Raw genomic sequence first — 288,358 nt, forward strand, 5'->3', positions numbered from 1 at the left:
TACAGAGGTAGGACATGTGAAAAAGAAGAAAAAACACACAGAAAGACGCAAAAGAAATGCAGAAAGAAGCAACAGAAGTCCACAAAGACGAAGAAAAGTGCAGGAAGAAGCAAGACATGTGCAGAAAGAACCAACAGAGGAGCAGAAAGAGGCCTTGTTGCAAAATCATCCTGTACCCACAACTTTTTCAGACGGGTACTGGTGGTATTTGAGTCTGACTAACGAGGTCTAGAGCCAGTGCTATGCTAAAAGACACTTAGAATACAGTGAAAACACCCACAGATACTAGGGAACACTATGAGTTGGGGTACTCCTGTGATTAGGATGACCTCCTCCGTAAGGCCCTAGTACATAATAGGGCAGGGGGAATAAAACTACCTCTAAGTCAGAGCTGTAGAAATATGCTACTTCAACTAGTAGTCACATTTGCAGAGTGGAGAAAGGGTGCTGGGCGTCCAACCAACGCTCAGGAATTCCACTGCGCAGGACTTACAGGAGGTACCAGGAGGGATTCTTGGTCCCCAAACTCCCTCAGGACAAAATTGGACTTCATCCCCCATCCCATAGTCTGCCACGAGGCACGTTTGCAGAGTGGTAGAGAAAGGGGGCCATGGCCTAAGGAGACGGCTTAGCAATCCCACTGTGTGGGACTTACTGGAGTTAACAAGATGGGTAGTTGGCCCCCAAGGACATCCTTGTACTCCTCGTACTTGCTGATCCGTAAAACGCTGCCTGACTCCGCGCGAATGTCACGTACGCGGTGTCCCGGATCAGAATTGTGGGTATATTTTAGCCGGTCGGTGTTTTTTACGAATTGTACGGAAATGGTGTTTCTGTACGAATCGTACTTGCGGGTTTGTAAGGTGGTTTTCCCGGGTACGAGTCGGACAGAGAAAACGCTCCGTCCGACGGTTCGTACCCGGGTTTTATCGGATCGGAATCGGCACCTAGGTAGGAATTTTGTAATTCCCTAGGCAAACGTTGTTTAAAAATCAACTGAGAATCATTACAAAGTGTCCAGCCCTTGTCACATTTTAGATAGGCAGTGTAATGTCCAGATGTGGTGGAAGGACCATCATGGAAAATTATAGCAATTGCTACAAAAGTCCTTCCTGATATTGATAGTTGTGCTGCTACAAATTGCTTTATTAAAGTATCCAATTTTCTCCCGTCAGCCGTACAACGTTGCATCATTAAAATTATGTATTTTCCATATTTTGTTAAGAATAATGTGGCTAACATTTCTGATTTACATTGGCTACACTCCATGTTTTGATTTGCACCTTTAACTAATTTTTTGAAAGACACTGATTTACAGTCTGGTAATGTTAAAGACAGAAATCTCTCAGTGTCTACATTGGTGCTACATGTATACATGCAATTTTCACAATGATGTTCCCATTTGTAAGAAAGGCCAAAAATATTTTCTATTTCTACACCTTCATTTTCAAAAATGGTAAGCATATACATTAACAATTCCTGAGCATCTTGTTGAATATGTTCTGAGAATTGTGTAGAACCAGAACACACATCCAAAACACTACGAACATCTGAAACAGATTGTATTTTACTTTTATCGGTTGTCAACTTTTCATAAACAGAATGCAACAGAGAACAAAATATTTGTTGCCGATTCTGCATAATTTGTTCTCGCAAACCTTCCAGATAAAAAACAACATTGACCACTACAATAGCATAGCAGTTGACACCTGAACTATTTTCAAACTGATAACCAACAATCTCTTCAACAGTGTCCAATTTCATTTTACCTGCAATCACAACATTATCTTGTTCTATTCCCTTCTTGACATCTTCAGTACAGATATTCTCAAACCTTCTTTTTCGACCAACCACACGCTTTTCAAATACAGGATATTGGCCTAAATTGGGAGCATACACCCTTCTTAACCTAATATACTCTTTTACACAGTTTGCATCTGCAGTAACCTTCGTCTCATCAAAATCAATCAAAAGCAAACCAGATAATGTTCTGACTCGTGACAAAGCAACATATGCTATACCCTCTTTAAATACGGTAGATCCAATGTTCACCAATGCACTGTCTACACTTAATCCTTGAGATTTATGAATAGTCACTGCGTATGCCAGAGAAAATGGAAATTGTTTCCTACGGACATATAAATCTTTAACAAGCAAAAAACGAACTGAACAACGACCAATTTCTTTAACTTCATCAATCTGATCAAATAAAATTTTTGAAAATTCAATTCCTTCTTTTTTCTGATAATTCACAAAATCCACCACTTTACCCATTGCACCATTAACTAAACCTTTCTCTACATCCAAATTACGCCTTAAAATTACCCGACAGTTTACACACGCATATAGTGTCTTTTCTAAACCAGCAGCTTTAGATATTTTTTTTTCTAAACAATCCAGTTTTGATCTCAACTTTCCCATCAAAATAATAGTGATTCCTTCATGCTGTATTTTATCAATGGCTTCCATTTTTACAATTTCTTCATTTTTCAGTTTCAATAGTTCTTCGTTGAATATGGAACACTTGCGCAGTGTTGGCATTAAACAAATCACTGATTTATTTTTAGCAATTTCCACGTACACTTTTGCAGGAACAGCATTTTCATTTGGAAAGACATTGCAAAGTAATCAACTCTCTAAAGCTTGTTTGCCTTGTTTTGAAAGAATTCCAATTCTTATATCTTGAAGAATACTTCCATATTCAGCATCATTTGCCTGTCGCATATTTGTTGTCAGTTCTTTGTATTCAAAATGAGTCCAAATGTTCACATTACCAACACTGCCAAGAGACTTTCTGGTATCTTCATGGGCTAGTGTTTTAAATACCGGTTGTCCTTTTACCGGAGTCAGTTGCAGTAGATCTCCAAAAACTATGACGTGTTTTCCTCCAAATAACACGTCATACTCTGTTTTAAGAATTTTCTGCATTCTTAAATGCACAAAGGCAAGCATCAAGTTTGAGACTATGCTCACCTCATCAATAATGAGAAGTTTCATTCAGGACTCTTGAAACTTCACAACAAGCTTCTCCAGATAGCTTGTGGTATTCCAATTTGTTCTCAGGCTCTACTGGCAGCGTTAATAAAAGATGTAAAGTAATTCCTTTAATGTTATGTGCTGCCAACCCAGTTGGAGCAGTGACAACACAAGAGAAATGCGAATCAGTTGTTTTCTGCAGATAACTTGTAATTACTTTAATTAAGAAACTTTTTCCTGTTCCAGCTTGACCACTCACATACATTCGGATAGGTTGAAATGATGTACATGAGCATCCTCTCTTTTCATGAAGTAATCCATGGTCAATCTGCTCTTTCACTTGCTGATATATTTGTTTCTGTTCAACATTTAGTTGTTCTTCCAAGTTTCCTAACTGTATTGCATCTTCTTGAGCTTGATACATTGCTGTTTCCACCTCATTCATTGCAATCGCTGCTTCTTTTCGACAATTGGTTGTCCTAGTGGATCTTGACTCAGTGCAGCAGAACTTTGACTGTCTTGAGAACTGTCTCTAGCAATCTCAGCTGCAATTGTAGCTTCTTGATCAATTTCATCATTCAACATTTTGACATAATTTGTGAAAGCACTGCATTGTATGCTATCTTTAGAAGCATTAAATGAATCTTCATAGCTGGGAAAATCTCCAAGTAATTCCAGTTCTGAACGCCATGGTTTGAACATTTGCAAAAGGGCTAAATAGTAAAATTCCCTTTTATCAGCAGTGTCACATCTCAGTTTCCTGTGATTAATTAAATTTCCTTTCCTTTTGTTTCACCAGACATCCTTCGGAACCAATCACTGCATATTTTCCATCGTTGATGTTCTCTGTAGTATTCCGTTTAAAAGTGTAGTTTTGCAGCACTTCATAGAGACTCATGTTCTCAAGATGATGACTTCGATTTGGGTAGTATGTGTCCAACATATTCGTTTTCAAAATATCTGTACTTTTTGGTTCATTTTCTGCTAAATATTCAATTTCTTGAACGGATTTCAGTACCCGATTTCGCATTCCTGCAAGACCTAGACTCACCCAAATGATTCTTCTACTTTTGGAATATAGACTTGCAGATGATAACCGATCTGAACATTCATATGCTCCAATTTCACAATGCGATAACATCTTCAAACTGAAACTGCATAATTTCTTACTTAGAGTCTTTTCGTGAGAAATCTCTTCCCATATTTCTTTCAATTCAGTCTTTTCTGATTTAGTAATGTAAGACGTTACATATCGAGCAACAGCAATGGAATTGTCTGCAACATACTGAATATCCATGTTAGCGTTCCACATGGATAAAATAACTTGATTGTAGTCATTTATGTATTTTGATTCTTTGCTTCTTCTTAAGTTGAAGGTGTTTTTCGGAGACTTTCTTATGATGGTATGTTGCATAGCTAACATAAAACTGTTCACTCTTCCTTTGGATAATACCGGACGCGGAAATCCAAAATGACATTTGGTATAGAACTGATCCTTTGACTTGTACTTTCGTCGACAGTATTTTCCACATCTGTGGCTTTGAAATCGTAAGACTTGTTGTTTTAAGTTTTTATCTTCTCTGCTAATGGGAGTAGCACATGTAGCATATTCTTCACTGAAAGACAAAACAGTTTCATCTAAATCTGTTCCAAATTTGGGGGCGTCCTTGATCCATAACAGCATGTATGTGAGGAGCACCTCTTGCTTGATACTCCTTTCTCCAAAAGAAATCCACAACTTCTCCAAGAGGAGGATTCTTTTTATTGCAGATGAAAGACATCATAGCTTCAAATCTATGATTGAAATATCTGCATACATTGACAGGATCCAAAGAGCACAATTCTCCAGGTGTCTTGTATTCAATATTTTTTAAATTGGAATTTGCGTCTAGAAGAAATTCAAGTAAATCATCCCAAGCATACTCAGCACAGCTTAGTGTAACAAACCATGTAGGAGTTCCCAAGTTCCGTAGCATACATTTCAGTTCTCCATGTCGACGGTACCAATATTCATTAGTCCCACGCTGACATGCCATCAGATTAATCAACTGAGATTCTAAATGATCATCTCTCGGATGCACTTTATCCATAAAATCCTTTGCAGTTACATTTTGAAGATGCATTCCAGTTTTTAAAATGTGATTTACTGCATATGAAAGTCCAGACAAGTCACTTTCAAACAGAAGATGAAACATATACGGGATACATTGTCGAAATCTTGGATCTTCTGCATATAATCTTGTTGTCCGATATTCAGATGCAGGAATCTGCACAGGACGTTCATCATTTCGTCCACCTTTTCCTGTTGGAAACAACTGCAGGAAACAACGAGCTTCCAAGCTCTCTTCCCATACACTCATGGGACTTCCTGTTGCTTTTTTCATTTGAAACAACTCAATTGTATTCCCCATCACCTCTTTGGAATGAAGAGGATGTACACTGTAATGTTCATAGATCTCTTCACATCTGGACATGTCCACTTTTTCTATTTGTCCACTGATTGTTTCAGTATCTTCTGCTAAATCTATTTCTTCTTCTCCAGCAAACACATTTCTATAGTACTCATTATTTTTTAACAGATACAATGACGCCTTTTGCACTTTGCTAACATCCACTAACTCTTGCCAAATTTTCTTATTCTTAGTAGGAATACCATTAACTAGAATGACTAGTGGCTCATTTTCTGCACGGTCTACACCAATAGTTTCAATATTTTTCCTTAAATATAACGGTAAATACACAACTCTTCCTTTCAATCCTCTTTGCAACTCTGATGGAGGTAGTTTACCTGTTTTGGGCTCCATACGAACAATAGCCTGAAACGGGTGAACACATTGTATGAGAATAAACTCATACGTATTTAAATCTATCAGCTCTGGTGGAATAGCAACCAACTCTAGATTATTATGAACAGCTCTAGCAGGCATTTTATTCTCATCTAATGTGTTATAAAAATATTTGCAAATACGCTGCTCAGATCCCAAATCAAAACAATCCTCTACCAACAAATAAGTTGCAAATTCCATCCACTTATCATTATCTTCTATTTCCCTTTTTAAATACAGATTGACACCCCTAGTCTGACTTTTATAGTGACTTCGCCGACAACAAATACAAGAAACATTTGGTCTTTCACCTGAAATTACCTTAAACTTTGTGATTTCATCCTCAAATTTTTCTGTAATTACGGTTTGTACATTGTCTTCAACATTTTGTTCTACTAATGTGTCAGTTTCTTCACTCTCTTGCTGAGGACCAAAGTAACAAAACTCAATATCATCACAGACCTGCTTCACATCTGATACTGACCCATGCAAAAGAGCACTGTTCAACTCACTTAACTTTAGTGCTGGACTTTTTGCATAATACAACCTTCTCACGAACTTCCGAATTTGAGTATGATGTACTACCAGCATTCTGAAATGGTGAAAAACACTTTGACAAACTTTCCTAGAAAGACAAGCCAGAGAATGACCTTGCAAACCAGTATGTTTTCTCACTCTGCAAGGGTCTAGTCCTTGCAACAGCTTAATCTTTTGTTTTACACTTTTTTTAGTATAGGCTCTTAAGAAACTACATCATTTTTCAATAGATTCCTGTCGTACACTGTAAATACTACTGCAATCAGGTTTTTTAGCACGTCTCCCTAAAACTTCATCAGCTATCACTTCTTCTGCATTTCTTTCAACCATTTTCTCTTTCTCAATTGGACAACCGTCTCTAACCTCATAACCTCTACCACTGGTGTCTACTGCATACAATAATTTTTCGCTCTGTGAATAACTCTCTTCGTTAAAAAAAGGCTCTGAACTGGAACTGTGTTTCCATTCTCCCAAAAAATCATCACAATTTTTTTTTTTTATTGATAACTCTTTTCCTCCTAGTTTTGGCCTTCATTACATGGATTGGTTTATCTAGTGATCGAATTCTGTTTAATACTAAAATAAATAGTTTCCTTTTGTATTTCAAAAGCCTTTTCTACAATGTTTTCAATATACTTCTTCTTTTTATAAAATAAAGCTCTCTTTTTATATTTCTTCACATCTTTCAGCAAATTATGCACTACTCTCTTGTAAAATATTTTTTTGCGTAATTCCTTATACTGATTTTGCCTTCTTTTACCATACTTTATCTCCTTTTACTGACCATTTGCTTTTTTGCTTTTCCTCTTATTTTGAATTTTCTTCTTAGTTGAAGCATTCTCAATAGCTCCAGCATTATGTACATTCTGTTTGGTCCTACAAACATTTTAAATAAATTGCTTTGTGATCTTACCAGAAGATTTTTTCCTTTTAGCCACATTATCTTGTACATTCAATACTTGTGGTTGATGTTTCTTCAAGTAATCCTCCTGTCTCTGTTCTTTTCTTTTTCTTTTTTTTCTGGCATGATTTCTCTATCTTAACGTTGAAAAACAGTATCTGTAAAAAAAATCACAAATAAATGTATATTAATAACTTTCAAATTAAAACTATTCTATTACAGTAGAAACACATTTTATATAAAAACTGACTAAGAAACTAAAACCCTGAAGCACAAGTGTGACAATGGTTAAAACACTACATGCATAGTGCATACTACTTTGAAGCAGTTTATGCCCTAAAGCCTACCTCACTAAAAGACTACATGTTAACTGACTGAATGATTACAGTACTATAAGGAGAAAGACTGGGTGAGTGACAGGGTGTTTGCTAGAAGTGTATGAATACTGACTGGGGAATTGAAGGTGTGAAAGATAAGTGTTTAGGTGGTTAGAGGACTGCATGCATAGTGGATAGGCATTTGAAGCCGTCCATGTGCTAAGGCCTGGCTCACTGCATGAGTACTTGGGTACTGACTGAATGATTAGAGTACTGCAAGGAGAGTGCCTGGGTGAATTTATAAGTGGTTGGCTTTTGGCGCAGTGAATGGATTAGTACTTGGTACTGAATGAGTCACTAGAGGAGTGCAAATGGAGTGACAGGGTGTTTGCTGGAGTGTATGGATACTGACTAGGAATTGAAGTTATGAAAGAGAAGTGTATAGGTGGTTCCAGGACTGCATGTATAGTGGATAGGGGTTTGAAGCAGTCCATGTGCTAAGGCCTGTGTCGCTGCATGAGTACTTGGATACTGACTAAATGATTAGAGTACAGCAAGGAGAGTGCCTGGGTGAATTTATAAGTTGTTGGCTTTTGGCGCAGTGAATGGATTAGTACTTGGTACTGAATGGGTCACTAGTGGAGTGCAAAGGGAGTGACAGGATGTTTGCTGGACTGTATGGATACTGACTAGGGAATTGAAGGTGTGAAAGACAAGTGTGTAGGTAGTTAGAGGACTGCATGCATAGTGGATAGGGGTTTGAAGCAGTCCATGTGCTAAGGCCTGGGTCGCTGAATGAGTACTTGGGTACTGACTGAATGATTACAGTACTGCAAGGAGAGTGCATGGGTAAATTTATAAGTGTTTGGGTTTTGGTGCAGTGAATGGATTAGTACATGGTACTGAATGGGTCACTAGAGAAGTGCAAGGGGAGTGACAGGGTGTTTGCTGGAGTGTATATATACTGACTGGGGAATTGAAGGTGTGAAAGACAAGTATGTACGTGGTTAGGGGACTGCATGCATAGTGGATAGGCGTTTGAAGCAGTCCATGGGCTAAGGCCTGGCTCAGTGCATGAATACTTGGGCACTGACTGAATGATTAGAGTACTGCAAGGAGAGTGCCTTGGTGAATTTATAAGTGTTTGGGTTTTGGCACAGTGAATGGATTAGTACATGGTGCTGAATGGGTCACTAGAGGAGTACAAAAGGAGTGACAGGGTGTTTGCTGGAAGTGACTGAATACTGACTGGGGAATTGAAGGTGTGAAAAACAACTGTGTAGGTGGTTATAGGACTGCATGCATAGTGAATAGGCGTTTGAAGCAGTCTATGTGCTAAGGCCTGACTCAATGCATGAATACTTGGGTACTGACGGAATGATTAGAGTACTGCAAGGAGAGTGCCTGGGTGAATTTATAAGTGGTTGGCTTTTGGTGCAGTAAATACATTAGTACATGGTGCTGAATGGGTCACTGGAGGAGTGCAAGGGGAGTGATAAGGTGTTTGCTGGAGTGTGTCTATACTGACTGGGGAATTGAAGGTGTGAAAGAGAAGTGTGTAGATGGTTAGAGAACTGCATGCATAGTGCATAGGCGTTTGAAGTAGTCCATGTGCTAAGGCCTGGCTCACTGCATGAGTACTTGGGTACTGACTGAATCATTAGAGTACTGCAAGGAGAGTGCCTGGGTGAATGTATAAGTGTTTAGAATTTGGCACAGTGAATGGATTAGTACATGGTGCTGAATGGGTCACTGGAGAAGTATAATGAGAGTGACAGAGTGTTTGTGGGAACTGTATGAATACTGTCTGTAATATTGAAGGTGTGAAAGACAAGTATGTAGGTGGCTAGAGACCTACATGCATAGTAGATAGACGTTTAAAACAGTCCATAGAGTAACACTTGGATCACTGCAAAACTACCTGAGTACTGACTGAATCATTACAGTACTACAAAAAGAGTGACTGTGTGAATCTTTTTAAGTTTTTTGGTTTTGGTGCAGTGAATAGATTAGTACTTAGTGCCATATGAGTCAGTGGATGTGTGCAATTAAAGTGACAGAGTGTTTATTGGAGTTTATAGATACTGACTGGGAAATTGAAGGTCTGAAAGACAATTGTGCTGGTACTTAGAGGCCTCCATGCATAGTGGAAAAACGTTTGAATCAATCCATGTGCAAAGGCCTGTCTCACTCCATTAGTACTTGGGTACTGACTGAATGATTATACTATTGCAAGAAGAGTGCCTGGGTGAATTTATAAGTGTTTCAGTTTTTTTGCAGTGAATGCATTACTACATGGTGCTGAATGGGTCACTGGAACAGTGCAAGGGGAGTGACAGAATGTTTGCTGGAAGTACATGGATACTGACTGTGAAATTGAAGCTGTTAAAGACAAGTGTATAGTATGTTAGAAGACTGCATGCATACTGCACAGACATTTGAAGTAGTCTATGTGGTAATGCATGGCTCACAACATGAGTACTTGGAAACTGACTAAATCATTAGACTACTGCTAGGAAAGTGCCTGGGTAAAACTTTTAAATTTTCAGTTCTGGCGCAGTGAAGAGAATAGTACATGGTACTTAAACAGTCACTGGATGAGTGCAAGATGACTGACAAGATGTTTATTGAAATATATAGATACTGACTAGTTAATTAAAGAAGTGAAAGACAAGTGTGTAGGTGACTAGAAGCCTGTATGCATACTGTATAGGGTTTAAAGCAGTCCATGTTCAAAGGCCTGGCTCACACCATGAGTACTTAGACATTGACTGAATGATTAAAGTACTGAAAAGAGAGTGCATGGGAGAATTTATAAGTGTTTGGGTTTTTGCGCAGTGAATGGATTAGTACATGCTGCTGAATGGGTCACTAGAGGAGTACATGGGGAGTGACAGGGTGTTTGCTTGAAGTGTATGGATACTGACTGTGAAATTAAAGGTATGAAAGAGAACTATGTAGATGGTTAGAGAACTGCATGCATAGTAGATAAACATTTGAATCAATGAATGTGCAAAGGCCTGCCTCACTCTATTACTAATTGAATATTAACTGAATGTTTACAGTATTGCAAGGACAGTTCCTCGTGAATACATAAGGAATGACTACCTTTTAATTCTACCTAAACTTGAGAACGGGAAATTTTTAAACAGTTATGCATATTCAAAGAAATCAAGTTCTCAAATGCTTCTCTCACAGTGGTTACACAAATGCACACAGACTCACAGTGTGATTCTAGACAACAACCACTATCCCTACCAGTTTACCAAAACTCATTCACTACTGTGCTAGGGGTAAGGGGACTACACACAATCTACATATTAAAGTACAACACATTAGTGTCAAAGCATGACTCATTTTATCAATGCATAAGCAAAGACTGGCTTCTATTGCTACTAACATTTGACAACATGACAGGTTTTAAAACAGTTATCTGTCAGCAAATACATGATGTTACCAAATGATTCTCTCACAGTGGGTCCCAAATGCACACAGTCTCACAGTATGATTGTAGCACCACTATCCCTTGGAGTTTACCAAAACTCATTCACTACTGTGGAAGAGGTAAGGGGACTGCACACAAGCTACATATTTCAGAACTGCACTTTAGTGTCAAAGCCTGACTCATTTAATCAAAGCATAAGCAAAAACTGCCTTCTAATACTACTAAAACATGACAACAAGACAGGTTTTAAAACAGTTATCTGCCAGCAAATACACGATGTTACCAAATGCTTCTCTCACAGTGGTTCCCAAATGCACACAGACTCGCAGTGTGATTCTAGACAAGCAACACTATCCCTACCAGTTTACCAAAACTCGTTCACTACTGTGCAATGGGTAAGGGGACTGCACACAATCTACATATTAAAGTACAGCACATTACTGTCAAAGCACGACTCATTTTATCAATGCATAAGCAAAGACTGGCTTCTAATGCTACTAAAACTTCACAACATGACCGGTTTTAAAACAGTAATCTGTCAGCAAATACACGATGTTACCAAATGGTTCTCTCACAATCCTTTCCCAAATGCACCCAGACTCACAGTGTGATTCTAGACAAGCATCACTATCCCTAGCAGCTTACCAAAACTCATTCACTACTGTGCAAGGGGTAAGAGGACTACACACAATTTACATATTAAAGTACAGCACATTAGTGTCAAAGCATGACTCATTTTATCAATGCATAAGCAAAGACTGGCTTCTAATGCGACTAAAACTTGACAACATGACAGGTTTTAAAAGAGTTATCTGTCAGAAAATACATGATGTTACCAAATGCTTCTCTCACAGCGGTTCCCAAAAGCACACACACTCACAGTGTGATTCTAGACAAGCACCACTATCCCTAGGAGTTTACCAAAACTCATTCACTACAGTGGAAGAGGTAAGGGGACTGTACACAAACTACATATTTCACAACTGCACTTTAGTGTCAAAGCCTGACTCATTTAATCAAAGCATAAGCAAAAACTGCCTTCTAATGCTACTGAAACTTGACAACAAGACAGGTTTTAAAACAGTTATCTGTCAGTAAATACACGATGTTACCAATTGCTTCACTCACAGTGGTTCCCAAATGCACACAGACTCACAGTGTGATTCTAGACAAGCAACACTATCCCTACCAGTTTACCAAAACTCATTCACTACTGTGCAAGGGGTAAGGGGACTACACACAATCTACATATTAAAGTACAACACATTAGTATCAAAGCATGACTCATTTTATCAATGCCTAAGCAAAGACTGGCTTCTATTGCTACTAAATTTTGACAACATGACAGGTTTTAAAACAGTTATCTGTCAGCAAATACATAATGTTACCAAATGCTTATCTCACAGTGGCTCCAAATGCACACAGACTCACTGTGTGATTCCAGACAAACAACACTATCCCTTGCACTATACCAAAACACATTTCTTGATCTAGAAGGAGTACTACATTTGAGTGTAGAAACATAACTCATTTCACAAATTCATAAACAATCACTGATTTCAAATTGTACCAAAATATAAAAACTGCACAGTTATCTCCCTGGAAACACATGAAAAACACAAATGCTTATCACAAAAGACCTCCTCTCAATTAAATAACTCACCTTTCAAGTAGTTTTGTAGATTAAGAAGTATATCAGTCACACACCAGATTTTCTTATACAGAATCTCGGCACTGTGCACCTGTCAGCAAAACCAAAGAATGGCAACGTTTCCCTCTCATTTTCCCCACATATACATGTAAACATCAAATCACAGTCCTTCCCACAGAAATTCAAAACCAATCACACATTTCCATTGGTTAAACATTTCAACCCTTTCCAAATGACATAAATTTGAACCCTTCCCCCAATCTGCCTTCTGCCTGTTACCATAGAACCAGGTCATGGAACACTGTACTGAGCACACAGGTCACAAGTTCAGCACACAATGTTGCTAATCAAGACAGCAAGTGTGCTTGACTTTTCAACATATCAGCTTATCATATATAATGTTCCTTACTATCAGTTTTTGTTAATCAATAAGAATCATGCGTTTAAAGAACAGAAATATGCACCCTACCTTTCAGTGTAGAAGGTTGTCAAACAACCAATGATTTCTTGTCTTTTTTCAAAACTGCATCTTAGCCACCATTTTAGAAAAATCTTACTTTCCAAACTGCCATTTCATTTACAGAGACCATCTGAGTGCATCCAGACCTCCTTTCAAGATGCTAAGAGTGTGGATTATGGGACATAGCTATATTTTCTGGAGCCAAAGGTATGCAGAAAACAAAGGCATTCACAAAGACCTAGGTTTGCCAAATGTAGACATTAAATGGATTTGACAGAGAGGGTTAAAATGGCACCAATTGATGCCATTGGTGAAATCCTTCATGCATATCCAACACCCTGACCTCATAATAGTGCACTGTGGTGGCAATGACCAAGGCACTTTGACTGGGGTAGGTCTGGAAATGCTTATGAAGGACACCTTTGCAGAACTGATTTCACTTTTCCCCAAAACTGCCTTTCTGCATTCTAACATATGCCAAAGGCAGAAATGGAACTGGTCCGATCATTTGTGTCCACAAATTGAGAAAGCTAGGAAACATTTGAATAAATCTGTTTCCCCCCTTATACACACTACCCACCAGGATGACGTCCACTCTACATAGGGCCCTACACATCCTTTCCTGGAACGTGAACGGTCTTTTGGACAGGATCAAACGTACAGTGGTTCTTCGCAGCGCTCAGCGCCATGGCCCTGACATCCTGCTCCTACAGGAAACACACCTCCTGGGCTCCCGATGTAACTTCCTCGCACGATATGGGTTTGATAGGGTTTGGCATTCGGGTTTCACGCGGGGTTCCCGGGGGGTGGCAATACTGCTCCGGAGAGGGCTCCCCTTCACCCTGACACAGGCTGTAACGGATTTGTAGGGCCGGTACGTGGCCCTGACGGGCATGATCGAGTGGCATCCCCTTAACCTTCTGTTTACCTACATTCCCCCCACCAATCTGGCCTCTAACCTTAGCCAATTAATGCAGGTCCTTGCCTTCCTTCCCCAGGGTCTGATGGTTGTGGGGGGTGACTTTATCGCGGTCCTGCATCCCTCGCGGGATGCGACGGGCACCCCATCGGCTTCCCGTTTGTCTTCTGCAAAGCGACTTTCTGACTGGTCCTCTGCCTTGGGCCTCTGTGACGCCTGGAGAGTATTGAATCCCCGTACAGCACAGTACACACACACATCCGCATCTCTTGGCACGCACTCTCGTATTGACCTGCTCCTGTTACCTGCTACAGACTGTCAATTGGTGACCGGGACCGTGATCCTACCCAGGGGCATCTCCGATCACTCCCCTGTCTCCCTCCGTCTCCCTCCGTCTCGGAAACCCCCTTACTGGCACCTGTACAGTTTGGCGGATGAATGGCTGGTTCCTGCAGGATGCGAACTTTGTTGAATCTCTCAGGCAGGAGTTGAAACATTACTTCTCCACCAACGCGGGCTCGGTCTCCTCGCCAGGGACCTTGTGGGAGGCTGGCAAGGCTGTGATGCAGGGGTGGGTAGGGGTCTGGTCCAAGAGCAATCCGCCAGGCTTGCACAGCTGGAGGCCCTGGCGGCACAGCTGGAGGGCGCCCAGGCTTACCTTGAGGATGCCGTCTCCATTCGTCAGCTCGCATTGATCTGAGAGGAGATCTGTCAGATCTCGCTGGAATCTGCTAAAACACTTTGGCGTTCCTCGGTCGCACGTATTTATGGTTGGGGCGACAAAAACGGAAAACTTTTGCATAACCTGGTGTCCTACCCCAGGACCAACCGCATCATTCCAGAGATCCGGGGTGAAGGGGGAGCTCATCATGTCACCTCTCGGGCCATCGCTCAGACCTTCGCCGGCTACTACGCGACCCTTTATGCAGCCCGAACCCCTCGGTCTTCCTTGGGGGCCCTACTGGCCGACACTGGGACCCAGTTGCCCTGCCTCTCCCAGACAGATTCCGCAACTCTCGACCGCCCCATCACGGCCGAGGAGGTACACGGGGCCATTTCACTGTTGCGCCCCGGCAAAACGCCCGGGTCCGACGGCTACCCCAGGAGTACTATGCGACATATCGGGACACGCTGGTTCTGCAAATGGTGGAGTTGTTCAATCATGTAGTGGAGATGGGGTCCTTTCCGCCTGAGACGGACGTGGCCACTATCGTAGTCCTTCCAAAGACGCGCTGCCCTCCCTCGCCAGCGCGGATTACCGCCCCATCTCCCTTATTAATACGGAGATCAAACTTTTTGCCACAGTGGCAGCTCAGAGACTTCGTCCCCACTTGCAAACGCTGGTCCACCCTGACCAATGCGGTTTTATGCCTGCCCGGGTCACTCGGCATTGCATACGCCGCCTCCACCTCGCTCTCGCACACCGTCACCGTCTCACCCCGTCTCTGTCCCTGCTCTTTTTAGACTTCGAGAAAGCATTTGATACGCTGGACTAGGGCTACCTGGGAGACGTATTGGAGAGGATGGGTGTTGGTCCCGCGTTCCGGCGTCTGATCCCGGTCCTATACTCCGCTCCTAGGGCTAGCGTCCTTATCAACGGTGTACTCTCGGAACCCTTCCCCATCCAGAGGGGCACCCGCCAGGGCTGCCCGCTTATTCACCTTCGCGATGGAGCCCCTGGCTTGCCTTATCCGCCAAGACCCCCTCACCCAGGGTTCGGCCTGGGACCTGACCCAGATTGACAAAATAGCCTTATACGCGGATGACGTTCTCCTCTTTCTGGTGGATCCCGAGTGTTCTGGCCCGAGATGTCTGGATGCTCTTTTGGCCTTTGAGCAGACTTCTGGGCTCAGTCTTAGCGAAATCCACGCTGGTCCCCCTGCATCCCACACGGGCGTGCTTTGATTGGCAAACATCCATCCCCCTGCGTAGCCCATCCTTTAAGTACCTAGGGGTGTGGATTGCTTTACACCCGGAGCTCGAGTGGGCCTTGAATATCATCATCATCCCTCTGGTTACTAGGGCAAAGGCGGACCTCAAGAACTGGCAATCTCTCCCCCTCAGCCCCCTTGGCAAAAGCACCCTCTTCAAAATGATGGTCCTCCCCCGCTTCCTATACATACTACAAAATGTTACCTTGTATCTCCCGGGGAGTTGGTTCCGGGAATTGGATGGGGTCCTTACCCGCTTTCTGTGGGGAGGAAAGAGGCCGCAAATGTCCCTGGCGCGCTGCCACATACCCCCCTATGATGGGGGAATGACGGTGACTAATCTCCACCTTTACTACCTGGCCACACGGCTTATCGTGATACACGATTGGTTCGCGGGAGGCTGGTCCGACCTGGCGTACAGAGTGGAACTCCGATCGCTAGATTTTTCACAGCTCCAAGCCTATCTGTACGGGAGCCCGGTGCCGCAGGCTTTTCCCACCGTCACCAGGGCAGTGCTTATGGCCTGGCGTGCGGCGCTATGATATGTAAAGTGGGATCGGAAACTTTCCAGGCACACACCCCTGTGGAGTGGGTCGTGGCTGGCGGAGTTTTCCTCTCTCCAAGACTTTCGCAGGTGGGACTTCATAGGGATTTCGCTGTTGTGAGACGTTTGGGTGGGGGACCATGTCAGATCCTTTGCAGACCTACAACACCGTCACTCCCTTCACTCCTCCCAATTCTATAGGTATCTACAATTGCGGCACGCCCTTCAGGTCCACGTCCCTTCCCTGTGTTCTTCCCTGAATTCAGCCCCCTGGAGGCCCAGGTGATGATGGGGAACCTGGGTAGAGGAGGGGTGTCGTGGATCTACCGCTCCCTCGTAAACAACAGCCCTGTGGCCCTAGATCCGCTTTGCGCTCGCTGGGAGGGGTGGCTGGGTCCCCTGGAGGACGCGGACTGGTGGGATGCCCTTATGGCAGCCAAAAAGCTGACGACCTCCTCCAAGCTGCGTCTCGTCCAACTCTACTATCTCCATGCAGCATACCTCTCCCCCGTGCACCTATACAATGCCCGCCTACGTCCCTCTCCATCCTGCACGCACTGCCAACGGGCTCCAGCTGACTTCTACCACATGGTGTGGCAATGCCTCGCCCTAACGCCATTCTGGGCGGGGGTAGAGCGGGAGCTCACGCAGGCCCTTGGGTGGGAGGTACCCCATGAACCGCGGTGTCTGCTCCTGGGGGTGTTCGAAGGCCTTGATGGATCCCGGGCTGATAAGCATTTCTTGGGCACGGCATTGGCGGTGGCAAAACAAGACATTGCGGCACTATGTTCTTAAGCTAAATCCCCCACAGTACGGAGATGGAGGAAGGGAGTGGACTGGTGTGGCACTCAGGAGGAGCCTCTTTTCGAAGCCCGGGGATGCCCTGAACTGTTTGGTAAAATCTTGGGCAAATGGTTCAACTTACTGAGGGTCTGAGGTTTTTGTTTTATTCTTGTACATGGTCCTTTTCTCAGTCGATGGTATGCCCTCCCTTTGAATGCTTTTATGAGTTCTTGTCATTTCCGGTAATTGCAATGCGCGTGAATAATGTGTCTGATTTACTGCCAATGAATTTCTTGTTCTCTTCAAAACCTAATAAAATTGATTATAAAAAAAAATACCATACAATATTAAAAAATTGAGGTATCACAATGCAAAATGTCAATTATACATAAATAGACCCCCGCCACACAATATGGTGCAAACATGAGTCCAACAATAAAAGATATCTTACAAAAACACAAATAATCTAAAAGGGAGCAAACACAAGACAATACACATAAATCTTTTACAGTGATGCTGGCCCGTTTTGAACATAAAAAGTAATATGTTGTGTTTCATTGGAATAATCATCTAACATATCACAATGTATAACAGATCCTGCATAAAAACAGATAGGTCCACGCGTTTCAGTGGATCTTGTGATGTGTTACCACCTTCTTCAGGAAATAACCCAAAAATATACAGTCTCCCACAAATATTTATAGCAAGAAGATTAAAAACCTGCATAGAAGAGTAATAACATTTACTCTGCTGTACATTTCCAATTATTCCCATACAAACAATTTCTCATTGGTACCCAATTCACACTACCATAGCATTATTCATTCATATCATATTAAACAGGAACAGACTCCTTACAGCCATATCTCATCAAAACAGTTATTTGTGGGGCAATGTTTTACACCATTTGGTCACAACCATACTGCTGTGCCCTATAGATACTTAATCGATTAACCCTCCAGTTGCCCACAAGGGTGCCCAATTCAGCATTGCAATTCCACAGACACCTGACCAAAAGGCACACCATTCAATTCTCATCAAATGTGTGCTGCTTTCATTAATAAACATTTCTTTCCTACTTGCAAAAGACCCTTTCACACTCACCAGTGTGAAATAGAGGACCTTTAACCTGAGGTTCGCGGACTTTGAGGCCTAACTAGCTCAGATTTTAATTTGTTCATGTATTTGCTTTCTTGCTGATATTTTGAGTTGTTATTTTAACTAGTTTTAATTCTTGACAGTATTGCCTCTGCAAGAAAGGAAGCCTTTTTGAGAGGCATGAGGTTGCTTGGACCTGGTTTGTGCTTATTAGCACAGCCTTTGTTTCCTGCTCTTGGTCATAGTAGAGCCACGTCCCTTTTAAGGCAGGCTATTTAGCTATGCTCGGTGCATGAACATGCTGAAGGCGTGTCAAAAGCAAGCCCGTCTGCACTTGTCCATGCCCGGACAGGACATAGGGCCAGGACCCCTGCCTGTCCGGGCCTCTACAACAGTCCGGTCCCCCATACTAGATGATGCTCAGCTAATGAAATTCATCAACTTGCTCCAACTATAGTCGAAGAGTATCGACATGTTATTGACATCTCCCGGGTTCCATTAGACTTTGGTAAGCGTGGTTTCTAATTAAGGGACCCGCTTGTAGGACTGTCAAATGAGGTGGCAAACATGCCTAGTTCTCAGGCGTTTTGCTGTTTTGTTATGAATTGCTGCTCTATGCTTAAGCGTAAGGTGGAAATATTTGATTTCCTTTTAGAACAGAAACCGGATGTAGCACTCCTACCAGAAACATGGCTTACCAACATTGCCGCACCCGACATTCTCAGCACAATTCCATGTGGCTATGGGATAGTTTGACATGACCGCCCCTTCCAGAAAAGAGTGAATTTAGCCCTCGTACAGAATGTTGAAGGCTATGATAATATGCCTACGAAAGAAATGCAAATGTAAGCATAGTAATTTCAGACAATATTATCCCATACAGCCACGCAAACACATGTGTGTAAAGCGTCAACGTTCAAGAAAAGATGTCAACTTTAAACGTTAGCACAAAAATGGTGGTGTTCTTGCTCGGGCCTAATGTCGCCACATTACATGTCTATATGGTTACAAGGCTCACAAAAAGATAGAGAAAATATAGAAAATCAACAAAAGTAGAAGAGAAGATCTTTGCTACAGAGAAAGTAGGAAAGAAAACAATGAGGAAGGAAAATGAGAAATCAGTCGCAGTACGTAGTGGCAAAAAGCTTCAGAAGTGGGTTTATATAAACGTAGGAGGGGGAGCCTGATTGCATCATTAATAACACCAAAGGGAAGAGGATGAAATCAAATTCCGATGAATTCCTAGTTGTGTCTTGTGATTGTAAGAAGAATTATAAGAAAAGTCTAGCTATGTCTGGGTATGCAAATAAAGTAAAAGTGAAAAGCCCTAATGGTTCAACACCTCCAAATAAGGTAAAGAGGCAAGCTGATGGAGAATTTCCAGATAGAGAAATAGATTGCATTTATCTGGATATTACTAAAAGGGGTAGGAAAGCAATAACATTAAAACCACTAAACAGAAGCACCATCCTGCGAATTTTTATAAACTGTGCAACTTTTAATCTAATTACTTAAAATGATCTTAAATGAGTAGGATTTGTGAATAGCAGGTATAGGAGGGAAATGACAAAGGGTTTCCTTCTTCTCCTCTCTGGTGAGAAGATTGGTGGTAGAAGCGGTACAGGATTTAAACAATAACGGGACAAGATTGGCTGGATTTGAAGAAATAGTAAAGTTGGAGAGGAGAGAGGGGCATATTATCAAGCCAGGCGATAAAATTATCGCCGTTTTAGCGGCAGTTAAACGGCGATAATGGGCTTGATAATATGCTCTATGGAATTCCAATTGAAGACCATGTTAGATGTGAAGGACATCTAACATGGGCTTCAATTGGAATTCCATAGAGCATATTATCAAGCCCATTATCGCTGTTTTAGCAGCAGTTTTCTGCCGCTGAAGCAGCGATAATTTTTTATCGCCTATCTTGATAATATGCCCCACAGTTTCTAAGGAATAGCGCCACTCTAATCACTAAGCAAATCTATGCATTTTGGGATGATAGATTGGGAAGACCAACCAAAAGACATGTGGATGACAGAGAAAAGGAAATTATAGTTACGTTACATAAATATGAGAATATGTGCACTAAAACAGATAATTGCTTTAGCATCTTAGGCAATGAGGCTGATACAAACTCCCTTTTAATTGATATCGATTAGGATGCAAGCACAACGCACACCCTAAGGTTTTTATGTTGAAATGTTCATGGGCTACAGAGTTCATCAGAATTTTGTTTTATGTTTCAAAGAAAAATGGGTGTGTGGGGAACCAGCCACTTTTACCATATTTATTGAGTTTGTGCATGCTTACTCTACCGTCTCTCCTAATAAGCAAGGACGAGCATCTGGGGGTTTAGCAGGCTTGGCTTTGACTAATATTGCAATGGATGTTTGTACTTTAGCTGCCTCCTAAATGTGAATGGATCCACATTACCTTGATGAAATTATTCTCAAATAAATTCCGCACAGTTGAAATCTATTGTTATGATTAATGTGTATGTTTCTCTCGGAAATCGAATTTATAATGATAGCAAAACTTGAGGAAGATTGATGTATTCTACTGATGCATGCTTCACAGAGCTTTGTTATGCTTATGGGTGACTTTAAACCCAAAGTATGTGAATAAGACGTAATAAGGGGGAAAGAAGTAGCCTCAGATTATGGTGTACCTCATTCAGTATTAAATCACGCAACACCTTCCAGCTTTGGCAGAAAATCTAAAGAGATATTACTTAATTTGAGGCTGGTTTGCCCGAATGGGATATTTAGAGGCGATATTCTGGCAAAAAGAACCTTTAGATTTAGATAACAGAATTGTCCCATTGATTATGTATACATTGCTAAATGGCATTTTGACCTAGTATCAGATTACAGGATTCATATATGAGACTGGGAGCAATCACTTCCCTCTAAGCATCCATTTGAGACCAGAAATAGATAAGTGACATTAGATCCTCTCTTACACTTCTGGTGGAATATTCCAGAGTAGGCGTGGTCAGACTTGAGAGGAAAGTAAATTGAGTTACTTGCCCAATTACAAGTTTGTCTTGAAATTTATGGTTTAAAATTTTCGACAGGTAATTTTTGTGAGGGATATGAGGAATTTATGCTAAGAATTGTTGATTGCTTGAAGGATAAGTATAGGAAGGCGCACGGCGCAAACATTATAAGATCCTACTAGAAAAAAGGAGTAACTGTTTGAATCCCAATTCGAACAAATACAATGGAAACTGGGAAAATTGAGGTCAGGGAGAAACGGGTCTATAGATAGTCACTAAAAAAGTGAGTACCTTAAGGTCAAAATGGAATGTAGGTCAGTAATTAAGCATAAAAATGGAAATTGTTTGAAGAAAAATGCAAAGAAATGATAAAAGTGATTCAATCCAAAAATGTTAAAATGTTCTGGATGCTGATGCACTATGGTACAGACTTGGATATTATAAAAACAAATTGTGTGGCCCCTGATGTTAAGTGGTCAGAATTGCTTGAACAGAGATATTGTAATGGGCATACTGATCATTCTACAATAGAGTATACATATGATGAGGATTTTCTTAACAGTTTATCGATAAAACAGATTAATGAAATTATCACTGCACTGAGGTTGACCAGGACAGCAGCCCCGGGTAACCTGCCCTCTGTGACTATTAAGGTAAAGAGTGACTGGTGGGCTTCACTATTTTATCAAATATTTAGGTTACTGGTAACCTCTGGAACCACGCACGAAAGCTTAAAAGGGGCTGTTATTAAACCTATTTTGGAAAGGGGGGATCCTCAAGACCCTCTGCGTTATAGGCTTATTAGCCATTTTGGTCTTAATCTAAAAGAGTTCTTCAAATGTTTACTCAATCATTTAGAGGAGCGCTTGGACATCTTCGATCTCAAACTGATAAAGCAAGGTGGCTTTAAGAAAGGCCATTCGACCATTCATCATTGCTTCAGTTTATGGGCAATAGCTGGGAAATGGCCTGAAAGGTTAGGTGATATTTTTTGTGGCTTTGTTGACTTGAAGGCTGCATTTGATTTGGTAAATCATGATAATCTGTGGGAGCATTTGAAGAACTTAGAAATCAATGCAGGGATAGTAAACATTCTGAAGTAAATGCATAGGGGAAATTGTGCAAGGGTTGAATTAAAGCATGAAGGCCTGTTGTCTCAAAAACTATTGATTAATAATGTCTTATGCCAGGGATGCATTCTTGCACCTACTCTGTTTGCCCTTTATATATCAGACTTATCTCATATTTTGGCAGATGTGAGAGCATTCTCGCCCAAAATGGGAGGTTGCTACATCCCCTGCTTGCTATTTGCCAATGACTTGATAACTATGGATATTACTCCAATCAGGCTACAATGGTAGATGGAGGTTTTTGCTGAATATTGCAATAAGAAAAGATTGGGAATTGATATGGACAAAACTGAAAGGGCATACGTCAATGGCCTAGTAATGGGGTCAGGGTACAGAGCGGTACCTCGTACAGGTATCTTGGACTCGTTTTTGTTCAAATTTGGATTGAAAATCCTATCTGAAATCAGTTAAAATAAGAGCACTTCCCTGAGTTCTGGGGTTACGTACATTAACAGGATTAATAGTGGCTATAACATGACCCCAGTTTTAAAAGCCTTTAAGGCAATTGTGCAAACAACATTTCTTTATGGTACAGAGATTTTTTGTATGAGTGGATTTTATGATTAGAATAAGCTGGAAGGCCAATTTCTTAAAAGATTGTTATGTCTCCCTCAACTGTCCATGGTTAAAACAATTAGGATACAACTTAAACTTATTTCCTGCTACTATATCTCTATGAACCATTGTTTACGATTTTGGAACAGGCTCCAAATGAATGGAGAATACAAAAGTAATAATTATATATTTTGCATTTTTTACACTCTTCCGCTTTTAGATTGCCCTTAAAAATGTCACAGGTGGACATCAATATGAAAATGAAGATTGTATTTTCAAAAGATGATTATAAGTATTTAGGTATGAAAAATTCAGTAACCCACTTATTGGAATCATGGTGTAATGAGGATGTCTCTCTGTGAAATGTAGACTTATTGGATCCTGGCTTGCAAAATACTATATTGAAACACAGATTGGGTATCAACTCTTCTATATAGAGTTGGCAGATTTTGCAACTGTGGTTTAAATATGAAATGTACTAGTGTGCACATTTTATTCGATTGTTGGCTTTATATTGGAGAAAGACGTAGATTCTTAAAGTTTATTTGAATGAAATATGATATTGACACATGATATGTAACTCCAAGGTTTTTATAAGCTAGGCGTAAATTGGATGTAATATTAACAGTTATTACAAGCAATTGGGAAGGAAAGTAGGGGGGAATTAACACACTTGATGGGTTCAATAACAGATATTTTAGTATAGGTTGATGTTGTTTTTAAACCATTGTGTTTTGTACATTTTTAATGTTTTGAGAGGCCTTTGGTTAGGTCTATGTATTGACTAGTTTAATGGACTGAGTTCTTAATAAACATATATTTTATTACTACTATCTTGTGGCGGCGTAGAGAAGAAGACTCAGTTCTTAGATCTGCTGGTGCGGAAAAGATCAACAGCGACACAAGAGAGTCCAGTAGTTGAGCAGAAGGGATCTTCCACTGAGCATTACTTGTAATATGGGGCAAAGTGAGTTCAAACAGGAAATTGAAACCAAAAGGGGGAGACTGAGGTCCTTCAAGATATCTGAAGGGGGATGCAATTCAAAGTCCAACAGCTTGTTTAGAGGGGTGGAGGTAGAGAGATTAATAGTTAAATTGATCCAGGAAAATAGTGAAGAGAAGTGAATGAACTGTCAAATGATAATGAGCCTTTAAAAAAGATGTGTTGGGGAGAAAACTAGTGCAGAGGGTAAAAGAAGTTAAAAGGTGGGAGGAGGCAGAAGTGGGAAGTCTTATATCACTAAGAATGAAGAGATATTGCTGGGTTGAGAGAGCGCAAGAGTTCTTGCGCATGGTAGAGGAAAAGGCATTTGGTTCCAACAGAAGAGAGCACTTGTAGAAGAGAAAGGAATTTGAAAAAGTTCTTTAGTCGATGGTGGGGATGGGAGGGTAAGCTAAAGGAAGAGAAAATGTGTTTGGATTTCCAGTAGAAGTGTTGCAGTACTATCTAGTATACATTCTACATATTCATCTGCACAGTATTCCTGCAGCCCATTAAAAGAGATTTCATCACAGTCAAGACGAGGTTGCGGTGGACATGCCCTCTCAGCCAAAAATACCCACTTTTTAGATAATGTGTGAAGCAGGATGTCTGCCTGGTGTGCGCTCTATTCTAAGAAGAGCAGATTATGAAGAAATTACAAGAAACTAACATATCTATCACAACCATAGACAGAAGATCACACAAGACACACGGGCCACATCTTGCACCGACAGGCCTATGATCTGCCACTTCAGAGAGTTTTATGATGCATGGAAATTGAAAAAATAATAGCCATCTGAAACACTCTGAGATAATTTGGGGCACTATTCAGTCTCCGGTTATGTGCACCAAGTGGCCCAGTTGGGGCTTGCTTTGAAACAATGAGCATGTGAGCGAATTAACGAATCAAGGGGCATATTATCAAGCACGGCGTTAAAATTATCGCCGCTTTAGCGGCAGAAAACTGCCGCTAAAGCGGCGATAATGGGCTTGATAATATGCCGGTGAGAATTCCAATAGAAGCCCATGTTGACACCAGAACATGGGCTTCAATGAAATTCACAAGGGCATATTATCAAGCCCATTATCGCCGCTTTAGCGGCAGTTTTCTGCCGCTAAAGCGGCGATAATATTAACATTGTTTCTTGATAATAGGCCCCCAAATACTCTAAATAATGGCGTAATGAGCAGAACTTTCACTGCTGACTAAATAAGATATTTCCCTGAGATGTGATGACTTGGGGGCATATCATCAAGCCCCGGAGATAAAATTATCCCGCTTTTGCATCCGTTTTCGAACGGAAAGCGGTGATAATTTTATCGCCTAATCAGCAAGGTCACGCTATTGCGTGAACCCTTGCATTATCGCCCTTTCCCCCAATGCCCATCTTTGCATCTCTAGTGAGATGCAAAGTGGGCGTTCCTGCCCTGACATAACTGGAGAAATGTCGCTAAGCGACATTTCTCCAATTATCAATGGGCACGCTAACCTGCAGAGCGACAAGCAAAGTAGCAATAACTTCTGTTATCGCTACTTTCCTTATGCCTGCTTTAAAACTGACTTAGCCATGATATCCTATGTTAGGTGGATATCATTGCTAAGTATGCCTTGCCCTATCAGCAAGCTTTCGCCAAATATTGTGCGATTATCGCTGTATTTCCAGCGATAATCGCACAATTGGCAGTTTGTGCTCTGAATTTTATCGCTTTGGAGATAAGCATTGCTGATAGCATGCTATCTCCGCGATAAAATTCAGAGTTGGCCGGCGATCATTATCATCGCGCTAAGAGCACTGAGCGATAATTATCGCATGGCCTTGATGATATGCCCCTTGGAACCCAAAGGAAACCTAAAGATGATCTCTAGCTCGATTGATAAAGTTTGCAAATCAGGAATTCTAGGAACAGTAATTCAAGTCAGTCTGGTCTGAAGACTAACTTAATGACTCAGCTGGGTAAAGCGACTTACTCATGGTAAACAGTGTGGGCGTGGTAATGGGTGCAGTCTCATCACAAGAGGTAATTTCTGATACACACCTCTTGAATTTTGTTGGGAGATGTGATACTCTTTTTTATTTTGTGACCTTGGGCTCGTGCCATATTTTAAAATAGATGTACCTGTACTTCTCTGATCTGTTCCTCAACTTCTGGTTTAATCTTTTCTTCTAGGTGCATCATACTGCAATCCCTCCGTTGTGGCAAGGATTTGTCTGTATCACTTTTCTCATCGTATGTGGATGCTACACAGGCCCCTCCTTGAACATTTGTGACACTCCGTTCTTTGTAAATAGCTCTAGGCTGAACCTGGGAAAAAACAATGTCATAAATGACTACAACCACACTGAAATATAGGTGCATTACAACATATCAAATGCATTATTCCATGCAATTATAACAGGTATCTAAAATAACAGAAAGCTAGGCATTAGAATACTTAAATGAGTGCATTTCAAAACAGTTTTACGAATCAGGATTGGTTAGAACTATGGTTTAGAGCAGGCCTGTTTTGATATGTGCACTGCCTGAGTTTCCAAAAATGCAATGCAAAATGGCTCTTAAATGTAAACCGGTTTCTTGGAGGAATGCCAAACTTTCCTTTAGTAACGTGGTAGAAGACACAAGCCCTTCCTTTGAAAAAAACAACACGTGGTAAATAAACATGAAAAATAAACCAACATTACATTTAAGAAAAAAATACGTTCAAGTTACCAATCCGATGTATTTAAAAAGAGTAAAAGTGAATTACTACCAAAGAATATCAAATGATTAAAGTAGGATGCAGGGATCAGGAGTTATGAAAATATTAAGGATCTGATTAAAAGTTCCCCTGTAATTCTGATGAGAAAGAAAACAAGTTGCTGACCTCATCGGAATTACAATATCATTGAGATCACTAAGGAGCCATTTAGTTTTAACCAAAGACTCTGGCTGCTGAAAGCATATGAAATCTACAATGAAGTATTCAGTGGGCCCTATGAAGTTTCTTTAGTAAACTACTACTGAACACCAAAAGTACAATGGGGCCTATTATGATGGCGGTCTGTTAGATGACTGACTTCCATCGCAGTGGGAATGGGACTGCCCGACAAGGAGTTGGAGGTCCCACATGGCGAATTAAAATGAGACCACCATCACGGCAGTTGGAAAAGTTCTCAATAACCTTGAGGCTTGTGCTGCAGCCCTGGAAAAGGCCGCAGGACAGCCGCAGTGTTATTGAGCTCTTTGTGCATATTCAGGCACCATGTGCCAGGCACGTGGGGCACTACATGTGCCCCCAGGGCCACGCTACAGTGGCCCAAAGGGGACAGGGGACAGGGGCCCTGCGTAGGCCCCCAAAGTCCCTTTCCAACAGCCTTTTCATGGCAGTGGGACTGCCATGAAACATTTGTCAGAAAGGGACATCATAATCCCTACGACGGTTCCTCCACAGGCACCGACTTCATTGTAGGGACTGCGGTCAGACCACCACCCCGATGGGCTCCTTGAGCCTGTCAGAGGTGGCGGTCTGTCCCGTTGAATCCTGTGATCAGACTGACCACATCGTAATACGGCAGTTGGACCGCTACCCTGGATGTCGGTGGGACTGCCACTGCCGGCATGATGTGGCGGTCCCACCGACATCTTAATAAGGCCCAATGTTTTCCAATAGGGCGCAGTTAAATTTGAGTTAGGCACCCATACGGCCGTTGCGTAATTGAGAGAGATTGTAAGCATTACAGTTTGTTGCAGTCAAGGCTGTTACTTTTGCATACAAAACATCAGCAGCTGTTAAAACTGTTCAGCATGGCAAGTATCGAAGCTGTGGCCAAGCACACCTCCAGGAGCTCAAATAGCTTTTTTTCAGTCCTGTAGTAGCCTCAAACTCCATTCTCAAAACTTCAAACTGGGACAAATCTGGAAAATATAGCAACAGAGATTGAATATTTTTCCAGTAGGGTTGGTATTGTGTCCCTATCTTCCAATGATGAAACATACATAAGTCCCAACTTTCCTCAGACTTCGTATTTCTTCTTCTTTGCATCATAATTAGTGGTCCATGCTTACTTGTGTATGCCAGGCAGGCACAGAGATGTACTTCTTTAAACCTCTAAGGAGCTTGAGTCTTCTGTCTCAGAAGAGTTCTTCCAGAGTGTAGGTGCTACTTAGTGTAAGACTTTGTGAATGCAATGCCTACACTATTCAAAATATGCAAGGGAAATCATTACCCAGTGTGCCACAGACTCTCAAAGCTTGAAGTAAAGGCAACCATCTTAGATCCATCACATATAAATTGATTGTGGTTCAGGCATTTATTGCTAGGCAATTGCTAGGCAATTTGCTGCAGCTGGAATATTGTAGCCCGTAGATTGCAATTTTGCACTTTAGCGAGGTAAACAATATCGTTTGACATAAATATTGTGTCAAAAACATAGTTTACCAAAATATTGCATCCATATACCATATAACATTAAGTACAAACATAAAATATCAATTCACACTAATATCATCCAATAACATACAGAAATATTGCTTTTTTAATATGTATATAATTTAAGGTAGTAATTCTGAACATGTTAACATGATGCAAAATAAACAAAATAAAATAAATTCCACTAATATTTAAAACTATCTAAAAATATATTCTTATATAAACACTCACACACATGTGTGTGTGTGTATATATATATATATATACATTCACAGAAAAAAACATAGGTTTTAGGGAAAGTTATAGTTAGTTGGACATTTCACTCGTACAAAACCAGAGAAATTCCCCCGTTATAGTTAGTTCAGCTAACTATAACTCGCGCCCCTGCAATGCACTGCTGATGACGTCACATATTACATCACTCATGACCTGGTCAGTGACATCACTGATGACATCACTGATGACATCTCAAATGACATCACTGATGACATCACTGATGACATCATCAAGTGACTGTATGTTTCTGTAAAGTTTAAATATGTTTAATATATTTAGGGAAAGGCGTATTGAAGAATGAGTGAGTGTATAAGTGTCTGAATGGATGATTTAGTAGGTGCGTGACTGAGTCAGTCTATAAGTGAGTGATTAAACGTATCTTACTGAATGCATGGGTTAGTGATTAAACTGTGTGAATGTCTGTATCCGTCTGTCTGTTGGTGTGTAAGTGGCTGCATGGGTTTGTGAATAGCTACATGAGTGTCTATATGAGTTATTGAACGGTTGTGTGTGACTCTGTGCATAGATGTGTGAGTGGGTGATTCACTGGGTGCATAGTTCCAAGAGTGCATCTGTGATGGACTGTATGGGTGGCTGAGTGTGTGTATGGGTGTGTTAGTGAGTGAATGTATATCTCAGGGGTACATGTGTGAGTAACTACATATGTAAAAGGCAGTATATATTTGTGTTAGAGTATATCAATTGCTAAAAGTGAAAGTGTGTGATTGTGAGAGTGGCTGAATGGATGAGTGTGTGCTTGTATCAGTGATTGTATAAGAGTGTAAGAATGTGCTAGTATTTGTATGAGTAATTAAGCTGGTGTGTATAACTGTATAGGTGAGTAAACGGTAGTGTGATTAATTATTTGCATGACTGACTAGGTGTGTAAATACCTCTATGGATGAGTGGCTGTGTGTGAGTGTCTATATAGGTGTATGAATGCATATGATAGTCCTGTACTGAGTGACCATAAGTATGAGTGACTGTACGGGTGAGTGAGTGGATGTGTGTGTGTGTAAACCTAAGAATCAGTGAGTGGGTATGTAGTTATTGGTGTTGGAGTGTCTATGGTTTTGAGAATGGCAGTCTGTAATTTAGAGTGGGTGTATCAAAGGTTATATTAGGCTGTGAGAAGATGCCTCAAATGATCACATGGATGATGTCATCAGTGATGTCATCAGTGATGTAATATATGATGTCATCAGTTGTGCATTGCGGGGGCGCGAGTTATAGTTAGCTGAACTAACTATAAAGGGGGAATTTCTCTGGTTTTGTACGAGTAAAATGTCCAACCATCTATAACTTTCCCTAAAACCTATGGTTTTTTTCAGTGAATTTCTAAGGTTTTTTAAGTGCTCATTTCTAACTATAAAGTGCCTGAAACGTATGGTTTTTTCAGTGAATTTCAAAGGCTTTTAAATGCTAATTTCTAACTATAATGTGCCTGAAACCTATGTTTTTTTAAGTGAATTTCAAAGGTTTTTTAAATGATAGTTTCAAACCATGCCTACAGAGGTAGGACACGTGAAGAAAGAAGAAAAAACGCACAGAAAGATGCAAAAGAAATGCAGAAAGAAGCAACAGAAGTCCACAAAGATGAAGAAAAGTGCAGGAAGAAGCAAGACATGTGCAGAAAGAACCAACAGAGGAGCAGAAAGAGGCCTTGTTGCAAAATCATCCTGTACCCACAACTTTTTCAGACAGGTACCGGTGGTAATTGAGTCTGACTAACGAGGTCTAGAGCCAGTGCTATGCTAAAAGACACTTAGAATACAGTGAAAACACCTACAGATACTAGGGAACACTATGAGTTGGGGTACCCCTGTGATTAGCATGACCTCCTCCGTAAGGCCCTAGTACATAATAGGGCAGGGGGAATAAAACTACCTCTAAGTCAGAGGTGTAGAAATATGCTACTTCAAATAGTAGTCGCATTTGCAGAGTGGAGAAAGGGTGCTGGGCGTCCAACCAACGCTCAGGAATTCCGCTGCGTAGGACTTACAGGAGGTACCAGGAGGGATTCTCGGCCCCCAAACTCCCTCAGGACAAAATTGGACTTCATCCCCCATCCCGTAGTCTGCCACGAGGCACGTTTGCAGAGTGGTAGAGAAAGGGGGCCATGGCCTCCGGAGACGGCTTAGCAATCCCACTGTGTGGGACTTACTGGAGTTAACAAGATGGGTAGTTGGCCCCCAAGGACATCCTCGGGGACCAACTTCCCAAACTATTACCTCCAGTCAGTTCCACACAGCAGCACTGGTAAGTACTCGTACCAGGCAATGCCCACTTTGCCCACCAATCTACAAACGCACTCCCTGGCGTGCTCTTGGATGGGGATTGAAGTCCCCATCACTGCTGGGGGTCCTTTAGGGGCCAACTAGCCTAACATTTACCTCCAGTACGCCCCGCGCAGTGGGATTGGTGAGAGGTAGACAAAGGCCATGCCCCCTTTCTCCACCACTCTACAAACGCGCCCTCTGGCACATTGTAAATTGGGGGATTAAGTCCCCTTAAATCCTGAGGGTCCCTGGGGTCAAACTAGCTCACCAGGTACCTCCAGTAAGCGCCACAGAGCTGCATTGCAGAGAGGTGGAAAAAGGGGCATGACCTGGACCACCTCTCTGCAACGCAGCGCAGTGGCACTTACTGGAAGCACCTGGTGGGCTAGTTGGCCCCCAGGGGCCCTCAGGATTAAAAGGGAATTAATTCCCCAACTTAAAAGACGCCACAGGGCGTGTTTGCACACATGTCACATCAGGCCCGCACCCTCCCTTCACCACTATGCAAACATGCCCTATGGCACGTTTTAAGTTGCGGGATAAAGTCCCCTTGAATCCTGAGGGCCCCTGGCGTCCAACTAGCCCACCAGGTACCTCCAGTAAGCGCCACAGAGCTGCATTGCAGAGAGGTGTAAAAAGGGGCACGGCCTGGACCACCTCTCTGCAACGCAGCCCTGTGGCGCTTATTGGAGGTACCTGGTGGGCTAGTTGGCCCCCAGGGACCCTCAGGATTGAAGGGGAATTAATTCCCCAACTTAAAATGCACCACACGAACTCCTGTAATCACCAGGAAAAGCACGGTAACTTTGGGAAGTTCCAGAAAATATATTTTAATGACTGCACATGCAACGTGTTTCAGCTTTTGCCTTGATCACGCTCGAGAGGCTAGTTGGCCCCCAGGGACCCTCAGGATTGATAGTGTTGCTGGGCCATGGCCACTATATATGTTTTTTTATATATATTTTCAAAGGAGGGGGGCTGCGTGGCCCCCTCCTGAGGCTTCTGTTAGCCTCGGGAACCCCATTCCAGGGCTCTGCCAAGTTTTTTTTTTTATTACTTGGGAAGGGGCCACGTGGCCCCCCTCGTGGGCCACTTCTGGTCCCGGGGACCCCATCCCCCGGGGCCGGCCCTCTCCTTTGGGGACCTTGGGGGGAGCCCCAATGCCCCCACGGTCCCTGCCGGCTCCCTGCCTCCTGCAAGAGCCGGCATTGCTTTTCCACATGGGTAGCTGCTAACATACAGCTCCCAGCGTAGAAAAGCAATCTGCTTTGCTTCATTGAAGCGAGAGCAGGTTGCCCTGCTCTCACTTGAATGAAGCAAAGCAGAGTTTGCTATGGTAGGGCGAGAGCCACGCCGCTCCCGCCCTACCATAGCAAACAGCAGAGTCCCAGAGGTGGGCACCCTGAGACATTGCAGGAGGGTGGCGGTCCCCAAGGCCATCACGGGCTCCAGGAGGGGGGCCGCGTGGCCCCCCTACCTTCAATTACAAAGCCCCGGGGAGGTGGTGGTCCCCGGGGCTCGGGGCTCCGCAACGGACCCACGCATTTGAATATTAGTGCCCCGGGGAGGTGGCGGTCTCCGGGGCGTGTGGGAGGGCTCGAGCCTCCCCACACAGGTGTATATTTTTTTGTTAAAAGCCCCGGGGATGGCGGTCCCCAGGGCAGTGGGGGGGGCCGTGTGCCCCCGCAAAATAATTAATGAAAGCCCCGGGGGTGGCGGTCCCCGGGGCTGGGGAGGCTTGGAGGCCCCCACATTAAAAAAGAAGCCCCGGGGGTGGCGGTCCTGGGGCTGCGGGGAGCTGCGTGTCCCCTGCAACTCATTAATCTTGCCCCGGGGAGGTGGCGGTCCCCGGGGCAGAGTGGGGGGGATTGGGGCTCCCCCACACATTTATTTCACTGCCCCCGGGACCTGGCCCACTCGGGGGCTTCAAAACAATGAAAAGCGGGAGCCCGCGCTTCGTTTTTTTTTTATTTTCGCGCCGGATTCGCGCAACCCAGCGCGAATTCGGCCAATTTGTTTTTTTAAAAAAATGCTTTTTTGGGCACTGGGGGTCCTTGTGTGACCCCCTGAGCAGGCCTAGGGGGTCAGGGTGTTTCTACCCTGCCCCCTTTTCTTGCTTTTCAAGTTTCTTTTTCTCTTTTCTTGTGACTCGGTTCTACAGAGTCACAAGATGGCTGCCAACTCTTCCTGGTTTGGAGTGTTGACAGCCAATTAGAATAAAGCTTGTGGTCGGGTGGATCCGTGGATCCACCGCACCTCTATATATCGAAACTTTTATTTTTTTATTTTCTCAGCAACTACTGAACGGATTTACACCGTTTAAAAAAAAGAGCGCTTTCTGAACCAAGCACTACCTTTTTGACAAATTTGGTGTAATTCCCTTCAGCAATTCGAGCTGTAGCCATGTCTAAAGTTTCCTAAGGGAAATTCATTTTTCAAACTCTTTTATTTTTAATTTTTCAGGAATTACTGAACAGATATACACCATTTAACAAATAGAGTTCTTTCTGAAACAAGGGCTACCTTTTTGCCAGATGTGGTGTAATTCCGTTCAGCAGTTCGGGCTGTAGCTGTGTCTAAAGTTCCCTATGGAAAATAACATGGAGAAAACACGCTTTGGGACCCCCCTTCTTTCCTAGCCCCCGCTTACCGAATTACCCGGAGACTTTCAGGATAGGAGCTGACCGGAGCGCCCCACGAGTTTTGAAAATTCCGCGAAGATTCGTCATACGGCGCCAAAGTTATTGGGAAAACAAATATATATCACGTGATCAAGGCTGTTATTAGTTGAAACGCGTTGTGGATTAAACTTGGATTAAAAATACTTTTGTCCTGCCTCTTATCCTGAGAGCATACGATATTGATCTGTTTGTTGCTTTGGATTACGTTTGCCGGCACGCTCCGCCGGTGTGTACGCCACCCTCCTATGGGTCCCAGCACTTCAGAAGGAGTTATCGTGTTTTGTGGAGATATATATATATATATATATATACATATGTATATATATATATATTTTTCAAAATTTCTCCCCTCTCGGACAGACGAAGTCGCACTCGCAACACTGCTGCTTTGATGTTTAATGACAACCAGCAACAAAGCAGTCCTGACGCGTTTCGTTCAAACATGAACTTTTTCAAAGGTAAGACTTGACAACAGATTCAATCACTGACCACAAAGAGACAATTGAATTTTATATGATTTCTGTCCCCCTAGTGGACACCCCGATGGGTGTGTTGTTGTTGCATGCTGGGACTCGTGGTTCGTGATTGGTTAAAATAATGACCCTCCAGTGGGTTGTGTCAAGGTTTGTTGCTGTATCAAGGGCAGGTCCCATTTTGCTTCCAGTGTTGCTCCCAAAACAGTCCTACTTTCGAGGCTTCAAAGGAACCATGCCGCATTCAGTATGCGGCGGCATCTGCCACCCTAAATCGTTTCCACGAGGCACACAAAGCTGGTTCAAGGTCGGGTGGTTATGGCGCTCTTACTGGCGGTGCACTACTTTGTGGCAGAACCAAGCCGCTACATATTTCCAAATTTCTCCACTCTCGGACAGACGAAGTGGCACTCGCAATCACTGAAAAAACCATAGGTTTCAGGGGCGTTATAGTTAGCTGGACATTTCCCTCGTACAAAACCCTAGAAATTCCCCCGTTATAGTTAGTTCAGCTAACTATAACTTGTGCCCCGCAATGCACTGCTGATGACGTCACATATTACAGCACTCATGACATGGTCAGTGACATCACTGATGACATCACTGATGACATCTCAAATGACATCACTGATGACATCACTGATGACGTCATCCATGTGATAAATTAGTGCATCTTCTCACATCCTAATATAACCTTTGATACACCGACTCAAAATTTCAGACGGCCATTTTGAAAACCATAGATACTCCAATACCAATAACTACATACCCACTCATTGACTCTTAGGTCTACATACATCTTCACTCACTCACCTGTACAGTCACTCATACTTACAGTCACTCCGTACAGGGCTATCATATGCATTTATACACCTATATAGACACTCACAGACCGCCAATCATCCATTGAGGTACTGACACGCCTAGTCGGTCATGCAAATAATTAATCACAGTCCAATTTACTCACCTATACAGTTAAACACAGTCAAGTTCACTTACTCATAAAAATCCTAACAAATTCTGATGCTCTTATACAATTACTGATACAAGCACACACTCATCCATACAGCCACTCCCTCAATCACACACTCTCACATATAGATAGTTATATACTCTTACACACATATACACTGCGTTTCACATATGTAGTTACTGTCACATGTACAACTGAGATATATATTCAATCACTAACACACCCATACATACACTCACCCAACCATACAGTCCATCACAGTTGCACTCTTAAAACCATGCACCCATAGAAACACCCACTCACACATCTATGCACAGAGTCACACACACCCTACCTACACAACCACTCAGGCACCCATACAGATACTCAGACAACCAATCAATAACCCATATAGACACTCATACAGCTATTCACAAAACCATGCAGCCACTTATACACCAACACACAGACACATACAGACATTCACACAGTTTAGTCACTAGTCTGCAGTAAGATACATTTAATAACTCACTTATAGAGTCAGTTACGCACCTAGAAAATCATCCCTTCACACACTTGTTCACCCACTCATTCTTCAACAGGCCTTTCCCTATATATATTAAACATATTAAAACTTTACAGAAACACAGACTCACTGGATGACGTCACCAGTGATGTCATCAGTGATGTCATTTGAGATGTCATCAGTGATGTCATCAGTGATGTCACTGACCATGTCATGAGTGATGTAATATGTGACGTCATCAGCAGTGCATTGCGGGGGCGCGAGTTATAGTTAGCTGAACTAACTATAACGGGGGAATTTCTAGGGTTTTGTATGAGGGAAATGTCCATCTAACTATAACGCCCCTGAAAACTATGGTTTTTTCAGTGAATTTCTAAGGTTTTTTAAATGCCAATTCCTAACTATAACGCCCCTGAAACCTTTGGTTTTTTTCAGTGAATTTCAAAGGTTTTTTAAATGCCAATTCCTAACTATAACGTGCATGAAACCTATGGTTTTTTCAGTGAATTTCAAATGTTTTTTAAATGCTAATTCCTATCTATAACTTACCTCTAAAGATATCCTGTTTAATGATTTTCATTGAATTTCTATATTTTTCAACTTCAGTGTGTCAATTTCATTAATTATGTTTTTTGGAAATTCTTTTTTAACCCTATTTTTTTAACCTATTTTTTCATTTAAATCTTTTCAAAATTAAAAAACAATATTTGTTTTTATTGGGTTTTTGAAACATATATTTTTATATTAAAATTTTTTTTTTTTAACTGTATGTTCAAATCTTTATTTTATATATTTTTTTTCCATGTTTTTTGGATCCGCGCACCCTATGCCCACTATTCTTGATCCCTACGCGATTGCATCCGCGCATGGTATGCGTTGGGTACGTGTTTAGTGCGCGATCGTAACGCGAACGGTACGCGACTCCCAGCCTATACGCGACACGTTAGATATACGTAATGCGGTGTTTACGCGGTTCCACGTTGCGTCATGTGCGTGCAAGACGCGGTAGGTGCGCGGATCCCGCGAAATATTTAACATTTAAAAAAACATATATATATATATATCATGTGAATATTATTTGAAGACAAACTCTAAACTAGTCTTAAAAGTAATATATTTTTACATCTAATCCTATATTTCTTTTTAATTCAATTTCGCGGATGCGCGCTGGGTGTGTGCTGCGTAAGCGAAGGGTGCGCAGATCCCATGTGACCTGCAAAAAAAGAGATTTGATTGGTTCATTACACTTCCTGTTCTAACTATTGAAAGACCCCACCCATTTCAATCATTCTTCTTTCACCTTCTTTGGAGGAGCATCTCTTTGCAGAGAAGATGATTTTTTGGACTAGGTTTACACTTAGCTCTAACTTATTTCTCCTAAAAATGGCTTTAGGGCAGCAGGCATCACCTGCATCTCCTCATACATCTGAGGATGAATTTTTGGAGGAGCCAGCATGCACACCAAGTTTTTCTTCAGTGGTGTGGAAATTTTTTACTTTTCCCGAGGGGCAAACGAAGACCAATGCCACCTTGGTAACGTGCAAGATTTGTAAAAGAGTGCTGTCTCGAGGGGATCCGACAAAGAAATACTCATGCGGGACAGCCAGCATACTGAAACACCTTCATCCTGTTAATCTTGCACGAGAAGTTTGCCAAAACTTGGACATCCATCCTCAATTTAAATTTTTAAAAGTGCTCTGCACTAAGTGCAATGCGACTTTGTGCTACGGTGAGCAGTCGATCGATCTGATCTACCGCCGGCAAGAAAGTCACCATTGCTAGTTTTTTTTTTTTTGTTCCCTGAAGTTCATTGTTTGGTTCCTCCAGTTTTTTCTTTTGTTTTTTTTTCCAGAAAAACCAAAAAAATCACAAAATTGTTGGAAAAACCAAAAAAATATTTGTTAGTGTGTGAAAGTTTAGATGAATGTTATGTGTAGTACGTAATTGACTGAATGAATGCATTAGTAGCGTATGGTGAATGTATAAGTGCAGAACTATGAGGAAGTGCTGCAGCATCACACAGTAACCTCTTTAACTGCAGTGTGCTGTAGTACTTCCGAAGCACAGGGATGCAACATATGTACATAAATATGTTGCAAATCTATGCTTCTCTCTGCACGGCTGCTTAAACTGCAGCCGTGTGGTGACACAGGCACCCTTGCACCATAGTGCAAGGATATCTGTGTCATGTGCTCTTTGTTTTTCTGCAGGAAGACACACCTTCCTGCACAAAACCAATGAGAAAATTCATTTTTCTCATTCAATGTATGCTGAACATTTTAGCATGCATTGAAGATATAAAAATGTGGAGAAATGAAAACAATTCTCCTTGTTGTGCTTTTCTACACCAATTTTAGAATGGTGCAGCATTCACACACATATCGAGATTTATGATTTCTGATAAATCTAGAGATGTGTCTTGTTCTATGAGTATTCAGTGCAATCATGCACAACAACACTTATAGAACACCCTTTCAACGCAAAGTGGTGTGTATGATGAGGTTGTATTTACATGGAGTAGAAAAAGTACACAGAGTGCCTTTTCCTCTCTTTGTAAATATGATAGAATGTCTTGCGCAATAACTATGTTACAAAAAGTGACATATTTCCAGTTTTAAAATTCCTTGCGAATGATAGAAGGTAAGCACAGAGTTTTGTCTGCAAAGATGTTCAAAGAAGAGTGATTGAAATGATTGCGGTCCTTCAATAGGTACAATGGGAAATATTATGAACCCCTCAAATCTCTTTTTTTGCGGGTCATATGATATCTGATTATGGTCAGATTTCAAAACTACATAGGTATAAACAGAGTGTTTTTAGAAATGTGTTTCAACTTTGTAGCTTCTTGCAGACCTCCTCAGTCTGCATATTGAGACTTAGTTAAACTTACCTTCACAGTAATAGGAATAAAAAATGGTTTACATTTTTTTCAGATTTTCATTGCAATCTAAATTGATATAAATTGCTTATTTTAAAATTTGGATCTGTGAAAGAAAAGAAAAAAAAATTATAACATGTAATAATACATTTTTTACAGAGAGAGCATAATTTCCACAAAGTAATTTGTTTGCCTTTCTTGCTGTTCTCAGAAAATATTGAATTTCACTAGAAATAGTGATTTCAATCGTACTCATCACTTAACAGCGGGCAAAAAAAAAACAATCAGAAAGATTGTTAAAAAAAAAACAACATGCTATTCTCAGTAAAATACTAGAAAATACAAATCACACATATATGAAATGCTTACGGATTACAAAATTTTATAACTTTAACTTATAAAAACTGTAAATATTGCCGCTATAAAATATTCACTGAATCAATGACCACCAAAAAGTCCATAATTCAAAAATATACCTTTCCTTGTGGCCCAATGGTATTTTTGCACTCCTTCTTTATGTAAATTGTCCAATGGTAGTCCTATTAAATTATAATAATAAATTCCTCAGAGAATGAATTATCTTCCTAAAACTTTGACTTTAAAAATATAAAGGTGCCGATTCCGATCCGTCAAAAATATTCCCCGTACGAATCGTATCCGGATTTTTGTACGTACGAATCGTACAATTCCCGTACAAACTGGCAAGTACGATTCGTATGTTAAAAAATCCATACGAATCGCATTGGGAAAATTCCCCGACACATCCTCGGGTCGGAAAAAGTGTCTGACACATCCCCGGACAGTTTTACGTACGAATCGGTAAACTGAAGTCCGAGCGCGCAAGTACGATCCGTCCCGTCCATCCGAATGCACAACCGTATGGAAAAAACACCGTACGGAGCGAACTCCCATAGCAACCATGGAGACATCCAAACATGTGCCTGCATACGCGCCGAACCCCCGCCCAGCCCACCCCCCAAGTACGCGCCGTACCCCCAGCCCCCCCCCCCAAGTACGCGACGTACCCCCAGCCCCCCCATGTACGTGACGTACCCCCACCCCCGTAGGCACAGAGCATACCCCCACCCCGTAGGTACGGAGCGAACCCCCCCGTAGGTACGGAGCGTACCCCCACCCCATAGGTACGGAGCATACCCCCTCCCCGTAGGTACGGAGCGTACCCCCACCCCGTAGGTACAGAGCATACCCCCACCCCCGTAGGTAAGGAGTGTACCCCCACCCCATAGGTACGGAGCGTACCCCCACCCCCGTATGTACGGTGCGTACCCCCACCCCCGTATGTACGGTGCGAACTCCCAGCGCATAGCGCTGGGGGTCCGCACCGTACCTAAGGGGGTGGGGGTTCACTCCATACCTACGGGGTGGGGGTACGCACTGTCCATACGGAGGTGGGGGTACGCACCGTCCATAGGGGGGGTGGGGGTACTCACCGTACCTACGGGGGTGGGGGTACGCTCCATACGTACGGGGTGGGGGTACGCTCCGTCCATATGGAGGTGGGGGTACGCACCGTCCATAGGGGGTGGGGGTACACACCGTACCTATGGGGTGGGGGTACGCACCATACATATTGGGGGTACGCACCATACATACGGGGGTGGGGGTACGGTGCGTGCAGGTACGGGGCTGTGGTACGGAGGTGGGGTACGGCGCGTACACGTATGGGTGCTGGGGTACGGTGCGTACATGGGGGTGCTGGGGGTACAGTGCGGACGTGTAGGGATGGGGGTACGGTGCGTACCGGGCCCCCTTTTCGTCGTGCATCACGGCGTACTTAGCTTTTCCGGCACTTTTTGGGTCCCGTAAAAATATTGCCGTGCGAAGTGCTGTGGGTACGAATCGTACTTGCTGATCCATAAAACGCTGCCTGACTCCGTGCGAATGTCGCGTACGCGGTGTCCCGGATCGGAATTGTGGGTATATTTTAGCCGGTCGGTGTTTTTTACGAATTGTACGGAAATGGTGTTTCTGTACGAATCGTACTTGCGGGTTTGTAAGGTGGTTTTACCGGGTACGAGTCGGACGGAGAAAACGCTCCGTCCGACGGTTCGTACCTGGGTTTTACCGGATCGGAATCGGCACCTAGGTAGGAATTTTGTAACTCCCTAGGCAAACGTTGTTTAAAAATCAACTGAGAATCATTACAAAGTGTCCAGCCTTTGTCACATTTTAGATAGGCAGTGTAATGTCCAGATGTGGTGGAAGGACCATCGTGGAAAATGATAGCAATTGCTACAAAAGTCCTTCCTGATATTGATAGTTGTGCTGCTACAAATTGCTTTATTAAAGTATCCAATTTTCTTCCGTCAGCCGTACAACGTTGCATCATTAAAATTATGTATTTTCCATATTTTGTTAAGAATAATGTGGATAACATTTCTGATTTACATTGGCTACACTCCATGTTTTGATTTGCACCTTTAACTAATTTATTGAAAGACACTGATTTACAGTCTGGTAATGTTAACCCCTTCCCTGCTCATGACGGAACCGTTCCGTCATGAGCCACGGTTGGCGTGTGCTCATGACGGAACGGTTCCGTCATGACAATCCTGTCGGCGGCCGCTCCGCCTGCGCGGCGCTGTTTCCCCGCCTGTGCGGGGCGACAACGCAAATGGGCGGAGTCATGACGGAACCGTTCCGTCATGAGCACAGCTCAACTGTGGCTCATGACGGAGCGGCTCCGTCATGAGCACAGGCCCACCGCGCTGCCCCCCTGCCCCCCCCAGCGCTGCAGCGGAATGTCCGCAGCAGCGAAGGGGTTAAAGACAGAAATCTCTCAGTGTCTACATTGGTGCTACATGTATACATGCAATTTTCATAATGATGTTCCCATTTGTAAGAAAGGCCAAAAATATTTTCTCTTTCTACACCTTTATTTTCAAAAATGGTAAGCATATACATTAACAATTCCTGAGCATCTTGTTGAATATGTTCTGAGAATTGTGTAGAACCAGAACACACATCCAAAACAATACGAACATCTGAAACAGATTGTATTTTACTTTTATTTGTATTTTACTTTTATCTGTTGTCAACTTTTCATAAAAAGAATGCAACAGAGAACAAAATATTTTTTGCCGATTCTGCATACTTGCTGATCCATAAAACGCTGCCTGACTCCGTGCGAATGTCGCGTACGCGGTGTCCCGGATCGGAATTGTGGGTATATTTTAGCCGGTCGGTGTTTTTTACGAATTGTACGCAAATGGTGTTTCTGTACGAATCGTACTTGCGGGTTTGTAAGGTGGTTTTACCGGGTACGAGTCGGACGGAGAAAACGCTCCGTCCGACGGTTCGTACCTGGGTTGTACCGGATCGAAATCGGCACCTAGGTAGGAATTTTGTAACTCCCTAGGCAAACGTTGTTTAAAAATCAACTGAGAATCATTACAAAGTGTCCAGCCTTTGTCACATTTTAGATAGGCAGTGTAATGTCCAGATGTGGTGGAAGGACCATCGTGGAAAATGATAGCAATTGCTACAAAAGTCCTTCCTGATATTGATAGTTGTGCTGCTACAAATTGCTTTATTAAAGTATCCAATTTTCTTCCGTCAGCCGTACAACGTTGCATCATTAAAATTATGTATTTTCCATATTTTGTTAAGAATAATGTGGATAACATTTCTGATTTACATTGGCTACACTCCATGTTTTGATTTGCACCTTTAACTAATTTATTGAAAGACACTGATTTACAGTCTGGTAATGTTAAATACAGAAATCTCTCAGTGTCTACATTGGTGCTACATGTATACATGCAATTTTCATAATGATGTTCCCATTTGTAAGAAAGGCCAAAAATATTTTCTATTTCTACACCTTTATTTTCAAAAATGGTAAGCATATACATTAACAATTCCTGAGCATCTTGTTGAATATGTTCTGAGAATTGTGTAGAACCAGAACACACATCCAAAACACTACGAACATCTGAAACAGATTGTATTTTACTTTTATTTGTATTTTACTTTTATCTGTTGTCAACTTTTCATAAACAGAATGCAACAGAGAACAAAATATTTTTTGCCGATTCTGCATAATTTGTTCTCGCAAACCTTCCAGATAAAAAACAACATTGACCACTACAATAGCATAGCAGTTGACACCTGAACTATTTTCAAACTGATAACCAACAATCTCTTCAACAGTGTCCAATTTCATTTTACCTGCAATCACAACATTATCTTGTTCTATTCCCTTCTTGACATCTTCAGTACAGATATTCTCAAACCTTCTTTTTCGACCACGCTTTTCAAATACAGGATATTGGCCTAAATTGGGAGCATACACCCTTCTTAACCTAATATACTCTTTTACACAGTTTGCATCTGCAGTAACCTTCGTCTCATCAAAATCAATCAAAAGCAAACCAGATAATGTTCTGACTCGTGACAAAGCAACATATGCTATACCCTCTTACGGTAGATCCAATGTTCACCAACGCACTGTCTACACTTAATCCTTGAGATTTATGAATAGTCACTGCGTATGCCAGAGAAAATGGAAATTGTTTCCTACGGACATATAAATCTTTAACAAGCAAAAAACGAAATGAACAACGACCAATTTCTTTAACTTCATCAATCTGATCAAATTTAATTTTTAAAAATTCAATTCCTTCTTTTTTCTGATAATTCACAAAATCCACCACTTTACCCATTGCACCATTAACTAAACCTTTCTCTACATCCAAATTACGCCTTAAAATTACCCGACAGTTTACACACGCATATAGTGTCTTTTCTAAACCAGCAGTTTTAGATATTTTTTGTTCTAAACAATCCAGTTTTGATCTCAACTTTCCCATCAAAATAATAGTGATTCCTTTATGCTGTATTTTATCAATGGCTTCCATTTTTACAATTTCTTCATTTTCCAGTTTCAATAGTTTCAATAGTTCTTCGTTGAATATGGAACACTTGCGCAGTGTTGGCATTAAACAAATCACTGATTTATTTTTAGCAATTTCCACGTACACTTTTGCAGGAACAGCATTTTCATTTGGAAAGACATTGCAAAGTAATCAACTCTCTAAAGCTTGTTTGCCTTGTTTTGAAAGAATTCCAATTCTTATATCTTGAAGAATACTTCCATATTCAGCATCATTTGCCTGTCGCATATTTGTTGTCAGTTCTTTGTATTCAAAATGAGTCCAAATGTTCACATTACCAACACTGCCAAGAGACTTTCTGGTATCTTCATGGGCTAGTGTTTTAAATACCGGTTGTCCTTTTACCGGAGTCAGTTGCAGTAGATCTACAAAAACTATGACATGTTTTCCTCCAAATAACACGTCATACTCTGTTTTAAGAATTTCTGCATTCTTAAATGCACAAAGGCAAGCATAAAGTTTGAGACTATGCTAACCTCATCAATAATGAGAAGTTTCATTTTCTTCAGGACTCTTGAAACTTCACAACAAGCTTCTCCAGATAGCTTGTGGTATTCCAATTTGTTCTCAGGCTCTACTGGCAGCATTAATAAACGATGTAAAGTAATTCCTTTAATGTTATGTGCTGCCAACCTAGTTGGAGCAGTGACAACACAAGACAAATGCGAATCAGTTGTTTTCTGCAGATAACTTGTAATTACTTTAATTAAGAAACTTTTTCCTGTTCCAGCTTGACCACTCACATACATTCGGATAGGTTGAAATGATGTACATGAGCACCCTCTCTTTTCATGAAGTAATCCATGGTCAATCTGCTCTTTCACTTGCTGATATATTTGTTTCTGTTCAACATTTAGTTGTTCTTCCAAGTTTCCTAACTGTATTGCATCTTCTTGAGCTTGATACATTGCTGTTTCCACCTCATTCATTGCAATCGCTGCTTCATTTTCAACAATTGGTTGTCCTAGTGGATCTTGACTCAGTGCAGCAGAAATTTGACTGTCTTGAGAACTGTCTCTAGCAATCTCAGCTGCAATTGTAGCTTCTTGATCAATTTCATCATTCAACATTTTGACATAATTTGTGAAAGCACTGCATTGTATGCTATTTTTAGAAGCATTAAATGAATCTTCATAGCTGGGAAAATCTCCAAGTAATTCCAGTTCTGAACGCCATGGTTTGAACATTTGCAAAAGGGCTAAATAGTAAAATTCCCTTTTGTCAGCAGGGTCACATCTCAGTTTCCTGTCATTAATTAAATTTCCTTTCCTTTGTTTCACCAGACATCCTTCGGAACCAATCACTGCATATTTTCCATCGTTGATGTTCTCTGTAGTATTCCGTTTAAAAGTGTAGTTTTGCAGCACTTCATAGAGACACATGTTCTCAAGATGATGACTTCGATTTGGGTAGTATGTGTCCAACATATTCGTTTTCAAAATATCTGTTCTTTTTGGTTCATTTTCTGCTAAATATTCAATTTCTTGAACAGATTTCAGTACCCGATTTCGCATTCCTGCAAGACCTAGACTCACCCAAATGATTCTTCTACTTTTGGAATATAGACTTGCAGATGATAACTGATCTGAACATTCATATGCTCCAATTTCACGATGCGATAACATCTTCTAACTGAAACTGCATAATTTCTTACTTAGAATCTTTTCGTGAGAAATCTCTTCCCACATTTCTTTCAATTCAGTCTTTTCTGATTTAGTAATGTAAGACGTTACATATCGAGCAACAGCAATGGAATTGTCTGCAACATACTGAATATCCATGTTAGCGTTCCACATGGATAAAATAACTGGATTGTAGTCATTTATGTATTTCAATTCTTTGCTTCCTCTTAAGTTGTAGGTGTTTTTCGGAGACTTTCTTGTGATGGTATGTTGCATAGCTAACATAAAACTGTTCACTCTTCCTTTGGATAATACCGGACGTGGAAATCCAAAATGACATTTGGTAGAGAACTGATCCTTTGACTTGTACTTTCGTCGACAGTATTTTCCACACCTGTGGCTTTGAAATCGTAAGACTTGTTGTTTTAAGTTTTTATCTTCTCTGCTAATGGGAAGAGCACATGTAGCATATTCTTCACTGAAAGACAAAACAGTTTCATCTGAATCTGTTCCAAATTTGGGGGCGTCCTTGATCCATAACAACATATGTATGTGAGGAGCACCTCTTGCTTGATACTCCTTTCTCCAAAAGAAATCCACAACTTCTCCAAGAGGAGGATTCTTTTTATTGCAGATGAAAGACATCATATCTTCAAATCTATGATTGAAATATCTGCATACATTGACAGGATCCAAAGAGCACAATTCTCCAGGTGTCTTGTATTCAATATTTTTTAAATTGGAATTTGCCTCTAGAAGAAATTCAAGTAAATCATCCCAAGCATACTCAGCACAGCTTAGTGTAACAAACCATGTAGGAGTTCCCAAGTTCCGTAGCATACATTTCAGTTCTCCGTGTCGACGGTACCAATATTCATTAGTCCCACGCTGACATGCCATCAGATTAATCAACTGAGATTCTAAATGATCATCTCTCTGATGCACTTTATCCATAAAATCCTTTGCAGTTACATTTTGAAGATGCATTCCAGTTTTTAAAATTTGATTTACTGCATATGAAAGTCCAGACAAGTCACTTTCAAACAGAAGATGAAACATATACGGGATACATTGTCGAAATCTGGGATCTTCTGCATATAATCTTGTTGTCCGATATTCAGATGCAGGAATCTGCACAGGACGTTCATCATTTCATCCACCTTTTCCTGTTGGAAACAACTGCAGGAAACAACGAGCTTCCAAGCTCTCTTCCCATACACTCATGGGACTTCCTGTTGCTTTTTTCATTTGAAACAACTCAATTGTATTCCCCATCACCTCTTTGGAATGAAGAGGATGTACACTGTAATGTTCATAGATCTCTTCACATCTGGACATGTCCACTTTTTCTATTTGTCCACTGATTGTTTCAGTATCTTCTGCTAAATCTATTTCTTCTTCTCCAGCAAACACATTTCTATAGTACTCATTATTTTTTAACAGATACAATGACGCCTTTTGCACTTTGCTAACATCCACTAACCCTTGCCAAATTTTCTTATTCTTAGTAGGAATATCATTAACTAGATTGACTAGTGGCTCATTTTCTGCACGGTCTACACCAATAGTTTCAATATTTTTCCTTAAATCTAACGGTAAATACACAACTCTTCCTTTCAATCCTCTTTGCAACTCTGATGGAGGTAGTTTACCTGTTTTGGGCTCCATACGAACAATAGCCTGAAACGGGTGAACACATTGTATGAGAATAGACTCATACGTATTTAAATCTATCAGCTCTGGTGGAATAGCAACCAACTCTAGATTATTATGAACAGCTCTAGCAGGCATTTTATTCTTATCTAATTTGTTATAACAATATTTGCAAATACGCTGCTCAGATCCCAAATCAAAACAATCCTCTACCAACAAATAAGTTGCAAATTCCATCCACTTATCATTATCTTCTATTTCACTTTTTAAATACAGATTGACACCCCTAGTGTGATTTTTATAGTGACTTCGCCGACAACAAATACAAGAAACATTTGGTCTTTCACCTGAAATTACCTTAAACTTTGTGATTTCATCCTCAAATTTTTCTGTAATTACGGTTTGTACATTGTCTTCAACATTTTGTTCTACTAATGTGTCAGTTTCTTCACTCTCTTGCTGAGGACCAAAGTAACAAAACTCAATATCATCACAGACCTGCTTCACATCTGATACTGACCCACGCAAAAGAGCACTGTCAACTCACTTAACTTTAGTGCTGGACTTTTTGCATAATACAACCTTCTCACGAACTTCCGCATTTGAGTATGATGTACTGCCAGCATTCTGAAATGGTGAAAAACACTTTGACAAACTTTCCTAGAAAGACAAGCCAGAGAATGACCTTGCAAACCAGTATGTTTTCTCACTCTGCAAGGGTCTAGTCCTTGCAACAGCTTAATCTTTTGTTTTACACTTTTTCTAGTATAGGCTCGTAAGAAACGACATCATTTTTCAATAGATTCCTGTCGTACACTGCAAATACTACTGCAATCAGGTTTTTTAGCACGTCTCCCTAAAACTTCATCAGCTATCACTTCTTCTGCATTTCTTTCAACCATTTTCTCTTTCTCAATTGGACAACCGTCTCTAACCTCATAACCTCTACCACTGGTGTCTACTGCATACAATAATTTTACGCTTTGTGAATAACTCTCGTCGTTAAAAAAAGGCTCTGAACTGGAACTGTGTTTCCATTCTCCCAAAAAAAATCAAAATTTTTTTTTTTAGTAATAACTCTTTTCCTCCTACTTTTGGCCTTCATTACATGGATTGGTTTATCTAGTGATCGAAATTCTGTTTAATACTAAAATAAACAGTTTCCTTTTTTATTTCAAAAGCCTTTTCTACAATGTTTTCAATATACTTCTTCTTTTTATAAAATAAAGCTCTCTTTTTATATTTCTTCACATCTTTCAGAAAGTTATGCACTACTCTCTTGTAAAAAAAAATTTGCGTAAATCCTTATACTGATTTTGCCTTCTTTTACCATACTTTATCTCCTTTGACAGACCATTTGCTTTTTTGCTTTTCCTCTTATTTTGAATTTTCTTCTTAGTTGAAGCATTCTCAATAGTTCCAGCATTATGTACATTCTGTTTGGTCCTACAAACATTTTTAATAAATTGCTTTGTGATCTTCCCAGAAGATTTTTTCCTTTTAGCCACATTATCTTGTACATTCAATACTTGTGGTTGATGTTTCTTCAAGTAATCCTCCTGTCTCTGTTCTTTTCTTTTTCTTTTTTTTTCTGGCATGATTTCTCTATTTTAACGTTGAAAAACAGTATCTGTAAAAAAGAATCACAAATAAATGTATGTTAATAACTTTCAAATTAAAACTATTCTATTACAGTAGAAACACATTTTATATAAAAACTGACTAAGAAACTAAAACCCTGAAGCACAAATGTGACAATGGTTAAAACACTACATGCATAGTGCATACTACTTTGAAGCAGTTTATGCCCTAAAGCCTACCTCACTAAAAGACTACATGCTAACTGACTGAATGATTACAGTACTATAAGGAGAAAGACTGGGTGAGTGATAGGGTGTTTGCTAGAAGTGTATGAATACTGACTGGGGAATTGAAGGTGTGAAAGACAAGTGTGTAGGTGGTTAGAGGACTGCATGCATAGTGGATAGGCGTTTGAAGCAGTCCATGTGCTAAGGCCTGGCTCACTGCATGAGTACTTGGGTACTGACTGAATGATTAGAGTACTGCAAGGAGAGTGCATGGGTGAATTTATAAGTGGTTGGCTTTTGGCGCAGTGAATGGATTAGTACTTGGTACTGAATGGGTCACTAGAGGAGTGCAAAGGGAGTGACAGGATGTTTGCTGGAGTGTATGGATACTGACTAGGGAATTGAAGGTGTGAAAGACAAGTGTGTAGGTAGTTAGAGGACTGCATGCATAGTGGATAGGGGTTTGAAGCAGTCCATGTGCTAAGGCCTGGGTCGCTGAATGAGTACTTGGGTACTGACTGAATGATTACAGTACTGCAAGGAGAGTGCATGGGTGAATTTATAAGTGTTTGGGTTTTGGCGCAGTGAATGGATTAGTACATGGTACTGAATGGGTCACTAGAGAAGTGCAAGGGGAGTGACAGGGTGTTTTCTGGAGTGTATATATACTGACTGGGGAATTGAAGGTGTGAAAGACAAGTATGTACGTGGTTAGAGGACTGCATGCATAGTGGATAGGCGTTTGAAGCAGTCCATGTGCTAAGGCTTGGCTCAGTGCATGAATACTTGGGCACTGACTGAATGATTAGAGTACTGCAAGGAGAGTGCCTTGGTGAATTTATAAGTGTTTGGGTTTTGGCACAGTGAATGGATTAGTACATGGTGCTGAATGGGTCACTAAAGGAGTACAAAAGGAGTGACAGGGTGTTTGCTGGAAGTGACTGAATACTGACTGGGGAATTGAAGGTGTGAAAAACAACTGTGTAGGTGGTTAGAGGACTGCATGCATAGTGAATAGGCGTTTGAAGCAGTCTATGTGCTAAGGCCTGACTCAATGCATGAATACTTGGGTATTGACGGAATGATTAGAGTACTGCAAGGAGAGTGCCTGGGTGAACTTATAAGTGGTTGGCTTTTGGTGCAGTAAATACATTAGTACATGGTGCTGAATGGGTCACTGGAGGAGTGCAAGGGGAGTGATAAGGTGTTTGCTGGAGTGTATCTATACTGACTGGGGAATTGAAGGTGTGAAAGAGAAGTGTGTAGATGGTTAGAGAACTGCATGCATAGTGCATAGGCGTTTGAAGTAGTCCATGTGCTAAGGCCTGGCTCACTGCATGAGTACTTGGGTACTGACTGAATCATTAGAGTACTGCAAGGAGAGTGCCTGGGTGAATTTATAAGTGTTTAGAATTTGGCACAGTGAATGGATTAGTACATGGTGCTGAATGGGTCACTGGAGAAGTATAAGGAGAGTGACAGAGTGTTTGTGGGAACTGTATGAATACTGTCTGTAATATTGAAGGTGTGAAAGACAAGTATGTAGGTGGCTGGAGACCTACATGCATAGTAGATAGACGTTTAAAACAGTCCATAGAGTAACACTTGGATCACTGCAAAACTACCTGAGTACTGACTGAATCATTACAGTACTACAAAAAGAGTGACTGTGTGAATCTTTTTAAGTTTTTTGGTTTTGGTGCAGTTAATAGATTAGTACTTAGTACCATATGAGTCAGTGGATGTGTGCAATTAAAGTAACAGAGAGTTTATTGGAGTTTATAGATACTGACTGGGAAATTGAAGGTCTAAAAGACAATTGTGCTGGTACTTAGAGGCATCCATGCATAGTGGAAAAACGTTTGAATCAATCTATGTGCAAAGGCCTGTCTCACTCCATTAGTACTTGGGTACTGACTGAATGATTATACTATTGCAAGAAGAGTGCCTGGGTGAATTTATAAGTGTTTCAGTTTTTTTGCAGTGAATGCATTACTACATGGTGCTGAATGGGTCACTGGAAAAGTGCAAGGGGAATGACAGAATGTTTGCTGGAAGTACATGGATACTGACTGTGAAATTGAAGCTGTTAAAGACAAGTGTATAGTATGTTAGAAGACTGCATGCATACTGCACAGACATTTGAAGCAGTCTATGTGGTAATGCATGGCTCACAACATGAGTACTTGGAAACTGACTAAATCATTAGACTACTGCTAGGACAGTGCCTGGGTAAAACTTTTAAATTTTCAGTTCTGGCGCAGTGAAGAGAATAGTACATGGTACTGAAACAGTCACTGGATGAGTGCAAGATGACTGACAAGATGTTTATTGAAATATATAGATACTGACTAGTTAATTAAAGAAGTGAAAGACAAGTGTGTAGGTGACTAGAAGCCTGTATGCATACTGTATAGGGTTTAAAGCAGTCCATGTTCAAAGGCCTGGCTCACACCATGAGTACTTAGATACTGACTGAATGATTAAAGTACTGAAAAGAGAGTGCATGGGAGAATTTATAAGTGTTTGGGTTTTTGCGCAGTGAATGGATTAGTACATGCTGCTGAATGGGTCACTAGAGGAGTACATGGGGAGTGACAGGGTGTTTGCTTGAAGTGTATGGATACTGACTGTGAAATTAAAGGTATGAAAGAGAACTATGTAGATGTTAGAGAACTGCATGCATAGTAGATAAGCATTTGAATCAATGCATGTGCAAAGGCCTGCCTCACACCATTACTACTTGAATATTAACTGAATGCTTACAGTATTGCAAGGACAGTTCCTCAGTGAATACATAAGGAATGACTACCTTTTAATTCTACCTAAACTTGAGAACAAACATTTTTTAAACAGTTATGCATATTCAAAGAAATCAAGTTCTCAAATGCTTCTCTCACAGTGGTTACACAAATGCACACAGACTCACAGTGTGATTCTAGACAACAACCACTATCCCTAGGAGTTTACCAAAACTCATTTACTACTGTGGAAGTGGTAAGGGAACTGCACACAATCTACATATTTCAGGACTGCACTTTTGTGTCAAAGCCTGACTCATTTAATCAAAGCATAAGCAAAAACTGCCTTCTAATGCTACTAAAACTTGACAACAAGACAGGTTTTAAAACAGTTATCTGTCAGCAAATACACGATGTTACCAAATGCTTCTCTCACAGTGGTTCCCAAATGCACACAGACTCACAGTGTGATTCTAGACAAGCAACACTATCCCTACCAGTTTACCAAAACTCATTCACTACTGTGCAAGTGGTAAGGGGACTACACACAATCTACATATTAAAGTACAACACATTAGTGTCAAAGCATGACTCATTTTATCCATGCATAAGCAAAGACTGGCTTCTATTGCTACTAAAATTTGACAACATGTCAGGTTTTAAAACAGTTATCTGTCAGCAAATACATGATGTTACCAAATGATTCTCTCACAGTGGTTCCCAAATGCACACAGTCTCACAGTATGATTGTAGCACCACTATCCCTTGGAGTTTACCAAAACTTATTCACTACTGTGGAAGAGGTAAGGGGACTGCACACAAGCTACATATTTCAGAACTGCACTTTAGTGTCAAAGCCTGACTCATTTAATCAAAGCATAAGCAAAAACTGCCTTCTAATACTACTAAAACTTGACAACAAGACAGGTTTTAAAACAGTTATCTGTCAGCAAATACACGATGTTACCAAATGCTTCTCTCACAGTGGTTCCCAAATGCACACAGACTCGCAGTGTGATTCTAGACAAGCAACACTATCCTTACCAGTTTACCAAAACTCGTTCACTACTGTGCAATGGGTAAGGGGACTGCACACAATCTACATATTAAAGTACAGCACATTACTGTCAAAGCACGACTCATTTTATCAATGCATAAGCAAAGACTGGTTTCTAAGGCTACTAAAACTTCACAACATGACAGGTTTTTAAACAGTTATCTGTCAGCAAATACATAATGTTACCAAATGCTTCTCTCACAGTGACTCCAAATGCACACAGACTCACTGTGTGATTCCAGACAAACAACACTATCCCTTGCACTATACCAAAACACATTTCTTGATCTAGAAGGAGTACTACATTTTAGTGTAGAAACATAACTCATTTCACAAATTCATAAACAATCACTGATTTCTAATTGTACCAAAATATAAAAACAGCACAGTTATCTCCCTGGAAACACTTGAAAAACACAAATGCTAATCACAAAAGATCTCCTCTCAATTAAATAACTCACCTTTCAAGTAGTTTTGTAGATTAAGAAGTATATCAGTCACACACCATATTTTCTTATACAGAATCTCTGCACTGTGCACCTGTCAGCAAAACCAAAGAATTGCAAAGTTTCCCTCTCATTTTCCCCACATATACATGTAAACATCAAATCACATTCCTTCCCACAGAAATTCAAAACCAAACACACATTTCCATTGGTTAAACATTTCAACCCTTTCCAAATGACATAAATTTGAACCCTTCCTCCAATCTGCCTTCTGCCTGTTACCATAGAACCAGGTCATGGAACACTGTACTGAGCACACAGGTCACAAGTTCAGCACACAATGTTGCTAATCAAGACAGCAAGTGTGCTTGACTTTTCAACATATCAGCTTATCATATATAATGTTCCTTACAATCAGTTTTTGTTAATCAATAAGAATCATGCGTTTAAAAAACAGAAATATGCACCCTACCTTTCAGTGTAGGAGGTTGTCAAACAACCAATGATTTCTTGTATTTTTTCAAAACTACATCTTAGCCACCATTTTAGAAAAATCTTACTTTCCAAACTGCCATTTAATTTACAGAGACCATCTGAGTGCATCCAGACCTCCTTTCAAGATGCTAAGAGTGTGGATTATGGGACACAGCTATATTTTCTGGAGCCAAAGGTATGCAGAAAACAAAGGCATTCACAAAGACCTAGGTTTGCCAAATGTAGACATTAAATGGATTGGACAGAGAGGGTTAAAATGGCACCAATTGATGCCATTGGTGAAATCCTTCATGCATATCCAACACCCTGACCTCATAATAGTGCACTGTGGTGGCAATGACCAAGGCACTTTGACTGGGGTAGGTCTGGAAATGCTTATGAAGGACACCTTTGCAGAACTGATTTCACTTTGCCCCAAAACTGCCTTTCTGTATTCCAACATATGCCAAAGGCAGAAATGGAACTGGTCCGATCATTTTTGTCCACAAATTGAGAAAGCTAGGAAACATGTGAATAAATCTGTTTCTGCTTTTCTCCGAGACTATAGAATGGGGTCCATTTTCAATAACAATCTGCGCTTTCATATGCAAGAGATGTATAGGAGAGATGGAGTACACTTTGCTGATGAAGGAAACAGAGTCTTCCTCAACAACTTTAGACTCTGTATAGGTACTTACTTATAAGTACCAAAACTCTCAATGAACACAACGGCTCTTTTTAGAGCCACTCAAGAACAAGACACTTAAGCTTGATGTTTATCTCCCCAAAATATCCATTTTTTTATCCTTGGATCCGCGCACCCAATGCGGTAGGAACTGCTCACCCAACGCATGAGAATCCGTGCACCCAACGCGATAGGATGCGCGCACCCTGCGCGCATTTTTGCCGTTTTATTTTGTTTTAAAAAGGGGGCCCCAGGGGGTCCTTCTGGGGACCCCCTAAGCAGATCTAGAGGGTCAGAGTATTTCCACTCTGCCCCCTTTATGTGTTTTACACACTTATTTCCCTTGCTTCTTCAGCCTCGCATCTACCAAGGCAGAAAATGGCCGCCAACAGTTCCTGGTTTCGAATGTAGACAGACACTCAACAGCCAATTAGCATTCAGCGCGTGATCATCAGGGTGCGCTTACGGTGCGGGTAGGGTGTGCGGATCCTCCCCGGCTATAGATATCACTAACTTTTTTACCCTAATTTTCTCAGGAACTACTGAACAGATTCACACCATTAATGCAAAAGGCACGAGTCTGAACTGAGGACTACCTCTTTGCCAAATTTGGTGTAATTCCGTTCAGCTGTTCGGGCTGTAGCTGCGACAACAGATCCTATGGGAAATTGCATGGGGAAAATGCGTCTTGGGACCCCCCTTTTTTCTCGGCCCACGCTTGACGAATCACCACAAAACTTTCAGGATAGAAGCGGAGTGGAGCTGGCCAAAAGTTTGGAAAATTTCGCGAAGATTCGTCAATCGGCGCCAGACTTATTGGGAATAGAATGTTACGGATTTCCTATGGAAAATAGGTCCTAACTATAACTATCTACTGGCGGCCTCCAGTAGATAATATATATATACTTCCCGTTTCTACTCCACAACAAGAACTCAGCACTCCTGGCAGTTCAAGACAAAAACCTTGTTCACAATTTGCGCCATATTGGATTCTTTCATTTTTAACCATTTCATTCTCATGCGTAAACATAAAAAATAAACATCGCATAAAAATAAGCATGGCAAAAATAAGAGTCTTATATATGGTGGCCATAATAGAATGGTCATGAGTTATGGCATAATTCCTTCTGCAATCAATTATTCCAGACTATGTATATTTACAAATATAAAATATATAATTATATGCTGTTCCACAATTCTAGTTCAATTGTGAATTTTTCAATAAATTCAAGGTGTTTTATAAAGACCCCATATCTTATATCTATTCGCCTGTCAGGTATCTTATCTCTATATATCGAAAAATAGTGTACATTCCTAAATGTCAAGTCTCCTTGTGTGACCCAAACATAATTAACAAATTAATATTCAGTATTCATGTTAAACCCCAGTGAACCTAGGGTATTAATCTTAACTACCTGTAATGACTATACCTCATTTTGCCCTTTGGTCTATCAGCATTTTTTATCTAGGACTCTTGCTCTCAGGAATATTGGCATCAAGTGTGTCTCTCATGGTTAAGGTGTTAACAGCAAACTCTATGTGCTATGAAAAATTAATATGAAAAACGTGTGAAAATAATAATAATCATCCTAACAAAATAACTTTAAAGTCCATCCAGGAACTGGTTGCATGTCGATAGTACAGGCCCACCTTAAAAAAACATGTAAGTCTTCTTCACTGTTCAGACCATTCAGCTCTTTACTGTCCATATCCAGTATATATCTGGATTCCACCTGTCTCAGTTGGGTTTCTCTGTCTCCTCCTCTTTTTGTTTTTAGGGAGCTGGGATAGGCTGCTGTATTTCATATCTATAATGTTGCTGTCATGTGTTTTCTTGAAATGTCTAGCCAGCGGATACGTTGCCATATACGTGTATGCACAGGCAGTGTAGTGCTTCCTATGTAGCCCTTAGATCAAGAGCACTTTAACATATTGACTGCATAACTGCATCTAGAGGTTATTTTCCCTCTCACCTTAAGTTTTCTATTGTAATTGGGTAATTACATGGGAGAGGTTCTCTCTGTGTTGGCAAGCTTTGCAACGAGTGCATTTCATAAAACCTTCTTTCATTGTAAACCAGGTTCGCCATGGTGAGATTGCTCTAGAATCACTCCTCACCAATTGGTCTAGTATGGATCTAGCTCTTCTATAATTAATTTGCGGATAGTTGCGCAAATCCTGGCCTATTGCTGAGTCACTTTTAATTATGTGCCAATGCTTGCATAGGGCCCTACGTAATTGGTCATGCTCTACATTATATGATGTAATAAACCTTAAATGTCTCTTCTTTGTGTTTTTTTATGTAAACAGGGTCTTAACTCTTTTTATGGATATGGCTCTCTTGGAAGCTGCTTCTAAGATGGTTTTGGGACATCCTCTCTCTTTAAACCGTGTCATCATTCCAGCTTCTACATTATCATACATTATGACATAATCTTTTGTCAGGTCTTTTAGGATAGTCCAGTTATATATAGCCCATTTTACATACATTGTCCCATCCACAAGACAATAACAATTCTAAACAGGTGACATTTTACCTAGTAGCTTGCTCCGGTCTCTTCGACACCACGCTCTCGATATTCTATCATAATCCCTGTACCTGAAGTATATCTAAATGTCCTCAGGCATGTTATAATTATTCTGTAGAAGGGTCACCACTTTTTTCATCCTTGGCCAGCAGCCAGCTGTGCATGATCGCATTTGTTTGAAAAAACATTCATGATTGTTTTCAAAACTGTTTTGGCTGTTTTCAAAACTTATCAATTCTAGAAGAAACCCTGGCGTGACCACTCTAGTATATAAGACCCTTATTCCCCCCTACAAATTAGAAGAGAATTCCTTCCAAGCTGACAGAGGGTCCTTCATGCTGAATCTTTGAAACGCAGCACTCTGACATCCCTTGCGGGCTGTCATCTCAGAAGCAGAGACGGGGTCCTTCGTTCTCACCATTCAGGTGAGGTGGCTGATTCTTCCTTAGGGGTTTCTTTGCTACACATACACATAGCTACACACATATACATGCTACAAATACAGATCTAGGCTAGGTACATTTAGGCAAATTACTTAGGGTACACATTTTAGGAATCTGCAAGTGCTACTGTTTTTATCTGAACTGCTATGTTCATCTTATTACCACTATGGGAGAAATGTATCTACTGTTCACTATATTAGTACTAGCAATCTCTTTTGTATGCTTCTGTCTCCTCATTGTTGCAGCACATGTGTAGTACACAAGAGTGTCGCTGGACCAATAAATACTTATTGAAACTTCCTAATAGCCATCCTGTATATTTTCTGAGAGTAAGCAAGCACGAGTGTCTGAGCGAAACGTACCGTACTGTTTTCCACAATCCCTGAGGAATCAGGGTTGTCATGTTCAGTGGTTGCCAGACACAACCTACACCACTGTAGAATACAGGGGGTGGTAGTGGCACTGTAGAGCTAGCTGGTCTAATGGATGACATATCCTGTGGGGTGTCCGGAAGCGGTTGGGAGTGGGACACTAAGCCCTCAGTTTAGGTCATCCAAAACGTGCAGGTCCTGGGGAATTCCTAGGAACTACATGACATGGCGCTGCCAACGTTTGTTTTTGTCCTTATATTAACAGTGAAAATCTGAATAGTTCAGTCATGCTTTCTCAAAAAGCCCTACTCACACTTTTTCAGAGACATCTGAAGTGGGAAGGGAAACCCGCCTCAGCTGAGCAGATATACTCTGTGTATTCACTGAAGGTTTAACAAACTTGTAAGGATAGAATGTTCCCACATTGTGCAAAACCCTAAAATTTCTAAAAGCATTCCGTCTTCTCCATTTGAGAATGACTGAGTCCACAAGCAGTGGTTCAGGGAATGGAGAAGAAGAATTAGCAAATTCAATCAACTTCGCAGAGAATTACAGACATAAAGCTGTTGGAACACGGCGTACCGGCAACAGGTGGCTGTGTTACCTTTGCGATTGAGGCACACAAGGTGTTCGGATCAGAGGTATTCTATTCTTGGGTTCAGTTCCCGCCTGCAGATCCACAGACTAAATTGTTCCACACATACCTTGTAGTTGAACAACCAGAAGAATACATTCCTTACGAAGACATTGACATCCTGTTAACTTACCAACAACCACAGAAACTGGTTTAAAGGTGTCCTCCCACACACAACATCTGTTGTAAGGCTCGGTCTGCTCAGTATAAAAGGAGCGACTTGGCTGGTCTTAGAGACATACACTCCACATCCCTAGATAGATATACTACCAGTGGATGAACTCCCTACAATATACAAAGACATAGTCAGTCTATGCAGACACATTGTCCAGTTTGCCATGTGAACATTAACAGTTCAACCTGCAAGAAATGCTCCAGCTGGTCCACATCAGACCACACCTACAATCAACCCACAGACACTGTAATCAGTAATAGGGACAATACCATCAAAATGGGAGCAAATTCTGTTCTGGATAGCACAAAAATTTGCACAGCTGGAAGCAGTATTTCCCAATACAGGTCAGCAGTAAAAGCATAGAATGCTAACCATTTGCTTGCCAATGGGGTTGGTTCCCTCGTTGAGGATTGTACTACTTGGGGAACAATCTTTGCTGCCGTATACATTAGCGGTACAAAAGGGGGTGGTGATGGACGGAGCATCAGAACCAATCAAACACTCACAGCCAGTCAACAGATCTGGGATTGATCCATCACCGTTCCTCAGCCCACTCTGCCACCCCAGTTCAGACATGGCCATATGCAAATCAGTCTGACCCTGTGCCTCATGGGAACAGTCCAGCCCGAACTGCCAAGCCATGCCTTCCCTGCACCGGAAACAAGCTTACTAGGACCGGTTTCTGGCATTTCAGCCGTCTTCAGCCAGGCTTGCTTGAATCCAGTGGTAAAGTGAGCAAGGGACTCACGTCTGAGCATACCCTGCCAACTTATGGCGAACAAAGCGGTACAAAAGGGGGGTGGTGATGGACGGAGCATCAGAACCAATCAAACACTCACACCCAGTCAACAGATCTGGGATTGATCCATCACCGTTCTTTAGCCCACTCTGCCACCCCAGTTCAGACATGGCCATATGCAAATCAGTCTGACCCTGTGCCTCATGGGAACAGTCCAGCCCGAACTGCCAAGCCATGCCTTCCCTGGACAGGAAACAAGCTTCCTAGGACCGGTTTCTGGCATTTCAGCCGTCTTCAGCCAGGCTTGCTTGAATCCAGTGGCAAAGTGAGCAAGGGACTCACGTCTGAGCATACCCTGCCAACTTATGGCGAACAAAGCGGTACAAAAGGGGGTGGTGATGGACGGAGCATCAGAACGAATCAAACACTCACACCCAGTCAACAGATCTGGGATTGATCCATCACCGTTTTTAGCCCACTCTGCCACCCCAGTTCAGACATGGCCATATGCAAATCAGTCTGACCATGTGCCTCATGGGAACAGTCCAGCCCGAACTGCCAAGCCATGCCTTCCGTATACATTAGGACACACGGTACACCTCCTATAGCAGCTGTTCCAGAAGTATTGAAACACATACAGAATGAGTATGGGGCAGGCCCTGCCCTGGACTTGGGTATGAAACTGATGGGTAATTTTGCCCAAGTCTCTGCAATCATGCTGAGCAACATAAAGGGGGAGGCAGCAGCAGTGGCCATACACAGCCGCCTAAGGAAAATAGCACTTAGAAATAAGGAGCAAGAATTATCAAAAATTATCGAAGAAACCTATGCTGCCTTAGGTATGAAAAATAATTAAGAATGCTATTGACTTTGTAGTTCATTCTTATGCACTGTTTTGTTATGAGCGGGAAGCAAAATGCAAATATTTCTCATTTTGTGCTTTTTGTGGCATCCAAGAAAGAGTAATCCCAACTGTGTCATTTAGCTGGTGATTCTCAGTCCTAGAGGGCCCAGATGTGAAAAAAATGTACTTGTCTAACAATTGTTCAGTGTAATTGGTGTAGATGTGAAACATCTCCTTGAGAGTAGGCTGGGCGACACTTTTACTGACTTTGGCACTGCAACATGTTCCATGTTAGAATTCTTGACACTAGGTAAGCAAAGAAATGTTGATCAGCAATTCATGAAATGTTATTTTCCAGTGCATGAGAAATGGCTTGCAATGATGAATAGAAATGTCCCTTCACCAACCATGGCATTTGAAGTCAATGAAGCTCCACTGAGGTACTCTGCACAAGTTCTAGATCCGTTCCGTAAAAGGGGAATTTTCTCCGGACTTTGAAAAGTGCTGCTTCATTTTTGACTGCTTCAATAACTGAGGGCATGTGCGCCCAGTTCAACGCATATTTTGCAGAAGCTGTCCCAGAGAATCACAATCTACTGGTGCACCAGTATTGGCATGGAAAGCTATGTCAGTGGCCAGAGTTAGAAAATTGAGTAGTGGCTGTTTTGGCGTTGGCAGTCACAAGTGCCACTGTTGAGAGGGCCTTTTCACAGATAAATGATTACATGGGAAGGAAAGAGCAAGCACACATGACCAAAGACTCTCTAAAGAAGTATTGTATGTGTAATACAATAAGTTTGATTTGTAAAAAATGTATTTGGACCTCATATACCCTGTACGCACACAGTCTATACACAGGCACTATCAGTGCAGTAAGTAAACAATAGTAAAAGCAAAACATTCCATAAACACTGGAAAAACACTGTTTTTGTTAATTATAATGGCGCAGATATGTGTAACCAATGATAACCACAGTTTTTTTAAGGTACTGAAAACAATGGGAAAAAAAACACCAGAATGTACCAAAAATAGAAACTGAAAACAGGAACGCCTAGGTATAACCTTAGGAATCATGATAACATTAGGAAACCTAACAGGTATCAGGACACTGATACACATTCCTTTCATTCCTTTCAGGGTTCGTCAAAAAGCTCAGAGTGGGACGGGCGATCAGAACAAAACCAACAAGCATTGAAAATGCAATAGGTCTCGCCTTTGATTAAGTTTAAGCCATTTGCTTTGCTAATGCTATTATATAGCAAAGCAAATGGCTTTGACTTAATGAAAGGCAAGACCTATTGCACTTTTAATGCTTGTTCTAAGTTGAGGTCAACTTCCAATTAACCCAACACCGCTCCCTCTCAAACATACCAGCAGTATTCACCACTGTTAACAGTGTGGAAACCTCCCACCCCACCCTAATTCTATGCAATTCTAATAAGCACCAGCAACTGGTCACAACAATGAAGACCCGAAAAAAAGGCCACAAGGCTAATAATCAGACCATAGGCACAAATCAATCACTACAAATGCATGCATGGAACTACACCTTGCAAAGAAGTTAATATATCAAAAATTAGTCTTAAATGTTATGCAGCCAACAAAAGTTGCATCAATGATCAATCCAGTCTTCAAGTATTTTAAATGGATATTTTGTCTGAGGTCTCGTTCAGTATCACTCAAACTTTTGTTCGCACAGGTAAAATATATACTATTTGTGGTACTTAGCTGACGATGCTGTGTACATCAATTTATAACATTTGCTGCAGGGATATTTATTGCTTATTTCGCTAGATATTTTTGGTCGCTTTACAAGCATCTCGTCGAAGCTCGGATTCCCACACTGAGCAGCAAACAAAAGGCAATCAGGAAGCATTTGTGCACGGAATGGCTGCTGAGATGTTTACTTATAAGAGCAATGAAGTCAGCTTGCACTGTGTGTGTGTGTTTATCAATGCGACTACTCTTAGCTTTCTGCCTCGAGCGCGCCCTCAGATCAGCACTACCCAATTACAATTTGTCAATCCTTTTCAAAATATTAATTTTTAACTTTCCTCAGAATATTCCAGGGCTTGTGTTGGCATAGTATATACAACCCCTAGAGATTTTAGAAAGTTGTACTTTCCCCAAATAGTCACCCACTGGAATTACGCGAGTGTGCTAATGTGTAAATTCGCCAGCACATTGCTTTAGGCATTTCACTACTTAGGGGCACACCAGCAACACCTGGCGATAATTATCGCTCAGCGCTCTTAGCGTGAGGATAATTATCACCGGGTAACGTGGATTTTTATCACTGAGATAGCGTGCTATTAGCAACGCTTATCTCCTCAGCGATAAAAATCCTCATGCTAACTGCCTAACGTGAGATTATCGCTGGAAACCCAGCGATAATCTCATGCAATGTGGCGTTAGCTTCTCATAGGCACTCACAAACTTAGCCATGATATCCACCGTCCATAGGATATCATGGCTAAGTTAGCCCTGAAGCAGGCGTAAGGAAAGTAGCGATAACAGGGATGATCGCTACTTTTCCTGACGCTATGCTTCATCGCGTGGGGCTTGATGATAGGAGAAATGTCGCTTAGCGACATTTCTCCTGTCATGTTAGGTCAGGAACGCCCACTTTGCATCTCATTAGAGATGCAAAGCTGGGCGTTAGGAATCCTGACGCTAAAGCAATGTTTCACGCGTTAGCGTGGCCTTGCTAATTAGGCGATAAAATTATCGCCGCTTTTCGGCCGAAAACGGCCGCAAAAGCGGCGATAATTTTTTATTGCCTGCTTGTAAATATGCCCCCTGTTGTCTTAAGATCTGGTTTGCTTTTTTACGTTGTACACCATCGCCATCGCGTGGAACTTACAGGTAATAGCTGTATTAAAGGATGGCCTTTACATCTCGGGTTGGCACTTCACAGATGAAGAAATGACCGTGAAACAGCGGGCAAATGCACTTGTGCTTGTGCTGGCATCCGCCTTGCGGGAGCGAGCAGAAGCGGCCCGAGAGCCATATGTTTTCAATTACCACGCGCGCTGCTGCTCGCTCCCGCAAGGTGGATGCCAGCACAATCACGAGTGTGTTTGAAAAGGAGCGGACCGATGGATAAAGGCCCTCCATGCGCTGCCTAGGCGAGACCTACAAATGGTGGTATGCACTCAAAATAAAACCCCATACTTTTTTTTATAGATTACAATATTTTAAACAACTAAAGATTAAAATATATAGATATAGTGTTAACAAAATATCTAAAAAGAAAACATTTATTATTTAATTATAAAATATATTAACAGTCGTTTTGATTCATAAATTGATGTAACATCATTTTTTACTGAAATATAATTACATTGTTTCAATTAATTCTACACATCACTTTTGATTATTAATGCATAACAAAACAAGATTTCTTTTTTACATTAGTTGGGAATATATATTTGAATTTAAACTTCAGAATTTTTTTTTTTAATTTAATATATTTAAACGTACTCAAGGATTTAATTCAAATGTTGTAGCATCTATTTTATTTTGTCCTACATTTAAAATAAATATATCATATTAATTGTCATTGACATTTAACATTTCTTATACATTTTTATAAACTTTTGTAAATTGTTCCTATACCTTACCATAGGGAAGTGTCAACCTTAACAGTTTATTTAACAACAACAACAAAATAAAAACATTTTTGTAAATCACTGCAAATGAATGTATATATTTATTTTAATTGAAGAGTATAAAAAATTCTGCAGCACTCAACTTAATATTGGATTCAATATTTAATTAAGTTAAATATATTAATAAAGTACAAGGTATTCTTCTAAAATAAATTCTCATTTCAAGTTGAAAAAGTTGTTTTTTATTATGCATTAAAAATTATTAAAAGTGATGCATAGAAATAATTAAAAGTAATTTAATTATAATTTTGCCAGATTAATGTTAGACTAATTTGAAAATTTACAAACATTTCTTAAAACATGTTATAATTAATAATAAATAACTTGTATTTTTAGATTTGCCTAAACTTTAAATTATATGTATTTATATTTGTAACTATTCTAAATTATTCAACTTAAATTAACATTATTTCCAACGAGGTTTAGTTTAAGTCCCTGCCCGTGTTGTTTTATAAGGGAGGGTGTTGCAGTACCAGAGGTTGGCCAGGGTTGTCGCTGGGCTTACTGTAGTACAAGTAACAAAAGTGAAGATAAAATCCATCAGGAGCAAATTCTGATCTCATAGGAATGTCAAGATTTCCAGACGAACTCCTGGCTATCGTCTGGGATCTCAGATTCCCCGGAGTTCTGAGTTGTGCATTTCTGTTAGGAGCACTTTTCCACATGCATAAACGATCAATACAAAGGTTGTATGTAGTATTGTTTTGTGCACGGTTGCGTGAACGCAAGCGCTAGGCCAGCCAGCAGCACTTTGAAAACTCACACGCAGCTGGTAAGTACCTGCGATTCCCTGGTGTCTCCGACTGGGCGTGCTGAGAGACGATTCCACCATTGTGACCCGACCGGAGCCTGCACCGTGGCATTGCGGTGTCGAGCCCTGATCGTGGCTGGGTGAAGCAGCGCTGAGGCCCGCTGCCGAGAGTCCTGTATCCCCATAAGAAGCATCACCCGGGGGGGTGGATGTGGCGCGGAGGCGCTGCCGCCTCTTCCCCTTCACTCCGAGGCCCGCCATCTTCCTCGCACGGAGCGGGGAGTGCGGCGGCGCCGGTCCTGAGGTGCCACCTGGATGCCGGATGGGGGAGACCTGCCGGAGTGACTGTGATCCGACTGCCGCCCCTTGTGTCATCGGGGTGCGGCCCTAGAGGACCGGGCCACAGGTGGCTGCAGCTGGAGGTGCCGAGGCTGGAGCGCGGCCTTAGGAGGTGAGCGCGAGGCCCGCGTACGCGCCATTCGGATTAGTAGATGCGGTCCAAGCCTCTCTGTGGCCCAGGATAGAAGCTGATTTCCTGTTGTCTGACTTTGTCCTACTAAGGAAACAAGGGCAATCGCTTATCAAAAGATCTCAACGAATCTTAAAAATACATTTTCTGACTTACTTTTTGTGCATTTTTACCTGCAAACCCTGGGCAGAGGAGCTGGGCTGTTGGGCGCTTGTGGTCTGCCCTGTCATTTCCCTCCCGCCGCCACTGCTGCAATTGCTGATCACAGCGGTCGCTGAGCGGAGGTTTCTGCCTACAGCCCCCAGAATTCCCGGCTGTGGTCCCGCCCCGAAACGAACTCACTTCCGCGCCCGGAGGCGCTAAAAACGGACGAGCATCCTCCGCGTCGCGGGACGCGCGTGGGTGGTGCCGGGCTAAGCCCGGGCCAAGGGCGGGCCGTCTGTGGCCGTCCGGGGCTGACCAAGGCTGGGCTGGGCCACCCTCGGGAAAAGTTATCTGTGGCTGTATGTCCAGTCAGCGACTATTTGGTTCGTTGCTCTTTTGTTAGGAAGTTTGTACTATAGGCTCATTCCACACTTACTGTATAGAGAGGCAAAGTTGATGTCTACCCGTTCGGGCAAGAGCTTGAGAGGGAGTGGTGGGGGAGGCCCTGGTTGTGTAACGGGTACCATGGACCAGTTTATTACCCGCGTTGTCACAGTTATCGAGAAGGAAATCGCCATGACAGAGTGGTGTCTTTCTCGGGGACATCTTGCTGACAAACGGTCACCGCTGGGTTCGTTGGCCCTAGTGCCATCCCCAGTACGTCCACTTGATCCCTTGGTGGCTGCCTCACCCCCTTTAGATCACCCACGGGTAGCAGCTCTAAGGGCCAGTTTGGACAGGCTGGAGAATTTAACAGCTATAGTACAGCTTAACGATGAAAATGCTGTACCAGTCCCACTTCTTAGTGAGTCCCCAGTCCCCATGCTCCCTCTTGTTACTCCTTCTAGCAATGGGGTCGCCCTTCCTCAGCCAGTATTGGCTACGCTGGCAGTAAACAATCCAGCCCTTAGTAAAAGAAAAAGAACTGCTAGCCCACGCAAAGGAAGCCATGCTAAATCCTATAAAAAGCTTAGGAGGTCAGGTGCTAGGGGAGGCGGGACCCAGAGAGTGGGGCTGGGCGATAGTTGCCCTCAGGGGGAGAAGGGGGAGGTATCCCAAGGTATCATAGTAGAGAACACCTGTGTCGACCTGACGGCTGGTTCTGTTGAGGCTCCATCCTACGAATCTCTCTCCATTGCCAACTTAGAGAAAATGATGAATTCATTATTGATTCCGGTTCTGGAGAGTGTTAAGGGGCTCTCAGAGCGGCTGGATAGGTTTGAACAGGTAACCCTGGACAATTTTTTCTCTATAAAATCCCTCATTAAATTACATTCAAGAACTAGGGAAGATGACCTGGGGGGGGAATTTGTACCCCGGGTAACACCTATATCCCTACAGGGCAACTCCACTGTAGCTGCATCAGCACCCGGGGTGGTCGTGGAAAATGTTCCCGTTGCACATCCTGTGGTTCTTCCGGGGCCGCCTGGAAGTCAGGGTTGTACAAAATAGATGGCATAGTGCGACCCAAGATACCTAAGGCTAGTACCATCCCAACCAAAAGGACTGCTCGGACAAAGGATGTTGGTAGTAGTTGTCCAGCTAACTTAAAGAGTTCTGGAAATAGTACTGGCCCTGAGACGATTAACGCCAGCTCAGACAACATGATGACAATCCCCACCCCACAGCCAGAAATGGATTCGGACGTAGGGCCGGTCCTTACTGTTAATTTACCCCCTGACTGCCAGCCTTATGTGGCAGTTCTTACCGGGGTGCCAGTCCTTAAACCAGGCAAATATGAGACTTATGCCGAACTGAGGAACAAAACACTATTCTGGCTAAAGGAAAATAGACCTTTGCCTAGTGCAATGGGTGGACGGGTCATCCACGTGAGAAGGGTTAGCTGGTTAGGCCCTAGGCCGAAAGATATAAGGGGGGACTGCATTATAATTAACTTTGATGACCCTAGGGTTGCCAGCTATGTGTGTAGTCTTTCTACCAGAGAGGGCAGTCTAATTAGAGGTAGTGGAGGTATTGGTATGTATGACCTTAGCTACTTTAATCCCCGAAAAACCCCTGTTAGGCCAGCCAGATTCCCCGTTTGGGAGGGATGCGTTGATAGACAAGCCCATCAAAACCGGTCACGATTTACCTTGTTTTGTAATGATCCATGTCCACCGCCCAACTGGCCATGTTATGGCTACTGACACGCTGTCTGCCAACCCACAGCGAAGCTATCTGCAGTGCTTGGGGAGGATGATTGCGGTAGTCTAGCCACAAGAATGGAAGTAGTGAGGCCACCTCCTTACCACCCTTCACCTTTTGTTGTTAATGTCGGCCTTTCAGGAAGGGAGTGCACTGAGTAACCTGAGCCCGCTACGCCCATCTTGGTGGTCCCTAGTGGGGAGGGCCTAGTTATAGGTGTGACATCTCATTCTGGCCCTAGGGATAGTTCTTTTTCAAATGGGTCTTCACCGGGGCAGGCTGTAGATGGCAACAGGACTTTGAAGGTTGTCAGCTGGAACATAGCTGGTCTGGCACGTAACATCGACATACCCGAATGGTACTCATTTATTGAATCATTCGGGATATGTATGTTCCAGGAAACTTGGTGCTTGGAGCCCCGACATAAAGTGGGCTATACCAGTTATTTTGTACCAGATATCCCATCGCCCGGAGGGAGAGGTCGCCCTTCCGGCGGCCTACTAATCTGGGTAAACATCTCCTTGGGTTACTCTATCCAGTGCATAGATACTAAGTCCCTCGACCTACAGAGACTAATAGTTAGAGGACCACGTGGGGGGAGGGCGCTTGAGATTCTTAACATTTATGTTAGAGGTTCTAGGGGTGGCATGTCGACATTGTCCCTTACGGGCGTCGATGACGAGCTTAGGTCTTGTGGTGTCGATTCGTTCGTCTTGCTTGCTGGGGACTTTAATTGTACTTTTGAACCCCTAGCAGCGGAAGATATACTGGGTATCCAGGAGGACGACGCTAGGAGAGGCATCCCCCATCTCTCAGTACCACCGATTAAGAGATGGACCCAAAGTGTCATTGATCTTAATGCTCTCTCCTTGGAACACGGTGTAAGGGCTGTAAATGGCAGGACAAAGTCAGATTCTTGTGGGGCACATACATTCAACAGGGTTGGCCAATCCTTCAGAATTGATTATATCCTGTTGAACTATAAACTTTGGGGCCACTTGATGGATATGGTGGTTCTTCCTTCTACTGATAGCGACCACAATCCCCTGTCCTTGTTTTTGTCCCCTTTGTGGACTGTAGGGTCTAATGAACAAACTCCACATGATTGGAGGAAAACACGTGAAGTATGTCCTTCAAATTGTGGGCGGCGGCTAAGATGGAGGAACATTGTTGGCAATGAGGATAAGATGCTGGAAGCAAGATCAATTACGGTAAATGTCTTGTCCAGCGTGGACCTTGCCACAACTAGTGCCCATGAGATTTCCACATTGTTTGTGCAAACCACTAAAGCCTTGGGCGATCTTTTTTTTAGTTCGTAATGCAAGCACTAGGGCCAATAATAGATGTCGCCCAACGGGCAATCCTGGCTGGTATTCGCCTGATTGTCGTAACGCCAAAAGGGATATAATTAATGCAGTTAAACTTAAGGACGGTGGTCTGATTTGCACTGCTAGGAAAAGTTATAGAGGTCCCATCTCTAGGGCAAAGCTACAGTGGGAGAACCAGTTTTGGTTTGATCTGAAACTGGCAAGCTCCGCTAGGGACTCGAAGGGCTTTTGGGAATTGATTAGAGCCAGAGATAAACCTGTGGACTCGCTTATAACATGTAATATCCCTGAGGCCTCGTGGTTCGACCACTTCTCCCATTTATATAATGTAGTAACGGACAATGGGGAAGTTCCCACTGATTCCCCTCTATTGGACCTCCGTGAGCTGAGCTTAGACTCTAGGTTTACGGCCAAGGAAGTGGTGGATGCAATTAAGTGTCTTGTCCCTAACAAAGCTGCGGGGCCGGATGGCCTACCAGGGGACCTGTTACCCATCAACCCAATAGAATGGGGGAAACTCATTGCCTCACTATTAAATGCTAGTTTTTTAGATGCAGCTTTCCCAGAATCCTGGAGGGGCACTGAGGTCGTCCCGATCTTCAAGAAAGGGTGTCGGGACGACCCAGCAAATTATCGCCCCATAAGTTTATTAGACTCCACGCAGAAGGTGGCAGGAAAGATGGTCCTGGGGAGGATTTTACAGTGGGTAGAGGAGAAAGGTATTCTGTCCGATTTCCAGGCAGGCTTTAGAACAGGTACTGGGACTATTGAGCAAACATTCCGGCTGTTGATGCTCTTCTGGAAAGTGGTTGTTCTGGGCAAAGGCAGTCTGTACCTGGCATTTATAGATCTGCGGACTGCCTTTGACCTGGTTCCTCGTAGCCATCTCTGGAGGGTGCTATCTGGGCTGGGTTTGCCCCCATATTTATTGTCCCTGTTAATTAAGATGCACGCTGAAAATTTTGCGCAGATTAGGTGGGGAAACCAGGGTCAAAAGACGTCACGAATACCTGTAAACAGAGGTGTCCATCAGGGATGCGTTCTTGCCCCCACTCTGTTTTCATTGTATGTTAACGGAGTGGTGGACCACCTTTTACAAATCCTTTCAGATGCCCCATCATTGGCAGGCAGGAGGGTACCTACCCTCCTGTTTGCAGACGATACCTTACTGATTTCTAACACCCCGGTAGGGCTACAGAACCTTTTAACTAGTTTTCAGTCTTTTTGTGATTTGAGGGGATTGGAAATCAATACTGGTAAGACCAAGTACCTGGTCTTGAATCCCCCAAAGAAGATTGGTAGGCCACCCACACTAAAATCAGTTTCCCTAGAAAGGGTTAAAGAATTTGACTATTTAGGAATTCGCCTCTGTGACACTATGAGATGGAATTGCCACCTCCATAAGATGTTGTTGAACCATAAGAGGGTGGCGGGGGCATTACTTAAAGAACAACGGGCCTCCTCCCTCAAGCCAATTGCCCCGGTACTTGACATCTATAGGGCAAGAGGTGTGAGTGCGGCGCTCTATGGGGCGGAACTTTGGGGTGTGCAAAACGTGGACCAGCTGTCCTGCTCTGGAAATAAATTTCTCAAGGACCTAATGGGGCTCCCATACAGCACCTCAACCTTACCTTTATTGCTTGACATGGGTAGTTGTCCCATTAGTGATCAGGCAAGGATGCGTCCTCTTCTTCTTCGGGCTCGCATTTGGAGAGTCCCCGAACTGGCCAGCTACGCAGACGGTTTAAAAGAGATCTTATCGATGCCTGTCTGGCCCAAAATTAGTTGTTTGAGGGAAGTTAAGCGACTACTGATAGAATTGGGTCTAGAAGAAGCTTGGCAGTCAAGAACTGCTCCCCCAAAGTCTGTCTTGAAGAAACTGTATTGGAGATGGGTGATAGACGGGCGAAACACTAATCCTAAGCAATGCAGGTCCACTGCTGAATTCCTATTAGTGAAGGAGGTTCCATTCCGCGAGCCCTATCTCGATATTATATCAAAACCCAGAGATAGGGCATTGTATTTTAAATTTAGAGTAGGAATACTTCCTGTGGGTGAACTAACTGCTAGGTGGAAGGCCCCAGCCCAGACTACTCCTTTATGTCCGCATTGTATGTCAAGGATAGAGTCAGTTCCCCACTTCCTATTCGAATGCCCTGCCTATGAAGGTCCTCGTCGCAAGTGGTTGAAACCTCTTTGTAGAGAGTTAGGCACCAGACACCATAGGGAGGCCTTGCGAATTTTGAAAACGGACTCGCGGCCCCTTTTTGCCTGTGGCCTGGCGAAGTTTCTAAGCTGGGCATGGTCGATTTGATCAAATAGGCTTTTGTATCTTGTTTAATCCTGGTTTTACAATGTATTCCTTTTATGTAATTTATTGGCGCCTTCGTAATATGAATTGTATGTATCTTTTGATATGAATTGGCTCCTTTCATCGTTTTTATAAAATGTGTGTGTATATGTATTGCTTTTTAAGACATGCTATTTGTCGAAATAAAGCCTTTCAAATCAGTAAATCGGTATTGTTTTCTTTCCGCTGAGCAAGCAAAACATTTTCTGTTCCCGTGCCCGTCTTCAGAATGTCTCCTCTACGCCCCTGCTTTGGAAACACATTCACTGAAGCCGGAAACGGCCTGCAAAGGGTTTGGTAAATAGTCACAAAGGTACAAGTATCTGAGCGCTACCAGCTTTACGGTGACCCTAACTCAGGAGGGCCCGAATCACCGCTCCCACAATAATGGGGGTGTGAACATAACATTTCTGTTCACCCAAAATCCATCTGTAAGTGTAACATTCACTTATTCCTGGTCTAAGACATAGGAACGGGATTGGGCCATCAAAAATAAGATTTACGAACAGTTTACGCCATGAGAGTAGCGAGCAAAGTTGCTGCGTTGAGTTGTGTGAGGAAGAAAGTGAGAAATCCGCATATCTACCAAGACCCCCCACCTCCTCCCCCCACCCTCCTCCGGGGCTGGCGCCCTTCAAGCCGCTTGGGCCACAGACAACATTTCGGTGACAAAAGTAAATAGTGAATGAAGAGTTTGCACTGGTTTGTGTTACCGTCGGTGACTTTGCACCAGTGCAAAGCCTTGGTATGTTTGTTCCACCGCGTGCACCACTTGGGAATGTAAAATTGTTAAATAACCAATCCAAACGCACAAAGTCCAAGAAAATGGAAGAATGTAAACACGTCTGTAATGGAGAATCTACTGCGAGGGGGGGAGGTCCACTTAAAAAGCAGCCAAGTGAAACAAAAAACGATCATTCAGTAACATGAATACTGAAAATAAAATAACTGTGAAGAAAGGTGATATAAAAGTCTCGAAAATGAATTACTCTAAAAGGGCTTTAACTCGTGCAAACATAAAATGCCCCGTTGTGCCATAGCGCGTCGGATCCAGGGCGCCCACTTGTCTTTACAGCGCTGGCACAAAGATGTTGTGTTGTGTAGACTTTTTATAGCGCTCGGACACGAGGGCGTCTCTTGGCGCTATCTTGTTCCCTAAATATCTGGCGGTGGTTTGATCGCCTGTAACTAACGAGGCTAACGGCGGACACTCCAGTACTGTTGTAGATAGTGAAGGTGGGGGCGCTGGTGGGGGGGTGGGGCGGTACGGTCCACGGTGTTGCTGCACAGGCCGAGAAGCTCCTACAACGCAGTCTACTTGCTAAAAAACTATTTGTAGAGTAACTTGGTAGACCGAGGTTGGGTGGGGCTTTCTGACGGGCTTATATATTTAAGTGATTTGATGATGCCGGATTTGTTACAGGCCCGGCTCCAGGAATTTTTATTTGGGTGGGCCAAGGGTGCATTTGGGTGAGCCACTGCGGGACCAATTTGTCGCTTCCTGTGGTAGCCTACAAGGCCTAGATTACATCATACCTACAAACAGTCCCGATGATACAGCCAATAGATTCTGTGTGGATACAGAGCATGTGGAGAGTTATTTGAAAGTAAGAGCAAAGTCTGGACCACAGTGCAAACCCTCAAATTCCAACAGGGCAGGCTAGTACTTCCAGGCCCGATTATCCACTTTTCTATCATCCTTCTCCTGTGTACCTTCTCTCACAGCTGACTTTGGGCCCAGGCCCCATATCAGCCACCATCCAGCTCCATTTTCAGTATTCCCGTAAACAACATTAGTAAAATCACCTTCAAACTTAAAACATTGACTATAGTAGTAAATATAATTAGCACGCACTTTAAAATATGTTCCACAATTGCCCTAATTACCTGACTGCTAATTAAATAAAAAGAGAAAGGCCATGACAGGGCCAGCTTTAGCGCTAGTGCGAAAGTCTTTTTTGGTGCCCTACCACTGACCTCTTTCTCCGCAGATACCATTTCTACCACCCTCCAACAGTGCCCCTCATCACTCCGTAGCCTCTCCCCCTTCAGACTCCCTCACTACAACTCTCATCCCTCCATAGCACCCCACCAGGATCTCCTCCTTGGATTCCCACACTGCCACCCTCCACCAGCACCCCTCATCTCTCCGTAGCCACTCTCTCATATGCATTTCATTTGTTGTATAGCGCTGCTCATATCAGTGCAGGGTGCCACAGTACTTTACATCACGCACATATTATACTGAGACAAGGAATCATACAAGTATGTAAATCAGTCTATAGAGAATGTCAATAAGCCAATGAGGAATACAAGGTGTAGGAATCACATCATCCAAAAGGGTGGGCAGTTTATTTTAAGAGGGTTTGAGCTGGGGAAGCAGAAACTCAGAATTTAAAGCATACCCTAGGGCATAGGTCTTCAAACTGTGGGGGCGTCCCCCTGGCGGGGCGCAGCATCCCTCCAGGGGGGGCGCGCACTTCACCTTCTATTGTTGCTTTCAGGCGCCAGTCCTGCATCTCAGCCCGGGCGCTGTAGCTCCAGCTGCTGGAGGCTCGGCTGAGAGTGTCTGGAGTCACAGGTCTTTAAAGGCCAGAGGCGCAACGATTTCGGAGGCGGTGGGGAGTGGAAGGGGGGTTAATTCTTCCAGCAATAGGAAGAGTGGAGATGCAGGGGCTCTAAGAAGGGGGGAAAAAGACAAAGCCTCATTAATGCGTAAGTGGTCTTTTAAAGACCTGTGAAGTACTCGGGTGCGGCTGGCAGCTCCAAAACTGTCTGTGTGTTTGTGTGCCCGGAAGCTGTCTCAGCCGGGCTGACACACACTATGGGTGGGTTTGGGGGCCAGGGGGGTAAGGGCGTTGAAGCCCTTTGAGCCCTATGGGCGTTGCGCACCTGATGTGAAGGCAATTGTATCCCCAGGTCTTAGTCAGAAGCCCAGTGGTCGAAGTGGGCGGGATCGGAAGGGCACAGCGTGCTCCTACTTCTTCAATTCCAAGGATTCTGTTCCCCTACTTTTTTATTCTGAAAATGCGTCCCAGGACAAGAAATCACCATTGCCTTTAAATAAAGCTCAGCCTTTCCTGGCGTTCGAGGACGGACGGCAGAGAATTAACAGGACTCTGTCTTTTCCCTAATGATCAGAGAAGAAAAATACAGTGTCCACTTCTGCTCTGCTGCTTCAGCTGCCCCCCCCCACACTCTTTCATTCTTCCCTCTCTTTCTGTCTAGCAGTTCTTCTCTTACTGAAAACGTGACTTCAAGATGGGGTTCTCACTCTCTTTCCTCTCCTTTCTTTTATTTGCTCCCCTGTGAAATGGATCCAAAAAAGAAAATAATTTTTGCTGGATATGTTGTATTTTAATTCCAAAGTGCAGCATCTGGAATAAAAGGTTAAAAATATGAAAAATAACTAAATAAAGTAAGACAGAGTGGTAGCAAACTGGCCAGATTGATTTTATTCACACCCAAGTACATTAGCGTCACTTTTACAGTTTGCCAGTGAAGCGCTATTTTTGTTTTCTTGTCTTTGTTTTCCCTGGGCTTGCAACTAGTGCACCAATCCTGGAGGTACTGCAAAGTGCGGATTGGAAAACAAAATGTGTACTGCAGCTCTGCATTCAGGGATGTGGTCTTTTTACCATACTGCTTACGTTTTGTAAGCATATCAGCAATGGACAGGGCCCTGTAGTCATGTCCTTAACTTTTCAGGCAAAAGCACTCACTGATTTCTGAATAGTGAGTGTAAAAGCGTTAAGATAACAATGTTGTTCCTGCTTACATTTCACATGGCTTGCTACATTTTGCATTCTCTATGAGTGTTTGCTATTTCCAAGATGTTGTTACTTTTTTTTGTAGGCCGCATCTTGCTCTTGTCTATTGCGTCATTTAAATTGAGCCGCATCCAGGTGTTTATAGCCGGCAGCAATTGGGTTGTAGTTGAAGGCAGTGTGAGTTTTTCTCAGTGGGGCAGTATGGTGTTCAGTGGGGGAAAGGATGTGGCACTATGGCCAGAGCTGCTGAATTTGGAACTGGGGAACCAGATTCAGCCTTAATAACCAGTCCACCAGACGACTCTCCAGAGGGAGCACAATCCCTTGCTAGACCTTAGAAGGCTTCGCAAGACCTTAGAAGCGCTGATGTCTTAGCACCAGCAGGTGGACACTAGCACTGGCAAGTCTGGGTTAACCTTCAAGGCTTGTCCACCACAATCCATACTGAAGTTCACCTCCAGTCTTGCGGGTAGGCCTATGAAGCAGCACAGCAAAGAACAACAGTGACTCTGTCACTGAGGTCACAGGACCCTTGAGAAGGGCCAGCTCTAGGGCAGTGAAAACGATGTGACCGGGCACTGACTTTGGGGGGAGGCATTATGTTTGCAAGTATATTAAGGTTTTAAAAGTGCTTGCTGCCTCCTTCCTAGCCTCCAGCAATTTACGGCAACAATAAAAATGTCATGAAGACTCTGGTGTTTAATGTTCTTCCTAGAGAGAGATCAGAGTTTTGTCTAGTGGACGTTTTGACTCATGGATAGGTAGCACAGAGGGTTAATGTGCCTGCTGCAAAGAAAATGTACCAAGCAGATCACAAAGTGCACATAATGTAAATAGGTCAGTGGGCTACTGCTTTTGTCAGAGAAATCCTTTTGTTGCTTGCAGTTTATAAGTTAAAATCCTAACATAGAACAGTGCGCTATTAACTGTCATCTAAGAGCTGCATACAAACTGCAAGATATAAATTAGAGCATTGTGTTTTTCCCCCCAGTCTGTGGTTATCCCAATGTTGCAAAAAGTGTTCTTTTGGACAGAAATCAATTCTGATTATTAAAGAGAACCCCTAACCACGGTATTACGTTTTAAATTCTTAGCTTGTGTTTCTCCAGACCAATCACTATTAACCTATATGGCCTACTAGTATGGTTATCATGTGACTCCTACAACTTGTAGTCCTTAGTCTTATGTAACATTTTCTATACAGTGATTTACCCACATTGATTGTCTCTGAGTAATGTGTGGGATGTAAACTGCTCTGACACCCTACACTGGTATGAGCGGCGCTGTAATTCAATTTAAATGCATCAGAGAGAGTGTGGTTATGGAGACTTGAGGGGCACTGTTAAAGGGTGGTAGTGAGGGAATCCATAGCAGATGTGGTCATTAAGGGGGCAATTAAAAACATTAAAGCACAGGGCACCACCAGTGCAAAGGCCGGCCCTGCCCTTGAGTCTAGTCTGCCTCACCCATAGGTACCTCCATTGGCCTTGTTTCAGCAGTAGTAGCTGCAACTCACCAGGGATTGGCAATGCAGGATTTGCACGCACACCAAACTAAGTTCACAAACTTCACAGTCTCTCTGCTTCATTCACAAGCACGTTTAACATGTACTGCTTGCTGTGGGGCCACTGGAATTAATTATGCAGCAAAGGAGGACAAAATTATGCCGTAGTGTTGACTAAATTATGCATTTAAAAAAAGGCTGCCGCGTAATGCAGTATATATTCTGACACTTTATTGTTTTGACATGTGTACACATGCTAACAGTCTTTGGAAAGATGTTGCCTTATTAGCACCAGTGTAACATACAAATGCAACAGTGAGAATGGTGATCAGTCAACCTTTGCAACAAGCCATCTACTCCGCAGCAAAACAAGTCACATTTTTTATTAACTTTTTATACGATTGAGCTATAAACAATTTATTAGTTTAAATGGTCAGATCATGCAGCAGATCTTGCATTATGAGGCAAATATGGCAGAGCCATAATTATATAGAAAACATTTGCGAACAAGGATATTTTGCCATTTATGTTTGAACTGCTTTTGTGGAAAAAGGGAGAAATGCTGATGACAAACTCCATGGCTCGGCGACAAATAGCTTGTGCTTCCACATTTTCTCATATTTGGGAGCTTCTGTGATTAGAAGCATATCCCACTTTGTGAATGTGTTTTAATGTCAATAACTCATTATAACCTTAAATAATCATGTGTATCCATTGGTTGAATAAACTGGGCAGTGAAATTCCAAACAAATATAAAAAATTGGGATGTTTGTGCATTCTGGCCACACCTCCGGCTCCGCCCACTGATTCAATCCTTGGGTTATTCTTGCCCTCTGATTCTCCGCCCACAGTTCCCCTACTTTTTTCCCCCCACTTCAACCACTGCAGAAGCCCCTTTATGGGCGGCACCCCTTCTCTGGTCAAAATACACCACTGGGCCCAGCAGCTACCTCATCCCTCTGGTCTTCACAACTGCAACTTGTCAACAGAGTATGCTTTTGTTCCGTATTTCTCTTAACTCTGATCCACACTTTGGGGACCTGCCTGCACCCACAGGGTGTGTCCGAACTGCGACCCTTTGCAAGTCAAAACTGGTCAGACAGGAGGTCCTGTATGTTTTTTTAAGGCCTTTGACATGGCTGCTGCCACCGATTCAGGTACTGTCAATTCACACATGATAAAATCTGTGTCCATAACATATCTTACTGTGGTGTCCTGCCTCATGTACCCATGCTCTTCAGCTATGTCTGTGTGGAGGTGAGTGTACAAACATTGCAGGGAGGGCAGAGATTGAAATGGGACAGCTCACAGGGGAGACTGCCCACTGGAGCTCTCCTCGATCCATGTGACATCTAAATCCGGAAGCGTGGCTTTCTGCTGCAACATGTGCTGAAGCGATCAGTGTTAGGGTCAGCCCTTGGTGGGAGTCTTTGCCCCCTCACCCCCTCGAAGTTCAGGTCTAGTTGCGCCCCATGTTGCTTCCCATGTCGGAAGTACGTTTCACTGCAAGGAGTTTACAACGGCTGTAACCTTCCTGAAGATTCCATTCTCTGGCAGGTAAGAGTGAAGTGCTTTTTGTATTATTTTTTTTAAAGCCTCGCTCCGTTCCCCTTCGTTCCAATACTAGTGGGAACGTTGGATGTTTCAAGGAGGAGCGGATTTGGCATTAATGCCATAGGTACTGACTTTGGTTCTGGGGACCTGGGTTCGAGTCCTGGTATCGGCTCAACATCTTGTGATCCTGGGTAAAATCACTTAATTTACCAGTGACTTATGAAAAATGAATTTGACCTTGATTAAAGTCATTGGTGCTTGTTTAACATGTTCCAATCCCTAGAGCGGAGTCCACAAGCCGAATATAACAAATATTGTCAAGTATGCCTACCATCTGTCCTCGCTTCTTTCATAAACCAAATTTAAATGTTTTCTTGTGCAGTTATTTCTGAAGCTTTGTAAGGCAATCTTCTTTATAAGCCAACTATGCGAACAAATTGACTCTTGATGCTGCTAGAGACTAAAGATGTATATATCCTTTTGAATCACTTATATCACATGTGTATGATGTAAATGTCCCCTAGGCCTTCTTGGAAAACTGTGGCTGGCCTCCTACTGACATGGTAACACCTGGCCATACTCCACATAATCATGGATTTTTAAATTGTGTCAGAAAGCATGTTTTGTGGAACTTCTTTTTCTGATATCTTGTATAGGGGCAAGGATGTGGCGCAACACCCAGAGCTGAAGACTGTGGAGTTGGGGAGCCAGGTTCAATTCTTGATGTCTGCTCAACATCCTGTGATTCTGGGCAAATCACTAAATCTCCCTGTGCTTACAAAAAATGAATGTGTGCTTGTGTAATGTAAAAGATGGTCCTGCAAAGCGCTCCAATACCTTTGGGTCATGTTCACGCTATATAAAACTGAAAAAAAGATATTACAACATTTTGTGAGCACTCCCGTTTCCAGGCACTGCTCAAGACTGGAAGTGGAGCACAACCTAAGGATGGCAGAAGCAAGAATCCATCCACACATTGTCTCCGAGGAGAAAAACATGCACTCCCACAACTGAGTTTTGGGAGTGTTTTTGCTAATCTATCCTAAATTTTGTGTTTTATGTGAAAAATAAAGCACCAATGAAATTTTTTGTGCTAATTGTTTCCTTTTTATTTGAACTTTAGAATAAGCACATGTACTACAAAAACTTCAGTTTACTAAACACTCTTACTTTATTTAATATTATTTGCCCTATACAAACTGGGCTCTGCAGAAGGGAAGGGCCATCAATGATGCAGAGTACCAGCTTCCAGAACTTTGTTATCAGGTGGTGGTGGGGGGGCTCGACGTGTAAAAAGGTTTGGATGGGGGGGGCTCGGCCAACAAAAATTTGAAGACCTCTGCCCTAGGGGTTAGGGGTTGGCTTTACTAATAAAAATGTATCTTGGCCCAAACGCTATTTAGCAAAATTAAAATAATGAAAGACCGGGAAAGGTCTAAATATATAACAACACAAAACAAAGTGAAGTTCTAACTATACCATTCATATTTGTATGCAGCTCTAGGATGACAGTTCATAGGTCACTGTCCTATGTTAGGAGCATACTTCTGAACTGCAAGTAAGACAAGAATCTCTGTGACAATGGCAGTAAACCAATGAACTATCCACATAAAATACAGTTTATCTTCATTTCAAAACTACCAACAAAGGATTGATATCCAGCAGGATCATTAATCACCAGTTATCTTGACATTTGTATTGTTTTCTTGCATCCCTGATAAAAACGATTTAAATGAAGCATACCTGTGCAGTTTTTAAAAATAAGACCAAATAGTAACACATTCTCTTACCTACTCAGATAGTCAAACTTTGTGTCACAGCCTTGTGGAAATATGGATTTTTCTGATCAGTTATGTCCCCTATCTTGGACCCCAACGGTTTCATGTATGAATCACAAGTACATGTATGTTCCCTCCAGTTCTAGTTATGAAGACGCAAACACATGTGCGTCCACCGTCAACATGTCCTCTGTCAGATCCGCCATGAATAGGCCGGATATTCCATTCCTAAGTATGAAAGGCCACCGGCTTTATATGGTTCACTTATGCCATTTTACAGTCCAGGCAAGTAGGCCCTGATTCTGTCATCAAACTCTTCTTGCCTTCTGCCTCTGTATGCTCCAGTCTGAGCCTGCATCTGTGACCATGAACTTTGTCTCATTCTCTGCGCGGCTCACGAAGCCTGACATCAGCCTGCTGCCTGCCAAAAACTGTATTTCACCTTCGAAATTATCTGCTCCGTTCCCTGCCCGATGCATTCCTGTCTAGTAGTTTAAGTAAACATTCTTCCAGCTACCGAGCAAAGGCTCGGCTTCTCTGTCTTTATGCAAGTAATTCATAGCCCTATTACTATGGAAGATTTCCACCCACGCATCTAGTGTAGACACTTAGACGCTTGTACACGCACTAACAGTCAGTATAGTCAGTATAGAATAAGATTCTACTCTAAGAAGACCTCTCTTTTGGATAACTTAGTTCTTTAAACATAGGATGTTAGATATGATTTGGGATTAGGTTGACTTGACCCTCCAGACTTCTGTCGCCACACGTAGAACTAAATGTCAAGTCCCCTTCACCCCCTAGTTGCACGTCAATCACACGTCATGCTGCTGCGCGCGCATTTCTGCCAAGTATTTCTGCTGACATTGCGAAATTCTTTCATGTAACCACCCTCTTATGACATCACATCTGATGACGTTCTTTAAATCACTCCCAGTTACGCCTATTTTTGTTACGTACGAATATATTATCCACACTATCAATTGTTACGCCCCTTGTATTTGCTTCACTGTAATGCCTATTGTATAAAAGTAATTGATTGTCAATAACGTATGTACTTCACTTCCTGAACCTTCGTGGTGATGGAACTTGGAGCAACCGATTATAATCGACCATTGGAATAAAGCCCATTCCGAACCTCTAATACCACGGATTCTGCCTCTTATTTACTGAGCTATTTTATTATGTTTCTGTATCAAATTAAGTCCCGGTAATTAAATTATTTACCACATGAATGGCGCCCGAACAGGGACACTTTCTCATCTCACGCGCCGGCGGTGAGTTGCAGGCCCGGTCTCCTGCCACAGCTGGACGGACAATAACGCGTACCAGCAGGATTTCCTGTATCTCCCTCCGGTCAAGCGGGGGCGACTGAGGCTGCGATCAACACCCAGACGAGGCGGTGAGAAGTGCGAAGTATCCCGACCAGAGCCTAGCTGAGAGAGCACGATCCGAGGTATACAGAGGCCCACCAGTTTCCGAAGTCCCAAGTCGAGTCCAGTGTCCGAAGTGTTCGAGTCGAGTCCAGTCCGGTTCAAGTTCAGTTCAGTTTCCGAGGCCTTCCGTTTCCGAGCTACCCGGTGAGTACCATTGCTGGGGAGGCGTTCTGACATGCACATAGGTTGTGCCGGTCAAGACGGGTTTGGGTACACAAATCCGGTCTGCACTGTTTCAGCAGTGTATCTGTACTGTTTAGCAGTATATCTAGTATATCAAGTATATAAATTCAGAATAATTCAGTTAAAGTCGAGTATTATGTTTAGTGATTAAGTTTTCCTTAGATCGTCATCATCATTGGTGCTCAGTTAAATGTTAAAAGTTAAATGTTAAATGTTTTACGTACGTTCTGCATATTGTGGTATGAATGACAGTTCATTATTGTGTTTACTGTATTAAGTTTGTTCAAAATCAAGTATCAGATCAGTTTTCAATATGCCGCTCTTTTCAAAATTAAGACAGATCACAACAAGAAAAGGGGTACTCGAAGAAGCCGTTCCTATTCCTCCTAGAGACACTCCAGGGTACTTCATGTATCATAAACATGGCTTAGACGCTATATTATTTCTTGATTTATGGGTAGACCCGGAAGCAATGCAAATTCTTACCAGATGGAGCCAGAATATATCAGAAGGGAGACATGATAAGCAAAATTGTATAATAGCCATGTGCCGAAAGATCCGTAAAGAAATAGAACGCCTACACGAAGAAAGATTAGCGGTAGACCAGTTCGAGCAAGGCGAGGAGGAAGAAGGATCAGGACTGCCCACAGGACAGTCAGACACCATAGCCTATGTAGGTAGAGGAAGATCTTGTAATAGTAATAGATGTCTTATTGACCCGATGCGTCCGATATGTCCAGATAGTAACAGGAATTTCCAAACACCAATAATAAATATAAGGTCTAACGAGCATTCATTCCAAGCAGTTGACAAATTACTCCGAGAACGGAGGGGTTATCATTTTCTCGATTCTATGGATGAACAAGAATTAGCCAGGTCAGCTGTCCATTGGGTTGACAGTCCCGGAAAGTATAGTGATGATACAGTAGCACGCACATTTTTTAATCTCACCCCAGATGAACAGCGTTTAGCTGGGATTTATATGATTCAACAACTCCTTATACTATATCAGAGTCAGCATTCGGATCCTGGTCCCTTGCCTGATATATTGACTGAATTACTCATGAATAGATGGAGAGGTTCAGGTACTAAATTAATTAAAGAAATACTAGAATCAAGAAAACAGTACATTCTTTTTGTATGCTCAGAACATGTCTCACTGCCCATTAAGGAAAGAACCACGTATTACATGGACAGACAGAATCCCTTACGAGAAGTACACCCAATAAAAGGCGAGGACAATGAGTTTAAACGCGTATTTGTATATACGCCCATATCGAAAATAGAATTGTTAGAAATGAAGAAAGTGGTACCCAGTCATGACAAAGACCCAGCGGGTTTTCACCGAGAAATTAAAGACATGTTACTCATGGGAGAGTATACCTATCCCGACATTATGACAATATTAAAGGTATTAATGCCTGCTGGCATTTATGAAAAACTCAGGGAAAAAGAGTGGGAGGTAGGAGACCAAAAGATAGAATGGTCAGCATTAGAAGTAGAAGAAAAGGCCCGAACTGCAGGAGCAGGACTGGGGGATAAAACTAAAGCACTACCAGGTTTACTAGTACAGGTACTGCCACGTTTATTGACTACGAAAAAGGAAGATTGGGGTACAATTTCGGCCTGTAAACAGAAGCAAGATGAAGACACTAGTGATTTCTATGCCAGATTTGAAAAATGTTTTGGTATAAATAGTGGCATAAAAGCAAGTAGCGAATCATACCCACATCTGTTTGTGACAAAATTAGTAGAAAATGCCTTGCCTCAAGTAAAGAACAGAGTATTAAAATTCGAGAGTACCTGGCAAGGTAACACTCCATCACAAATGTTACAAATGTCACAGTACCATCACAATAGAATTAGAGAGGTTATTTAACTTCTCACGGTGCCCACATTCAGCACGGACCCCTCATTCATGCCTTATTAGATGCGATACATCTACCCACTGCAATATCAATTATGAAATGTAAAGCTCATACGAAAGTTACTGATATCATTTCTCAAGGCAATGATCTAGCTGACAGAACAGCTAAACAGACTGCTCAAACTCAAACATCCGACATGACAAAGACAATAGTCCCGACGCCAACACATTGTATGACGGTTAAAGATCCTACTCTTGACGTAATTGACATACAGACACATGCTACATCAGACGAAATAAAGAAATGGACTGAATTAGGAGGGATCCAAACGGATCAAGGATGGATGATGAAGGAAAAGTCTGTGTGGTTCCTTCCTGATTCAATGGTCCAAGTTATAATTAACACTGTACATAGTCCAGCGCATCTAGGAGAAAAAGCTATGCTAGATAGCATTCAACACATTTGGTTCAATAAACATTTACGAGCAGCAGCTAAACAAAAAGTTCGTACCTGTATGATCTGTTGCCAGTTCAACCCAGGAAAAAGCGTTCCCGTAGAACAGGGTGGATTTCATCCTCCTGATCATCCTTTTGAAGTCCTCCAGATGGATTATATCCAGATGGAACGATGTAGAGGATTCAAATACGTTCTCGTAGTTGTTTGTGCTCTTTCCCGTTGGACGGAGGCATACCCGGTTTCAGATTACACTGCCCCGACTACTGCCAAACAGTTGGTTCGAGAATTCTTCCCACGATACGGTTTACCACGTGTTGTGCACTCGGATAACGGCCAGCCGTTCTCATCCGAATTAATGAAACACGTTTCACTTTTGTTAGGCTATCAGTGGAAATTCCACTGTGTCCGACACCCCGAAGCAGCAGGTCTCGTAGAAAGACATAATCAGACTCTGAAAATTAGATTGTCCAAAATATGCAGAGAGAAAGGTGTCGACTGGGTAGTAGCATTACCAGTTGCACTCTTTTACACAAGAATGGTAGCACACTCTCGAACAGGGCTATCCCCGTATGAAGTGATCTTCGGCAGACCACCAAATATGTGGGGGACGCCTATACCACGCAAAATAACTGATATTGACTGTAATATGCTGACAGATTACTTGGCCTCCTTGATGTCTGCACTACAATCTTGTCGTTCACAGGTAGCTGCAGCCTTTCCTGACAACACTGAGGTGAAACCCAACGACGTAGTTCCGGGAGACTTGGTCCTCGTGAGGAACTTTGATCGAAAGACTCAGCTGGAACCTAGGTGGAAGTCGCCTCAGCTGGTTCTGCTCACCACAAGGACAGCCGTGAAGATCGAGGGCAGAAAAGGCTGGATTCACTCAAGTCATATCAAGAAATTTCATGGACTACAATCAGATGTGAATACCACACCTCGTGTGTCTTCACCCATTGACTCAAAACTTCCTTTTGTTGAAAAGAGTAATTCCGAACATTATAAACTAAAACTCAGGCCCAATCAGTCAAGCAATTTGATTGTTTAAGTCCTCTCCAAGGTGAAGCGGTTGAATTGTCTCTGACATGTATCCCTTGGACCTGAATAGAGAAAGCACCCGAAAAATGTTGAAACGACAGGCGTACTGTAAATCACTGCGTAGTCATTGTATAGTGACGTTATTAATTTTGTTTTTCTTAAGTCTTTTAATAATTACTGCAAGTATATTGTTGCACATATATTATCCTATTTCTAGACATGTTTATAATATTACTGCTGAACATTCTTTTAGTGAATTGCCTCCGCTTGAGTTGTCTTATAGATTTGCGCTGCGCAATAACACGTTTATCAGTATGTTACATCATTCCCATCAGGTTAGCAATGCTACAAATTGTTGGATATGTGGCCGACTCCCTCCCTATCAGAATTATAAAAGAATTCTACCTCTCTTTCCATACCCGTTCACACACAACGGCTCCTGTGGAGCATGGTTTAGTTTAATTAATTCTCTAGATTCGAATTCTGCAGTTTATCAAGATAACTGGGTATGGGGAAATTTGAACTTAGTTTTGCTTAAGGTCTGCCACCCTAACAAGGAGGGACTTCCCCAGAGAACAGGAACTGATCTAGAAAATGAAGTGTATGGATTAGGTAATTTTACGCTTAATCTTATGATCCTAAATGTCGAATCAGAAGCTACTCCAATTTTGCCCGCTATGTCAATATTTCAAGTAAAGGGTGAACTATGTGTAAGAAAAAATGGTTCAATACATATGGGCCATAGTAGATGCACCACTATAGTAGAATTTAGTGATCAAGGCAAGTCTACATTTAGAGCTTCCCGCCATTCCTATTTCATATGTGGTCAGACGGCATATGTACGTTTACCTCTAGATTGGGATGGTACTTGCTATATTGGATTCCTTTTGCCACCTGTTTTTCTAGCTCCTCCTGATTATCACAGAAACACTCATTTAGTATATAATAGAGTAAGGAGAGATCTCCCGATAGTCGATTACACTGAAACAGCATGGGAAAAATACACAGATTTCAATAAAGGTCTCTTTCCCTATATAGGTACCGTTACTAATAGTAAGCTGATACGTAGATTAACTAGAACCCTTGAAGCAGTAGTGAACGAAACTATTTCCGCCTTAGGCAATTTAACAGAAGAGCAGTCTGCTATGCGGATTGTTGTGCTTCAAAATCGTCTTGTCCTTGACGTCATCCTGGCCGATAGGGGCGGAGCTTGTAGGGTCATCGGATCAAGCTGTTGCATTTTCATACCAGAAAATTCGCCATCTGTATATAAAGCCATAACTCGCCTTCATAAGATTGTAAGCCAGATACACCAGAATCCAGGCACCTGGACTTGGTCCGGTTGGTTTTGGAGTGTATTATCTACCTTTGGATGGAAGGTCCTATCTTTCCTAGGTATTGGCCTTCTCATACTATTCAGTTGCTGTCTATGTCTACAATGTGGACCAGCGATTTGTGGTCTGTGTGCCACATCGTGTATTCCACCACCAAGATTTCATTTGTCACAGAAGAAGAAAGAAGAACAAATGATGCTATATGAACAGATCAATGGATTGATGAAGATTGATATCTCTTAACGGGCAAGTAGGGGACAAGGAGGGAATGTGGAAATATGGATTTTTCTGATCAGTTATGTCCCCTATCTTGGACCCCAACGGTTTCATGTATGAATCACAAGTACATGTATGTTCCCTCCAGTTCTAGTTATGAAGACGCAAACACATGTGCGTCCACCGTCAACATGTCCTCTGTCAGATCCGCCATGAATAGGCCGGATATTCCATTCCTAAGTATGAAAGGCCACCGGCTTTATATGGTTCACTTATGCCATTTTACAGTCCAGGCAAGTAGGCCCTGATTCTGTCATCAAACTCTTCTTGCCTTCTGCCTCTGTATGCTCCAGTCTGAGCCTGCATCTGTGACCATGAACTTTGTCTCATTCTCTGCGCGGCTCACGAAGCCTGACATCAGCCTGCTGCCTGCCAAAAACTGTATTTCACCTTCGAAATTATCTGCTCCGTTCCCTGCCCGATGCATTCCTGTCTAGTAGTTTAAGTAAACATTCTTCCAGCTACCGAGCAAAGGCTCGGCTTCTCTGTCTTTATGCAAGTAATTCATAGCCCTATTACTATGGAAGATTTCCACCCACGCATCTAGTGTAGACACTTAGACGCTTGTACACGCACTAACAGTCAGTATAGTCAGTATAGAATAAGATTCTACTCTAAGAAGACCTCTCTTTTGGATAACTTAGTTATTTAAACATAGGATGTTAGATATGATTTGGGATTAGGTTGACTTGACCCTCCAGACTTCTGTCGCCACACGTAGAACTAAATGTCAAGTCCCCTTCACCCCCTAGTTGCACGTCAATCACACGTCATGCTGCTGCGCGCGCATTTCTGCCAAGTATTTCTGCTGACATTGCGAAATTCTTTCATGTAACCACCCTCTTATGACATCACATCTGATGACGTTCTTTAAATCACTCCCAGTTACGCCTATTTTTGTTACGTACGAATATATTATCCACACTATCAATTGTTACGCCTCTTGTATTTGCTTCACTGTAATGCCTATTGTATAAAAGTAATTGATTGTCAATAACGTATGTACTTCACTTCCTGAACCTTCGTGGTGATGGAACTTGGAGCAACCGATTATAATCGACCATTGGAATAAAGCCCATTCCGAACCTCTAATACCACGGATTCTGCCTCTTATTTACTGAGCTATTTTATTATGTTTCTGTATCAAATTAAGTCCCGGTAATTAAATTATTTACCACAGCCTGATCTGATTAGCAGCTGCAGGGGTCAGTAAAGGTGAAACAGAATAAACAAACTTCTTTTCTCCAGTGTTGAAATAGAAAAGGAAATATCCTTGCAGCAGCAGGACAGTAGGCAAAAGTTACTCTGCGCCAATTAAAGAATGTGTCCCCTTGCCATGCCCCTATTGTACCTGCAGAACAACGCCCACCTTTCTAAAAGGAGTTACATGATTGGGTCTGGGCTTTTTCTCACAGCCATCCCCAATCACGTAACTCCCAGAACAGGAAGAAACACACCGTTCGGAGGGACGTTTTAAAGTATACTACCCATTTGTTATTGGCCTTCGGCCAGTCACTGCGAGGGCCAAGGCTTATGTTTGGGTGTGCCAGGCTCATGGTTGGGTGGGCCAGGCCCACCCGCTAGAACCGGGCCTGATTCGTTACCTTATAAGGGTCTCTGTACTGTGCACAAAACCCTAAACTGGATGCGCGCCTGAACTGGCAGGCAATGAAAAGAATGAAAGCGTGGGGGGCATGCCGAGCGCTGTGAGGGCCCAGGCTGGCCAGTGCAGGCAATGAAAATGCCCCCCAAGTGTTGGTTAGGTAGTAAAACACATCATTATGAAGGGTCAGTGTGGGCGTCAGGCCTCTTGGCTCCGGTACCACTGCACCTGCTAGGCACAGACGTGGTGAGTCTGTAAGATCTGAATCTCTGTGCTAGATTTGAAGGGAGGCCTCAGTAGAATGAGTTTGCACAATCCAATCTTACGTCCACGGTCGCTAAAACAGCATGTCGTTTTCCTTCCCTATTTAAACAAGCATTGGCAAAGGCAATACGCCTCTCTTGGCACCTATTGTCTTATCAGTGCCGTACGGCAATGTTGTAGAACATCAATAAAAGACAGAATGCGTTTTGTCGATGCTGTGCAGTATCAGCAAAAAAAAGAAGGAATAAAAATGAGTCATGGCCAAATGCCCTGTGACGCTACTGGCACCCTCGCGAGGCATGCATAGGAGTCACCAGGCATGCGCACGTCTACTGAAATATTTGTAGGGACCATTTTATTCATTCAAGCGGGTAGGCCGCAATTTATGCAGGAATTCTGGTTTCTCTTAGTTCAAATCAGCCACTAAATGGGTATCAACTTTCTTCCTGTTTATTAACTCTTTTGTTTACTTCTGTGCCCTTTACAGCAGTTTAGTCCGGAAGGTATTGCAGCGCTTTACGTGAGCTCAGGTTTCACTACAAAAGGTCAGATTTGTAGTTTAGGCACAGGGAGATCTGCCCACTTTTGGGGTTGTTTGTGGACGTCAGCAGCCCCCAGAGCAAAATCCCTCTCATTGCGGGCGCCGCTTGTCAACATTCGGTAAAGTCTCGAGGCCCCGGCTGGAGGAGGAAATGTCTGTTGTCTGCCCGATACCCTACCGAGGGCAGGAACCATGATGCAAATGGAGTTTCTCCTGTCTTACATCAGTGCATAGCATTTTTTTCATTTGGTAGTTTTATAAAGGGCCGAGTGTCACCATTCTGATGCTTTGGACGGCTTAGCTCAATGTGTCTGTTTCGCGCAGACTCTGAGGCTCGCGAACGTGAATATTTAAGGGTAAGTGTTAGGTTCGTGGACCAGTGCCCACAGGCTTCCGTAAAGTATGCCTTCCCACAATGCACCTTGGCTGTGGGCCTGCTAGCTCACAGCCCAGCCCCTCAGTGCGCTGACAGTCCCGCACAGGTGGTGTCAGGTGCTGTAATGAGCATCTTGGCTGCTCCGGGGTCCAGCTATTTCCTACAGGCCCAGCTCCTGTACCCTCGCTCCCCCACATCTGGACAGAGTCCGGCGGTACGATATAGAAACCACTAACCAGCATCTTCAGAGGCAGGTCGAGATCGAGCAGTCAGTGACAGGCCAGACTAGCACCCTGAAGAGCAGGATCTGGCATGCAAGGGCTGTGGGGCTGGGGTAGAGTCAGTCGTGCGAGACCACTGCCTCTGAGATGGGGGCAGCAGTAACACTGAAGCGCTTAAACATGGGGATGCTTCCAGGACACTCGAAGGACACTCGAAGGACTAACGTGAGTGGTGTGCGCGTACGCCACAGCGAACATGTGTTTTCAATTATATCGCCCGTGTCTGGGCACGATAATTGAAACCACATGGCCTTTGGTGCATGTAACAGACACCAATAGGCCATGGACGGAGCAATGCGCCCGCCTTAGGCCTATTGTGTGCTATCTTTCAGAAACACACGCACGCAAAGGCCAATCACGGAAGCCAAAAGGAAAAGCACACACACGAGCGTGTGCGATTCCAGGCTCCGTTTTCGAACCCCACACAAAAGGGCTCTCGCTGCGCGAGCCCTAAAAAGGTCAACCAAAGACAAAAAGGGAAACACAACAAAATTCAGATTATATTATCAAACAGGAAGAGCAACCTAAAGCAAAACCTCAATTCAAAAAGAAGAAAGTAGCTGGCTTCAAAATGAGACATGCCCAGGTTACTGAGGACTCAGCTTCTGAAGGGGAATGGGCTCTGATGATGCCAGACAGCACGATAGAAGTAACAATAGCTCGCCGGAACCAGAAGGATTTTCTGGTGACAGCAGTATTGAATTAATTGAATGAACACATCACAGTGAAAACACCTAATACCAGAGTTAGTGTCCCGCATAGACTGTATGATATTACACTCCAAATAGATGGGAACATCTCAAGAAAGGGTAAAAGTCTCTTTTGGGAGAACTTAACACATGGATATGACATACTGCTAGCAGAAAAGATTGGCCACCTGTGTTTGCGATGGATTGCCTAAAAGAGGAAAGCGTCATTTTGCCTGCTTTCTCCGACCTCATTCCAGAATCTTTAAAACATTCATACAAGCAGGAGTGGGCGCTAGCGCTAGTTCTGGCATTATACCGCAACCATGTAGGGTGGGACATGGAGTCTAACCACCAAGAAATCCCATTAATATCTACTCCAAATCCACAGAGACAGTACCCTATAAAAAACGATGGAAAAAGACAGGTCAAAGAAATCTTAAACCAACTCAAATACCAAGGTGTAATTGAGACTTGCACCTCCCCAATGAATAATCCTTTGTTTCCAGTAATGAAACCTGACAACACTTATTGTCTAGTTTTAGATTACTGATATTTAAACACATGCACATGAACATTTGCAGTTCAAAATGCACATAGTGCCCCATTAATGAATAACATTGTGCAGAAGAAATACACAACAACATTAGATACCTCTAATGGATTCTTCTGCCAAAATATAGCTCCAGAAAGCAGATATTTGACAGCATTTTCTCCCCTCGGCACTCAGCAAATTTTTGTCATTTGCCCCAGGGGTATAAGAACAGCCCGGGGCTATTCTGGGGAAGACTGTCAGAAATATTACAAACATGCAATGAGTAGGCAGTGTACTATGTAGATGACATCTATCTGATGGACGATTAATTACTTGAACACTTGTGCAGGGTGAACAACATAATTGTGGGATTCGTCAATTTGGGCTACAAATTTAATTTCAAGAAATCCAAAATTGCCCATCTCAATGACCTATTTTTGGGATAAGAGCTCTCAAGTGAAGGCAAGAGCTTAGCAGCCAACCTCCAAAGACTCTCAAAGGTTTGCAATCCATGTTGGGATTTCTAAATTTGGCAGAACGTACATTCTAGAATATGCAGAAAGAATAAAACCTTTCTACGATTTAATCAGACCTGATTTCACACTTCAGCAGTGGGCACAGCATCACACAGATACTCTCCGTCCAGTTCAGGCTGACATGATAGCATCAAAAAATATAAAAAAAATATTTAGAAATTGTAAATTAAATTTAGAATTGTAAAAAATTTTTTAGGAGCGGGATGTTGGTTCATGGGGATAAGGGTGGGAAGTGTTTTAAAAATGTTTATATATTGTTTAATTTTTTTAAAAATTTATTTAGAAATTGTAAATTAAATTTCGAATTTTACAAATATTATTAGGAGCGGGATGTTGGTTTATAGGGGATAAGGGTGGGAAGTGTTTTACAAATGTTTATATAATGTTTAATTTTAAAAAAAATTATTTAGAAATTGTAAATTAAATTTCTAAATTTACAAATAATTTTAGGAGCTGGATGTTGGTTGATAGGGGATAAGGGTGGGAAGTGTTTTAAAAATGTTTATATATTTGTTAATTTTTAATAAAAATTATTTTGAAATTGTAAATTAAATTTAGAATTTTACAAATAATTTTAGGAGCGGAATGTTGGGTTATAGGGGATAAGGTTGGGAAGTTAATTTAAAATGTTTATATATTTTTAAATTTGAAAAAATAATTATTTAGAAAATTTAAATATAATTTAGAATTTTACTAATCCCATAATTAAATATAGATTTCAGTCAGAATAGTAAATTAATTAAGTTCAGTGTCCAGCACTTATCTTAATTAAATATAGACTGGATTGGGAATAGTAAATTAATTCAGTTCAGTGTCCAGCACATACTGTAATTAAATATAGGTTGGAGCGAGAATAGTAAATTTATTAAGTTCAGCGTCCAGCACTTATCTTCATTTAATATAGACTGGAGTGGGAATAGTAAATTATTTTAGTTCAGTGTCCAGCACTTATCTTAATTTAATATAGACTGGAGTGGGAATAGTAAATTATTTTAGTTCAGTGTCCAGCACCTACGCTAATTTAATATAGGTTGGAGTGAGAATAGTAAATTAATTAAGTTCAGTGTCCAGCAGTTATCTTAATTAAATATAGACTGGAGTGGGAATAGTAAATTAATTAAGTTCAGTGTCCAGCACCTACTCTAATTTAATATAGGTTGGAGTGAAAATAGTAAATTAATTATGTTCAGTGTCCAGCACTTATCTTAATTAAATATAGACTGGAGTGGGAATAGTTAATTAATTAAGTTCAGTGCCCAGCACCTACTCTAATGTAATATAGACTGGAGTGGGAATAGTAAATTAATTAAGTTCAGTGTCCAGCACCTACTCTAATTTAATATAGGTTGGAGTGAGAATAGTAAATTAATTATGTTCAGTGTCCAGCACTTATCTTAATTAAATATAGACTAGAGTGGGAATAGTAAATTAATTAAGTTCAGTGTCCAGCATCTACCCTAATTAAATATAGATTGGAGTGAGAATAGTAAATTAATTAAGTTCAGTGTCCAGCACTTATTTTAATTAAATATAGATTGGAGTGGGAATAGTAAATTAATTAAGTTCTGTGTCCAGCACATACTCTAAGAAAATATAGGTTGGAGTGAGAATAGTAAATTAATTAAGTTCAGTGTCCAGCACTTATCTTAATTAAATATAGACTGGAGTGGGAATAGTTAATTAATTAAGTTCAGTGTCCAGCACCTACTCTAATGTAATATAGACTGGAGTGGGAATAGTTAATTAATTAAGTTCAGTGTCCAGCACCTACTCTAATGTAATATAGGTTGGAGTGAGAATAGTAAATTAATTAAGTTCAGTGTCCAGCACTTATCTTAATTAAATATAGACTGGAGTGGGAATAGTAAATTAATTCAGTTCAGTGTCCAGCACATACTCTAATTAAATATAGGTTGGAGTGAGAATAGTAAATTTATTAAGTTCAGTGTCCAGCACTTATCTTCATTTAATATAGACTGGAGTGGGAATAGTTAATTATTTTACTTCAGTGTCCAGCACTTATCTTAATTTAATATAGACTGGAGTGGGAATAGTAAATTATTTTAGTTCAGTGTCCAGCACCTACCCTAATTTAATATAGGTTGGAGTGAGAATAGTAAATTAATTAAGTTCAGTGTCCAGCAGTTATCTTAATTAAATATAGACTGGAGTGGGAATAGTAAATTATTTAAGTTCAGTGTCCAGCACCTACTCTAATTTAATATAGGTTGGAGTGAGAATAGTAAATTCATTATGTTCAGTGTCCAGCATTTATCTTAATTAAATATAGACTAGAGTGGGAATAGTAAATTAATTAAGTTCAGTATCCAGCATCTATTCTAATTAAATATAGATTGGACTAAGAATAGTAAATTAATTAAGTTCAGTGTCCAGCACTTATCTTAATTAAATATAGATTGGAGTGGGAATAGTAAATTATTTTAGTTCAGTGTCCAGCACCTACCCTAATTTAATATAGGTTGGAGTGAGAATAGTAAATTAATTAAGTTCAGTGTCCAGCAGTTATCTTAATTAAATATAGACTGGAGTGGGAATAGTAAATTATTTAAGTTCAGTGTCCAGCACCTACTCTAATTTAATATAGGTTGGAGTGAGAATAGTAAATTCATTATGTTCAGTGTCCAGCATTTATCTTAATTAAATATAGACTAGAGTGGGAATAGTAAATTAATTAAGTTCAGTGTCCAGCATCTATTCTAATTAAATATAGATTGGAGTGAGAATAGTAAATTAATTAAGTTCAGTGTCCAGCACTTATCTTAATTAAATATAGATTGGAGTGGGAATAGTAAATTAATTAAGTTCTGTGTCCAGCACATACTGCCAACTCAGTGAATTGTGGTGTACCAGAAACTCACCTCAGAACCCAGAACCCAGTCTCCGGCTAGTATTAGGTGCCGATCACGATCCGGTAAAAAATTCCCCCGTGCGACTCGTATCGGGTCTTTTTACCGTACGAATCGTACAAGTGCCGTACGAACTGGCAATCACGATTCGCATGGTAAAAAGTCCATACGAACCGCACTGGGAATCATTCCCCACACGTCCTCGGGTCGGAAAATGTGTCCGACACGTCCTCAGACGATTTACCTTACAAACGTGAAAAACCAAGTCCGACCGAGGAATCACGATCCATCCCGTGCGTCCGAGGTTACAACCGTATGGAAAAAACACCGTCCGCACCGAACTCCTACAGCAACCATGGAGACATGTGCCCGCATACGCGCCCAACACTCCCCCCAGCCCCCGTACGTCCGACACGTACCCCCCGTATATGTATACCCCCACCCGTCTAGGTACACCCCAGTACGTTCCAGTCGAACCCCCACCCCAGTACGTGTCATAGCCCCGTCTACCTACACCCCAGTACGTTCCAGTCGTACCCCCACCCCAGTACGTGTCGTACCCCCCGTGTACCTACACCCCAGTACGTGCGAGCCACACCCCCACCCCAGTACATGTCATAGCCCCGTCTACCCACACCCCAGTACGTTCCAGTCGTACCCCCACCCCAGTACGTGTCGTACCACCGTCAATGTACACCCCCCCACCCCTGTACGTGTCGTACCACCGTCCATGTACACCCCCCCACCCCTGTACGTGTCGTACCACCGTCCATGTACACCCCAGTACGTTCCAGTCGTACCCCCACCCCAGTACGTGTCGTACCACCGTCAATGTACACCCCCCCACCCCAGTACGTGTCGTACCACCATCAATGTACACCCCCCCACCCCTGTACGTGTCGTACCACCGTCCATGTACACCCCCCCACCCCTGTACGTGTCGTACCACCGTCCATGTACACCCCAGTACGTTCCAGTCGTACCCCCCACCCCAGTACGTGTCGTACCACCGTCAATGTACACCCCCCCACCCCAGTACGTGTCGTACCACCGTCAATGTACACCCCCCCACCCCAGTACGTGTCGTACCACCGTCCATGTACACCCCAGTACGTTCCAGTCGTACCCCCACCCCAGTACGTGTCTGGCGCACCCCCAACACAACCTCCTAAGTACGGAGCGCACCCCATGCCCCACCATCACAACCGCATGTACGAGTCGTACAAAGCCACACACAAGGACATAATCGTACAACCAAATGGCCCATGTACACACCGTACACACGCTCAAAACGCACGTACACAACAAGGACAAAACAAAACAACACAAGAATACACCATTCGAAAGGCACACAGCCACTAAACATGGCCAACAACCACTAAAATAACACAATCACTGACCTGCAACTGTCAAAAACAAACAGAGGCCCAATACACCACCACTCCTTATAACACACCCACCCAAAATTCAAACACTGCCACACCCACCCATGGACCAATGAAAAGGGCCCACACACACAAACCATGAGCCTTTGCAACAGACTCACTGCTGCCAGACACCACAGAACCAGACTACAAGCTACACCACATCTTACACTTGCACACCTTCACACGACCACCCTCACAAACACCCTCTCATCACATTCACACACACACACAACCATCCACACCCCCCCCAACATCCACACCCCCCCCACACCCACACCATCCCCACCCACACCCCTCACCATGCCCACTACCAAGAATCCAAAGTTCAGTCACCGAGAGTTGGAGGTCCTTGTTGATCAAATCCTCAGAGTCGAGCCACAGATCTTTGGAACATTGGTCAGAAGCACCAGCCAGGCAGCCAAAACAGCCATGTGGCAGACCATCGTCGATGCTGTGAATGCTGTTGCCGACACCAGGAGGACCAAGCAGGATTGCCAGAACAGGTGGTACGATCTGCGGAGGAGGGTCAGAGCCAAGAGACAGGAGGAACACGACCAGGCCAACGCCACCGGAGGAGGGCCCTCCCGCAGAGCCGTACAGTACCATCCCTGGGAGGAGAGGGTGATGGCCATACTGCCGGTGGAGGCAGTTGAAGGAGTAGAAGGACTCCGAGACCCGGGTGAGTACACAAACAACGCACCTCACATGGGGGGAACTGCAACCACAACCAAAATTAATAACAGGCACGCAACCACCACAAGCCATCGCATGACTCAACCACACTCCATGAGCAGGCACATGCCACTGCTGCCACCATGCCCCATGCACCCAGCTGGACAATGTCAAGTCACAGGCCACAGAAGACAACAACACATGACACGGTAACCCGGATGGCGGGAGGCTGGGCACCAAGAATCACATAGTGCGACTCCAAAGCAGACAGCAATGCCCTCTGCCCATATGGCCTAGGTCACAGCCAGACAAACACTGTGTCCCAACACAGGAATGACTTGCCAGCAAATGGCGGACGCCTTGCATCAACACATGGGGGTGAAGGCACTGTTTTGCACATGCCAGCAGCTAATGAACAGCCAACATTGTGAAAGAGTGGCAGCACACACCACCACAGCAGCAGCGCACAGACACACAGCAGACAAAATGGGTGCCTGGAGATCAGAAACAAACTCACATCAACAGGCCAAGGGCCACTCAAAGATCTGCTAACAGTGTGTGCCCAGGAAGCTGGGCCAAGGTGACAGAGGGTGACACACGGAGGGAGGGAGAGGGGGACAGAGAGGGAGGGAGAGGGGGACAGAGAGGGAGGGAGACACAGGAAGATGGACACAGGGAGGAGGCTGACACACAGAGGGAGGGAGAGGGGGACACAGAGGGAGGGAGAGGAAGACAGAGAGGGAGGGAGACACAGGAAGATGGACACAGGGAGGAGGCTGACACACAGAGGGAGGGAGAGGGGGACAGAGAGGGAGGGAGAGGGGGACAGAGAAGGAGGGAGACACAGGGAGAGCAAATCAGTCCTTTGGTGTGTGGGAATGTCTGCTCGTCAGCAGGTGGACTGCGTGCATGTAGACAAGGGTGGCCAGTGCCAGAACCCCCCCTCTTCATCATGGCAAAACGCAGGGCCATGTCACAACCTGTACACGAGCACAAGGACAGCCACCTGCATCATATAAGTGTGTGGATCCACTCCATGTGCACATGTACAGTGCTACAAGGAAGGCGCAAATGCATGGCTCGCCACACATGCACACTCCACTGCTGACTGCAGTCACACTTGACGCAGCAAGTAAGACTGTGCCACACATAGTTAAAGGGGCCAAATTGGTGCCCAAGGGACACACACATGCACAAGTGCACTGTGAGTGGAATGCAAGACAGATCCTAATTCCAAGAGGAAATGTGCCAACTTTGTAACGGATGAAACATGGATGTTGCATGGATCAAAATTAACATTTTCTCTCTCACACACAGGTCAACGTCGTGCTGCACCCCCCAACACTGGGGGGGAACACTCACAGGACCCGGATCTGCAGGAGACCGATCCCACCGGCAGCGACCACTCTCACCACTCTGCGGACGACCCCGACCGACCTGGCCACTCTGGTGTCCAACCACCTGCAGCACCTGCGTCAGGTACAACCGTGCCAACCACCACCCCCACTCCTGCCACATCCCAGGAGACACCCAGGATCCCTGCCCCAACACCACAATGCAGCCAGGCTCGCCAGGAGGGACACGGTGTCCCGGGCACCCAGGAGGAGGCAGGCGACAACGCCAATGCCACCCCTCAGGGGTCCCGGAGACCCGATGTGCCCACAAGTGCAGGCCAGACGCAAGTGGGCAGGGGTGGTGGGAGTGGAGGACGGCGGAGGCGTGAGCCTGACCAGTTGGCTGGGGATCCGGTATTTTCCCATGTCCGTAACATCCTGGACTCATACCGGCAGGACACCACGGGCATGGCCCAGGTTGTGTCCGTCCTCGAGGGGATCAAGGTCCAGCAGGCCCAGCAACATGCGGAGCTAATAGCCTGTCTACAGGTACACCAACGGAGGATGGAGGACAGACAGGCTGAGCAAGTGACGGCGTCCCAGGGGATTCACGCTGAACTCCGTCGGATGGCCGACACCATGGCCGACCCTCCCTGTGCCAGAAGGCGGAGAACATCACCACCCACAGGGAGGGATCATGAGGAGGAGGAGGAAACATCCGACGGAGCATCCCAGTCGTCGTCACGGCCTGCTGCTGAGGTTCCCCGCAGGAAGCCGGGTCGTCCACGGAAAGGACCGTGAGGGTGGCTGCTACATCACCATCTCCCAGGACACCTGGCCTGGCACCTGGCCCACTGGAGCAACAGCATCACAGCATCAAGAGACATTCTCTGCCACATGGCCCTGCTGGTCACTGGCTGACCAATGTTGACAAAGACTGTGGCATGGACTCTGAGGATTTCCAATGGCAAGGACACCAACTCCCCTACTGAACTTTGGATTCCCTAATCCCCGAAAGCCCCTCACTTTGTCCCCCCCCCCCCAATAATAAATCACACTATTAAGAGTAGATGCCTGCTGGTAGCATTATTACCTAACATGTGTCTTGTACAGTCTAAACATGCCTGAGTCATCTGTTCACTTCAAGCATCCACACCCTGGGGCCTGAGTCTGGCACAGGACACATGGGTCACAGTTTATTAGGCAAGACAGACATGGAGCACCATACACACCCGTGATGGTCAGAACCAGCTGAGGGGGTGGCCGAACAACCGTGCTGACAGACACATTGAGTACAGCAACAGTCATGCGCAGAGGTCAGGGATCCTGGCCCGTGTCCTGGGGGGCACCCAGGTATGTGTAGACAGGTGGCAGAACCATGTCCTGCAAGCTTGAGTCCGGTGGATGCAGAGAATGGGGTCATGGACAACGTTGGATGCATGGGGATGGCACATGTCACAATACCCACACAGTCATGGACATCATGCACAATACACAGTCTCAGCACACACACACAGCTTGCATCTTGCCACTCGACACATTGACACATAGCCACAATCAGGGAATACCATGCCAGACATGCAGGATGCACCGTGCCAACACACCAGCATTGACTGAGAAGAGGCACCTTGGAGGCATAGGGACACCTTTAATAGTCATGTTTTTGGGATTGCAGAGGCAACTTGAAGTACACATGAACACATCATGTGGAGTAACATGTGGCTCCAACACTGGCACCCCCCTTCTGCAGCACAAATGCGTGATAGCCATGGAACTGGCACACAAGTGTCGGCTAACAGCTAAATACCCACAGCTGCTCACGGAGAGCCTGCCATACACCATACATCCGCTGATGTGGAAGTCCCACGCCATGTCAAGACAATGTTAACCGTATGTGTCCGAGGGCAGTGTCACACACATTGATGCCATCATCACAATCCACTATCCCATCACTGATGACTGACAACCAGGCAGCCCATCTATTCAGGTGTACCCAGCTGCATGTCGTGTCCCATGGGGATGCCACATGTCTGCAGAGGAACCAAACCCCGACCGGGGCAGTGTGCACACATCGTGAACAACTGCCACACCCAATACACCCCAGATGCATCCCTTACCCCATGGAGACTTCCAAACGTGTCCATGCCTGTAACGCTGAGTCAGCCCACGATGTCATGTCCATGAGGAATAGCAGTGCCACAACAATGCAACCAGCAAACGGCATTCGCAGGTACCTGGGGAAGAGAGACACACATGAAGTCAGCCACAAAAAGCACAGCCACTTGCATGTGCAGTTACTCGACACATGTATGGATGACAACATGCTAGGTCACAATTATGACTGGGGAAATACTACCATCACTGCCACCATCACTCCAGTGACACACCCACACACACCTCTGACCCACGTGCCATACATGCAGGTGGAGACACACATCACAACGCATGCCACACGGGGACCAATGCGTGCACACTCAGACCCTGGTACTCACCACTAAGCAAAGAAGTCGCGTATGAGCCGAGTCCGGATGTCCTCTTGCGGCTCCACATCCTCCACATCACTAGCCCCATTGCCAAGCCCTTCGTCCTCCACGGGTGGATGGTCCTCGTCATGTTGATTCAGGATGAGTGGCACAGCTCTTTCAACTGCCATGTTGTGCAGCATGCAGCAGACCATGAAGATCTTGCAGACCTTCGCCGGGGCATAAGGGAGTGCACCGCCGGTCTTGTGGAGGCACCGGAATCGGCTCTTCAGCATGCCAAACGTCCTCTCTATCACTCGCCTTGTCCGGCCATGGGCAGTGTTATAGCGGAGCTGGGCCGGCGTGATGGGGTTGCGGAGAGGTGTCAGCAGCCAAGGCATGTTGGGATAGCCAGCGTCCCCTACATGGGAAGCACATGGACATCGTTAGAACTGGTGTAGCGGTCGTGCTGGTCGGCTTTACAGAATACAGGACAGACAGACTGTACCCACCAACAACACATGCCCGTTCGTTGCGCAGCTGCATCATCATATCAGGCATCCCGCTACGCCTCATGATGTAGGCATCGTGTGCTGATCCTGGGAAACGAGCACAGACATGTGAAATCACCATATTGGACAGACACACCACAAGGGCATTGATGGAGTGGTAGTGCTTCCGATTGCGGTACGCCACCTCCCGTGCGTGTGGTGGTACCAAACCTACATGTGTCCCATCTATGGACCCAATGACATGGGGCATCCCTCCCAGGGCATAGAATCCACGCTTGACCTCAGTCATCTGTTCAGGGGTTGGGAACTTGATGAAGTCATTCAGGTGAATCAACATGGCCTCCAAGAAATCATGCAGCACACCGCTGAACATGCTCTGGGACATGCCACCAACATGAGCTATGGTATTTTGGAAGGTACCCGTGGCAAGAAAATGTAGGGCAGCCATTACCTTCAGCTGGGGTGTCAGTGCCGTAGGATACCTGTGCTGCGGTTGCAGGTGTGGTGCCAGTCTCGCCGTCAGCTCCAGAATCAACGGTTGGGTGAAGCGGTAGAGCCGGATCCTGTCATTCTCCTGCATGGTGGCCAAGTCTGGAATTCTTCGGGCAACAGGAGGCGCTCTGCAGTAATTTGGAAGTGACAAGGAAGAGTGAGTGCACTACGAGAACAACTCATGTCTACTGAGCACATGTAAATCTGGCAATACACACATGCCACATAGGGAGTCAGGCATGTGCTACATGCCCAGGACACGTATGGATGCAAGGTGACACTCCTTCCAAGACCCAGCTACACACGGTGATTGAGAACCTCCCCATGCCACGCCATGGAAATAGCTGTGTCCCAGTGCAAGTGCACTGCCCGACGGAAGACAGGAGTGACATACACCCACACATCAGCAGAAGTGTGATGCCGATTGCAGAGACTGGTAGCGGAACACTGGAGCCACAGGTCACATGACATTACACTAGTCCAGCCCACACACCTTGCCATGAAGGTGCACATGTCATGACTCACCACACATTCCTTGTGAGTTTGCTGACATGGCCTTGTCACGCTACTCCGTGTCCCATGCATACATGTGCACCTCACATCCGATAACACATGTGGCATGGTGTTGGGAACAGTGTGCAATGACAATCTACACACAGCCACATGTTGGTTGCTGCAACGGCTGCAGCTTTTGAGGGTGCTACAACATCAACCTGATGTAAATCCCGGACACATATATGGCATAGTCACATTGTGCACTGTGGGTAGTGACCAGTCATGTGTCATGACCCCTGTACCGGGCATCATGGGACACTTCCGTGTGTTGGTGTCCATGCCATGCCAGTGACGCTCACCCCAAGTGCGCAGTCCCACATGCACACATGTCAAAGGAGTCAAGGGCATGCCTGGCACACATTGCACCCTCACACAGTACACATGTACACATCTCATCATACATCTGGTGCCTTCTCCACTCAGGAGGCATGTTCCACATCACAGCCTGTGACACCTGTGCCCCACACATGTAGTAATGCACAGACGATGCCTTGATGTCCATTCCTGGACAAGTATGTCCATCCATGGACAAGTATGTCCGCCCTATTCCTACATGTGTGTCGCCTATCACCACAGTGATGTGTAAAAACCGCCGTACTGCTGCTGAGAGGGCCTGTGCATGTTCCCAAATCACTGTGGGAGTGCTGCCGTATGTGTACCCATCGTGATGGCGAGCAAACAGGCATTTGTACGGTCCGTAGCACTACGGGTACGCATACGCGTGCAGACCCATAGTGATATAGAGCGTACATGCGTGTGTACGGTCCGTACCACTACGGGTACGCATACGCGTGCAGACCCATAGTGATAGTGAGCGTAGATGCGTGTGTACGGCCCTATCACTATGGGTCTGCACGCGTATGCGTACCCATAGTGGTACGTACCGTACACTCGCATCTACGCTCACTATCACTATGGGTCTGCACGCGTATGCGTACCCGTAGTGGTACGGACCGTACACTCGCATGTACGCTCTCTATCACTATGGGTCTGCACGCGTATGCGTACCCGTAGTGGTACGGACCGTACACTCGCATCTACGCTCACTATCACTATGGGTCTGCACGCGTATGCGTACCCGTAGTGGTACGGACCGTACACTCGCATCTACGCTCACTATCACTACGAGTACGCATACGCGTGCAGACCCATAGTGATAGTGAGCGTAGATGCGAGTGTACGGTCCGTACCACTACGGGTACGCATACGCGTGCAGACACATAGTGATAGTGAGCGTAGATGCGAGTGTACGGTCCGTAACACTACGGGTACGCATACGCGTGCAGACCCATAGTGATGGAGAGCGTAGGCATGCATGTACGGGCCGTTGCCATGCATTTGGGGTGCCCTAGGGCCCCCAAACGCACCGTACCTGTGTGTGATGCTCCAAATTACATAGGGGACACGTATTAAGGCCTACATGCATGCTGGTTGTCATGGAGACCAAGTTCAAAATTCGAAATTGTTCTGGAAGGTGCATAGCAGAAGTCAGTTGGAATTCTTCTACTTTGTTGCAATGTGTTTGTGGGGCTGACATCATGCAGGAGAATGAAACCGATAGAGAACCCACAGACTGCTAGCTTTGAAGGGATTGGTGGAAACATAGGATGCAAATGTGAGTGACCAATCACTCTGTACTCCTGTGCATGAGACTGGGCAGAAGGGCACATATAAGGCAGCCAGGTCCCATGAGGGAGCACTTGCCTGCACATCTTTGCATTCGTCGACCCAGCTGCTGCTACTGATTCCCTGGAACCATGTCAAGGGCTGTGGAGAGGACACAGCCATTCACCCTGGAGGAGAACATGGCTCTGCTGGATGTGATCCTCCCACAGTACTCCATGCTGTATGGGCGACCAGGGTATCAGGTGAGTGCATAGGCCACTGCCACAGACTGTCCCTATGTTGTGACTGTGACTCCTGCCATTGCGTCCAGGTGTAACACACATGCCATGTACTGTCGGGGGGGTCCCAGGGGGGGGGTGCCTGATGTCTCCCAGCAGTGCCCTGAGACAGGAGGGGTGGGGGCCTATCACTCCCAGCAGTGCCCTGAGACAGGAGGGTTGGGGGCCTATCACTCCCAGCAGTGCCCTGAGACAGGAGGGGTGTGTGCAGAGTCCTCCCAGCAGTGCCCTGAGACAGGAGGGGTGGGGGCCTATCACTCCCAGCAGTGCCCTGAGACAGGAGGGGTGGGGGCCTATCTCTCCCAGCAGTGCCCTGAGACAGGAGGGGTGGGTGTGATGCACAGTGTGATTCTTGTTCATTGATTGTGACATTGCCATCATTCCACCTGTGTACCCACTGTGGCACATACTGCGTTTTCCCTCACCAGGGGATGATGTCCCTATGACAAAGGTGCAATGCGTTGGCTGCATGACATGCCTTGTTGTAACCAGCTAATTTGTACCCATATGTCTCTCTGTGACATGTGGCTGGTGTATTGATGTGGTGTCACTCGTTCCTCCTCACAGGTAGGCGCCACTGCCAAGGAGCAGATCTGGCTGACCGCCGTCAGTGCCGTGAGGGGTGTGGATGGTCGGAGGCGGAGCCTGCCCCAGGTGAGAAAACGCTGGCAGGATATCCGGTGCTGGACGCGGAGGATTGCACGGCTCCTGCTGGGGGACTCACCTGAGAGCCACAAGAACCGCGGCCGCCGCCGTCTGAGCCACCTCCACAGGCGTGTGCTGCCGGTGGTCTTTCCAGACCTGGAGAGGCGCTTACAGGCGATGCAGCAGCCGGAAGGGGGTAGGTACATGTGTGTTCGTTGTGTGTCACCGCCATTTGTAAGGGCACAGTAGCATGAATTAACTGGCAGGGTTTAAAGGTGCTGTGCAGATCCTGTTTGCCCCAGTATAGCGCTGTGCCCCTGCCACCCTTCCCCTCCTTGCAATGTGTTCCCTGGTCTGTGTGTACTCACTCCTTCACAAGGTGATGTAGGCTGGCGCTTTGTCCACGAGAACAATGACTGTAGCATCATGTGTGGGGGTGGGGTGTAACAGGTTGTGGGACCTTGCCTGTGCACTGTCAAGTTCACTGCATGTGGGTTCCATGTCAGTTGGCACTGATGCTGACTCCAGACATGGGAGTTGGTCTCTCATGTGTCATGCCTTACAGCGCGCATGTCCTATGTGGTGGCCTGTGACATGATGTGCATGCGTGTGCGATACACATAGTGTAGGGATGGTGACGTGTGTTGCAGTCATTACCATTCAGTAGCATGTAGTTGCGTGCCCACTACTGTCCCCTGGGGCACCTTTTCCTCAGTGGTGTATGTGTCATCATACACGTGGACAATCTCAGTGTCTACAGCGTAGGTTGTGCTCTGTGCCATTGTCCCCTGTCACCATGTATATAGACGTGCTATTTTGTACAGGTGTCCACTGTGCAGCCTGACCTGATTGTCCTTCTACATACTCACAGTTGCCAGTGCCTGTGTGTCTTGTTATACTCATCTGAGGATGGGCACTGGTACCTCATTATTTGTACAGGCGCACCTTGGCTGTTTGGCGTACACTCTTGCTTTTTGCCTGCCCCTGTGTGTATCAGCCAGACTATGAGATGTTGGTGCCACCTGTGTCTCAACAATTTGCCTCGTGTAGGGTCTTGTTGGTGCGGGCAATGCCTATGTGTCAAATCCTGATTTCTACTTGCTGGGTCTGGGCAGTGTGTGATGTGTCTGGACACACACGCAATGTGCAGTGACCGAGTCATGTTGGGCATGTTTTCAGCATTACCTATGCAGCATGTGTCTCAAGTTCATGGATATGGTCCCTGGTCATCGGTATTTTCGCCAACGCTGTGTGGTGCAGATGCAGTGCAGGATTGTCCCCAGGGCCTGGGTGCTATGTCAGACTCCGTTTCCTGTGTTTAGCTATTGTCTCATGCTCTCCATGGTATTTCAGTGGCATGGTGGCTCAACCAACTGTGTGTTTCATGCCCTACATCGGTACCTTGTTTAGTAGATGTTAGGGATCTTCCTTTTCAGGCTATGCAGTGTTACCTATGTCGATTGTACTCATGTGACTGATGTGTACAGCTGTCTGATTAATTTCTGTCTCTCCACCCTGCCCACAGCATCGTCGGGGGACACAGAGGGAGACATGGACACAGGCAAGGCGGAGGGACCGAGCACCAGTGCCAGCCGTGACATCGGGGCTGGCACATCGAGTGGGACAGAGGTGGAGGATAGTGCGGCCGAGGACCTGTCGACTGGCACGTCAGAATACGAAGCTGATAGGTCCGAGGAGGATGTCTCCGAGTGGGCGGAGGCTGCACCAGCAGCTGACAGCGGAACAACACCTCGCACCGCCCCCTCAGTTTCCACCAGCCGCCTCCCACTTGCTCGTGTCCCTTCCCAGCGTGCCCGGTCACAGCATGTCTCCTTCCTGCCAGGCACCGCACCCCCTGCCCCTGTCTCCACTGCTGCCGCCAATGCAGAGTCTGTGGACATCCAGCGGCAACTGCAGGTTGGTCAGGCTGCGATCCTTAATGTCCTCCATGCCCACGGCAAAACCCTCACCAACATCGAGGCTTTCTTGGAGGGCATTCATTCATCGCAGGCTGACCAACGCAACTTGCTGAGGTCCATCGACTCCACACTGACTGCAGCAGTGGGTCTCCTGCAGCGCGACCTCCCCCCACCTACCCCTGCCCCATCCTCACTTCCCACTCCCATGCCTGTCCCACGTACACCCAGACGTCGGCATGCACCCAAATCAACGGACACGGGCACCACACCAGCAGGGAAGGTCCACCGCACTCCTCCTGACACGCACACACAGGGTGAGGTAGGCACACCCACTGGGTCGGGGGGCAAACGTGTGACACGCAGCCATAGTGGGAGTCCGCATTCCACCCAGTCCACTCCCTCCAAATCCCCTCCCCTCAGCTCTCCTGGCCACATCTCCCCCAAGGACTCCTTCATGGCCGCTCTGTCCCTGAGCCCCACAGTTACACCACCACGCAAGCGGTCAAGGAGGTCCCCGGTCAGGGTGGTTGAGTCTCCCCCCCTGTCTCCACCCTCCCCCGGTGGCGCTGCGACCCATCCCTCTGACCCCCCCCCTCCTTGGGGCCTGAGGTCCCTTCGGGTGCAGGGGACTCCCTGGAGGACCTTGCAAAGGTGTGTAGTGCCATCCTGGCCTCCGCCTTTGGCACTGACCCACCCCCTGTGGTGGAGTCCTCCATCCCTGCACCCACAACGCCGCCCCTTTGCCCTGATGTCCCTGCGGTGCCTGTTGCTTCCCCCCCCTGATGCCCTCACCAGTGTGGAAGACGATGCCATTTGACTGTGCAGGCAAGGTAGGGGACACGCATCCCACTGTGTCCCCCATCCAGCTGAGAATCATTGACTGCCCTATGGGCTTTGTGAATATTGAACTGCCTGCGATCTACGGACATTGTGCTCATGCTGAATTAAGCTTAATTTTGTTTTCATTATCACACTACTGCTATGCTGGTATTGGTGTTGGTGGGGCGGCTACATGGTTTTTGGTGGTGTGTAAGGGTTTGGGTGTGTGGGATATGTAGTAGTGTACTGCTCATTGGTGGGACCCTGGGATCTGTGTGCCATCACAAGGTGTTGGCTAACTTTCTTTGTTCATGTAAGCAGTTACTGCATGGTGCACTTGTCCCAGGGTGTATTCCTTCCTCTGTGTACCCAGCTTTCTTCCCTGCAGGGTGTTCCCAATGTTTAGCGCAGAGCTGTGTCTACATGAGCTGTGTGTGTGACGGAGCCCTTCTACTTTGGCCATGCATGCAGGGCCATGTCTCCACCTGCAACAATCGTGGCATCCTTGATGATCACTGTACTTGTGTGTGGAGTCTGTTGACATGAGTTCATGGGGACATGTTCCCTTGTAGCCAGTATGCATGTGGATAATTCTGGCCTCACACACATGTGTTACACCCCTCCTGTCTCAGGGCACTGGTGGGAGGACTCCACACCCACCCCTCCTGTCTCAGGGCACTGCTGGGAGTGATAGGCACCCACCCCTCCTGTCTCAGGGCACTGCTGGGAGGACTCTGCACACACCCCTCCTGTCTCAGGGCACTGCTGGGAGTGATAGGCCCCCACGCCTCCTGTCTCAGGGCACTGCTGGGAGGACTCTGCACACACCCCTCCTGTCTCAGGGCACTGCTGGGAGGACTCTGCACACACCCCTCCTGTCTCAGGGCACTGCTGGGAGTGATAGGCACCCACCCCTCCTGTCTCAGGGCACTGCTGGGAGGACTCTGCACACACCCCTCCTGTCTCAGGGCACTGCTGGGAGGACTCTGCACACACCCCTCCTGTCTCAGGGCACTGCTGGGAGTGATAGGCCCCCACCCCTCCTGTCTCAGGGCACTGCTGGGTGGACTCTGCACACACACCTCCGATTTCAGGATATGTACGCTTGGCACATACACGGTGGGGGTACGCTCAATGCATTCGAGGTGAGGGTACGAGTCTACTTACACTGGTGTGGTGGGGGTACGCTCCATGCATACGCGGGTGAGGGTACGGGTCGTATTTACACTGTTGGGCTGGGGGGTACGCTCCTTGCATTCGCGGGTGGGGGTACAGGTCATACTTACACTGTTGGGCTGGGGGGTACGCTCCTTGCATTCGTGGGTGGGGGTTCGAGTCGTACTTACACTGTTGGCATGGGGGGTACGCTCCATGCATACGCGGGTGAGGGTACGGGTCGAACTTACACTGTTGGGGTGGGGGTACGCTCCATACGTCCGCGGGTGGGGGTACGGGTCGTACTAACACTGTTGGCATGGGGGGTACGCTCCTTGCATACGCGGGTGAGGGTTCGCGTCGTACTTGCACTGTTGGCATGGGGGTACGCTCCATGCATACGCGGGTGGGGGTACGGGTCGTACTTGCACTGTTGGGCTGGGGGGTACGCTCCTTGCATTCGCGGGTGGGGGTACGGGTCGAACTTACACTGTTGGGGTGGGGGTACGCTCCGTACGTCCGCGGGTGGGGGTACGGGTCGTACTGACACTGTTGGCATGGGGGTACGCTCCTTGCATACGCGGGTGGGGGTACGGGTCGTACTTACACTGTTGGGCTGGGGGGTACGCTCCTTGCATTCGCGGGTGGGGGTACGGGTCGAACTTACACTGTTGGGGTGGGGGTACGCTCCGTACATCCGCGGGTGGGGGTACGGGTCGTACTAACACTATTGGCATGGGGGGTACGCTCCTTGCATACGCGGGTGGGGGTACGGGTCGTACTTGCACTGTTGGGCTGGGGGGTACGCTCCTTGCATTCGCGGGTGGGGGTACGGGTCGAACTTACACTGTTGGGGTGGGGGTACGCTCCGTACGTCCGCGGGTGGGGGTACGGGTCGTACTGACACTGTTGGCATGGGGGGTACGCTCCTTGCATACGCGGGTGGGGGTACGGGTCGTACTTACACTGTTGGGCTGGGGGGTACGCTCCTTGCATTCGCGGGTGGGGGTACGGGTCGAACTTACACTGTTGGGGTGGGGGTACGCTCCGTACGTCCGCGGGTGGGGGTACGGGTCGTACTAACACTGTTGGGCTGGGGGGTGCGCTCCTTGCATACGCGGGTGAGGGTTTGCGTCGTACTTGCACTGTTGGCATGGGGGGTACGCTCCATGCATACGCGGGTGGGGGTACGGGTCGTACTTGCACTGTTGGGCTGGGGGGTACGCTCCTTGCATACGGGGTGGGGGTAGGGTCCGTACATATCCGTCCCCACGCTATGTGATGTTTGTGCGGCCCGTACCCAGGCCTTTGCCACGTGGGTGCGATCCGTCCCGCCATTGTTGGGGTGACGTGTGTGGGCGTGGTCCGACTCGTACCCACGCTCTTCAGGCGTGGGTACGGGATGTACCTGTCTGGTTGTGTTGCCGGTTCGCGTGGTGACGGACTTCCGTTGTGGCGGGCGCTGGCTTATCAGGACACGCCCCCACCCCCTCGTGGTGACCAGTGCATGGGAGTCAGGTATGTCCAGGCCATGTGTGGTGTGTGACTTATGTGGTTGTTTTGTGGCCTGCCCTGGTCGTGCCACCCCCACCCCACCCCACTTTCCCCCCTCCCTTAGTTATTCTGACCTTCTGCGGCGTCTGCGTCGTAACCTGTAGAGGAGGTGTATTGCTATGAGGGCAGGGATGACTCGTAGGTTCGGGTCCATGTCTGTCCGTTGCGTACTGGTACTCCTTGCTCGCGTCGTCCTGTCGCGTACGGGTCCTCCTTGATCGCGTCGTCCTGTCGCGTACGGGTCCTCCTTGGTGGCGTCGTCCTGTGTGTCCGTCACGTACTGGTCCTCCTTGTTCGCGTCGTCGTCTGTCCGTCGCGTACTGGTGGTCCTTGTTCGCGTCGTCCTGATTTCCCGGCAGTTTTTGGCTGCCGCAAAATATTCACCGTGCGGGGTGACGTCGGTGCGAATCGTGATTCCTGGGTCGTGAATGGCTGGCTGCGAGCGTCCTGACGTCAGGTCGGCGCTTTCCCGGATCGCATTGGTAGGTGTTTTTTTGTTCGGTCGGGCTTTTTTACGATTCGTACGGTAATGGTGTACCCGTGCGAATCGTAATTCCTTGTTTGTGAAAATTGACGACCGGGTACGCGTCGGGCGGAGATTGTGCTCCGTCCGACGGTTCGTACCCGGTTTTTGCAGGATCGTGATCGGCACCTTAGTGTCCCATTCGTTATCCGAGATTAGGCTCAGAGATTCCAATGAAAAGACAACCCAGAACAAGCGACTCAGTATACTCTCAGGAATGGTGGGAATCGGAAATACCTGTTCGTATATTATTCTCACATCAGTCCACAACAAGAATCAACAGAGACACGGTGAAAATAAAAAGAGTTTATTTTTATAGACCACGTGTCCTAAGATGCAGTAGTTTGGCTAATACAAGCAGACAAATGATTAAAATCAAAACCATCAGCATCGTTACAATACCATAGAATATAAAAGGGGTGATCATATTATAATGACAGTGGATAATACCACCTTCCCTTTACTAAGAAGCTAATATTATTATTAGGTCTCTTAGGCTTCAATAGGGGACCCCATACCTCAAAGATCAGCTTAGTGAAATCACATCACAGGAGCATCAGGAGTCTTCTCGCAGGAAGGCTCGTCTTCGGTCTGAATAATAATCATGATGTCTGTGTTATTAAAAGCACCAACTTTCAGGTATTTACAGCTGCCTGTGTGTTATGTCTAAATAGTGGGTCGATCAATCTAGAGTAGAAAACATGCATTGTCTAACAAACCAGACTGTTTTGTCACGCCATGTACAGACCAAGGTCGCTGCGCAGAGCTCGGGATGGTAACAACAGATTGCTTTCGTGTGAGGCAAAGCTCGAGTCAGCAGTTTGTTTAAGCAATAACATGTAAACGCAGTGTCGTGCGCAAAAGTGGCAAGATGGCTTTCTAACATCTAACGCGGTTATGCTAACTTAACAATGTATGTACGTATTAAGGAAGTCCTCACTACATGCCCCCTTGATCTAAGCACTATACAGTAGGCAAGAAAAAAGAGAATGCAAAGTTCAGTTTCGACAGAGCAGAACAAGGCGTATTCAATTAATAAACAATTTATAGTTCAGGCAAAAGCCGAAAACATGAAAACCGAAAAGGGGAGAAAAAAAACACAAACGTGTGATGGGAAAAATTAAAAAATGTTGCTGTGGACAGCAGTCCAAAGGCACGGGAGAAAAAACATAGAGGACCACAGTTTACTCAATCCATGAACGTATATGCAGCATACGTGGCCACTGCTTCCAACAAGAAATTGTTTGCAGAGCCACGAAAAGTTTTAGCCATCCAATTAATCAAAGAAAAGGAACATACATGTTCTTCAATGAGCGGAGCCTCTAGCACAATCAGAGGGCAACCCAATTGTTCCTCCAGATAGCTCATATTCAAGAAATCATAGGCTGCTCTTGCGATGTCCCAATTACCCAGGATACCATGCGCCGCACCACAGGCCATAATCCGAACACCAGAACAGGCAAACTCGTGAGACACTAAGGGCCTCATCAGTCGATCATAATCCGGCACCGGAGACACCGTGTTGGTTAAGCACAAATCCAAAGGCCATTCAAAGGGACAATCTAGGCAGTGAAAGACTGGCTGTACGCAGGTGAAGTAGGAATACCGGAAGGATAATCCATACGCCAGGCTCAAAGTCGCCAATGGCAGCGTACCATAATATTCAAGCATCCTGTTACGGAGAAGATGCAGACGGGACAGGTTGTCGTGTGGCACAGAAAGAGCAGCCATTTCGCAGTATGAAAACTAAAAGCAGCACTCCTGCCACAAGCGCCAGAATCAGCGGGACACCTCCAAAGATGCTCGAGAAAATAGAATGAAAAAATGCCGGAATCACACCAAAAAGAATTTGGAAAGAGGTCACGAGGCCCGAGCCCACAAGCTTAAAAAAATGAGCCAGGCCCGTCGTGGACGAGGCATTGAAAATTGTTTGGATCAAAGCACCAAAATGTAGGGGTGAAGTACTGGGTATTTTAGTCCCAGCGGTGCAGGGGCACACACCCTATGACTTCGGGGTTTCACCCTGTTCCGGACCTACAGAAACACAGAGTCTTCTGGGTGAAGTCAAAGAATCGTTTATTGGCTGCAGACCAATGACAGGTATCCTAGAAGTACAACAGCGTGTATGTTCTCAGGAGACTGCTGAAAATCATAGGAACGGACTTCTCCTTAAGTACAAAATATCATGCTCCAGGCACACATTCCTTGGTTTACGATATGGTCATATAAAGGCATACATTACAAACGAAAAAGCAGAGTCATGATGACCATCCCACATTCCAGTTCGGCCAGCCCACAATGATTTACACAGGAAGGTTCAGATCCCATGTTTGAAGTAAATAGACCCCCCAATAAACATGAGCATCTCCTGTTTTGGGAAACAAGTCATAAAGCAAGAACAAGCAGGTGTGGAAGAGATTAGCCGGGGGATTGTGTAGAATGAAAAGGGTTTTATGACGGGTCAAGCCCTGATACGAATCACAGGTGGACGGAGGAAGGGGAGCTCGTGAGACCGGTTTGACCCGGGGCAGCAGAGCCAGCTGCCCAGGTCACAGAGAAGTCAGAGGGAAAACCCATGTACTGTGAGGCCCGTATTAACTCCATCATAGCCTATGTGAGGGCAATGACAAGATGGCCACTGCTTCCAAAATGGAACCCGCGTAGTTGAGCAGAATAACGTGTACACAGTGTATTCATAGCTAGAACGGCACATAAAACACTCGTACGTGCCGCATTTACCATTTGCGGTTCGCTAATACCAAGATAGACAGAGGTAGGGCCCTGTCCCCTACGCGGTTCCGAATATCAAAGTACGACAGACCCTCCTTTTGCCCTTACATAGGCAATCACTATACTCATCTTAATCCGAGTCTAGGTCAATGTCCACGAAGTCATGGAGATGTTGCTGTAGCATCATCCTATTACTTAGCTCGTCCCTCGATACAGGTTTCCTTACACATAAGGTAGCACAGAGGCCACATATCGTAGGAGCACACTGTATGCATAGACAGAACAGGAAAAGAATGGCTAAGATCATTCCAATGACCATCAGAACTTTCCAACCCCAGGCAGATATCATTTCCCAGAACCATCCCATCAGTGACCAATCTCCCTTATCCACGTGTATGGCTTCAGATATTTTATGGAGTTTGGAGATGGCTTGATACACTGTTGGAGCATTATCTGGTATGAAAATGCAGCAACTGGATTGGATAACCCTGCATACCCCACCGCGGTCTGCAAGAATAACGTCTAGAACCATGCGGTTCTGCAGAGTCATAAGGCGATCCGCTTGGAGCTCAGCTGTCAAATTACTAAGGGCACCAGCCGTTACATTGACGGTGGATTCAACCACACGAGTCAGCTGTCTCAGGTTCCTACTATTGACCATAGGTCCCCAAAACGGCAGGAAACCCAAGAAGAAGTCTCCTGCTTCCTGACCGGCAGTGTCCTCCTTACTAATCACACCTCTCACAACTCTGGTCTTGTGATAGTCAGAGGCGGCAGTAAATGTCGGCGGTAGCAAGTTCGCAATATAACATGTGCCCGAGAAATCAGGGGGCAACCATGTATATGCTCGGTCATGACAGATGAAATATGTGCCCTTAGCAACCAAAAACGCAGGGGAAAACTGTGACGGGAAAGTGTACGTTTCAGTACAGTCACTTCTTCCCAGTTGAGCCCTTGGATTCTGACCATTACCCTGTAAGCAGAACCGACCCATGTGGGGTACGACCCAGATTGGAGATGAGATTTTTCGCTGTCTTTCACCCAGACTAATACTATACCCCGTCGCGTTCCATCCTACATAAGGTCTCAGCTCTTCTTTAGGAATGGATGAGTATGCATCAATATCTCTACTCATATCGGCAACTCCTTTCATCAAAGCCTTATTATTGGTGATGGGTCTGATAGAACGCGGTGGGCGAGGGGAGTATGTATCTAGAGCGTAGAGAAACATGGTTTGGAATGCCCATGACGATCCATTGTAACTGTACGGTAGCACCAGGTAGGGAATACCCTTGTTAATGGTATGTGGCATTAACCCACAGACCCAGCAATTGGTCGTATTCATTACCAGTTGGTGCTGGTGCAAGAGTTGGATAAACGAGTTATTTACGAACTCTGATCGTCTGGTCTGTTCGTGCTCAGGCAAAGGGTGAAAAGAGTGAGAGGAGGCAGTAGAAAGAGATATAGGCTGTTGAGTGGGTGCAATGGGTTTTTGAGCAGAGAAAAGCACACATCCTACAATAAACATCATGATACTACACAGTGTAAAAAAGCACAAAAAGACAAAACATTTACTTTTTACAATTCTACACATCCTTGTTTGAAAGTTCATTTCCTCAATCGGTCTCTCCATCTTACAAAACTCCATCCTCTACTCGGGCCGCTCGCGGTGGATGAGTTTCTTCTGCTAAGGAGTACGCCTGTCAGTCCAGGGAAACGCCCTAGACCAACCAGAACCGTTGACCTAGCGTCTTCGGCCTGTACCCCAAAGTCTTGGCACCGCGACCCTGCGGCAGAACCCGGATGGTGGTTCGAAAAACAAAAAATCAAGAAAGTCCTTCAGATGGGAGAGCAAAAAATGTCAAAAGGGAAAGAGTAAGGAAATCTTTATTTGTCTATGTGCCTAGGTCTCAAATTATAGCGGAGACGGCCAGGTGCTGTTTGGTCTTGAAACAAAAGTTCAGGCTCAGTGGTGTCCAGTCGATTTGATGGCGGCACAGCTTCCTGCAGAATATTGTCACTCTCTTGGACTGAAGCTGTGTCTCTTAAGCGTGCGTCACTGAATGGTACAAAGCGAGGTACAATGTCTGTCTCTGAGTCGGCGATACCCTCCTTGACCCACTGGTCATATGGCAGAGGCAAGGGAACTACCTTGCAGTGAGTACCATGAATCCAGTGTTTCTTCCCTTTCACTCGCACTGCTGATCTTGTCGAAAGAAGAACAAGATGAGGGCCGATCCAGCGAGGCTCGTCGTTGCCCTTGCGCTGGAAATTCCGGACCAGGACCCACGAGCCAGGGTTGATGGGGTGTCCAGGAGGTTCAGAGGCTTGGGGAAGAGTATCATGTACCTGTTGGTGCAAAACACGCAGTTTAACAGTCAAATCATACAGGTAATCGAGCAGTACTGGATGCTCTATTTCGCTGAACTTCGTAGGCCTTGGCACACCCCATACGTTGGCCGGGCGGCCAAAGACTACTTCATAAGGACTAAGTCCCACTCGTGAGTGTATCGTCATTCTGGTGGACAGGAGTGCTAAAGGCAGAGCGTCAGGCCATTTAAGACCAGTGCTCGCCTGAATTTTGGCTAACTTGAGCTTTAAGGCTCCATTGTAGCGTTCAACTAGTCCAGCTGATTGGGGGTGATTTGCAGCGTGGAATTTCTGCCTTATGCCTAAACCTTCACATACATTCTTCATCACTTTACCCACGAACTCACTTCCATTATCACACCATACCATTCTCGGCATCCCAAACCTGGGGAAAAATTCCTTCACAAGGGCTTTGGCTGTGGATAGGGCAGTGTTATCTTTCAGAGGATAAGCCTCTACCCATTTGGAAAAAGCACAAACAACCACCAATACATATTTTAGGTTGTTGCATCTGTCCATGTGAATAAAGTCCAGCTGCAAAACTTCGAATGGACATGATGGGGGTGCAAAGTGACCGGCTGGAGTTGGGGTTCCCCTACCAGGGTTGTACTTCAAACATACTATACAATTCTTGACCACATTCTCTGCACACTTGGGAATCCCAACATTCTGCCATACTGGAGCCAACAACTTACAGATACCTTTCGTACTGATATGTGCCATTCCATGCGCCATAGTAACCACTGGAAGCACATATGCATCAGGCAACAACCATCGCCTCTGTTCTGTCAGGTCAATCCAACAACCATTCTCATCCAACTTACCCATACTCTCTCTCCACTTGCTTAACTCGTCTTCCGTAGCTTCAGCCTGAAGCGACTTCACACTCTCTATTGTGTTCTCGCATATTCCCACATCATTAACCCATCTTGCGGGGCCTGCAACATACATTCTAGTCTTCACATTCTGTGCGGTTTCTCTCGCGGTCTCATCAGCAAACGCATTCCCACGTCCAACATCATCTGTGACTTTCCTGTGCGCACTGCATTTCATGATCGCAACTTGCAAAGGTAGGGTCAGTGACTCAAGGAGATCATTCACCAACTTGCCATTCTGAATTTTAGCTCCATGCGACGTCAGGAACCCACGCTCTTTCCACAGTCGCCCGAAATTATGAGCCACGCCAAAGGCGTACTGGCTATCTGTGTATATGTTCACTCTTATTCCTTCAGACAACACACATGCTCTCGTGAGGGCGATTAATTCTGCTGCTTGGGCCGAATTATGTGGCACTCGTGCAGTTTCCACGACCGTGTGCAAAGTCGTGATAGCATATGCAGCAGTCGTGTCACCATTAGGGAGCTTGAAACATGACCCATCTACCCATAAAGTGCCATCACACTCAGTCAGGGGAGTGTCTTTTAGATCTACTCTCCCTTTCGTCTCTTCTTCTGTTCTGAACAGACAGTCATGTTGCTCAATCTCATCTGAGTCTGCTGGAATCGGCAATAATGTGGCTGGATTCAGCGTATTGCATCTTTTTATGTGTATGTGATTCGCTAACAGTGTGAGTTCATACCCTGATAATCGCGCACTAGTCAAGTGTTGTGTCTTGGTTCTATGACAATCAATGTGTTGTCCATTACCAGACCAGCAGATTGTCGGATAGACATCGCTGCAGCAGCTGTCGCTCTCAGACAGCTTGGCAATGCCCTCGCTACAGGGTCCAAGGTGGATGAAAAATATGCGCATGGGCGCGGTCTGTCGCCAAAAGGCTGTGTTAACACTGACAACGCACATCCATCTTTCTCGTGAACATACAATGTAAAAGGCTTGCTATAGTCAGAAGTGCCCAGCATAGGAGCTGAACATAATGCATTACGCAGTTCCACAAAACTTTTCTGGCACTCTTCAGACCATGGGATAGGATTCGGTGTGTCTTTGCATGTTAATGCTAACAAAGGTTTTGCCAATAAAGAAAAACTAGGGATCCAATGCCTACAGTATGAGGTAATGCCCAAGAAAGCACGCACTTCTCTCTGTGTCTTTGGCACACTCAACTGTGCAATGGCTTGAATTCTTTCTGGGGTCAGTTTCCTTCCCTCCTTCGATAAGAGATGACCTAAGTAGGTCACTTCTTGTCGACAATATTGCAGCTTAGAGAGAGACACTTTGTGATGGTAAGCGGATAAATGGCGCAACAGTGACAATGTGGCTTCTTTACAGATCTTCTCAGTATCCGCGGCGATCAGTAAATCGTCCACGTACTGGATCAGGATAGCGCCACTAGGTAAAACAAGTGCATCAAGCTGCGCTTTCAAAGCTTGACTGTATATGGATGGACTCTCGCAGTAGCCTTGGGGAGCGCGTTTGAAGCGGAAGCTTCGGCCTCCCAGACTAAAACCAAAAATGTCTCTGCTCTCTTCGGCAATTGGGATACTAAAGAAAGCATTCTTTAAATCGATCACTGAAAACCATGCAGCAGAGGCTGGAATCATCGTTAACAAGGCAGTTATATCGGGGACAACCGAAAACTGAGGCACAACAATCTTATTAACCTCTCTAAGATCAATCACAAATCTGTAAACAGGTGGCTGTGAAGGGTCCGTTCGTTTTAAGACAGGTAAAATCGGACTATTGCAAACGTTGCCTCTGTCTCCTCAATCACACCCTTATTAATCAAGTCGCTGACAATGTCTAACAATGCTTTCTGCCCTTCATTAGAGATCTTGTACTGGGGAATACGTGGCAGTCTGACATTAGCCTTTAGAGTCACCACATATGGTGGTATCTCCAAGAGGCCCACATCATTGGGACCAGTAGCCCAAAGGGCATCCGGAAGGGATGACAATTCAGGTGGCATCGTGTTTTTAGACAAATACATTGGGGAAACCACTTTCTTGCCTAATGTAAGTTGTACTCCCGAAGGAGAACAATACAGTGTAGCGTGCAATCTTTTCAACAAATCTAATCCCAGCAAATTCTCACCACAACCAGTTGTCAGGATCAGGGGCGCTTTCAGCTCGCAAGGTCCAACAGAAAGTGACATGGGACTGGAAATCGGGTTCCTAACTGGGGCGCCAGAAAAACCTACTGAAACATTTATATCGCCAGACAAAGGTGCGCCAGGGAGTTTTAAATGCATGATTGAACTCTTTGCAGCACCAGTGTCTAGCAGAAAAGGCTCCGTTACATTTGCTGTAGTCACCTCAACATACGGTCCACTCTGATCCACTGGCACTGAAACAACTCCCTCTCTCTGTCTATGGCTGTCCTAGTAATCATTATTCTCTGCATCACCATCTTCTGCATAATAATCATTATTGTAATACTGTGCCGTATTACCAGTCGCGTTAGCTTGCTGATCAAAGCTATTAATTGCGCTTTGGGGCGGAAGAGGACGCGCGTTTTGTGGAACACTTCCACGCCCTCTGCCTCTAGGAGCTTGCTGACCACCTCTACCTCTGGCGCCATACGTATTACCGTTCCGTTGTATTAATTTAGGGCAACTATATTTAAAATGACCTTCCTCTTTGCAGTATGAACATTGGTTGGGACCTACAGGGACACGTGGCTGATAATACCCATTCATTTGCTGATTAGTCTGAAATTGTTGGGGTTGGTGATAGACACCTTGGGGTTGTCTATAATTATTATCACCTCCACGTGGTGGATAGGCCTGCTGTAAAAGGACCTTTGTCTTTAGTTCCTTCGTTTTCTTCTCCGTTCTATCTTTCTCGTCTTTATCTCTGTTTTCATAATACTGTGCAGTAGCCAGTATTTGCGCTGAAGAAGAAACGGCCCAAGAACTCTCTGAATCTTTCAACTTTTTACACAGGTCAGGGAGTAAATTCTGCACAAACTTATCCACAAACAACCGTTGGCCACCCTCAGTACTCATATCTTGCCCACTGTGGTCAATAAACGTTTCCTCAAACCTAGTAAAGAAGTCTGACACTGTCTCATCTTTCTTCTGCTTGCATGCAGATAACTTGTCCCAATTTACGCGCATCGCAGGCATTATTGTCTTCATATACGTAATGATTCTACCAGGCAATTCAGCTACTAAAGGTTCTGGTTTCGCACCACCCGTTTGTCTAGCATCAGCAGCAACAATGTTAGCCCATGTATCCCCTAGTTCTGCATTGTGATCTACATTACGAATTGATCCCCATAGAGGCTGTGGAACAACATTACCAAACAACATGTCTATGTCCGCCAGATTCATAATGCATGACCCTGCCGTCTGTGACAACTCTTTATAATAACCTGCTGGGTTTTTACGGGGATCAGGCAATGTCTGCTTAAGTGCTAACACCTCAGAGCGCTTCCATGGAACATGCACCCAAACACGTTGGAAATGCGCTGGCACAGCGGGGTTATTACCGACAGCTGCAACTGCTTCTTTCCATACCGGGGGAACTTCTCTCATAGGGTATTGTCGCGCTTTTGCCTTTTTCCCCACAAGGACCTCTTGTTCAAACAATGACTGTTGGCAATCGTCATTCCTGAAGGACAATACAACCGCAACTGCTTTATCTACTTCGCGGTCCACAATTATACCAGTTCCAAAATCGAACCTCACTCTACACAATTCCTGCGGGTTCGGATTTCTACCACTATCCTCCAATTCTTCACAGAGAATTTCGCACATTTTCTCAAATACATATCTCTGTTTCGGGGCATCCCATTGATGGAAAGTGTTAACAACCGATTCCACATCATACAGTGAAGGAAAAACGATCCATCTGCGCGCCATGTGATCTATTACCTTTTTCTCATCGGGGTTAGGCAATTGGCTGCGCAACTGCTTACGCTGTACACCAGGAGTTGCACCAGATGACCCAAAGAGAGGCGACATTAATGTAGTAACCACATTAGCTAAACGCTGTCGCGCTGAAGGAGAAGCTGAGGCGAGAACAGGGGGAAAAACAGAGGGAAGAAAAGAGGATGTAGAGACAGGTACTGGAGTGGTGGAAGGAAGAGTGTTAGGGGAGGCAGTTACTGGATTAGGCAAAGTCGCAGGAAGTGCGGGGGTAGTCGGAAGCACTACTGGAGGCGCTTGAGAGGACTGCGCTACAGGAATAGGAACTGGTTGCAAAGCAACTGGCGGTTGCGGCAAGGCTTGCAGTATATGCACTGGAGGTGGCATATTTACAAGCTGGGGAGGCGCCGTGGCAGTTTGAGCATACGGGGGTGGCGAACTCAACAAATGTGACATCAAGGGATCTTTCTCCTTTTCTTCTGACTCATCCTGCTTAGAATGTGGCAAAGCTGGGTAACATTTGTCAATCCCTAACTTACGCTGCCTGTGCAATTGCTCATTCATTTGCTCCTCTTCATTGTCTTTAAATTGTACGGCTGCTTGCATTACTGACATACCTCTCTCTCTCTTATTCTTTTTCGCTAGCTTAATTTCCTTCTGTTTGGCTTCCTTTCGCCATAAGCGGAAAGAGTCAAACATCGCCGGCCGGGCTTTCTTCTTAAACAATTTAATTTCCAGATTATCTAAAATATCGGTATCAAAACTACCATTTTGGGGCCATTTTAAAACACCATCTTTCCTGGTGTAGTGGATCCACACTTCGTTATATGCAATGGGGCCTACGCCATGTTTCACATAGAGCTCATAAGTTGGAGTTCCAACCGGAGGAACCGGACATGATTCCTCTAGCTGGAAATCTTTTCCACAACCCAAACAGAATAATCTACCAAATAGTCCAGAACCAGGCATCTTCGCTCACTAGTCTAGATCCAAACGTCAGAGGATTATCGATTACGATATTCTCGTGAATACACGAGTCCTCTGGCTTTGGGGTTTGCAAACACCAAATCACCAATTACCAAATCAAACCAAACGATCCCGAGGGATACCAAAACAAATGGGAGACGCTCCACTTATACTTAACTGAATATTGCTGATCGATGACGTCACCAGAAGACTCTCTCGATTGTTTCGCTCTCTCAAACTCGTCAAGGGTCCAAAACAGGTCGATTAATCAGGGCAGCAGTCCTTCGTAGCCGTCGGGACGCGGAGAACCTCGCAGAAAAGACTTTCGGACCACGTCGACATGCAGGGGTCGATGAAGTGGCGGCCTTCCTCCGGAATTTCCACACGAAGCTCCTCACGAACCTCTGGCTTGGACTGGTACCGCTGAAATCGGCCCGAGTTGGGCGCCAAACTGAAGTACTGGGTATTTTAGTCCCAGCGGTGCAGGGGCACACACCCTATGACTTCGGGGTTTCACCCTGTTCCGGACCTACAGAAACACAGAGTCTTCTGGGTGAAGTCAAAGAATCGTTTATTGGCTGCAGACCAATGACAGGTATCCTAGAAGTACAACAGCGTGTATGTTCTCAGGAGACTGCTGAAAATCATAGGAACGGACTTCTCCTTAAGTACAAAATATCATGCTCCAGGCACACATTCCTTGGTTTACGATATGGTCATATAAAGGCATACATTACAAACGAAAAAGCAGAGTCATGATGACCATCCCACATTCCAGTTCGGCCAGCCCACAATGATTTACACAGGAAGGTTCAGATCCCATGTTTGAAGTAAATAGACCCCCCAATAAACATGAGCATCTCCTGTTTTGGGAAACAAGTCATAAAGCAAGAACAAGCAGGTGTGGAAGAGATTAGCCGGGGGATTGTGTAGAATGAAAAGGGTTTTATGACGGGTCAAGCCCTGATACGAATCACAGGTGGACGGAGGAAGGGGAGCTCGTGAGACCGGTTTGACCCGGGGCAGCAGAGCCAGCTGCCCAGGTCACAGAGAAGTCAGAGGGAAAACCCATGTACTGTGAGGCCCGTATTAACTCCATCATAGCCTATGTGAGGGCAATGACAAGATGGCCACTGCTTCCAAAATGGAACCCGCGTAGTTGAGCAGAATAACGTGTACACAGTGTATTCATAGCTAGAACGGCACATAAAACACTCGTACGTGCCGCATTTACCATTTGCGGTTCGCTAATACCAAGATAGACAGAGGTAGGGCCCTGTCCCCTACGCGGTTCCGAATATCAAAGTACGACAGGGGGAGGTCAGTATTCAAAAGCGCCTGTACCTCAGTACGCGTATTTGCAACGTGAAGGACAAATGTTTCACCGGAGGAAGTCAATGGCACCTCCTTTTGGGACAATAGCGCCCTTATTCTGCTCATCTTGTTGAACTCTGCCTTCAAGGTCGGAATCGAAGGCCAGATGGAAACATCCAGCCGCCCATGCGGGGGTGGAAATAGAACATTATTGCAGCAGACAACTCTCTGCTATACAGTCACTATGTAAGGGATTCCCACTAACATCCCGCAGCAAGCTTCATTGTTCAAAATTAAATAACTACCGTTTGCAAGCAGCGTGAAAGATGGCGTAATCACTGGCACTGGGATACCTTTCAGGACGCAGGCCAAATTTGGAGCTTGTACATTGCATGCACCGTGTAATTGAATGTGTCTACATACTACAGAATGATCAGGTGTCGTTGTACATTCCTCACCTGTCAGATAAACCTCAGTACCGTCCCTTGTACATCTATACATAAAAGGGAGGGACCAAACCTCATGTATGAAAGCGGTGCCCAGCTGTTCATATCTACCCAGAGCATAGTGTTTCATACAGGACGTAAACTTGAAAAGCGCGAACGGGAGAGTGATCAACCTATGTAATAACCATACGCCTGTATCCAATTCCGCTACAGAGAAAGCTAAAGGTTCTAATTTTTCAATATGTAACAATGAATATGTAGCATCTTTCATGGACATTAACTGCTGTTTTTCAGTAAGGTTAAAGGGAAGAAATAAAGATGTTGTATTAAAATAGTCCCAGGGGACCTTCCCTGCCTTTAACGTTTGTAATGTCCATGTTATTGGTTGTTTTCTGTATGTGGCCTTTCTATTGGATGGTTTGATTTTTTTTTAGTTAATTGGTTTCCTTTTATGGAAAATGCTAAGTAAGAGTATATTTAGTTTTAAAGGAGGAGAGTTTTAAATCATTATATATAAAAAGATTGTTTATAATGTGTAGTGAATGTTTTTTAAATGTGTTCGAAATTCCAATGTGATAATTATTTCAGTGTTTTTTTATTATGTTGTTAAATATTGAGATCGCTATAAATGTTATGTTTATGTTTAAGTAGAATCTCATTTGAAAAATGTATGTTTTGGGAAAATATTGTCTTTATGTTGTTTAAAATATTGTTTTTATTAGTGTTAGAATTGTCGATATATTTAAAAAAAACGATATTCTTGATGTCTATATTTTGGTTATCGATATTTGTGACATGTGTCATATTTATTTACTCATGTCGATATTTAGTATTGCGATATTCATGTGTGCGATTTTTGTGTGATCGATATAATTGTATTACGATATTGTAGTGTCGATATTAGTGTTGTTTTTTAAATAAGTATACAATGTCGATATTTTTGATGTCGATATATTTGATGCGATATTTGTGTAGTTCGATAATGTGTCTGTCGATAATATGTCAGAGATCCAGTGCTCCTATTAGTTGTGAATGTGATGATGTGATACTGCAACTCACCTGCTTGAACAAGGAAGAATGGAATGAAAGTATGCAAAATGATGCGGAAATGTGTTCGATCAAAGAGTTCATCAAGAATGGTTGGCCTGGAAACAAGAATGACATTCCTACCAATTTAGGTAAATTCTGGGATGTCAGAGTAGAACTTAATATACAAGGAAATGTGATTTGCAGAGGGGAGAAAGTCATTCCACCAGAGAATTTGAGAGAGAAGATTGTGGGACTGGCACATGTAGGACACCTAGGGCGGAGTCTAACCAAGAACAAAATCAGACTGGAGTATTGGTGGCCAGGTATGGACGCCATGATGGAACAAGTGGTGAGAAATTGTGTAGACTGTAGCCGTAGTGACAAAACCCACCAGACCCACAAGCCCCCCTGTCTCCCGTCGAAGTGCCTGATCGTCCATGGTCAAAGTTAGCCTTGGACATCATTGGTCCTCTCAACTTAAAAACATTGAAGGAACGCTTCATCTTGGTGCTGGTGGACTATCACTCACGGTGGTTGGTCTAGAAGTGCGTCCATCAAATCGACACAAGAGTCCTCATACAATTTTTAGAAAATGTGTCCTTTGAGGAGGGGTTACCGGACACCCTCATAACAGACAATGGAGTACAGTTCACTTCGGACAATATGAAAGAGTTCCTGAATCACAGAGGCATCACTCACCACAAATCTGCATTGTATTGTCCCCATGCTAATGGTTTAGTGGAAAGGATCAACCGGTTGTTCAAAGAGTGTTTGCAGAGAGCAGAAGTAATGGGGACACCAGCTAATGCAGCGTTAGTGGAAATGGTATGGGCTTATCGCACTTCTCCAAATAGCGTCACTGGGGTTTCCCCATTTCACCTCTCTCAAAGGAAGGATCCCAAAGACGAAACTTACTCCACCTGTAGGGTCAAGAAAGGACACTTGTGTGGTAAACAGAGGTGAGATCTCGAGAAAAGTGGAAGAACACCAAGCTAAATACAAAGTCAGATACGACCAGACAAAACATGTAAAAAAACAAATGTTCAAAGAGGGAGATTGGGTCAGGGTGGATTTACCTAAAGCACGCAGGAAAGAAGCGTCAAGATTTTCGGATCCGTGCAAAATATCTAGTGTAGGAAAGAATGTAGTCCATCTCGACAATGGGCAACCATGGAGCATGGACAGAATCATTCCTCATGGACAAGGGGGTGAGTTAGACAACGGTAGTTTCCCAGAGTCAGAGGCTCAAACTCTCAGTCCCAGAAGATCTCTGAGAACAAGGAGCTCACCTATCTGGACCAGAGACTACTGTATTAAGTGAGAGTTAATGTAAAACTGTTTCCTCTGTGTCCTCTCTCAAGCCTTGTTGTTCATCCGCTTACTTTGTTATTGCAGTGTTCTTGTTGCTGCTTGTTTGACACTGCCTTCTCCTGGTAGGGTCTTTGTCCGCCCCCTCTTCCTCCCTCCGTCCTCGCTTTTGTTCTCCCAGGGCTCCTTTTTCTCTCTCTCTCTCTCTCTCTCTCCCTCTCTCACTCTCTTTCGCCCATTGCAGGGAGGTGTGTTGTAATCTTGTACTTGGTACGTTCCTTTCCCCCCTCCTCCTCCCCTCCCTTTGGTTCCACCCATTCCCTGTCACCAACATTCTACAGCACCCTCCGTGTGTCATGCTGGATCCTGTGATGGTGTGAGACCATTAAAGAAGAGTTCTTCCTTACCTGCCTTCTGGTCTCTTTATAACACACTTCATGGCAGAGTCTGCCTTGTTTCCAAAGAGACAAAAGCCATCATGTTGTTAAACATCAAATATATAATATATGTAATAATTAAAACTACTTTTTCTCTTCCAACACAAAAACAACTGTTTCACAAAGAAGCTTGCTGTAGGAAAAGTTTCCAAGAACACAAACCTTCTCTGAACAACATACAAGTGAGTTTTAGAGCAAAATACTAAATGTATATTAAACTGTATATTAAGAAAGAACATTTAGTAAATAATTTTTTCTATATTCATAATATTAAAGTAAATAAAGACATAATGAGAGAAGGTATAACATCACAGAAGGGAAAACTCTAGCTACGGGGTCCATTAGGATGGCGGGTGGAATTCAGTCGACTAGCGGTGCTGGGACCGGCCGCCAGAGGTGCGCCGGTCCTGCACCGCCAATTAGGATGCAACCGTCACCGTGGCGGTCGCATCCCGCATATTCAACATTGTGGCAGGCAGTGCTGTGAGCAGTACCCGCCACAATGTAGAAAATACATGTTGTGCATTGGCATGCACAACATTAAAGGTGCCTGCAACCTTGTGTATGCCAATGTAGGGGGATACCATGGGTACCCCCCAAGTGCAGCCTCCCACCCCCCGGGGGTGCACAATGGGCCCCCAAAGTGAATCCTGCATGCCTTTCCATGCCGGAGTCTCCACCATGGAAAGGTATAACACTGCCCACATCATAATATGGATGGTGGTGCCACCATATCATAGGCCTTTTCCGCCCGGTAGGCAATCGTGACGATTGCCTACCAGTTGAAAAGCGACAGGCGGTCATTCCGTCTACCGCGGTACCCCCCGGCATGCTAATGTGGCGGAGGGTGTAAAAGGCTGTCTGGCGGGGTGTTTTGGCGGGCAGATCGCCACCGCCGGGCGGGCGGTGGTGATCTGCCCGCCATGCTAATGCTTCTACTAAACATATTAATTGAAAAATGTACAAACTGTTATTCTAATGCTTGTTGTGGGATCCGAACTACTAAACAAACTGCAGTAATTTAAGTAAAAGAGCATAATCACCCACCCAATGTAACAGAAAAAGAAGTGAGAGAAGTGGTAGAAAATATAAGAGAAACAAGCACTAGTACCCAAGAACCCGCAGAACAAATACTGAAAGATATACTACCCCATGTACCAGACAATATAACAGGCAAGTTACCATCAATACCCACCTTAAAACACCTCATAACACTACCTAATGAGCCACCACTGACACCACACTTACTCCTAAAACAAACAGGGATATAGACATCCCAGAACACCTTACAATGACTCATAGAGAGGACCAATTCCTATTATATAATAACAAAAGTAATTACAAATGTATACTACCCCTTGCTACCCTTAACAACTTACTGAAAATAGCCCAAGATCAAATGTGGATGATGGATGACTCATTAAAAAACATTCCCTACATTATACACCATATATGGTGAATTAAAAAAACTAATATACCTTTTGTGAATGCATTGCTTCCAAACAAACAAGGCAGTAACTACATGGAACTGATAAACTACTATCAATCAAACAATGGTTCTTGTAGAGCACAGCTTGTCATCCTGGGGGTCTCCAGGCATTGGATGGTTGTGTGAGCCTTGGTTGGGGAGTTGGTGGTCCAAAAGCCAGGTCTTGAGCTGTTTCCTGAAGTCCTTCAGAGATGCGGAGGTGCGCAGGAGGAGGAGAAGGTCATTCCGGGAATTTGCTGCAAGAGAGGAGAATAATCGACCTCCGCAGTGGCTGCGACAGGTGCAGGGGATGTGGGCCAAGGCGAGGGTGGAAGATCGGAGCTCTCAGCTCAGTCAGTGGAATGTCAAGTGGTTGTTGATGCAGGAGGGTCCAGTTTTGTGGTGGTCTTTGTAGGCATGCGTGAGGTGTTTGAAGAGGCATCTCTTCCGGACTGGGAGCCAGTGGAGGGCCCTGAGGTTTGGGGGTGATGCTGGCTCTTCTGTGAAGGTTGAGGGTGAGTCTTGCCACCGAGTTCTGGGTGGTTTGGAGTTGATTCAGGAGCTGCTTGGTGGTTCCAGCGTAGAGTGCATTGCCCTAGGTGATTCGGCTGGAGATGAGGGCTTGGGTGACTATCTTCCTGGTTGAGACAGGGATCCATAGGAAGATCTTGTGGCTCAGGCAGAGGGTGTGGAAGCAGGCAGAGGAGATGGCATTGATCTGTTGCTTCATGGTGAGTTGGGTGTCCAGGATGATTCCGAGGTTACAAGCGTGGTCAGTAGGAGTGAGTGTGGGGCGGAGAGTGGGGGACCACCAGGTGTCGTCCTGTAGTGAGGACAGGAGATTAACTGCGGACATTGCTAAGTTAGCATATTCTTGGCTGCCATTTTGCCGCTTTTGCACGCATTCCTACATGACTCAGTTCTCGTATATACTCTGCTTACGCTCTTTCACATGAGAAGTGTCTGCCTTTAACACATATAGCTGTACACTGTGCTCCTCGTCTGCACAGCGTGTATAAGGTAGAAAAACAATGTATGCTGTTGATTCACTTTGGTCAGTCCCACACCCATAGACATAACATGGAACACAGCTGCACTACTGAAACTACTGAAACTCGGGTGCTTTTAATATAGCATTACATGCATGAAAAGGCACTTGGAGAAAATCATACCACCTAAGAAGAGATGTGCTTGTCCTGAGATATAAAATCCTTGCATCTAACTTGGAGGTATGGGGTCCCCCTGACAAAACCTAGAGGTCTTCTATTATTATAATAAACTAGCTCACAGCACGGGGAGGGTGGGAAGGCGCTGTAGTCCTGTTTCCACTGTTAATATAATATGGTTTCCCCTTTTGTGCTTTATGGAATTGTAACAATGCTGATTATATTGTTCCTATTCATTTTGCTGCTAGTATTGGCTCGTGTACTGCATTGTAGAGCCCGTTAGTTAAAATAAACAGTTTAAACTATACAGTGTGTCTGTTTACCCACGTTGTGGACAAGTATGAGTGTTTGAACAAAAGAGTGTTCCTCTTCCCACGGTTAGTGAGAGGGTCGGAGTGACATGTCCTAGGAAGTGTAATCATTGGTAGCTTCGCTGTCGTACGGAGAACGAATGAGACACTATAGCTAGTCGAATTGGGGTTCTGGGCACCGAGGTGGGTTTTTTGGTACACCACTACACACCGAGGTTCTGGTTTCCTGCACATAGTTCTGTGTATGTGCAAAGTCCCTGCAACATGGGGCACCTAACATTTGGTCTGGTACTTATTTATGAGGCACTTTAGCAGTACTCATGCTCGTCCACAATACCCTCGCTTCTATTTTCCGGAAAACAGCAGTGTTGGACTTGGCCGTTCCTGCAGGTTCACCCCTAAAACTTTTTGCCTCTTAATGTGGCCTGATGTTAGTTATTTTAGGCCTCTAGGCACTTTAACACTGTGTCCCAGTGTAAAGTGCGTGCGCTCCGTGTTACATTTATTGAGACTGGCCTGCCCTCCCATAGGAATGCATGGGGGATATGTGTGTCCATGGTAGTTCCTGATGTGAGAGGAGTGCAGGGTCGAGTTTGGTATGTGCGAACTCGTGAGATTGAATGCCGCGCGATGATGTGTGCGGCGTTACTGTGTCTAGTGTAGAAGTGCCACTTCTAGAAGCTGGCATGTCTGTGTAATAAATGTGAAGTGACTGTCTGGCTTGTGATTGGCTGGTGTGCCTGGCTCCAGGAGTCAGGATGGGTCTGCCCCGGTGGTGAATGGAGAGATCTGCATGCTGATGGCAGGGAGCTGAATAGGGCTGGGCTTTCCCTCCACAATGCTGGCTCCACCCCCTGTGGTGCGTCTGATGTCCCTGGCCTGTCCTGTAAATAGGGAGAGGGGCTGAGCAAAACAAAGTCCTCAGGAACCAGTTGCATCTGGTTCGCCCCTTCCCTGCACCTTGGTGACAAAGGAAACCTGTGTATAAAAAGGGGCTGTGATCCCATGTAAGGTGTTCTCTATCTGTGTTCCTAACTTGAGGGGGGCCTACTGCTGCTGGGCGCCAGGATACCGCCACTGGGGACTGCCTCCCTGCTGGAGGGCCCTGTGAGCTGGCCCCTGGGCCCAGCCTTTGCCCCCCTTGCATCCTGAAGGGCTTTCCCCTGGACTTGGAACTTCGCCTTTTTATTTGGAGAAGCTCTCCCCTTGTTCATCCCTGGACTTTGGACGCTAGCTCTTTGCTTTTAATTGGAGAACCACTTGGCTTATTGAGAAGAGTGCCTTACTTGTGTGTCAGAGCGCTTGCCTTTTATCCTTGTGAAGCACCAGATTGCCAAAGTAAAGAGGAGCATGCCTGCTCCGCAGCGCTGAGCTGCCCATCGTGAAAAGGGAATCCCCGGCATGGAGATTCCCCTGCAATTCCAGGAAGCGGGTGCCCACCCCGCATAACTGCCGCCTATTCCAATTGTTTTCGGCTGGTGCCCACCCCGCCGTTGTATTCATTGTCGCGGGTGCCCACCCCGCATTGCAGTGCTCATTGGCGGGTGCCCACCCAGCTATAGGTATTGTTTCTCGTGAGGGAGAAACGCCCGCGATCTGTGGCCTGCCTGGTTGTGGGCGGGGCCGAGCTGACGGAAGCGGAAAGACCGTGCGGCAGGAAGCGCTGCGTCGAGAGGCCCAGGTGGGAGCCCACCCTGAACTGGGATGTGCTGACCCGAGGAAGCAAGCAGCCTGTCTGGAGGCGGGGCTCCCGTGACCACGGTGAAAGCCCCGCGAAGGCTGCAGCCGACACCAGGAAGAAGAGCGGAGCAGAGTCGGCGTGGCTGAGGCTCCGGTGAGTGAGGGCTTCGCTTGCACACGGTCGGTGCCGGCCCCTGTCCTGTTGAAGCGTTGATGCTCCCTGGGGCTCATTGCCGGTGCCTGGAGCATCGTTAGGGGCAGAGAGTGGAAGCGTAGGTTCTTTGTGCTTCCCAGGCACGTTGGTGCCAGTGTCCATTGCTGCATCCAGCTGCCCCACGAGAGGGAGAGGGCAGCTGCAACGTTGGAGCCCAGTGCAGAGGGGCTCCCCCAGGCACAGTGGTGCCTGCGCTAATTTCTGCTGGGGGCATAGGATTTCTAAAGCCCCTGTGGGGACCCAAGAGGCACCAGGAGTGCCAGGCTGCATTTGTGCCTCTTCCCCAGCTGTCCTGCGAGAACGCAGGCAGCTACAACGTTTGGGGGCCCATTAATTCTTCCTTAGTGTCCCAGAGAGGGGCTCAGGAGGCACGCTAGTGCCCAGGCTCATTTTTTTTCCCAGCTACCCAGCACTTAGTGGGCTGCTGCAATGTTTAGGTTGTGCCCCTGCGCGCTTTTTCTTTGCTGCCTTAGCAGCCAGCCCTGACTTTTGTTGGACCTAGGGCGTTGGAGCCTTGTGAGAGGCCAGTTGGCCTGGGGCCGTTTCAGTGCGTTGTGCCCCCGATTGGGGCCCACTGTCTTTATGCCAATTCTTTCCTAAGGTGTTTACACTTGTGATGCCTACTGTAATGCCTTTTGCGTGATATGTGATGCTAGTGAGGTTTTGGGCATAATATAGTTTTATGCCTAATGAGGTTTATGCGCCAAGCGATTCATGCCTCCACTGTTTTGCATTGCAGGATCTCATTCTAAGTTCCTAACGTTACCAGTAGTTACTGGTTGTGCGCTACATTTATTTTTTGTTCTATATTTACAATTGGTGATTTGTGATGATTCTGATGGTGGTCCATTGGCCCTGTCTTATGTAAATAGTCCCCTGTAAATTCTGACAGTGTAAATTGTGTGATTATCATCTAATGTGTTTATTATAATACAAAGGCTATTTTTTATATATAACCTTGTGTGGAGTTTCCTTTGTGGTGGGCCTAGGGTGTTGTTGCTGGGTGCGCGCGCAAACGCTTTACACATTGCCTCCGGGATAAGCCTGACTGCTCGTGCCAAGCTACCAAGGGGGTGAGCAGGGGTTATCTTTGGCGTGTAACTCCCTTGCCCTGACTAGAGTGGTGGTTTCTGCCTGGCTTTGGCGCAAGCCTTAGCCAACCAGAAATCCCATTTCTAACAAGCAGTGACGGCATAACCTACCTATATTGATGTTTTTATAGGCTTTTCAAGCTTGATACAATTAAATGGTTTTATTATTCTTTTGAATAACCACCTTTTTACGCTGCCACGCAGTAAGTTAATATTCTTTCTTAGTCCCTATGGCTGATGTCGATATTGCGGCACATAGCCGTGCTCCGTCGTCATTTGAACGCATATGGCATGCCTGACGCGGGTATCGCACTTATTTTTGTGGTTGGAGCTGACCAACGTGAGAGGTTTTATTCTTGGGTAACTTTCCCAGCAGGGAATGGAGATGATAACTTGTTCCATGTATACACTCACACTGTAACACCTATAGCATAGCGGCCTTATAGAACTCTTGAAGTTCCGATTTCGGCATGGCAACACCGTATTTGGTTTAATGACGCCTTACCCCTCTCAGTGACTGCGGTCTGTTTAGGCCCTTCATCAATTCCAGGGGCCACTTGTCCAGTTTTGGCCGGGTACACACCCCATCCATGTTATCTAGCAGTCCCCGTAGACGAGCTGCTAGTCTTGCAAACCTCCTTAATCAAAGTGCAGAGGGCTCTGGTACAACACTTCTCGTGCAATCTCCAGGTAGGATCACCTGGGATTGCAGCACAACCAGCTGGACCTGCCGGACTGACTATTGGTCCCATCATGGTTAATTCAGTTATGGGCAAGAGACCACAGAATAAGGATGATTTACCTTACTGGCTTGCTGAAAAATTTGACCAGCTGGAAGATGTGTTTCCAAACACCACTCCTGTGGAAAAACCCAGAATTTTAACTATTAGTTTGCAGAAAGACTTAATACCAGAAGTAACCGATTGTGAAAATTGGGGTAAAGTGCTTGCGGCGGTGTATGCAAAGTGTTTTGGCACACCCTCTATGACTGTGTCCTCCGTGATTAAGCGTGTTCAGGATGAGCACGACCAGAGGCGGCTATGGAGTTGGGGATGAGGTTGGTTGGAGTGTTCGACGTAGTTGCTGTTCTAATCCTTGCTAACGTCAAGGGAGATGCAGTTAACTTTTAGGTGTCTAATGCTTTGTGCCTTGTCCCAGAGGAAGAGAAACCCCGTGAATTACCAAAAATCATTGCAGATGCTTATAAAACCATTGGACGCAATAGTTTGCTAGAATACCAGATCAACAGCAAACACAGACGGCACAGTCTACTAAAGACGACCATCCTATCTTTCCTAAAAAGAATTTGAAAAATAAAAAAGCAGGGGAAGCAACAGCAGAAACAAGGGTCGCGTGCAGCATCACCAGTACCCGAGTTTTCTGAGCACACTTATGGTTTGCGCGATCGTGCGAGAATTAGGTCTCCTGACAGGTTTCAGGTTCCTGATCAGCGTTCTCCTCATTCTATACAGGGAACATAGGGCTCACAGGCCGGTGGCGGGGAACGACAGGAGCATGGCAGAGGTTGAGGTGCCCCAGAAGGACGTGAGCAACCTCGTCAGACTGATGGAAAAGGAAAGCAAGACGATTTTCCTCATCAGCGCTCACAATTTGATGAAAAAGAAAGTTGCTGCATTAACAGCGAGATATGCCACAGACGGTGTGGAGCCGGCTCCGGAACCTATCATTGGCAGTAATGCTGCTAGACAGCGCAGCGGAGGTTACAATAGTGCGGCAAGCACTGCGTCCATTTCTGGCGGCGACAGCAACTGAAACGTTCATCACAGTTGAAACGACTGACACTCGAGTGGCTCACCCTGACAGATTATACAATATAGTTCTACTAATCGAAGGTGACATACATCGTGTAATTAAAGGTATTTTGGGGGAAAACCTGACTTATTCTTATGACAATTTATTGGCAGAGGCAGATTGGCCCCCGCCTTTTGTTCTGGCGACTCCGCGGGGAGAGGAAGTTATACTCCCAAGTTTTTCACATAACGTCTCCAAGGAGTAAGCAAAGGCTTTTGCAGAAGACTGGGCATTGGTGCTTGCACCGGCTCTGTACCTTACTCAGGTGGGCTGGGATAAAGATTCTCCCCCGCATGAGATACCATTACCGTCTATGCCACAGCCACAACCCCAGTATACCCTCAGGCGGGAGACAAAAGCTCCCGTTTCTGAGATTCTAGATAAATTAGAGTATCAAGGAGTGATTGAGACATGTGTGTCACCAATGAATAACCCTCTTTTTACCGTAACTAAACGCGATGGGTCGTATCGCTTAGTTTTGGATTACTGGCATTTGAACTCTCATTGTAGCGCCTGTGCGGTGCAGAATACCTATAGTTCTTCTCTAGTAGACAGTCTTGTTCGTAAAAAATATAAAACTACGCTTGACATTTCCAACAGCTTTTTCAGTCACAATCTGTCCCCTGAAAGCAGTCAATATACCGCCTTTACCGCCGGCGGAAAACAAAAACAATTTCAGCGTTTAGCCATGGGCAACAAAAACAGCCCGGGTGTATTCGCCGCGCGAGTCGTCTCTTTGTTAGACGGCATAGACCCAGATGCGTACTCATACGTTGATGATATTTATCTCATGGACAACGAATTATGGCTGCATCTTTGTCGCGTGGACCGCATCATAGTTTTGTTTGCGGTTTACGGCTATAAATGTAACTTTGCAAAATCACACATTGCACAGTACACAGTGTTGTTCTTGGGCTACGAGCTGAATAATGAAGGGAGAGGCTTGGCGCCTCACTTCCTGGAGAAGTGCGCATGTTTGCGTCCTCCTACAACCCTGAACTCATATTCCCGAATATGCCCAGCGTATCAAGCCGCTGTATGCTTTGATACAACCCACTGTTTCTATCTTGCAGCAGCGTTACTGGTGGCGTGGGTTATATAAACAAACCCGTAATTATGTGCTTTCTTGTGACATTTGTCAGCAGATTAAACCATCTACGGTAACACGCCCACCACAAACACAGCTGTGCATTCCTAATGGATGCGTTTTGGATGTGTTTATCTAGACCACTGCGGTCCATTTTCTTCAGATACTGCCTATTAATTCATCTTAGTTGGAGTTGATTCGTGCACATGTTTTCTTTGGGTGTGGCACAACGCAGTGCTGACTCTTGAACTGTCATCAGGGATTTGCATGTCTTTGTGGGAATTTTTGCATGTGGCACTTTCCATTCGGACCAGGGTCCCGCGTTTGCCTCTAAGGCGTACAAGGATACCATGAGGTTTTTGGGGGTGCAGGTCAAATTTTCGTTTCCATACAGGCATGAGGGCAACTCAGTTGTGGAACGAATGAACCGTGACTTAAGGCAATCCTTGACAGCTAGAGTCTTAGGTACTGGCAGGAACTGGTTTGCCTATTTATATGACGTACAACGTGCACTAAATAATCTCCCTAGAAGATCTCTGGGTGGGCGGACCCCATATGAAATACTCTTTGGCATGAAAATGTCTGTCCCAGACCTTGATGGTCTGGACATGGCGGCGGCGGCCACATCCTTTGACATAGATAATCATTCTTCTATATTACAGAAACTTCAAGAGACCCTCTGCCACTGATGCAGCACTGCAGTTTCCGGTAGTCAGCTTGCTACCCAAAGTTAGGGACCTGGTCCGAGAGAAGGTGGAGAACAAAAAAGAGTTTGACCCCTCTTATCGTGCACCTGCCCCAGTGCTTGGCATGAGGGGTGTACTCGTACAGTCATTTTACCACCACTTCCTGGTCGCAAAGACAACAGATACATCTCAGTGGACAATGTCAAGTTACAACGTCTGGCCGATCCTGAATAATATAACACCAGCTGCATCCTGTCCAGCAATATCCAGGAATCCAGTGTTGGGCGCATCTGACAACTCGCGGCGTGACACTGCCATAGAGATGGAGTCTGTTACTAATCCCTTGCTAAACCCCCTTGCTTCCAGTCATAATAAAGAAACTGAGTATGCTTATCCCACTACTGAGTCATTGCCTGGTTTGCAACCGGATACCCTTAACCAGTCACATTTTTCTTTTGACTCGAACTCCACATCATCATTGGCCCCTAACAAATTCTCTATTCTTGTCACATGGTTTAAACAGACTTATTTGGTCCCGCCTTGGACATACATCTGGTTGGTACTCATCGCCATTTTTTTGTTCATGTCGATTGGATTTGTTAAATTTTTTTTTCTTTCTCAACAATGGCTACTATTTACCTGAATGCTCAGCTGTAAAACTAGTTGATGAAACTTTGGCTTCGCACTCTTCTTTTCACATCATGAAAAGAGGCCAGACTTTTGTCAACATCACCGCCCGGCCAGTTGCAGATGGCATAGTATGGGATGGTGTGGATTTCCAAATTCATGGCCCTACAGAGATAATTAATGTACCAAATGTACTTCATGTTTCAATGGGTGATGTAGTAAAACACAATGGGCCTCATGTAGGTAGCCAAATACCGGCCGGTAACGGCCGAAATTCGGTAAAAAACCCGTTACCGACCGGTATTTAGATAGTTGAGATGTAGGAGGCCAAAAACCCATATTCGGTAAATATGAATCGGTAAATACCGATTCAAATTTACCGACTTCAAAAATACCGCTTCAAATTTACCGAATACATATTTTCCGAATCGGTAAATATGAAGTGGTAAATATGAAGTGGTAATACGGAAAAATGAGATGTATGTAAATTCGGTAATTAAGAAATCCTCCAAAATCGGTAAATAAGAGTCGGTAATTAACACTGATAGAAAGCAGGTGGTAATTTCCAACAGTGCATTTAAGCAATCCCAAAATGCAACAGCATGGACAACATGGCCGCTCTGTATGTCATTGCAAGGCGGCTACGTCTACAGGCTGCAGGACTGAGGATATGGAGACGGGAGGAACGGATCTACAGACAGCGCATCACACTCTTCCAACTCACTGACGCAGAGATACATGAAAGGTACAGGCTACACCCCGAAACCATATTGGACCTGATAAGGGACCTCCACCCACTCCTGGACCAGCCAACAAGAAGGGCCCATGCCATACCACCACATGTGCAGGTGCTCTGTTGCCTACACCTACTTGCATCTGGCAGTTACCAGGGGGTGATAGCTGCGGTGGGCGGTGTATCCCAGAGTTGCCTGTCCCGTTTCTTCAGGAAGTTCCTGGATGCCATGATGCAGAGAATGCACCACTACATCAGCTTTCCAAACACACAGGCTGAACTGCAGAAAACTAAAACTGACTTTTATCAAATGGCACAGTTCCCCCATGTCATTGGCTGCATAGATGGCACACACATCCCAATTTGCCCACCAGCTGCCACTGAGCACATCTACAGAAACAGAAAGTCCACCCACTCCATCAATGTGCAAGTAATCTGCGATGCAGGGAACATCATCACTGACATCGTTGCCAAATTCCCTGGGAGCACCCATGACTCCTACATCTTCCAGAACAGTGGAATCTACACACGACTGCTTGCGGGAGAATTTGGAGAAGGATACCTGCTAGGTAAGTAACAGTGAAGCTACATAGTACTCAGTGCCAAACATAGTGTATTGAGACATGTGACTGATGTCTCCCTTTTACTCACCTAGGGGACAGTGCATATGCCGTGCGGTCATTCATCCTCACTCCCTACCTACACCCATCAACCCAGAGCGAGAGACGATATAATGTGGCACACAAATCTACTCGCAATGTGGTGGAGCGCACGTTTGGACTGCTGAAGAGCAGGTTTCGCTGCCTCCATAAGAGTGGAGGTGCACGCCAGTACACACCCATCCTCTGCTGCAAGATTATTGCCACTTGTGCAATGCTGCACAACCTTGCCACAAAGAGAGGCACAGAGGTCGAAATGACATATATTGAGGACAATGATGATGAAACTGCGCATGCAGAGGCCAACGCAGCAGGAGTACAAACAGCAACAGATGGAAGAGTGAGACGGGCAGAGATCACATCCAACTATTTCTGAATGAGTAAGGGGACACAGCCGGTAGTTGGATGGCATGACGTAGTTTAATCAGGCAGCACTACGCCACAACACAAAGGAAACTGTATTGAAACAACAATGAAATAATAAATCATGTGACTTAAGGGTTACTTCACCCTAATGTGTTATTGTTTTGCATGGGGCATTAATGTTTGCGGCCACGCGCAGCAGTGCGGGAAGGATTTGAGGGGGCGTCCTCAGTGGCTGGGGTACCTGTGGCACCACGGTGACGCCTGTTGCTCCGACGAGTGTCTGGGACGGGGGGGTTATGCTGCTTCTGCTGGTCGTGTCTTCAGTGTCGCCAGCATCCAAAGCGCCAGTTGCTGCAGACTGGCTGGTGAGCAGCACTTCCAGTGCACTTGTAACCCTAACCATCCCCCTGGACACATCTGTGCTGCATTGTGCAAGGCCCTCCTGCATCGCCACAGAGCGCCTGCAGATCAGCGATGTGGCAGTTGCCAGTCGGTTCACTGCCCTCGAGGTCTGATCCTTCCTCAGATGTCCCCTGCGCCGTGTGGCCCTGTCCTCATCGAACCTTGAGCACAGCTCCATGATGGATTGGGACATGTCCCGCATGCCCGCTGCAATATCAGCAATGCCCCCTGCCATGGTGGTGATGCCCTTTTCGATGTTTCCGAAGGTGTTGTTTAGCCCACGCATCTGTCGCTGAACGGACACCATTGCCCTTGCCTGGACGCGTTGGATTTTCACCATGGTGCCCTCAAGACCTGAGAACACTCCATGGCCCTGCCCAAGGGGAGGTGGACTCTGCGGCCGAGCCCTGCGGCGCCGTCTGCCAACTGTGTGTTCTCCCTCAGACTCGGAAGGCACACTGGCATGGGTTGCATCCTGGGGTACAGTGGACGTTTCCGGGCCCCTCGACTCCTCGGATGATGAGTCGGTCACATCCAACCTAGCTGCAGGACGCCTCCTCAACCTGTGCTGTGCAGGAGGTGAAGATGGTGGTGAAACCTGCAGGACTGGGGATGCAGGCAGGAGCGGCGATGCTGGCTGGGGTGGTGTAAGTGCCTGTGGTGCCGTTCCCTGGCCGGAACTGGTGGTGGCCTTCTCTGTGCTGGGTGTGTGGTGTGCCCTCTCTCCCTTCTCATGGCCAGTTCTGTGGGCAGTAGTGCCTGTGGACAGAAAAGCGACATCAGCTAAGTGTACCTGAAGCATTGATTTGCTGACATGACAAAACATTTTCTAAACAGTATCTCAATGTCCTCTGCCTGCTTCAAGCTACTGTGTGTCACATGCCGTGTTAATCTATGCTAATCATATCATGTTTGGGATTTCAGGGACTACATCTCCCATGATGCATTGCTAGCATGCACTAACACCTGCACTGGAGTGGGATTCTCATTGCACATTTGGGGAGTTGGGTTAGGGGTAGGGGGGGCACATTGCTGTGCAAGCATCTTACCTTGTTTGGATGTGCCTCTGGCGGAGCTGTCAGCGTCCCCAATCCCCACGATGCTTTCTGGCTCGATCGTTGTCTCCACTAGCTCCTCAAGTTCTGTCAGGGCTGGTGCTCTGTTGCGTCCACCTCCTGTCTGGCTGGCCTCTTTCTTTAAATCTGCCACCTTCCTCTTTGTGATAATGCGGATGTCATACCACTGCTTCTTCAGGACATCGATGTCCCGGGGGGTCACTCCTATGGCATTCACCTGTGCCTGGATTCCAAGCCAGATCTTTCTTTTTTCTGACTCAGGCACTTGCTGTGACAGTTTCCCAAATAATTTTTGGTGCTGCTTGACGACCTCCTCCACCAGAACTTGCAGCTCCTTCGGGCTGAATTTGAGCTTTCGCTTCCTCTCCCCTCCTTCCCTCTCTGTGTCCTGGCTGGCCATTCTTTCAGTCTCCAGGTCTGAATCTGGCAGTTGCTCTCTTCCTCTCCTCAGCACTCCCTGCCTCTGCAGAGTCTGCTAATTGTGTGCACCTGCCTGGGTGTGGCCACTCCCTGGTTGGGTGGGGTGGAGGTTGCACAGGATTGGCTGCTTGGAGTCATGTGTTTTTGAACTGCCGATTCGGTATTTACCGATTCGGTATTTACCGAATCGGAATATACCACGTCGGTATTTACCGATTCGGAAAATACCGCTTCGGTATTTACCGAATCGGTAAATTCCGATTCATGTTTACCGAATTTTACCGATTCGGTAACTTTTACCGAATGTTGACCTACATATAACTTACCGATTCTTAAATACCGATTCGGTAAAATTCGGTATTTAAGAGTCGGTAAAAAAAAATTACCTACATATGGCCCAATATGAGATCCGATGATTGGGACGTACATGCCATACAATCTCTGTGTTCTGATTTAAAGTATTATGCTGCTTTTGATGCTGAAGATTTATATTTAAATACTGCAGATTATGCTGATTTGTTTTGCTACCAGCATTATGGACATCACTACCTGCATAAAGCTAATGCTTTTAGAAATATTTTTAATTACACACAGTGGGAACATTGCCCGACTCCTTTGCAAGGCAGCTCCAAAACGCTTTTGAAAAAATATACATAGTTTACAGATTTTGATAAGTCAAAACAAGAGTCGTTCTATTTTAAGTTGAATACTTCATCCAATCCTAATGTGATGCTCACCCACACAAAATTGTTGTATTCAAAATGATGAATTATCGGTGGGTGGCTATGATCGGTGAAAAGCCACGGTAGATCTTAAATCTGTTTGGGGTGCTAGATCCTGGCAGGTGCGGGGCACAGAAACATTACATCGCGCGTGCCTCATGTCAACTCAGATTTTATTTTTAAATGCTTCAATCTATCAGACTACTAGTTTTGGATTGACTAGCAAATGAATTCCCCTAAAATACCTGCTCTGGCTACATATCAGAACTGGAGCAATCATACGGATTATTCCATTGAAGACTTGCAAACATTATTTACAAATGATACCTTTAATATTTCTCGTCTAGACCCTTAGGTTGGTTGGTTTGGCAGACCAATGCGGATGCTTGCCAACTCTGTTTCCATGACAAGGCCCCTGGCTACACATAGGATAGGCCTGATCCATGCTTTCCTAACTCCCATTCAGTTACCACCTATTCTGTGGGAAAGGTATGTCAAAATTGGTTAAAACACTCAAAACTAACGTCAGTAAAACAACATTTGTCGTTGTTAACAGGTGACATTGATTTGACAGACTTTATAAAAGGGCCTGCTGGTCCGAGATCAAATAGGTTTATTTATGCAGCTTACAATGAAATCTGGAAGCTATCTCAAATTGAAGCCGCTTCACTTTTAAGGGCAATAGACCAGCCTAATTTAGAAAAGGTACTTGCGGTTGTTGATAATAGTATCAACACACTTTCTGCCCGCATTTACACATTGGATAATATTGTTTCATCTGTTGTTGATATTGTACAGGATGATGTTTCTGTTTTGTATCATGGTCAACATCAATTACGTTCAGTTATGCAGTTTGCATGGACTTTACAAACGCTGAAGATGGGAAAAGTTCCATGGGATTATTTGAATGCATCATCTTTATTTTTGCCTTACCACACTACAGCCAAATTACATAAATATGGGCTACGGGATGATGCGCGCTGTAAAAGATGTGGGGCTGACCAGGCAGACTTTGCGCACCTAGCGTGGAATTGTGATAAGATAAAAAAATATTGGGAGCTGGTGACTCATCATTTGGGTGTTCTGATATCATGCACATTGCCATGCACACCACAGTTCTGCTTATTGGGATTGAATATGCCTGTGAAATCGAAGTAAAAGAAATTAACTGCCATAATGCTGCTCTTGGCAAAACGTAGAGTGGCAATGAACTGGGACAGTAAACTAACACCTACCTTGACGAATTGGATCCAAGATGCTGTATACTGCAGAGACAATTTTGTATTATTTGCTGAAGAACTGCCAACTATATCGAAACCATCAGATATTTGGGAGCCTCTTACAGGATACCTACGTGACCACCCTACCTTACTCCAAGATAATCGCTGACTTGTCTTTGGTAATGTATATATGATGTTACTGTGCTGCTGACCGCTCAATTATACGTTATTGGATAATGCGATTTATAGATCCTCACAATGTATTATTCTGCAAAATTGTCCTGGATGGGAAGACTGTCATGTACGTATATCAGAAAATTCAATAAAAAAAATAAAACATAAAAAAATAATCTTTATCTTTGCCTTTTAATTTGACAGACAAACAACAGTTTATGTCCATGAAAGATGCTACATACACTCTTTTACATATTGAAAAGTTAGAACCTGTACCATTCTCTGTGGCCGAAACTAACTCTGCTGTCTGGCTCATCCATGGGGTAATAACCCTGCCGTTTTCTTTGTTTAAATTTAGTTCATGCATGAAGCATTATCCACTAGGCCGCTTTGAACCCTTGGGTACTGCATTCCTTCATGAGGTGTGGTGGTTACCATTCAAATACAGATGCCTACTGGATGAAAAATAGGTGTACCCTAGTGGGGAATCATGCGATTCATCCGTGGGTCATTCCCGAGTTTGCAAAAATATTCAGTTGCATTAAGCTTGTACCCTTACAGCCCTGAATCATGCATGTGTTTTGAAGGGTAATCCAGTGCCAGCTATTACACCTATTTTCACTCTGCTTACAAACGGTAGTTATCTGCTTTTAAAAAATGAGGAATGCTGCGGCATGCTTGCCGGCATCCCTTACATTGTGTCAGTCTCACAACGTGTGCTTTGCTGTGCAAATGTACTTTTTCCACCCCCACACGGGAGGCTCGATAACTCGATCTGGCCTTCCATTCCAACCTTGAAGGTAGACTTCAATAAGTTGAGCAGAATCAGAGCATTGTTATCCCAAAAAGAAGTTTTGCTCACATCTGCCCGTGAGACATTCATGTAGCTAACACCCGGACAGAGGTGCAAGCCCTCCCACAGCATTTCGGTGCTTTAATTCATACAATTTTCAATGCCTCGCATACTACAGGCTTGGCCCATTTTTTTTAAAGTGGTGGGCTCTGGCCTTGTGTCTTCTTTCCAAACTATATTTGGTGTGATACCAGCCTTTAATCATTCTATTTTTTCCAGCATCTTCGGTGGTTTGCCACTGTTACTTGCTTTAGCTGCTGGAGTTCTGCTGTTGATTTGCCTACTACGAAATGGCTGCTCCTCCTGTGGCCCTCCACAGCCCAGACCGGCTGCAGATGCTTCATAGCCGTATGCTTGAATGCTACGGTACTCTGCCCTTGGCCACACTCAGTGTGGCTTATGGATTATCCTTTCGTTTCGCACACTACACTTGCGTAAAACCAGTCTTCACCTGCTTGGAATGTTCATTTGAATGGGCATTGTATATTTGCCTCACCAATACGTTATCTCCTGCACCGGATTTTGATCTGCTAATGAGTCCCTTAGTGTCCCATGAGCAAGAGTGTTCCGGTGTTGGGATTATGGCCTGCGCGGCTGCGCTTGGAGTTTTGGCGCAATGGGATATCTGTGCAGCTGTACATGACTTTCTCCAACAGGCTTATATTGAGTATCACTCAAGTTGTCCTCTGATGGTGCTGGAAGCACCCATTAATGAAGAGCACATATGTTCATTCGCTTTATTAACCTGGATGGTGTGTCTTTTTTCTGACGATAACAATGACTTCCTCTTGGAGGCTGTTGCAACTTACTGCTCATACACTCTGATGGATTAACTTGGCTGGCGCCCATCATCAGCCGGATATATATATATATCCTGGTCCTGGTTTCCTGCGAATAGTTCTGTGTATGTGCAGAGTCCCTGCAACAGTCCCAAGGGGATGGATTGTTGCCGAAAATGATGACCTCTGTCTTGTCCGGGTTGAGTTTCAGGGAGTTGGTCCTCATCCAGGTAGCGGTGTCAGTCATGGTAGTTTGGAAGTTGATTCTTGTGGTGTCTGCATCTTCTGTGAGGGATAGGAAGAGCTGGGTGTCGTCAGTGTAGGAGATTATATTGAGTCTGTGGCTGATGTTTGCCAGAGGTGCCATGTAGGTGTTGAAGAGGGTAGGGCTGAGAATGGAGCCCTGAGGTCAACTGCATATGATGTCTTTGGGTGCGAGGGAGAAGGGTGACAGGTGGATCCTCTGTGTTCGGCCGGAGAGGAAGGAGGAGATCCAGTCCAGTGCCTTTCCCTGAAAGCCTATGTGGTAGAGTCTGAGGGTGTGTGGGAGAGAGTGTTGAAGGCTGCAGAGAGGTCGAGGAGGATGAAGGCGGCTGATCCGCCTAGGTCTAGAACACATCTGATTTCATCTGCTGCTGCGATCAGGACTTTCTCGGTGCTGTGATTAGGCCAAAAGCTTGATTGGGCGGGGTCAAGCAGGTTGTTTTCTTTGAGGTAGTCCATGAGTTGGCAGTTGATGGCTTTCTCCAAGTCTTTGGCAGAGAAGGGAAGAAGCGAGATGAGTTCTAGATTTTGAGATCGTTGGCATTAACTGTGTGTTTCTTCAGGAGAGGTTTGACCTCTATGTGCTTCCAAGCATTAGGGACGGTAGCTTTGATCATGTAGGTGTTGAGGAGTATTGCGAGGGAGCGTCTGATTGCTTCTCTCCCTAGGTTGTAGATGTGGTGGGGGCATGGGTTCGAGGGAGATTCGGAGAGGATGGAGTTCATGATTGAGGTTGTGTCTTCGGTTGAGAGCTGCATCCAGGCGTTGATTCGGTGAGGGTTGGAGGTATTGGTTAGGGTGTGGAGGTGGTTGAGGGTGGTGGGTTGGGACTCAAAGTTGCCGTAGATGTCAGAGATCTCAAAGTGAAAGTAGTCTGATAAAGAGTCACACAGGGTTTGGGATGGGCGTATCGTGTTCTCAATGGTGGTAGGACAGGAGAATTGTCGTACAATGCAGAAAAGTTCCTTGGTGTAGTTGGTGCTCACCTCGATGTGCGTGGTGAGGGCTTTTTTCTTGGTTTCTATGAGCTGGTAGTGGTAGTTGTTGAGGGTGGTCCTAAAGGAGTCGAGGTTGGTGGGAGTCTTGTTGGAGTGCTAGTGTCTCTCCAGTTTCTTACAGTGGCACTTGAGGGTCAGTAGTTATGGGATGAACCAGCTGGCTTGCTTGGCAGGACTTCTGCTGGTGGTGTTCTTCCGGGGGCGATTGTATCAGCGGTTGAGGAGATCCAGCTGGAGAAGTTTTGGATGTCGAGTTGGAATCAGAAGGAACAGGTCTTGCTTCTTTGAGAGCAGTGTTCCAGAGGGGTTTAGTGACTTTGCCCCAGTTGCATCGAGGGAGGGATTGGTGTTTCATCGGGGGTTCCAGCAGGCTGTCAATAGAAAAGTGAACAATGCAGTGGTCTGTCCAGGTCAGCTTGGTGGTGTGGGAGAGCTTTACGTGGTCATTGGTAGAGACGAAGATGGGGCCCAGGGTGTGTCCTGCAGTGTGCATGGGGGTGGTGAAGTACTGGGTTTTTCAGAACCCAGCGGTGCCAGGGAACACACCCTAAGACTTCGAGTCCTTCCTGTTTCAGACTACAGAAACACAGAGTCTTCTTGGTGAAGTCAAAGATCGTATTTATTGGCTGCAGCCAGTAACAGGTATCCTAGAAGTACAACACGGTGTATATTCTCAGGAGACTGCTCCCTTACAAAGCCAGCCTTCTCTTTTTATACAAAATATTATGCTTTAGGCAAACATCCCTTATTTTACAGTTGACCATTCACATATTTTCACTACAAAGAAAAAGCAGAGTCATGATGACAAGCCCATATTTCAGTTTGTCCAGCCCTCAATCAATTACCCGGCAAGGCTCAGTACTTTCATCAGATATCGACGGACCCCCAATAAAAACGGGCACCTCCTCCTCGTAAAGCAAGTCATAAAGAAAGAAACAGGGACAGGTGTGTGTAAGATTAGGCATGGTTTGTGTGTGATGAAAGGTTTTATGATATGTTGCGCCTTGATACTAATCTCATTCGGCCACTGGGAAAGGAACTGGCCGAACAGGTTTGGTTTCAGGCAGTGGAGTCAGCTTGCCCAGGTCACATAGGAGTCAGCAAAGGTGTACGTGTCCTTCAGACTCGTTTTTGGCCTTAGTCATTGGCCTATGTGAGGGCAATCACAAAATGGCTGCCGTTTAAATGGAACCCAAGGGTTCAGGACAGAAACTCTGATTTCAGGGTGATTTTGTCACCCGCATATGACGAAAATGCTTGTGCATAGTATTCTAATCATTCTCGGTCTGCTGATACCAAAATCGTCATGATACGACGATGTTTATAACACGGGTCCAGAATTTTCAGTACCACAGTGGTAACAAGTTGTGAGAGGCTGATGATGCTCATATTTTCAAGAAGTGTGCTGGTTGGGGTCCTCTAGGTGGAAGTTCAGGTCTCCCACGAAGAAGTAGTGGTTGAGTCTATACCCAGAGGGGCGATGAAGTCTGGGATGGGGCTGCAGGAGCTGGAGCGGGGGCCTGGTGGTCTTTAAGAGAGGGTTCCTCTGATGGTGGTTTTGGCGTTGGGTTTGATCTGGAAGTTGAGGTTTTCCATGACCGGTGTTGCATCATTGTCCAGGGGGTTGCAGAAGCGGTCTATCCAAATGTATTATGTACAACTCATAATATGCGGTGGGGCTACCGAGCTTCCGGCATTCAGATCACGACCGCAGGTACGGCGGTCCGAGAACAACCAAACTCGTAATAAGGCACTATTTGTGGAATATGCCACCAACAGCCAATTTGTATTTGAAGGAAAAATTATGAATGCACTAGCCTACGTCCCTGTCACAAAAGTAGCCAAACATTGCAACATCCTTAATGAAAGTTTCTGTTACCAAAACAATGAAGACAAACTTACTCCCCGAATGGACTACTTAGAGGATACATGGGTTGGCAGACTGCATAGGTCAGGACACATATGTCAACCAAAATTCCAGATACCAAGTTAGAATGTGTACATCACCTTGGTGCAAGGAACAAAAACAAACAACGCAGTGGAAGGATGGCATAGTGCCTTTGAACTATTTTTAACAAAGGAGGGAGTGGAGAGGTAGTGTCTTAACTGGACACCGGGGGTGGATACGTTCTCCCTTTGTAATGTATCATAAACACAAGGATCCACCCTCCAGCGACTCAATTGAAGGTTTTTAATTCAAGGGTCATGTGCATGCCTACAATGGTGGGAAGCACAAAATGTTTCTTAGTTACCCCTCACACACCAAAAGGGCCCATGGTGTCATGCTTCATCATAGGGGTCTTCGCGCCCCTCTACGGGACGTGGCGTGCTGCGACCTACAGATACGCGGGAGCACTGATTTTGTTCACTATGTGTGGTGTAGGAATGAGTGAGTGGAAGGGTCAGGGGTGAGTGAAAATGAGTTTAAAAAATACCTAGCTCCTGTGGAGTAGAAAACTTTAATATTCCGTGGGGCCGGTATTGTTAAAAAGGTGTGGGTCGGAGGTGTATTGTTTCAATGTACAAAGCCTCCTGTGTGTGTCAACATGCTTCAAACCGTGCTGCTTCTTCTTCAGGACAGGATCACTTCCGTTCTCACATAGCTCTATTGACAATGTCAAGTGCTATATAAACAGGTAGTGAATGCCACGTGTTAGAGACCGACTTGTCTAATTTTAAAATACGATACCAAAAGGGAATATTCTAAAAGGTAATCTGAAAGAGAAACACAGCATTTAAAAGGTGTCAGGTATGCGATGCATTCCGTGTACAAAAAGTGGTGACCTGTAAAGAAGTGATATTTAAAGGTGCCTATCACGATCCGGCAAAAACCGGGTACGAACCGTCGGACGGAGCATAATCTCCGCCCGACGCGTACCCGGTCGTCAATTTTTACAAACAAGGAATTACGATTCGCACGGGTACACCATTACCGTACGATTCGTAAAAAAGCCCGACCGAACAAAAAACACCTACCAATGCGATCCGGGAAAGCGCCGACCTGACGTCGGGACGCTCGCAGCCAGCCATTCACGACCCAGGAATCACGATTCGCACCGACGTCACCCCGCACGGTGAATATTTTGCGGCAGCCAAAAACTGCCGGGAAATCAGGACGACGCGAACAAGGACCACCAGTACGCGACGGACAGACGACGCCGCGAACAAGGAGGACCAGTACGCGACGGACAGACATGGACCCGAACCTACGAGTCATCCCTGCCCTCATAGCAGTACACCTCCTCTACAGGTTACGACGCAGACGCCGCAGAAGGTCAGAATAACTAAGGGAGGGGGGAAAGTGGGGTGGGGTGGGGGTGGCAGGACCAGGGCAGGCCACAAAACAACCACATAAGTCACACACCACACATGGCCTGGACATACCTGACTCCCATGCCCTGGTCACCACGAGGGGGTGGGGGCGTGTCCTGATAAGCCAGCGACCGCCACAACGGAAGTCTGTCACCACGCGAACCGGCAACACAACCAGACAGGTACGTCCCGTACCCACGCCTGAAGAGCGTGGGTACGAGTCGGACCACGCCCACACACGTCACCCCAACAATGGCGGGACGGATCGCACCCACGTGGCAAAGGCCTGGGTACGGGCCGCACAAACATCACATAGCGTGGGGACGGATATGTACGGACCCTACCCCCACCCCGTATGCAAGGAGCGTACCCCCCACCCCAACAGTGAAAGTACGACCCGTACCCCCACCCGCGTATGCATGGAGCGTACCCCCACCCCAACAGTGTAAGTTCGACCCGTACCCTCACCCGCGTATGCATGCAGCCTACCCCCCATGCCAACAGTGTAAGTACGACTCGAACCCCCACCCACGAATGCAAGGAGCGTACCCCCCAGCCCAACAGTGTAAGTAAGACCCGTACCCCCACCCGCGTATGCAAGGAGCGTACCCCCCATGCCAACAGTGTCAGTACGACCCGTACCCCCACCCGCGGACGTACGGAGTGTACCCCCACCCCAACAGTGTAAGTCCGACCCGTACCCTCACCCGCGTATGCATGGAGCGTACCCCCCATGCCAACAGTGTAAGTACGACTCGAACCCCCACCCACGAATGCAAGGAGCGTACCCCCCAGCCCAACAGTGTAAGTACGACCCGTACCCCCACCCGCAAATGCAAGGAGCGTACCCCCCAGCCCAACAGTGTAAGTACGACCCGTACCCCCACCCGCGAATGCAAGGAGCGTACCCCCCAGCCCAACAGTGTAAGTACGACCCGTACCCCCACCCGCAAATGCAAGGAGCGTACCCCCCAGCCCAACAGTGCAAGTACGACCCGTACCCCCACCCGCGTATGCAAGGAGCGTACCCCCCATGCCAACAGTGTAAGAACGACCCGTACCCCCACCCGCGAATGCAAGGAGCGTACCCCCCAGCCCAACAGTGTAAGTACGACCCGTACCCCCACCCGCGAATGCAAGGAGCGTACCCCCCAGCCCAACAGTGCAAGTACGACCCGTACCCCCACCCGCGTATGCAAGGAGCGTACCCCCCATGCCAACAGTGTAAGAACGACCCGTACCCCCACCCGCGGACGTACGGAGCGTACCCCCACCCCAACAGTGTAAGTACGACCCGTACCCTCACCCGCGTATGCAAGGAGCGTACCCCCCATGCCAACAGTGTCAGTACGACCCGTACCCCCACCCGCGGACGTACGGAGCGTACCCCCACCCCAACAGTGTAAGTTCGACCCGTACCCTCACCCGCGTATGCATGGAGCGTACCCCCCATGCCAACAGTGTAAGTACGACTCGAACCCCCACCCACGAATGCAAGGAGCGTACCCCCAGCCCAACAGTGTAAGTACGACCCGTACCCCCACCCGCAAATGCAAGGAGCGTACCCCCCAGCCCAACAGTGTAAGTACGACCCGTACCCCCACCCGCAAATGCAAGGAGCGTACCCCCCAGCCCAACAGTGTAAGTACGACCCGTACCCCCACCCGCGAATGCAAGGAGCGTACCCCCCAGCCCAACAGTGTAAGTACGACCCGTACCCCCACCCGCAAATGCAAGGAGCGTACCCCCCAGCCCAACAGTGTAAGTACGACCCGTACCCCCACCCGCAAATGCAAGGAGCGTACCCCCCAGCCCAACAGTGTAAGTACGACCCGTACCCCCACCCGCAAATGCAAGGAGCGTACCCCCCAGCCCAACAGTGTAAGTACGACCCGTACCCACACCCGCGGACGTACGGAGCGTACCCCCACCACACCAGTGTCAGTAGACTCGTACCCTCACCTCGAATGCATTGTGCGTACCCCCACCGTGTATGTGCCAAGCGCACATATCCTGAAATCGGAGGTGTGTGTGCAGAGTTCACCCAGCAGTGCCCTGAGACAGGAGGGGTGGGTGTGGAGTCCTCCCAGCAGTGCCCTGAGACAGGAGGGGTGGGTGCCCATCACTCCCAGCAGTGCCCTGAGACAGGAGGGGTGGGTGTGGAGTCCTCCCAGCAGTGCCCTGACACAGGAGGGGTGTGTGCAGAGTCCTCCCAGCAGTGCCCTGAGACAGGAGGGATGGGTGCCCATCACTCCCAGCAGTGCCCTGAGACAGGAGGGGTGGGTGTGGAGTCCTCCCAGCAGTGCCCTGAGACAGAAGGGGTGGGTGCAGAGTCCTCCCAGCAGTGCCCTGAGACAGGAGGGGTGGGTGCCTATCACTCCCAGCAGTGCCCTGAGACAGGAGGGGTGGGTGTGGAGTCCTCCCAGCAGTGCCCTGACACAGGAGGGGTGGGTGCAGAGTCCTCCCAGCAGTGCCCTGAGACAGGAGGGGTGGGTGCAGAGTCCTCCCAGCAGTGCCCTGAGACAGGAGGGGTGGGTGTGGAGTCCTCCCAGCAGTGCCCTGAGACAGGAGGGGTGGGTGCAGAGTCCTCCCAGCAGTGCCCTGAGACAGGAGGGGTGGGTGTGGAGTCCTCCCAGCAGTGCCCTGACACAGGAGGGGTGTAACACATGTGTGTGAGGCCAGAATTATCCACATGCATACTGGCTACAAGGGAACATGTCCCCATGAACTCATGTCAACAGACTCCACACACAAGTACAGTGATCACCAAGGATGCCACGATTGTCGCAGGTGGAGACATGGCCCTGCATGCATGGCCAAAGTAGAAGGGCTCCGTCACACACACAGCTCATGTAGACACAGCTCTGCGCTAAACATTGGGAACACCCTGCAGGGAAGAAAGCTGGGTACACAGAGGAAGGAATACACCCTGGGACAAGTGCACCATGCAGTAACTGCTTACATGAACAAAGAAAGTTAGCCAACACCTTGTGATGGCACACAGATCACAGGGTCCCACCAATGAGCAGTACACTACTACATATCCCACACACCCAAACCCTTACACACCACCCAAAACCATGTAGCAGCCCCACCAACACCAATACCAGCATAGCAGTAGTGTGATAATGAAAACAAAATTAAGCTTTATTCAGCATGAGCACAATGTCCGTGGTTCGCAGGCAGTTCAATCTTCACAAAGCCCATAGGGCAGTCAATGATTCTCAGCTGGATGGGGGACACAGTGGGATGCGTGTCCCCTACCTTGCCTGCACAGTCAAATGGCATCGTCTTCCACACTGGTGAGGGCATCAGGGGGGGGGAAGCAACAGGCACCGCAGGGACATCAGGGCAAAGGGGCGGCGTTGTGGGTGCAGGGATGGAGGACTCCACCACAGGGGGTGGGTCAGTGCCAAAGGCGGAGGCCAGGATGGCACTACACACCTTTGCAAGGTCATCCAGGGAGTCCCCTGCACCCGAAGGGACCTCAGGCCCCAAGGAGGGGGGGGGTCAGAGGGATGGGTCGCAGCGCCACCGGGGGAGGGTGGAGACAGGGGGGGAGACTCAACCACCCTGACCGGGGACCTCCTTGACCGCTTGCGTGGTGGTGTAACTGTGGGGCTCAGGGACAGAGCGGCCATGAAGGAGTCCTTGGGGGAGATGTGGCCAGGAGAGCTGAGGGGAGGGGATTTGGAGGGAGTGGACTGGGTGGAATGCGGACTCCCACTATGGCTGCGTGTCACACGTTTGCCCCCCGACCCAGTGGGTGTGCCTACCTCACCCTGTGTGTGCGTGTCAGGAGGAGTGCGGTGGACCTTCCCTGCTGGTGTGGTGCCCGTGTCCGTTGATGTGGGTGCATGCCGACGTCTGGGTGTACGTGTGACAGGCATGGGAGTGGGAAGTGTGGATGGGGCAGGGGTAGGTGGGGGGAGGTCGCGCTGCAGGAGACCCACTGCTGCAGTCAGTGTGGAGTCGATGGACCTCAGCAAGTTGCGTTGGTCAGCCTGCGATGAATGAATGCCCTCCAAGAAAGCCTCGATGTTGGTGAGGGTTTTGCCGTGGGCATGGAGGACATTAAGGATCGCAGCCTGACCAACCTGCAGTTGCCGCTGGATGTCCACAGACTCTGCATTGGCGGCAGCAGTGGAGACAGGGGCAGGGGGTGCGGTGCCTGGCAGGAAGGAGACATGCTGTGACCGGGCACGCTGGGAAGGGACACGAGCAAGTGGGGGCGGTGCGAGGTGTTGTTCCGCTGTCAGCTGCTGGTGCAGCCTCCGCCCACTCGGAGACATCGTCCCCGGACCTGTCAGCTTCGTAGTCTGATGTGCCAGTCGACAGGTCCTCGGCCACACTCTCCTCCGCCTCTGTCCCACTCGATGTGCCAGACCCGATGTCACGGCTGGCACTGGTGCTCGGTCCCTCCGCCTGGTCTGTGTCCATGTCTCCCTCTGTGTCCCCCGACGATGCTGTGGGCAGGGTGGAGAGACAGAAATTATTCAGACACCTGTACACATCTGTCACATGAGTCCAATCTACATAGGTAACATTGCATGGCCTGAAAAGGAAGATCCCTAACATCTACTGAACAGGGTACCGATGTAGGGCATGAAACACACAGTTGGTTGAGCCACCATGCCACTGAAATACCATGGAGAGCATGAGACAATAGCTAAACACAGGAAAAGGAGTCTGACATAGCACCCAGGCCCTGGGGACAATCCAGCACTGCATCTGCACCACACAGCGTTGGCGAAAATACCGATGACCAGGGACCATATCCATGAACTTGAGACACATGCTGCATAGGTAATGCTGAAAACATGCACAACATGACTCGGTCACTGCACATTGCGTGTGTGTCCAGGCACATCACACACTGCCCAGACCCAGCAAGTGGTAATCAGGATTTAACACATAGGCATTGCCCGCCCCAACAAGACCCTACACGAGGCAAATTGTTGAGACACAGGTGGCACCAACATCTCATAGTCTGGGTGATACACACAGGGGCAGGCAAAAAGCAAGATTGGACGCCAAACAGCCAAGGTGCGCCTGTACAAATAATGAGGTACCAGTGCCCATCCTCAGATGAGTATAACAAGACACACAGGCACTGGCAACTGTGAGTATGTAGAAGGACAATCAGGTCAGGCTGCACAGTGGACACCTGTACAAAATAGCACGTCTATATACATGGTGACAGGGGACAATGGCACAGAGCACAACTTACGCTGTAGACACTGACAGTGGCCACGTTTATGATGACACATACACCACTGAGGAAAAGGTGCCCCAGGGGACAGTAGTGGGCACGCAACTACATGCTACTGAATGGTAATGACTGCAACACACGTCACCATCCCTGCACTATGTGTATCGCACACTCATGCACATCATGTCACAGGCCACTACATAGGACATGCGCGCTGTAAGGCATGACACATGAGAGACCAACTCCCATGTCTGGAGTCAGCATCAGTGCCAACTGACATGGAACCCACATGCAGTGAACTTGACAGTGCACAGGCAAGGTCCCACAACCTGTTACACACCACCCCCACACATGATGCTACAGACATTGTTCCAGTGGACAAAGCGCCAGCCTACATTACCCTGTGAAGGAGTGACTACACACAGACCAGGGAACACATTGCAAGGAGGGGAAGGGTGGCAGGGGCACAGCGCTATACTGGGGCAAACAGGATCTGCACAGCACCTTTAAACCCTGCCAGTGGATTCATGCTACTGTGCCCTTACAAATGCCGGTGACACACAACAAACACACATGTACCTACCCCCTTCCGGCTGCTGCATCGCCTGTAAGCGCCTCTCCAGGTCTGGAAAGACCACCGGCAGCACACGCCTGTGGAGGTGGCTCAGACGGCGGCGGCCGCGGTTCTTGTGGCTCTCAGGTGAGTCCCCCAGCAGGAGCCGTGCAATCCTCCGCGTCCAGCACCGGATATCCTGCCAGCGTTTCCTCACCTGGGGCAGCCTCCGCCTCCGACCATCCACACCCCTCACGGCACTGACGGCGGTCAGCCAGATCTGCTCCTTGGCAGTGGTGCCTACCTGTGAGGAGGAACAAGTGACACCACATCAATACACCAGCCACATGTCACAGAGAGACATATGGGTACAAATTAGCTGGTTACAACAAGGCATGTCATGCAGCCAACGCATTGCACCTTTGTCATAGGGACATCATCCCCTGGTGAGGGAAAAAGCACTACGTGCCACAGTGGGTACACAGGTGGAATGATGGCAATGTCACAATCAATGATCAAGGCTCACACTGTGCATCACACCCACCCCTCCTGTCTCAGGGCACTGCTGTGAGTGATAGGCCCCCACCCCTCCTGTCTCAGGGCACTGCTGGGAGGACTCTGCACACACCCCTCCTGTCTCAGGGCACTGCTGGGAGGACTCTGCACACACCCCTCCTGGCTCAGGGCACTGCTGTGAGTGATAGGCCCCCACCCCTCCTGTCTCAGGGCACTGCTGTGAGTGATAGGCCCCCACCCCTCCTGTCTCAGGGCACTGCTGGGAGACATCAGGCACCCCCCCCTGGGACCCCCCCGACAGTACATGGCATGTGTGTTACACCTGGACGCAATGGCAGAAGTCACAGTCACCACATAGGGACAGTCTGTGGCAGTGGCCTATGCACTCACCTGATAACCTGGTCGCCCATACAGCATGGAGTACTGTGGGAGGATCACATCCAGCAGAGCCATGTTCTCCTCCAGGGTGAATGGCTGTGTCCTCTCCACAGCCCTTGACATGGTTCCAGGGAATCAGTAGCAGCAGCTGGGTCGACGAATGCAAAGATGTGCAGGCAAGTGCTCCCTCATGGGACCTGGCTGCCTTATATGTGCCCTTCTGCCCAGTCTCATGCACAGGAGTACAGAGAGATTGGTCACTCACATTTGCATCCTATGTTTCCACCAATCCCTTCAAACCTAGCAGTCTGTGGGTTCTCTATCGGTTTCATTCTCCTGCATGATGTCAGCCCCACAAACACATTGCAACAAAGTAGACAAATCCCAACTGACTTCTGCTGTGCACCTTCCAGAACAATTTCGAATTTTGAACTTGGTCTCCATGACAACCAGCATGCATGTAGGCCTTAATACTTGTCCCCTATGTAATTTGGAGCATCACACACAGGTACGGTGCGTGTGGGGGCCCTAGGGCACCCCAAATGCATGGCAACGGCCCGTACATGCATGCCTACGCTCTCCATCACTTTTGGTCTGCACGCGTATGCGTACCCGTAGTGGTACGGACCGTACACTCGCATCTACGCTCTCCATCACTATGGGTCTGCACGCGTATGCGTACTCGTAGTGATAGTGAGCGTAGATGTGAGTGTACCGTCCGTACCACTACGGGTACGCATACGCGTGCAGACCCATAGTGATAGTGAGCGTAGATGCGAGTGTACGGTCCGTACCACTACGGGTACGCATACGCGTGCAGACCCATAGTGATAGTGAGCGTAGATGCGAGTGTACGGTCCGTACCACTACGGGTACGCATACGCGTGCAGACCCATAGTGATAGTGAGCGTAGATGTGAGTGTACGGTCCGTACCACTACGGGTACGCATACGCGTGCAGACCCATAGTGATAGGGCCGTACACTCGCATCTACGCTCTCTATCACTATGGGTCTGCACGCGTATGCGTACTCGTAGTGGTACGGACCGTACACTCACATCTACGCTCTCCATCACTATGGGTCTGCACGCGTATGCGTACTCGTAGTGATAGTGAGCGTAGATGTGAGTGTACGGTCCGTACCACTACGGGTACGCATACGCGTGCAGACCCATAGTGATAGAGAGCGTAGATGTGAGTGTACGGTCCGTACCACTACGGGTACGCATACGCGTGCAGACCCATAGTGATAGTGAGCGTAGATGTGAGTGTATGGTCCGTACCACTACGGGTACGCATACGCGTGCAGACCCATAGTGATAGTGAGTGTAGATGCGAGTGTACGGTCCGTACCACTACGGGTACGCATACGCGTGCAGACCCATAGTGATAGGGCCGTACACTCGCATCTACGCTCTCTATCACTATGGGTCTGCACGCGTATGCGTACTCGTAGTGGTACGGACCGTACACTCGCATCTACGCTCGCCATCACGATTGGTACACATACGGCAGCACTCCCACAGTGATTTGGGAACATGCACAGGCCCTCTCAGCAGCAGTACGGCGGATTTTACACATCACTGTGGTGATAGGCGACACACATGTAGGAATAGGGCGGACATACTTGTCCATGGATGGACATACTTGTCCAGGAATGGACATCAAGGCATCGTCTGTGCATTACCACATGTGTGGGGCACAGGTGTCACAGGCTGTGATGTGGAACATGCCTCCTGAGTGGAGAAGGCACCAGATGTATGATGAGATGTGTACATGTGTACTGTGTGAGGGTGCAATGTGTGCCAGGCATGCCCTTGACTCCTTTGACATGTGTGCATGTGGGACTGCGCACTTGGGGTGAGCGTCACTGGCATGGCACGGACACCAACACACGGAAGTGTCCCATGATGCCCGGTACAGGGGTCATGACACATGACTTATCACTACCCACAGTGCACAATGTGACTATGCCATATATGTGTCCGGGATTTACATCAGGTTGATGTTGTAGCACCCTCAAAAGCTGCAGCCGTTGCAGCAACCAACATGTGGCTGTGTGTAGATTGTCATTGCACACTGTTCCCAACACCATGCCACATGTGTTATCGGATGTGAGGTGCACATGTATGCAAGGGACACGGAGTAGCGTGACAAGGCCATGTCAGCAAACTCACAAGGAATGTGTGGGGAGTCATGACATGTGCACCTTCATGGCAAGGTGTGTGGGCTGGACTAGTGTAATGTCATGTGACCTGTGGCTCAAGTGTTCCGCTGCCAGTCTCTGCAATCGGCATCACACTTCTGCTGATGTGTGGGTGTATGTCACTCCTGTCTTGCGTCGGGCAGTGCACTTGCACTGGGACACAGCTATTTCCATGGCGTGGCATGGGGAGGTTCTCAATCACCGTGTGTAGCTGGGTCTTGGAAGGAGTGTCACCTTGCATCCATACGTGTCCTGGGCATGTAGCACATGCCTGACTCCCTATGTGGCATGTGTGTATTGCCAGATTTACATGTGCTCAGTAGACATGAGTTGTTCTCGTAGTGCACTCACTCTTCCTTGTCACTTCCAAATTACTGCAGAGCGCCTCCTGTTGCCCGAAGAATTCCAGACTTGGCCACCATGCAGGAGAATGACAGGATCCGGCTCTACCGCTTCACCCAACCGTTGATTCTGGAGCTGACGGCGAGACTGGCACCACACCTGCAACCGCAGCACAGGTATCCTACGGCACTGACACCCCAGCTGAAGGTAATGGCTGCCCTACATTTCCTTGCCACGGGTACCTTCCAAAATACCATAGCTCATGTTGGTGGCATGTCCCAGAGCATGTTCAGCGGTGTGCTGCATGATTTCTTGGAGGCCATGTTGATTCACCTGGATGACTTCATCAAGTTCCCAACCCCTGAACAGATGACTGAGGTCAAGCGTGGTTTCTATGCCCTGGGAGGGATGCCCCATGTCATTGGGTCCATAGATGGGACACATGTAGGTTTGGTACCACCACACGCACGGGAGGTGGCGTACCGCAATCGGAAGCACTACCACTCCATCAATGCCCTTGTGGTGTGTCTGTCCAACATGGTGATTTCACATGTCTGTGCTCGTTTCCCAGGATCAGCACACGATGCCTACATCATGAGGCGTAGCGGGATGCCTGATATGATGATGCAGCTGCGCAACGAACGGGCATGTGTTGTTGGTGGGTACAGTCTGTCTGTCCTGTATTCTGTTTGGCCGAGCAGCACTACCGCTTCGCCAGTTCTAACGATATCCATGTGCTTTCCATTTAGGGGACGCTGGCTATCCCAACATGCCTTGGCTGCTGACACCTCTCCGCAACCCCATCACGCCGGCCCAGCTCCGCTACAACACCGCCCATGGCCGGACAAGGCGAGTGATAGAGAGGACGTTTGGCATGCTGAAGAGCCGATTCAGGTGCCTCCACAAGACCGGCGGCGCACTCCCATATGCCCCGGCGAAGGTCTGCAAGATCTTCATGGTCTGCTGCATGCTGCACAACATGGCAGTTGAAAGAGCTGTGCCACTCATCCTGAATCAACATGACGAGGACCATCCACCCGTGGAGGACGAAGGGCTTGGCAATGGGGCTAGTGATGTGGAGGATGTGGAGCCGCAAGAGGACATCCGGACTCGGCTCATACGCGACTTCTTTGCTTAGTGGTGAGTACCAGTGTCTGAGTGTGCACGCCTTGGTCCCCATGTGGCATGTGTTGTGATGCGTGTCTCCACCTGCATGTATGGCACGTGAGTCAGAGGTGTGTGTGGGTGTGTCACTGGAGTGATGGTGGCAGTGATGGTAGTATTTCCCCACTCATAATTGTGACCTAGCATGTTGTCATCCATACATGTGTCGAGTCAATGCACATGCAAGTGGCTGTGCTTTTTGTGGCTGACTTCTTGTGTGTCTCTCTTCCCCAGGTACCTGCGCATGCCGTCTTCTGGTTGCATTGTTGTGGCACTGCTATTCCTCATGGACATGGCATCGTGGGCTGACTCAGCGTTACAGGCACGGACACGTTTGGAAGTCTCCATGGGGTAAGGGATGCATCTGGGGTGTATTGGGTGTGGCAGTTGTTCACGATGTGTGCACACTGCCCCGGTCGGGGTTTGGTTCCTCTGCAGACATGTGGCATCCCCATGGGACACGACATGCAGCTGGGTACACCTGAATAGATGGGCTGCCTGGTTGTCAGTCATCAGTGATGGGATAGTGGATTGTGATTAAGGCATCAATGTGTGTGACACTGCCCTCGGACACATACGGTTAACATTGTCTTGACATGGCGTGGGACTTCCACATCAGCGGATGTATGGTGTATGGCAGTCTCTCCGTGAGCAGCTGTGGGTATTTAGCTGTTAGCCGACACTTGTGTGCCAGTTCCATGGCTATCACGCATTTGTGCTGCAGAAGGGGGGTGCCAGTGTTGGAGCCACATGTTACTCCACATGATGTGTTCATGTGTACTTCAAGTTGCCTCTGCAATCCCAAAAACATGACTATTAAAGGTGTCCCTATGCCTCCAAGGTGCCTCTTCTCAGTCAATGCTGGTGTGTTGGCACGGTGCATCCTGCATGTCTGGCATGGTATTCCCTGATTGTGGCTATGTGTCAATGTGTCGAGTGGCAAGATGCAAGCTGTGTGTGTGTGCTGAGACTGTGTATTGGGCATGATGTCCATGACTGTGTGGGTATTGTGACATGTGCCATCCCCATGCATCCAACGTTGTCCATGACCCCATTCTCTGCATCCACCGGACTCAAGCTTGCAGGACATGGTTCTGCCACCTGTCTACACGTACCTGGGTGCCCCCCAGGACACGGGCCAGGATCCCTGACCTCTGCGCATGACTGTTGCTGTACTCAATGTGTCTGTCAGCACGGTTGTTCGGCCACCCCCTCAGCTGGTTCTGACCATCACGGGTGTGTATGGTGCTCCATGTCTGTCTTGCCTAAAAAACTGTGACCCATGTGTCCTGTGCCAGACTCAGGCCCCAGGGTGTGGATGGTTGAAGTGAACAGATGACTCAGGCATGTTTAGACTGTACAAGACACATGTTAGGTAATAATGCTACCAGCAGGCATCTACTCTTAATAGTGTGATTTATTATTGGGGGGGGGGGCAAAGTGAGGGGCTTTCCGGGATTAGGGAATCCAAAGTTCAGTAGGGGAGTTGGTGTCCTTGCCATTGGAAATCCTCAGAGTCCATGCCACAGTCTTTGTTAACATTGGTCAGCCAGTGACCAGCAGGGCCATGTGGCAGAGAATGTCTCTTGATGCAGTGATGCTGTTGCTCCAGTGGGCCAGGTGCCAGGCCAGGTGTCCTGGGAGATGGTGATGTAGCAGCCACCCTCACGGTCCTTTCCGTGGACGACCCGGCTTCCTGCGGGGAACCTCAGCAGCAGGCCGTGACGACGTCTGGGATGCTCCGTCGGATGTTTCCTCCTCCTCCTCATGATCCCTCCCTGTGGGTGGTGATGTTCTCCGCCTTCTGGCACAGGGAGGGTCGGCCATGGTGTCGGCCATCCGACGGAGTTCAGCGTGAATCCCCTGGGACGCCGTCACTTGCTCAGCCTGTCTGTCCTCCATCCTCCGTTGGTGTAGCTGTAGACAGGCTATTAGCTCCGCATGTTGCTGGGCCTGCTGGACCTTGATCCCCTCGAGGACGGACACAACCTGGGCCATGCCCGTGGTGTCCTGCCGGTATGAGTCCAGGATGTTACGGACATGGGAAAATACCGGATCCCCAGCCAACTGGTCAGGCTCGCGCCTCCGCCGTCCTCCACTCCCACCACCCCTGCCCACTTGCGTCTGGCCTGCACTTGTGGGCACATCGGGTCTCCGGGACCCCTGAGGGGTGGCATTGGCGTTGTCGCCTGCCTCCTCCTGGGTGCCCGGGACACCGTGTCCCTCCTGGCGAGCCTGGCTGCATTGTGGTGTTGGGGCAGGGATCCTGGGTGTCTCCTGGGATGTGGCAGGAGTGGGGGTGGTGGTTGGCACGGTTGTACCTGACGCAGGTGCTGCAGGTGGTTGGACACCAGAGGGGCCAGGTCGGTTGGGGTCGTCCGCAGAGTGGTGAGAGTGGTCGCTGCCGGTGGGATCGGTCTCCTGCAGATCCGGGTCCTGTGAGTGTTCCCCCCCAGTGTTGGGGGGTGCAGCACGACGTTGACCTGTGTGTGAGAGAGAAAATGTTAATTTGGATCCATGCAACATCCATGTTTCATCCGTTACAAAGTTGACACATTTCCTCTTGGAATTAGGATCTGTCTTGCATTCCACTCACAGTGCACTTGTGCATGTGTGTGTCCCTTGGGCACCAATTTGGCCCCTTTAACTATGTGTGGCACAGTCTTACTTGCTGCGTCAAGTGTGACTGCAGTCAGCAGTGGAGTGTGCATGTGTGCCGAGCTATGCATTTGCGCCTTCCTTGTAGCACTGTACATGTGCACATGGAGTGGATCCACACACTTATATGATGCAGGTGGCTGTCCTTGTGCTCGTGTACAGGTTGTAACATGGCCCTGCGTTTTGCCATGATGAAGAGGGGGGGTTCTGGCACTGGCCACCCTTGTCTACATGCACGCAGTCCACCTGCTGACGAGCAGACATTCCCACACACCAAAGGACTGATTTGCTCTCCCTGTGTCTCCCTCCTTCTCTGTCCCCCTCTCCCTCCCTCTCTGTCCCCCTCTCCCTCCCTCTGTGTGTCAGCCTCCTCCCTGTGTCCATCTTCCTGTGTCTCCCTCCCTCTCTGTCCCCCTCTCCCTCCCTCTCTGTCCCCCTCTCCCTCCCTCTGTGTGTCAGCCTCCTCCCTGTGTCCATCTTCCTGTGTCTCCCTCCCTCTCTGTCCCCCTCTCCCTCCCTCTCTGTCCCCCTCTCCCTCCCTCTGTGTGTCAGCCTCCTCCCTCTGTCCATCTTCCTGTGTCTCCCTCCCTCTCTGTCCCCCTCTCCCTCCCTCTCTGTCCCCCTCTCCCTCCCTCTGTGTGTCAGCCTCCTCCCTCTGTCCATCTTCCTGTGTCTCCCTCCCTCTCTGTCCCCCTCTCCCTCCCTCTCTGTCCCCCTCTCCCTCCCTCTGTGTCCCCCTCTCCCTCCCTCCGTGTGTCACCCTCTGTCACCTTGGCCCAGCTTCCTGGGCACACACTGTTAGCAGATCTTTGAGTGGCCCTTGGCCTGTTGATGTGAGTTTGTTTCTGATCTCCAGGCACCCATTTTGTCTGCTGTGTGTCTGTGCGCTGCTGCTGTGGTGGTGTGTGCTGCCACTCTTTCACACTGTTGGCTGTTCATTAGCTGCTGGCATGTGCAAAACAGTGCCTTCACCCCCATGTGTTGATGCAAGGCGTCCGCCATTTGCTGGCAAGTCATTCCTGTGTTGGGACACAGTGTTTGTCTGGCTGTGACCTAGGCCATATGGGCAGAGGGCATTGTTGTCTGCTTTGGAGTCGCACTATGTGATTCTTGGTGCCCAGCCTCCCGCCATCCGGGTTACCGTGTCATGTGTTGTTGTCTTCTGTGGCCTGTGACTTGACATTGTCCAGCTGGGTGCATGGGGCATGGTGGCAGCAGTGGCATGTGCCTGCTCATGGAGTGTGGTTGAGTAATGCGTTGGCTTGTGGTGGTTGCGTGCCTGTTATTAATTTTGGTTGTGGTTGCAGTTCCCCCCATGTGAGGTGCGTTGTTTGTGTACTCACCCGGGTCTCGGAGTCCTTCTACTCCTTCAACTGCCTCCACCGGCAGTATGGCCATCACCCTCTCCTCCCAGGGATGGTACTGTACGGCTCTGCGGGAGGGCCCTCCTCCGGTGGCGTTGGCCTGGTCGTGTTCCTCCTGTCTCTTGGCTCTGACCCTCCTCCGCAGATCGTACCACCTGTTCTGGCAATCCTGCTTGGTCCTCCTGGTGTCCGCAACAGCATTCACAGCATCGACGATGGTCTGCCACATGGCTGTTTTGGCTGCCTGGCTGGTGCTTCTGACCAATGTTCCAAAGATCTGTGGCTCGACTCTGAGGATTTGATCAACAAGGACCTCCAACTCTCGGTGACTGAACTTTGGATTCTTGGTAGAGGGCATGGTGAGGGGTGTGGGTGGGGATGGTGTGGGTGTGGGGGGGTGTGGATGTTGGGGGGGGGTGTGGATGGTTGTGTGTGTGTGTGAATGTGATGAGAGGGTGTTTGTGAGGGTGGTCGTGTGAAGGTGTGCAAGTGTAAGATGTGGTGTCGCTTGTAGTCTGGTTCTGTGGTGTCTGGCAGCAGTGGGTCTGTTGCAAAGGCTCATGGTTTGTGTGTGTGGGCCCTTTTCATTGGTCCATGGGTGGGTGTGGCAGTGTTTGAATTTTGGGTGGGTGTGTTATAAGGAGTGGTGGTGTATTGGGCCTCTGTTTGTTTTTGACAGTTGCAGGTCAGTGATTGTGTTATTTTAGTGGTTGTTGGCCATGTTTAGTGGCTGTGTGCCTTTCGAATGGTGTATTGTTGAGTTGTTTTGTTTTGTCCTTGTTGTGTACGTGCGTTTTGAGCGTGTGTACGGTGTGTACATGGGCCATTTGGTTGTACGATTTTGTCCTTGTGTGTGGCTTTGTAAGACTCGTACATGCGGTTGTGATGTTGGGGCATGGGGTGCGCTCCGTACTTAGGAGGTTGTGTTGGGGGTGCGCCAGGAACGTACTGGGGTGGGGGTACGACTGGAACGTACTGGGGTGTGGGTACGACTGGAACGTACTGGGGTGTGGGTAGACGGGGCTATGACACGTCCTGGGGTGGGGGTGTGGCTCGCACGTACTGGGGTGTAGGTACACGGGGGGTACGACACGTACAGGGGTGGGGGGTGTACATGGACGGTGGTACGACACGTACTGGGGTGGGGGGGTGTACATTGACGGTGGTACGACACGTACTGGGGTGGGGGGGTGTACATTGACGGTGGTACGACACGTACTGGGGTGGGGGTACGACTGGAACGTACTGGGGTGTGGGTAGACGGGGCTATGACACGTCCTGGGGTGGGGGTGTGGCTCGCACGTACTGGGGTGTAGGTACACGGGGGGTACGACACGTACAGGGGTGGGGGGGTGTACATGGACGGTGGTACGACACGTACTGGGGTGGGGGGGTGTACATTGACGGTGGTACGACACGTACTGGGGTGGGGGGGTGTACATTGACGGTGGTACGACACGTACTGGGGTGGGGGTACGACTGGAATGTACTGGGGTGTGGGTAGACGGGGCTATGACACGTCCTGGGGTGGGGGTGTGGCTCGCACGTACTGGGGTGTAGGTACACGGGGGGTACGACACGTACAGGGGTGGGGGGGTGTACATGGACGGTGGTACGACACGTACTGGGGTGGGGGGGTGTACATTGACGGTGGTACGACACGTACTGGGGTGGGGGGGTGTACATTGACGGTGGTACGACACGTACTGGGGTGGGGGTACGACTGGAACGTACTGGGGTGTGGGTAGACGGGGCTATGACACATCCTGGGGTGGGGGTGTGGCTCGCACGTACTGGGGTGTAGGTACACGGGGGTACGACACGTACAGGGGTGGGGGGGTGTACATGGACGGTGGTACGACACGTACTGGGGTGGGGGGGTGTACATTGACGGTGGTACGACACGTACTGGGGTGGGGGTACGACTGGAACGTACTGGGGTGTGGGTAGACGGGGCTATGACACGTCCTGGGGTGGGGGTGTGGCTCGCACGTACTGGGGTGTAGGTACACGGGGGTACGACACGTACTGGGTGGGGGTACGACTGGAACGTACTGGGGTGTGGGTAGACGGGGCTATGACACGTCCTGGGGTGGGGGTGTGGCTCGCACGTACTGGGGTGTAGGTACACGGGGGGTACGACACGTACTGGGTGGGGGTACGACTGGAACGTACTGGGGTGTGGGTAGACGGGGCTATGACACGTCCTGGGGTGGGGGTGTGGCTCGCACGTACTGGGGTGTAGGTACACGGGGGGTACGACACGTACAGGGGTGGGGGGGTGTACATGGACGGTGGTACGACACGTACTGGGGTGGGGGGGTGTACATTGACGGTGGTACGACACGTACTGGGGTGGGGGGTGTACATTGACGGTGGTACGACACGTACTGGGGTGGGGGTACGACTGGAACGTACTGGGGTGTGGGTAGACGGGGCTATGACACGTCCTGGGGTGGGGGTGTGGCTCGCACGTACTGGGGTGTAGGTACACGGGGGTACGACACGTACTGGGTGGGGGTACGACTGGAACGTACTGGGGTGTGGGTAGACGGGGCTATGACACGTCCTGGGGTGGGGGTGTGGCTCGCACGTACTGGGGTGTAGGTACACGGGGGTACGACACGTACTGGGTGGGGGTACGACTGGAACGTACTGGGGTGTGGGTAGACGGGGCTATGACACGTCCTGGGGTGGGGGTGTGGCTCGCACGTACTGGGGTGTAGGTACACGGGGGGTACGACACGTACAGGGGTGGGGGGGTGTACATGGACGGTGGTACGACACGTACTGGGGTGGGGGGGTGTACATTGACGGTGGTACGACACGTACTGGGGTGGGGGGGTGTACATTGACGGTGGTACGACACGTACTGGGGTGGGGGTACGACTGGAACGTACTGGGGTGTGGGTAGACGGGGCTATGACACGTCCTGGGGTGGGGGTGTGGCTCGCACGTACTGGGGTGTAGGTACACGGGGGGTACGACACGTACAGGGGTGGGGGGGTGTACATGGACGGTGGTACGACACGTACTGGGGTGGGGGGGTGTACATTGACGGTGGTACGACACGTACTGGGGTGGGGGTACGACTGGAACGTACTGGGGTGTGGGTAGACGGGGCTATGACACGTCCTGGGGTGGGGGTGTGGCTCGCACGTACTGGGGTGTAGGTACAGGGGGGTACGACACGTACAGGGGTGGGGGGGGTGTACATGGACGGTGGTACGACACGTACTGGGGTGGGGGGTGTACATTGACGGTGGTACGACACGTACTGGGGTGGGGGGGTGTACATTGACGGTGGTACGACACGTACTGGGGTGGGGGTACGACTGGAACGTACTGGGGTGTGGGTAGACGGGGCTATGACACGTCCTGGGGTGGGGGTGTGGCTCGCACGTACTGGGGTGTAGGTACACGGGGGTACGACACGTACTGGGTGGGGGTACGACTGGAACGTACTGGGGTGTGGGTAGACGGGGCTATGACACGTCCTGGGGTGGGGGTGTGGCTCGCACGTACTGGGGTGTAGGTACACGGGGGGTACGACACGTACTGGGTGGGGGTACGACTGGAACGTACTGGGGTGTGGGTAGACGGGGCTATGACACGTCCTGGGGTGGGGGTTCGACTGGAACGTACTGGGGTGTACCTAGACGGGTGGGGGTATACATATACGGGGGGTACGTGTCGGACGTACGGGGGCTGGGGGGAGTGTTGGGCGCGTATGCGGGCACATGTCTCCATGGTTGCTGTAGGAGTTCGGTGCGGACGGTGTTTTTTCCATACGGTTGTAACCTCGGACGCACGGGATGGATCGTGATTCCTAGGTCGGACTTGGTTTTTCACGTTTGTAAGGTAAATCGTCCGAGGACGTGTCGGACACATTTTCCGACCCGGGGACGTGTGGGGAATGATTCCCAGTGCGGTTCGTATGGACTTTTTACCATGCGAATCGTGATTGCCAGTTCGTACGGCACTTGTACGATTCGTACGGTAAAAAGACCCGATACGAGTCGCACGGGGGAATTTTTTACCGGATCGTGATCGGCACCAAAGTGTTTATTCATCATCGTTGGATTAAATGTGATCTCTTTACACTGGTGCAGTGCCCTGTAAAAAAGCGAGACAATGCAAAACGCACAAACATTTAACAGAAAACACACACTCTACATGGAACATTCCATGAGTGATTTTGTAGGACTTGAAGAGTCGTTGTAACCAGACTTGGGATGCAGAAATAAGGGAAATAAAGGAATACATACTTGTTTGTATTAAAGACAATGCCTCAAGAGCCTTTGAAATGAGGGGGGCAATGTGCCTTTTGCACTCTGTAGATAAGAGAAAGGGTTGATTAGATCTGAAGGATCTCGAGTCCATTGTAGCTGAAAAACGGGGTACTCGGATCTACCTGAGCATGAATCCATTATTTGACCTCCCTAAATCAGCTGTGCTGTACTCACATGTACCAGGGTACTGCCTCGCACTGACGTCCCCTCCTCGTGGCTCCGTAGATACACTGAGACCGCGAGGGAGCTGATATTTATACTAGCCCTAATTGGTTCGTTTACACGCCCAAACGGCATCCAGATTGCAGCGTTGGTACCGGTGTGGACCCAGAAACGGAAGGCCTGTGCTGGCTACGGCTGCAGTGTCTGAAGCGTGTACACTGCCCTAGTTGACCCGGATATTGATTGCTTGAAAGTACACTTCCGGTCTTCGTGCCTCTAGACTGCTAACCCATATGGCTGGCGTTTTTGATGCACGTGATGTCCCGTGGGGGCCACGCTATACCAAACGAAGAGAGTTTTCAGAGCATAATAACGTCACCTCATGTGAGGTAGGCTACAACAGATTGGCGCGGCGAGAGAAATGAACACACTGCCTGCGGGTGTGGCTCAAAAAATCGCGGCGTGTTTAACTATCAGATCCGTTGAAAAACCGTCTAGTTGTGACCAGATAAAAAATCCAGACATCTCGACCTACCAAGTAGTCCATGTATTTTAATTGAGCTACTATTTATGAGGTCGCTAGGTGAGGGGTTACTTATGAGAGACCCTAGAGGAATACAAATTAGAAACCACCCAGTCACATTTTTGCACTACAACTGCAGGCTGCATTTGTTTTGATGTATAGTTGCCAGCCCAAAGACTTATGCCTCCTACCCATAACAACAGCAGTCACTAAAAGGTTTTATCCCCCACTGGGATATCTGACTTTTTGACTTTTTTCATTTGGTCACAACAAGGCGGTTTTTCAACCGATCTGATATTTATACACGCCGTGATTTTGTGAGCCACACCCGCAGGCAGTGTGTTCATTTATCTTGCCACGCCAATCTGTGGTAGCCTACCTCACATGAGGTGACGTTATTATGCTGAAAACTCTCTTCATTTGGTATAGCGTAGCCCCCACGGAACATCACGTTCGTCAAAAACGCCAGCTATAAGGGTTAGCGGTCTAGAGGCACGAAGACCGGAAGTGTACTTTCGAGCAATCAATATCCGGGTCAACTCGGGCAGTGTACACGCTTCAGACACTGCAGCTGATAGTTAGCACAGGCCCTCCGTTTCCGGGTCCACACTGGTACCGATGCTGCAATCTGGCCACCGTTTGAACCAATGAGTGCTAGTATAAATATAAGCTCCCTCGCGGTCTCAGTTTATCTACGGAGCCGCGAGGAGGGGACGTCAGTGCGAGGCAGTACCCTGGTACATGTGAGTACGGCACAGCCGATTTAGGGAGGTCAGATAATGGACTCATGCTCATGTAGATCCGAGTACCCCGTTTTTCAGCTACAATGGACTCGTGATCATTCAGATCTAATCAACCCTTTCTCTTATCTACAGAGTGCAAAAGGCACATTGTGCCCCTCGTTTCAAAGGCTCATGAGGCAGTGCCTTTAATACAAACAAGTATGTATTAAATTATTTCCCTTATTTCCGTATCCCAAGTCTGGTTACAACGACTCTTCAAGTCCTAAAAAATCACTCATGGAATGTTCCATGTAGAGTGTGTGTTTTCTGTTAAATTTTTGTGCGTTTTGTATTGTCTCTCTTTTTTTACAGGGCACTGCACCAGTGTAAACAGATCACATTTAATCCAACGATGATGAATAAACATTGTAAATATCATTTCTTTACAGGTCACCTCTTTTTGTTCACGGAATGCATCGCATACCTGGCGTCTTTTAAATGCTGTGTTTCTCTTTCAGATTACCTTTTAGGATATTCCCTTTTGGTATCGTATTTTAAAATTAGACAAGTCGGTCTCTAACAGGTAGCATTCACTACCTGTTTATATAGCACTTTAAAATACTTGACATTGTCAATAGAGCTATGTGAGAAGGGAAGGGATCTGTCATCCTGTCCTGAAGAAGAAGCAGCACGCTTCAAAACATGTTGACACACACAGAAGGCTTTGTACATTGAAACAATACACCTCTGACCCACACCGTTTTAACAATACCGGCCCCACGGAATATTAAAGTTTTCTACTCCACAGGAGCTAGGTATTTTTTAAACTCACTTTCACTCACCCCTGACCCTTCTACTCACTCATTCCTACACCACACATAGTGAACAAAATCAGTGCTCCCGTTTATCCGTAGGTCGTAGCACGCCGCGTCCTGTAGAGGGGCGCGAAGACCCCTATGATGAAGCATGACACCAAGGGTCCTTTTGGTGTGTGAGGGGTAATTAAGAGACACTATGTGCTTCCAACCATTGTAGGCAATGCACATGACCCTTGAATTAAAAACCTTCTATTGAGTCGCTGGAGAGTGGATCCTAGAGTTTATGAAATAATGCCTTATAATCCACACCGGGCAGAACCTACGCTATACAAATTACTAGAAGCCTTACCAAAAGAGCAAAGCTACCAAGAATTTTAAATAGAACAATCACTTACAAAAATCTGTCCTAGCTAACCAAAGTAGAAAAATTTATGAAATGCTACAATTCAAAATAAGACTATTTATAAACAAAAAAGAACTAGACTACTTGAAAATAGTAGCCAAATCTATCCTTTAAACTATATATAAACTATACCAGGCAGCTTAGAAACAACAACCTAGCACACCAAAATATTTTAAATTGATTTGTTTTAATTCTAATGAAATATTATTATTATATCAGTGAATAAATAATTCTAAATTTTGCATTACTCACTGTGATGATACAAATATTAATAGTAGCATTTAAAAAAATATTTTCAATTATTAAAAAAATAAAACTAACTAACAAAGTAACTACACATAATTTAAAAAATGTATCACATACTTTCAACAAAACAACATAATAAACATAGCAACATTAAATTTGTTTCAGTATATCAAATTTTCCACCAACAGTAAATTAATAAAATAAACATACAATTCTGTTGCTACAGACCTCTCTCCAAATCGACATAGTTAAAAAAAGTAATCCAACAAAAAGTAATTAAAATTGTAGTAAAATGCCGCCCATTTTATTTTTAGATCTCGATTAAAAAAACAATCCCTCGAAGCAATCCACATTTTCATAAAAAAATGAAAAATATTTTTTCTAAAAGAACTTCTCTAGGAAATGTGAAAAACAAAGAAATTCATGTATAAGAATTAGTTTATACATCGGCCTTCCCTCAAAAGCATCCAGGAAATGGAAAGCAGCAACAAATAGATAAAACAATCTCCAGCACAAACGACTACATTCCTAAATTTATACAAACATAATAATAACCAACACAAAAATAATTAACAATACATATGCTGCACATAACGTATATAACAAAACATTTTACTTCCTAAAACACATAATAAAACATCTCAACACCAAATACTATAAAAACAAACAATAAAATTCACCTTAAACTTAGCAATCATACCACACATATCGTATACACAACCTGCCTCAATCCCCCATACCTTTCAAACACCATAAAATCGCTAAGAATTAGCTTACCTTTACAGATGAAGAGCAGCACAAAACCACAACGTCTTGCTTCCATGAACAACCTAATAATAACATCAATAGACTACTAAATTTAGTTGGGGTTAGAAAGAAATGGCTGCCTAATAAATAGGCTATTTCCTCATTGGACTGCATAGGAAAAAATAGCAAAAATGTTATTAAAATGTGTAAGAAAATGTGTAAAAATGTTTTAAAAAAATAGACATGTACAACAATGTCCCAAAAATGATTACAGAAAGGATAAGGTAAATGTAAATCCATATTTGTAAAGTGCAAACTACTCACTCTTATGGGTCTCAAGGCACTGGGGGCCGTCGTGGAAATTAAGTGAGCTATTGCCCAGAGTCACATGGTGCTGAGCTGAGCTGCCACCGTAGCCGGGGATTGAACCTTGAACACTGTGCTCCGAAAGCAGCTGCCCTGACCACTGCACCACACCTCTCCACTAATTACTGATATAACATTACTGATATAACATTTATTAAATTATTTAATATATATGAATAGTGTTTATGTTAACTAACACTACTAAAATGTATTTAAAATGTTTGTACAAAAATATGAAAAACATGTACAATATTTTTTAAAAATTGAAAATGTATCTTATTTAAAAAGTATTCCATTTTTTCTGTACCTGTTAAACTACTATAAAAAATGCGAAATATACTAAATAAAAATTTTACAATTTTTGTTTCTAATAAATATATATCAGAATTATAAAAAATGTGCAATAAGTGTTTTTTGTTAAAATAAAAATATAAAAAAATTATATGTGTATTGTGTTCTAATACATATTAATGTGAAAATAATAATGTCTTACAAATGTTACACTATTTTACCATACCGACGCACAACTACTTTTACAAAGGGTCTTACTATGAGTTCGCAACTTGTTCTGAGGGCCAGCCCAACCACAGTATTATGAGTGTGGCGGTTGAACCGTCACAGTACCGCTACAACTGCCTGCGGCAGTGGTGCAGCAGTCAGGAGCACTAATCGCAAATAGGAGTTGCCTGTCCACTGCTCTTTTCATCGTGGTGAGCCCGCTATGAACAGGGCGGCAGAGAGGCTACAAAGGGGTACTTACAAGGCCCAATGCCACTCCTCGATCAGGGGGTGCATGTGGGGGGGGCACATGTAGTGCCCCCCTGGTTTTGTCACCCAGTTCCTGGATGGTGTGGCATGTATAGGTACTGGTAGATCATTCTGATTGAGGGGGCAAAAGAGAGGTCAGCATTCTCAACTCCAGAGGAACATTACCAATTTGGATTGAAGAATGCCCCTGCTTCCTTCCAACATCTGGTTAACAGGTCCTGGCCTGCAATGAGGCTTTTGGTGCTGCCTACAACATCGCCGTCTACACTTCTAGCTGGATAAAACACCTGCATTACCTTCATGAGCTGCTTCAGGCCCTGCAACAGGCTCTAATAGGCTAGCACTGGAAATTTCTTAAAATACCTTTAAGCTGTAATTGCTGATCAGACAGGAGTCGCTTTTTCATGTTTCATATCTTTGAAATGGCAATGATAAATCCTCTGTACTATTAAAGTCAGATTTAACATTACTATTTTAGAAATGCCACTTTTAGGAAGTGGTTACAAAACATTGGGTAGCGACACTAGGACCTGGGTAAAGTACGGTATAAGAAGAAATGGTCCCAGTGGAAACAAAATTAAAACATTGATTCTAAATACACCTGTTAAATTAATTACAAACAATCCTTAAACTAAAACTAAATTGATACTTGTATAGCGCACTACTCACCCGCAAGGGTCTCAAGGCGCTTGTATGAATACCGCTGTGGAACCCATCCTGGCTTTCCCTGTGAGGCGTCCACTCCTGGGCACCCCCAAGGTGGAGGCCAGACATCCTTAGCGTTGTGGGGGCCGTTGTGGAGATTAAGCAAGCTATTGCCCAGAGTTGCAGAGTGGGACTCCATGATTGGAATGGCACCGAGGCGAGAATTATCAGGTCCGTGGAATTTTTGAGCCCAAGACCTGCCGAGGCGGGGAATTGAACCCTGGTCCCGGGCTAGACCTCTGCATCAGGGTCTGCCGCTCTAATCATTGAGCCACACTTCTCCTTTGCATGTTAGACATATTTAATCATATTGAACACATGTTAGCATGTACAAAACACAGCACATGTCTCAGTAAACTTGTATAGAGGTGCCCCAGAAAAAAGGGGAGTGCGGGATTAGTGCAGCAATGTGCGAAAGTGAGGGTGAGTGAGAAAAGGAGGGCAGTGACCAATATATACCCCAAGAAACATGAATGGCCTATCCAGCCTTAATCAAGGCGACAAAACTATTTACAAAACCATAATGTTAAGTTTGGCTCAGCGAAGCTATCACTATTGTCCACATTTGGCACACAGAGTGGAGCTGTAGACGTTTCGACCCAAAGGTAGTGTAGGGAAATCTAAATCCTTATAGGAGGGTCTTCATAAGGACTCTGTGGGGCACCTAAGAGTAGTTAAAATGACCTTTAGTGTATTCAGGTGATAGAAAGAACAATTGCAACATTAATTGCTACAAATTATTGGGTGTATAATTACACTGTGTCCACCAATGTCTGCAGTGGAAAAATGGTCACGCAAGGTCCGTGGGCTCCGGCGACAGAGAGGGATTCTTAATGACTGTCTGAAAGAAGAATTATCAAGCCATCAGTGATGCATGAAAAACGGGCATGTAATTTAATTGAACCACCCGTCATTACTAGCTTATTTCCAATTCTTAAGTGGTTAGGGCAAAATACAATTGAGAGTAATTAGCCTCCCCACCAACATAAATAATAGACTGAAGTCTAAAATTATATGTTGCATCCAGAAGCGGGGGGAGAACAAACCTACCTCAACTTGAAAAACACATCCGTTCACTGGCTTGCAAACGGGGCACTGGGCACGTTCTGACTAAATACCAGCTGTCCAGGCCCAGGAACGTGCATGCGCTACGTTTTTCAGACAGCCACTAAGTGCTGTCTCGCCTGGCTTGGTGGAGTGCTCTCCGGGTGAAAGGAGACCGCTCGTAGAATGCGGTTTGGCCAAGAATGTATTAGTATGTAAATACCTCTGTGATAAAGGCACTTTGGATGGAAAATATTATTAAACTCAAATCCATAACTTCACATGTGCAAAGGTAGTCGCTTCCTTCAGGACAATACTAAGGGGCATATTCACAAGGATGTATCGCCGAGTCATCGGCACTTTATCGCAGCTGGTGCCAGCAGCCCACAGCACCAGTTTACCCGCAATAGCAGCCGCAAAACAAATCGCCACAGAGGATCACCTCAATTGTCGCTAATGAGATGCAGAGTGGGTGTTCCCGTGCCAAAAGCCGTGACAACATCACACCTCAACATTCTCAATGACCAGAGAGATCGGTGATAAAAACACAAAACAGGCGATAAGGCACGTTAGCACCAGGAAATCTACACCTGCTCGGACCTGGTGTTAAGTCGGACGACAGCCAGCACCACAAAAGGGAGACCAGCCCAGGGCCACATTGGAAGTGCAACAGATGTCAAGGAGCCACCCATTATGTGGCCCTGACACCCAAGAGGGTCACAACACCCACCGACACCACACCAGGACCCCACCCCACACCCGGAACAACCCCCGGACAACCACAGAGGCAGCGCAGACAAAGACAGCGGAACCCCAGTAAGCGTACCAGCCACCCAGACCCAAACTCTGACAATGTCACTGTCCACCACAGGTTGAAAGGGACAACCGCCCCACGCATCCTGACCATCATCGCCCAACAGGCTTATGGCACCAACACAGTGGACAACCAACATCCCACACCACACGAAGCTGCGGGCTTGGCTTCACCTGTTGGCCCCTGGCAACCCCCAACCAACACCCGCCAGAGTTGAAGGAGTCTCACTGCCACCGACATCCAAGTGCCTCACACCTGCCCTGGACATCACCATCACCCTGGTACCCCAATCCCCATACGTCCAACACAATGCGCAGGTCACGCTGGAGACCAAGCAAGGATCATACGCCATAGCAGGATGCAAGCACGTGTTGGTGGCAATCCACAGCACACATGTCCCACCTGTGCCCCCTGGTATCACAGCACACAATCACCGCAACAGAAAGCTCACGTGGAACCTCCAACAATGTCGCATACAAATACACAGTCAGTGTGCATGAGTCCTCCATCCTCCGACAGTCCATCAGCAACCAGCGTTCACAGGATGGCAAAAAGGGAAAAACACAGCCCCTTGGCAAGTTTCAAATGAACACCCCACTCACCCCAACTCCACAACCATGCAAATCACAACTCTGGCAATGCACATGTCACAAAATCACAACAAACATGCACAACAACATGCCCACCCACCAGACACGACAGAACAACTCACAATGGTTACCTGGCCTAGATGTGAACATGTGCCTGCAACGGCATGGCACCTCAGCCACACAACAGCCCAATGTGGGGAGAGGTGGCAAACAGGCATGTTTGAAGGATGCAATAGTACCTCGATTGGGAAAGTACACAATGCCAAGAGTGGCGGAGATGTGCTGGACAGACCGCAGTATGCAGCACATACCCATATCCATGGCGACGTACAACTCTGGTGTATGGAGTGTAGTGGACAGTGGACGCAACCAGGTCACCACAGCCAGTGGGGGACCTCAAGGAAACCTTGCCTGTTATGCCCCCCCCAAAGCGTGACCGTAGTGGGATGGCCCGGCATATGCCAGCCACGCCAGCATAGGGGTGTGAATAAGTAGCACATAGCCCTGGGTGTGATCCTCTTCCGGAAAGCCCAACGTCTCTGCCAGGGCGGCGCATCTCAGCCCACCATGAGGCCGATGCCGTCCTCTAGAGTGGAGTTGACTGCGAAGCTGTGTGCCTGCCGGACCACGTCAGGCCCGCCCCAACGCAGCCAGGCCTCACTGATCACATGCCGACTCCGGTGTGTGTCAAGGAGGGCCCACCTCGTTCCCGCTCAAGCTCCAGGCCCCAGTCCCGCGGCCTTGGCAGCCTCCTCAGACCATCACAGCCTCCATGACACGGGCTCGCTTTACTCCTTTTTCGTTGACGTACTCTACTGCCGCTTCAGGCCTACTCCTCGACCCAGTAGGTCCCATGTGTGAAACTGTGACCTGAGTCATGAATGGCAGTGACCCCAAACCCGGGCCACCGGCAACAGCACTAGACTCCCTTTGATCAGTGAGCATAATTCCATATGGGCTTCTTGTGACACATGGTGCCAATAACCCTGTTCAACGCCAGCCGGCGACATGTGGTGCCACTAACCCTGTTCAACACCAGCCGGCGATACGTGGTGCCACTAACCCTGTTCAATGCCAGCCCACGACACGTGGTGCCACTAAATCTGTTCAACGCCAGCTGGAGACACGTGGTGCCACTGAACCTGAACTATGCAGACCGGTGGGGCCATCCAACCTATGCCGGCGACACTCGGTGAATGGGCCGTGCTGACCGCTGCCTCAGGACTACACCACAGTCAGGTAGGTTACACAAATTTGAACTGAACATCGGTCATTCAAAAGGAAGAATACATGTCATCGCACGCACGGAGAGGCGTAAGAGGATGACGCCTTGCAATCCGGAGGGAACAAGATCATCGTTACGGAGGTGTTCGAACACTACCGACAACTGCCCTTGTGTCACTAACTCCGAGCCACGCCAGCCAACAACACGTGGCTGTGGGCCACTGCTGACCGCTGCCTCCGGCCTACACTGCGGTCTAGTAGGTCACAGAGTCTTCATTTTGCAATGGCTGAGTTCGTATCAGCGTACTGGCATCATCGCAGACAGCATCCCCTCTCAGCCCTGGTGCCACTAAGTCTGTTCCCAGACAATCATGGACACTCTCAAGTCAAACTTTGCTGGCGTCTGAGCCTATGGACTACGGGGCAGTTTTCATCCTCATGTAGCTGATACCCAATTGGTGGTGGCAATGAGGCTGTTGCATTCCACTCCTCCATTTGCTGCTTCCGGATAAAATCAAACCTTTCGGCGTCATGCCCTGGAGTACACCTTCCACTGTCCCCTGATACCCTCGGCAACATACACCTCGGACATTGATGGGGACCCGCTCAGGTCGCATGGCCCATCTGACTGCACCGCAAGTCACCGTCCCGTGGCTGGGTGCCTGTGCCAGCCGCTGTGCATCCAGGGCCACTAACTCTGTGCTAGTCAGGTCTGGGACCACTTCTTCTGAGATTTTGGATGGCCCCTGAAGCGTTGGCCATGGGGTCAACAACGCCATTTCTCTGTGGCCCTGCGCTGTAGGCAGTCTCCGGGCCCAACAGCGTCCCACCAGGGCTCACACACCAAATCGAGTCATGAGCGGCCCGGACGTGGCATCACCGCAAGAGGCTCATGTCACCACCGCAAGGACCACCTCCAATAGCCATCTGCCACAGTCGAAACGGTGGTCCTGACAGACTTGCGGAGTTGCTCAGACCTGTCATTGATGCCATCATCGGCTTGATACCCTGCTCAGCACTCCAAATGCCAGGGACTCAGTGCACTGCAAGCCCTTGTCCTTTACTGGTTGAGTAATGAGCTGTGGAGAGGTTGCGCAGCTATGTCACCTCAAACAGTGTGGGGGCCCTGAGACGTTGATGGGGAAGATGACGCAGGTATGATACACCCCACTGCATCTGCATCAGGTATCTGTCGGAGGGACACAATCCAAGACTATTTATTCACATGGGCGCGCTCATCTCTAGTGTCCCATCCCCAGTGCACTGCAACTCACAGACACTTCTGTTTGCATGTTGGCTGTCCTCTGGACTTCCTCCGGCTCCCTCCATGTTGCTCAGCAGTTGACTCTTTTATGCATGTGTTTTCTGTTTCCGTTGCACTGGTTTCTAATATTCAAGTGGTTGCCAGCATCAGACATTCTGTGCGTGCTGGCTTACACTCACCCCACACACATCCAGCACAGGCGTCACTGTACATGTGGCCCTGCCAATAAAGGGGCCAGGGAACGTGCCCATAGCTAGTTTAGCATGATATCTGCGTGTGTCCCTGTGGTCTTGTTGTATGCATGAGGGCCCTGGGCCCAACGCCATTACACTGTGCTGTGTACATCGGATGCAGACGTGTCACCGCAGGCAGCGTCTTTGAGCTTGGACATGTAGCTTTTGACGTCACCCATTCAATTCATAAGGGGAGTGGCCAGGGCCATCGTACGCAGAGCCAACATGGGTGTGTGACTGATATTTAGGTGCCCCTGCCCTTGGTTCTGTACTGTGAATGTGCAACTGCATGTGTCTCTATGGCAGTGTGTGTCTCCTTTGTGGGGTGTTGGTGGCCCCTGAAGGGTGATGGACACCTACCTATGTGTCCTGATTCGCCTTCCATGGGTTCGGCCTCCACCCACACCTGTTGGGCCACCTCCTTTTGGCGTGCAGGAACATGGCATTGGGGTGCGATGTGTGGGTGGGTGAAGTGTTGTGGGCCAGCTGTGCTTGCGAGTGCTACCTGCTGTGTGGTCTGTTGCAGGCTGGGTGTTCTCCTCTGAGTAGCTTGGCTGTCCGGGTCCTCGTGGGGGGTTGCATGGGATATCCATCTGCTGTTGTAGGGCATCGGTGTCAACGGTGTGGTGGTCCTCTCCGGCATCACTATTGTGTTGTATTCTGTACTCTGCTGAAGGTGTTGTGTGACCCTCTGCGATGTGAAGGGGAGGTGCGTATTTGACTTTGTATTGATATATATGTTGGCGCTTTGTGCAGGTTTGCATGCAGACTGTATGGCAATGTACATTGTGACTGTTTGGGGGGTACTGGATTCTTCTGCGGGACAGTGTACATTTGGACTACATGCCGGATGTGAGGTCATACGCGTACATTTCCATCTCACAGTTTCCTGCTCTGTCAGATGTGGTAGGCATGTTTCTGTGCATGTGTGGAGCCAGATGTGTCCTCTGTTCTGCAGTGTCAGCAAAGCGCGTTGTTTCTCGTTGTCGTCAATGTGGGTGTGCTGTTTGTGCTATGTGTGTGTGTTGCAGTGTGTCGAGGGGATCGGGCCCATGGACCTGGGTGATTGTGTGTGTGCAGTGTGCTACACCTCGTTGTGCCTGTATGCCATTGTGCCCACCCCCCCCCGTCCCCCCATTCCCTGTTGATGTTGTGTCTGGTCCTCTCAAGCTGTGTCCGTACTCCCTACTCCTTGCACCGTCTACACACTGATGACTGTGGCCTGGGTTTCCTTCAGCTCCTCCGGTGGCGCTGGACTGCCACCTCCTGTCGCCGTTTCTGCCTTCCTGTTGGCAGCGGGTTTGTGCCTGGTTTAGGTAGTCACGTCATGCCGGCACCTATTGGCCTCCTGGGTTGGCCTCCTGGGCACTCCGACTACAATCCAGGTGGTCTGCTTGTGGGTCAGTTGCTGGTAGTGTTCTGTCACCTCCGTGGCGCTGGTCTAGTTTTCCTGCGGTCTGCACCTTGTCTTCCTCTCCCTCTTCTCCTTGGTCTTCCCCGACCCCGTTGTTCCTTGCTGGTAGTCTGTGGGGGTTGAGGGGTTCGGGTTGGCCCTGTGTAAATTTTAAATTTGATACTTGTATAGCGCACTACTCACCTGCAAGGGTCTCAAGGCGCTTGTACGAATACCGCTGTGGAACCCATCCTGGCTTTCCCTGTGAGGCGTCCACTCCTGGGCACCCCCAAGGTGGAGGCCAGGCATCCTTAGCATTGTGGGGGCCGTTGTGGAGATTAAGCAAGCTTTTGCACAAAGTTGCAGAGTGGGACTCCATGATTGGAATAGGCACCGAGGCGAGAATTATCAGGTCCGTGGAATTTTTGAGCCCAAGACCCGCCGAGGCGGGGAATTGAATTGTGTCAGGGTGCATCCATGTTTCTACGCACTTTGGATTGTTTTTGGTGTATTTTTTCTGTGGTTTTTATAGGGCATAGTTCCGCCAGACGCGTGGGATCTGCAGGCCTGGGGCTGGTTTTCGCTACTTTTTGTACTGCAGTTGGCCTCATCGCATGTTTTTTTGCATTCGCGTATCGCATTTATGCTGCATGGCGTTGATTTTGACGCGGACATTTGGTGCGTTGTCTGTTGACTATTGCATGCTACCGCCTTGTTGTGAATCCCACATTGTCACGGGGTTATTTTTCTGCGATGGGCCGCGATATTGAAAGTTGCGTTACGCTACTCTTGCGGTAGTTATCACATGCTCTTGTGAATATACCCCTCAGTATTGATGAGGCATCAGGTGACATTTTGATATTGCGCACAAATGAAAGAATGAAAAATGCCTCATTAGAGTGACTAAAAAACAAAATACGTCATGGCATTGTAGTGGGTTTCACCCGCATTGAATCACATAATGTACATATTACAGAGATGAGTGTTATACGTGTTCTGATGGCACATAAAAATAAACACAAAAATATTCACAATTGACAAAAGTCCTAGTCTAAATCGAATGGTGCAGTGTGTCTATGAGACAACACATGGCATTACTACATGTGTCAGTAGATTACAATTTACAGAAACAGGATGGAAAACCGCGTGGTTCTATACTGCAGAAGTGTGAATTTTTATGTTCGTACATTCCATAGCATCCTAGTGGGAGGGCATTATCATTTCATAAAACTTACCCAAAGGGGGTTTAGCATAGCTGGTGATTCAGTCTAGACAAGTCAATGTTATGGCCCATGTCAGATTTATTGAGTCTCAGTATGTAGTATTTCGCAGAAAATATATTATGGCACAATAATTTTTACATTCGCATGCATACATTGGGATGGCTGTAGGTTCTATGCATTTTGCCTGTTTGTTATACTGGAAAACATGGTGCTCTTGGACAATGTACCTGAACAGATTGCTTGGGGTCGGATATACCGGCAATTAAATCGTTATACATAGGTTAGTGTGCTAAAATGTAGCATTATAAATTTGTGGTCAAATGCATGCATACATCGTGATGGCTGTACATTCTATGCATATTGACTACATGTTATACTGAAAAAACATGGTTCTCTTGGACAATGTAACTGAACAGATTGCTTGGGGTCGGATAGACCGGGAATTAAACCGCTATACACAGATTAATGTTCTAAAATATAGTATGATCAGTTGGCTGTCAAATGGTTCCTTTATTCGTTTGTGAGGCATGATAATTGGGCCCTGCTAGCATCCAGCTCGTTCAACCCATTATGGATGGTATCGATGGAGTGCATCCATTTGCATTCACGTGTGTTTAAAACTGATAGGATGTCTCCTCCCCTAATCCCCAATGTGACTTTTTCTAGGACAATCCATCTTAAGCTTTTAGGTGAATGTTCAGCTCTCAAAATGGTCCACCAGGGGTGCCCCAACTACGCCACATCTCACTCTGCTGCAGTGGGGTAGTACACGTGCTTTCACTTTTTGTTGTGTCTGTCCTATATACATCATATCGCATGGACAGATACTGGCGTATATCACATCCAATGTGTTGCAATTTGTATGAGCCTTAAGGTCAATGACATGGTGTATGTAATTCAGTTGTTTGGTTTGGTTGGTTAGGCTACATTGCTTGCAATCGCCACATTAAGAGTGACCTGTGATTTCTGGAAGGTGCCACGGTGTCTGGATTGAAGGTGCAGAGGATGTCTCCAAAAGGGAACGGACCACATGGTCTTGCATACTCTTTTTGTTTTTAAAGAGTGCATGGGTGGCTCAGCCAATTCCAGGTCGTCTGAGATGAGCTTCCAATAGCGGTTTATGAATCTCCTAATTGCATGACTTTGGGTGCAGAAAGTGGTAACACATATCATCCTGCTACTCAGATCTTTATCCCGTGTCTTTGCCGTTAGTAGGGTTTCCCTCGGATTGAACCAAGCTCTATTTCGAGCATGTTTGACCAACCTCTTCGGGTAGCCCCTTTCTATGAGGCAATCTATGAGACTCTCTGATTCCATCATGTAGTCCTCTTTACGTGAGCAATTGCAGCGAATCCTCAGAAATTGTCCAAAAGGCAAATTATCACGCAATCCTCTTGGGTGGTGACTGTTGTATCACAGTAGCGAATTCTGCTTTATCGGCTTCCTGAATAGAGTCGTGTATAGTTGGTTATTCTCTGCCCTTAATTGAGATGTCCAGAAAATCGATGGTACTGGAATCTGAGTGCATGGTGAATTTGATGTCATCAGAGCTCTGATTCGAGCACAGAAAGATTTCTGTTCATTAGAGTCGCCAGTCCAGATGAGCAAGGCATCATCGATGTAGCATCTCCATAAGGTCACATGGTCTTGTTATGGATTGATTTAGTTGAACACAAAGGTGTTCTCAAAATGATCTATGTATATGATGGCAGGGCCGGCTTTAACACTAGTGGTGCCCTGTGCAACAATGTTTGTTGGCGCCCCCCCAATGACCACCTCTGCCACGGATTCCCTCACCACCGCCCTTAAGTCTCCAGAACCACTGTCTCTCGGATTCATTTAGTTTTATAGCACCACTCATACCAGTGTAAGGTGTCAGAGGCTTTACATCACACACACATTGCACAGATAACATCACACACACATTGCACAGAGACAATGATAGGTGTGTTAAATCATTGTATAGGAAATGTTATATCAGACAGGACTACTAGGTGTAGTGTAGGAGTAACATGTCATCTATACTGGTAGGCAATATAGATTTAAGAGTCCTTATTCTAGAAAAGCACAAATTCAGAATTTAAAATGTAACATCATTGTTAGGGGTTGTCTTTAATAACAAGAATTGTTTTCTACCCACATGAACCCTTTTGGCAAGATTAGGATAATGAAAGACTGGGCAAAAACCATATGGCTCTAACATATACCTTTCAGTGTACATGCAGCTCTTTGATGACAGTTAACAGCTCAATTATATTATGATTGTGACTTACAAATGACAAGTAACAAAAGGAACTCTTACAGAAGCAGTAACCCACTGACCTATTTACATTACATGCACTTTGTTTATTTATTTATTTTATTTAGGAGTTTTGTATAGCGCTGGCCAGACCCTAAGGTATCAGAGCTCTACCCAACATTAGTGGTGATGAAGTTACACAATAAAAGCAGTAATACAAGCATTGATTTGTGAGGAATCGAAAGTACCTGAGCGCTTTACAGAGGTAATAGCACAGAAATCCCAAAATATAACAGTAGTATATACAATGACTCGTGATGAGGTCCTCTCTCAGATAGATCAACATTATAACAGCAATATATACATTGAGTCCAGACGAAGTCCTTTCAGGGAGGGGGAGACCAAGGAACGAGTAAGGGTCGGGCGGGGTGGAAGATTTAGTTATAAAGTGGCAGTGAGCTGCGGTGGGCAAGATTCAGCGATAAGGTGGCAGCTATCCATTTGGAAGAGACTGGTGAGGTAGAGGTCTTTGAGCTACCTTTTGAATTTTAAAAAGGAGGAGTTAGTCCTGATATGGATTGGGATAGCGTTCCGGATTCTGGGCACATTTCCTGAGAAGGATGGAGATAGGGTTCATTGTTTGTGCGTTTTCGGGGGAATGAGGAGTAGAGTGTTAGTACTCCTAAAATTCCTTGACTGGCCGGCCTTCTTGAGTTTGGAGGCCAGGTATGCAGGTTTCCCAGAGTGCAGGTCTTTGTGCGTGAGGCAGGCAGTTCTGAAATTGGTACGCATTTCGATTGGGAGCCATTTTAGTTCCCTGAGCGCAGACGTGATGTGTTCATATTTCTTCACTCCGGTGACCATTCTGGCTGCTGCATTAAGAGTTGATCTGAGGGGTGTAAGATGAAATGTTGCTGTTCCTGTGAGTGTTGCGTTGCCGTAGTCTAGTCTGGACAGGACTAGGGATTGGGTAGCTAATTTGAGGTCGTTGGGAATGATGTAGGGTTTTATTTTATTGAGTAGTTTTAGTTTCAGGAAGGCGCTCTTTGTGGTGTTCTTGATGTGTTTGTCCATGTCTAATTTTGGGTCCAGAGTGAGTCCCAGCAATTTTACGGTGTCGGCCAGGGTGGGATTGCAGTTGAGAGCATCAATAGCTTTTAGCCATTCTGTGATTAGGGGGTTCTGTTCTTTGTTGGAAATGAGGAGGATTTGCATTTTATCTTGGTTGAGTTTCAGGTGATTGAGGGATAACCAGTGTTGGACTTCTCTAAGAGTGTCATTTAATCTCTGGATGTCATCAATGGAGGGGGCCTCTAGATAGATCTGCGTATCATCCGCATAGAGGTGGAAGGGGATGGTGGCTTTTTTGAGTATGGTGGTGGGGGGTTCCATGTAGATGTTGAAGAGTTGTGGGGAGAGAACTGATCCTTGGGGGACCCCCCTGCTGACGGGGAGTAGGGCAGACATGAGGTTTTTAATTTTTATTTGTTGGGTGCGGTTCTGCAGGAAGGAGGTGAACCACTGTAAGACCACCTCTTCTGCTCCGACTCTTTCTTGGAGTAGCTTAGTGAGTAGTTTGTGGTCAACCATGTAGAAGGCTGCATATAGATCCAGGAGTATGAGTAGACAGCACCGGCCCGTATCGAGAGATTTGTGGACATCATCTATTACATTTAGGATCGCTGTCTCTGTGCTGCATCCTTTTCTGAAACCCGATTGGTGGGGGTCTAGGAGGTTGGTGTTGTCCAAATGTTGGGTGAGTTGCAGGAGAACACATCTTTCCAGGATTTTAGCTAGGAATGGGAGGTTGGAAACGGGTCTGAAGTTATTCAGATCGTTTGTGTCAGAAACCATTTTTTTAGTAGTGGCACGACTTGTTCAATTTTGAGACAATCAGGCATGACTCCGGTACTCAGGGAGCTATTAATGATCTTGGTCCTGAGCGGGGCTAGAGTACATTTGAGCTTTTTGGCCAGTTGGGTAGGAATGGGGTACGAGAAGTGTGATGATGGATTGGAGCTGAAGATCATTTTGATGATCTCAGCTTCGGAGATGGGGTTCAAGGATTTCCAGATGTTCGGTGGGTGCTTGGGTGTGATATCTTTTGTCCATCGGAGCGAGCTTCTGTTGGGGGGGCTGCTGTGATTGTCCAGTGAGGGCTCAAAGTTGGCGATTTTGTCATTAAAGAAATTGGCAAAGTTATTATAAAGGTCTTTGGAGGGCTGCATTGAGGATGCAGGGGGCTTGGAAGTTTGTTGACTGATGAGATTGAAGAGTTCTTTGGGTCTATTTTTTGCATTATCAAGGGCATCACAGAAGAAGGAGGTTTTAACTTTTTTGATGTGTTTTTTATAATTCCTTCATTCTGATTTGAGTCGATCAAGGAGGATTGTGGATGGGTTGTTTTGCCAGACATTTTCTGCAGCTCTTAGTTGTCTTCCTTCGGAATTTAAGTCAGTGTTGAACCAGGATCTGGATGGAATGTTCCTGGCTCTTTTTTGTTTCTGGGGAGCCATTTGGTCCAGAATGGAGGTCATTGTTGTGTTGTAGTGTTCGGTGAGTTCTGTTGTGGATAGGTCGTCTGTGGAGGTGGGAAGGAGTGAACTTAACCTTTCCTCTAGGTTATCAAGCGGAATCTTTCTTAGGTTCCTTGCCCAGTGGGGAGGTTCCTGAGTATTAGGCAGGCGAGGGCTCGATTGGTTGATGTGTAATAGAATGATATGATGGTCTGACCAGTCAACTGGTAGGGTGTGGTCGATGGTGACTGCATCCACTTGAGCAATGATGGCATCTAAGATTGAGCCTCTGTTATGAGTTTGCTCTGTGCAGTGTTCGGTGAGGTTGTTGTTGTGTAGAAGTTTGGTCAGGGTTTGGATCAACTGGTTGTTTTTGTCATTCCAGTGTAGATTGAGGTCACCTAGTATACTGTTGTTAGAATCACGGAGTGCACAGTGTGTTATCAAGTCGGTAAGGTGTTCTCCGAATAAGGTAGTGTTGCCTGGCGGGTGGTAGAGGAGATGGCAGTTAAGTGATTTGCTATCCTTGATCTTAATGGTAGCTGTTATGTATTCAAGGGTGTTGTATTTGAGTGAGTCAGTTTCCGTTGCGGAGATGTTGCTCTTGTGTATGATAGCGATGCCCCCTCCTCGCTGTTTTTTTCTGTCTTTATTGATGATTGAGAAGCCCGGGGTCACAAGCATGTCGAAGGTTGGGGAAGAGAACTCATTCAGCCATGTTTCAGTGATGAACGTGATGTCTATGTCATATAGTATGCTATCTGCCTCTTACACATTCCTAGCAGAAGGCATTTTAACCCTCTGCGCTACCTTTGGATGAGTCAAAACTTCCACTAGACAAACCTCTGTCTCTTTCCAGGAAGACGATTATTCACTGGAGTTATCTTGACATTTTAATTGATGCCCAAATTTGCTGGAGGCCAGGAACACTGCAGCAGTTTCTTTGTAAATGATAATATACTTGCAAAAATGACCCCCCCACCCCAAGTCAGCGCCTGGTGTGGTGGCACCGATCGCACCGCCCTAGAGACAGCCCTGTATGATGGTCAGGTCCGGTGCGAAGCTCGTGCCCATGGCCAAGCCCTTTGTTTGTAGGTAATATTCCCCTTGAAAGAAAAGGAAATTATGTATCACCGCAATCTCTAGGAGCTTGATTATGAAATCTGTAGGTACCAATGTAGGTGCAGGTCTCTTATTCAAAGCTGTGTACATAACCTCCAGGGCTGGTCATTGAGGAATGCTTGTATATAATGATACAATGTCTAGAGTCACCAGGCGCTGATGCTTGGGGTTAAATGCTTCATTATCCACCAGGTTAATGGTCTCCATCGTGTCTTTAAATAGGATCTCGTAGACTCCCCGATGGGCTTCAGGAAGAAATCAACATACTTGCAGAGGGGTTCTAACAATGAGCCGCAGCCAGAAACTATGGCGGGTGTTCCATGTTCTTGTGCACCTTGGATAAGATACAAATTATTGTTAGGCGTGGTTGTTTTTGGTTTAGAAACTTAAAATCCGAATCTCACAGAAAACTCAGTTTGTGGCCCTCGTCTGTTACTTTCAAAATCAATTTTGCTAGTTCCTTGGTTGGATTCGACCTCAGTCGAGTATAGCTAACCCCATCACCCAGTTGGTTGTGGACCTCCGTTTTGTAGTCTTTGGTGTCTTGTACCACAATTGCTCCCCCGTTGTCCGCTGGCTTGATCATATTCTGTTGGTTTATTTGGTTATATTATGCTCCACGTATTTTCTGTTATTACATGTCTTTAGGACATCTCTGAGTGCCACACTTTCGTATGCGAGTATCTCGTTAAACACCAAATGAGCTGGTGGCATGAAGGTCGATGATATTCTCAAACGTGTATGGGATGCGGGTGGGGGCAACGGAGAATGCTTGAAAACTATCTTAATCTGACCTTTTTAAAGAAACAGTGTAATTCCGCCTTGATATTGAACTGGTTGGGGCGGGCTGTGGGCACAAATGACAATCCTTTACTGAGGACCTTTACCTTATCTTCCTTGAGCTCATATGGGGATAGCTTGATGATCGGACTGCCCTGGTGGGTCACCATCTGTAGCCTTGTTGTCGGATCTGGATTTCTCCGTGATTCTCAAGTGGAAAACGGACTTGCTTCTGTCCTCTGGTCTGTCCTCCGTCCCAGTTCTGGACCCTTTCTACGGCCTCTGTAACCTCCTCTGCCTCTGTTCGAGAACCGGCCCTGATTATCCTGCTTGTAATAGTCCTCCTGTAGATACGGGTAGGCTGCCTTTTTATCGTAGTAGCAGATGTCTTTCGCTAGTTTATCTAGTTCCTTTGCCTGGGTGTTGATGTCAAAGTCTTTTATTGTTTTCTCGAGGCGTTTAAGGGACTCCTTGGCGTTAGTGAGCGCTGAGTCCCCAGTGATCTCCTGTTTGAGTTCAGCAATCTCCTTAAGGAGTTTCTCAACCTGTTCTTTTGCTGTTCGACTCCCAGCACCATCCAGTGGTGCAAGCAATTATTGGCCACAAGGCTAAAGTTTTCTTTAAACTTGGGGATCTGCACAAAAATGGCTGGTTCGTTTTTGAATTGGAGTCCTACCTGTATTATATTGGCCTGTAGGTACTTAGTGAGTAAATGGCCATGCAGTCAAGTGCGTACCAGCTTCTTTTCCAGTCTTTCTAGCCGAGAGATCTTGTTGTTTAGTGAGAAGCCCATGCTGGGGGTGGTGGAGGAAAGAAAAATACTGCTAGATTGTCACTGAATCAGTCGATTTATGTATTCTTCAGTATAGGATAGAGTCTCACTCTCTGACATGATGGGAGGCTAATCCCCAAAGGACAAAACCCTTGCAGGTCAACACCTGCTCTAATATAGTTACAAAACAATCAGTATGACCCAGAAGCGTCAATAGGATAAAGTATGGTACAAGAAGAAATGGTCCCACTGGAAACAAAATTTAAACCTTGATTTAAAATACGCCTGTTAAATTAATGACAAATAATCCTTTGCATGTTAGACATATTTAATCTTATTGAACACATGTTAGCATGTTCAAAACACAGCACATGTCTCAGTAAACCTGTACAGAGGTGCCCCATGAGGCACAGGGTCAGACTGATTTGCATATGGCCATGTCTGAACTGGGGTGGCAGAGTGGGCTAAAGAATGGTGATGGATCAAACCCAGATCTGTTGACTGGGTGTGAGTGTTTGATTGGTTCTGATGCTCCGTCCATCACCACCCCCTTTTGTACCGCTTTGTTCGCCATAAGTTGGCAGGGTATGCTCAGACGTGAGTCCCTTGCTCACTTTGCCACTGGATTCAAGCAAGCCTGGCTGAAGACGGCTGAAATGCCAGAAACGGGTCCTAGGAAGCTTGTTTCCGGTCCAGGGAAGGCATGGCTTGGCAGTTCGGGCTGGACTGTTCCCATGAGGCACAGGGTCAGACTGATTTGCATATGGCCATATCTGAACTGGGGTGGCAGAGTGGGCTAAAGAATGGTGATGGATCAAGCCCAGATCTGTTGACTGGGTGTGAGTGTTTGATTGGTTCTGATGCTCCGTCCATCACCACCCCCTTTTGTACCGCCAAAAAAGGGGAGAGCGGGATTATTGAAGCAATGTGCAAAAATCAGGGTGAGTAAGAAAAGGAGGGCAGTGACCAATATATACATCAATGTTTTAATTTTGTTTCCACTTGGGACCATTACTTTTAGGAAGCGAGCATTTCTCTGCTGCTACTGCTCTGTGTGCCTTACAGCCTGCCTTCCATACACATTTGGGCAGGGTGACAGTAGCCCTTCATGCATTCCTTCAAGACAGCCACAAACACAGGAAGGGCTGGGTGTGATTGAACACCTATCTTAATTTCTATGCAATCTAATGGATCTTCCTGGGCAGGTGGGAGGAAGGGGCTCACACTTACACTTCAAATGGTAGTGGTCTGACCCCACACAAACGACTGATTACCCCCACAAAGGGCTGGATTAAAAGGGATACTGGTGCACTTCAAAACTACTCTTTGATGTTTCCGCCATTTCAAAGGCACATTTGGGTATATGTACTGGGTCACTGACCCCATCAAATTAGACACTGCTGGACCTACACCAAATCTCTGTCAGAAGAACGGATGTGCTTCTCAAATGACTCAACTAGACTGCTTTTCTGGAGGGACTGCTTTTCTGCTTGTTACCCTGCTGCCTGCTGCACTCTGACTCTGCTGAAGGAGAGCTGGACTCAGCCTTCCCTCCAAGTGATCTCCAAGGGCTTGTTAGTTTGCCTCCTGTTTTCTGAAGTCTCAGTGACACAAAAGACATCCTGCAACTCAGCTGGTGCTGTTGGATTCTGCCATCTGGGGGTCTTACCCTTGCCTGAGGTGCCCTCTCAAGTTCTGAGCCTGAGAAGTAGGTCTGGAGCTGTTTTGCTACAAAATTGATGCATCGTCACCACTGTGAAGATCAGAACCAATGCAGTTCTCTTCGATGCTGATGCAGTACTGATCTGAGGTCATGACCGCAAGGCTCGACTTCGACACATCCATCCCATGAATCAGAACTGACACATTGTCCTCACAGTGTGAAGAAAGTTAAGGCATCTCTTTGTTTGCAACCAGGAAAGGTACTTTGTTCACTGGAGCCTGCATATTTCCTGTAGCCAGACAGAAATCCAGCGCGGTTGGCCCGAACTTTGACTTTGTCCCGGGCCAGGGTGATCTAGAGTAACCTTTTAAGCATTATCTAAGCACTTCATTGCATTTATTCCTTTACAATTCAATATCTTGACTTCTACTTGATGGATTCTGATTGTTGGTCTTGTTTTGTTCAGAATATAATAAGCTAATTCTCTAATATTGTGTGGAGTCTTTTGTGGTGTGTTAACAGTATTGTTGTCTGAGTTATTGTACAAATACTTTACACATTGCCTTCTGAGCTCTGCCCCTACTTGGACAGGGTGCATACCTCTGCCAAGTAGAGACCGAGGGGCAGATTTACAAGCCCTCTGCACTTCTTTTGCGTCACTTTTCCCATGTTAGAAGTGACACAAAAGTGGCGCAAGGGGCTTGAAAATTTGCCCCCCAATTTCTAACAACAATATAAGGCTAGCACATCTGCTGCTCTCCTAATAACAGTGCCAAATGAGGCAGATTCTTCAAAAGTCACAGCAGGTAAAGGTGAGTGGAGTCTAGTATCAGGATAAGCATCTAGTCCACTGGTGTCCTGCAAGTTAGCAAATAGGTTTTTATCTTCATCTTAAGTTTCAGGATCAGGGTGAAAAAGAATTTGGGGTTGGTGCAACGTCGATGGAGATCGCTCTGGGTGGGCTTCTGAATCTGAAAGGACTGTCAGCTCCCTCTCTGGTGTCGGCAGCATCGATGCCGGTGTCATGTACTTGTCTGTGCATTGTTTGGACAAAATAAACTAGGGGCTTGGTGTCAAGACTGATTAGCTCACAGTGCCACTGTAAACCTCCCCCCACTAACTTACCAGGGGGTGAATGTTTTCTGGCAACCACTCAACATGACAACCCTGATCCCTCAGGGATCATGGAAACAGGACAGGACTTTTCGCTCAGTCACTCGTCCTCACTTATTCTCAGAGAAATATACACAGAATATACAGTGGACACTTTCAATAATATTTATTGAACCAACGTTATTCTTGTAATATATGTGTCCTGCAATGATTAGTAGACAGAAGCAGATGAAAGTGATTACAAGCAGCAAAAGCATAAATAGTAGGTAGAGTTCTACCATGGTGCTAAAACAATGTAAATATACCAGCATATAAAACAAGGCAGTAATCGGGCATACTCCTACAATGTGGACCCTACTCTAAGTGAACCTAGAGTGTGTGTAGGTGTAAAGCCAAGAATCGCCCCCAAAGGATGATCCAACCCCATTACCTGATGGGATGAGTGAAGGACCCCATCTTGGTCACAAACTGGACACCCCTCATGAGATGTCAGACCGCTGCATTGTGATTTCTCAGCATGCAAGTGTAGGAGAGTAGGATCTGCTTCTTATGGTTACCCCCACTTTTTGCTTGATGTTACACTGTTTTGATTAGTCTGACTGGGATCCTGCTAATCAGGAACCGAGTATATCTGCTTTCTCCTTTAAAATTGTTATGCATGTACTTTGGTACCCTCCAGATTGGATACTGGGCTACCCTTATTAGTCCCTAGTATATGGTACCCATTTACCCATATCAGACTCAATGATGAACAGCTGAGCACTACCCTCTACAAAAAACCAACAGACAGAAACAGTCTGTTGCTGTACAGCAGTTACCACCCGAGGGCCCTTAAAGACAATCTGCCCTATGGGCAGTTTTTGCGTATTATGAGAAATTGCAGTTCTGTATCAGACTACAAGACTGAGGCTCAATCCCTAGCAACCAATCTAAGACAAAGGGAATACCCTCAATGCCATATCATGAACTCCATGGAGAGAGCCAGAAACAAACCCCGTGAGGCACTGTTGGAAGTGACCCCCAAAGAACATACAGATGCCCTTACATGCGTCACTTCTTTTACACCAGACTCGACCTGCATTAAGGGTATCATTAAAAAACATTGGGGAATTCTGGCCACTGGGACTTTACTAATGCCGGCACCCAGGTCTGCTTTTAAACTAACAAACAATCTTAAAGACATTCTTGTGCACACAAGGCCCAAGACTGAGAGTAATAAAGACCAAACAACTCTCTAGGATCTTCACCCAGTCACGGGCCACTACCCTTGTGGCTCTTGCGTAGTGTGTCACCAGACTACACCCATGAAGGAGATAACCCTCCTGGACACCTTCATTTGGAAAATGACGAGACACACTAATTGTAATACCACCCACTGCATGTATATGGTCATCTGCCCTTGTAACATGAAGTACATAGGTATGACCATGAGGATGGTGAAAACGCATTACAGAGCATAAGAGCAATATTCGGTGCCAACAAGTAACCACAAGATGTACACACATTGTAAAGAGCTCAACCACTCTCCAGACACCCTCCGTTGGTTGGTACTTGAAGCTCACCCTCAAATCACATAGAAAGCCTTGTTCAAGATAGAACAAAGATGGGTGCATCGACTCTCTACTGACCGGCAGGGATTGAAGGACAACATTCCCTGGGGAACACTATCAAACAGATGATAAGATTGTATCTTATTTTTACACAATAGTCCACTTGATGGTAAATGCCAAATCTGGAACACCCCCTAGTCAGGAAGGGTCCCACAACACCGGCCATTGCTCAATAACCATTTGACTATGACGTTCCTTTATATTTTTGGACCCGGTATACCTGAGATATCACAAGGCCCGATGTCATACACCTCTCCCTTTGCATGTTACTTCATTCCCCAGCCTGTGGTACTAAGCATTTATTGAGACTTCTTTGGCCTAATCCTTTTTGGCTCACTCATCTCCAGGGATTTTGCCCAGTTATTACACTACATAATGAGTCCACCATGCTAGCTTGCAGTACTATACACTATAAGATGGCCGCCAGTTACACCTTTGTACCTCGCCAGGCCCTGACGTGCAAGCTACACGCTACAGCTGACGCAATCCGGGTACTTCGTTACCCATCCCCACTTTCTTGACCCGTTCCCCTCTGGGAACTCTTCACAGTGATCGCAATTGACTAACGAGTCCACTACTCTAACCATGTACTTTACACTCCAAAATGGCCGCTGGTTACACCACTGAACCTTCCTTCGTCTTGAAGCATCAGCCACGTGTTACAGCTGACGCGACCAGGAATCCTGCCCCTCCCCTAACCAGATACCGGCGATTATAACTGTGTCTCCGGGTTTCAGCAGTCTACTACCAGGTTCCAGCGGTGAGGGGTAGGTTACCCGGCTCACTTTTGAGGCTTTATGGTGACTATACCTGTATACGGAAGCAGCCTTGACCCAGTCTTCAGCGACGTGGGAGGTAAGCAGTTAGGGAGTGTAGCTACTGATCACGGTAGCAATCACACACTTTCAGCTCCAGAGTTGTTTAACCGTTGAGCCATAATGAGCACAAGAGCGTGGCCAAGCCCCACCCGCAGGGCTACTGCCTTTGACTTTCTTGGGGTACCGTCCTGGCTGGTGTTGGGTTGTCTTGTTCTGCAGTAGCTCAGAACCGATGGCTAGGCTCTTTTACTCTGTGGTAGAAGGTGTGTTCTATGCCAGACACACAGCTTTCCCGATCGCTTGCTTGCAATTTTGCTATGGGTTCCGGGGAAATAGGATTCTCTGTGTATTTAGTTACCTTACCTGATATCCATGTCATTATGTTTTCCCAGGACACAATACTCTATGTGTCTCATTAACCCGCTGGACACTGTTGAGGCGATACTTTGATTACCTTTAGGTGAGTTGAGATGCCCACCACCAGCCGCCTTTGTAGCAACTGTTAGTCCTCAGTTGCTAGGTTTGATTCTCCATCTCATTCGTTTTTAATTGTAATTTTATTTATAAAGAGACCTCAACATTGAGAAGGTTTTTTCACCATATGCCTGCTGGTATCACTTACCAATTGTTGTGTGACGTTGTCAGCCACTTTTTGCACACATTTTGGTGGTCACTAATATGACTTGTTTTGGAGAGAGAGATGTGTTGTCACCATGATTATGCTACCATTGACATTGCTGTGGTTTTTACCGTTTGTTCTTCCCTTAGGTCGTCCTTTGATGCCGTGGGTACCTTACTCGCAGCGCTGACATGTGGTAGGTAGGTTTCCCACCTTCCACGGTGTGTAGATAGTTTATTCACTAGGTCCTGATGAATTGCCACTGAGCCTCCAGACTATTTGGCATGAAACCTACTGACCCCACAAGAGTAGAGCGCAGTTACCCTGAACCATTATTTCAGACAGTCCCCTCTCTTCCCCCCCTTTTAATCAGGTGGAGAACCAATTTGAATAAAAATCATTCTTGGATTACCCAATCTGTTTTAATCACTTCTCACTACATCTACACTTTTTAGGTCTCTTAACCCCACTGCACCAAATGGCAAGGAACAAAAGATCTCTGCCGAAGAGCCCCTCTATGGGTGCCCGTTGGGTATTGCGGTGCTGACCCGACGAGGAGCAGGCCCATATGATGAAACATGACACCTAGCTGGCTGGGTGTGTGAGGGCCCTAGTTCCAAAAGGAGGACTTCCCATCCTGCCGACTTTCGTAGGATAACCACTTCCCTTTGTGACAACCTGACATATCTACCTTCTCCTCTCTTCACCCACCTTAGGAACTGCATACTCTCTTATTTATCATATGTCTGGGCATGTATGCTGGACCTCTTCAAAAGCCCTGAAGACCCCTCTTGTTGATTTACCCATTTACCCAGAGCATAAGTACCCTAGAGGCCTCCCATGGGCTGAAGCATGTATTATGCCACCCATGAGAGGTCATGCAAAATGAAACTACAGGTATGCTACTGCAACATGTGTAAGCTGGTGCTTGCACCACTTACTTTAGATATAGGTTCACTATATCTAAAGGTCACTACACTTAAAACTTATCAGACACCCCTGTAGCAGGCCTAGACAATCCTGAAGGCAGGGTACTGGGATTTACGTGAGAGGGTGCCCCTGCATGAGCAGAGCCCCTCTGCAGCCTTCGGAGACCATTCTCCAGGGTTTTCTGTGACTCCTTGCGGTAAATGCTATCTCCAAAAAGGCTGAAACAAAACCTGTTGTGTTTGGTATCAAACACCTTGGAATCATACCTCCACTTGAGTAACCGGGGTGGGAGGTATGATTTCATTGTTCTGAAGCAAGCTTCGTGGGGTCACTGGTCTATCCGGTGCCAGCCTTCTTGACCCGGTCAGCACAAAATGGATGCTGCCGACCAGAGACACATTTCTGCCCTCCTGCTGCTGAGCCAAGCTTGAGCAGAGGAAGGCAGCACTATAGGCATCCTGTCACAGGGAGGTATGACCACCTCCCAGACAGGATTCAGTGTATTGGGGCTGGGTGGCTGCACTCTGAGAGTGCCTGAAAGTCTGCCCCTGGGGCACATTTGGTGTCCCTGTGCATAGTCCAGCTCAAAACAGTTCTGGGAGCCGTTGGCTCCTGCTCTGATGCGAAACTGGACAAAGGACATGCGAGTGACCTCCCCTTTGTCCTAACCCTCCCCTAGGAGGGTCCCCTGAATCTGTCCAACCCTCTCCTGTGGGTAAAAAAGGGCTTACCAGAGTATAGCTCTTTAGATTTTACATGGACAAGATTCTACAGGAAGAAACCACTGACCTTCAACCGTCTGGACACTCTGGACTTCGACTGAGCCCGACTTCGTCTCCCTCTCCATCCAAAGCTTTGTCTGTGCTCCATACAGCCTCTGTGCAGGACCTGGGGTGTGTTAAGGAGAACTGAAGAATCTCTCTTGGGGTGAAGGAGTCACTCCCCAGCATTCGCAGGCACCACAACACAACTGACTGGTCTGCGGATCCTGAGCTCCTGTGGACTCAGAATGCTCCAGCAACACAGAAGGTGGGTACCAAAGGTCACCGAGGTTAATCTGCCCTCTCAGCAAGTTTGAGACCAGTATCCCTCGTGAGGACTGCATTACCCGTACCCCTGGGCACAACGTCTTTTTGCAAGTACATATGCTTGTTGGCGATGACAGAACTCGTGCATTGGATTCCGTGTAGTCCTGACCCTGAGCAGTATTTCCACCAAAGAACCCCAGCCTCCTCACACCGAGTACTCCCTGGGCTGGTACTATTGTGATCTTGCTTGAGGTCGCCTCGTAACTCCTGGTCATTCGGCCTATGGGTCCTCCTGAGGGTCATCTTGAATTCTGTTGGGCTTTCCTGGTTGCTCCAGATATGCACTGACTCCCCATTGCTTGGCGAGTCCCCTGGACCTTGCTGGTTCACACTGTAACCTGCTTGACCTTCCTGCGTGGGTTGCTTTTGCCAAAGCTTTTTGGTGCTCCAGCCTGACACTGACCCCTCAGCACTCAACATCCTTCGTGGAACAGATCGAATCTGGCTCCTAGTCATTGTCGACATCTCCTGGTCCTCATGGCTGCAGAGTCAAGCATCCCTTATTCGCACCTGTAGCACATGACATCGGTGGGCATTTGTCTCCCGAGCCCTTTGTCACCCTAAAGTGATCCAGACTCTCTCTCCTCTGCTTTCAAGTTCCTTTCTTCAAGAATCCACCCTTGGATTCCACCGGACCCTTTTCACCTTCACGGCAGCAGCACTTCTTTGAAGCCTTACATAGAGAACGACTGCAGTTTCTGACACCACTTCAACCCTATGCACGCGACTCCTCTGGGATAGGTAATTATGGTACTTTAGTATCCACTGGTGGGGTGGCTCTCCAACCCCTTAAGTTCTGAAGGGTTTCCTCAAAGTCCTCCTAGAAGGTTCCTTAAACTGTAAAATTGCCGCCCCGACTTCCCCATAGAATTGAACGGAGCCTGCGGTCATGTTAGCACACTGTCCTCCATGGGGTCCCTGTCTACTCACCTTGGGTGGTTCCTTAGGGTCCCAACAATTCTACGTGCTCCAGACCTTGTCTTGACCCGAGTCGTGGTTGTTGAACCACTATTTTAGTATATGGTTTGGTCTCCCCCTGGAGCCCACTGTGTATTGTGCTACTTACAACTTTTCTATTGATATCGTAGTGTGTGCTTTGTGTTCTATCCATGGGTAGAGGATACTAGAGAGTGTTATATTAATAAATCCATATTTTTATATAACTACTTTCTAAAGGTTATCTTTGACCTCATACATCATAAGGGTCATATGGACTGGTGCCAGGTGCCCACTTTTATCAGTGGACAGCATATATCAGGCCAACTTCTCACATTGGTATGCAGCGGTTGGGATTCAAACTAGCATTGTATTACCAGATGAATCTCTTTGTATTGATTAACTGAAAACCACTCAAGTATTAGGCACATATAGTACTTAAGTTTAGTTTAAGTAAGTTCTACTGAACTTAGGGTTGGGTAAGTTAAGGGTCTAGCACACCCATTCTCCCACCTCAGAGAGGTTACTTCCCACTAGGTTAGGTAGGTGCATACACCACACCACACTTAGTATGCCTTCTAATGGAGAAGCCAGTGGCTCTCTGCCTTCTAGGGATAATGAGTTCTCATTCCGGGAATTGAAAGCCATGTGTGTTTCTAGAAATCTGAAGACAGGAAGAAATGCCAACACCCAATATCTCATTGAGGTGTTACTCTCAGATGACCATAGGAAGATACCTGGCTCAGATGAGGCAGAACGACTGGGTGGGGCAGGGAATGAAGATAGGCCAGGAGGTGAAACCTTTTATGACCTAGACTCAAATCCTGGCCGGGAGGATCAAGATGATTCCCATCTGGACAACTAAGATCTTCAGGAAGAGGGTGGAAAAGGCCCCAATGGCCCTCTCTTTACTGCTCCTGGAAGAGTGCAGAGTTTACCTAGGAGATCTAGATCTCCCTCTGCAGAATCTAGCCATTCAGAACAGTCTGCAGGGACCTCCATATCTAATAAGAGGGATAACTCTTATGATAGGGAGTACCAATTCCTTGAGCTTGAGAAAGATAGGCTTAGACTCAGGCAAGAGCAACTGGCCCTAGATAAAGAGTCCCTAGGAGTCCAGAAGGCTATGAAAATATTGGAAATAGAGTCCCATGGCGGAAGCAACAGTGTCCCTAGTATTAAGGAGTATTCTTATGATCATAGGAACCAGAGCAAGATAATTCCTCCCTACCATAGTGGAGATGACATCCACAAATGGATAACTGCTTTAGAGAGGGCCTGTAAGGGACAGAGGGTCCCTTAAGGGCAGCTATCTTGTGGCTCCCCTTTGCTGACAAAGGTAGAGATAAGCTCCTCACTGTTAGAGAAGGGGATGCTGACAACTATTCAGTCCTGAAGAATGCTCTCGTTGATGGGTTTGGCTTAACCACTGAACAGTACAGGATTAAGTTCAGAGACACTCAGAAAACACAGACTCAGGACTGGGTAGACTTTATAGATTGTGCTACTAAGGCTCTGGAAGGCTGGTTATTTGGCAGCAAAGTGAATGATTTCAAGGGATTGTACAATTGGATTATGAGGGAGCAGATCCTTAATAATTGCCAAAATCAGTTGTTGCATCAATACCTGGTTAACTCTGATCTGACTTCTCCCCAAGAATTCGGAAAGAAGGCAGATAATGGGTCATAACCAGGGTGAAGCAGAGAAACCAGACCACAGGTGGTGACCATAAAAAGCAAGATGCTAAGCCTTCAGATTAAAGTGGGGAAATCGGTAAAGACCAGAAGTCTTCCTCAGCGCACCAAAACCCTGAATCTGGGGGAGAATCACAGTCTAACAAAGATAAAGGCAAGAAGAACCATTGGTGCTTTTGTGTAAGGAAAATACCCATTGGACAAGAGATGCCAATTCTCCAAAGGCCAAGGATTCACCTCCTACCACCACTGCCCCTAAGGCAACTGTTCCCCTAGTGTGGAAATATGGATTTTTCTGATCAGTTATGTCCCCTATCTTGGACCCCAACGGTTCCATGTATGAATCACAAGTACATGTATGTTCCCTCCAGTTCCAGTTATGAAGACGCAAATACATGTGCGTCCACCGTCAACTTGTCCTCTGTCAGATCCACCATGAATAGGCTGGATATTCCATTCCTAAGTATGAAAGGCCACCGACTTTATATGGCTCAGTTACTACATTTTACAGTTCAGGCGAGTAGGCCCCGATTCTGCCATCAAGCTTTTTCTTGCTCTCTGCCTCTGACAGCTTCAGTTTGAGCTCGCATCTGTATCCATGAACTTTGTCCTACTCCCTGTGCGGCTAACGGTGCCTGCCTCGGCCGGTTTTGCCTGCCTGCCAAAAACTGTATTTCACCTTCGAGTTATCTGCTTCGCTCCTCAGCCGACGCATTCCTGTCTAAGTAGTTTAAGTAAACATTCTTCCAGCTACCGAGCAAAGGCTCGGCTTCTCCGTCTTTATGCAAGTAATTCATAGCCCTGTTACCATGGAAGGTTTCTGCCCCTTGCATCTCATATAGACACTTAGACGCTTGTACACGCACGCACAGGCAGTATAGAATAGATTCTGTCCGAGAGTCCTTCTTTTGTGGATAACATAGTTCTTTAAACATAGGATGTTAGATATGATTTGGGATTAGGTTGACTTGACCCCCCAGACTTTTTGTCTCCACATGTAGAGCTAAATGTCAAGTCCCCTTCACCCCCTAGTTGCACGTCAATCACACGTCATGCTGCTGCGCGCGCATCTATGCCAAGTATAATCTTATAGATCCACCTATATATGACATCATAACCAATTATGTTCCTTTTTTCGTCCTTATTACGCCCATTTTCGGTTACGCATGTGAATCGTCATTTTCCTTATCAATTGTTACGCCTACCGTATTCGCTTCATTGTAATGTATGTTCTATAAAAGTCATTTCTTGTCAATAATGTATGTACTTCACTTCCTGAACCTTCGTGGTGATGGAACTTGGAGCAACCGATTATAATCGACCATTGGAATAAAGCCCATTCCGAACCTCTAATACCACGGATTCTGCCTCTTATTTACTGAGCTATTTTATTATGTTTCTGTATCAAATTAAGTCCCGGTAATTAAATTATTTACCACACGAATGGCGCCCGAATAGGGACACTTTCTCATCTCACGCGCCGGCGGTGAGTTGCAGGCCCGGTCTCCTGCCACAGCTGGACGGACAATAACGCGTACCAGCAGGATTTCCTGTAGCTCCCTCCGGTCAAGCGGGGGCGACTGAGGCTGCGATCAACACCCAGACGAGGCGGTGAGAAGTGCGAAGTATCCCGACCAGAGCCTAGCTGAGAGAGCAAGATCCGAGGTATACAGAGGCCCACCAGTTCCCGAAGTCCGAAGTCGAGTCCAGTTTCCGACGAGTCGAGTCCAGTCCAGTCCGGTTCAAGTTCAGTCCAGTTTCCGAGGCCTTCCGTTTCCGAAGCTACCCGGTGAGTACCATTACTGGGGAGGCATTCTGACGTGCACATAGGTTGTGCCGGTCAAGACGGGTTTGGGTACACAAATCCGGTCTGCACTGTTTCAGCAGTGTATCTGTACTGTTTAGCAGTATATCTAGTATATCAAGTATATAAACTCAGAATAAATCAGTTAAAGTCGAGTATTATGTTTTAGTGTTTAAGTTTTCCTTAGACCGTCATCATTATTGATTGTTCAGGTAAATGTTAAATGTTAAATGTTTTAAGTACGTTCTGCATATTGTGGTGTGAATGACTGTTCATTATCGTGTTTACTGTATTAAGTTTGTTCAAAATCAAGTATCAGGTCAGTTCTCAATATGCCGCTCTTTTCGAAACTAAGACAGATCACTACAAGAAAAGGGGTACTCGAAGAAGCCGTTCCTATTCCTCCTAGGGACACTCCAGGGCACTTCATGTATCACAAACATGGCTTAGACGCTATATTATTTCTTGATTTATGGGTAGACTACACCAAAGAATTACCAGAAAGTCAGAGGTGGCCCACAGCGGGAACCTGGGATGCAGAGTGCATCATGAAAGTGGAGGAAGAGTTATGGAAAAGGAAAGTCAGACAGTCACAGAAAGACGCCGTTGAGTTATGGCGTAAAGAATCTCATAGACGCACAGAAAAAGCACTCCGACAGGAAGAAAAGAATAAAGAGAGTTCAAATAAAGTTCGAGAAAATTTATTAATTGAAGAAGGTATCCGAGTGAAATCAGAACAAGTAGACAGACAAAGAAATGCCCTTATGAATGGTATGTATCCCCTTCTGGCCGAAGGATTACCTAAGGCTACTCCAGAAATACCGAAAGACTTGCCACCCCCATTATTCCCAATAAAGGTACATCCTAAGGGGCATCCTAGAACCGCAGAAGATGTTTTTCTTTCCTCATATTTAGATGACGCAGCTCCCGAGTATGCTAATTCCGCCCCACATAGACCGCCTACCAGGGAGGTTCAACGCCAAGATCCAGTACCCGTATCCCTACAGCAACGGATCGTGTCACAAGTTCCGGCAAGCGCATCTGTTTCTGCATCTGTTCCTACAGCTACTTCTATAGCTGTGTCCACACCTATAGTTGCTGTGTCGCGTTCAACGAATCCTTTCACACCCGACACCCCAGATGGGGCTACGGGAGGTGCTACCAATATTTTTTCTACGCCACCCAGAATAAATAAACTTACCTTTCAGGAGTCAGCACATTCACGTACCCCCAAACTCATAAATGCCCGTACGCTTAAGGAACTTCTTGTAGATTGTAGATATGACCCTGTGCCCGGCAAAGAGGACGAAATGACCCTGGCATCATTGCGTATCAGGCGAGCCGCAGTGTATTTAGGGAAGTTACCAGGAATGACTGCGCATCTAGATAATATATATCATTTTGTCCAAACAGGGCGAGATTCAGAATGTATTAACAGAGCTATGGAATATCAGAAAGTGGAGATACAGGGGGAACTGTTACGTTTCCTCATAAATTGTGTGATCAGAAATCAAGACCGACCGGGGGTAGACCCGGAAGCAATGCAAATTCTTACCAGATGGAGCCAGAATATATCAGAAGGTAGACATGATAAGCAAAATTGTATAATAGCCATGTGCCGAAAGATCCGTAAAGAAATAGAACGCCTACACGAAGAAAGATTAGCGGTAGACCAGTTCGAACAAAGCGAGGAGGAAGGATCAGGACTGCCCGCAGGACAATCGGACACCATAGCCTATGTAGGTAGAGGAAGATCTTGTAATAGTAATAGATGTCTTATTGACCCGATACGTCCGATATGTCCAGATAATAACAGGAATTTCCAAATACCTATAATTAATATAAGGTCTAACGAGCATTCGTTCCAAGCCGCCGACAAATTGCTCCGAGAACGAAGGGGTTATCATTTTCTCGATTCTATGGATGAACAAGATTTAGCTAGGTCAGCTGTCCATTGGGTGGACAGTCCCGGAAAATATAGTGATGATACAGTAGCACGCACATTTTTGAATCTCACCCCAGATGAACAGCGTTTAGCTGGGATTTATATGATTCAACAACTCCTTATACTATATCAGAGTCAGCATTCGGACCCTGGTCCCTTACCTGACATATTGACTGAATTGCTCATGAATAGATGGAGAGGTTCAGGTACTAAATTAATTAAAGAAATTCTAGAATCAAGAAAGCAGTATATTCTTTTTGTATGTTCAGAACGCGTCTCATTGCCCATCAAGGAAAGAACCACGTATTACATGGATAGACAGAATCCCTTACGAGAAGTGCACCCAATAAAAGGCGAGGACAATGAGTTTAAACGTGTATTTGTATATACGCCCATATCGAAAATAGAATTGTTAGAAATGAAGAAAGTGGTACCTAGTCATGACAAAGATCCAGCGGGTTTTCACCGAGAAATTAAAGACATGTTACTCATGGGAGAGTATACCTATCCCGACATTATGACAATATTGAAGGTATTGATGCCTGCTGGCATTTATGAGAAACTCAGGGAAAAAGAGTGGGAGGTAGGAGACCAAAAGATAGAATGGTCAGTATTAGAAGCGGAAGAAAAGGCCCGAACTGCAGGAGCAGGACTTGGGGATAAAACTAAAGCGCTACCAGGTTTATTAGTACAGGTACTGCCACGTTTATTAACTACGAAAAAGGAAGATTGGGGTACAATTTCAGCCTGTAAGCAGAAGCAAGATGAAGACACTAGTGATTACTATGCCCGATTTGAAAAATGTTTTGGTATAAATAGTGGCATAAAAGCAAGTAGCGAATCATACCCGCATCTGTTTGTAACAAAATTAGTAGAAAATGCCCTGCCCCAAGTAAAGAATAGAGTTTTAAAATTCGAGAGTACCTGGCAAGGTAACACTCCATCACAAATGTTACAAATGTTACAGTACCATCACAATAGAATTAGAGAGGAACAAGAACATGAACACAGACGCATGAAAGACACGAAAATGAAAATGCTAGTTTCCCAGACAGTTCCAGCTGAAGGACATAAAAAGGGTACGACACATTCCAGTGATTCAACAGGACCTGTAAAAGGGACATGCAACTATTGTAAAAAGCCAGGTCATTACGTACACGATTGTCCAGTTTTGAAACATAATATCGCCATAGGTAATACAAAAGAAAGACCACGGCCACCTAGACAGGATCAGAATGAACAAAGAGCTCCGCAGCATGCACAGTCCATGCCAGCTCCACCACAGTCTATACAGTTTGTGCCAGCTGCACCAGCGCTGCCCGTTGCTGCCACACAAACAACAACACGACAGCTGTACCAGACCGCACAGTACGACTATCCTGATTACCAACGATACGCATGAACCAGCCTAGAGAGGGAAGTTGACTTACCCCTTATCGAGATCCCTGTAGATCAAGAAGGACCTTATGTACATAGTGAATTATTAGGCCAAGACAGAAAATTCTTACTCGATACAGGGGCAAGTCGAACAACCATAAAACGTAGTGAAGTTCCAGGGGCACCCCTCTCAGGCTCACAGAATATTTCCCTTGGTTTTTCAGGAAAACCTATTGTTAATGAAGTGTCACAGCCTCTTCCACTTACGATAGGACCTTTGACCCGAACTACAGATTTATTGCTTACTAAATCATGTCCAGAAAACTTGTTAGGAATAAAAACACTGAAAGCTCTAGGAGCTATAATATGTTGTTCTCCGGAAGGAGTAAGATTGTTTTTACGTGATTTTAAAGGTCACTATGTGTCTAGAGACATGGATCCCCGACTGCAGACTTTACCTACACATCTATGGGCACAAGGCCCTACTGATGTTGGTTGCATGAATATTACACCATATCGAGTCACACTGAAAGCAGGAGTGGTACTACCACGAATGCGACAATACAAGTTACCACCAGATGCTGTAGTGGCTTTACTACAAATCATTGACGAGCTCATTGCCCAAGGAGTGGTTGTGGAAACAGACTCCAATGTATGTAATTCACCGATAATTCCGATTCTTAAACGAACAGATCCAAAGGCCCCGCCAGTATATCGATTGGTTATTGATCTGCGCGAATTAAACAAATGCATTGTGCCACAATTCCCTGTGGTCCCAGATATCTCGTCATTACTGACAGCTATTGATTCCGAAGCAACATTCTTTACTGTAATTGATCTCAAGAATGCCTTTTTCAGCGTCCCAATAGATCCGGAAAGCCAATATTTGTTCGGATTTAGTTTAAATGGGCGTAGCTTTAAATTCTCACGCGCACCTCAAGGATTTACAGAAAGCCCCAGCATCTATAGCCAAGCACTGAAACGAGAACTCGACAGTATCCACATGCCAGTTAACACTGCTCTGCTTCAATATGTCGATGATCTGCTGATCACCGCGAGAAGCGAACCCGAATGTGAGAAAGCATCACTGACAGTTTTACAATTTCTAGCCGAAAAGGGGCACAAGGTGTCCCCTTCTAAGCTGCAATTCTGTGTCCAGCGAGTTGTTTATCTTGGACACTCGCTGTCCAAGGAGGGAAGGCAGCTTACACCCGACCGCATTCAGTTAATAGCTAACATGCCAATACCCAAGACACAAAAGGAGGTACGGGCTTTCATAGGCCTCACTTCATATTGTAGGCAGTGGATCCCTCAGTATGCATTTCTAGCAAAACCACTCATTCAGTTGACAACACAGGAGGCAGCCACATCGACTGTTCTCCCTTGGACTCAGGAACATACACAAGCTTTTGAAAGCCTAAAGAAAGCTTTATGTCAAGCACCTGTTTTAGCAACGCCATGTTACAGAAAACAGTTTACACTCTTTGTTACAGAGCGCGAAGGTACTGCCTTGTCAGTACTCACACAGGAACAAGCAGGAGCACACAAACCATGTGCTTATTTTTCTAGTACATTAGATCCCGTAGCTCAGGCTTTGCCTGCATGCCTAAAATCAGTGGCAGCGACAGCTTTAGCAATAAGACAGAGCGACGCCATAGTGTTAGGACATCCATTGACAGTTCAAGTACCACATGCAGTAGAGGTTCTTGTAAATAGAACGCAAACACAACACTTGACTATTGCGCGACTCACTGGGTACGAACTAACATTGTTTCAGCCACATATAGAAATCAGACGTTGTAACACATTGAATCCTGCCACACTTTTACCTGTAATCGGAACAGACCCACTAGCACATGACTGTATTGAAGTTATTACAATCACGACGAAACCCAGACAAGACTTAACCGATGTCCCATTGTCAGACCCAGACCTGACGTTGTATGTAGATGGTTCATGTATGAGAACAGGTACAGGAGAGCTAGTGGCCGCTTACGCAGTCACAACAGACACTGAAATCATTGAAACAAATTGCATAAATACCTTGTCAGCTCAAGCCGCAGAGCTCATCGCTCTGACCCAAGCCTGTATTCAAGCCACAAATAAAAAAGTCAACATATACACTGATTCACGTTATGCATTCGGAGTTGTACATGACTTCGGCGTGCTGTGGCGAGAGAGAGGTTATTTAACTTCCCACGGTGCCCACATTCAGCACGGACCCCTCATTCATGCCTTATTAGATGCAATACATCTACCCACTGCAATATCAATTATGAAATGTAAGGCTCATACGAAAATTACTGATATCATTTCTCAAGGCAATGATCTAGCCGACAGAACAGCTAAACAGACTGCTCAAACTCAAACCTCCGACATGACAAAGACAATAGTCCCGATGCCGACACATTGTATGACAGTTAAAGATCCTACTCTTGACGTAATTGACATACAGACACATGCTACACCAGACGAAATAAAGAAATGGATTGAATTAGGAGGGATCCAAACGGACCAAGGATGGATGATGAAGGAAAAGTCTGTGTGGTTCCTTCCTGATTCAATGGTCCAAGTTATAATTAACACTGTACATAGTCCAGCACATCTAGGAGAAAAAGCTATGCTAGACAGCATTCAACACATTTGGTTCAATAAACATTTGCGAGCAGCAGCCAAACAAAAAGTTCGTACCTGTATGATCTGTTGCCAGTTCAACCCAGGAAAAAGCGTTCCCGTAGAACAAGGTGGATTTCATCCTCCTGATCACCCTTTTGAAGTACTCCAGATGGATTATATCCAGATGGAACGATGTCGCGGATTCAAATATGTTCTCGTAGTTGTCTGTGCTCTTTCCCGTTGGACGGAGGCATACCCGGTTTCAGATTACACTGCTCCGACTACTGCCAAACAGTTGGTTCGAGAATTCTTCCCACGATACGGTTTACCACGTGTTGTTCACTCAGATAACGGCCAGCCGTTCTCATCCGAATTAATGAAACATGTTTCACTTCTGTTAGGATATCAGTGGAAATTCCACTGTGTCCGACACCCCGAGGCAGCAGGTCTCGTAGAAAGACATAATCAGATACTGAAAATCAGATTGTCCAAAATATGCAGAGAAAAAGGTGTCGACTGGGTAGTAGCGTTACCAGTTGCACTCTTTTACATGAGAATGGTAGCACACTCTCGAACAGGGCTATCCCCGTATGAGGTGATCTTCGGCAGACCACCAAATATGTGGGGGACGCCTATACCACGCAAAATAACTGATATTGACTGTAATATGCTGACAGATTACTTGGCTTCCTTGATGTCTGCACTACAATCTTGTCGTTCACAGGTAGCTGCAGCCTTTCCCGACAACACTGAGGTGAAACCCCATGACGTAGTTCCGGGAGACCTCGTTCTTGTGAGGAATTTTGACCGAAAGACTCAGCTGGAGCCCAGGTGGAAGTCACCCAAGTTGGTCCTGCTGACCACAAGGACAGCCGTGAAGATTGAAGGCAGAAAAGGATGGGTGCATTCAAGTCATATCAAGAAATTTCATGGACTTCCTGCAGATGTAAATAGCCCACCTCGTGTGTCTTCACCCATTGACTCAAAACTACCTTTGGCTGAGGCCAACAGTCAGGAACTTTATAAACTAAAACTCAGGCCTAGACCGTCGGACGATTTGATTGTTTAAGTCCTCTCCAAGGTGAAGCGGTTGAATCTGTCTCCGACATGTATCCCTTAGACCTGAATCATGGAAAATCGCGAAAAATGTTGAAACGACAGGCGTATTGTAAATCACTGCGTAATCATTGCATAGTGACATTATTAATCTTGTTTTTCTTAAGTCTTTTAATAATTACTGCAAGTATATTGTTGCACATATATTACCCTATTGCCAGAAATGTTTACAATGTTACTGCTGAACATTCTTTTAGTGACCTACCCCCGCATGAATTGTCCTATAGACTTGCGCTGCGCAATAACACTTTCATTAGTATGTTACATCATTCCCATCAGACTAGTAATGCTACTAATTGTTGGGTGTGTGGCCGACTCCCTCCCTATCAGAATTATAAAGGAGTCCTGCCTTTCTTTCCACATCCGTTTACACATAATGGCTCCTGTGGAGCATGGTTTAGTTTAATTAATTCAATAGACTCAGACACAGCAGTTTATCAAGACCATTGGGTATGGGGAAATCTGAACCTAGTTTTACTCAAAGTCTGTTACCCTGACAAGGAGGGTCGCCCCAAAGGAACAGGAACTGATCTAGAAAATGAAGTATATGGATTAGGTAATTTTACACCTAATCTCATGATTCTAAATGTCGAATCCGAAGTTGAACTAGTTTTACCCACCATGTCAGTATTCCCAGCGAAGGGTGAATTGTGTGTAAGAAAAGTTGGTTCCATACATATGGGCCATAGTAAATGCACTACTATAGTAGAATTCAGTGATCAAGGCAAATCTTCATTTAGAGCTTCTCGCCACTCCTACTTTATATGTGGTCAGACTGCATATATGCGTCTACCTCTAGATTGGGATGGTACCTGCTACATTGCATTCCTGTTGCCACCTGTTTTCCTAGCTCCTCCTGATTATTATAGAAATATTCATTTAGTACACAACAGAGAGCGGAGAGATCTCCCAATTGTCGATTATACTGAGACGGCATGGGACAAGTATGTAGATTTTAATAAAGGCATCTTTCCCTATATAGGTACTGTTACTAATAGTAAGCTGATACGTAGATTAACTAGAACCCTTGAAGCAGTAGTGAATGAAACTATTTCCGCTTTAGGCAATTTAACAGAAGAGCAGTCTGCTATGCGGATTGTTGTGCTTCAAAATCGTCTTGTCCTTGACGTCATCCTGGCTGATAGGGGCGGAGCTTGTAGGGTCATCGGATCAAGCTGCTGCGTATTCATACCAGAAAATTCGCCATCTGTATATAAAGCTATAACTCGCCTTCATAAGATTGTGAGCCAGATACACCAGAATCCAGGCACTTGGACTTGGTCCGGGTGGTTTTGGAGTGTGATATCAGCCTGGGGATGGAGAGTTCTATCCTTCCTAGGTATTGGCCTTCTCATACTATTCAGTTGCTGTCTATGTCTACAATGTGGACCAGCGATCTGTGGTCTGTGTGCCACATCGTGTATTTCACCACCAAGATTTCATTCGTCACGGAAGAAGAAAGAAGAACAAATGATGTTATATGAACAGATCAATGAATTGATGAAGATTGATATCTCTTAACGGGCAAGTAGGGGACAAGGAGGGAATGTGGAAATATGGATTTTTCTGATCAGTTATGTCCCCTATCTTGGACCCCAACGGTTCCATGTATGAATCACAAGTACATGTATGTTCCCTCCAGTTCCAGTTATGAAGACGCAAATACATGTGCGTCCACCGTCAACTTGTCCTCTGTCAGATCCACCATGAATAGGCTGGATATTCCATTCCTAAGTATGAAAGGCCACCGACTTTATATGGCTCAGTTACTCCATTTTACAGTTCAGGCGAGTAGGCCCCGATTCTGCCATCAAGCTTTTTCTTGCTCTCTGCCTCTGACAGCTTCAGTTTGAGCTCGCATCTGTATCCATGAACTTTGTCCTACTCCCTGTGCGGCTAACGGTGCCTGCCTCGGCCGGTTTTGCCTGCCTGCCAAAAACTGTATTTCACCTTCGAGTTATCTGCTTCGCTCCTCAGCCGACGCATTCCTGTCTAAGTAGTTTAAGTAAACATTCTTCCAGCTACCGAGCAAAGGCTCGGCTTCTCCGTCTTTATGCAAGTAATTCATAGCCCTGTTACCATGGAAGGTTTCTGCCCCTTGCATCTCATATAGACACTTAGACGCTTGTACACGCACGCACAGGCAGTATAGAATAGATTCTGTCCGAGAGTCCTTCTTTTGTGGATAACATAGTTCTTTAAACATAGGATGTTAGATATGATTTGGGATTAGGTTGACTTGACCCCCCAGACTTTTTGTCTCCACATGTAGAGCTAAATGTCAAGTCCCCTTCACCCCCTAGTTGCACGTCAATCACACGTCATGCTGCTGCGCGCGCATCTATGCCAAGTATAATCTTATAGATCCACCTATATATGACATCATAACCAATTATGTTCCTTTTTTCGTCCTTATTACGCCCATTTTCGGTTACGCATGTGAATCGTCATTTTCCTTATCAATTGTTACGCCTACCGTATTCGCTTCATTGTAATGTATGTTCTATAAAAGTCATTTCTTGTCAATAATGTATGTACTTCACTTCCTGAACCTTCGTGGTGATGGAACTTGGAGCAACCGATTATAATCGACCATTGGAATAAAGCCCATTCCGAACCTCTAATACCACGGATTCTGCCTCTTATTTACTGAGCTATTTTATTATGTTTCTGTATCAAATTAAGTCCCGGTAATTAAATTATTTACCACACTAGTTCAGCTTCAAGTGGTGGTACAGGGAATAAGGGTATAGTATTTATTTATTTAAACAATTTATAGAGCGCGCAAATACCCGTGGGTATCTCAGCGCTACGGACAATATGGGGAAGACGTTATTGAGGTGTTCATTGATTAAAAAGCCACGTTTTTATAAGTTTCCTAAAAGTAGTTAGTGTTGGACATATTTTTAGGTGTTGGGGAATAGAATTCCATAGCTTGATGGTGGCAATGGTGAACATCTTGTCGCCCCAGGATGCCTTATATGTGCGGGGGACCTTTAGCAGGTTAGCAGTTGAAGAGTGTAAGGTTCGATGGGGCACATGGGCACGAAAGGCTTTTTTCAAAAATTCTGGTCCTGAGTTGTGAATGGCCTTAAAGGCAATGCAGAGGGCCTTAAACTTGATGCGGCTAGGTATTGGTAGCCAGTGCAGATTGCGAACCACCGGGGAGATTGAGTTGTACTTAGGAGTACCTGTTATTAGTCTGGCGGCGGCGTTATGCACCATCTGCAATCTCTTGATCTTTTTTTGGGCATTCAAAAATAGGCCGTTGCAGTAGTCAATTTTTGAAAATACTAGCATGCTAACCAGTGTTTTTCCTGCATTAGGGGGAAGGAACGTAAGTATTTTTTTTATCATTCTGAGGGTAAAGAAAGATGAGGAGACAATGGTGTTTGTGTGGGCTAGGAAGGATAGCTTGTCATCAAATATGACCCCTAGGTTTCTAGCTTTGGGTACAGGAATAGGTGGAGGTCCCAAAGTGGTCGGCCACCAGGTAGGGGACCAAGTTGGATGTAGTTTGCCAAATATCACTACCTCCGTTTTGTCGGAGTTCAGCTTTAGGCAATTCTCATCCATCCAGGAACTGATAGCAAGCATGCCAGTTTGGAAATTGGCTGCGATTGCTTCTCCGTCTTTGTTGATTGTAAGCACCAGCTGTGTGTCATCGGCGTAGGTAGTCAGCCTAATTCCATGGGTTTTAATTACCTTGGCCAGGTCCGACACATAGATATTAAATAGTGTCGGACTCAAGGATGAACCTTGTGGCACTCCACACGGGAGGGTAAATGGAGGAGAGTTAAATTCGCCGAGACTCACCAACTGAGAGCGATTAGACAGGAAGGAGGCCAAAAGTTCCTTTGCTTTAGAGTTGACACCTAAGTTTGAGACACGGTCGATCAGGGTGGCATGATCGACCGTGTCAAAGGCCGCTGATAGATCCAGCAATATCAAAATTGCTGATCCACCATGATCCCTAGCGGCTCTGATTTCGTCTGCTGCCTTAATAAGGGCAGTTTCCGTCCCATGGCCCCTTCTGAAGCCAAATTGTGTCTCATCTAGAAGATTGTTTTCTTCAATGTAGTCAACCAGTTGCGTATTCATTACTTTTTCAAAAACTTTAGCTGGGAAAGGGAGGTTTGTGATAGGGCGGTAGTTTTTGGTGTCCAGTGGGTCTAGATTCTGGTTTTTCAGCAGCGGTTTGATTGTTGCCCTTTTCCAAACTGTGGGGTAGGTGCCTGTGTTGAACATGGCGTTACAAATGTCTTTGAGATTAGGTGCTAGTAGGTCAGGAATGAGTTTTAAAACCGAAGGTGGACACGGGTCTGTTGGGGAGCCCGATTTTATTGTTTGGATGTGATCTTTTATTAATTCAGTTGAGACTTGATGAAAATGCGAAAAGGAAGGAAAGTTATTATTCTTTGCAGGAGAGATTAAGTGATTGTCTTTTACTTGCGTAGTGAAATTGTCATATATTTTGCTCACTTTAGCTTGAAATGCACTGGCCAAGGCATTGCATAGATCTTGGGTAGGAGCAGGCAAGGGGTTTCCTGAAGATCCAGATAGTTTAATAACTACTTGAAAGAGACTCTTATTGGAGTCTTGGGCTCCTACTATCTGATTGGTATAATATTTACGCTTCTCAGAAATTAGGAGCAGTTTATATTGGTTTATTGCCTCTTTATAGCGTGTTTTGTCAGTGATGTTATAATCCTTGCGCCAGTGTCTTTCGAGATTCCTGCAGCGTTGCCTCTTTAGTCTAAGGGTCTCGGAGAACCAAGGCGCTGAAGGAGAGGTTCTGTTTTTTGACAGACTCTTAAGGGGTACCAGTACTTTAACTGCATTGTTTAGCCAGTTGGAGTATTTAGAGGAGGCTAGTGTGGGATTGGCCGTGGGTTCGTAGTTGGATGCTGACAGTTGAGCATTAAGGAGCTGCTGATTTATTTGACTCCAGGCTCTGAATTGTTTAGGCCTGCTAGGAATAGATGACGGGGTGTTTTTTTTTGCCTGGATGCTAAATAACACGGCCCAGTGATCAGTCCAGATCAAGGGTAATGTTTTTGTAATGGATAAGTTGGTGTTGCTGGTGAAGAGCCCGTCTAACGTGTGACCGGCTTTGTGTGTAGGACCGTAGGGTTAACCTTGGACTCTGAGATGGGTTCTGGCCTAGTCAGAACTCCAGCTCAGGCTGTACTTGTCTGTGACGGAGGCATGGGTATTCTCTCCTTATTTGTCAGCCCCAGTAATCTGGGCAAATACAGACAGCAGCCTTTGATCAATGATTAGGAGGCCATGGCAGATAGGGACACAGGAGCAAGTGTCACCATGGTGCCAAAGATTTTGTGAGCCCTGACAAGATCATACTTGGTGAGAAGTATCAAGCGACCAATGCTAACAATGTCAGGACAGACCATTCCTGGCAGTTGTTAATTTTAGCTGGGGAGGGGTAACTGGCCCTAAGAAGGTTGTGGTTAGCTCAGACTTCCCTGTGGAATGCTTGTTGGGTAGTGATTTGGAAACTTCAGCCTGGGCTGGACAGGAACTCAGGACACATGCAGCAATGTTGGGCATCTCAGCAGATGTGTTTGCTGTGACTAGGTCACAGGCCAAATGGTCTTCAACTAAACAGTCCCTGGATCCTGGAAAAATGGACCAGGCGCTTTCCAAAAGAAGGAGCAGGAAGGGTAAGGCAGTGTCTTCCCCCAGGCTCAGAGTGAGGATCAATTTCCTGAGGGGTATGATCTCAGTCCCTGTGAAGGAACTGTCTCAGATGAACTTGAAACTGATAAGGTTGAGTTCTTGGGGACAGGGGGCCCTTCCACGGCAGATCTGAGTCAGGAGCACCAAATCTGCCCCTCTCTTGAACCCCTCAGACAGCAAGCCACTGCTGAAGCTGCTGGGAGTGCCTGTGGGTCCCACAAGATCTACTGGGATGAGGGACTCCTTTACTCAGAGGATAGAGACCCCAAGCCTGGTGCTACCAGGAGAATGGTCATACCTCTGACGTTTAGGGGCTTCCTGCTGACATTGGCACATGATATCCCTTTAGCAGGACACCTAGGCCAAAGCAAGACTTGGGACAGACTTGTCCATTACTTTCACTGGCCTCACATGTCAGAAGACACCAAGGAGTTTTGTCATTCCTGCACCGCCTGTCAAGCCAGTGGTAAGTCAGGTGGTGTCACAAAGGCCCCCCTCATACCACTACCTGTGGTGGGGGTCCCATTTGAGAGGGTTCGGATTGACATAATTGGTCCCATGAACCCTCCAACTGCAAATGGACATAGCTCCATACCAGTGGTGGTGGACCATGCCACTAGGTATCCAGAGGCAATACCCCTTAGAACCACCAGAGCTCCTGTGGTGGCCAGGGCCCTCCTGGACATTTTTCCAGAGTGGGTTTCCATAAGGAGGTCTTAACTAACAGAGGTGCAAACTTCATGTCTAGTTACATCACCGCCATGTGGTAGGAGTGTGGTGTAAATTACGAAATTACCATACCCTATCACCCACAATGCAATGGGTTAGTTGAAAGGTTCAACAAAACCCTGAAGGGCATGATCATGGGCCTTCCAGATAAGCTTATGCAAAAATGGGATGTCATGTTGCCCTGCCTTCTCTTTGCCTACAGAGAGGTCCCACAGAACGGTGTTGGCTACAGCCCTTTTGAACTTCTGTTTGGGCATCCAGTTAGGGGTCCCTTGTGTTTGGTGAAGAAGGGATGGGAGTTCCCTCTCAAACCACCTAAACAAGAAATAGTGGACCATGTACTTGGTCTCCGCTCCAGGATGGCTGAGAATATGAAGAAGGCAAGTAAAAATCTTGAGGCTAGCCAAGAATTACAGAAAGCTTGGCATGACCAAAAGGCTGTACTGACTGTGTATCAGCCAGGACAGAAAATATATGTGCCCATAGCCTGTGGCCCCAGCATCTCTCCAGGACAAGTGGAGTGGACCCCATACAATCCTTGAGCAGAAAGGAGAGGTCACCTACTTGGTGGCCCTTGGAACTCCCAGGAGCCCCCACAGGGAGCTCCATGTGAACTGGCTCAAGCCATAAGTGGACAGGGCAGACATGGGCTTGCTCAAGGCTACTTATGAGGGACAGGAGGAAGAGAGTGACCCACTCCCTGACCTCCTCCCACAGAACCCTGATGATGGCTCAGTTGCTGGTACAGCTTTGGCAGGCAGCCTAACTGAGCAACAACAGTCTGATTGCAGGAAGGTCCTCAATCAGTACAGACATATGTTTTTCCTGACTCCTTGTCAGACCACTTTGTGTACCCATGAAGTGGACAAAGGAGAGTCTGTACATTAAAAATAGGATGTACAGGCAACCTGACCATGTCAGGGACTACATCAGGACTGAGGTACAAAAGATGCTGGAATTGGGAGTGATGGAGCCCTCAGATAGCCCTTGGGCTAGTCCAGTGGTCCTGGTACCCAAATCTCATACCTAGGGTGGTAAGAGAGAAATGAGGTTTTGTATGGACTACAGGGGGCTCAATGTAGTCACCAGGACTGATGCTCACCCTATTCCTAGGGCAGATGAGCTCATTGACACTTTGGACTCAGCCAAGTTCTTGAGCACATTTGACCTCACTGCTGGTTATTGGCAGATCATGTTGTGTTTGGTATTAAACACCTTGGAATCATACCTCCACACCGGTAACCAGTGTGGGATGTATGATTCCACCCTTCTGAAGCAAGCTTCGTGGGGTTACTAGTCTAACCGGTGCCAGCATTCTCAACCCAGTCAGCACAAAATGGATGCTGCCGACCAGAGACATATTTTCTGTGTATTGGTGTATTGGGGCTGGGTGGGTGCACTCTGAGAGTGCCTGAAAGTCTGCACCTGGGTCAAATCTGGTGTCCCTGTCCAGCTCAAACCAGTTCAGGGAGCTGTTGGCTCCTGCTCTGGTACGCAACTGGGCAAATGACATGGGAGTAACCTCCCCTCTGTCCTCCCCCTTCCCTAGGAGGGTCCCCTGAATCTGTCCAACCCTCTGTTGTGGGTACAAAAGGGCTTACCTGACTGTAGCGCTTTAGATTTTACTTGGACAACATTCTACAAGAAGAAACCAATGACCTTCAACCGTCTTGACACTCTGGACTTCGCTGGACTTCGACTGGGCCTGACTTTGTCTCCCTCTCCGTCCAATGCTTTGTCTGTGCCCATGCTCCATACAGGCTACATGCAGGACCTGTGGTGCACTAAGGAGAAATGAAGAATCTATCATGGGATGAAGGAGTCACTCCCCTGCATTTGAAGGCAACACAACACAACTGAACGATCTGCTGATCCTGAGCTCCTGCAGACTCTGAAGGCTCCAGTAACACAGGAGGTGGGTTCTGAAGGTCCCTGAGGTTGATCTGCCCTCTCAGCAAGTTTGAGGCCAGTATCCCATGTGGGGACTGCATAACCTGAACCTCTGTGCACCGCGTCTATTTGCAAGTGCATATGCTTGTTGGCAATCCCTGAGCTTGTGCATTGGACTCCTTGTAGTCCTGACCCTGAGAAGTATTTCCACCAAAGAACTCTAGCCTCCTCACACCGAGTGCTCCGTGGGCTGGTACTTTGTGATCTTGCCCGAGGTTCCCTCGCGACTCCTTGGTCATTCAGCCTGAGAGTCCTCCTGATATTCATCTTGAATTCTGTTGGGCTTTCCTGGTTGCTCCAGATGTACCTTGACTCCCCATTGCTTGGTAAGTCCCTTGGCCTTGCTGGTCCACATGGTAACCTGCTTGACCTTTCTGCATCGGTTGCTTTTGCCAAGGCTTGTTAGTGCTCCAGCCAGACACCGACCCCTCAGCATTCGACATTCTTTGTGGGACAGCTCGAATCTGTCTCCTGGTCATCGTCAATGTCTCCTGGTCCTCGTGGCTGCAGAGTCAAGCATCCCTTCTTCGCACCTGATGCACTGAACATCGGTGGTCATTCGTCTCCCGAGCCCCTGGTCACCCTGAAGTGACCCAGACTCTGTCCACTCTGCTTTCAGGTTCCTTTCTTCAAGAAACCATCCTTGGATTCCACCGGACCCTTCACGGCAGCAGCACTTCTTCTAAGCCTTCCACAGAGAACGAAGGCGGTTTCCGACACCACCCCAACCCTATGCACCCGGCTCCTCTGGATAGGTAACTCTGGTACTTCAGTATCCACTGTGGGGTGGCTCTCCAAACTCTTAAGTTCTGAAGGGTTTCCTTGAAGTCCTCCTAGAAGGGTCCTTAAACTGTAAAATTGCAACCGCGACTTCCCCATAGAATTGTGCAGAGGCCGCAGTCGTGTTAGCACACTGCACCCGTCCTCCGTGGGGGTCCCTGTCTACTCACCTTGGTTTGTTCCTTGGGGTCCCAACAATTCTACATGCTCCAGACCTTGCCTTGACCCGAGTCGTCGTTGTTATACCACTATTTTAGTACATGGTTTGGTCTCCCCCTGGAGCCCTTTGTGTATTGTGCTACTTACAACTGTTCTATTGATATCGTATTGTGTGCTGTGTGTTCTAGCCTCAAGTAGAGGATACTAGAGAGTGTTATATTAATAAATACATACTTTTATATAACTACTGTGTGGTTCTTCTTTCATTTAATTAATTCAGGAGGTGATATTCTGGTAAAACAAGCTGCTTTATATTCCTTCAAGAATAAGCCTGAAGGCTGCTCTCCACAGCGACCACTAGGATAGCTTTCTAAAGGTTATCTTTGACCTCATACATCATAAGGGTCGTTTTGACTGGTGCAAGGTGATCACTCTAATTAGTGGGCAGCATATACCAGGCCAACGTCTCACAGCAAGGACCTCGGTTTCTGCGGCAGTACCTCCTCTACTAATCTATCTGAATTCTCATTGTTTAAATTAGAAAGCAGACATACGATATATGCATAGATTTGTGATGTTATGGATATGTAGATAGCCCTGTCGACCCATGGATGAAGATAGCGATGACATTTGTATGTAGTGTGCAACGAGACCTTGGACATGATGTTCAGGGCATTGGGATAATGTTTTGCAAAGCGAAATTTAAAAACAAGTTTAATTTCAGAGAAACAAATCCAACATTGTCGTGCATGCAAATATCTGTAAAAGGTCACAGCTGGAAATGTTATTCGTGAGGACAATGTAAAAAAATATGATGCTTCACAACTTGGGCCTAACTCTGGAATATAACACCAGCATTGGTGCAAAGGGTCGATACATGGGATGTGGCACTGTAATAGGTGAAGGGTTTGGTGACATGACTGAAGTCAAGTCAACCTTGGGGCTAGGTCAAGTGGCACAGTCGGTGGTAGAAATGACAGGTCACCTCAGATCCTTAGAGCTCTAAGCTGCTCCAAAAGTAACTGGGCAGATAACGTACATTTTGTCTGTGGACTCATTGAATTTGCAGAGTTGAGGCAGCATTGCAGCTGAGTCAAGCATATCAGAGGGCATATAGGAATGGGGAAAGAATAATTTCCAAGGACAGAGACTGAATTTGCGACCTACAGGTATCTGGGGCATCTTGTGGTTCCTCATGGTGGGAGCTGCAGGACGAAGAAGAGCCATGCTCAAGATGATTGCTCAGGAGATCCACCTTGGGAGTGAGAGTGTGTCTGTGCTTTCAACTTTGACCTAGACTAGGCCTTCTTTGACTTCAAATGGTGCTCTGTGATGCAAAGTTTGGCTTTGCGTTCACCGATGGCCTTCGGATTCATCTTTGCACATTTGTCTGACAACGTTGAGTCGTGCTTGGAGCCCAGACACCAAAGACAGACCTCATAGGGGTCTTTCACTGATATTGATCTGTGGCAGTCCTTACACAGTTTGAACTCTATTGTTTTGAAGAGGATGTTCTTTGACACTGGAAAAATCTTCTGATAGAATTTTCTGTCAATCCTGACAGAATGTAAGGAAGCAAACTTCAGATGCGCGTTAGAAGGTGCATAAAGAAAGGAGCTGAGGTCAGCATGCGGAGGTGGTGGTTATGCAGGGGCGCTGACAAACTTCCCGGGCAGAGCCACACAATGCCACCTACAGACACGTGGGTGAGTTGGTATGAAAATCTTCCAAATTAAGTCTGGTGCTTGGGGGTATTCACAAGGTGAAGAATCTGCGGATAGAACTATCAATAAGAATAGTTGTTTACAGGTCCCTTCTGTCTGTAGTTCTGCAGACTAAAATGCTGATGAATGGTACTTGTATTGAATACCAAAAAGGAGAAGTGTGAGCCATGGGCTAGCATGCAGACTGAAGGAAAGAGAGAAAGACAGTTGATGAAAATAGGGGAAAAATACACAGAGAAACCAGTTGAAAACATGAGCGTGAGCAAGAAAGTTAAAAAAATAAAAACCAAGGATCAAAGAAAATTGATGGGTGCATGGAAAAGGGATAGAAATGATTGGAAGAGGAAGGAAGGAGCATAAAAAGAAAAACAGAAGAAAGTTGAAAGGTATGAGAGAAAAATTAAAGGAAGAAAGAGGGAAAGAATGAATGCAAGGAAGGGTTGAAAGATTGATAGATGGGAAGATGAAAGGAAGAAAAGGGTGAAATGATGAATGGAAGAATGAAAGAAGCAATAGGTGAAAGATGTAATAGATGGAAGAACGTACAAATAGAGCAAAACCAAAGGAAATGATGGACGGAGTGTTGAACATTGCAAGCACTCACCCCCAGTCAACTGATCTTGGTTTAATCCATCACCGTTCTTTAGCCCACTCTGCCACCCCAGTTCAGACACTGCCATATGCAAATCAGTCTGACCCTGTGCCTCATGGGAACAGTCCAGCCCGAACTGCCAAGCCATGTCTTCCCTGGACCGGAAACAAGCTTCCTAGAACCAGTTTCTGGCACAGGCACAGGGTCAGACTGATTTGCATATGGCCATGTCTGAACTGGGGTGGCAGAGTGGGCTAAAGAACGGTGGTGGATTAAACCCAGATCAGTTGGCTGGGGGTGAGTGCTTGCAATGTTCAACACTCCGTCCATCATTTCCTTTGGTTTTGCTTCGAACGTACAAATAGACAGCTGGGTGGGATAGAGAAGGAAAAGGGGATGGATGGTTGGATGGATGGATGGATGGATGGATAGATGGATGGATGGATAGATGGATGAATGGATGGATGGATGGAAAAAGTATAGTTAGATGAGCGGATAAATGGCTATTTGGTTAGAAAGATGAACAGATAGATAGGTAGGAAAACAGGATGGATAGATAGAAGATGGAAGGATGATGTGATTAGATTTAAGGTTGAAGTGGGGGTTATTCAGATTTTCAGGTTGCTGTCATGGCCAAAAACAAACCATTCCAAGACTGTGGGATTACACGAAAGCTAACACCACGTAACAAACTGTCATTTTTACCAATGCTCAGCGAGGATATCTTCTGAGGTCAGTGCCAGAGCAATCATTAGGTCTGACATCTATAAAAATCTTCAACTCCTTACTAAAAGATTAAAGCGTAAGAGGAGATAGAAACTGCCTCCTTTAGGAAGTACCATCTTACCCCATTCCTCCTCTGTATCATCTCCTATATGATCTTCTCCACATGGGTTACACACATTTAGGGCCATATTCTCAAGGAGCTACCGCCGAGTTAACAGCACTTTAACCCAGCCAAAGTTGAGATAAATTTATCACCCTATTCACAAGCGGGTCTAAACAGCCCATAGCACCAGTTTACCTGCGACAGCAGCCGCAGAACACATCACCATAAACGACCCCGGCAACTATTGCTAATGAGATGCAGAGTAGGCGTTCCCATGCAAATAGCCACGACAACACCACTCCGCAACATTCTCAAGGACCATCATCGAAAAGAGCACGAAACATGCTATAAGGCGCGTTAGCAGCAAAAAAATTTAACACCTGCTCTGACCTGGTGCAAAGTCGGACGGCAGCCTGCAACAGAAAAGGGAACCCAGCCCAGACCCACACCTGAAGATCAACAGATGCCATGGAGCCACTGAACATGCGTGCCGGACACCCAAGAGGGCAACAACACCCACCGTCACCACACCCAGGACCAAAAAAAAAACACCGCACCCCCTGGACCACCACAGAGGCAGCACGGACAAAGACAGTGGACCCACAGGAAACGCACCAGCCTACAGACTTAACACCAGAGGATGTCATTGCTCACCACAGGCTCAAAAGGACAACCACTCTACGCATCCTGACCATTATCGCCCAACTGGCAGACGGCACCAACACTGCGGACAACCAACATCCCACCCCACACAAAGCTGCTGGCTGTGCCGCACCTGTTGGCCTCTGGCACCTGTCAACCAACAACCGCCAGAGTCCGAGGAGTCACACAGCCAGCCACATCCAAGCCCCCCCAACTGTCTTGGATGCCATCATCAGCTGGGTACCACACTATCTATCCTTCCCCCACACTGCGCAGGAACAGCTGGAGACCAAGCAAGGCATCAAAGCCATAGCTGGATTCCCTCACGTGTCAGGGGTAATTGAATGCACACATGTCCTACTTGTGCCCCCTGGTGACACTGCACATATAATCCGCACCCAAAAGCACACGCATACGATCACTGTGCAGGCAATAGTGAACCTCCTGGGAATCTCTACCAACCTCGACGCCAACCACCCATTCTGAGTGCATGAGTTCAACATCTTCCGACAGCCCATCATCACCCGGCGCTTCCTGGCTGGCACCTACGGAAATGCGCTGTTTGTTGGTAAGTACCAAATGAACACACCACGCACCTCAACTCCACAATCAAGCAACTCACAACACTGGGAATGCACACGACACAAACTCACATACAACATGCCAAACAACATGCCCACCCACCGGACACAACAGCACAACTCCCTCTGGCAACCTGGGCCATCCATGCACATAAGCCATCAACTGCATGGCACCTCAGCCACACAATAGCACCTTGTGGGAAGAGGTGGGGACCAGGCATGTGCGAAGGAGGCAACTGACCTATGAATGACAATGTACACAATTCCAAGCGTGGCGTCGAAGCGACGGTCAGACTGCAGTATGCAGACCACACACATATCCATGTCGACATACACCACTGGTGTATGGAGTGCAGGGGATAGTGGGAGCAACCATGTCACCCCAGCCAGTGGGGAAGATCCTGGAAATTATGTCTCCCCTCTAAGCGTGAGTGGAGTGGGCACGCGTAGGGGTGTGAATAAAAAGCACATAGCTCTGGGCGTGGTCCTCTTCCAGAAAGCCCAACGACTCTGCCAGGGCGGCGCCCATCACCCCGCCATGAGGCCATCGCTGTGAGCGGTGTTGTCTACGCTCCTGAAGGCCTGCTGCACCCCGGGCCGCAGGGCCCCGTACCAGTCCTGCCAGGCCCTGCGCACCCAGGCTTCAATGCACACCTGTCGACACCGGCGTGTGTCGATGAGGGCCCACCATGTGCCAGTACAAGCCCCAAGCCAGAGTGCTGTGAACCTGTCAGCCTCCTCAGACCATCACGGCCTCCGCAACACCGGCACACTGTACTCTCTTCTCGTTGAGGTACTCCACCTGCATGCACAGCGGAAAAGTAGGTCACACATTTGGAACTGAGTCTTGATTACACTATGGTAGAGAACATCAATTATGGCATATTTTATCTCACTATACTCCCATCGATGTGGTGCCACCAAGTCTGTGCATAGCAGTCCATCCACAGGTGTCCGTGGGCCCACGCGGACTACAGCCCTCAGGCCATGCTGCGTTCGAGTCGTTCGCACATGTGGGACTGAGTCTTGATTTGTCAATGGCAGAGAACATATCATTGCACGCAAGGAGAGGTGTAAGAGGATGACGCGTTTCAGTCCAAAGGGTAAAAGCATCATCGTTACAGAGGTGATCGAATACTACCGACAACTGCCCTGGTGTCAGCAACTCTGTGCATTGCGAGCCAACGACACATGGCTGTGGGCCACTGCTGACAGCTGCATCCGGCCTACACTGCGGTCAAGTAGGTCACACAGTTGGAACTGAGTCTTGATTACACTATGGCCAAGAACATCATGAATGGCGGATTTAACTCACTATACTACCTTTGATGTGGTGACACCAAGTCTGTGCCTGGCATCCCAACCACACGTATCTGTGGGCCCTTGATGACTATGCCGTCGGCCTACACTGCGGTCCAGCAGCCTCACGCCAATCCAATCCAGTCCGTACCAGGCAGGGCACGTCATCGTTGCTGACTGAACACCCCCTCTTGTGCTTTTGTCTCCATCAACCACAAGTCACCCCCAAATGTCATGTCAATGTCGTGTGTTAGAGTTCCAGAAGGAGCTCTCTGAGCCGTGCTGACCGCTGCCTCAGGCCTCCACTGTGGGTGAGTAGGTCACATACTATTCGAATTCCATCTTGATTCATTTATGGCTGACTTGATGTCATTTTACAGGCCTCAACGCAGACTGCATCCCCTTTCAACCCCGGTGCCACTAAGTCTGTTCCCCAAGACTCATGGACACTTTCTGGTTGAACCTTGGTAGCGACTAAGTCCATGGACTTGGGGTTGTCGTAGGGGCAATCAACTCACAAGATAACTGGAAAAAAACATAAATGCTGTGGGAGCGGTAACGTTTGCTATATGTTTTATTCTAGTCTTTAAAACTGCTATTTTATCAGCATTCCAAGGAATTTCAGCCTGGCAACAGAGAATATTAAAAGTATGAGAATATATTTAAGATTCAATGCTGCAGAAGCACGTAATGGCAGATGTATGGGGTTTATGATGGTGTGGTTTACAATAGAAGTATAGCTAATAACCAATTCAATAACCTGAGGTCTGAGGACTTCTGGGAGTTTTTAAAAAAATATTAAATAATATTAAAATGAAATACATATTTCAAAATTTGAGAATGTGTTTGGTGTATACTTGTTTCTATATTTTTGTGTACTTTTTGCGGTTCAAATTAAGTAATAGAAATCGCCTCGACTGGAGGTCCCAGGCATCCAATATTGACTCAGTGGGTGTCCCTGGATTCCAGTAATGATTCAGTAGGGTACCTGTTATGTTATGTTATGTTATGTTAGTTAAACTTATAGCGCGCACAGCTACTCCAAGGAGTGTCCCGGCGCGACCCAAGGGAAAACAGAGCATAACCTGACTTTAGATAAAAAGGTGAGTTTTTAGCAATTTTTTAAAAGCCGCAATATCTTCCACACAACGAAGTGCCAAGGGAAGCGCATTCCAAGCACGGGCCACAAGAACAGCCAAGGAAGCGCCCCCCAGGGGGGGCCGCTAGAAACCAGGTATCTTCACCAGCCTAAGAGATAAGGAGCGCAGAGTCCTCCCCGGAACATAAAAGGAGAAACGTTTCTGCAGATAGCCCGGGCCTTGACCATGTAGTGCCCGATGGGCAATGGTGAGAGATTTAAACACCACTCGCGCCTTGACCGGAAGCCAGTGCAGGGAACGAATGTAGCCCCGCACACTCTCCCTCGGCGCGATCCCACCCAAGAGGCGGGCAGCCGCATTCTGAATCACTTGCAGTTTATTAAGGGAGTAAGCTGGGATCCCTACATAAAGCGCATTGGCATAGTCCGAGCGGGACAAGATAAGCGCACGCACCACAGATTCCCGTGCCGCCTGCGGAAGAAGCGGAAAGAACCTTCTCAGGACTCTGAGGAGACCAAAGCAGCAGCCTGCTAGTCGCTTTACTTGACTGGAAAAGTCAAAAGTTTAAGAACCGCTGTTTTAAAATATACCTTGGAGCTCTGAAATTCTACGGGAAGCTGTATGTAACACTTGCTTTTGTGGCATGTTATGGGAAGGGCAGGATTTCGACCCCCACGGGGCCTAGACTTCGAACTGCCTAGAGTACGAGATGAACATGTATAGTTATTACAAACTTTACAAATGTACTACAGTCCAGTAATTCCAGATCTGGATGTTTCTGTAAAAATGATTGGAACAGAAAAAAGATCACAATATGTTGTTATGTTGTTTTTGGTACAAACCTTATGGATGTTGTTGACCAATGCGATCCTCTTTTCTTTACCTAATTCTGAGATTTGATCGCAGTGAGCAGGGCAGAAATCTATTCTTCTTTGGCAAAACTGATCCTGATATTCTAATTGTGAAATGTTGGTTTTCATACTCGCATCATCTTTTGGTGTTACGTAGGCCCATTCATGAAAATCAAATGCCACTTTTTCTTGCTGCAGAGCTTGAAGATGATCCTGCGAAAATATATATTTGCATCATTTATAACACAATAGAGGCATCTGTGGTGAATACAACACTATACAGGATTAGTTGCAATCCCATTACTCATGTTACTCACATGATGCAGAACTGGAGAATGTACTGCAGTGGAAGAAACAGAAGTGAGGCACTGTTTCACGTTACTAAAAATAGATATGTGCACTTTGATATGGGACTTCGTGGAGTCCTTAGTATTTCAATTGTGCCTCATTAAAACTAAAATGTACGCATTGTTCTTCATCTACTAAATGTGTTTTGTACAAAAATGTTATCAAAATGTGTAAATGTGCCATTGGCAGCTATGACTGACATGCGAAGAGGCGGTATGCTGAAATAAATATGAAAAGTGAAAGGGATACTGCCCCAACTGAAATGAATATGAGAGGTGCTAAAATTAATACACTCTGCTCACGGGTAGTTGGCATCGGTCGGTTCCGCATCAGCGTCATCTGTGTCGGAAGTGACATTGCAGTGCCTATACCCATATGAGCACCACTCTGGCGCGCTGACATCAGTTTCTTTCATGACTATTTCTGTACTAAAAACGCAGAGCCACGTAAAAGTGGTGTTTTGACCACTGTGCAGTATCTAATGGGATATTCAGGATAAAGAGCCCAGTTTGCAGAACGGGGAGGCCGGGAGTGTAGATGAGGAATCAGAGGTTAGAAAGAGTCTAGAGTCTACTCTCTACCAGAAAAAGCCTTACCAAAGGTAAGCAACTTGTTCTTCTGATATAGACTTCTAACCACAGATTCCTCACCTTAGAATAGATACCTAAGCAATACCTCTCCAGATGTAGGTTTGCAAACTGATTCTAACCAGGAAGTCCTAGAGGACCGAATGGGCAAAATGTCTGTCCTGATGCAAAGTACAATTCATCGAGAGATCATTTTCTTCTGCACAGCCCTGCCTATTTTCACTAAATCAGATAATGAGGAAGAAATTAAATGAAATGAAAACTAAATTTATGCAGCGCACAAACATTCACCCAAGGGTGTCAAGGCGCTAGCTCATCAAACAAATAAATAACAAACAGAATGTACCACATCAAAGATTAAAAAGCCACGTTTTTAATGCCTTTCTGAAGGTCAACAGATGAGTCTCTTCTTTTAGCCTTAGTCTTAGATAAAAAGCTGTTTGTTCACTATGTGGTTTTTGATATGACCAATGTAAAAAGGTAGCTCTTTTGAGATCCAGACGGTGGACCCTCTTCTCTAAATTTGAGCCCAAAATGTTGGCAGCGTGATGTTTTGGCTAACGTGGAATGGAGTTACCACCTTTGGTAGTAAGGAGACCCGAGTCCAAAGAACTAGTTTGTCCATGTAATCGCCACTATGAAGATCGACTTAAGAGTCAGAAGTCTCCGGGCACAGCTGTTTAGGGGCATAAATGGGGAGCCCATAAGAAACATCGGGACCAAGTTAATATCCCATTGGGGCATAACAAAATGGGTTTAGAGGAACAAATGTTGCAAACCCTTAAGAAAACGTGTTACAACAGTTGACTTAAATAGCAAGGGCTGATCTGGGAACCACAGAAAAATCCAAGATGCCAGGCAAATGACCTTTAACGGTACCTAAGGCATGGCTCTGCTGGGCTAACAGCAGCGGAAACAACTGCACCCCTGACAATCAGACAGTTGTGGATCAACATGTTGTGAGGAAGCTCTTGCCAAAGATTTCTCCCAACAGAAGGCGTATATCGTTTTTTTCTCAGGACACTTGACTCCCAAGATGACATCACAAATCTAGGGGGGGTGATAAAAATCATTCAACTGTTGACGCTTAATCTCCATGCCTGAAGGAGAATTATGCACAGGTTCGGAAGCAGGACCCTGCGCTGCTTCTGCATTAGTTGGTCCTCCCAAAAGGGTAGCCTGATTGGAGGACACATGTTCATGCTCAGAAATACGGGATCCAAACTCTCTTTGCTCAGTTCGGGGCCACAAAGATGACTTGGGACTAGTTAGGCCTGATCTTCTTGAGAACCTGAGGCAGAAGCTGTATTGGCTGAAAGGCATACAGGAGTCCTGGGTTTCAATATAAGAGGGTGCCTGTGAGCGAGAGTCACTTTGGAAACTCCAATGCACAGAAGTGCTGACATTGCTCATTTTCTGCAATGGCGAATAGATCAAGTCATTCTCAGTAGAAACCTTGTGCCACCACCGACATTAGGTCAGCCAGTGAGAGGAGGCAGCACCTTTCCCTTCACAGAGCAGGATAGGGGTCAGTGACACAGCTGACCCTACTTAACTCTTTGACGAGCCATAAGTGATAGAGGATTGGCCCTGGGCACTTCGGGCTGAAAACTGAAGCACCCAGGTTTGAGTCTGTCAGTGGTGCTCTCCCTCATCATGAGGAGGAACACCATGAGGTACTTTGCCAGGCTGAGGACATAACACCCACCGGGCTGCAACTTCTTCTGCCTGGCAACGTTCAGTTAAGGCAGGCAGGTACCTGAGCTTTTAAAGCATGTATAGTGCCTGGCTGCCAGACCTGAACAAGAAGAGGGTCTTTCATGCTGACCATTGAAAAGTCTGACATACACTCTTCAGGTTTGGAAAAAGGTGGGTGGGGAGGCTCGCCTTTAACAACCAGTTGTCGAGGTAGGGAAAGACTGGAACCCTGAGCTCCGCAGGTGTGTTGCAACCACAGCCTTTAATGAACACTCAAAGGGTACCTATGGGCCTGCATGACCGGAATGTGGAAGTATACATTTGGAGTTCCAACTATACCATCACGTGTCCAGGGTTAGAACCTGGCAACAGGGAGCATCTTGAAGGCCTTCATCCTTTTTGGCACCAGAATGTAGCAGGAATAGCAACCACACCCTACTTCTGATGCTGGCATCCTCTCAAAGGCCCCTTTGGCTAGCAGAACTTGTACTTCCTGAAGGAGGAAGAAGAGATCATCCTCTGTCAACTGTTCTGAGGATGTGGGCAAGGTACGCAAGGTTTCCAGAAACAGAAGGGCATAACCCCGCTGCATGATTTGTAACACCTACTTGTTGAGGTTATTGCCTTCCACTGGGGCAGGTGGTGCCTGATCCTGCTGCCAAGGGAATGGGTGTGCAATGTTGAGGACCCATTAAAGATGTTCAGAGGCTGCGTCAGCCAAAGGGGTGGGGGACTGGACAGTACTCTAGGTGTGGGATCCAGGTCCTCTGTAGGATCTGCGTTCCTGGCCACAAAAGGACTGAGAAGCCTGCTTGTGGGTTAGACTGGAATTGCGGGTGCCGAAGGAGGCAAAGGTCGTGGCCACAAGAGGGACAAAAGGAGGATTATCTATGTTGATGGGAACCCAAGGAGAGGCCAAAGGTTCTGGCAGTGACTAGACTCTTCTTATAGCACTGCAGCGTTGAGCCTATCTTATCACCGAATAGGCAAGAGCTGTCAAAGCCCGTACCTATCACAGAAGATTGGACATCACCTGAAACCCTGTCAATTTCAGACAGGTGGGGCGATGGAGTCCCACCACTGATGGGAAAGGCCCTGTCTATCAAGTAGGTGGTCCGCACCGATAGTGATCTTCGCTGCAAACAGTGCTTTTCAAGATGACCCAGCCCTCTTCAGGAAGCATGAGTACCAGCTGTGCAAAGAGTCCCACAAGATGTGAGTATATCGGCCCAAGAAGCATGAAGTGTTCCCCGATACAATACCCGGCTGGTGGAAGAAAAGTTAATCTTGCCAAAGATATCCAACCTCTTTGATTCTTTAGTCAGTGGAGAGCTAGTGAATGCAGTTGGGTAGTGTTTTGCTGTCAAGGACTGCACCACCAGGCTCTCTCTCTCTGAGAGAGAGAGAGAGAGAGACAGAGAGCGAGATATGTTGGGTGAGGAATACCGGATCTCCAGAAGTGGGGCTGTTGCAACAGTCAATCCTCCTGTGTATGGGAGCCCAGGCCCCCAGAAGAACTTAGTGACGGTTTTATCAAAGGGGAGCTATAGCTCCTCAGAGCTCACCCAGGGATGAAGCACCTGTATCAAGACATTGGTCTTGACGTCAATAGTGGATAGCTATAAGACAGGGACCTCTGCTGCTCTATGCATCACCACAGCGAAAGATGCTCCTACCTTGGTGGCAAGGCCCAGGGGAAAAACCAGGCCAGAGTCTGGGAGTTGTCTAGAACACTGATGTCCCCCAGCTCCTCATACTAGATTTCCTCCTGGTAGGAATCATCCTCCAGGAGGCCATAGTCCGCTTCATCATCACCCCCCCACCGGAAAGGTGGATTTGTCCAAGGGTGGCAAATCTAGGCCGGGTTAACAGGAACTCTGTGAGTCTGCTCTCGACGTTGAGTGGTGTGGCAGCAGTGCCGTCTCGAAGTCAGAGAGGACAATAGAGTCCTCTTCAGATGGCATCAGTGATGGCACCAAGGTAACTGCGACTGGCATAGGTATTGGTGTCAATAATGGTGATGAAGGAGCAGATCCATACATAGGGCCTAGTTGGAGCCAGGGATAGACCCACCAGCGGTAACCCAGCAAGTGAACCTCTCGGTTCCTTGGGGCTGAAATGTGTACCCGAGGGAATTCCTTGAGTTGCACAGTGGTTGCTCCAGTTCCAGGGAACCTGAGGAAGTGGGAAACAGACCTGCCCATCTGGAAGTGCTGGATTGGAGCCTAGAAGCTGAAGAATGCTTTGACTTCTTCTGCTTCTTTGACTTACTTGACATCAATGACAATGACTTGGAGTAGATGACGATCGTCTGTGGGATCAACTCCAAGAATGGGCCTGAAACCTCTCTTTGGATTGGGAATTATATCAGTGCTGAGTCTTTGTCTGCCATGTTGTGAGGAGCTGCATTGCACTGTGAGGGGTGCATCGAATTGTAGTTGGCGCAGGCCTTGGTGTCGTGGTTTGACCACAGGCAAACCAAGTGTGGGTCAGGGTCAGAGATAGACATTTGTCTGTGACATTCCTCACGTGGTTTAAATCCCATCGGTTTGTTGGAGGGCCTATCCCTGGCACACTGGGAGCAAAGCTCAAACAGAATTGACAAAAGGGTTGGAAAAAGTGGTCAGAAAAAGACCAAGGTAGCTCTGTAGATGCACACCATTGGCTCAGAAAGAAAGAAACAGATATGTGACATAGGCACCATGCATGTCTCTTCTAACATGTACGATGTCGACGCTGTGCCGCTCGATGCCACCTACCTGCACACAGAAGTACTGCTTAAGATTTTCCAGATCCAATCTGACATCTGGAGAATATTCTAAGGTGAAGAATCTGCAGTTTCTATCAGAGATTACATTGTACACCAGGTACCAAACATCTACAAAGCCAATACTTATTTACAAATTCTTAAGACATTTCAGATAGTAAGGAATGATAATTTAAAAAAATCTAATCAAGCATTCAAAAAATGAGAAACATAGGGTCAAAGACTTTTTTTGCAAAATCCTGTGATTAGATATTTGAAATATGTCTTGCAAATTCTTTAAGACGTTCGATTACATACGTATAAAGCAACAAAGAAATCTAAAGTATTTTTTATTATTGATGATTTTAGAGTAATCATTTTGCACATTTAAAAAAATGGTTAAGTTATATATTTTTTAAATGGAAAAAATACAGTGTTTTGAATGTAAGGTAAAGCTACACAGTATCATCATCACATAAACAACGTTTAACAAAACGGAAATTGAACAGTCTCAAATATTTCAGTAGTATTTTAACTGTTATGTTGAATCAAAATATTAAATTTGAAATACCGATGCTTGGTCTGTCTCAAGCATCGGTCTAGACTCAGCACAGAGGGGTTTTGGCCATCCTTCAACTTCTCCTTCTTAATTTCCCTCTTTTCAACAAAATAATCAAGGAATTTCTTATATTTTAAATAGATTAAAAACTAGATCCTTCACCCAATCTTTAAAAGGTATGGTGCCCTATCAAGGATGAAAGTACTGAAATCTTTATTTGAAATGAAGAGTTTTGATGTTGCGATTGAAGTAGCAAGGTTTATTAATGCTATTCAGAAAAAAACTATTCCGTAAGCAACAGAATACACTGTGGAACTTATTGTTTAAAGTTTTATTGCCAGCATCTGTATAGACTGATATGAGGCATGTGGATTACTTTTATCCTCGCAAATTGTTAGATACATGCTGTTTGTAACCACAGCAATCTCTGCTAGGCGGTGTGAATTCCATAGTCCTTTGTGCTATTTTAAACTGAATTTTATATGTGAGGGTTTTATATACAGACATGAATTATTAATAGATTTATATGCTGACCGCCTGGCAAGTACTGATCTGTGCCCTTTCCCTATCACTGTGGTTAAGAGCAATGTGATGTTATAGTAGTAATTTGACCTACTTATTCGATGTCATGATGTGCAAAAACAGCACTTCTCCTGACTTTTTTAAAGCTGGATTATATGTTTGAAGATCTCATGTGCTTACATGTGATTTTGTATATGTGTATTGTTGCTATGAGATGAATTCTTGCCAATAAATAAAGTTGACTTGTAGATGTAAAACAATGTTCTTTGCTCCTATCTCTGGAAGCCTCTGTGATAATACTACATGAAACCACAGAGCTCAAAGGTGTAGTCACAATGTGATGAAAACTGAAGCTCTACTAAACAATTCAATAGAATAGAGAAGATTGGAAGAATAGGGACTTGTAGGCTGGTATGCTGCTGGGATTGCATAGCCTGTAGTAGACTAGCAGATGGTACCAGCAACTGAAAAGGCAAGATATTGAATGTCACCTGGAGGAATGAAGGCTGGTGTTGTTGACATAAAGGAGAAAGCAGAATGTCACAAGGGTGTCTTCATCAGGGCAAACAGGACTTTCTCTTCTTCCACCTTATCAGTGTCTGCTCTTCTGACACAATTGCTAATAGATACCCTATAAATGATTAGATGTTTCAATAATATTTCTTTTATTTCTATTGTTTTGATAGAGTCATTATTTTAAGTATATTGGTTGCTTCAGCTGGGGCAGGAGTCAGGACACGTGCTGCAGAGCAAGACACAGGACAGCTTCTGCAATTCAACCCAACTACGCGTCATGTCCTTATGCTAATAATATAACTTATACACTATAAGGGATTTCTATCACTTGTTTTATTAAACTCTAACACCATATTTTATAATGTGTGTTGGAATGGCTTATACCTGTAGTCATATCTGACCTTGAGATTTATATTGTTAAACTATTATATACTGTTATATACTGTATTAAACCACAGTTTGCTCAGCAAATAAGGGCGCACTCAGGAAACAGTAATCATCCTCTGGGCTCTGCAGAAGCTTTAATCATGACAAGCAGCCTGACGCGTTTCGGAAAACATTTCCTTATTCATAGGCATTTGTCCAAAGTCTCGCGTTACTGCAGCACTGAATTTGAATTACCCGCCCTGCAATGGGCTTCTCAGATGAGACCCCAGTGCTTGCTGGGACTTGCAGTGCTACAGCCTACATTTACCCTTGTATGGGAAGGAAAATCATTGATATCGGCACTTCAATGAGCCGGCAAAGCGTCCGTGGAGCCCATAATCCATGGCTTGTCTCCCCACATGTGCGGCGACGGCAAATTCTGCGCCACGTGGCCCCATCAAATTCGCTGGGTGGTGCAGCCCTTCACGCCTGGAGCCGGCGCGCATACATTAAACCACAGTTTGCTCAGCAAATAAGGGCGCACTCAGGAAACAGTAATCATCCTCTGGGCTCTGCAGAAGCTTTAATCATGACAAGCAGCCTGACGCGTTTCGGAAAACATTTCCTTATTCATAGGCATTTGTCCAAAGTCTCGCGCTACTGCAGCACTGAATTTGAATTACCCGCCCTCCAATGGGCTTCTCAGATGAGACCCCAGTGCTTACTGGGACTTGCAGTGCTACAGCCTACATTTACCCTTGTATGGGAAGGAAAATCATTGATATCAGCACTTCAATGAGCCGGCAAAGCGTCCGTGGAGCCCATAATCCATGGCTTGTCTCCCCACATGTGCGGCGACGGCAAATTCTGCGCCACGTGGCCCCATCAAATTCGCTGGGTGGTGCAGCCCTTCACGCCCGGAGCCGGCGCGCATACATTAAACCACAGTTTGCTCAGCAAATAAGGGCGCACTCAGGAAACAGTAATCATCCTCTGGGCTCTGCAGAAGCTTTAATCATGACAAGCAGCCTGACGCGTTTCGGAAAACATTTCCTTATTCATAGGCATTTGTCCAAAGTCTTGCGTTACTGCAGCACTGAATTTGAATTACCCGCCCTCCAATGGGCTTCTCAGATGAGACCCCAGTGCTTGCTGGGACTTGCAGTGCTACAGCCTACATTTACCCTTGTATGGGAAGGAAAATCATTGATATCGGCACTTCAATGAGCCGGCAAAGCGTCCGTGGAGCCCATAATCCATGGCTTGTCTCCCCACATGTGCGGCGACGGCAAATTCTGCGCCACGTGGCCCCATCAAATTCGCTGGGTGGTGCAGCCCTTCACGCCCGGAGCCGGCGCGCATACATTAAACCACAGTTTGCTCAGCAAATAAGGGCGCACTCAGGAAACAGTAATCATCCTCTGGGCTCTGCAGAAGCTTTAATCATGTCAAGCAGCCTGACGCGTTTTGGAAAACATTTCCTTATTCATAGGCATTTGTCCAAAGTCTCGCGTTACTGCAGCACTGAATTTGAATTACCCGCCCTCCAATGGGCTTCTCAGATGAGACCCCAGTGCTTGCTGGGACTTGCAGTGCTACAGCCTACATTTACCCTTGTATGGGAAGGAAAATCATTGATATCGGCACTTCAATGAGCCGGCAAAGCGTCCGTGGAGCCCATAATCCATGGCTTGTCTCCCCACATGTGCGGCGACGGCAAATTCTGCACCACGTGGCCCCATCAAATTCGCTGGGTGGTGCAGCCCTTCACGCCCGGAGCCGGCGCGCATACATTAAACCACAGTTTGCTCAGCAAATAAGGGCGCACTCAGGAAACAGTAATCATCCTCTGGGCTCTGCAGAAGCTTTAATCATGACAAGCAGCCTGACGCGTTTCGGAAAACATTTCCTTATTCATAGGCATTTGTCCAAAGTCTCGTGTTACTGCAGCACTGAATTTGAATTACCCGCCCTCCAATGGGCTTCTCAGATGAGACAACAGTGCTTGCTGGGACTTGCAGTGCTACAGCCTACATTTACCCTTGTATGGGAAGGAAAATCATTGATATCGGCACTTCAATGAGCCGGCAAAGCGTCCGTGGAGCACAGAATCCATGGCTTGTCTCCCCACATGTGCGGCGACGGCAAATTCTGCGCCACGTGGCCCCATCAAATTCGCTGGGTGGTGCAGCCCTTCACGCCCGGAGCCGGCGCGCATACATTAAACCACAGTTTGCTCAGCAAATAAGGGCGCACTCAGGAAACAGTAATCATCCTCTGGGCTCTGCAGAAGCTTTAATCATGACAAGCAGCCTGACGCGTTTCGGAAAACATTTCCTTATTCATAGGCATTTGTCCAAAGTCTCGCGTTACTGCAGCACTGAATTTGAATTACCCGCCCTCCAATGGGCTTCTCAGATGAGACCCCAGTGCTTGCTGGGACTTGCAGTGCTACAGCCTACATTTACCCTTGTATGGGAAGGAAAATCATTGATATCGGCACTTCAATGAGCCGGCAAAGCGTCCGTGGAGCCCATAATCCATGGCTTGTCTCCCCACATGTGCGGCGACGGCAAATTCTGCGCCACGTGGCCCCATCAAATTTGCTGGGTGGTGCAGCCCTTCACGCCCGGAGCTGGCGCGCATACATTAAACCACAGTTTGCTCAGCAAATAAGGGCGCACTCAGGAAACAGTAATCATCCTCTGGGCTCTGCAGAAGCTTTAATCATGACAAGCAGCCTGACGCGTTTCGGAAAACATCTCCTTATTCATAGGCATTTGTCCAAAGTCTCGCGTTACTGCAGCACTGAATTTGAATTACCCGCCCTCCAATGGGCTTCTCAGATGAGACCTCAGTGCTTGCTGGGACTTGCAGTGCTACAGCCTACATTTACCCTTGTATGGGAAGGAAAATCATTGATATCGGCACTTCAATGACCCGGCAAAGCGTCCGTGGAGCCCATAATCCATGGCTTGTCTCCCCACATGTGCGGCGACGGCAAATTCTGCGCCACGTGGCCCCATCAAATTCGCTGGGTGGTGCAGCCCTTCACGCCCCGAGCCGGCGCGCATACATTAAACCACAGTTTGCTCAGCAAATAAGGGCGCACTCAGGAAACAGTAATCATCCTCTGGGCTCTGCAGAAGCTTTAATCATGACAAGCAGCCTGACGCGTTTCGGAAAACATTTCCTTATTCATAGGCATTTGTCCAAAGTCTCGCGTTACTGCAGCACTGAATTTGAATTACCCGCCCTCCAATGGGCTTCTCAGATGAGACCCCAGTGCTTGCTGGGACTTGCAGTGCTACAGCCTACATTTACCCTTGTATGGGAAGGAAAATCATTGATATCGGCACTTCAATGAGCCGGCAAAGCGTCCGTGGAGCCCATAATCCATGGCTTGTCTCCCCACATGTGCGGCGACGGCAAATTCTGCGCCACGTGGCCCCATCAAATTCGCTGGGTGGTGCAGCCCTTCACGCCCGGAGCCGGCGCGCATACATTAAACCACAGTTTGCTCAGCAAATAAGGGCGCACTCAGGAAACAGTAATCATCCTCTGGGCTCTGCAGAAGCTTTAATCATGACAAGCAGCCTGACGCGTTTCGGAAAACATTTCCTTATTCATAGGCATTTGTCCAAAGTCTCGCGTTACTGCAGCACTGAATTTGAATTACCCGCCCTCCAATGGGCTTCTCAGATGAGACCCCAGTGCTTGCTGGGACTTGCAGTGCTACAGCCTACATTTACCCTTGTATGGGAAGGAAAATCATTGATATCGACACTTCAATGAGCCGGCAAAGCATCCGTGGAGCCCATAATCCATGGCTTGTCTCCCCACATGTGCGGCGACGGCAAATTCTGCACCACGTGGCCCCATCAAATTCGCTGGGTGGTGCAGCCCTTCACGCCCGGAGCCGGCGCGCATACATTAAACCACAGTTTGCTCAGCAAATAAGGGCGCACTCAGGAAACAGTAATCATCCTCTGGGCTCTGCAGAAGCTTTAATCATGACAAGCAGCCTGACGCGTTTCGGAAAACATTTCCTTATTCATAGGCATTTGTCCAAAGTCTCGCGTTACTGCAGCACTGAATTTGAATTACCCGCCCTCCAATGGGCTTCTCAGATGAGACCCCAGTGCTTGCTGGGACTTGCAGTGCTACAGCCTACATTTACCCTTGTATGGGAAGGAAAATCATTGATATCGGCACTTCAATGAGCCGGCAAAGCGTCCGTGGAGCCCATAATCCATGGCTTGTCTCCCCACATGTGCGGCGACGGCAAATTTTGCGCCACGTGGCCCCATCAAATTCGCTAGGTGGTGCAGCCCTTCACGCCCGGAGCCGGCGCGCATACATTAAACCACAGTTTGCTCAGCAAATAAGGGCGCACTCAGGAAACAGTAATCATCCTCTGGGCTCTGCAGAAGCTTTAATCATGACAAGCAGCCTGACGCGTTTCGGAAAACATTTCCTTATTCATAGGCATTTGTCCAAAGTCTCGCGCTACTGCAGCACTGAATTTGAATTACCCGCCCTCCAATGGGCTTCTCAGATGAGACCCCAGTGCTTGCTGGGACTTGCAGTGCTACAGCCTACATTTACCCTTGTATGGGAAGGAAAATCATTGATATCGGCACATCAATGAGCCGGCAAAGCGTCCGTGGAGCCCATAATCCATGGCTTGTCTCCCCACATGTGCGGCGACGGCAAATTCTGCGCCACGTGGCCCCATCAAATTCGCTGGGTGGTGCAGCCCTTCACGCCCGGAGCCGGCGCGCATATATTAAACCACAGTTTGCTCAGCAAATAAGGGCGCACTCAGGAAACAGTAATCATCCTCTAGGCTCTGCAGAAGCTTTAATCATGTCAAGCAGCCTGACGCGTTTCGGAAAACATTTCCTTATTCATAGGCATTTGTCCAAAGTCTCGCGTTACTGCAGCACTGAATTTGAATTACCCGCCCTCCAATGGGCTTCTCAGATGAGACCCCAGTGCTTGCTGGGACTTGCAGTGCTACAGCCTACATTTACCCTTGTATGGGAAGGAAAATCATTGATATCGGCACTTCAATGAGCTGGCAAAGCGTCCGTGGAGCCCATAATCCATGGCTTGTCTCCCCACATGTGCGGCGACGGCAAATTCTGCACCACGTGGCCCCATCAAATTCGCTGGGTGGTGCAGCCCTTCACGCCCGGAGCCGGCGCGCATACATTAAACCACAGTTTGCTCAGCAAATAAGGGCGCACTCAGGAAACAGTAATCATCCTCTGGGCTCTGCAGAAGCTTTAATCATGACAAGCAGCCTGACGCGTTTCGGAAAACATTTCCTTATTCATAGGCATTTGTCCAAAGTCTCGCGTTACTGCAGCACTGAATTTGAATTACCCGCCCTCCAATGGGCTTCTCAGATGAGACAACAGTGCTTGCTGGGACTTGCAGTGCTACAGCCTACATTTACCCTTTATGGGAAGGAAAATCATTGATATCGGCACTTCAATGAGCCGGCAAAGCGTCCGTGGAGCCCATATTCCATGGCTTGTCTCCCCACATGTGCGGCGACGGCAAATTCTGCGCCACGTGGCCCCATCAAATTCGCTGGGTGGTGCAGCCCTTCACGCCCGGAGCCGGCGCGCATACATTGAACCACAGTTTGCTCAGCAAATAAGGGCGCACTCAGGAAACAGTAATCATCCTTTGGGCTCTGCAGAAGCTTTAATCATGACAAGCAGCCTGACGCGTTTCGGAAAACATTTCCTTATTCATAGGCATTTGTCCAAAGTCTCGCGTTACTGCAGCACTGAATTTGAATTACCCGCCCTCCAATGGGCTTCTCAGATGAGACCCCAGTGCTTGCTGGGACTTGCAGTGCTACAGCCTACATTTACCCTTGTATGGGAAGGAAAATCATTGATATTGGCACTTCAATGAGCCGGCAAAGCGTCCGTGGAGCCCATAATCCATGGCTTGTCTCCCCACATGTGCGGCGACGACAAATTCTGCGCCACGTGGCCCCATCAAATTCGCTGGGTGGTGCCGCCCTTCACGCCCGGAGCAGGCGCACATACATTAAACCACAGTTTGCTCAGCAAATAAGGGCGCACTCAGGAAACAGTAATCATCCTCTGGGCTCTGCAGAAGCTTTAATCATGACAAGCAGCCTGACACGTTTCGGAAAACATTTCCTTATTCATAGGCATTTGTCCAAAGTCTCGCGTTACTGCAGCACTGAATTTGAATTACCCGCCCTCCAATGGGCTTCTCAGATGAGACCTCAGTGCTTGCTGGGACTTGCAGTGCTACAGCCTACATTTACCCTTGTATAGGAAGGAAAATCATTGATATTGGCACTTCAATGAGCCTTCAAAGCGTCCGTGGAGCCCATAATCCATGGCTTGTCTCCCCACATGTGCGGCGACGGCAAATTCTGCGCCAAATGGCCCCATCAAATTCGCTGGGTGGTGCAGCCCTTCACGCCCGGAGCCGGCGCGCATACATTAAACCACAGTTTGCTCAGCAAATAAGGGCGCACTCAGGAAACAGTAATCATCCTCTGGGCTCTGCAGAAGCTTTAATCATGACAAGCAGCCTGACGCGTTTCGGAAAACATTTCCTTATTCATAGGCATTTGTCCAAAGTCTCGCGTTACTGCAGCACTGAATTTGAATTACCCGCCATCCAATGGGCTTCTCAGATGAGACCCCAGTGCTTGCTGGGACTTGCAGTGCTACAGCCTACATTTACCCTTGTATGGGAAGGAAAATCATTGATATCGGCACTTCAATGAGCCGGCAAAGCGTCCGTGGAGCCCATAATCCATGGCTTGTCTCCCCACATGTGCGGCGACGGCAAATTCTGCGCCACGTGGCCCCATCAAATTCGCTGGGTGGTGCAGCTCTTCACGCCCGGAGCCGGCGCGCATACATTAAACCACAGTTTGCTCAGCAAATAAGGGCGCACTCAGGAAACAGTAATCATCCTCTGGGCTCTGCAGAAGCTTTAATCATGACAAGCAGCCTGACGCGTTTCGGAAAACATTTCCTTATTCATAGGCATTTGTCCAAAGTCTCGCGTTACTGCAGCACTGAATTTGAAATACCCGCCCTCCAATGGGCTTCTCAGATGAGACCCCAGTGCTTGCTGGGACTTGCAGTGCTACAGCCTACATTTACCCTTGTATGGGAAGGAAAATCATTGATATCGGCACTTCAATGAGCCGGCAAAGCATCCGTGGAGCCCATAATCCATGGCTTGTCTCCCCACATGTGCGGCGACGGCAAATTCTGCACCACGTGGCCCCATCAAATTCGCTGGGTGGTGCAGCCCTTCACGCCCGGAGCCGGCGCGCATACATTAAACCACAGTTTGCTCAGCAAATAAGGGCGCACTCAGGAAACAGTAATCATCCTCTGGGCTCTGCAGAAGCTTTAATCATGACAAGCAGCCTGACGCGTTTCGGAAAACATTTCCTTATTCATAGGCATTTGTCCAAAGTCTCGCGTTACTGCAGCACTGAATTTGAATTACCCGCCCTCCAATGGGCTTCTCAGATGAGACCCCAGTGCTTGCTGGGACTTGCAGTGCTACAGCCTACATTTACCCTTGTATGGGAAGGAAAATCATTGATATCGGCACTTCAATGAGCCGGCAAAGCGTCCGTGGAGCCCATAATCCATGGCTTGTCTCCCCACATGTGCGGCGACGGCAAATTCTGCGCCACGTGGCCCCCTCAAATTCGCTGGGTGGTGCAGCCCTTCACGCCCGGAGCCGGCGCGCATACATTAAACCACAGTTTGCTCAGCAAATAAGGGCGCACTCAGGAAACAGTAATCATCCTCTGGGCTCTGCAGAAGCTTTAATCATGACAAGCAGCCTGACGCGTTTTGGAAAACATTTCCTTATTCATAGGCATTTGTCCAAAGTCTCGCGTTACTGCAGCACTGAATTTGAATTACCCGCCCTCCAATGGGCTTCTCAGATGAGACCCCAGTGCTTGCTGGGACTTGCAGTGCTACAGCCTACATTTACCCTTGTATGGGAAGGAAAATCATTGATATCGGCACTTCAATGAGCCGGCAAAGCGTCCGTGGAGCCCATAATCCATGGCTTGTCTCCCCACATGTGCGGCGACGGCAAATTCTGCGTCACGTGGCCCCATCAAATTCGCTGGGTGGTGCAGCCCTTCACGCCCAGAGCCGGCGCGCATACATTAAACCACAGTTTGCTCAGCAAATAAGGGCGCACTCAGGAAACAGTAATCATCCTCTGGCCTCTGCAGAAGCTTTAATCATGACAAGCAGCCTGACTCGTTTCGGAAAACATTTCCTTATTCATAGGCATTTGTCCAAAGTCTCGCGTTACTGCAGCACTGAATTTGAATTACCCGCCCTCCAATGGGCTTCTCAGATGAGACCCCAGTGCTTGCTGGGACTTGCAGTGCTACAGCCTACATTTACCCTTGTATGGGAAGGAAAATCATTGATATCGGCACTTCAATGAGCCGGCAAAGCGTCCGTGGAGCCCATAATCCATGGCTTGTCTCCCCACATGTGCGGCGACGGCAAATTCTGCGCCACGTGGCCCCATCAAATTCGCTGGGTGGTGCAGCCCTTCACGCCCGGAGCCGGCGCGCATACATTAAACCACAGTTTGCTCAGCAAATAAGGGCGCACTCAGGAAACAGTAATCATCCTCTGGGCTCTGCAGAAGCTTTAATCATGACAAGCAGCCTGACGCGTTTCGGAAAACATTTCCTTATTCATAGGCATTTGTCCAAAGTCTCGCGTTACTGCAGCACTGAATTTGAATTACCCGCCCTCCAATGGGCTTCTCAGATGAGACCCCAGTGCTTGCTGGGACTTGCAGTGCTACAGCCTACATTTACCCTTGTATGGAAAGGAAAATCATTGATATCGCCACTTCAATGAGCCGGCAAAGCGTCCGTGGAGCCCATAATCCATGGCTTGTCTCCCCACATGTGCGGCGACCGCAAATTCTGCGCCACGTGGCCCCATCAAATTCGCTGGGTGGTGCAGCCCTTCACGCCCGGAGCCGGCGCGCATACATTAAACCACAGTTTGCTCAGCAAATAAGGGCGCACTCAGGAAACAGTAATCATCCTCTGGGATCTGCAGAAGCTTTAATTATGACAAGCAGCCTGACGCGTTTCGGAAAACATTTCCTTATTCATAGGCATTTGTCCAAAGTCTCGCGTTACTGCAGCACTGAATTTGTTATATACTGATACACCTTCGTTTTGCCTTTTTAAGGCCCTGAGGTGTGGTACCATTCATCACATGCCATATCAACTTCTGATCCTAGCACTGCACCAAAACCAAGACTGGCACCACAGACTACACGGATAGTAGAGACTAGTATGTTAAATGTCTTCACTTTTGGCTTCGTGTCTAACCTCTTTATTTGTTACTAACAGGATAGCAGAATGTCTCCTCACACATCCTTAGTTGCATTCTGCTCAATATGCAATGTAATTGCTGAATAAGTGACATTCTGCCTAATAAAATGTTCCTTAGCCTTGGTAGTGTAAAGGTAGTGTAAAGGTAGCACCTTAAGACATCTGTTGGGACTTGTCTTAACTTGAAAGAGAGGTTTCTTTGTGGATCTCAAAATCAGTATAACCATCAATCAAAGTATGCTCCATTATATGATTTAGGATGGCTTACTCCACTATGTGTATTGCTCTCCTTTCAGTTTCTATCATATACCATTCCCTGGTGTCCATCTTGGAAACACTAACGCCAATGACATCAAGTAACATTCTGGCAACAGCTATCTGTCCCTAAGTCTAAGAACATCTGATCTTAATATCTGAATCTCATCTTTACAATTTATTTATCAAAATTGTTATATTACATACCTTGTTATTTTTTTAATAGTTCTGCTGATTGTTTTCTTTTGACATATGCAGCATTTTCTGGCTCAGAAGATACCTTGCTAACACCAACTACAAGGACACTGCTTGAGCAGCTGACCTCATGGAGGTTGTTTAGAATCTGTGGCTCAAGCTAGTGAGTTGGAATTGTTGAGATGTAATACTTTCTTGCATGGATCAACCCTTAATTTCATATGCTTCTTTATGTTCATATGGTACTAACTTTATACATTTTTCCAAAACAAAGCCAATTAAGGTACAGCGTTCAACTTTAGACACAATACTGTATTTAATGTACTTCATCTGTTTACATCTTCTTTTTGCAAGTCCTAGGGATAGTGTTCTGGACAATGATGCTGAACTATCTACAAGCAGAGGACAGCGGGCTAATGCAAGAAGAGAATCCAATCCTCCTCCCAACAACTATCTCAGAAGCTAATACTGCTCAAGAAGACAAGGAAGAGTAGGAGCATTAAGTGGTCAAGGAGGAGTACTGAACAAGAAGGAGGACATTGCTGTACCCACACAGAACATCCCCAAGCAAGCCACTTCATGGACAGCATTCCTCCTTAGTCCTGGGCCATTTGCTTTTTCTGCTTATGCAAACCTTACCTCAAGAGCCCTCAACTAACAGGTTGCTCTGTACAATTTCCTACCACTTGTCCCATAAGTGTGCATCTCCGGTCTTCTCTCATTCATCTGAGAGACAAAACACTCATTCCTCATTCTCCCCACAACAACCGCCTTTGGTGGCATCCCTGTCTGTGGTAAACAACCTGCTGGTCATGGCAGGTGACCACACATACGGCGGAGTGGTTTCAGGTGGCTGGTATGGTTTAATGCTGCTTACTGGGGGGGGTAATATTTTCCCACAATATTCTAATGAGCAGAAGGATATATTACCTACTGGCGGTCACCTGTAGGTAGTTATAGTTAGGACCTATTATCCATAGGAAAATTGTAACATTCTTTTCCCAATAACTTTGGCATCGGTTGACGAATCCTCCTGAAATTTTCAAAACTCGTGGGGCGCTCCGGTCAGCTCCTATTTGAAAAGTTTTGGGGTGATTCAGCAAGCGGGAGCCGAAAAAAAAGGGTGGTCCCAAAACGTGTTTTCTCCATGTTAATTCCCATAGGAAACTTTAGACACGGCTACAGACCGAACTGCTGAATGGAATTACACCGAATTTGGCGAAAAGGTAGCCCTTGGTTCAGAAAGATCCCTTTTTGTTAAATGGTGTAAATCCGTTCAGTAGTTCATGAGAAATTAGAAAAAGAAAAAGTTTCAATTTCTGGGCGGAGCCTAACGACACATCTCATCGTGAGATCTGATTGGCTGTCAGCACTTCATCCTGGAATTGCTGGCAGCCATCTTGGGACCAATATACAGGATAGTACCCCATCGAACTGCATTGTAGTGAATCGAAGATTTTGAGTGTTACCAAAAGGAGAACTATAAAGGGTGATAACAGACTTTAGTTACATTAGAATTTATTTGTTGATGGTACCATACTAATTTCAGGAATTGTGGTGTGTTCTAAGGTGATTTTACCCTGTGAAAAACCTTCTGCTGGGATATCATGAATCATGTTTGAGAGAAAACTGTAGCTAAAATGAGAGCATATTTTCTGTAAATTCACATTATCTTTTTCAGTCATGTGAGAATGAAGTATGTCATTCTCAGTAAATCATTTACATCCAACAAGGGCAGAGACTGTCAGGTGATTCCTTTGTGTTCTACTGCAGCTTCCCAGAGTGTTCTAAAGAACAACTAGAGCGGGAAAAGCCTTACTTATGACAAAAGTATGGCACACCTGAAGCCATCTTGATTGGAATAAACTGGTAACACTTAAAACATTTAATTTAAAAAGGAACAAAATTATGGGGTTCATTTTGTCATAGAAATTATGGTTAGTGCTGTAGAAAGAAAAATTAGGACATGTTTCAAGTGTGATCTCAAATATTTTCCTGTTATATTTCAACATGAGCAGCCTGTCAGTTGATGCCTTTGTTTTCTACTGCAGCTTCCCAGAGTGTTCTAAAGAACAACTAGAGCGCTAACAGCCTTACTTATGACAAAAGTATGGCACACCTGAAGCCATTTTGATTGGAATAAACTAGTAACACTTAAAACATTTAATTTAAATAGGAACACAATGATGGTTTTCATTTTGGCATAGCAATTATGGTTAGTGCTGTAGTAAGAAAACTTAGGACATGTTCAAGTGTGATCTCAAATATCGTCCTGTTATATTTCAACAGGAGCAGTCTGTCAGTTGATGCCTTTGTGTTCTACTGCAGCTTCCCAGAGTGTTCTAAAGAACAACTAGAGCACTAACAATCTTACTTATGACAACATTCTGGCACACATGAAGCCATCTTGATTGGAATAAACTGGTAACTCTCAAAACATTTAATTTAAAAAGGAACAAAATGAGGGGGTTCATTTTGCCAGAGAAATTATGGTTAGTGCTGTAGAAAGAAAAATTAGGACATGTTTTAAGTGAGATCTCAAATATCTTCCTGTTATATTTCAACAGGAGCAGCGTGTCAGTTAATGCCTTTGTGTTCTACTGCAGCTTCCCAGAGTGTTCTAAAGAACAACTAGAGAGCTAACAGTCTTACGTATGACAAAATTGTGGCACACCTGAAGCCATCTTGATTGGAATAAACTGGTAACACTTAAAACATTTAATTTAAAAAGGAACACAATGATGGGGTTTCTTTTGTCATAGAAATTACGGTTAGTGTTGGAGTAAGAAAAATTAGGACATGTTCAAGTGTGATCTCAAATATCATCCTGTTATATTTCAACAGGAGCAGTCTGTCAGTTGATGCCTTTGTGTTCTACTGCAGCTTCCCAGAGTGTTCTAAAGAACAACTAGAGCACTAACAATCTTACTTTTGACAACATTATGGCACACATGAAGCCATCTTGATTGGAATAAACTGGTAACTCTCAAAACATTTAATTTAAAAAGGAACAAAATGAGGGGGTTCATTTTGTCATAGAAATTATGGTTAGTGCTGTAGAAAGAAAAATTAGGACATGTTTTAAGTGAGATCTCAAATATCTTCCTGTTATATTTCAACAGGAGCAGCCTGTCAGGTAATGCCTTTGTGTTCTACTGCAGCTTCCCAGAGTGTTCTAAAGAACAACTAGAGAGCTAACAGTCTTACTTATGACAACATTGTGGCACACCTGAAGCCATCTTGATTGGAATAAACTGGTAACACTTAAAACATTTAATTTAAAAAGGAACACAATGATGGGGTTCATTTTGGCATAGAAATGATGGTTAGTGCTGTAGTAAGAAAAATTAGGACATGTTCAAGTGTGATCTCAAATATCGTCCTGTTATATTTCAACAGGAGCAGTCTGTCAGTTGATGCCTTTGTGTTCTACTGCAGCTTCCCAGAGTGTTTTAAAGAACAACTAGAGCACTAACAATCTTACTTATGACAACATTATGGCACACATGAAGCCATCTTGATTGGAATAAACTGGTAACTCTTAAAACATTTAATTTAAAAAGGAACAAAATGAGGGGGTTCATTTTGTCATAGAAATTTTGGTTAGTGCTGTAGAAAGAAAAATTAGGACATGTTTTAAGTGAGATCTCAAATATCTTCCTGTTATATTTCAACAGGAGCAGCCTGTCAGTTAATGCCTTTGTGTTCTACTGCAGCTTCCCAGCGTGTTTTAAAGAACAACTAGAGAGCTAACAGTCTTACTTATGGCAAAATTGTGCCACACCTGAAGCCATCTTGATTGGAATAAACTGGTAACACTTAAAACATTTAATTTAAAAAAGGAACAAAATGAGGGGGTTCATTTTGCCATAGAAATTATGGTTAGTGCTGTAGAAAGAAAAATTAGGACATGTTTTAAGTGAGATCTCAAATATCTTCCTGTTATATTTCAACAGGAGCAGCCTGTTAGTTGATGCCTTTGTGTTCTACTGCAGCTTCCCAGAGTGTTCTAAAAAACAACTAGAGCGCTAACAGCCTTACTTATGACAAAAGTATGGCACACCTGAAGCCATCTTGATTGGAATAAACTGGTAACACTTAAAACATTTAATTTAAAAAAGGAACAAAATGAGGGGATTCATTTTGCCATAGAAGTTATAGAAGTTATAGTTAGTGCTGCAGAAAGAAAATGTAGGGCATGTTTTAAGTGAGATCTCAAATCCTCTTCTATTTCATTAGAAATTTCTGACATGCAGACTGAAACAATCACTTTCAATACCAGCAGTAGACTTCCAGTTAACTCCCTGGTAAGCAGTAGCTTTACTACAGTGATCTAATGAACAACTAGAGTGCTAACATTCTGAATTTATGGCAAATATGTGACACGTCTGAATGCCTTCTTGATAGAATCAAAGCAAAAAACTGAAAGCATTTCTTACTGAGGCAACTGCCGTAAATGAGGAAATTAGGAAACTTTATCACAAATAAGTCTCCCAAGATGGCCACCAGAGAAAAAAGAGCCCAAATGTAGCAAAAATATCACCCAGATGATGCCTACATATAGCCCAATGACAGAAGTGTGCAAAACACTTTTTATTTTTAGTTTTTCTGCAGTTTTATATAATGCAGACTGGTCAGGTATTGGAGCGTTACATCTTACTTGGACCCCTTATTGCGTATTTTGCACGAAGTACATGAGATTGATCTTGCAAAACATTGAACTTTATGATTCTGTTAACCTGAAGTTGCTCTGAACCGGGCATCGTAACACCCGTTTTTACCTACTGGTTTTAATTAATTCTCACTGTATTGTATTAGGAAAGAGCATTTGCTGTTTTTATGTACACTTTTATGATCTATGTTTCTAAAACAGACCGAATAAAGCTTAATGAATTCTATGGCAGAACGGAGGCGAGGATTATGCATATCTTTCCTCACTTTATTTGCATAGCAGTTCAAAGAAAACATAACACAACAATCATTAAACAAAAGACTACACAACCCATGAACCATTAGGGGGGTAGTCTCCAAGGCAACTATAGTCCAATCATATCACAGTGCATCGTATATAATATCGTGACGTCCCTTCCGCTTCCTCTTTCTTCACTGCTCGTCAGTTAAGTGCATTCCTTACATTCTTGGCTTAATCTGACATTGTGGCTGTTTGTATAGCGGTTGTTTGTGCACGTTATTAGCATTATTGCCTTGGTATTGTTTCTTATTCCCTGCGCAGCAGGCTCTTGTCCGAGATCGTTCTCCCCCTCGCAGTTTCTCCCGCTGTGCACCCTGCGCACAATGAGATCCTGTCAGGCATGTCTGGTCCAAGCGAGGCAGCTCCGTCGAGCGCTCCCGCTGGTCTTTACGTGCGTTTGGGAATCCGGTCACTCCTTTAGTGTCCACTTGATTCCCGACCAACCCTCGCCTAATTTTTACACCGCTATGCGGTGATTTCCCCCACACGGCCACGTGGTAATTGGTATTGCGCTTCAGTCTATTCTTATAACAGCTTCGGGGAAAGCCCAGCTGTTGGAGCACCGGCGAGGGGGCTGCCTTAAGGATTTTAAGGGCATTTGTTCTGTGCTCACACCCTCTGCTATCATGTCTTCTCCAGAAGACCATTTTACCTCTCCTGCCAGGAGGTGGAGGATGAATGGCTCCCCAACTTCTCTCTCCAGCAGTGGACCAAGCCCTCTCTCTGGCTATTTCTAGGGCGCTGGCTCCTCTTAGGGATCAGGTTGATAAGCTGGCAAAAAGCATCCCTGGGGTGTTCAGTGACCCAGATCTGGTTGTAGCAGGTCCCAGTAGCTCCCAGATGGCGAATAAAAGGGCGGTTAAGCATAATGCGGGGCACTTGGAAGGATTTGATAAACTTACGGAGACCTTCCTCAAGAGTGCGCGAATGCTAATACATGCACCCTGCCGGGAGGAGGAGGAGTCAGGAGAAAATTGCGACGCTGTCACCACTATTGTAGACCCCGACGGCGGGTTTCCCTTAGAGGGAGAGGGTGTATCGGAGGACGATCTCTCCTCCGATGAGGATAAGGACTCGGGGCGTCCTTGGCATCCAGAGGCCCACTCCTCTCTGTCCCGGGTTGGGGACAGGGGCCACTTGGACATGTTCTACCCAAATTTACCATCCTAGGTCGGCGGAGTGGAACCCTGACACCAAAGTGGCAGAGTATATGGTGGGGAAAATCCATCAACCTCTTGAAAGGGAGGTCAGGAATAGGATGAGGTAAGAATGCCCCAGGCCCTCACTGAAGGGGAAGGTGACACACACGCCTGAAATTGATGAGAAACTATGTACCCTTTTCTCCAAGTATATGAGGGATCCCAAGAAAGGAATTGATAGGTCTTGGACGTGGTAGGGCCCTTGACCCAAATTATTCAATTGGCGGAGCGTTCAAAAGAGTCAGGATCCCCTTTGTCCATGGATATTGTGGCTGGTTGGGCGCACTACCCTAAACCCTAAAACACTACCCCGCCACTACCCAAACACCGCTGCACTACCCTAAACTCTAAAACACTACCCCCAGCATGACCCCCTTCACTACCCAAACACCACTGCATGACCCTAAACCCTAAGACACTACCCCCACCATGACGCCCTTCACTACCCAAACACCACTGCACGACCCTAAACCCTAAAACACAACCCCCTACACTACACAAACACCACTGCACTACCCTAAACTCTAAAACACTGGAACCCAGCACGACCCCCTACAATACACAAACACCACTGCACTACCCTAAACCCTAAAACACTACCCTCTACACTACACAAACACCACTGCACTACCCTAAACCCTAAAACGCTACCCCCAGCACTACCCCCTACACTACACAAACACCACTGCACTACCCTAAACCCTAAAACACTACCCCAGCACTACCCCCTACACTACTTAAACACCACTGCACTACCATAAACCCTAAAACACTACCCCCAGCACAACCCCCTATACTACACAAACACCACTGCACTACCCTAAACCCTAAAACACTACCTCCAGCACGACTCCCTATACTACCCAAACACCACTGCACTACCCTAAACCCTAAATCTACCCCCAGCACGACCCCTACACTACCCAAACACCTTTGCACTACCCTAAACCATACAACACTACCCCCAGCACGACCCCCTATACTACACAAACACCACAGCACTACCCTAAACCCTAAAACACTACCACCAGCATGACCCCTACACTACTCAAACACCACTGCACTACCCTAAACCCTAAAACAGTATCCCAGCACGACCCCCTACACTACCCATACACCACGGCACTACCCTGAACCCTAAAACACTACCCCCAACACGACCCCCTACACTACTGCACTACAGTAAACCCTAAAACACTACCCCAGCACGAACCCCTACACTACCCAAACCCCACTGCACTACCCTAAACCCTAAAACACTACCCCCAGCACGACCCCCTACACTACCCAAACACCACTGCACTACCCTAAACCCTAGGGGGAAAACACCCATGCCCAATCCCCCTTACCTCTCACTCCTTTTGGTTCCTCTCTTCTCGTGGTTCCTGCTTCACGTCGTCTCTGAGGGGCGGTGCACGTCTTTGTGAGGAAACGGAACAGCCTTTGTTTCCTTACAACAACGTGGATCGTCCATATGTTTTTTAGAATGCATGGTCATTTACCATGCATACCTTTACAACAAAATTTGTAGGAGTAAGGACTTCGCGATGTACAACGCATGATGTGAAAGTGTCCGCGTGGCCTGGTTTCACTTCCGGTGAGAAAGTGGAAGAGTCTGTTTGGATCAAAGGAGTTCTGTTGTTGGACGGGCCGGTGCGACACGTCATCAGAAAACATAGCTAATGGAAAGCTTCCTCCCTGAAGTGTGGAGCAGTGCCATGAGAGGTCAATGAGTGTGTGTCCCACCGCAGTATGACCGTACCGCGTGACCCATGTGCCACCTCCAGGGTACGGGAGACAGAAGCGGCATCGCAGGTCCTCTTGAAGACCATTGTAGCACTAATTCTACATTTTGGTACTAGGGCATTTTAAGTTTGTTGTTCTTGCCAGATACAAAGAGCAGATCCTGTGTTATTCAGTGCCCTCGTTACCTTTTTTGTGGGTTGTGGTGCTTGTCACTTCGCTGCACACGACTGGGCACCCCACCTCGTGTGCCATCTGCAGGGCCTCTGCTCTCGGATCACTGGTTTCGGTTTCTGGAGTGGCAACATAAACAGTTGCACCCAAAGGGCTAGCCCGAACACTTAGGTGAATATCCCCTGCACCAGCAGTCCACGGAAATTCTTTCCTAGCTCTCCCACGTCGACGAGGATGTCATAATAGCACGGCTCCGCCTGCGACACCGTATGACGTCATCGGAGCCATAAGAGGGCCTCGTCGGTGTCCTGACGTCAGTTCCACCCATTCTTTCTATGCCACCGAGGCAAACAGGCGGACTGAGACATTTTCACATGTATACATAGTATAATAAATATATATATAGTCACTGAAAAAACCATAGGTTTCAGGCACGTTATAGTTAGAAATTAGCATTTAAAAAACCTTAGAAATTCACTGAAAAAAACATAGGTTTCAGGGGTGTTATAGTTAGTTGGACATCTCACTCGTACAAAACCATAGAAATTCCCCCGTTATAGTTAGTTCAGCTAACTAGAACTCGCGCGCCCGCAATGCACTGCTGATGATGTCACATATTACATCACTCATGACATGGTCAGTGACATCACTCATGACATCACTCGTGACATCTCAAATGACATCACTGATGACATCATCCAGTGAATGTGTGTTTTTCTGAAAATTAAATATGTTTGATATATGTATATCTCAAGGTCGATGGAAGAATAAATGGGTATATAAGTGTCTGAGGGCCTCATGTAGGTAAATAAATTTTACCGGTTCTTAAATACCGAGCCGTACCGAATCGGTAAATTAGAACCAGTAAGTTATATGTAGGTAAAAATTCGGTAACAGTTACCGATTCGGTAACAGTCGGTAAATACGAATCGGAATTCACCGATTCGGTAAATACCGAGGTGATAATTACCGAATCGGAAAATACCGAGGTGGTATCTACCGAATCGGAAAATACCGAGGTGGTATCTACCGAATCGGAAAATACCGAATCGGTACGTACGGATTCGGTAAATAACATCACATGACTTGACGAAACAGCTAATCCTGTGCAACGACAGCCCACCCAACCAGGAACTGCCCACACCCAGGCAGGTGTACACAATTAGCCGAAGTGGCCACACCCAGGCAGGTGTACATAATTAGCCGACCCTGGAGAGGCTTGGAGTGCAGAGGAGAGGCAGGGAGCAGTTGCATGTGCGAGCGGGAAACGAACAGCATGTCCAGCCAGAGCACACAGAAAGACGGAGGGGAAAGGAGGAGGAAGCTCAAATTCAGCCCCAAGGAACTCCAGGTGCTGGTGGAGGAGGTGGTGAAGCAGCACCAGAAGCTGTTTGGGAGGCAATCCCTGCAAGTGCCTGAGGCCGAAAAGCGCAACATATGGCTGGCCATCCAGGCGCAGGTCAATGCTGTGGGAGTGACCCACAGGGAAATTGAGGTCCTCAAAAAGCGCTGGTATGACCTGAGGATTGTGACCAAGAGGAAGATGGGCGACATCCAGAAGGAGGCCAGCCAGACCGGAGGTGGAACCAACAGGGCACCTGCCCTCACCGAACTGGAGGAGCTGGTGGCGGCCACACTCGAGCAAGAGAGCGTCGTGGGTCTTGGGGACGCCGACAGCTCTGCCAGAGCCGCAACACACCAAGGTAAGACGAAAGCACAGCAATGTAGCCGCCCCTACCCCTATCCCACATCCCCCATTGTGAAACGAGAATCACACTGCAGTCCACACGTGTCAGTGCAGACAGGCAATGCATTCCGGGAGATGTAGTCAGGGCAACACTAACCATGACGTAAATGTCACAGGGCAACAAGGCATGTCACGCACTCGAGGCACAAGGAGACAGAGGACAGATTGGAATGTGAAATGATTTATTGTGACGCTTGCAATGCAGCCCTTCGGGGACACTGAGCCAATGTTGTTTTTCTGTCCACAGATGTGACATCATGCAGTACAGGGCATGCTGCAGGGGAGACGGCACACCGGCCACAAAAATCACCGCTAGCCAGCACGAGTGCAGACCAGGGAGCAGGCCCACTTGCAGCCGCACCACCTACGCAGCCAGCCTCGCCGCACACAGAGCCAGCATCACCTCACCGAGAGCCAGCATCACCACCACCAGAGCCAGCATCGCCACTCATGTTCGATTCACCGGCCACATCTCCGCTTGCAGGTGTGAGAATGAGGAGGCATCCAGCAGCCAGGCTACGAGCCTTAGACACCTCGTCAGACGACAGCATGGGCCCAGAAGACCGCACCGGGCCCCAGGAAGGGAGCCATCCCACTGTGCCCCACACCTCACAGGCAGCACAGACGGGAGCAAGAGGGCGCCGCAGGTCGCGTGTCCAGAGTCCACCAGCACCCACTGACGGCCATGGTGTCTTCTTGGGTCTCGAGGGCCAAATGTTGAAGCAACAGCGCCTGCAATCAAAGGCAGTAATGTCAGTCCAGAGGCACATGCGGGTGATGAGGACAAGCTTAGTCAACATGGACACAAACATTGGCGGCATGGCTGCGGGCATTCGGGACATGTCCCAGTCAATCCAGCAGTTGTGCAGCAAATTAGATGCTGACATCGAAGCACGGCGCCGGGAACACCAGAGAAGGGACACTACCAGCAGGGCACTCAACCGTCTGGCAACTGCGACTTCCCTACTTTGCCGGCGCTCTGTGACGATGCAGGAGGGCCTAACACAGTGCTGCAGCGACCTGTCACGGGGGATGGTGCAGGTGACAAGTGCACTAGGGGTGCTATTGACAAGTCAGGCGTCGACAACTGCTGCAGGGGATGCTGCGGAGAGCATCGACACCAGCAGCAGCATCACACCCCCCGTCCCAGAAGCACGCAGGAGCAGCAGGCGGCTTGGGGTTGGCTCTAGTGAGGATGCACAGGCCGTGCAATCCACCACTGCAGCGCGTATGCGCAAACATTGATGTGGCCCTGCTTATCCACTTGCCATTGGGTGACGTAACCCTGGACATACTCATTGTATAGATGGCATATTGCCAGATTGGCCTGTTCATGTGTTCATGGCGTGGTGCCACATTAAACAACGTCATGACTTCTCACGACTCGCTGTGTCCCCTCACTTACTCAGAAATAGTTGCATGTGATCTCTGCCCGTCTCTCTCTCCCATCGATTGCAGTTGGCACTCTAGCTGCGCTGCCCTCTGGCTGGCCTGACTCATCCTCGTTGTCCTCAAAATATGTTAGTTCCACATCTGTACCTTTTTTCGTGGCAAGGTTGTGCAGCATTGCACAAGTGGCAATTATCTTGCAGCAGGTGATGGGTTTGTACTGGCGTGCGCCTCCGCTCTTGTGGAGGCAGCGGAACCTGCTCTTCAGCAGTCCAAACGTGCGCTCCACCACATTGCGTGTAGATTTGTGGGCCACGTTGTATCGTCTCTCACTCTGGGTTGCTGGGTGTAGGTAGGGAGTGAGGATGAATGACCGGCATGCATATGCACTGTCGCCTGGATGAGTAAAAGGGAACCATCAGTTACATGCCTCTATACACTCTGATTTGCAGGTTTCAAGGGGCGTCACTGTTACTTACCCAGCAGGTATCCCTCTCCGAATTCTCCGGCTCTCAGTCGTGTGTAGATCCCACTATTCTGGAAGATGTAAGAGTCGTGGGTGCTCCCAGGAAACTTTGCAACAATATCTGTGATGATGTTCCCTGCATCACAGATCACCTGCACATTGATGGAGTGGGTGGACTTCCTGTTCCTGTAGATGTGCTCTGTGTCAGCTGGAGGACAGATTGGGATGTGTGTACCATCAATACAGCCGATGACATGGGGGAACTGTGCCATGTGATAAAAGTCTGTTTTTGTTTTCTGCAGTGCAGCCTGTGTGTTTGGGAAGCTGATGTAGTGGTGCATTCTCTGCATCATGGCATCCAGGAACTTCCTGAAGAAACGTGACAGGCAACTCTGGGATACCCCACCCACCGCAGCTATCACCACCTGATAACTGCCGGATGCCAACAGATGTAGGCTGCAGAGCACCTGCACATGTGGGGGTATGGCGTGCGCCCTTCTTATTGGCTGGTCCAGGAGTGGGTGAAGGTCCCTGATTAAGTCCATGATGGTTTCGGGGTGTAGCCTGTACCTCTCATGTATCTCTGCATCAGTCAGCTGGAATAGTGTGATGCGCTGTCTGTAGATTTGTTCCTCCCGTCGCCAAACCCTCAGTCCTGCTGCCTGTAGACGTAGGCGCCTTGCAATGACGTACATGGCGGCCATGTTGTCCACGCTGTTGCATTTTGGGATTGCTTATGTGCATTGTTGATGGTTACCACCTGCTTTCCATCCGTGTTAATTACCGACTCTTATTTACCGATTTTCCTGGATTTCTTAATTACCGACTGCTCCTACATGTCATTTTAAATTTTTACCACTTCATATTTACCACTTCATATTTACCGATTCGTTAATAATGTATTCGGTAAATATGATTCGGTATTTTAGAATTCGGTAACTATGAATCGGTATTTACCGCCTCATATTTACCGAAAAGTGGTTTTTGGACTCCTACATCTCACTTGTCTGAATACCGGTCGGTAACGGCATATTTACCGAAAATCGGCCGTTACCGACCGGTATTTGGCTACCTACATGAGGCCCTAAATGGACAATTTTTATTTTGTAAAATTGATTGCATAACTGACCGATTAAGTGTATCTTAGTGAATACATGGGTTAGTGAGTAATGTTTAAATATGTAAATATCTGTATCAGTCTCTCACTTTGTGTATAAGTGGCTGCATGGGTTGGTGAGTAGCTACATGAGTGTCTATATGGGTTATTAGTTGGTTTTTTGAGTATCAGTATGAGTGTCTGAGTGTCTGTTTGGTTCGGTGGGGGTATTATGTAGTGCATAGATGCATTAATGAGTGACTCACTGTTTGTATGCGTTGAAAACAGCATGTGTGCAGGACTGTATAGGTGGAAGAGTGTGTGTATAGGTGTGTTAGTGAGTGAATGACTGTCTCAATAGTGTCTTTATGAGTAACTACATATGTTTTAAACTAGTATATATGAGTATTGGTGTATATAAGTGAGTATATGTGAGAGTGAGAGATTGGAAGAGTTACTGTACAAATAAGTAGGTGTTTCTATAAGTGATTGTTTAAGAGAGTAAGTATGTGTAAGTTTCTGTAGAAATAAGTGTGGTAGTGTGTGTATAACTGTATATGTAAGTAAATGGATGTTTGATACTTTGTTTGCATGTGTGACTATGTGTGTGAGTAACTCTATGGATGAGTGGCGGTGTGTAACAGGATGTATAGGTGTATAAGTACATATGATGAGTGAGTACATGTATGAGTGACTGTATAGGGACTGTTGGTGAATGAGTGGATGTGTGTGTAGATCTTGGAATTACTGAATAGGTGTGTTGTAACTGGTATTGGTATGTCCATTGTTTTGAAAATGTTAGTTTGTATTTTTGAGTGTATGTATCAAAGGTTACATTAGGGTGAGAGGAGGTCTGCCACTCTATCACAAGGATGATGTCATCAGTGATGTCATCAATGATGTCATTTAAGATGTCATCAGTGATGTCATGAGTGATGTCACTGACCATGTCATGAGTGATGTAATATGTGACGTCATCAGCAGTGCATTGCGGGCGCGCGAGTTATAGTTAGTTGAACTAACTATAACGGGGGAATTTCTATGGTTTTGTATGAGTGAAATGTCCAACTAACTATAACGCCCCTGAAACCTATGGTTTTTTCAGTGAATATATATATTACCTACTGGCGGCCACCAGTAGGTAGTTATAGTTAGGACCTAGTTTCCATAGGAAAAGCGTTTTTTGTTTTCTCAATATCTTTGGCGCCGGTTGACGAATGTTCACGAAATTTTCAAAACTAGTGGCCCGCTCCGGTGAGCTCCTGTCTTGAAAGGTTCGGGTGATTCGTCAAAAGGGGGCCGAGAAAAAAGGGGTGTCCCAAAACGTATTTTCCCCATGTTAATTTCCATAGGAAACTTTAGACAAAGCTACAGCCCGAACTGCTGAACAGAATTACACCAAAGTTGGCAAAAAGGTAGTCCTCGGTTCAGAAAGAGCCCTTTTTATTAAATGGTGTAAATCTGTTCAGTAGTTCCTGAGAAATTAAAAAAAATAAAACTTTCGATATCTGGGCGGAGCCTAACCACACAAGCATGATCTTGCCTCTGATTGGCTGCCAACACTTCAAAACAGAAAGTGTTGGCAGCCATCTTGTGCCTCCGACGAGGGAGAAATAACAAGCATTGGCATAGCCAATAGGACTCGCCTTTGGGACCTTATATGTGTTTAGCCATGCAACAGTTGGTGTTGTTGCACTAAGGATATTTTGCTGCATACCTAAATACTTATAAGGTCACAAAAGCGAGACCTATTGGCTATGCCAATGCTTGCTTAGCTTTCTATTCTGTTGTCACGTTTACGACTCTCAGTGAAGATCCAGCGATGCAGAAGAATTTGTTCCTTGTATTCCTGGTTCTGCATCCTATGAACCCCCATTGAAGTCATAAACAACCCGCTGGCTTCTCCAACTTCTGCTTTTTTGTGCATTTTAAACAGCAATTGCGTCATGTGCTTCACATCTCCAGCTCTCTTGCAAAAGATCAGCCTCTGTGAGGCAGCTGCCAGTACAAAGCATTAGAACTGGTGGAAGCTACTGTAGTCTTAAAGGGACAGGATGCTTTTTCTCTAGTTTCATCAATGTAAGCCTATTATGCTATGGTTTTCCCAAAGTGTTAGACAGTTTTACCTTTTTTTTCATTGTGGATGGTACAACGCAGTCTTAAGACAAGTGTTTAAGCAGTCTAAATTTCTGGAAAGTCGGGTCTTTGATAGTCTCCAGAGGGGTGCTGCAGATTGTCTGAACATATGGAAATTTGCAACATATCGAACAAATATAATATGAAGTGTTCCAGGGTCCATACAAGCAGCAGAGAATTATTCTAACATGTATGACTTCAATGAAGATTCCTACAATGCAGAACCAGGAGTCCAAGTAACCATTACTTATGTAGCTACAGTATTAAAAAGAGATTGCTATTCAGTTCAATTGGTATCGCACTTCAACCCACAAGAGAGTTACACGTGACAGTTAAGGTTTCTCTGTCCCAGCTGAATACTTACTTGGAGCTCTCTGTATTGTCAGTCATGAGATAAAGGTGATGCATCGGCCTCTGCAGTTTGTTTAAAGTTGGTATTAAATGTGCTGAATCCGAGCTTCCCTCCTCGGTTCCTCATTGGAACTGAACAGATCTTAAAAACGTCTTTCTGTGTACCCTGCCATAAAGTCTTTTGTGCTCATGTGCTACTTATCAAGTGTGCCTGCATCAGGATGTGATCATGCAGATGTGTCTGACATCACAGCAAGGCTCTGTGGCTTTCAACCTGAATTCTAAATCATTCATTTATGATAGATGTAGTTACCAGCATAGTTTGAGGACAAGAGTGTACATGTAATTTTTAACATTGAAAGGAATTGATCAGATACATTTTGTTTTTAATTGTTTGTAAAATCCTTCTCTTAATAGATGGTGAACTATATGACATATTGGCGATGTTTAAATTGCTTTGCTTCACTGGATAAAATGCAAACTTAATGGTCCTGTGCAATATGTATTCTGAAAACTCTTTGAGGAGGCCTTTAACAGGGATGCAGTTGCGTAAAATTGGGAACATTAATAATGCCTAGTTGTTATTTATGTGCACAATTTACCTGTTTGAATTTTGAACGTTTTAAAGTATGTGTCCTTCGGGTTCGGCTAATATTCCCAGGGTTCGCTTATGGACTTTGTACATCCAAGTGAGATTCAAATTATGATCATTTATATTATGGTGCTGTTAGCATCGTATGGTACATGTAGTATATTGTCATACCTTGTGAGTTGTTGGTGGTGTGGTGCAAGTCATGCTATGCTGTGTGGTTAAGTTGTGGGCCAGCCCCAAGACTGCGCGGATCCACGAGGCGGTATAATCGGTCATGTTGGTCTCCAGTAATATATTGAATGAGTTAGGAGTGTGGTATTTATGAGGTACAGCTGGGTGGCATGTCATTTGATTGACAAATTCACGTGCTTGTGAACAGTTTGTGTGGCGTTGCAAGCTATGTGGCTTGTATGTGTTGCTTTGGACATTAATATGTGTTTTATTTTTTGTCTGACGTGTTCTAGTTGTTTGTTACATTTGTACTGCATGTCAGTAGTTCTTTCTAACTCGGTCTGTTAAGTGAAAAAAGGTACCTGCACATTGTGGGTGTACACCAGGCCCCGACACTCCAAGGAAGAGGTGGGGCGCCGCGGGCAGGGTGACTGACTCCGGAATCTGGGGATCACGGTTTAATCCCCGGCGCCGGCGGCAGATTAGCCCAGCACCATGTGACTCTGGGCAATAGCTTGCTTAATCGTCCCGAGGGCCCCCAGCGCATAAAAACCCTTATGGGTGATTGTTCGCGCTTTACAAATGTGGATTATTATTATTTCTAAATGTATGATGGTGGGCATAGAGAACCGGGAGCCTGAGGGTCTCACCTTTACAGACAGCTGTGCACGGAGTGAGAACAATGTACGCCGTTCAATAGCGCAGGAGGCCATACTGGGAACCGTGTCACTCGCTTACACAGTGTATCACCGAAGGCAGCAGCGAGGAAAAAGACACAGCAGTGGGCGCTGCGAGAACCCCCAGCGGACACTCGGCACTGGTGGAGAGACTGAATCAGCTGCTAGGGGGAGGAGGCGATCTGCACAGTCTTAAACAGCTCTGGAGCTAGAATTACCGCTGCCACTCAAGTAGCATGCAGCTGTGTGAGTGGACCGTCTGCTGCCACCCTTGAGCAAGCATCTCTCATGCCCAGGTCCAGAGGGGAATTCCGTTTACCAGGAGCATGGCTCTGAATGGAGAAAGCAAACACAAGGAGATGATGGATGGAGTGCTGAAACTTTTCAAACACTCACCCCCAGTCACAGATGTGGGTTGAATCCATCATCATTCTTTAGCTCACTTTTCCACCCCGGTTCAGACACAGCTATATGCAAATCAGTCTTGACCCTGTGTCTCATGGGAACAGTCCAGCCCGAACTGCCAAGCCATGTCTTCCCTGGACCGGAAACAAGCATCCTGGGATCGGTTTTGGGCTAACAGTTGTCATCAGACAGGCTAGTTTGAATCCAGTGGAAAAGTGAGCAAGGGACCCAGGACTGGACATACCGTGCCAACTTAGGGCGAACAAAGCAAACACAAGGAGATGATGGACGGAGTGCTGAAACTTTTCAGACACTCACCCCCAGTCACAGATCTGGGTTGAATCCATCATCATTCTTTAGCTCACTTTGCCACCCCAGTTCAGACACAGCTACATGCAAATCAGTCTTGAACCTGTGCCACATGAGATGAGGCCAGGCAGCATTCAGATGCCACCAGGCCACAGGCAGCTCTCATTCGTCGTGAAGGCTTGGAGACGCCCTGGTCTAAAAACTGGAGAGGAAGGAACAAAAGGCAAGTCTCCAGGGAGTGAGGCTGGGGGCTTCGAGGGGCCTCTTAAGGCTTCCAAGCACCCCACAAAGACTTAGCGAACCAGTAGCATGTGTATGACATGGCGAGAATACCTCCAACATGATTATCATTTGTAGTTAGAGCACTTAACCTGTTCAAACATTACTCGCAGATTCTGGTTTCGAAATCCAACGTAAATGCTGGGCGCTAAGAGAACTTGAAGTATTATTCGTTTTACAGTTGAGCTCCATAAAATGTGCATTTTATTGTATTGTGACAGAACCTTGAAAGCGGTGCTTAAAGCGCACTCGTGAATTGTTTTTCAGTCACAGCACTCTCCTTAAAGTGCAGTCTCATTATTGGCTTCGTCAATCCGAGCAGTCTTATTGAGAATGCCGCGCTCTGAGGGCCTAAAAAGAGGCTCCACGCCCTTGTGCCAAAGCACGACTGCACTTGGCACATAAACTAACCGGTCCTTTCACACCGCGAAGAATCAATTCGAATGTGATTTGTCCTCCAAATCCCCAGTGGGATATTTAAATATATCCGGCGATGCTCGTCGTTTCTCGTGAAGAACACACAGTGGCAGCGTTTCTTTGTCAATCTGTTCCCGTACCTGCTGCTCCGGCTGTTTTTTTACTTCAAAATCAGACACTCCAAACTTGTAGGATTAAATAATGCCATCTATTCAGTAACAAGGATATGTTAATGACTAAGGGGCATATGTATCAAATGATTTTTTAATCGCAAACGCTGCGATTCGCAAAATAACAGCGTTGGCGATTAAAAAATCGGTAATCGGGATGTATGAGCCAAATCCCATTGCAAAATTAAGGAATTGCTAATTTAGCGATTTCTTAATTTTGCGTAAGCATTTAAGAAATCGCAAATTGCGATTTCTTAAATGATATGTAAAAAGTACCCAAGTTGTGCGAATTATCCTTAAGAAATCGCAAATTACCACCAACTTCCAGTTGGTGGTAATTTGCGATTTCCTTTCAAAATGCACTTTTTTGAATTTTACAAAGTGCCACGTGGCGCTCATACATGCCCTTAGGGCATGTATGTGCGCCATATGCACACACACGCTCATTTCAGGGGTGCATCAGGGTGTCATCATGACACCCTTGCACCTTTGAAATTATTCTCAAATTGCGATTAGCAAATTGCGATTCGCTATTTGAGAATTACTTCCCATTCATTCCTATGGGTCTCCTGGCCCATAGAAATGAATGGGCAGGTATTCCTTAATTGCGATTTCGCAATTTGCTAATCGCAATTAAGGAATTTTAAGAAATCGCAAAAAGTTTGCAATTTTTTAAATACATCCTGTTTTGCAATTCTCAAATAGCGATTCTTTAAAAATCGCTATTTGAGAATCGCAAATGGTGATGTTGATACATATGCCCCTAGGTATTTTTGCTGTTATTTTTTTCTAATGAGACTCCATTGCCTTCCCTGTAAGTGATTATTAGATCACTGGTTAACTACCTTACTTTTCCGTAGCAACCCTCTCGTCCCCAAAATCCGGTGACCCTGCAACGGGGAAGGCTATTGTGTGTTTTATGATCCAAGACTTTCTCTCCACACTTCTACTTGGAAGTATTCACTTTAAATGACTTAAGTTATTAGAAGTGCTGCGATGCCATACTAACGCCCGACTGCGCTATACAAATGTCAAGCACGGAAACCGATCAGAACCACATTTCAGCACAATTAACCAATTTGTTATGGCTAGCCACACCCTTCTTCGTATAACCTCCTGATATAAACTGCATCTGCGCGGTGGGTCAGAAAAACTGGGTAGGTCGTCTTTCCTTCGTGAGCTTCCCTCGTTTACTAATAGACAGAACATCCCTGCCAGGTGCACAATCCGGAAGTATTTTTATAAAGCGAAATAGCTTTCCTTTTTGAGAATCTTAGCCTAAAGGAAACCACGGTATGAAGAAAGTCTTTGTTTTGTCGTTTCAAGTCGTTAAAATGATTCTAAGCACTGAAACGTTCACGTGATTGGAAACCACTGTAACCCCCGCCTCCCTCCACACCCCCAAAACATAAAGGCAGAGCGGAGAATGGTGCCCCAAGGCATTGCTTTCACCCTTCCTATATTGTCACTTGTGGCGCATTATGCACCTTCCGATCAATTCCGATAACTGAGGGAGCCTGAAGAAGTGGAGGAGATGTACAAAACAAGCACAGGCGGGCCATTAAAGAAAACAAACACGGGCGCGCAACTCGCGCTAAAGAAGGAGGCAGCAGGGGAGGGAAGACAGTAGGGGGCCTGCGCCTGTTTCCCATCCGGGAACGAGCAGGGGCACCATATATTTGCAAGTTAATTACAAACATATGGTGTCAAAGCTCGCTCTGCAAGGGAGTCACCAGACGTGCACGCGTTGCCATTAAAAGCAATGCAATGGGTGCACGTTTTTGGCTGAAAAGGCACATCCATGGCTAAAGGTCTTTCTCCTATTCAGCGCATGCGCGTTGGGCAGGTGAGACCTAAAAAGGTCTAATGTTATATTAAAGCAAGAACAGGCGTGGGTTTTGATTGATGCATGTTGTATGTTATTTGTGTTTTCCTTTTAACCATCACACGCAGGAGGTCAGGATCAAGGTGTTGGAAAGGGGCCCTGGCGTGAGTGTGAGGTGCTGGCTGGCAGAAGGCAGGTTTTCCGTACACAGTGCTCTGGTCAGCCTCGCGCGCGCCAGACACTGCTTGCTTAGGTATGGCTATAAAGTGCAAGACATATTTTACAGAACAAGGGAACCCAAAGGAATTAAGACAGGGACCTTGGGCAATTTCATGTTATAGAGAACAGTGGTCCCTATTCAGGAGGAATACAGTGTGATAGATAACCATACACTTAGAATAGAATGTATGTCTTTTGTCTCCATTGAAACTCCGAAGCAGATGCGGCGTTACTGCCCACGCTCACTGAAGTAATGCGATCGTGCATTCTCCAACAGCTGGCACAAAGCACCCAACAGGACTTTCTGCCATAAAGCAAACAGAATTGATCCCGCCGGTGTCAGCAACCCCCAAAGTCCAGATGTTGAGCGCTCCTGCCCCTATAATGAACCGTCGACTCTCTGCCACCTTAGAATTGTAAAAAAAAGGTGTAATATATTATCAAGACAGCAGTGCATTATTTGTTTGTCCTGAAAATGATGCCCTATACTCAATGTGGCATCGAAACGTCGTCGACACCCAAACACCCTATGCACTAGACTCAAGCTATAACACATTGTGCAACGGTGTTAAATGATTAATTTGTGTCTGTCTATACTGAGAACAGCTGTACAGACCCATTTTGGCTTGCCCTTTGGCCAATTCTGTGTTCATTGTTCTGTCTTGTGTTCTGTTGGTCATGGCTGTGCCCACTTGTCATTTGAATGTTTTATTTGATACTACTTTTGAAAAATACTATGAAAATAAATTCTTGTCCGGCTGGACAAAAGACATACATTCTATTCTAAGTGTATGGTTATCTATCACACTGTATTCCTCCTGAATAGGGACCACTGTTCTCTATAACATAAAGTGCAAGACAGGCGCATGGAAGACAGGGGATTCCGATCGGCTCAGAGTGTTTTACTTTTAACCATCACACGCAGGAGGTTAGGATCAACGCGTTGGAAAGGGGCCATGGCATTGTCGTGAGTGTGCGGTACTGGCCATCAGAAGGCAGGTTTTCCGTACACAGTGCTCCGGTCAGCCTCGCACACGCCAGACACTGCTTGCTTAGGTAAGGCTATAAAGCCAAGACCGGCGCGGGGAAGACAGGCTTCCGATCGGCTCAGCGGAAGCTACAGGTAGTCAGGAGACCAGTGGCGTAGCTAGGGGGGGCGGTGGGGGCGGTCCGACCCAGGCGGCACTATTTTGGGGGCGGACAACAGCATTCAGATAAGGCTCGCCTTGCTTTCGTGGATGTTCGGGGACGGGCAGACAGAGAAGGAATAGGACTCGGGCAATGTCCTCTTCTTTTTTGTGCTGGCAGCTGTCCCCCCCTCTCTTCCTAATATTCCCTCTCTTTCTGTCTTGCTCCTCACTTACTGAAAACTGTAACTTGAAGAAACGGTTCACAACCTCTTTCCTTCTTTCGTGAGGGACACAACGGAATAACAAGTCCAGCTCAAAAGGGCTGACAAACAAGAAAGTTAACAGGTGTGTAAGCAGCACAGAGTAAACAAAAATGTGAGTCACGAGCATAGGCTGTCAGCTGATGCGATCTGTGCCTTTGGCCTGCCGGCGCTAGCTGCTTTTGGGTACTGCAGGCCTGCACGCTGCCTGCACACCCTTGCCTATCAGACCTGGTACTGCGAGGTAGTCTGAGAGCGGCGGCTCTCTGGGGTACTCAGAGGCGTAGCTAGAGCTTGTGGCTATCCCTCAGATTGCTGCCCCTGGGGGGGGGTTGCTGGGGAAAAAGGACGGCAAGCACTTGAAAGAGGACCGAGAGACACGTAGTATCACCGCTAATAGTTACCTCGATCATGCAAGTTACATGCACATACATGACACTGTCCAAGGCTACACAGTTGAATACACCGGTGACTGGCAGTGACTGGCAGTACAAAAGAGAACACACAGACTGCATGATCTAGCTGGGGACTCAGAAAAACCGCATGTGACATCTATCAGAAAGCTGCGTGAACAATTACCTGGTAATCCCCTCAGCACAATGCAAACATGCACATACATGACACTGTTCAGGGATCCATCATCTACAGCTGACATTAGATGACCATTCATCATGGTCCCCCCATTAAAGAAGTGCACTTTGTGATCTGCATGGTACATGTTCTTTGCAGCAGGCATATTAACCCTCTGTGCTACCTTTCCAGGAGTCAACCCTTCCACTAGACAAAACTCGGATCTCTCTCTAGGAAGAACATTAATCACCAAAGTTATCATGACATTTTTATTGTTTCTGAAAATTGCTGGAGGCCAGGAAGGTGGCAGCAAGTTTTTTTTAAACCATAATATACTTGCAAACACTACGCACCCACCCGAAATAGGTACCCAGTGCGGTCACACCGTTTGCACCGCCCTAACCTGCTCAAGGTTCATGTCACCTCAGTGACAGAGTCACAGTGACTGGATCACTGTTGCTCTAGGGTGTGCTGCTTTGTAGGCCTTCCCGCAAGACTGGAGATGAACTTCATTATGGATTGTGGTGGACAGGCCTTCAAGGTTAACTCACAATGGACACCACTAGGGTACACCTGCTTGTGCTAAGACATCAAGCCTTCTAAGGTCTAGTGGGGCCTTGTAAGGTCTAGCATGGTAATATGCTCCCTCAGTAGAGTGGTCTGGTGGACTGGTCATGAAGGTTGAACCCAGTTCCACAGTTCCAAATTCGACAGCTCTGGCCATAGTGCCACATCCTCTCCCCCACTGAACACCATACTGCCCCACTGAGAGAAACTCGCACTGCCTTCAGCTACAACCTAATTGTGCCCGCTATAAACACTTGGATGTGGCTCAATTCAAATTATGCACTTGATAAGAGTAATATGCTGCCTAAAAAAAAAAGTAAAAGCAAACACTCATAGGGAATGCAAGATTAAGTAAAGCATGTGAAATGTAAGCAGAAACAACATGGTTACCTTAACGATCTCTCACTCACTGTTCAGAAATCAGCGAGTGGTTTTACCTGAAAAGTTAAGGACATGACTACAGAGCCCTGAAAGGAACCGTTTCACTGTCCATTGCTTATATCCTTAATAAACGTAAGCAGTATGGTTTAAAAAGACCACATCCATAAACAGAGCCATGGTACACATTTTGTTTTCCAATCCATCCATCAACCAGGTATTGCAGTACCTCCAGGTATGGTGCACCTCCCCACCTGGGGACAACAATGCTGTTCAAAGAAAGACGAGAAAACAAAAGTAGAGCTTCACTGCAAAGTCTGTAAAGTGAGGCTGATGTGTTTGGATGTGAATAAAACCAATCTGGCCACTTTGCAACCACTCTGTCTTGCTTTATTTAGTTATGTATTTATTTTTCATATTTAAAACCTTCTATTTCTCTCCATCCCGCTGCACTTTGGAATAGAAAAATGTCAGAAAAAGGGCATTTCCCGCAAGAGTGTTTTTCTTTTTTGGATCCATTTCACAGGGAAGCAACTAAATGAAAGAAGAAAAGAGGTTGTTAACCGTTTCTTCAAGTTATGGTTTTCAGTAAGTGAAGAGCAAGACAGAAAGAGAGGGAATAATAAAAGAGAGGGGGGACAGCTGCCAGCACAAAAAAGAAGAGGACATTGCCCGAGTCCTATTCCTTCTCTGCCCGTCCCCGAACGTCCACGAAAGCAAGCCGAGCCTTATCTGAATGCCTTTGTCTGCCCCCAAAATAGTGCCGCCTCGGGCGGCTGCCCCCACCGCCCTCCCCCCAGCTACGCCACTGACCAGCAAAGTGACAGCGTTTTCCGTCTCCTGCTTCCACACTCTCAAGAAGCTTAAGAAGATCATCAAATGACTACAAAACAACACTCGCAGAACAGTCACCCAAGCCCTCATCACCGGCAAGCTGGACTGCTGTAATGCACTAATTGCTGTAATTAATGCTCAACATACCAGAAGCCTCCAGACCTTACAAAACTCAGTGGCCAGGCACCACTCAGCCTCCTTACCCACATGAACATCAACCCACACCTCAAAGAGCTCCACTGGTTACCAATCCATAAATGAGCACTCCTCAAACTCCCCATGCACACATATAAAACCTACACAACATGGAACTCACATACCTCAAAATTGCAAAAACTTCCACTAAACCTACCAGACACCTCCGCTTAGCAAGACTCCTACTCACACACACCCACCGCATACCCAGAATCAGATCCAGTGGTCGTGCTCTCTCCTACCTCATTCCTAAAGCCTTGAATGGCCTGCCCCTGCACATCAGAGCCTCTGTCTCAGTTTTTGAATCCCACAAGAATCTGAAGACCTGGCTCTTCAAATAGCCCCAACCCTGGCTCAACCTGTACAGCTCCAGCTTCAGCACCAGCATACCCTCCTGGGTTAGTTGCGTGCCATACAAAAACATAATATAACACAGTCAGAGTTCCCATACCTTGCTTATGCCTATCACATTTTAGGTGTTTCCGTTCTTAAAGAGGTCCACCCATGAACTTTTGTCTGAATGTTGACACTTGCAAGACTTGTTCAAGGGTTGCCTTTTCCTGTGACACTTTGGCTGCCAGTATATGAACTACACCGCACCAGCTATATTTTCTTGGTTTCCAGTATAGTCAATAAAACGCATTTTTATCAATACTTACCTGTCTCAATCCATCCCTTGGTTCTACTAGGACTGATTCCTGTGTTACTTCTTCGTAACAGATTCCACTCTGGAGCCCCCGTCGAAGTAAAACATCTGAACTCTCCGCCTAAGGAAAAAATATAAAAGAAAAATAAGGGACAAAGGCCAGTGCATTACAAGCCGAACAGTCAGTGTTAACTGACTGTATACTGGATGCTAACAGGCTAACAAGGGGGGGACACTTGCATACTACAAAACCAAGTGTGCATGCCCTAACCACACAGAGCAAACTATCATCTTCATAACTTTATTATCGATCACAAAGATCTTATAATGTAAATCACAACCAAATACATACATACATGCATACATTACAGATGCAAAGATAATTATGAAATACCTGAAAATACAGCATGCTGTCAAAAAAAGCACTTAAAATACCATATCAAAATTAAAATCATATAAAAAGTACATATCATTAATGAACAAGTTGCTTACCTTCGGTAACACATTATCTGGTAGAGAATCTATCTAGCTGCAGATTCCTTACCTTTGAATTTCCCAGGCTGGATCCGGAAACTTTTGCTGAGCAATACCCCTTGCGTGCAATGTCGGGTGGCTCCATTCGGCTCCATGTGACGCCGTTGGCATCGTCAGTGTCGGTAATGACATCGCGTTACCTATATGGGCACCACCCAGGAGCGGTGATGTCAGTACTTTTCACTTGTTCCACGCCAGAAGTGCGGAGCCACGAAGTAACTGATGTCGTTGTGTGCAAAACTAGGGCCCTGAAAGGGGAAAACAACCCTAGCCCTACAATATCAGTCCGCAAAGAGGGGAGATATGGGTGGGGGGTAATCGGCAGCTAGATAGACTGTCTACCAAATAATGATTTACCGAAGGAAAGTAACTTCTCCATATGATAGAGACTTCTAGCTGAAGATTCCTTACCTTCGAATCCGATATCCAAACCATACCATCCCGGCGATGGGTTAAGGACTGATATCCTAAACTAAAAAGTCTTGCAGAATTGAACGGGCAAAATTTCCATCCCTGCGCACCTGGCCATCAAGGCAGTAATGTTTTGCGAACGTGTGCAAGGAAGCCCACGTTGTTGCCTGACAGATGTCTTGGACTGAGACACACACCGAGCCAAGGCCGTAGTCGCAGCCTTTTTCCTGGTGGAACAGGCCCTTAATCACTTAGGGGGCTGCTTCATGGCCAAGGCATAACAAATCTTGATGCAGAGAATGACCCAGCGAGAGATGGGCCTTTTCTGCACTGACACACACAAAAGGGGGACCTAAGGGAAGTTTAAAGACCAGCGTGGGTACAATCCCCACTCATAAATGGCACACACAAAAAGGAACCCACGGGTCCAAGAAATGTCAGTAGAAAATGAGTGTGAACAGACAAGATACACAATGACCGACAGTGATATAAGGGAATATCACTTTTTAAGGACAACTCCCCTCACACACCAGTGGTGTCATGCTTCATCATAGGGGTGCCTCCTTGTGTCAGAACCTAGTTCTGGCGCGGACTACAACCTCCTCTCTACGAGAAGGGAGCTCAGGGATGTTTTGAAAGTGGGCACACGGGTTGTCCTAAAAACCCTAAGTGAGCGTGGTTTGTGGAAAAAGGAAAGTGCAGTGCTGGTTATGTGTGTGTGATTTAAAACAGCCTATAGAGGTAGCAACAAAATGTATTCAGCTCCCCTGTGGCAAGATTAAAAACAATAAATTGTGTAATGAGCTCATCCAAATTCGAGATGGGTAGATTAGTAAGATCGACATGTTTCAGCCTTAATAACCTGTATAAGTGTCTAGGCGTTCTTCAGGATCTATAGAGAACAGCTACTGCTATAGTGAGTGGTTGCAAATAGTGCAAACGTTAAAAGGGAACAAACAATGGTGTATAGAATACTGAACCAGGTATTGTCGTGTTCAGTCACATCCACCGTTCAAACCTGTAGTGGAGACAAACATAAAAACAAAGTATATCTCAAGCTGTGTCACACCTTTTACTGACAAATAGAAGCCAAGGCATAATTAGCATGGCTTATTCACTGTTATTGTCAGTCAGTCAAAGAATCCTTTATTTGGTCTTTCACAACCATAAAGCACACAATAGATAAAAAAATAAATAACAATCTATAATCTACCAAGTACAAAAGTTAAAAGACACAATTGGTGCACATTTACAGTCCTGTTTGTGATTTTCTTTACTTAGTGTCTGTTTTTCAAAGGAGGGTACCAATCAATGTGAGTAACTTTACCCCTCTGCAGATTAAAATGTTCAATGTACCCTCCATCCAGCGGATTACAGCCTGCCTACAAGTACGAATGTTAAGTTCGTTAAAAATCGGTTTTAATAGCGTCCTTCTTGCGTCGTTGACAAGGGGGCAGACACACAACAGGTGGCATAAGGATTCTTTTTGGTAACCGCATAGTCGACAATATTCGTCTTCATGTTTGCCTTTCCAGGCAGGTAACATGTCTTTAGAGTCATGTTCTCCTAATCAGTACTGCATGAAGCTCTTTTTTATCGCAAGTCGGAAGTGTGCTGCTAAGTAAGTTTGGGGTTTGAGTTGCGAATAAGAATTTATTACCGCCCAGGCGTGACGACGTTTTGCAAAAAAGATTTTGTCTTCTAAAATGGACAGTTTCTTCGCGTTAACGTTGCACACTCTGTTGAATGCTGCCCTTTCCATTTTGCGGTCCCATGCCTCTTGAATTTCTAATTCCACCAGAGCTGATCTTAAGTATTCGCGCCATGTATTGGATATTTTCTGATCATGCTGGGCTTTTATTTCTGTCCAACATAAATTGTTCAGGGATCCAGGTTCTGAGGAGCGGAATTTCCAGCATAATTTAACAAAAGTGATTTTTCTCTGGTATTTTTGATTCTGGAGGCTAAATTCCATGCGGATCTGTGCTGGTGATGCGGTTTTTGGGAGGTTAAAGACAGCTTTGTATACCTTAGTCTGGAGCTCATTTAAAATATCAATTTCCCAACCATGCCATATTTCTAAGCCGTAAGCCAATGTCGGTAATAGTTGTGCTGACATGACTTTCAAGAGATGACTATATGAGGGACAGCTCAAGTTCGTTTGCAACTTTTTATAAGCATAGATTAGTGATTGAGTTTTTGCTCTTATTGCCCGTTTCTGTTCTGTAAAGGACATGTTTCGGCCCAGCGGGATTCCCAGATATTTGTATGTGTTAGTTTCCCCTATTAGTTCGCCCTTTGCATACCATTTGTATTTGTCAGACCTCGGGCCCAGTAGGCGCACTACTTTTGTTTTTTTCTTATTTATCTCCAGCCCTTGCAAATCGAAGTAGTGTATCAGATTGTTAATAACTCTTTGCAACCCGATCGGGGTTTGGCTCACGACCACTATGTCGTCTGCGTATTGCAGGTACTATATAGGCTCGTTTGCCAGTTTCGGTGGGTGCCTGTTTTCTTTTGGCAGATGGATGTGTAAATCAGCGAGCTACAGGTTGAATAAACTCGGAGCCAAAACACATCCCTGTTTCAGGCCACTATGTGCACATCTTGGATGACACTCTACTACAGTCTCCAAGCTTCACCCTAGCCCAGGTATCACTATGTAGAGCTACTATGGTGTCAACTAGTTTTTTTGCGGCAGGCCCCATGCATTCAGTTTACCCCAAAGTCGTTCTCATAGGACTCTGTCAAAGGCAGATTTTAAGTCGATGTAACATGCGAAGAGGACGGTTTTTTTCTTTTGGCATTTTCTGTTATGATTGTCAGTGCTGCCAAGTTCGTACTTGTGCCCATTCCGCGCCTGAAACCTGTCTGAAATTTCGGAATTGCACTCATTTCCTCCATCCATGCCTGTAAATGTAATAGAATACAGGATGCATAAAGTTTTACCTCGACATCAATCAGGGCAATGAGCCTGTAGTTACCGGGCTCAATTCTACTTCCATTTTTGTAGATTGGGTGGAATATGTTCCCTCTCCAAGAGTTTGGGATTTTGTTATCGCTGTATAGTGTTGCAGGGATTCTGCTTTTGCACAGAACTATGCGCAGGAGACCAGGACCTCAGAGAATTGTGGTGTACCAGAAAACTCCCCTCAGAACCCAGAACCCCTTATCCGACTAGCTTAGTATCTCATTCGTTAACCTAGATCTAGCTAGGTGGTCCCAATGTATAGACAAACCAGAACAAGCGACTTAGATATTTCTCAGGAGTGGTGGGAATCCGAAATACCTGTTCGTACTTATTTATTAGTCCACAACATAATAATACAGACACGGTAAAGTTTAAAGAGTTTATTTTATAAACCTCGCGTCCTAAGCTGCAGTACTTTGGCTAACACTAGCAGACCAACAGTACAGATCAGAATCATGAGCATTATTACAATACCATATAGAATGAAAAGAGCAATCATACTATTAATGACAGTGGTATACGGCCACACTCCTTTCACTATAATCTAATACATTATTATTATTAGACTATTAGAAGGTCTCTTAGGCTAACAGGGGGGACCCCATACCGTATAGATCAGCTTAGTAGAATCACATCAAAGGATCAGCTCTCACAGCATGCATCAGCTCTTCTTGTTCGAATGAAATGAAAACCAAACTGTTCTGCAATATTAAAGACGCTTGTCCTTCAAATATTGGCAGCTGTATGCATGATATGTCTAACAAGTGGTACGATCAATCCAAATACAACACTCTGTACCTTCTAGTGACCCAGACGCGTTCTTTGCATGATGTACAGACCAAGGGCACATTTCACGGTTAAGAATGTACAACAACAGTTCGTTATCCTGTAAGGCAAAGTCGAGTCAGCATTTCTAAAATGAATAACACATAACAACAGTGTCGTGTGCAGCGCAGCAGAAACGACAAGCTTGCTTGTTAACCATGATCTCGGTTATGCTAACTTAGAGTTGTAAATAGGGCGTGGCTTAATCCATCTCACACCCCCCCATGATCGGAGCACTAACCAATAGGGATACACTTATCAAGAACGCAGAGTTCAAGTGATTTAGAGTGGAACCAAGGGCATTTAAGGTAAGTGTAAAGTCCGAGAATAAAAAAAATGTTCGTTTAGAAAATGAAAAATGATGTGCTAAAAAATAAGCACAATTTTCGTAGAAAATTAACAATTCTGGATGCAAGCAGCATTGACAATGTCAATCAGTCAATCCATGAAGGTATATGCACCATAAGTTGCGACTGCTTCCAAGAGGAAATCATTGGAGCGTTCCGCAAAAGTATCTGCCATCCAGTTGAGCAAAGGAAAGGAACACACATGTTCATCAATTATCGGAGCACACAGCACCATAATAGGACAACTGTCAGTCTCCTCGATATAACTCCTTTCAAGGAATTCAATAGCTGCCTCTCCGATATCCCAGTTTCCAAGGACTCCGTGTGCAGCACCCAAAGCCATAAACCCGACACCAGAACAGTTGAATTCATGAGCCACTAAGGGACACATTAGTTCATCAAAATCCGGGTCAGGTGACGCCAAGTTTGACAGGCACAAGTCCAGAGCCCATTGGAAGGGACAATCTAGGCAATGAAAAACAGGTTGCACACACGTAAAAAAGGGAAACCGGAAAGACAATCCATACTTGACGCTTAATACCGCCAGTGGTAAGGTGCCGTAGAAATCAAGCATCCGGCTACGAAGATGGAGCAAGCGTAGCATTCTGTCTTGCAACTCCCGGTGTGCAGCCATATCGAAGTGCGCAAATCAACAAGAGGATCCCAGCCACCAAAGCGAGGAGCAAGGGGAACCCTCCGAAGACACTTGAAAAAATAGAATGTAAAAATGCGGGGATCACACCAAAAACAGTCTGGAAAGATGTCACGAGGCCGGAGCCCACAATTTTAAAAAAATGAACAAGGCCAGTCGTAGACGAAGCATTAAAGATAGTTTGAATCAAGGTTCCAAAATGGAGGGGGAGGTCGGTATTTAAAAGAGCTTGTACCTCAGTGCGTGTGTTCGCAACATTAAGAAGAAATGTTTCACGGGATGAAGTCAACGCAACCTCTTTTTTAGACAAAAGAGCCCTTATTCTGCTCATCCTATTGAACTCTGCGTTCAAGGTTGGAATCGCTGGCCAGATGGATATATCGAGTCGGCCTTGCGGGGGCGGGAAAAGGACGTTATTACAGCAAACTACTTTTTGTGAAACAGTCACTATGTAAGGAATACCCACTAGCATCCCACAGCAAGCTTCACTATTTAAAAAGCAAATTACTACCGTTGGCAAGCAGCTTAAAAGAAGACGTTATAACTGGCATTGGAATCCCCTTTAGGACACAAGCTAAATTAGGAGCGTGTATATTGCAAGCGCCATGTAATTGTATATGTCTGCAAACAACAGAATGATCAGGAGCGGAATTGCATTCTTCACCTTTTAAGTAAACTTCCTTGCCATCCCTCACGCATCTGTAAGTGAACGGAAGTGACCAAACTTCATGCAGAAACGCATCACCAAGTTGTTCATATCTGCCGATAGCATAGTGTTTCATGCACGAACTAAACTTGAACAAACTGAACGGTAAAGTTACTAATCCGTGAACTAACCACACGGCTGAATTTAACTCAGCTACAGAAAAAGGTAAAGGTTCTAATTTTTCAATGTGCAGCAATGCATAAGTTGCATCTTTCATGGACATGAACTGCTGTTTTTCAGTCAAATTAAACGGCAGGAACAATGATGAAATATTCATGTAATCCCAAGGGACTTTCCCTGCTTTTAACGTTTGCAATGTCCATGCAAACTGCAAAATTGAACGCAACTGATTTTGACCATGATACAACACAGATACATCATCTTGCACAATGTCTACGACAGAAGAAACAATATTATCTAATGTATAAATTCTAGAAGACAACGTATTAATACTATTATCTATCACAGCCAATACTTTTTCTATATTGGCCTGGTCAATAGCGGGTAATCTAGAAGCAGCTTCAATTTGCGACAATTTCCAGATTTCATTGTAAATAGCATAAGCCCATCGTTTAGACCTGCCATTTGCAGGACCCTTTAATAAAATCATTCAAATATATTTTGTCATTTAAGCGTGATAAATGAAGCTTAACTGAAGTTAACGTGGAATGTTGCAGCCATGACTGACATAATTTACCTACAGAGTAGGTAGTCACTGTGTGTGAAGATGTAAAACGAGGGTCAACCCTAAGTTGTGTATATCCTGGAGCCAAATCCAGAAACCAACGTTGACAGGAATCTGAGCTTGTTTGCCATATCAACCAACCCTCAGGATTCAATGTCGAAATATTGAAGGTGCCATTGGAAACAAGCGACTGCAACATAGTAAGGGACAGATCTGAGTGATTTTCCCAACCCGGATAAGCACCCAGATCAGGGATCGAGGGGGAAATTAATTTTTTAGATATAGCCAATCCAAAACAGGTGGTCTGAAAAATAGATGAATTTAAAAATAAAATATGGTTTGGGATAAGACAGGCACGATGCAAAGCTTCTGTTCCCTGTACCTGCCATGGTTTAGTTCCCCAAACCGATTTAAGATCGACAGTAGCTTTCCATACGTCATAACCTCCAATAGCCAATTCCTCCATAAAGGATTTGGAATATAATAATTTTGTGTGTGTCAGTCTGACCTTAGAAGTGGGTTCTACCGCTACTTTAAAATAAAAAGACTCAGGGTTTGACACACTAAAATCCGAAAAGTATGTGAATTTTTTCAATAAAGTTGCAGAGCTGCCGGGCATAGGGACAGGAAAATGTTCCCATTGTGTGAAATTAACAAAATTTCTGAATGTATTTGCTCAGTGTAGGAAATGTGTGCCATAATGTTGAAAACAAAACTGCTCATCATAGTTTGCAGTATTTAAATACAGGTCTTCAGCATCAAATGCAGCATAATATTTTAAATCAGAAAACAGTGCTTCTATTGCTTGTACATCCCAATCATCTGAGTGGATGTTTTGTTTAACTACATCACCCATAGAAACACAAAAAACAGTTGGCACATTAATAACTTCGGTGGGACCATGAATTTGAAAGTTCACCGCATCCCAAGCAATCCCATCACGTACAGGCCAGGCGGTGATGTTCACAAACGTCTGGTCTCTTTTCATGATGTGTGATGAGGAATGGGGGGCCAAAGTTCCATCAATTAATTGAATTGTAGAACGCTCATTCAGGTAGTGTCCATTGATAAGTCTAAAAAACACTACCACAAAGCCAATTGTCATGAATAAAAAAATACAAATCAGCACCAACCAGATGTAAGTCCAAGGTGCAACCAAAAAATGTCTCTTGAACCAGGCAAAAAATATAGAGATTTTGGAAGGGACAGTGGAAGTCAATGATTCAGTTTCAAAGGAAGAATTTGACTGGCTAAGTGTTGTTGTATTTAATAGGGGCAAAGCAACTTCTGTAGGATAATCATACTCAGGATCAGCGGGCAAACCACCAGCAGTAGGTGGTGGATCAGTAACTGTAATCATCTCAATGGAAACTTCAGGCACGACGATAGAGGGTGGCACCACAACAGAGTTTCTCAGCATTGAAGGGCAGGAAACCGAAGGTGTAATACTATGGAGAATCGGCCACCCTGTGTAGCTTGACATTTTCAATTGAAATGAACCTTTTTTCTTTGCGACCAGGAAGCGGTGGTAAAACAACTGTACGTGTACCCAATACTCCAAGCACTGGGACTGGTGCAAGATAAGAGGGGCCAAACTCCTTCTTGTTCTCCACCTTCTCACAGGCCAGATCACCAACTTGAGGCAGCCAGCCGACCACCAGAATCAGGAGTGCTTCTTCAGATGTAGAGGGCACGTGTTCCTTAGCTAGAGTGTCTCTTGCTTCTTGTAGGTTCTGTAATACAGCACAGTGGTCATCGAGGTCAAAAGGCGCGGCAGCTACCGCCATGTCTAGACCATCAAGGTCCGGAACAAACATTCTCACTCCAAAGAGCATCATGTACGGGGTCCGCCCACCCAGAGACCTTCTAGGGAGATTATTAAGTGCACGTTGGACGTCATACAAGTGGGCAAGCCAGTTCCGGCCTGTACCTAACACCTTGGCTGTCAACGATTGCTTTAGGTCACGGTTCATCCGTTCCACAACACTATTGCCCTCAGGCCGGTATGGAGACGAAAATTTGACTTGGACCCCCAAACTTCTCATAGCCTCTTTGTAAGCCTTAGAGGCGAACGCCGGGCCCTGATCAGAGTGAAGGGTACCACACGCAAAACTCCCTATAAAGACACACAATGCTTTGATGACAGTCCTGGCATCAGCACTCCTTTTTGGCCACACCCACAGAAAACGTGTGCACGAATCCACTGCAACCAAGATGTACTTGTACGCAATATCAGAGGTAAAAGGACCGCAGTGATCTAAATAAACACACGATAGTGGTTGATTAGATATATGCAGCTGCGTTGGAGGTGGATGCACAACAGAAGAAGGTTTGATCTGCTGGAAAATGTCACAATTAAGTACATAAGCCCGCGCTTGTTTATACAAACCGTACCACCAGTAACGTTGCTGTAAAAGAGACACAGTTGCTGACACTCCAGCATGCGCAGACGCAACTCCTTCGTGGGCAGCTGTTATCAGATTTGGTCTGCAGTCCGCGTTGGGAATCAATCTATCACCAACGTCGTTAATCCTCACTAATGGGACGTTATCAGGACTTAAGTGATAATGGTATCGAGAAGGAAAACCTCTAGGGAAGTTTGTCCCTGTCTCAGAAGCAGCTATAGCTGCTAAGATGTCTGCATCTATCTTAGATTTTGATCTTGTAACTGCTGCTACTAAATATGTCGCCACTGCTGTTTTAGCTGCCCCGTCAGCCAAACTGTTACCGACAGCATGGACACCAACTCGTTGGTGACCAAGAGTGTGAATTACATCCACAAGTGGCAGACTCCCTTTGAGTTCCGACACTCGAGCCCAAATCGTTTTATGCTTTACTGAGCAACCTTTGGAATCACGAAAACCATTCATAATCCAAAAAAGTATATTGTCGTTGTAAGATTGAACACAATAGTAAGAGTCACTCACTATAAGAGTAGTGACTCTGTGATCAGCAAACTCAAGTGCAAGCACCAGAGCACGAAGCTCCGCCAGTTGCGCGGTACAATCACCCAATGACTGCGTATGCACTGCATCAGATTTGAACTCTCCATTCACGAAAGTACCGACTACAATGGCGCAAGCCGCTGAATAAGCGTGCCTTGATCCAGTTGTGGGTTGCGCCGACCCGTCAGTGTATATGACACAATGGTATTCCTCTATGGGGCGCAATGACTGTGGAGCTGGATGAACGAATTCATACGCGTCAAAGATGTATTCGACGTCTGGCGAAGCCAAGGAGGTTGCCCATTGTATCCACCTTGGATGCAAAGCCTTAGAATTTGGTACACTAGCTTTAGTGACTGCTTCAAGAGCAGGAAACGATGTTACCACCAGCATGCGTTTTCCTTGTGATAGCGCTCGTTCTTTCAGGATCTCCATCTGAACTGCTGTCAAGACTTTTTCAACAGTGGAAAATCGCAGCTCAGCCGAAGTGTACAGATGAGATTTGTAAGCAATGGGGACTGTGTCACCCTCATTGAACGTTAAGTACGTGAAACCTTCCGCGCCTGGAACAATTCTAATGACCAGGTTGGTGTGGTTGTCACGAGTTTTTAGATATTTAGCTGTAAGAAGATCAGTTTGCGAAGTATATAATGCCAACGAGTGCTCTGACAGCCACGGAATCTCATGATTGGGAGAACATTTGTCCCATCCAACTTGATTACGATATAACGCAGGCGCAAGCACCTGCGCCCACTCCCCGGCTAACCTAGTAGACTCCTCCGTGGGCACTGCGTGCCCAAAGGAAGGAAGTATAAATTCCTCTCCTCTAGGGGCGTCTAAAATGAAAGCTGGAGGCCAATCTTTCTCCGCCAAAAGAATATCATATGTGGTGGTAAGATTATCCCAAAAAAACACTTTAATTTTGCGTTGTATGTCACCCTCAATATCAAGGACTATTTCAAATAATCTTTCCGGGGGAGCTACGCGAGTATCAGCAGTTTCAACTGTCACATAAATGTCAGTTGCTGTCGCCTCCAGAAATGGACGCAATGCTTCCCGCACTACTGTAACTTCCGCCGCGCTGTCTAGCAGCGTTAGTGCCCATGTCAGGTTCCGAAGCTGTGTCCTGACCATCTGAGGCATATCTCGCGGAGATAGCAGCAACTTTCTTTTTCTGAAACGGTGGACGTGGTCTGGCTGCGTCTTCCTGCTTGCCTTTACCGTCAGTCTGGCGGGGCTGGTCTCGCCCTTGAGTGCCCCGTCCTCTTCCACGTTCTCCACCACCAGAGTGCGAAGTCGATGTTTCCTGTGAAGAACGAGGAGAGCGTTGTTCAGAAACCTGAAACCTATTAGGTGACTTAATATGAGTACGATCGCGCAAATCATAAGTGCGTTCACTATACGACTGAACTGGTGAGGCAGGACGAGAAACCTGTTTCTGTTGCTGCTTCTCTTGTTTTTTGGCTCGCCAACTTTGTTTAGGAAAGTTGGGCTTTTCGTCTTTTGTAGACGAACTCACCTTAGTTTGTTGCACTACATCTGGAATTTTGATGGTGGGTTTCACACCTAAGGCACTACGTCCAACCATCCTATAGGCTTTCGCGATAATTTTTGCGAACTGCCTAGGCTTGTCGGCATCAGCCAAAAGCTCCAGCATATTACCAACTTGGAACTGCATGGCATCTCCTTTGAGGTTGCCCATTACCATGGAACAAACCACATCGAAACTGTCGACAAGCCTCATTCCCAACTCAATAGCTGCCTCCGCACCATGACTTTCTTGAACTTTCTTGATGACGGAGGGTAGTACAGCCATAGACGGAGTGCCGTAGCACTTCGAATATGTCGCAGCAAAGACCTTGCCCCAATTGTCACAATCCACAAGTTCAGGGACCAGGTCTTTCGGCAAAGTAATGGTGAGTATCCTGTGTTTATCCACAGGCGTAGTGTTTGGAAACACGGCTTCTAATTGATCAAATTTTTCCGCAAGCCAGTAAGGAAATTCATCCTTACTGAGGGGGCGCTTGCCGACAACCGCGTTAACCATGATTCAAAAGTTGGTCGCACTCTGCTCGTCACACCAGCAAGTTGCCCCAAGGAACTGTGGTAGATGTAGTGGCGACGGCGAGTACGCCTATGCCACGATGTATGAAGAAAAGTATGTGTTGCATTAGCCATCCCTGGACACGTGTTTCGAGGTAGTTGCCTCTCGTCAGCAGGGAGCAGGTCAGTGTAAAGGGGTGCCGCGTGGACTGCCAAAAAAAGTACCTCTCATGGCGCGCACGTGCAGATCCAAGGCTCGTCAGCCCGTTGGCTCAAGGGAGCCGTAATAAATGATTCAAAAGTTGGTCGCACTCTGCTCGTCACACCAACACGTGTCCAGGGATGGCTAACGCAACACATACTGTTCTTTATACATCGTGGCATAGGCGTACCCGCCGTCGCCACTACATCTACCACAGTCCCTTGGGGCAACTTGCTGGTGTGACGAGCAGTGTGCGACCAACCTTTGCTTAATTTATTACGGCTCCCTTGAGCCAACGGGCTGACGAGCCTTGGATCTGCACCTGTGCGCCATGAGAGGTACTTGACCTGTTTTAATTACATTTTGGCAGTCCACGCGGCACCCCTTTACACTGACCTGCTCCCTGCTGACGAGAGGCAACTACCTCGAAACACGTGTCCAGGGATGGCTAACGCAACACATACTGTTCTTTATACATCGTGGCATAGGCGTACCCACCGTCGCCACTACATCTACCACAGTCCCTTGTGGCAACTTGCTGGTGTGACGAGCAGTGTGCGACCAACCTTTGCTTAACCGCGTTAACCATAACAGGGCTAATCACCACCGCGTGATGGTGATCCGCCCCGTGTCCAGCAACCGCAGGTGCTCCCACCTGAACTGTGCGTGACACATACTGCACTAAAGCCCTATGGACCGTAATCAGGGCTGTGTGTAGTGTTCGTAAATCACCCACGCCAATCGTCATGTAGCGTGGGTGTGGAGTATATCCGGCCAGTACCGGCCATGTAGCCCCTGCAATTGACAACGGGCCCATTCTCGCCGATACGACCTCATGGGGGAGGGCGCCATTAAACCAAATTGTATGCTGCCAGGCAGAAATAGGAATTTCCAGAGTCCTATACGGGGCATAAGCCACAGGAAAAGACGAGGCTGTATATTCGTGGAACAAATTATCGTCCGTATCCACCTCCGCAAAGGTCACCCATGAGTAAAACAACTCATAGGGGTAGGTGGTATCAGCACTGACCACAAAGACTACGGACATCCCGTCATCAGGTACCCCATACGCCCTCAAATGAGCACGCAGAGGAACCCTACTATGAGCGGGAATATTAACCGCCATAAGGACTCCTTAAAGAATAACAACGATATTCACAGTAGCACTTGGGCTCAAAAAATGTAACCTTTTTAATTTTCAAGCTTGATAGAACCTTTAGTCTAAACCTAGGTAGATTAAACCGTCACTCAAGTTCTCCGGAAACGAGAGTGAGGGTTGTTGTGGACTAAAACCAGCACTACTAAAGCGTCTCAAACGTTAAGACCAAACGTTAGGTGCGCCATGTTGCAGGGATTCTGCTTTTGCACAGAACTATGCGCAGGAGACCAGGACCTCAGAGAATTGTGGTGTACCAGAAAACTCCCCTCAGAACCCAGAACCCCTTATCCGACTAGCTTAGTATCTCATTCGTTAACCTAGATCTAGCTAGGTGGTCCCAATGTATAGAAAAACCAGAACAAGCGACTTAGATATTTCTCAGGAGTGGTGGGAATCCGAAATACCTGTTCATACTTATTTATTAGTCCACAACATAATAAAACAGACACGGTAAAGTTTAAACAGTTTATTTTATAAACCTCGCGTCCTAAGATGCAGTACTTTGGCTAACACTAGCAGACTAACAGTACAGATCAGAATCATGAGCATTATTACAATACCATATAGAATGAAAGGAGCAATCATACTATTAATGACAGTGGTATACGGCCACACTCCTTTCACTATAATCTAATACATTATTATTATTAGACTATTAGAAGGTCTCTTAGGCTAACAGGGGGGACCCCATACCGTATAGATCAGCTTAGTAGAATCACATCAAAGGATCAGCTCTCACAGCATGCATCAGCTCTTCTTGTTCGAATGAAATGAAAACCAAACTGTTCTGCAATATTTAAGACGCTTGTCCTTCAAATATTGGCAGCTGTATGCATGATATGTCTAACAAGTGGTACGATCAATCCAAATACAACACTCTGCACCTTCTAGTGACCCAGACGTGTTCTTTGCATGATGTACAGACCAAGGGCACATTTCACGGTTAAGAATGTACAACAACAGTTCGTTATCCTGTAAGGCAAAGTCGAGTCAGCATTTCTAAAATGAATAACACATAACAACAGTGTCGTGTGCAGCGCAGCAGAAACGACAAGCTTGCTTGTTAACCATGATCTCGGTTATGCTAACTTAGTGTTGTAAATAGGGCGTGGCTTAATCCATCTCACGATAGGTGATTAAAGAGCGGCGTGAGATAGTTGGCCCAGAAGTCAGGATCTTGTTTAAAAAGGGCATTTGGGAGGCCATTTGGCTCTGCTGCTCCTTCGGTTTTCAGTTTTTTTATGATTACTGTTAGTTGTTTTGTGTTAGGATATTTGGACCGTGAGAGTTCAGTTCTTGTTGGTCAGCTGCTGATTGTTCTTGCCCCGGAATAGGGGGGCATATATTATTTGCACTGTACTTTTCCTCCTGCTGTGGTTCTGAGTCGGTTCCCACCTTCATGTTCATGTAATTTTGTGTATAAGTATACAAGTTGTGAATATGCTGTGACCATGCTATCTCACTTATTCCTGCATTTTGTTTTCACTCCTGTTCCCTTTGTTAAATTATTTATTATCCCCCAGAATTCGCTGCTATTAGGCAGTTTCCTAGCACATAGTAGTTTTAGCCAGAGTGTTTTGATGTACACCTTTTTTGCCTCCCTACAATTGTCTTTGTATTTCTTTCTCATTTCTATTACTTTGCTGTTGTCTGTGAATCTTCCTGTTCTTGCATCTAGGGCCTTGATTCTTACCTCCCTGGCTAATTTCCTTTTCAGATCACGCAGCTGTAACATGGTTCCTTTTTTGTTCTTTTTGTCCTTTGGTGATCGGGATTACTGGAAATTTGATTAATAAAAGTTTCCTAGATTCTCCCAATTTTGAACCAACGATTGGGTGCTTTGCGGTCCGATGTTGCTTACATATTTTTGCACGGTGTCCATAATTAAGTTGATGTTTGTTTCGCACCACCTTAATTTTCTTAGGTTATGTATTACTGGCATTTCGATTAAAGCTGCTGTGTTCCTTTTGTGAGTCAATTCGACCTCTATTGCCAATTCCTGTCGGAGGTGGTTGCTTTCCGGGCGGGGATGGATGGAAAACAGATTGACTAAATGGAAAAGTTCCTTACTGACTATTGTTTAGTCAATGATCGATTGTTTTTTCCCACACAAGAATGCGATGCGAGCCGGTTTGTCCCCCTTAGTGTTTCCGTACAAGATGGTCAAACCCATATTTTCCAGTTTTTGTTTTAGATCGATTGCCACTGGCTCATTTTGACACTTTTTATTGTTTGAGTTGCTCTTTATTAGATTGATGTTAAAGTCGCCTGAAATTATCAGCTTTCAATTTTGTGAGTGATTTGCAAAGCCTTTAGCAGGTTTATCAAGCAAGACAGTCTGTCATTCTTCTGATTTTTGTCGGGTGAATGTGTATATTTTTAAGATCAAGAGCTGCCAGGGCTTTTTGTGTATGGAGCTTTTGCCTTCCAATTTCAAGACTTGCAGACAGTTTTCTCCCGTGTCTAACTCTTCCGATTTCATGTCCAATTTTACTGTTACATATGTTGACAACCACCCCCCTTCGATGACCGTATTTGGACATTTTTTCTGCTAAGACGGGGTCAAATTCCATGGTTCTTGGAGTAAAATTATATCGAATCTTTGGAGGAAGGTTAAGGTCTATTGATCTGGTGCCATTTCTCAAAACCGTGGGTATTCCATGAACAGATTCTTATATTGTTTTACTTGTGTGGACTTGGGAATACCTCGGTGTACTGTTTCCTTTTGGGACCTTTGCTTTCATCAGGATCGTTGTTGGCTCAGGAATTGGGGCACCCATGACCAATCCTGGTTTTCTTCTATCTGTTGTTTTGGCCGTGGGAGGCTATAGGCTAGTTGTTTTCCTGCTTTTTTTCTGATTTGGAGGTTGAGCTTCGGGGGTGGCATGTCTTGCCCCCCTTAAGAGCATTTTTGCTCCTGTTTCATTTCCTGTTGTATGCAGGGTTTTAGTTTTTTGAAGTAGTGGATGAGGATATTTTGGGCTTTTTGGGCGTGTTAGTATTATGCCCCAGGCTTCAAAAACTGCTCTTGTTGAATAAATTAGGGCTGCCATTTCCTTTGACGACCAAGTTGTACAGGTTACCTCTGTTTCTGGTCTTTTTTCCTTCGGCAGGAATTCGACTGCCACAAGATCCGTCGATGAGATGTTCCTTAGTGTTGAGATCTCTTTGAACAGCTTCAGTAGGCTTCCCCTGTTTAGAATGTCCTGACTACCCCTCGTTGGATATTCTGGTATGAAAATACATTTTTGGGCTAACTCTACTGGGATATTTTGTCTGTTTTCAATTTGATTTGTGCTTCTTATCTTCGTCAGGGATTCGCAGTCCAGATTACCATTTTGGCCAGTGTTATCATCAATGGCCCTGTCTTGTGTAAAAGTGTTTGATTTACCATCACTATTTGGTTCTCTTTCTGGGTTAACTACTTTTTCTCTTGTTCCTATCCTTGCAAACTCTTGCGTGGTGTTTGTTTCGATTGATGACTTCCATGCCCTGCCTTGTTGGTCAATGGTAATTTTTATCTGGGATCCCAGCATTTTTGATACCCTAATGTCCTGGTTTGATGTGTGATCCTGTTGCGATCTTTTGAGAGGACTTGTGGATGCATCCTCTTTCTTTATCATTTCTGTGGTTGGAATTGTAACTTGTGATTCCGTTAAATCTATATGTTCACCCACTTGTCTCGTGGTTACAGCTTTGATTTCTGTCCTTGTTTTCATAGTTTCAATGTTAGCCTTTGCCTGTTTTATTAATTTTGTTTTCAAGTTTTGTTGTTTTAGTGATTTACTTTTTTCTTGTTTGAGTGATGTCGATTGGCTTTCAATTGAGATATTGGGGTTTTCCGTGATGTTTTGCAGATTTGGCCCTGGGCTGCACAAGTCCGCTGTGGTTATTTTATTACAGTGGTTATTAATTTTATGATTTGGTTGTTGAATAAATATCGGGTATATTTGTCTTTTTTCCACACTGGCATTGTGCCTGGCCTTCCGAGCACGTTTTCGTTGTCTTTTTGTTTGAATTCTGCTTGATGGACTGTGTACGGACCTTTGTTGAAGAACATTTGACTTTTTTCCTGTACCTTTCATGCCCACTACTTCCATTTCTTTTATGCTGCCATCATGCTGAAAGTTGCGCGTCTTCTTTACTGATCCTGCGTTGTCTTGTTTGTCATCTTTTTTTTCTATCGTAGTAAAGCGTTCTATGTTTTCGGATGGTTTGACTGCTTGTAAGATTTCTGGAAGGATTTCAGGAAGGGACACCAGTTTGTCTATTATCTGTCCACAGCCACAATTTAAATTTGAAAAAGGAGGGTCGCTACCCAGAGCAACGTTTTTATTTCCTTTTGTGATTTGTGCTGTTATTAACCCAATGTTGTGTTTATTCCTGCGATATGTACCGCTATCAAGTTCATTAGGTCAATCTGTACTTCTAGTTTATCGGATTGGAAATTTAACACATCTATGGCTTGCTGTAATGTTCTTAGCAGTGTGTCACTCTATGTAGTTGTGTGAATAGTTTGTATCAAGGTCCCTGAAATCGGTTCTATACCACTAACTGACCATATAGTAATTGGTGGCGAAAGTGGTTTTAGGCTTTCTGTTGATGAGATATTGTTGTTTTTTCCCACCCACGGGTCCTGACTGGCAGGTGGTTTTATTGGTGTGGAGGCGGCCCCCCTTTGCTCCCCTACTTGCCATTCTATGGGTGAATCAACGTCTAGTTTGTTTATGTGGGCATCCTCTTGTGGTTGTGTATTTAGATCCAATGCTTGAATAAGATCTGCGTTGCTTGATATGGAAAAATAACTATTCCATTCGTCTATTTGTATTTTAGCTCGAAAACTGGGTTGACCAGAACCTCCTTTTTTGTCATGGGTCTTTCCTCTGTCCCCTTCCCCTTCCTTGCCTAAGTCAGTCAGATCCTTAGGCAAATGAACCTGAGTTGTTATGACTATTCGCGCTGTTTTTACGTGCTCCACTTCACGTTCCGCCGCACAAGTATTTTCTCCTTGGCCCGATCTTCTTCGATTTGGGGGACTTTCATTTTGTCGGGATGGTATTACTTGTTTTGCTTGTGGGTTTGGGGTTTCCCGTGTCTGAGAACTTGCTTTTCCTAATTGTTCTCGAATAATAGTACTTGGCAAACCAGGGCCTGCGTCTGGGGAGGCGTAGATTGCGGCCATTGGGTCCTTTAAAAAGAAAAACTTCTGGTGTCCGTTTTTCCCCCCAAATTTAAAAAGAGCTGGTTCAGGTGTTGGAGCCGGGACCAGCCTCTCTTTTTGAGAAATTGATTTTTCTTTCTTTTTCTTTTTTGAGTTGGAAAGTGCCTTTTTTGTGTCTTTTGAGGGTATGCTCTTCCTGGATATGCTCAGGGGTGCCTGGTGGGTTTTTCCCGATCTCATGCTCCTTGTCACTATGCTCGCTGTGCTCACAAGCAAGACTGCTCCTCCACAAGGGCTCCACAAGGACTCGGTTTTTGGCTTCTGGCTTTTTGGCCTCTCACTTTCACTTTCTTCAGTCCTAGGTTCAGCCTAGGTTCAGCACTTGCTCTCAAACTTCGACGCCTCCCCCGCTGCCGTTCTGCCGAAAGCCTATCAATGGCGACGGCTCCTCTTGATGGTTCTGTGTTGTTGGTTGCAGAAAGCTGAATCCTGGGTGGTGACTAACGATGGCTAAGGCAGATTTGCATCAAAAGGAGAAAGGCGGCGACGAACAACTCGCATCTATTTCAGGTGCTCAGGTCTGAAGGATAGAAGCGAGTTGGGTGGAGTAAAGGGGAGTAGAGGATTTGAGGGTTTGAGGATTAGAGGGTTTGGGCACAGAGCACGGCACACTGGCCGACTGCAAGCTGCACCCAACCTAGTTGGGCCGCTTTCGCAGTCTTGCCGGGCACTACACTTTAGCGGCCTCCAATAATGAAGGCTGCGCTCTCTGCAAGTGAATCACCTCACCTCACCTCTCTCTCCTCTCTGTCGCTGCTCTCTCTTGCTCCCACTGTCCATGGCCGTGGCTGTGGCTGCAGTTATGGCACCCCTGGGTCAGCAGGAATTGCAGGCCCCTCGTAACCTCAGGGAGGAAAAAGAGGGGGGGGTCAGCCTGACTCGGGTGGTTCGACCTGCTGCCGCTGCTGCTGCTCTTCTCACTCTCTCGTAGCGGTGGCAGCGTCTCTCACAGATCTCTCGCATAATTAGCCTGGCTTATTCACTGTTAGTCTGCTAGCAGTAAACATTATTATGGCACTCACCTATTTAGGTTAATAGAGTTACCACATCTGTCCAGTACTATTTAGTAAGAGGTACAGACGCCAACCTATATAGAAAGAAAAGTGGTGGCATAAAATAGGAACTGAAGTGAAGAAAAGAAAACAGTCCACAGCACATGATGCAGTGTCGGTGAATAACAGTGTAACAGTATACTGGTAGACACTCAGACTATAAAACGATAAAAAGTAGACCTAGCCAATGACGCACTGAAACAACGCTGGTATGGGTTAAAGGTAGAGGACCAGTCTGGGACCCAAGAGGACACCCACATGACATTGCTAAGTATCGAGGTCCAAAAGTAGGGACCTGAAATAGTTAATGTGGGTACAAGAGAGGCGCTTACCATCTCGCCGGTAATGAAAGGGGTAAAGGAGAGGGCAATGTTAAACCGCTCACTGTAAGGGGCTTTTTTGATTGCCTTGGAAAGTGTGCTGAAGGTGTTCACGCAGATTAATCTGGTTTGTGGTGGCTTGCAGGAGTTGTTGTCTAGTAAGGCATCGCGATGGTTATTGGTTATTGAGTTTTGCTGATTTTCTTTCCAAGGCAGTCAAAGAATCCATCCTGAACAATTGGAAGATTCTCAACAAAGGCCAGCTTACACTAAAGAAACCACTGTTTGCATTTAAACTGGGCACTAACTTACGAGACACCTTAGTACACACTAGACCTCTTCCTAAACCCAGACAAAAGGTGAACACACTATGGCAAGTACCATCCGTGCAGGGCCATTTTCCTTGTGGCTCATGTTCAGTTTGTGCACAATAGACATTGGGACCAACAAACCGTGGGAAATGACATATTAAATACCAATTGCAATAGTGAACGAGTCATTTACCTTATTACCTGTCCTTGCGGTCTCAGGTATGTGGGAATGACCATACGCAAGGTACGGATATGGATACAAGAACATAAAAGTACTATTAGGTGTGGGAAACAGAACACAAGACTGACAAAACATTTCTCAGAACTACAACACCAGGCTGACTCCCTGACCTGGACGGTAATTGACAAACCTAATCTCTTTGCTACCACACCTGACCTCACACTCAAGCTTTTACGCATGGAATAACGATGGGTGTTCAGGTTGGGCACGTCCAGGGTGGGACTCAAAGATGAGATCCCTTGGCTATCACTGACATGACCATCTTCCCTAAAGAGAGACTTTTATGCTGCATTCCTTTACTGCAGATTTTCTTTACTAAAGAATCGGATGAGCTCAATTAATCTGCTGATGGCGGCACCTGTGTGCCTTGAATAACCCCTGGGATTCTTCCCTTTATCTCAATTATTAATTTCCCCTATCAGCGCAATTTCAGATTGTCCACATCTGGCACGCCAGACATGGTATGTTCCATAAGCTGTCACTGTATATACATTAAATGTGATATGCTACGTTACTCCTATTGCAGTTTTGACCCGTTAAATGGACTTTCCTTCCTATTAGCCACATTGATAGCCTCACGTACCGCAAGCTTGCATTAGGTAGTTTATTGCGTGCGTTCCTTTGCGCGCTTTGTAATTAACTTAAACCCCTTTTTTCGTACAAATCCAAAGTGTTACTGCTTCCGTTAATTGTTGTAGTTTTTCGTTCTGGTTTGGCCTTGTGAGGATCATGATGACTTCACGTCCCGTGATCCATCATGGTGTTACTACAACTCACATGACCCTCTGCAGTCCGAAGTGCTTCCTTAAGAACCGCCGCTTCCAGGTCATTCAGCATTTCCTGTTGGTTGGACAGACGCCGTGGCCCATGCAGCAAACTGTTTGCGGTAAGTGTCCTATACATTTGTGGATACTTGTACCTTGCTCGTCAGAGCTTTGGCTTTGACGGTAGAGCCTGGCCACACTCTGGACAGTTTTCTCGACTGCATGCGGTGCTATATATTTTACAGCTCTCGTATAGCCCACTAATGAGCCCGTTATGGCTGTCGGAGCCAGTTCTTCGACTCCTATCGATACGTGCATTGTTTTGCCTCTCATGCCCTTCTAGGTAGCCCCTTACGGTGAGCGGTTTAACATCGTGCTCTCCTTTACCCCTTTCATTACCGGCAAGATGTTAAGCACCTCTCTTGTACCCACAAGTCCCTACGTTTGGACCTCGATACTTAGCAATGTCATGTGGGTGTTCTCTTGGGTCCCAGACTGGTCCTCTACCTTTAACCCATACCAGCGTTGTTTCAGTGTGTCATTGGCTAGGCCTCCTTTTTATCGTTTTATAATCTGCGTGTTTACCAGTATACTGTTACACTGTTATTCACCCACACTGCATTATGCGCTGTGGACTGTTTTCTTTTCTTCTCTTCAGTTCCTATTTTACGCCACCACTTTTGCTTTCTATAAAGGTTGGCGCCTGTACCTCTTACTAAATAGTACCGGACAGATGTGGTAACTCTATTAACCTAAATAGGTGAGTGCCATAATCATGTTTACTGCTAGCAGACTAACAGTGAAAACGCCAGGCTAATTATGCCTTGGCTTATATTTGTCAGTAAATGGTGTGACACAGCATCCATCATCCCCTTTGGTACAGCTTGAGATATACTTTGTTTTTTTGTTTGTCTCCACTACAGGTTTGAACTGTGGATGTGACTGAACACGACAATACCTGGTTCAGTATTCTAGACACCATTATTTGTTCCCTTTTAACGTTTGCACTATTTGCACCTACTCACTATAGCAGTACCTGTTCTCTATAGATCCTGAAGAAAGCCTAGACACTTATACAGGTTATTAAGGCTGAAACATGTCGATCTTACTAATGTACCCAAAAACACAATTTATAAAAGGGTCACAGGGGGGTATAAGTTTAGGGACTGCTACACCTCCAATCCCCATGAAATGCTACAACAACTAACAGAAGGTGCAAAGTCCATACAAAAGAAATAGCAGGCCACTACGCGCTGTGAAGGAGTGCAAGGGACGCCTCGGATCGTTAGTACACCACCCAACAGGAGTTAAGAGTCCATCGGCCCACCCTTACTGGCGGAACTTCGTCATTTGTTACTCTAGGGAATCTCAGACTGGGCCCACAATCATGAGCCAAAGGCTCTGCTAGATGCACAGCCTGATACTTCCCAGAAAGGAAAATGCTCCTGCCAGGGTGTGCGCTCAAACCCTGAGGACTCCGATGGTGTGCAGTGCTAAAGTATGAAAGTGTATTAAAAATGAAGACCTGGGCAAAAAATATGTTTATTAGAAATTATCCAGGTTCCATATCTAAAAAAAACTATAGTCTTGAAATAATAGACTAACTCTTGGCGTGGTTTTATGTGGTCGACATGTTTCAGCCGTTGTGGTCACTTGACCCGGCTTTCTTCAGGACCAAAAACTAGGTGGATAAATTAAAGCTACTGCAGGAAAAACACCTTAATTGTGATTTATAAACAAAAAAGTTAAGACGGTGGAAGTACAAATGTCAAATAAACTTGTGGCGAAGGCCACCCTACCGGACAAGCAATCTCATGCTTGGACGAAAGAACTATGTCTTCTTTCCTAGAGAGAATCCGGAGAATCAACCGTCAGAAAAAAGAACTCTTACACATAACTCACAACATTCATGGCCGCTATTCAACAGTGCCCATTATGCACTGCCATCTTTACAATAACCCAAAATTATTGGTATAAACAAAAAAGCATACGTGATATTGTTGAACTCACCCAGCCTTTTGTGAGAGAAACGCCTCACCTCACCCGGCTGACTGCTCGGAGATGGAGGCACCGCTCTGTTTAAATGTAAGGGCAAACAGACAAGTTGCATATTGATACTCATCTGTCCAAACTCTATACACATAACTTTAAACAATCTAATAAACCTAAAAAACTAAAATGTCAAAGACCTAAAGAAGACACCCACTGGCATGCTGTTGCAGGTAGATCAAGTGATGTTTCCAAAAACTGTTTCGTCATTTCCAAATGTATCAGGGTTCAAGAAGAAGCACAATATTTATCTATATAAGATATTTTAGATAGTTGTCAACCATCCTGAACCCCAACATGGAAACAAAG

This window comes from Triturus cristatus, chromosome 6 (genome assembly GCF_964204655.1).
Source record: "Triturus cristatus chromosome 6, aTriCri1.1, whole genome shotgun sequence".
Lineage (NCBI taxonomy): Eukaryota > Metazoa > Chordata > Amphibia > Caudata > Salamandridae > Triturus > Triturus cristatus.